We start from the raw sequence: 288,358 nt of genomic DNA on the forward strand, positions 1-288,358 counted from the left end.
CGTTTGTCCTTTGTCCAATGTGTGTTATATGTAGCTATTTGTCAGTTTCAAAAAATTTCTAAAATTTCTTGCCAATGTTGCACTTTGCTGGGATATCTTCCAATTTGACGAAATGCCCCTGATGATGCTAAGTTAGCGAAAGTATACTTGGGCCAGATTTAATAAACTAGATGCTCGAAACCTGTCTTTTATTTCTATAGATTCCATATATTCGAGCATTCAACCTACTTCTATTATACACGAATAGACTTTAAATTCATTAAAAAAATTAGGGAACTCCAAGAGCTTCCTGAATATATACATATTACCGGAATTGTATATAATATGGTAAAGCACCAGGCGTGAAAAAGATTTGTTACCAAAGTTCACTAACTTTACTATGATAAATAATATATAAAACTTGTGTCTTCGAGCAGAAAGGGCTGAATGTTTCGAAGTACCACAATATAGAAAGCAATCGGACAAATTTATCTTTTAAATAATTCTGTCTTACTGCAAACATTACATCGGAATAAACTAGAAGAACTATATGGTACATTCCAGGTCAAATCACTCAGGCAAAAAATTTTGGATCTCCGATTTGTCTGAAAATTGGTATATAGCTTCTGCGGGACGTAAAAATATGATATTTAAGGTCAAAAAATCTTCTTCTTTTTTCCTCAAAATGTTATTTTATGCGATTTTACAGTGATTTGGTGTTTATTTAAACAAATTTGCATTTTCTGTCGTAAAGTATCAATGAAAAACATAATATTTTAATAGAAAGGACTCAAAAATGTCACTATATGGCATTATAACAAGTTATTTTGAATCAAAACAAGTTTTTGATCAAATTTTATAGTGTAAAAAACGTTAAAATACCGTTTTTTACATTCTCCTCCATTCCCAAAATACATCATCATCAATTTGGCTGAAAATTTGCCCACAGATAGCCAAAATATAGGACTTTAAGTGGTTAGAAGGATTTGAATTATATTACAATACCAAAAAAGTTACATGCAGTAATATCAGACCCAAAAGTATATATTAGTCCAGTCGGGATAGCATTTGACCTTGAATGCCGAGCTGCCCAAAATTTTATTTTTCTGATCTTTAGGGCAGTCAATAGTAGCCTAAATTTAAAATCACGAATGAATTCCTCCGTTACGTTAGCCGCCATCTTGATTTTAAAGGAGAACCTGTTTTGCTCAATATCTCCGCCATTTTTAACTTTTCGACAAAAATGGTAGGAACTGAAATTGTTCCAAATAAATTGTATTTACAATTATTACAATTTATTTTTAACAATTTTTGTCGTGAGGTCGATATTTTCGAGTTAATTTTACTTACAGTAGACGCCTATATTTTTGACTATAATATTGCATGTAACTTTTTTGGTATTGTAATATAATTCAAATCCTTCTCACCACTTAAAGTCCTATTTTTTTGTCTATCTGTGGGCAAATTTTCAGCCAAATCGATTATGATGTATTTTGGGAATGGAGAAAAATGTAAAAAACGGTATTTTAACGTTTTCTACACTATAAAATTTGATCAAAAGCTTGTTTTGAATCAAAGTAACTTGTTATAATGCCATATAATGACATTTTTGAGTCCCTTCTATTAAAATATTATGTTTTCCATTGATACTTTACGATATAAAATGCAAATTTGTATAAATAAACACCAAATCACTGTAAAATCGCAAAAAAAACATTTTGAGAAAAAAAGAAGAAGATTTTTTGACCTTAAATATCTTATTTTTACGTCCCGCAGAAGCTATATACCAATTTTCAGACAAATCGGAGGTCCAACATTTTTTTTGCTCCAAAATTGAGTGATTTGAAATGGAATGACTGAAAATTGCTGAATGCAAGAATGCAGGGAAGAAGACCTGTTGGAAGACCTAAAAAGAGATGGGAAGACGAAGTCGATGAGGATGCCAGGAACTTCCTGGGAACGCGTTCATGGAAATGAACAGCGGTAAATCGAAATGATTGGAGAAGCTTATTGAAGGAGGCCAAGGCTCGATTTGGGCTGTAGTGCCATTGGATGGGATGGATGGAAATGGAATGACCCATATACTAATAGCCTTTTAATTTATTTAAAAAAAAATTAAGGAACTGCAAAACTCAAGATAGTAGAGGATCTGATATAAGGTCGATCTGCACCGATCTGTCTAATGGATAAAAATTATTGGATATGTAATTTAGTATGTAAACAATTATAAATAAAAAAATATGAAAAAATAGTTATTTATGATATAAGTGTTAAAAGTACACGTTTAAGGCACGCATGTGAAAGTTTGTAGAATGAGCGATAGCCAGTTCTGCAATTCACATGAGTGCCTTAAAAATGTACTTTTTAACACGCATATCATACAATACTTTTTCTACAAACGTAATTACAGGACAATAGAGAGTTATTGCCACCGGCAAATAAAGGATCCTTTATTACAGGATACTTTAATAAAGGACAAATACAGGACGGGTCTAAAAGAGTGCTATTGCAAACGCAGTTAAAGAATCTTTTATTTTGACAAATGACATGAAATATTTTTGTAAATATAAAAATAACCTATAAAATTCCATTTGTCGATATAAATTAAAATAAGATAATTGAAGAGTAAAACGTTAAATTTAATTATTTTGTCATTTAAAGATGTTTAGAGAACAACATAATATATCCCATAATACTCATCGTTCAATAATATGGAAGTGCAATAAATTGGAAATACTATTTTAGGAGTTTTTAAATACTTTTGCATTATGGGTATATGTAATGGGGAATTTCTGGAAAATATATTATTAGGGAATAGTGGATATCCATTCCTCAACTACAACTACCGAATGACACCATTCCAGAATTTTCAGACAGAAGTTGTGTTTTTATAATCCATCACAAATCCCTTCAAGAATTGTTATTGAAAGAACATTTGGTATTGTGAAGAGATTTCCCATTTTACCATATGTAATGAGATGCAAGTTACCTTTTATTCAAAGAATAATATCAGCTTGTTCAGTTTTACATATTGCAGTAGTACATAATAGAGAAATACGTTGAAATACTGGCAAATGAGTGTGCTGTTGATATTGGTATAGAAGCTGTGGCAGTACATTTTCAACCAGGAGCTAATCTAATGCGACTAAATTGTGTGTATGTTTGTTTAAAATTATTGTTCGACATTTAAAGCTAGCGCTTAAACTAATTTTATTTTTATTGGACTGCAGTTTGTTAATAAATTTATAAATAAATATAAATATTATATTGGTGACTGATTTTAAGTATTTTATGATCATTAGCAGGTTTTAAATAATGAATTTATAAATATATACATACATGCTATTGGCGTTTGATCTTTTATCCATTATGGCCCTCTCTTTCTTTCTTTTCACCTCTGGATAACTAGTTATCAGGAAGTTTATCTGACAGATTAGATACTAATAGATATCTGACAGAGAAAAACTTCCCGTTAACTAGTTATCCGGAGCTGAAAAGACAGATACTAAGGATACTGTTATATAAACTTCCCAATAATTAGTTATCTGAAAATGAAAAGACCTCTAATCTGTCAGATAAACTTCCCGATATACAAAAAGATAATAGAAGAATTAAGCTTTATGCCGGTTTTTATTAATTTTTTTGGCAATGTTTAAATAAACAAATACTGATGGCATGAAATGGATCACGAACAAGGAGGAATGAAGAAGGAATTGGAGATTGTGTTTACCATTAAACGCATAAAACTGCAGTATCTGGGACACATATGATAAATCAGCACCGTTACTCCCTGCTGCAGTACATATTGCAAGGTACAGTCAAAGGTAAGCGAAGACCTGGTAGAGGGAGAATATCAATGGAACTGTTTCGAATCGCAGCTAGCAAGGTTACGATTGCTATATGATTTCCAACATTCGAAACGGATAAGAACCAAAAGAAGAAGATGGCATGAAAATGAAAGTGTATTAATACTTTTGATTAAAAACTTTATAGATTCTAATCTATAAAAGATTAAATTTTCAAAAATAAATACTTGAACCTTTGTTTTATTTTGTTAACCTGTTGTTATATATCTGTTGAATAGAACTCTATTTTGAATCTAGAATTTTAACAAATCCTAACTTTCATTAAAATGTATTGATCTTATATCTTCAATCTCTTATATCTTCAATAAATATTTATTTCTATAGAAAAATGTAAAATATATTGAGTTTAATAAATGAGTTACTGATATTTTAAGTCTTATCATTGTAATTAGTAACAATTTAAAATTATTTACATAATATTCCTTTTTACAACTTCTTGTAATAACTCAAGCTTCAATAAAATGTTCTTTTCTATATTCGTTTGGGTCAAAACATCAATAATCTATATCTCAGAATATTACTTAGAGTTGTTTTTAATAAATAAAAATCAACATACAACTTTAATGATGAAAGTTTAATCAAATATCAATCCCACAATACACAAATTATCAATCCAAAGAAGCGACAAGATAAATTCAAAATACAAGTGAAGTTAGACCTTTCTTCACATTTTTGACACGTTATGTCAAAATAAAGGAACTTTTATTAAAATAAAGGTGTCCTCTAATTTTCCTTAAATACAGGCGGCCTGTATTTTATTAAAAGACAAAAATAAAAGACGCAATACTGCGCATGCTTATATGTCAAAATAAAGGATCTTTTATTACAGGTCGACTTAAAAGACGTTGGCAATAACTCTCTATTATCTACAAAAACTCTTACTTGAACTTGACTGACATTCCATTTTTATATTTTTTTGACATTACATCAAAATTGCCTATACGGTCAATACTACCTTCAATGCCTTAAAAATTTTTTAAAGCACTAATGCCTTAAAGTAGCATTTTTAACGCTCGTATGGAGTGCTAAAAATTGCATTTTTAACACGGTTGTAGAAAAATGTTTTTAAGAAACGCTTTTCTTTAGCTACGAGTGACTAAAATTAAACATGTTATAAAAAAATCAACCAAAAAGCAAAAAATAAAAAAAATTGAAAAAATCTAACACATTCATCAAAGAGAAGCGTGGCGCGTCTTCATCGAATAAACAGTTTTCGCACCACGCGTTTATTTAACGAATGTGTTAGATTTTTTTCAATTTTTTTTATTTTTTGCTTGTTAGTTGATTTTTTTTATAAAATATGTTTAATTTTAGTCACTAAAGAGAAGCGTTTCTTAAAAATATTTTTTTACTTTTTTTTTTTAATTTTTAACTTTTTAGTCTTACACTTTTCAAACATTAAAATATATCGTCATGTTTATTAACATAATGTGTATAAAACATATGATGTACAAACATGAAGAGTAGTAGGAATCGGCAAACAATTTGAAACATTATTGTTTATTTATGAAGCATGACGTAAACAATTAACGTAAAAAGTGAAATTATGTAATTGTTCATATAATTATCTACAATCTGTAAAAATTTCAAGTTTCTTCATTGTAAAAAACAAGAGAATTTAAGCATTTTCCGTTAAAATCGTTTTTTTATTTAAACAATTAATAAACATAAAAAAAATTTTATTGACTATTCGTGTACCTATTGTTCCCGCGAATGCATATGTCTGCAAATTTTTAGTCATTTGCATTGAAAAAAAGGCAGTCAAATTAACGTCTAAAGATTTGACGCAAACTATTGAACTAAAGAAAAGCGTTTATTAATTCTAATGTTAATTGTAGCACAAAACGTCTCTACCGGTGGTTTTTCTAAGACTACGATAAAAACACGAATTTTTTGAATTCGAGTTTTGGTTGAATTTTTGTTTCGTATCGTATTGAAATTTGACACGAATAAACGCCGATTTATATACACTGTGTCTGTAAAGTATGGAACAAATTCTTTTTTAGCTAAACAGAGCGTTTTAAGAAATAATCCTGAAACATGTCGATTTTTGATTTTAATTTACCATATTTTAAAATAGTATTCTAATATACAGGGTGAATTACTTTCGAGTAATGACGTCACCGTCATTTTTTTTAAATGGAACACCCCCATTTTGTTTCAATTTTCGGATTACTCTAGCTGAGCTGATTCCAAAACTGTACCACATGTTGATTCAAATTGGTACAGGGTGGACAAAAATACAATAGCTTTGTGTGTGTTCATAAAGTAACGCGTTAGTTAAATTAAAAATATTATCAGAAATACTTATTGTATTTTTGATATTTTAATTAATTTTTGATTTTAATTAATTTTTGATATTGTTTAATTTAATATTTTAATTTAATATCAAAAATTAATTAAAATTTAATATTATGAGTACACACAAAACTATTGTATTTTTGTCCACCCTGTACCAATTTGAATCTACATGTGATACATTTTTGGAATTAGCTTAGCTAAAGTAATCCAAAAATTGAGAAAAAATGGGGGTGTTCCATTTAAAAAAAATGACGGTGACGTCATTACTCGAAAGTAGTTCACCCTGTATATTAGAATATTATTTTAAAATACGGTAAATTAAAATCAAAAATCGACGTGTTTCAGGATTATTTCTTAAAGTGCTCTGTTTAGCTGAAAAAGAATATGTTCCATACTTTACGGACACAGTGTATAAACAAATATATGAGCGTTCAAAATTTGAAACTTTATTGTTTATTTATGAAGCATAATGTAAACAATAACGTAAAAAGTGAAATTATGTATAGTTCATATCATTAGCTACAATCCGTAAGTAAGTTTCAAGTTTCTACATTGTAAAAAACAAGAGAATTTAAGCATTTTCCATTAAAATAGTTTTTTTATTTAAACAATAATTAATAAACATAAAAAAAAATTTTATTGACTATTCGTGTATTGTTCTCGCGAATGCATATGTTTGCAAATTTTCATTCATTTGCATTGAAGACAAGTCAGTCAAATTAACGTCTAAAAATTTGATGCAAACAATTGAAGTAAAGAAAAGCGTTTAAAAAAACAAGGGATGCCCGATATAATTTTGTCCTGACTATAATTAATTAAAAATTTTAAAATGACTTCTTTATATTACCTAAATTAAAAAAACACATTTCGGCTCAAGCAGATATTATTTTAGATCATTAGAAATAAAAAAGTCTTTTGTAATTTTTCTCTTAAGTTGATCGTTTTCGAGTTATAAACAATCTAAAACTGAAAAAATACCGAAAGATGACGATTTTCAAGTAAAAAATATCATTTTTGATATTACGTATTAAGTACCTAAATTCAAGTTCAAACCTTATTCTATTAGTTTTTGATAAATATTCTGGACTTATTTCATTTTAAAACCTGGTTTTCAGTTGTTAATGCAGCCCGATTGCTTATCTTCCCATAAGGAACCTTCCTCATTTTTATAATTTATTAAAAAAATATATTTTGGTATAAAATACGGCAAAAATTCTGATCGGGACAAGATTGGAGAAGGCTTGATCTTAAATTAACGTACTTGATGCTTACAAAAATATTATGTTTTACTTGTGTTTTTGAGATTTGAAAATCGTCACTTTTTCATCGGAAAAGACCTTTTTTGTTTCGAATGATCCAAAAAAATCTAAAATATTTATTTTTATAATTAATTATCAATTAATTAACAATTATTAATTAATTATAGTCAGAATAAAATTAAGTATATCGGGCACCCCTATATATTAGGAATAAGCCCTTATTATGTTGAATAAAAAAAAAACACTTTCAATACACTTTGAAATACTACAGAACTGTATACCTAATTAGTCGGTTCTTTAACGGTAAAATAATGCAAAACCTCCAAATTTTAAAGAAACGCTTGGATTGACATGAAATTTGGCATACACATAGCTAAGTCAAAGAAAAAAAGTGATATTGTACCGATATGTGCTTTTGCCCTGGGGGTGGTTTTCACCCCCTCTTGGGGGTGAAAAAATATTCGTCCAAAGAAAGTCAGGAAATGGATAAACTGGCTGCTTTTAATAACTTTTATTCTATAGAGTTTTTTCACTAAGTCAATACTTTTCGAGTTATTTGGCAGTGAATATGTTCATTTTTTCAACAAAATAACCACGCTTTTAGACGGTTTTTCGCAAATAACCCAAATAGTAAGTATTTTGTCGAAAAAAACATTCTTAGCAAAAATATAGCCTGTAAAAAATTTAAAAAAATGGTGTATATATACATCACGTCTCTACACCTAGTAGAAGCAGAGTTATAGCTAATGAAAAATAGGTTCATATTCGTCAAATTCCAAATGGAATACTTTAACGTGAAATAACCAAAAATGAAGCACATTTCGGGGAAAACTCATTACAACTTATTTAAAGTGTTTAAAAAAGCTTCATTCTTGTTTTATAAAAAAAATTTCTAGCATTAAAATTAAACAAGTTACGCTCAAAATAAAGTTAGTCCCTTTTGGTTTTGGTAAAAAAATCGAGAAAATCACCCCCTAATTAGTATCTTAAATGAACTTAATCGTTACGACTTCACAAGTTTCTTGACTCGTGTATATATTGTTTATATGATCTGTAAGTTTCATCGGTTCAAAGTCCTTACTATTGAAAGGGCTGTAGTTAAAAGGGGTTGAATGAGTTACTGATCACGAATGTATGCAAATTTAGAAACACCAAATCTTAATCAATTTTTGTCTAACAGAAAAACAAAAAAATACATGATATTCAGAAAAGCAAATCTGACTTTTTTGTTTTTCGAGATTTTTGGTATCTCTAACAATTTTTAAGTTATTTTGAAAAAAAGCATATTTTCCAAAATTTAAATTTAAAAAAATTTTATTTTGAAACCAAATTTTTTCAAAAATAAGCACTTTGAATCGATGAAACTTACAGATCATATAAACAAAACATAAGTAAAATAATTTGTGGAGCGGTAACGATTAATTTCATTTAAGTTGCTAATTAGGGGTCGGTCTTCCAGATTTTTTTTTGCAAAAACAAAAGGGACCAACTTTATTTTGAGCGTAACTTGCTTAAATTTAATGCTGGAAACTTTTTGTAAAAACATAAATAAAGCTTTTTTTAAAACACTTTAAAAAAGTTATAATGATTTTCCCCCAAAAAGTGCTTAATCTTTTCGATATTTCACGTCGAAATATTCTATTTGAAATTTGGTGAATATGAATCTATTTTTCATTGGCTAAAACTCTAGTTCTACGAGATCCAGAGACCTAACGCGTACACCATTTTTTTACTTTTTTATAGGCTATATTTTTGCTAAGAACTTTTTTTCGACAAAATACTTACTTTTTGAGTTATTTGCGAAAAACCGTCTAAAAATGTGGTTATTTTGTTGAAAAATGAACATATTCACTCGCAAATAACTCGAAAAGTGTTGACTTGGCGAAAAAGCTCTATAGAACAAAAGTTACTTAAAATTAGTCAATTTACCCATTTCCGGACTTATTTTGGACATATATTTTTTCACCACCAAGAGGGGGTGAAAGTTACCCCCAGGGCAAAAGCACACATCGGTACAATATCACTTTTTTTCTTTGACATGTAAGCTATACGCATGCCAAATTTCATGTCAATCCAAGCGGTTCTTTAAAATTTAGAGCAAAAACCGTGAAAGAATGGACTAAATGTTCATTTTTATATAAGTATTGTAGAATCAAAAATATAGTCCATTTTTTAATGTTTTAATCAAAATATGAAAAACACAGTTTTATCTCACCACTAATTAATTGCTGATAGCTGATAAAGTTAAAGCACACAATTTTAATATTTCTTTATAACAACATCCAGTTCCCTGTAACATGTTCAATTTCTCTTGTCCACTTTTCATTTTCATTCCTTCTTCCTGAATTACTTATATTTTTTCTTTCTTTCAGTTTATTTTCAAAAGTTCTTCCAGTTTTTACCTTCACGATTCCTTCTGGTTATGACCTCATCGAGTATTCTACATACGACTGTGAAAGAACGGATGTTTCAAAGTTCGTTGTAGATACATCCTCTTTTCGAAAAACATTCGCAAAAACCCGACCCGAAAACAACCAAAATTCCAGCGATTTATTACATAAAGTGCAAAAGAATGCGAGGAATGTCGACAACCGACTAATCTTTTAACATATTATTTACAAAACCGAAAAACACAACAACAAAAAAACCATCAAAACGCTATACCATTTGATTTATACATCTATAACAAAAAACGGAGACTTCAGACTCCATCTTTTGGAATCTCCGACTATCATCCGGTTTTCAGTGACGTCACAGAACTTCTATAAAACAATCGGACAGAGCAGTATCCAAACAAAACACAGTCGTCGTTCGAAGTGAAAGCTTTACAGAGATAAATCGTAGTGATTTTTCATTTTTACGTTTGAATTTTTTCAACTTTATTGTGCAAAATGTTCGGTTTTGGACTTTTGTTAACTGTTTGTGTGGTTTTTGGACAATCTCATGGTTCGGCTATACCTATGTGGGAATACTTAAGTAAGCAGGAAAAAGTAAGTACCGATTTGTTTTAACAGACATCAATAGTACGTTAGGAAAGGTACCTACCACCTAATTTGTACCAATTTCTTTTTTGTAATTCGATTTTTTGTGATTAGATCTGTTTTAAAACATACTAGTCGATACGCAGTGAATTTTTGCTCTAAAAATAGATCTCAAGTTACAATTTTAAATTTAGAATTAATTTTGTGCCAACAGTATCTAATAAATATCTATTTTAACAGAAAATGCTTTTTATCAAAATATTTCTAATAATAAAATGCAAAAATTTTTAGTTCCTTTACGTTGCATCTCTATTGAAGATATACATACCTACATAAAGTTAGAGAATTCAACAATTTTCAGGCACAATTCCAGTAAATTCGAAATAGTATCTAAACAGTTATTTGATATTATGTTTTTTTCAATATTGTTATAATATATTTAGTGATTTTCTAAATGCAGGTACTACCTACAACTGCAATAACCAATTTTTTTAAGATATTAGGTACTTTTCTATTATTTTCTACTTATTCTTTCTTGGTTTATATAAGTATTTTCGTAGGAAACGTAGTTTCTAAAATTTGCAAATAAAATATAGATTTACTTAAAACTTTGTTTCCTTTTGAGTAAATTGTTCAGTTAACATTGAAATAAACAATCAATCTTTATTTGATAACATCTGAGTTTACAAAGTAAAAACTTTTTGTTGTAAAAATATAAATGATATTTATACCTTGCCTTAAGTTCCATATACTTCAAATTAACTTTATAATGAGATCTTTAAACGAATGCTGAAGATACCTTGAATAGCAGGAAAAACTAACGAGGAAGTACTCAGAAGGGTCAACAAAAATAGGGAACTACTATAAAGACTGTTAAAACACCGAAAAATCTTTTATCTGGGACATATAGTGAGGGGAATTCGATATGGAAAATCTACTACAACTGATCCTTAAAGGAAAAATAGAAAGCTGTAAAAGAACAAGTTTCTTGATTAAAAAACATTCATGAATCGACTCAATTATCAAATTCAAGAAAATTATTCCATGTTGAAGAAAATCGAGAAGCCTTTGCAATGGTGATGGTGACGGCCAACGTCAGATAATTCTGATATGGCACGAGAAGAAGAATGAGATATTCTTTTATCCATTATTTGTACCTATTATTATAAATATCTATACTGATTCCTTCAGTATTATTTTGCTGAACGCAACTGCAAAACGCGCCTACTTTTCGAGTACCCTTGTATGTCGCTAAAAGATCATACAAGAATAATAACAAACACAGAAAACCGGTATTGAAACGAAATCAGCCTCTGCATCCTTGCCAATTCTTAACTTTCCAAATTACAATCTGCAGGAAGGTTAAACCGTTCCGCAAAAACAGGAAATAATAAATTTTTATTCGCAAACGTCTCTTTAAGGATAAAAGAGAGTGCTAAATCAAATAATTCGCAACGTCCGCATTCTTCATAGCTGATCTCTTCTAAATAATAAAAAACCTATCTCATCTCCACAATATCCAATTTTTTATGATCACTTGCAAATTCTTCATAATAAATCAAATTAATCGTCTTCCGCAACAATTTTTATTTTAAGCCAAATCTGGAAATTAGAGAAAGTAACTAGATACGATTGTCACCACACCTTATTTTAAAATAATGTAAATCAATCTATAAGTGCCCTTTCCCACAATTCAAAGACACATGAACAAACTGATATACATAAATCTGAATATAAATCATATTACTTAATAGCAATTAGATAAGAAAAGTATAATGTATGTAAAAAGATTGATAATACCGTTATCTGTTACATATTAATCCAAGTGCATGCCCAGTGAATGCATTCTTGACTTTTTTATATTGATAAAAAAATAAAACAGTTATATTACATAATTATTGTCATATTATTGATTACATTATGCAACTTTCTAACAACGGTATAATTAAAAGGGTAATATATACTTTATATAGTCTATAATTTTCGCACTTTTTTTCCTTATTAGTACCTAGCGCGGAATGATTACTGTTTATCCCATAGATAAAAGAGAAAATCTTATAAAATTAAGAAGCACCGTTACGTCTCATCCTACTTAGCAAAAAAATTACACTTATCAATATAATACAACATACGTATACAGTTTAATTCAATTTGATTCAATTCTCCACTATATTCAACGTCTTGATAAATTCTTGACCTACTGTTGTAAAATGTAGATGACTTAATAAACCTTAAATAGTTATCTTAAACCATCGAAATTTTAGAAAAACTGTCTATTTTACAGTATATTACTTCTCAGCTGTTGCTATTAATAAATACTTCAAATTATTATGTACACATACCAAAAAATGCTTATAAAATATTTTTCTTTGTTACAGACTTCTTTCCTTTACTCAATGTTCGCTACCCAAGTGGAGAAAATCTGTGAATCGTCCAGCATTCAAAACTGCAACAGAGAATTGCTTAAATATGGCCTTAACAAACTAAAGAACTTGCCCGAAGAATATTTGGACTCAATGGACCCCTACCAAAGAGGAGGAAGCTCAATAGGTAGGTTATAAATATTTTTACACAAAAATTTTACATTGTACTTCATTCTTCCTTTCCAAATTCATTTTTCGCTCTATTCATTGCATACTTTCTACTCATATACCCTAAGAAATACTTTTAGCTAACATTTTCTTTTACTTGTTTCAGTTTGGGACACCATGATGGCAGGCCACCCTCTAGCCAACGCTATCCCCCGCCCCCGATCCACTACTACAGCAAAACCCAACAGTTATGAAGATGAACCTTTCAGCGACTTTGACTTCGGTTCTCAAGGCTCAGCTTCAGCAAAAATCGATAACGTGGTAGTAGTAGCAGCTCCAAAAGACATCCTCAACCAATACAGAGTACAGCCAAGCGGATACCGCCCACAAAACATTTTCAGTTACTTGAACAGCATTGGAAGCGACAAAAAGGGACCTTACCGTAGATTCCAAGAGCAATATCAAACCACTACTACCAGTACTACTACTGAAAGAGCTCTAGTAGATCCCATGGATGAAGGGATGTACGACGATGCTCCACTTACTGGTCCTATGGTTGTAAGAGTTTACCCAGATGGTACACCAGTCAAGGAAGACTTGCCTCTTCCTCAAGACGATGACTTAAGGCAGTACCAAATGTCTCAAGTCAAAATCCCCAACTTTTAAGCTTCATAATGCAGAAGCTCGTTGTTAAAATTGTGATATTTTTGTAAATATTTATTTTCGTTGGCTGTATGAATGGATGGATGGATGAATATTATTTATTTGAATGCATTTGTGATTATTTATTTTGCCGTTCTTGTGACGTATGAAGATCGCAGAGTCTGTGATTTTGCTTAGTATCCAGATTTGTTCTGGAAGTATTTATAAGTTATGTGATTTTAAGATATTGTAAATATATGTGCAATAAACTTTATTAAAATATATATTTTATTTTTACTGACAGACCACAACTCCTGTATGCAATGAATATTCAAGAATACATTAAAAAAACAAAACACAATCATTTTCACCACTACATACCTACTTGCAAAAAAGTGTTCATAAACTAGTGCCAAAACAAAAACTTGTTTAAAAAGCCGTTGTTAATTAGTTATAAAAACAATAGAGAACTACGATTATGTAAGTTTATCCACTTTTAAGTTATAAAAGTCATAGATACATCTCATATTTACCGAACGCATTAGCAAGAAAAATACTGTAAATTAACGGTCAAACTTCTCAACTAATACATATACCAAAACAACATAATTATGCACAAATAAAAGCATATCAACAAAAAATTGTAATGATTTAAGGGGAGGGTATGGTTTGAAATCAACAGTTAATGCAGATTTTTGTGATTTGTTTTAAACTATGGTACAATTATATTATATTTAAATTAAATAAGCATATTAAGTACCATTGAAAGAATATTCAAAAACAATTTCAAGGAAAAATATGCCAACGGCGGCAAATTTTTACAGACACCTCAAAAAAAATGGATTTTGCGGTGGACATCAGAACTCGTCACTGGATTATGTGAAATAAAAAATTCAAAAAGATTTTATTAGCTCATGAATTTTTCGAGTTTTTTTATTTTTAACGATTATTGAGTTCTTATGGTATTAATCTTGTATATCTGGGTACTCATATTAATGAAAGCTCTAACCCTAGTACAGAAATAAAAAGTAGAATTGGCAAAGCAAGAACAAGTTTTATGAAATTTAAGAAAATCCTGTGCAGTCATGATCTAAGTTTGGAACTTCGCATAAGAATGGTTCGATGTTATATATTCCCAGTACTACTTTATGGCAGAGGTCGGCAACGTTTTTAATGTAAAGAGTGAAATACTAAATTAAAAATTCATGGCGGGCGCCAACTATTTTTTGACCTAGAAAATATATAAATATAAACGTATAAAAAATATACGTTTTGAATTTCTTGTCTAAATTAACAATAGTTTAAGGGCGCATTAAAATTTATTGAAGGGCGCATTGGCGCTTGCGGGCGCCGCGTTGCCGACCTCTGCTTTATGGGGTTGAAGCATGGACCCTGACAAAATCGCTTTTAAAAAACCTAGAAGCATTTGATATGTGGGTCTACCGCCGTATTCTGAAGATCAGTTGGGTAGAAAGAGTCACAAACGAAAGGGTTTTGCAACGTTTGAATAAAAGTTGCGAAGTAGTGAACACGGTTAAAAGGCGCAAATTGGAATACTTTGGTCATATAATGCGTCACCCAGAAAAATATGGCATACTTCACCTTGTCATGCAAGGTAAAATAATGGGAAAAAGAAGTGTGGGCCGCCGTACAACTTCTTGGCTTAAAAACCTACGCCAATGGTTTGGGAAAACTAGCACTGAACTATTTCGTGCGGCTGTAAATAAGACAGTGATTGTTAATATGCTGGGCAACATGAGAGCCAACGATCGACAAGCGGTCTCGGCACCTTAAGAAGAAGAAGAAGGTATTACTCGGAAATCACAAAATAGTCCAGGAACCGAAGCTTTTCAGCTCGCAATTTTTACAGAATGGATAGATTTGCTTGAAAATTTGAGAATAAGTAGTGGATAGTCCACCTTGTGGGTGGAAATTTTTTTATTATATTTTGACCGCAAAAGTTGATAAAAACATTCATTTTAAGCAAAAAATGTTCTATACATTTTTTTGATAGAATTCATATTTTTCGATTTATTCGCTATCGAAGTGTTAGTTTTATATCGAAAAAATCAATGTTTTTCCAATCAATGTTTTCCAATTAAGCTTCCAATAGGATTTCTCTTTTTTTTTTCAAAAAAATATATTGATTTTTTAACCGTAACTTTTTTATTTTTTATCCTAGAAAGTTTGGTAAAAAAGAATTTTGTAGGTATCTATAAGATCTATAAGGCTATTAATATTAAATCCTTCTAAAATCCTAAGTCGCAAAAAGAGGTGACTGTAAATGGGCTGGTAAAGGTAGTTTTTACATGTTATCAGAGCCGGATTTAAGGCAGTGGAGGCCCCTGGGCAGAATTGTTGTAGGGGCCCTACGTCCTACCATTAAATAATGTTTATCTATTTTTATAAATATCTATATTTTTAAATACAGTAAAATTTAGAATTAAAATTAAATAATTAAATAAATTAAAATTAAAATTTAATATTAAAAATATACATATTATAGTAGGATGTAGGGTTTAAGTCCGGATACTTTTCGAGATTTTTTACTTGAACATTCCTTGACTAAGTCGGACATGTCTTATTGTCTTTAAGACATCGTGTTCAATGCTCATTATAGAGAGATGATACAAACGCTCTTGGCCCATCATAGACCGAAGTAAATTTTTAATTAACTTAAGTTTTGAAAATTACCTCTCCCCACTACAGTTATTTGGTATCAGAAATATAAACGAAGTGTTACCTCAACATTTGGAAACGCATTATTCACATTATTTTCTTCTAGCAATCGGTACGTTTAAAGTTCTTTGCTTATATTTAATGAGCAGATATCCTCTTTGAAAAATTCTACAAACTGTATTAGTTCGACACCTAGGATTTTATCTAAATCATTGCTACAGATGTCAGTACCTAAGCTTTGATAGCTCTGAAGCTAAATGATGTCTTCTTCTTTATGTGCCGTGCTTGATTATCGAGCATTGGCTATCAAATTGACTATAGTAATTTTATTCACGGCAGCTCGGAAAAGGGATGTAGAGGATCTCTTAGGTAAACCATTCTCTCAGGTTTTTAAGCCATGACGTTCTTCTTCGACCTGCCCCTCTTTGCGTCTAGCTTGCCTTGTATCATTAAATGAAGTATATTATATCTCTCTGGGTGTCGCATAACATGGCCAAAATATTGTACATATATGCACGACCAAAATATATCTAAATGATGTAAAAATCTAAAATTGGAATGAATGCATTTATATGCAGAAAGCCTCTGACTTAAAGAGGTAATGAGGTGATCTATAATAGCGATAAAATTTTGAGTTTTAAATTTCTCTGATGTTGTCATTTCAGTCTCTTGAGATGTTCCATAATCCAGTAGAGTCAGTCAAATATTCCGTAGTCATTTTCTATGTGTCGAATAGTCTTGACTTCCGCTTATCATCGCGTCTCATACGTTTTGAAATTGTCACGTCTTGACTGTATAAATTCTTTAAGTGATCTAAGTGCTGCCACTCTTGAATTAAGGGCAATATTTGGATTTTGGAGAATACGAATTAGGGGCCGTCCATTAATCACGTGATGTTTGTTTTGGCATTTTTTTACCCCCCTCCCCCCCTCCCCATTGGTGATACATGGTGAGGTTTAAGACTTACCCCCCCCCCCTAGCCCCTATATCACGTGTATTTTTTAGGATCTACAAAAAAACTATTTTTTTAATATCTATTAAAATAAGTATCATCAAATTTTTTTATAAAAAATTAAAGACTACTATAATAACGTTTAGAGGTAGACAGAAAGGTTGCAGGTTGTTTTTGACTGAAAAATAATGAAAAAATGCGAAAAACATTTTTGTACTAAATTAGTATTAAATACTAAATGTATTATACATAAACATTATTTAATGTACGGTATCCTCGGATCACTAATGAGCAAGACTTTCTTCAACACCAATAACTGGATAAGCATCTAGCAAGTCAGTTGTTGGCACAGTGCTTTGTTGAAGATCAACATCAGTTTCATCAAGCCATTCGGCGTCATTATTTTCGCGCACTACGCAGATAATCTCTCTCGATCTACTGTTCGATCGTCGCGTGAGGATTCAGGAAGGACGAACATTGTGCATCTCTAGAGAGTGTTATTGCTCAGATCTCAGATTTAGTTGCTTGTGACAAGTATTCACATGCGCTTTAGCTTTTTTCTTTGTACAGAAGTCCAGTGCACACCGCTGACATGTCCTTTCAAAAGTATCTGATGATCCTTCTGCAGGCTAGGGCAATACAGGTCATAAATCAATTTGCCGAAGCCTTCATACGTTGGAGTAATTTCGAGAGAACGTCGCAGAAGAAATGGAGCATGATGGATCTCGTCATCATGCTCTTGAGGCTCTGGAATATATAGGCAACCTAACGAGTGCAAAATCGGGTAAGGAGGTATATCATTCCGAAAGAATGAATCGTATAGAACTCCGCATATTATATACCTAAAGCAAATGTTGACTTTCTCACACATGCTCGCTATACCGCTGCTGGGAAGACAGATCTGGAATAAAACTTTCGACAATGTTATCTGGCTTGACATACTCTGCTACGACGCCATGGCCGTCAATAACCGTATTACTCCATACTTCTGAGAGAACTTCACCAGCCTTCTGAAAGTTCTTTTTTCAAGGTCATGATCTTTTGTTCTCCCTTGTTCATCCAAATGGGTTCCATAAGAATCATGTGGAAGTGTAAGTCCAGATAATTCCGGGCTGAAAGGCACCATTCTTCTCTCAACGCGATTGAACGCGCTTATACCAAGTGCATTTGTAAAGATAAATATTTCTATAGATCATGCTTGACAAAGTTGTGTAGGGCATGGGCAATACTTTTAAAGTATTGATACATGAGCTAAAATATTGAGTTTGTCAATAGAATAGTATAATATTTTGATCACCCTGTACAAAATTGTGTAACAATAAACATATTATGTTTGAATAAGTCAAATACTCTATTGTTAAGATCCAAGAAGAAATGTGCCTCCGATTCTTACATAGATTCGTAGATATTCAGTGCCAAAACAACAGAATAACTGCCACCATTTTACCAATTTATGCGATAGTAGATATAAGGCACTTAAAATAATTACCATGTAAAGTTTACCGTGTCGCTACAGAAATTTGGGTGGAACCAAAGAAAGTTAATGTGTGGTTGGTTTATATAATATTAGAATGAGAAATGATTTTTTTTATCAGTTACACCAATGCCACTTTCGATTTTTGTGTGCATTTGACGAAAAAATAAATACATGTAACGCCACTTTTCAGTTGAGTTTCGGGCATTTTCCTTAAAAAATAAATACACGTGATATTATTACTAGACCCCTCCCCCCTTGTGATGTTTCGTGATTTTTTATGAAACCCTCCCCCCCTTTCGAGCCTCACGTGATTAATGGACAGCCCCTTAGACTGTTTGTTTTTTCTAAGATTTCATTCCAAAATATTGCAAATATTCCTGTTTACAGTAAGCACATTCGATTATACAAACAATTTGTATCGCTACGAGTTTTAAATTGTTGCTTCTGAAATTTTGGATAAGTCTACTTTCGTCTGATTATAATCGTTAACTAGTGCTTTTGCGTTATCACTTCTGGATAACCATCTAGTAGTATTTACTCTTTTATGAACAATAATATTTCTGCCACGGTCTGCGTTGCTGTCACTTAAAGATGCAGCTTTTAAACATTTGATTAACAAGTTGTATCTATATGTAGAGGAAGTGAAAATACATATAGATCTTCTAAGAAATTAGATAATGCTGTAGCAGCAGAACAACACTCAGCTGCAGCTTTTGCCACTAAATTTAGAGAGTGGACGGCATAAGTGTTTGTATAAAACCAAAATAATTCTATGTAAATAATTTGCTGATATTTTTTGCGTTTGAGACTTTGTGGGGGCCCCGAAATGTGGGGGCCCCGGGCAGCTGCCCAGCCTGCCACCCCTTAAATCTGGCCCTGCACGTTATTACAAGTTTTAATTGTCAATAGCTCACTCAGTTTTTGTCATAAAAAAAATTTTTTGCTAATTCCGTTCTTGGGAATTAAATAAGCTACAATTTTAGATTTACATATTTTTTCGTATCTCCGATGTTAATCTTTCTATTCTGAAGAAAAGGGCATTTTTTACCAAACTACCAAAATTCGTTATTCGCTTTTAACTCCATTTTTTTTAATTAGTCATTCTAAGCCGCTCAAACCTCTAGAACCTATTAATAATACATAAATATAGAAGACCATATAAGATCAATGACTAATTTTAATTAGGTGGTAAGTAGGGGAAGTTTCCGATCACTTTTTCGCTGAAAAATTAAGGACTGACATTCTTTTTATAATAAGTCACTTAATTTTTGAGCTAGAGACTTTTTTATTTCTGTAGATAGATATTTTTAAATACTTTAAGTTAGTTTGAACAAGTTATCCTCGAAAAATGCACAGTTTTCCCATCTTTTGAGTTTGAAACTACAATAGTTAGCATTTGACGAAGAAGAGCTAACATATAATAAAGTATAGCTCGATTACTATTGGTCTTAAGAAAATAAAAAAAACTTGTTTATTTCTTCAAAAGGTACATTTTTGTTAAGCAAAGTTGTTTTGATAAAACGAAAACTTTTTGAGTTATTAGCAGAAAACTGATTAAAAACATTGATTTTTCGATATAAAACTAACACTTTCGATAGCGAATAAATCGAAAACTATTAATTTTATCAAAAAAATGTATAGAACGGTTTTTGCTTAGAATGAATGTTTTTACCAACTTTTGCGGTCAAAATAAAATAAAAAAATTTCCACCCCGAGAGGGGGTGGCAACCACCCCCATGGTAAAAGCGCTTTTCGGCCTCATATAGATTTTGATCCTTGGACTATTTACTACTTATTCTCAAATTTTCAAGCAAATCGATCTATTCTGTAAAAATTGCGAGGTTTTGTCCTATTTTAAGCTTCATTACTTGGACTAAAAGTGAAAATCGGTATATTTATTATTGTTAAACAAAAAATAAGCATAAAATCAAATATATCTCGACAGTGTTACCCCACTAATTACCCAAAGAAAATGTATGCACAATTTCAGGTGGATCGGCCGAGTAGTTTTTGAGTTACAATGTCCACCGCCTTTGAAAGAGAAGTTTTTAGAAAAACGCGTTTAAAGTTTTGACAACTTTTATTTTCAATTTCATTTTGTCTGTCAAATCGTAAAGAGGTGTACACCGGAATATATTTTTAAGATCGCGGAGTAATCTACAAAAGAAAATAATAAAAGGGCCACAGCTGTTGAACCTTTCTCATTATTACGCTCAAGACTAGCGCGAAACCGCGGCAAAGTGAGTCGAAAGTAGGAATATTCAACATGCTGTATCTTTGGTAATTTTACTCCGATCCACTGGCGAAGCGTCCATGTAACCACTGTTATGTACCATTGGTAACAGTTAAAAATCTTGCAAATAAATATTTTATGACGATGAATAATTCCATTTATCTATATTTTTACCAATAGAAATATATTATTATATTATGTGTTAATAGTACCTAATTCAGTAAATAGCCAACTACTCGTAGACACACGAAAATATTGGAGAGTTTATGTGACTCAGTTGCACTTTATTATATTCTGTTACCAGCAGGGCTGCTTTATTCATTAGGCAATATAGGCAGTTGCCTAGGGCGGCAAATTATGAGAGGGCGGCAAATTATGAGAGGGCGGCAAAAATACTGTACAAAAAAAAATATGTGTATATAAAAATTAAAATCGAATAACAAGTATGTATGTTCATCCATTAATGAAATAGAAGTGGGCATTCATTTCTAAATAGAATAAAACAAATTGCATTCATAACAAAAATAAAACAAACATAGCATTCTGTTATCTTAACACTATTCATTTAAAAAGACGGAAGTCATAAATTTTGTGACTATTAGGCCGCCGGCAGCTGGGCAAAGGCGGTGGGTCATTGAACACTTCAATATTGCACATTTTGCAGAAACTAAAGATTTGACTTGTCTACAGTAGGACATCGAGTTAGTGTTGGGTTTTTCAAACTGTATTATTACAAGTAGATAAGGTTCGTGTCGTCTCACAGATATACTCCAGGGAAATAATCAATAAATAGACCATGTTCGGGCAGTTCGGGACACTGAAATATCGGGGTAGCTGACTACTTTTTTAGTTATTGTTGACTGTTGACATATAGGATGAAAACCTACATGTTTTCTGCCTAGAGTTCGCGTCCGTTTTTTAATTATTAACAACTTAGTGCAATCAACGCGATTTTTTCCATTTTTTTGCACTCAATTAAAAAGCTAAATAGTTGACATAAAATTACAAAATTTATTTTTTAGAACATTGAGAAACCTTCAAAATGACGATTTTTGAAAGTCAAAAAGTTAATTTGTTGTTTCGTAAACTGCAAAATAACTGATAATCGTTATTTATTAATAACTTTTACTAAAACTAATTTAGAACTGTAGTGTTTCCCTCAAAGTTGGGTATTGGGGTACATAACAAACCCTCAAAATTTGAGACAGATCCGTTAATTAGTTTAAAATTAATATATTTGTTTATCCCAGAGACCTTTGTTTTGCAATAACAAATGACAGAAAATAATGAAGATAGGACAATTCTGCGTATGCCAAATGAAAGTAGAAAAGTGATACTATCAAAATGTATTAGTAAAAGATAAAAAATTATCTAATATAGTAAAAAATCCTAGTTCCTAGTTTAAAACATTTAGAATAACTGTAAAAATATTGTCCGTAGACAATGTCTTCTTACATATTCGAAAAGGTGATATTTTACTCGAATTTTTAAAAATGTAGTTAAAATGGTGACTAGTCATTGTAAGTGAAGGGGGAGCTACTGCTTTGATTGCACTAAATTGTTAATAATTAAAAACGGACGCGAACTCTAGGCAGGAAACATGTAGGTTTTCATCCTATAGGTCAACAATAACTAAAAAAGTTGTCAGCTATTTGGCGGGAGTCGACAAATGCATGAGTTCAAAAACTAAAAAAGTAATTTGTAACTACTATCATTTTCTATATCTTGGGATCTACTCAATGGATTTTGATCTTTCTTCTTTTAATTTGTATGTACTTTTGTGTACATTACAAATATGCAATTTGTCTAGACATTTATTAATTAATAAACAGTCTAATTTTTTTAAACAATTGTTGAAAACATAATTTTTTTCTCAAAAATCCATTTTTTGTAATCATACTATCATTATTAATAAAAAAATTTAAGGTAGGTATACTTTAATCAATAAATTATGTTCAATAAATAGTTATTTAATAAAAATAATTTATTTATTAAAATATACTTTAACTTTTTCTGTGATATTTATTTTTTAAATAATGATATGATTAAAAAAATAATTTTTTGGAAAAAATAAATATTTTTTTAAGGAATGTTTAAACAAATTAGACCCTTTATTAATTAATACATTTATAATAAAATTGCAGATTTGTAATGTATGTAGAAATTACATATAAAGTTAAAAAAGATTACATACAAATTAAATAATTGTTAAAATTTAAAAAATGGACATGAACTCTAGACAGGAAACGGGTAGGTTTTCTATAGTATGTATATATTTTTATTGTTAAACAAAGCTATAAACACAGAGTGCTTGAGTAATGATTTCAATGCATCTCTCATTTAAAATCGAACGAGTAGGCGCGCCTACAAACAGGCGATTTCTACGTATCATGCATTAAAACGCATGCATCGGGCACAGGTCAAAATGCTCAAACATACTTATAATAGTAATATGTAATATTACGCCTGATGTAAAATAAAGAATATTTTTAACACATTTCCAAACATTATTTAAAGAACCTAACATTCTTATTTAAATAACAAATTCTGCTTGCATTTTTTTTGCGCAAAAATGGTACATGTTTGAAGGGCGGCTACTAGAGAATTGCCTAGGGCGTCATTTGACCTAAACGTGGCCCTGGTTACCAGTCTCATTTGTGGTTACAATGAATGGTTATCTCGCTGTCGCTCGGGCGGCTCGGGACCGGCTAGTATCTGAAAATTTTGAAGGAGCGACGGGCGTAAGCGCGCTGTGTATGTAAAGAAGATCAAAAATTTTGCCAACATCTAGAAACATCAACTGTTTTTTCGAGAGTTTCAAGTGATTTACAAAATGATATTATTGAAGCTATATATACATTTACTCATATCTTCATTTTTTTTAATAAGATCTTTTGCATCTGGTTTTGGTAACACTTTAGAAAAAGTCACGCGTCGCCACTGCTCCGATCAATCTGAAATTTTCCGAGAGTATTCTTGTAGTTATGCACTTTTATTTACAATAAAAAAATCTAAAATTCAAACCATACCCCCCTATCCTTAAGGACAATTTACGACAATAACTATTTGGAAGCTTCATTATCATCAATCAGCCCTGATTTAACTATGTTGACCAGTGGCCACTCGTCAGAGGAGGCTTAGCCTCTCCATAATTTATTTACACACGCTACACTGTTTTGTTTATCTTGAATCGCGAAAAACAACAAGCACTCTCACTATTATACAACGTGTAAATTCCATATTATCACTAAATATCCATACGCACGGAGCATTAACATTAGAACGCATGATTGCGTCTTAGTTTTTTTATTATTATTGTAGGCAGGACCCTGGGTTATCCCGAGATGCATGAACCAGAGAAGCCGGCCAGCCTCAGTTGCTAACGCTCCGCGCAGCGCAGCAGGCGTTTAAGGAGACAAAAATGTGAACCTTCAACCTGTATGGACTGCAAAACTTCAAATCTGTATGTATTTTGATATGTATATCTACTTACAAAGATGGAATTGTTAACAAGTAAACGACACAAACGTATAGGCGATTTCTTGATTTTTATCATTGGGAACGAGATTTCTCATAATTTTTGTTTTCCTATAGTTTATCCTTAAACCTACTCTGTTGTTTGGATACTATATTGGATGTAATGATTTTAGCATAACTCTGGCTTCAACTAAGTCGTCGGTTATGAGAACAATGTCATCGGCATTATAGGAGATCATTAATTGAATTTCTGTCCATCTATAGTAGTGCCCTTTCAGTCTCACTGTACATGACTGTTATAAATAGTTTTGGCGACACAGTATCTCCCTGCCACACCCCTCTGACAAATTTTATCTTCTCAGTCATGCAATGAAGGTTTACAGTTTACCTTTGGTCTATTGTACTTTATAATAGTGCTTTTAAGATGGCGCCTGTTTCCTGTTTCCACTGTCTTTGTGGAAGTTTATAAAAATAAGAACTAGAAGTCCACTATATTCGACAAACTTTTGGACTAGAGTTTTAAAGCACTGCAAATGGTCATTTGCTCCGTGGCCTCATCAAAACCATTCTTGTTCTTCTGCTAGCATACGAAAAATCGAGTTTTACTTTAAATCTGTTTACCAGTATTCTAGTAAAGAACCTGTATAAGTGATTGAATAGGCTGATGGTCCTATTACAGACACTACAGCGCAATTTCGTGTCAGAAACAGACAAAGAACCAGATAAGCATTATTTAGTTTCGTACATAGTAGTAATGCAAGCGAATGTGATTAGGGATTAATACCAAAAAGACCAACCATTCATGATCATCTCCAGAATCTTGGATGCACTTAAAAACTCCACCATAACACTGAACACAAAGTCCATTGAAAGAATGAGCAAATTTAAATACCTGGGAACTTGGCTTTTTGAAGACTGGCATCGAACAGGGAAGTAAAATGTCGCATTACGCAAGCTCGACAAGCTTTCGTAAAATTCAGGAAGGTACTGACCTGTTCAGAGTTCGATCTTCAACTGAGACTAAGGTTTACAAAGGTTTACAAAGTGCTACGTATGGGTCGGTGCTGCTGTATGGCGTAGAGAGCTGGACACTCAAAACGAGGGATATAAACATATTAGAAGCTTTGTGGCTTTATCGCCGTATATAGATGTCCTTTCGAAACCATCAAGAAAAGGAAAACGGCATATCTAGGTCACACCATGCGAAATGAAAAATACCAGCTCATCCAACTTATAATTGAAGGTAAAATTGAAGGCAAGAGAGTGGGACGCAAGAAAATGTCCTGACTCCGAAACATAAAGCAATGTACAGGTATTAACTACATACAGTCTGATACATATTAAAAGAAACAGAGAGTTAATGAAAAATGTGATCGCTAAAACGGTGCGGACATGCGACAAAACGTTCAAACACTGTGTTTATAGCTTTGTTTAACAATAAAAAAATTAATTTTTAGCAATGCAAATAATCCAACAGGGTATAATTTGACTTGAACTTGCAAATGCTGCAAGCAGAAGTGCTATTTTATTTTTTAATCAAAAGTTATTCGGAATGACCCAAACAATACAAAAAAAGTTTTGTTTTGCGAAAAATCACTTTTGATCTGCCGTTAACATAGGGGAGGAGGGGGTAACAAGGCACCATCGGCCAAGATTCAGTTTTTCATTGTTCAAGGTCTCAGGTAAAAGAATCCGAACATAGTTGCCGGTCCTCAGGTTTTGCATACTCAAATGCTTCCAGGGCCTGCCCTATTAATTCCCAGTAAATATATGAAGTAACTATATTAAGTTTCTGGGAATGCCACAATGGACTAATTTCATCGTAACGTTAAAATTATGTTGCATGATTACAATTTGTGGTCAAAAACGACAACAAATCTAATAGAAAAATAAATTTCTAATAAATGTAATTGGTGAAAAATCATCTATATAAATCTAACTTCTGGTTACCAACATTCAAGCTACAATAACATTGAAAAAAATACAGAAAAATAAAATAGAAATATATCGGACATCATTGTCTTATATATAATCAATAACTCATACTAACTGAACTTATTAACATCAGTTTGAGTCAATTTAAGAGGTCTCTTGCAAGGTGAAATATTTATTATGTAATACATTTTTTTAATTGTAAGATTTGTATAATTGTATGTATATTACTTCTTCTTCTTGTAGTGCCTATCCGTTTCGGATGTTGGCGACCATAATGGCAATCTGTACTTTGCACACTGCTTCTCTAAAAAGATTTGTGGTTGTTGTGTTGAACCAAGTACGTAGATTTTTCAGCCAGGAAATCCTTCGCCTTCCTAGTCATTGTTTTGCTTCTACTTTTCCCATTAATATTTTTAAGTATTTTACTTATTTTAAGTATTTTACCTAAATATCTGTTGATGTTTTTAGGTTTACTGTTCTATGTTTAGTTGTTGTACATTCAAAGGTTATTATTTTTGTAAAGATTCTAACTTTTTCTTTATTGTATTTTAATGTTATTGGGGTTATCCCGTTAATAAATATATTTAAAAAAACACACCTAATCCATATAGGTATCACACTTTATTATGACTTATGCTATATGTACATAACGCTATTTGCTTACACATTACTTAAACAAAGGTTCTATAGCCCTCAAAAATTCTTCATGGAATTTGTGATTGCTAAAACGGTCGGTTGAAGCCCTTGCCTTCGATCTAATCTCATTAACCTCGGCATCATCCAATTGCAAAATGAATTTAATTATGTGAGCAAACTCGTCAGGAGTTTGAGCTAAAAACCCTAGTCTAGATCCCTCTGAAGTTTCTATAATATCCAATAAAGGTCCTCCTGATCTATGCGCCACCATTATGAGACCTGCTGCCATCTGTTCGACTACGCTAATACCAAAATGTTCGTCAAGCATAGTGTGGATACCGATCCAGGAATTTTTAAATTCCTCTAATAAATCACCATAGTTAATGTTAACCTTAAATTCTACGTTGTTTTCTAGGCTTAAATGCTTACTAAAGTCTTTTAAATCTTTCACTCTCCTACTGTCTTCTGCATTTCTACAACTACCACATAACACTAGAGTTATGTTGTTGAATACATCTTCTGGCACTATTTCACGCAGCTCATATAACGCTTGCAGTTGTAAAGGGTGGTCCTTCTCAGGTCTAAATTGAGCCAGAGACATTATTCTAATATTCTTTGGTCGAGTTTTGTCTCTTTGGATTTTTTTGAGATGATCAGTCTCGCAAGGTGGATATACAAGATGAAGCGGTCGGTTCCAAAGTGAGTTGAGATGTTCCATCGTGAATGTAGAGTTCACTAAATTTATATCAGATGATTGGCCTGCTAGAGAATAAGCCTAAAAATAAATGATCAAGATATTAAAAAAAGAAGTTTTTAACAAATATTTTAAACAAGTATGATTTAATAAAAATTTAAATAAGCCTCAGAAAACAGAAAATATGGTACAAGATAGTAAATATTTAGTACATATGACGCTATGAGATTCAAGTGGCCTAACCAATAATGTTACCAAAACGCGTGTATTACATTAAAGTTATCCCTTATTAAGTATTTTCAGACGTGGAGTGGCTCAAGCAATATTCAGCTACCGATCGGTAAATGTCGCCGTAAGTTCGTTTTGCATAATAATTCTCATATCTCAAAACGTAATTCTTACCTAACTGACATATACTGTGAGTTAGACACTATGTATATGAAAGTAGTTGACAGTTCTCAATAAAGCACACGTATTTTTTTATTTTTAAACTTTTCATCATAAACAATGCTATAAAGGACTGTAATTTACATCTCTGAAGGTAGGTATGACAGCTAGAAAAAAAATGTATTTAATGTCATCCACATGAAATCAGAAACCTTTTTCCACGAAACAAATAGAGAGTAACATCACTAACACAAAAATTGCTTACGATAAATCTAAAGTTGAATGGATGAAAATACAATCCGTTTAAAAAAAATAAGCCATTTATAATTTAGTATAAATATTTCAACAACGAATTCTACTCTGGGCTAATTAGCAAAATTCATGGAAAAGTTATTTACCAGCAATTTTATTGCTGGAATCGAATTATAAGATCCTATATATTAATAATATAGGTATGCAAAGTCCGTAGATAGTGTGCTACTTTTTTTATAAACAAAATGGCACCCAAAAATCGTGTTTTTTTCAATTTTTGCTCTATAACTCCAAAGATTTTAACTTTACACCAAAAACACCCCAATAAAAATTCACCGCAATTAAATTCTGCATAGAGATAAGTTTTTCCGATTTTCTCCGACGAAAATTTTCCTCGGAAAATGCGGGTTTTCCCAACAAAATCTCTAATTTTCAAATAAAGTTTTAGATAAGTAATTATTAATCAATAATTAAATAACTTAGTGAGATCAAAGCTTTCTTGGTATAGATTGTAATTCCAGAAGCCGGTGAAAATTAAACGAATATTTTAGCAACAATTCAATTGTTAATTAACAATTTACGATTGCAATAATAACCAAAATAATCATGATACATTGATCAAACTTATAAAGATTATAAAGATGAGATGCTTATTTAATATTTTATCGACAAAATATAAATTTTTCGTTTTTTTGCATAACCTTTAAATTTTGAAAAAAAAATAGTTATAATACGCTGGTCTAATTAGTAAAGTACAAAGAAAGGTTATTTACCAGCAATTTTATTGCTGGAATCGAATATTATGATCCTATATATTAATAATATAGCTATGCAAAGTCCGCAGATAATGTGCTACTTTTTTTATTAACAAAATGGCGCCCCCAAATCGTGTTGTTTTACGTGTTTCTCGAGTTACTCGTGTTTCGAGTTATTTAACTATTGGTAGATCATTTCTTATCTAAAACTTTATTTGAAATTTAAAGATTTTGTTGGGAAAACCCGCATTTTCCGAGGAAAATTTTCGTCGGAGCAGATCGGGAAAAACATGTCTATATGCAGAATTTAATTTCGGTGAATTTTTATTAGAGTGTTTTTGGTGTAGAATTAAAATGTTCGGAGTTATGGAGCAAAAATTGAAAAAAAACACGATTTGGGGGCGCTATTTTGTTAATAAAAAAAGTAGCACACTATCTGCGGACTTTGCATACCTATATTATTAATATATATAATCATAAGCTTCGATTCCAGTAATAAAATTGCTGGTAAATAACTTTTCCCAAAAATGGCCTATTCTCCGATAATCAGCCCAGACTATTCATTCTATTCAATGAAACAGATGTAAAAAAAAGAGTGTGTGTACTTTGTACGCACGTAAGAAGTTATACTTCTATTATTATGATTTCAATGAAACAAAAATATTAAACATTATTTTAATTGTATTTTTAAATAAAAATAACGTTATTACGTCAATTTTTATGAACTGGAGCCTTCCCGCAATTGCTTTTCTCTTGAGGAATCTTAGAAAATCTAAAAAACGTCAGATTTTCTACAGAAAATCTAAAAAACGTCTGATTTTCTATACAAATGTTGAATTTTAATTTTAATAGAAGTATAACTTCTCACGTGCGTACAAAGTACACACACACACACACTCTCTTTTTTTCTATATTAATAAGTCCAATAATATAATATACACCTGATAGTTATTTATGATATAATGTACTTTTTAACACGTATATCATACAATATGTTTTCTACAAACGTTATAAATTTATAAAATACAATATTTTTGTTAATTGCTGAAACCATGAAACCTATGGTCCGTAAAAGGTAGAACTGGTTGTCTACACTCGAGGGGAATGTCTAAAAATTCCTTAGCGAAAATATTATACAGTTACATAAACTGGTTTTTTTTAGAAACGTGTTAAAGATGCAATAATACAGTTTAAATTAAATTTTAAAAAACCTTTTAAACCACCTTTTTCAAATTGCGCAAGTTGTACTATTAATATTAATGTTAATAAATGAAATATAAATATTTTGACGTTTCACAATTTGACAATTCACTTTTAACTGCAGTGCCTTAAAAATTTTAAAGCACTAATGCCTTAAAGTAGTATTTTTAACGCTCCTATGGAGTGCTAAAAATTGCATTTTTAACACGGTTGTAGAAAAAACTATTTAAAAAGTCAGTACAACTATAAACTCACTTTTGTTTCTGTTCTTACAACTTTTAAAACCAGGGCACAAAATATCTATGATATTTATATAAACATCAAAATATCGGATATATATGATATACACTCACCGGCAGAGAAAACGGGCACCCCAAAAAATGGGTAATTTTTAATGTCTTGTATTTCCTAAACCTGATGTCCGATTTAAGTAATTTTTTTAATATGTTATAGCCTTATTCTTTATCAATATCGCTGTAATAATATTGTTGCTAGACAGGTACATTGTCATTGTATACAGGGTGTACGAATCAAACTGTGTTTTTTTCTTAAACTTTGGAACACCCTGTGGAATGTTCTAGCTTTTAAAAAATACTGAAATTATAACCAAACTATAGCCTCAGGTTTTCTTAACATTCTGTTTTTTGATTCATTCGCTTATGTTGGATAATAAAAAAGTTAAGCACTTTAACAACTACCCCTGTTTTTCGTTAATAAGGGTGTTTTTAAATAAGTACGGCAAACTTTAAGGGGTAATTCTGCATGATAAAATAATGACAGTTTTCTTTATAAACGTATGCCCGCAAATGCTTCGTTTCCGAGATAGGGGGTGTTGAAATTGTTCTTACAAACTGACAATTTATTTATTTCTCTAAAACGGCTTGTGATATGCAAATGAAATTTGGTAGATTTTAAGAGGTAGTTATTGCGCATTTTTTGGCGTACAATTAAGAATTTTATATTCACCTTTGGCGTGCATACGGGTATAAATATTTTAGATATATCCCGTATGCACGCCAATGGTGAATATAAAATTCTCAATTGTATGCCAAAAAATGCGCAATAACTAGCTCTTAAAATCTACCAAATTTCATTTGCATATCACAAACAGTTTTAGAGCAATAAATAAATCGTCAGTTTGTAAGAACAATTTCAACACCCCCTATCTCAGAAACGAAGTATTTGCGGGCATAAGTTTATAAAGCAAACTGTCATTATTTTATCATGCAGAATTACCCCTTAAAGCTTGCCGTACTTATTGAAAAACACCCTGTATTGACGAAAAACAGGGGTAGTTGTTAAAGTGCCTAACTTTTTTATTATCCAACATAAGCGAATGAATAAAAAAACAGAATGTTAAGAAAATCTGTGGCTATAGTTGGGGTTTAATTTTAGTATTTTATAAAGCTAGAACATTCCACAGGGTGTTCCAAAGTTTGAGAAAAAAACACAGTTTGATTCGTACACCCTGTATACAATGACAATGTACCTGTCTAGCAACAATATTATTACAGCGATATTGATAAAGAATAAGGCTATAACATATTAAAAAAATTACTTAAATCGGACATCAGGTTTAGGAAATACAAGACATTAAAAATGACCCATTTTTTGGGGTGCCCGTTTTCTCTGCCGGTGAGTGTATATCCGATATATATCCAAAATGTGATATTTATGATATTTTGGAAAACATTTCAATAGAGAAACTAAATTTACCAAAATAAGACTATAAATGTAGAATGTAACAATATAAAAGATATATTTTTACTTTAAATAAAAAATACAAAAATACAATAGTATAAAAGATATATTTTTACTTAAATAAAAAATACAAAAATATAAACGTACGTATGGTTGTATGTTACATAAACAGAAAACAAAATGATACGAGTATCCAAGTAACAACTAAATTAACTAAAAATATTGAAAACATTAACTTAAGAGGAAACAGTAGCGATCAACAGGTAGCGAAAACGCGTTCCAAGATTGCGGCTGTAATTTTGAATATTTTTTCGAGATATTTGGCACACATATTCGTAATATACTAAAGAATGGCGGTACAGAGCCCAATTTGAAAAATATATTAATATGTGGAAATTACTCTGTAATTAAATACAATATTAAAAAACGAGCCTGTACCGCCACTAAGAAGAACAAAAAAATACACTTTCTTCAAATAAACTTTTTTATCCGATACCTAGATTTTGTGTCATTTTGGAACTACAAAAATTTTTTATTTCATTAGTAGTTCCAAAATGACACAAAATCTAGGCATCGGATAAAAAAGTTTATTTGAAGAAAGTGTATTTTTTTGTTCTTCTTAATGGCGGTACAGGCTCGTTTTTTTAATATTATATTTAATTACAGAGTAATTTCCACATATTAATATATTTTTCAAATTGGGCTCTGTACCGCCATTCTTTATTATATTACGAATACGTGTACCAAATATCTCGAAAAAATATTCAACATTACAGCCGCAATCTTGTAACGCGTTTTGGCTACCTGTTGATCGCTACTGTATCACCTTAAACATATAGGTATTTCTATTTTTCCAAAATAACTTAAAATTCTGAACATTTAAAAAACAAAATCAAAATTTAGAAAATTAATTAAGATGATGGTTCAATATCGGAAATGTCTGAATCAAAACCAGTAAAGCACCCAAAACTTAATTAATTCTGCCTCTTCATTTTCCATTCTTTCAATTTCCGGTTCAGGCCAAATCCATTCCAAATTGTCATGTTTTTGGTATGAAGAACTGTTTAAATATATTTAAACATGTTTAGCAGCCTTTTCGGTTCCTAAATTATTTCGTAATTTGGAATGCACAAGTCCAAAGCTTGAAAAGCGCCTTTCAATGCTTGCCGTTGAGGCTACTGCTGTAAGTAATTGGTTAATTCGTCCGAGAAATATGTTTTTTCAGGTCAAGCAGATTCAGTGATTGGAACAGACTTCCACCATAATAATGGAGATGTTTTGAAATTTGGACCATACATGAACGACGGAAATGGTTTAGACTTCGAAGTTAGGGCCATTACAAACGGAACAAAATCTGTGTTGATTGAATTTAAATATTCATAAGCCTGTTCTTTTTGTTCGGCAGTAATAGGTCTGGATCCCGCGTATGAAAAAAAAGTTGATTAATAGCAAGCTGCAAATTTGTTAATAGCTTAAGGGTGTCTATTGTCCTTTTCATGAGCATTTTTCAGTGCGTAACAAATGATAGGAAAAAGGGTAAGTCCGTGATAATACACATTTAGGACATTTATTCTAACATGACATTTTATTTAAATCTGACAGTTGTCACATTTTATTTTCAATTTGGAATAAAAACAAATCAAATGTGTTCCTTGCATTTATAAAATGGTATTTTCTTTGATTTGTATACTCTTATAAATTATACAGATTATATTTGTAATATTATTATCTAATTTTAAAAAATTATTTTTTTTTATTATTACGCCATCTATCGACAACTAGAATAACTAGAATAAATGTTATAAATGTCACCGACGAAATGTAATCACCGACGTGTCTTTTTTCTGTCACATACAATTTAATGCGTTAGAAAGAAATCGAAAAACTGTGACGCACTGAAAGATGATCATGAGAAAAAGAATAGTCGAATACACTTTGATATATGGAAACACTGGAACAGGGGCAGTTTTAATTGTGGAACAGGTTAAAAATTTGGAACGGTCAGACTACGAAAACGGCACATTTATTTTGTCCGACAGAACAGACTTAAACTCTCCGAACAGAGATTAAACTCTCATGCAAAAATCAGACTGCTATTTATCACCTGTCATAATTCCTGTCATTTGACATATTCTACATGTTCCACTAATTAAAACGGCCATTTGGTGATAAACAGCATTCTCATTTTTGCATGAGAGTTTAATCTCTGTTCGGAGAGTTTAAGTCTGTTCTGTCGGACAAAATACATGTGCCGTTTTTGTGGTCTGACCGTTTCAAATTTTTAACCTGTTCCACAATTAAAACTTCCCCTGTTCCAGTGTTCCCATATATCAAAGTTTGTCCGACTAGACACCCTTAAGCTATTAACAAATTTTCAGCTAGCTATTAATCAACTTTTTTTTCATACGCGGGATCCAGACCTATAAGTCTTTTTCCCAAAAAGCGATGGTCCAGTAAGTTTGCCAAAAAATGAGGCGAACCTAGAGCCATATTTCTCCTTTTGTAATAAAAGTTCTTAATTTGAATTGGTTGATCTTGATTGATTTGAATTCCTGTTAGAAGGCAAGTCAACGCAGTTGCGACCTTGCCGCTTTTTAACCTTCGTATGTAAAAATTAGTACGAAATAAAATACTGATATATATCACGATATATATAATATCAATATCATGATATATATCACGATATATATCGTGATATATATCATTGGATATATATCCTCGCGCCCTGTTTAAAACACAACTTAACAACCATAACCATAAATAAAAATGACAACAACATATTCTTTAACCGCCGTCATATTGGATAACTTTTGGCATGAATTTTTGATGAATTCGTGCCCATTTACATTTACTCCCAATAGCGCCTAAAGAAGTATAACTTCAAAAAAGCAAAATTCTGTTGTTCCCTTAAACCTAAGTAATGGGCTATATCCTAACAACTGTAAATTTGACGTGAAGAAAAAAGCTGACCTAATGGAATTAATCCAGTTTATACACTCCATCCATCACAATTTTTATGTAAACCTGAAGACTGCCGAAGATGTATCTGAAGATTTTATTACCGGTTCTACTGATCTAGAAGAAATGCCAGTTTTACACTTTTAAATGTGTAGAATATTTAATGTACCCACCTCAATTTGAATTCTTAAAAGTCCTTGATCTTTTCTATTATCATTCGTTAAAGTAGTACAATCAAGAATTATTTTTTACTTACTATCAGTATACCAAAACAGCGTAAACCACATATTGCTTCCTAAATGAAAAAGCAAGTGGCCCAACCCACATTTTTGGAAAAAATCGGAAGGTTTTCCATATTATAATTAACTCCTGAATAAATATATTAGAATTCTATATTGTTCGGCAAAAAATTACAATTTTACAAAATTACAATTAAAATTAACAGAGTTTCTAAACCATTTTGGGCTTAGGACACTTTGGATCTCATAGCGCCATGTATATTTAAAACATCTTTTTGTGCGAAAAGTACAAAAAATATAAATACAAAATGTTGGTAGTCTATACTTACCCAAGCAAATATGTGATAATATACCAGTTTTCCCATGGTAAGAATAGGACTCCTTGCTATTATACTCCTATTGTTATACAAGGACTGCCTATTGGACACTCTTTTCAACATATCATTTGTAATAATTGGATAATGTATGTAACAACCTGTCTTGCAACCACCAATGTACTTGAAGATTGGAATTACAAATGTAAAGCCAGTGGTTTCAATAAAAATATCTAAAAGAAATAACAGACACATACAATGTTGGTATTTCAAAAAATAAAAAAAAATGGTTATATTTTATTTTGTTAAATGCTTTTTTTTAGGTAGAAAAAAGAACTTCATCTTATGGTGCCATTCACCTATAGTGAGTTGGCGAATTATCTTAAGGTCTTTTGAGGGATGCAAAAGCTCATCAGTGTTATTTATGCCTGTCCATTTCTTTATATTTTGTAGCCACATTTGTTTGTGACCTACTCCCCTCTTGCCCTCAATCTTTCCTTTAGACAAGGCGAAAACGGAGGGTTCGTTGGGAAAAATATTCCCATGAGATTTTTTTGCATAATTACATTCGTGAGACATCCTAGAATAAGGTTCAAGAAGTCGCCCACGTGAAAAGTGGGCCAAATTTTTTTTAACAATTTTTTTTAATCAAATTGCAAAAATCATTATTTTTGGCCCGGACAATTTTTTTGTAGGTTTTTTGGACCACTCTGGATAAAAAAAGTCTCTTATAATGTTTCTCTAAAGTTGATCGTTTTCGAGTTATAAGCAATTTAAAATTGAAAAAAAAACGAAAAATGGCGATTTTCAAGGCTTAATAACTCGGTTAAAAGTTATTATTATGGAAGTCAGAAACTGACTAAATCAAAGTTTAATGCCTCCCCTACAAGATCCCGAAGAAATTTTTGTCATTATTTTATTACTAAGCTGTTATTTTTAAGTAATAATATTGAACGCCATGCACGTGGTAGGCGGCCGTAAATGTCAGTGCAAGTAAGATGCACAATTGGACTGCCGGAGTGGCATCTCTCTCGCACTCAGCATTTACGGCCGGCTACCACGTGCATGGAGCTCAATATTATTACTTAAAAATAACAGCTTAGTAATAAAATAATGACAAAAATTTCTTCGGGATCTTGTAGGGGGGCATTAAACTTTGATTTAGTCACTTTCTGACTTTCATAATAATAACTTTTGACCGAGTTATTAAGCCTTGAAAATCGCCATTTTTCGTTTTTTCAATTTTAAATTGCGTATAACTCGAAAACAATCAACTTTAGAGAAAAATTATAAGAGACTTTTTTATCCAGAATGGTCCAAAAAACCTACAAAAAAATTGTCCGGGCCAAAAATTTTGATTTTTGCAATTTGAATAAAAAAAATTGTTAAAAAAAATTTGGCCCACTTTTCACGTGGGCGACTTCTTGAACCTTATTCTGGGATGTCTCACGAATGTAATTATGCAAAAAAAGTTTTCGCCTTGTCTACTTGGATGATTAGTTGATAGTATAATACAATTGATCCAAAACAAGGCATCCCAGACATCCAAAGTGAAAGTTATCCTTCAACACCAAATTGTTCTATATGGTCCACATATTGTTCAGTAAAAAGTCACACCATTTTGAGCGTCGGGTTTAAGGGGTAGGGGGGAAAGAAGTCGGTAAATTATGAGTTTTTTTAGGTTTTTCGTCAATATTTCTAAAACTATGCGGTTTAGCGTAAACAATGTTCTATACAAAAATGTTCTACATGAAATTTTAAACAAAAAAGGCCCTATACTATACATAATCCTTCTAAATTGAACGGTTCCAAAGTTACGGAGGTAGTATAGTATAATTGGTGCAAAAAAAGGCCTAACCCCATCATCCCTAATTAAAGTTTTTCTCGAACACCAAATTGTTCTATGTCGTCCACATATTGTTCAGTAAAAAGTTACACCATTTTGGAACAATATTCTATACAAAAATGTTCTACATTAAATTTTAATCGAAAAAGATCCTATGCATATTTGTTCTAAAATCAACGGTTTCGGAGGGTGTAAAGGTGAGGTTTTCAGTATTTCTTATTTTTTTTTTTTGACAAACTATAATATTATTACTGAAGAAACTAATTTTTTTTAACAGGATTGTGTTTTCTAAATATAATTTGCTATGTCACTGGCCGGTGGTATGTTACCGATAAGCCCTTGAAGGAACGTCTACCTCACCAAGAGGCTTCTACAGGCCTAGACCATATAAATTTCTGGTACGGAGAAACCCAGTCTGAACTTTCTATGGACAATGTCGCATAAATATCTTTCCAACAGTAAAATTTTCGTTTCAAATATCATGTAGAACATTTTTGTATAGAACATTGTTTACGCTAAACCGCATAGTTTTAGAAATATTGACGAAAAACCTAAAAAACTCAATTTACCGACTTCTTCCGTTCAAAATGGTGTGACTTTTACTGAACACTATGTGGACCATATAGAACAATTTAGTGTTGGAGGAAAACTTTTATTTTGGATGACGGGGTTAGGTCTTTTTTGGGACCAATAATACTAGACTACCTCCGTAACTTTTTAACAGCACGTTTTAGAAGGATTATGCATAGGACCTTTTTTATTTGAAATTTAATGTAGAATATTTTTGTATAGAACATTGTTCACGCTAATCCGCATAGTTTTAGAAGTATTGACGAAAAACGTAGAAAACTCCGAATTTACAGACTTCTCCACCACCTCCCCCCCAAACCCGACGCTCAAAATGGTGTGACTTTATAATGAACAATGTGTGGACCATATAGAACAATTTCGTGTTGAAGGATAACTTTCACTTTGAATGTCTGGGTTTAGGTCTAGTTATACTATACTATGAGAGATTGCATATTTTTCCCCTCCCAGGAGATGGCCCAGGTATCCAATTTTCCATACCTTGATCAAGTTAAGTAATTCTCTCAGTATTTGCTCTTCTTACGACTTCCTCGTTTCTCGCCTTATATGTTCATGGTATGCGGAACATTCTTCACAAGGTCCGCATTTCAAAGGCCTCCAACTTATTAATGGAAGATATTTTCAACGTCTATATCTCCATGCAATATAACTATATGGACCATATTATTAGCACTTAACCATTTTGTAATGGAGATTGAAGGAAAGATTGTGGTTACAAAGTAGTGGTTTAAATTTAATAAAAGCTGGTCTTGCTTGTTTGGTACAGCATTTTATTTCTTATTGAGGATCCCATTGGTGATTCAACATCATTCAAAAGTATTTGAACGTTTTCACTTGCTTGAATGCAGCATTATCTACTTGCAGATGTAGTCTTAAGAGTAGGTATGCTCTTTCTTATTGCCATGAATTTATCTTCAAGCCATAGAAAAAAGAACTATGAAACTAGAAATGGATTCAAAAAATCTAAAAACAACATAACAACTAAATTTTTATATTACCTACCTGGATTTAACCTATTCAAAGCTTCAAAGCCTAAGAATACAGACCCTAAAGCCTGCCCCAAAAGGGTGAAATAGGGATACATGTTTGCTTCGAGCCATTTTCTTCGATGGAGATAAATAAATTTTATATTTTTGTCTAGATTTACATTTAATCTAGTTCTAACTTTATCCAAGATTTCTTCTGGGGTTGCTTCTACATCACCTGTGTAAATATAGAACTCTGCTTTAGGATACCTAAAAGACAAAATAGCATAGTTATAAATTACAACAAATGATTCATTATTTTCTACAGATCAGAAGGTGATATACAAGGTGTCCGGAAAGATTGGTCATAAATTTATTATACCACAGATTCTGGGGTCAAAAATAGGTTGATTGAACCTCACTTACCTATATACAAGAGGGCACACAAAAAAAAGTTACAGCCCTTTGAGGTTACAAAATGAAAATCGATTTTTTTTCATGTGTCAAAAAATGGGATTTTTTATTGAAATTGGACATGTGGTATTCTTATGGCAGGAACATCATAAAAAAACAACAGTGAAATTTGTACAGCCCATAAAAATTTTATGGGGTTTTGTTTGTTCCCTTAGATCCCCCCAAACTTTTGTGTATGTTCCAATTAAATTATCATTGTGGTACCATTAGTTAAACACATTTTAAAACTTTTTTACCTATTAGTATTTTTTCGAAAAGCCAGTTTTTATCGAGATGCGCCTTCTTTTTTAATATGTTTACATAAAAATTGTATGGGGGTTTCGTTCCTTTAAACCCCCAAATGTTTGTGTACGTTCCAATTAAACTATTATTGCGGTACCATTGGTTAAACACAGTGTTTTTAAAACTGTTTTGCCTCTTAGTATTTTTTCGATAAGGCACCTTTTATCGCGATGTTGCTTCTTCTTTAATACGGTTCAAAATATACCCAAAAATGTAAATTATAAATAAATTTTCATATTATTACCAGGTCTCTATAATTGTACTTAAGCGTACAAATATGTGGTGCATTTGACAAATATTCAAAATATCGCGATAAAAAACAGGCTTTTCAAGAAAGTACTAAGAGGCAAAAAGTTTTAAAAACACTGTGTTTAACTAATAGTACCATTATAATAATTTAATAGGAACGTATTAACTTCAAACTCTTGTGCAGGGCACTTTTCTCATTTTGTTAAAACCTGCTTTAGCCCTGCATTGCTTATTGAAATTTAGTATTCATTGTACTTATACAGGGTGTTTCATTAATAATTGTCCATATAGTAACTGAAGAAACCTTAGCACAAAATACGAAGATTTAACCTAAAACACTTAAATAAAATGTGGTTCCTTACTGAGTTACAGGGTGTTTTATCTAAAAATTTAAAAACTATTTTTGCTCAGCATTTTAAAACTATTCGATGTATCCGTTCCATACTTGGCAGGAAGTATAGGGACTGTACAAACTACTAAATTACGTTAAACGAACGTTTCTGGCTATTACCAGAGGTGTACGACGGGGGAAATGAATGGTTGACCCTTTTCAAATTCTACGCCACTGGTGGAATTGCTATCTTAGTCCAATATTTGGATTCTCCAATACTTTCTATGAAAATAATATACTTTTCATTCGTAACGATAAAGTCATTAGTTTTCGAGATATTTGAAATTGAAAATGCAACGACACAACTATTTTGGTTAATGTATTGTGCCCATTCATTTTTAACTTCTCGAAAAATAATGATTTTATCATTACGAATGAAGAGTATATTATTTACATAGAAAGTATTGGAGAATCTAAAGGTTATGCTAAAATAGCAATTCCATCAGTGGTGTCGAATTTGGAAAGGGTCAACCATTCACTTTTTCCTGTATGCCTCTGGTAGTAGCCAGAAACGTTTATTTAACATCCAATAGTAACGTCTACAGTGTTTACTACAGCACAACTATTTTGGTTAATGTATTGTGCCCATAACTAAAAGTTTTGCTAAAATAGCAATTCCATCAGTGGTGTCGAATTTGGAAAGGGTCAACCATTCACTTTTTCCTGTACGCCTCTGGTAGTAGCCAGAACGTTTATTTAGCATCCAATAGTAGCGTCTACAGTGTCTACACTTTTTGACAAATATGATAAGGATATTTGAAATACTTTTAAAGTACTAGGTAAAAATATTTTTTTTAATTTTAAATCAAACATACCTATTACATAAATATTAACTATTTGTATCAAGTACTTTAAAAGTATTCGACATATCCTTATCATACTTGGCAGAAGGTGTAGGTACCGTACACCATATTAAAATATGTTAAATAAACCTTTATGGCTACTACCAGAGCCGTACGATAGGGGAAAGTGAATGGTTGACCCTTCCCACGTTCTAAGCCACTGGCAGAATTACTATTTCAGTACAATTTGTCGATTCTCCAACACTATATGTAAATAACATACATACTCTCTTCGTACCGATAAAATCATTAGTTTTCGAGATATCTGATGTTAAAATGAAGGAGCACAATAAATAATTAATTGAAAATGACAATTGAATGACATGTCAATGAATGACAGTCCTCCTCAGCTGTTCACGTGGGCTCAAAATGGTTTGACTCAGCCATGTCGTCTTTTTAAAATAAAAAAGAATTTAGATGTAATTTATTCAATTTAAGGGGTTGTTATACCCGATATCTGTGGCTTTTGCCCAGGATCTATGTTTATTATTGTGTCGTTTAGAAATTGCTCTTCTATGAAGGTTTTATAAGAGGACGAAGCTCTGATGATGGCACGTTATGTGTTGAAAGTACTTAGCTGATAATAAAACATTTTTTACACACTATCAATTTTTTTGAGAACATACACTCGTTTGCCGGTTTGACCAATAAATAATTAACCAAAATAGCTGTGCTGTTGCATTTCAACTACAAATATCTCGAAAACTAATGACTTTATCGTTATGAATTAACATTATATTATTTTGATAGAAAGTATTGGAGAATCCAAATATTGGACTAAAATAGTAAAATTCCGCCAGTGGCATAGAATTTGGAAAGGGTCAACCATTCACTTTCCCCCGTCGTACGCCTCTGGTAATAGCCAGAAACGTTTATTTAACATAATTTAGTAGTTTGTACAGTACCTATACTTCCTGCCAAGTATGAAAAGGATACGTCAAACAGTTTTAAAATGCTGAGCCAAAATAGTTTTTAATTTTTTAGATAAAACACCCTGTAACTCAGTAAGGAAGCACATTTTATTTAAGTGTTTTAGGTTAAATCTTAGTATTTTGTGCTAAGGTTTCTCCAGTTACTATATGGACAATTATTAATGAAACACGGTATTTCATTAATAATTTCAAACACCCTGTATGAAGACAAGTATATAATTTTAAATTATATACCCAATAGAAACACAATAAACTGACCTGAACAAATTAATATCAAGGCTTGTTTAAGCTTGAGCCCAGAAACAGACGAGCCACTCTGCAGCACTACTGAGTGAAGCCACAAAGTAGCTTAGACAGGCGATTTTGTAGCACCAATGATTTTGTAATGGATGCCACTATGTTCGTCTGTTTCTTTGCTAAGAAATAGATACTACACTAGGAGGCCAAAGATAATTAGATGATTGATACATATCTGGAATTCGGAAGTAAACTACACTATATGTCAGTTCGAGCAACTGTGTTTAGCATGTGTTTGCAACAAAGTTTAGAGCACTTACGATGTTAATAAAAATCTGATATATCCCATAATTGGTTGAATGACAATATGACCATATTTTAATGATAATATAACCAATTTGTATAATCCAACTAATAAAATAAGTGGATTAAAGGAACTTATGGTTCTAGTTTCGAACAAGGGTAGACAGTTTACGGATATGAAATTTATATCGATTAATTCTGTTTCACTTACTGATGATTGTACAATATTCTCGATTTGAAAATTGTCTCTCAAAATATAAATGATGTAAAACAGTTGGAAGGTTGTGGACTGGGATACTAGAAAGATGATGAATTTATGTTCACTGTATAGAAGTGTATGAGAAATTATTATAAAGTTAAAAAAGACACAATAGGTAAATCTCTCAAGGTAAATTATAGGATTTCCAAATACTAAAATAAAATAGTGCTTACTTTTTCTGAAGTGCTTGTAATGCTACCCATAAGACTTTCTCTCCTCCACCTCCTGCATTACAGTAGGGATGAAATATGCCTACCCTTAATTTACTGGAAAGATTCTTTAGTTTATCAACAGTGTATTTTCTTTTTAAATATAAGTAATATACTGGAACAACAATTCCGACAGAAAGCACCACAAATATTACAACAGCAAGGATTAACTTAATAATAAAAAGCAGGAACTGTCTAAAAAATAAGAAAAAAAATATTAATGTGAAATGCTGGAATTGTTAATTATTATTACTTACATCATTTTGACTACCCCACGCATCTTGCATATGATAAGATTTACAAAATTACAAAAAAGTCATTGGTATGTATGAGTTCATATTTAACAAAATATTGTTAAAATACTATGTTTATCAGTCTTAAAAATATTGACGTTCAAATCTTCCATAGGTAAAAAAAAATATCAATATCTTTGACATTTTCAGATTTGTCTACTTGTCCCTTGTCCCTTGTCCACGTCTACGTTGATTGACCTTCATTGAGTTTGACAGCGGAGGTTGAAAATCTTCTTTTCCTTCAAATCATGACTGTCTCTATTTTAACCATATTTAGATGTGGCAGCTCTGTCAAGATGGAAACTAGAGGGCCGATATATAGATATTTTTTTATATCCGCTCTAGACCCACAAAATTATTGTATTATAGCGGGAGCAATAGGATTTTAAAGAGCACATATTTTATTAAATTAATATAAAATATTGTTTATTTTACTTAGTGTTATGTTCGTGTAAAACTCCCTTAACCATGAATGTAGGTTGGTACTACTGTCATCTGAACGACAGCTGTCACATACTTAATACTGCGATAGAAAATGGAAACCATGTGCATAATTCTTTAAAATAAAGTATTTTACATCGAGTATTATTTCATTACAAATACTTACGTCCTTTAAGTACAAAGGACTTGACATTTGGCGACGAGGATAATGGATACAAATATTACAGACACTACATCAACTACAACGTTCCAACTACAGCCGGTACAAACACGAGTTCCTCGACTACAACTGCGATAGTTGCACCTGCTACAGCTCCAGTAATGTCTACACAAGTTTCTACATTCCAGTTTTCCGTTGAACCTTTTAACCAGACAGCTACAAAATGGTCCAGGTGGGTAAAACGGCTGGAAGGAGCATACAAAGTTTTTAAAATTCCAGAGGAAATGAAATTGCCCTATTTACTACATTACATGGGGTCGGAAGCATACGATACACTGTGCGATAAACTAGCTCCAGAGGTCCCTGAAGACAAGTCATATGAGGATACAGTTAAGTTAATGGATAATTTTTACAACCCTGCACCACTTGAAATTGCTGAAATATTTAGGTTTCAATCAAAAAGACAAGCAGAAGGCGAAAGTATACAAGAATACCTACATTCTCTACAGAAACTTGCCATAAACTGCAACTTTTCCACATATTTAAAAAGTGCTATACGAAATCAGTTTGTTTTTGGTTTACAGTCAAAGAGGATTCAAGCCAGACTATTAGAAACAAAGGGATTGGACTTGGACCGAGCCGTAGAAATTGCAGCAAGCATGGAAACTTCAGAAAAGGATAGTAATCAATTTTCTCACAACAATAATTACAATCAGGCTAGTATAAATGTTTTAAATGCGAAAGCAAAAAGTTTTCATAAAAATACAAACACTAGTAAATTTAATGATAATAATACAGTAAATAATCATAGTAGCTCTCCTAATAATACTTTTACAATGTCAAATAACCGTAATAGGGCTTGTTATAGATGCGGAGACACCTCGCATTTAGCCGATAAATGTAATAAAAAGCATTTAATCTGTAACTTTTGTAAAAACGTCGGACACATTCAAAAAGTTTGTTTAAAGGCACAACAAAATTCACACAGGCAAGTAAATTCAGTAAACTCTGCTCAAGAGGTCTTAGAAGTAAATGCTGGAAATTGCAAAGATAAATTTTTTATAAATTTAAAAGTGAATGGTAATATTTTAAATTTTGAAATTGATTCTGGCGCTGCTGTTACAATCATAAACAAAAATATATTTGAAAAATATTTTCCTGCATTACAATTACAAAAATCGGATGTTAAATTAACTACATACTGCAAAAATAATTTGAATGTTTTAGGTTTAGTTTCAGTGGAGGTTGAGCACCAGGAATTAAAGCACACTCTAAAGTTGTATGTGGTGGATGGTGATGGCTACTCACTGGTTGGTCGAGAGTGGATACATGCTCTGGAAATCAATTTACATCAGGTAAATACAATTCTACATGAAAATTTTGAAATTGCAACTTTGTTAGATAAATATAAACATTTATTTGAAAAGTCAGTTGGTGAAATAAAAGGGTTAGAGGCTGAAATTTATCTAAAACCTGGTACTAAAGCAAAATTTTGTAAGGCCCGTCCTGTAGCTTTTGCATTACGCCCTAAAGTTGAGGCAGAATTAGAGTCCTTAGTAAATCAGGGAGTCTTAAAGAAAGTAGCATTTTCGGACTGGGCAACTCCTATTGTTCCTGTAGTTAAACAAAATGGGGACATACGCATTTGTGGTGATTTTAAAATCACATTAAACCCTTGCATTGAAGTGGATGAATACCCTTTACCTACACCAGATGACCTACTTTCCCAATTAGCAGGTGGGGACAAATATACAAAAATAGATATTACGAAAGCTTACTTACACTTGCCAATAAAAGATGAAATGAAACATTTACTTACATTAAACACCCATAAAGGTTTATTTCAACCAAATCGATTAATGTTTGGAATTGCTAGTGCTCCTGCCAAATGGCAACGTTTAATGGAGCAAATGCTACAAGGAATAGATGGTATTTCAATATTTCAGGATGATATAAGAATTACAGCTCCAAATAATACCTTACATTTACAAAGACTTGAACAAGTTTTAAAGAAATTATCTGAACATAATTTACATATAAATTTGGATAAAAGCGAATTTTTCAAAGACGAGATTGACTACTGTGGATATAAGATGAGTAAAACGGGTGTGTCTACTAGTGCAGATAAGGTAACTGCAATTGCAAATGCTCCAATACCTACAAACAGAACTCAAGTTCGGAGTTTCTGTGGCCTAATTAATTATTACAGACGTTTTTTAAAAGATACTTCTACAATTTTACAACCATTAAATAATTTACTTAAAAAGAATGTCAATTTTAAATGGTCGAATACTTGTCAAACTGCGTTTGACAAAGCAAAAAAACTCATTTGTTCTAGAAATGTTTTATGTCACTATGACCCAAATTTACCATTAGTACTAGCAACTGATGCATCACCCTATGGGGTAGGTGCAGTACTTTCACATATCTTTTCAGATGGTACAGAGAGACCCTTACAGTTTGCTTCTCAAACTCTTACTACTACACAGCAAAGGTACTCACAAATAGACAAAGAAGCTTACAGCATAATTTTTGGAGTAAAAAAATTTTACAATTATTTATGTGCTAGGAAATTTACTTTGCTCACTGATCATAAACCGTTAGTTCAAATTTTTGCACCTGATAAAAGCCTACCAGTTTTAAGTGCAACAAGAATGCAACATTATGCAATTTTCTTACAAGGTTTGAATTATGACATTCGTTACAAAAATACAGATTCTCATCTCAATGCTGACGCACTTTCACGTCTACCTATAAAATCAGAACAAAATTTCACACATGATGAGCCAGATATTTTTGAAATAAATCAAATTGAAACTTTGCCTACAAATATTAGAGATCTAGCTTTTCATACAAAAAATGATCATACCTTAAAAAAATTACTTGTTGGGTTAAAAACAGGAAAACCTGTTGATAAACGATTTAGCTTCAATATAAATCAAGCTGAATTTTCATTACAATCTGATGTTATTATGAGAGGACAAAGAGTAGTTATACCTACTAAATTGAGAAATAAAATTTTGACAGAATTACATACTGCACATTTTGGAATAGTTAGAATGAAATCTTTAGCTCGTAGTTATTGCTGGTGGCCTCACATAGACCAGGATATTGAGTCACTTTGTAAAAATTGTTTAGAGTGCAATAAGCACAAGAACAACCCAATTAAAGATAATTCTCATATATGGGAGCCACCAAAATTTTGTTTTGAACGAGTGCATGCTGATTACGCTGGACCTTTCAATGGAGGTTATTATTTTATATTGGTAGATTCCTTCAGTAAATGGCCTGAAATTCATTTTACAAAAAATACTACTACAAAAACTACTATTGAAATTTGCCGAAAAATTTTTACAACTTTTGGTATTCCTAAAGTTTTTGTTACAGACAATGGTAGACAATTTGACTCTCATGAGTTTAGAACTTTTATGAAAGATAATGGAATTACACAAAAATTTACTGCACCCTACCATCCTGCAACTAATGGACAGGGAGAGAGATATGTCCAAATACTAAAAAAATGTTTAAGGGCTATGCGAAGTGAGGGAAATGACAGGGAGTTTGAATTATGTAAGCTACTTATGCAATACCGCAGAAGCCCACATACAGTTACAGGTAAAAGTCCCTCAGAACTTATGTTAGGAAGACAAATAAGGAATAGATTAGATTTACTTAAACCTTCATGTAGTGATAGAGTTACCTATACTGATATGAGTCTAAGAAACTTTGATATAGGAACTAGGGTTTCCGTGAGGGATTATTTTCATTCTAAATGGCAATTTGGCATTATTGTACTCAGATTAGGGTTATTGCATTATTTAATTCAGTTAGATGATGGTAGAACATGGAAACGTCATGTAGACCAAATACGGCAAATTGGGGAATATACTCCATCTCAAAATAATCCAACATGTTACATTCCGGATACCATTACTCACAATTTGATTCCGAGGGAGGCATCAATTCCAGAGCACAGTGTCTCACCACCACCTACCGAAGTGATTACTGATGAATCCGAAATTTCAAACAATATGGAAAGTTCGAATAGTGTACCTGGGGCTCAAACTGAAACTGAGGAACCCATTTTAAGGCGTTCCACTAGAGTAAGGAAACCTGTTACCAGACTGAATTTGTAAGTACTTTTACTTCTAGTTAACTTTTGTAATTCATGGTCAAGGGAGGAGGTGTTATGTTCGTGTAAAACTCCCTTAACCATGAATGTAGGTTGGTACTACTGTCATCTGAACGACAGCTGTCACATACTTAATACTGCGATAGAAAATGGAAACCATGTGCATAATTCTTTAAAATAAAGTATTTTACATCGAGTATTATTTCATTACAAATACTTACGTCCTTTAAGTACAAAGGACTTGACACTTAGATAATGGACACAGTCATTAGTACACAATAGTATACAATAATAAAAATATTAAAAAAAAGGTTAGCAAGTATAATGTCTTAAAGCATTTTGAAATTTAGATAGGTATTTTTCTTTTAACAGTTTTATCAGATTATATTTTATCCTAAAGTGATTTAGTATAATTATTAATAAAAAAGGTTAGCTAATACTGATAGCATTAAATTAATAAGTTATTATAATAATACTAATTATGTAAATTATTATTATTTTTTTTATTTAGCTAATGCCTCGACAACTAATGGCCATGGGCATGGTAGGTACGGTGAATTTTTGCAGTTAGGTCGTTAGGTACATAGTGTCATGTGTAGTGTGTGTGTGTGTGTGGGTTGAGTAAGTGTCTGTTACTTTGCAAAGTCGACGTCATTGTCTTTGCAAAGAGACGCTAATTGTATCCGAACGTCTGCGGTCCCTCCGGTGAGTACCGATCCCACAAGGACAGAAACTATTTTCAGTTATTAATTTATAATAAACGAAAAATTTCTGACCCTGGTGAGATTCGAACTCACTACCATTCGGACCTTTCGATCCAAATGTAGGCGCTCTTACCACTGAGCCACAGAAGGGATAATTAAATTATTAATCAATTAATTATTTAATATTATTATGAATAATAATGGAAGTGTACAAAAGAGAATAATGTAAGTACAACGAGGAAATTCGACCTAAAAATACTACGTTACGCTGACGATGCTCTCTTGAGCAGACAAAACTATATATACAGGGTGTTTGGTAAAGAATGGGCCATAGCCTAACCTTAGTTTCCTGAGGTTAAAATAGGTCGATTTAAGCTAACTTATTAGTACGAAAGTTTATAATAACCGAAATACAGGGTGTCAAAGTTAAACTTTTATTTATTTATTCTTGAATATTTCCTGACAGGCATGGGATAACAACACGAAACTTGGTAAGTGGGGCTTTTTTGGGATGAGAAATCATAAATTCGCCACCAAAAATGATGTATTATCCAGAGGGTGCCACATACGTGCCACATATTTCAGCGCTCATTTAATACGTTGAATTTTTTTATCCCCCACTCTACATACTTTTTGAATCAAAACTTTTATTCTCTTAATATTTTATACTTAAAAAAGGTACTACGTTCATTTCGCTAAACTAAACCGTTTTCGAGATAAACGCATTTTAAATCTGCGAGGCGACATAATTTTTTGGAAAATATCATTGTAGTTACACCCGAAAAATAACTTAAAACCATAAAAATTGACATATGTATATGACAATGACATAAATATAAGAACTGGCACAATTATTATGTTTCAAGTTTATTTTTCGGGTCTAACTACAATGATATTTTGCAAAAAGTTATGTTATATGAGAAATCTAAATTTGTCACCAAAAATGATGTATTTCCCAGAGGGCGCCACATACGTCTTGCAGTGCTCATTTAATACGTTCAGTTTTTTTATCTCCAACTCTACATACTTTTTGAATCAAAATTTTTATTCTCTTGTTATTTTTACTTAAAAAAAGATTTACAACATTCATCTCGCTAAACTCAACTGTTAATGCATAATATCAATGTAGTTAGACCCGAAAAATAAACTTGAAACCGTAATAAGTGTCCAGTTCTCATATTTATGTCATTGCATCGCAAATTCCATTTGAAGAAATTTGCGATACATTTTTATAAATTTTTATGGTTTTAAGTTATTTTTCGGGTGTAACTACAGTGATACCTAATATGAAAAAAATTATGTTGCCTCGCAGATTTAAAATGCGTTTTTCTCAAAAACGGTTGAGTTTAGTGAGTTGATTGTAGTATACCTTTTTTAAGTAAAAATAACAAGAGAATAAAAATTTTGATTCATAAAGTATGTAGAGTGGGGATAAAAAAATCTGAACGTATTAAATGAGCACTGTAAGACGTATGTGGCGCCCTCTGGGAAATACATCATTTTTGGTGGCGAATTTAGATTTCTCGTCCCAAAAAACCTCTGCTTACCAAATTTCGTATTGTTATCTCATGCCTGTCAAAAAATATTCAAGAATAAATAAAATAAAAGTTTAACTTTGACACCCTGTATTTCGGTTATTATCAACTTTTGTACTAAGGTAAGTTAGCTTAAATCGACCTATTTTAACCTCAGGAATCTAAGGTTAAGCTATGGCCCATTCTTTACCAAACACCCTGTATATTAACCTTTCAGAGTTAACGTGCGGACTATGATTCCGCTTGTCTAAATATTTGTCAATTTCTGACGATTAATTACGATCTCGGTCGTGGCGTGCTCGCTAGCTTCAAGTGAGGGGATACTCTATTCAGTACTGTTGTTAGAATTGTCTTAGTGCGTTTAGTTCTGCTGCTATATTGACTTGCGGAACGTGAGTCCGCACGTTATACAAGTTGTCACAAATCTTCAGGTAAGATTCAATTTTAAAATATTTTGTTTTTAGGGTAAATATAAAAATATTTATGTTATTTATAATTGGGAGTGATCTACTGATTACGTTTTCTGTATATTTGATTGATATAAACTTATTTTTGTTACAGATTTTTTAAGATGAGTTTCGAAAAGTAATTAGCATATCTTGAAAAGCTGCATGCGGAATTTCTCTCTGATTCTGAGCCAGAAGCTGAACCTGACGATGATGATGCTAGTTTGGAAGGAGATTATGAAGAAGTACAGACCCACGATACCGACATGGAAGAAGACATTGAGGAGAGAATCTTAGAATCTCCGAAGACAGCAGCGAAGATTTAATTTATGTATCTACTTTGCGCAGCTCAAACATTTGTTTTTTATTTAGTCATTGTTTAGTTTCTTAGAAATAATTGTTTTGTATTTTTTTAATTTAGGTTTTTGTGATTTATAGGACTCAAAATGTGAAAATGATATATCCGTTCACTTTTATTTTTGAAGCATGAGTTTAAGTGCAAGTTATAATAAATTTGTTTGCAAATGTTTTTTTTGTCTTTTTATTTAAACAATCGACAAGTTCTCAGACCGTTTTTCCGAAAATATTTGATTTTTGGACCTGTTCTGGATGTGCGGACTGTGAGTCCGCACGTTACACTTTATGTACCATCATGCCACGTTATCTCTGAAAGGTTAAGATCGAAACACAAGTATCTTCCAACTTAAAAATAGTAAATACACAAATCTATTGTAGATAAATTTAATAATTTAATTTATTCGATATCTATTATATTGTATAACTTATTAAGGTGTAAATTGATTTAATTGTTGAACTTCAAATAAAACCCTCCTTAGTTCAGTGGTAAGGGAGCCTACTTTTGGACCAAAAGGTTGTGAGTTCGAATCCTGACTGGGTGGGAAATTTTTCTTTATTAAAACAATATAATAAACAAAAATAATTTCTATCCTTGTGGGATTGGTAATCACCCGAGGGACCGCAGACATTTACTCAACACACACACACACTACACATTACTCATTACTAATTACGTGGCTAAAGATTCCAAACCAAGGCCAGAAATAAAAAACTTCAAGTAGCTTTCTTCAAATAATTAGTTCACATCTATCAGATCTGACATTTTAAAAATTAAATGAGGTAAAAATTCTACCATGTCAACTTCACCACAATCTTTTGAAGCACGAGTTCTTTCGTATCTGAAGGCTCAAGAACACCTAAACTGGGGAGAAGCATTCGAAGAGATCGAGGAGGAAGAAACACCCGAACAGCATGCTCAAGCCATCTTGCAAGAAATTTTGTTAAAACTAAATAAGAGAATTGTATGCCAAGATCGATATGATAACTTGAAGGAAAATCACAACCAGTTTCCTTTGTTCAACTTAGAAGATATAATACCAGATTTTTGTATCGGTAAGTGATATATATTTTATACTTTTCAAATTTTCGAAGTAGTTTTTCACGTTATACACTATTAGTCTGGGCTGATTTATCGGAGAATAGACCATTTTTGGGAAAAGTTATTTACCAGCAACTTTATTGCTGAAATCGAAGCTTATGATTATATATATTAATAATATAGGTATGCAAAGTCCGCAGATAGTGTGCTACTTTTTTTATAAACAAAATGGCGCCCGAAAATTGTGTTTTTTTTTTCAATTATTGCTCTATAACTCCGAAGATTTTAAGTTTACAACAAAAACACTCAAATAAAAATTCACCGCAATTAAATTCTGCATAGAGATATGTTTTTCCCGATCTGCTCTGACGAAAATTTTCCTCGGAAAATGCGGGTTTTCCCAACAAAATCTTTAATTTTCAAATAAAGTTTTAGATAAGTAATTATCTACCAATAATTAAATAATTTGGTGACTTAAATGCCTTCATGGTTTAGATTATAGTTCCAGAAGCTGGTGAAAATTGAACGAATATTTTAGGAACAATTAAATTGTTAATTAATAATTCACGGTCGCAATAATAACCAAAATAATTATGATACACTGATGAAACTTTGAAATCTTTATAAAGATGAGATGCCTATTTAACTTTTTGTCGACAAAATATAAATTTTTTATTTTTTTGCATAATCTTTAAATGTTTAAAAAAATTGTTATAAACAAATTAACGTTTCTCAGAAAGTTTTTATTATATTCTAATTTTAAAAAACAGTTAAAATGCGTATTTCAAATATCTTGAAAATGAATGCTTTAAAACTTTTTTGCAACCATTTGCAAAAAAGTTATGAAACAGCAAAAAAAACATACGATTACAACGTTGTTTATAATTTTTTTTAATTCTTTCAAAGCGTAAAAGTGAGTTTAAAGTACAAGATAATTATTTACAAAAATTATCGATTATGTTATATTTTAATTAAAGATTATAAATATATTTTTTTGTAATTTACACGCGCGAAAGTAGACTAATACAGTACTGTAGCTAAAATTTTCACTCGAAACGACGACCGCCGCACGACGTACACTTAATAAATAAAATTATAGTATTATGTATGCTGCGTGTCAGTCGCTTCGAGTGAAAATTTTAGGTCCGGCTCTGTATCAAGCCTACTTTCGCGCTAAAAATTACAAAAAAAAAAAAGTATTTTTAATCTTTGATTAAAATATAACCATTGAACTAATATTTGATATTCTTTGTGAGTAATTAGATTGTACCACAGACTCACTTTTAAGCTTTGACACAATTAAAACAAATTATAAACAACGGAGCAATCGTATATTTACTTTGCTGTTTCATAACTTTTTTGCAAATGGTTGGAAACAATTTCTAAAGCACTCATTTTCAAGACCTTTGAAATACGCATTTTAAGTATTTTTTAAAATTAGAATATAATAAACAATTTCTGAAAAATGTTAATTTGTTTATAGCTATTTTTTTAACATTAAAAGATTATGCAAAAAAGTGAAAAATTTATATTTTGTCGACAAAATATTAAATAGGCATCACATATTTATAATCTTTATAAGTTTGATCAATGTCTCATGATTATTTTGGTTGTTATTGCGACTGTAAATTGTTAATTAACAATTGAATTGTTCCTAAAATATTCGTTTAATTTTCACCGGCTTCTGCAGTTATAATCTATACCAAGAAAGATTTTATTTCACCAAGTTATTTAATTATTGATAAATAATTACTTGCCCAAAAAATTTATTTGAAAATTCGAGATTTTGTTGGGAAAACCCACATTTTCCGAGGAAAAATTTCGTCGGAGCAAATCGGGAAAAACATGCCTCTATGTAGAATTAAATTAGGGTGAATTTTTATTTGAGTGTTTTTTGTGTAAAGTTAAAATCTTCGGAGTTATAGACCAATAATTGAAAAAAACATGATTTAGGGGCGCCATTTTGTTAATAAAAAAAGTAGCACACTATCTGCGGACTTTGCATACCTATATTATTAATATATAGGATCATAATATTCGATTCCAGCAATAAAATTGCTGGTAAATAACCTTTATTTGTACTTTACTAATTACACCAGCGTATTATAACTATTTTTTTCAAAATTTAAAGATTATGCAAAAAAACGAAAAATTTATATTTTGTAGATAAAATATTAAATAACCATCTCATCTTTATAATCTTTATAAGTTTGATCAATGTATCATGATTATTTTGGTTATTATGGCGATCGTAAATTGTTAATTAACAATTGAATTGTTGCTAAAATATTCGTTTAATTTTCACCGGCTTCTGGAATAACAATCTATACCAAGAAAGCTTTGATGTCACTAAGTTATTTAATTATTGATTAATAATTACTTACCTAAAACTTTATTTGAAAACTAGAGTTTTTGTTGGGAAAACCCGCATTTTCCGAGGAAAATTTTCGTCGGAGCAAATCGGAAAAAACATATCTCTATGCAGAATTTAATTGCGGTGAATTTTTATTTGGGTGTTTTTGTTGTAAAGTTAAAATCTTCGGAGTTATAGAGCAATAATTGAAAAAAATACGATTTGTCGGCGCCATTTTGTTTATAAAAAAAGTAGCACACTATCTGCGGACTTTGCATACCTATATTATTAATATATAGGATCTTATAATGAATCTCTAACTCTAACTCTAACTTTCCATGAATTTTGCTAATTAGCCCAGAGTATATAATAACCAGTCTTCTTATTATATTAATTAACTACGATAAACTGCTTACTCATAAACCCTTAGGAAACGGCATTTTAACGTTTATTTAGATTAGTTTGAGACGGCTGCAGGTCTATTTTTTTTTTTCATTTTGTGTATTTTATCAAAAACTATATTTTTTTCAGATTTTTCCCAAAGGTGCGACAACTTCAAAAACCTGTAAAACTAGTTTTTTTTGGGAATCTTACCCATTATATAGATCCATTTTATAGGCCAACATAGATCAAATCAAGGTTTTTTATAGGTTATACATATAATTTGAAGTGTCTGAGTCGTTTAGGACATTCAGAAATGGGAGAAACACGTCAAATCCCCCAGAATGTTGTTCCATGATTTTAAGGGATTTTGCGGGGTGAATCATATTTTTGGAGATCTATACAACCTGAATCAGTTTTGATCATTTTTGCGTGTTTTATGGTGATTAAAAAATAACACTCAGGGAGATTTTAGCCCGCCACGCACTCCTCTTAACGTAAAAGTCGTAATTTTTTCGTTTTTTTTTGTCGCTGGTTAACAGTCAATTTTAAAATTACAACAAATTCACACGCATAGTTGAGGCTTTTTCAAAATTTGTCTATTTTTTATAGACCCGTAGGTTGAGTGTACATAACATACTTTTTTTTTGAAAAAGCGTGTAACTTTTTTTAAGATAGCTGCAGGGCTTTGTCCAAATCTACATTTCTACTTCAACTTTTTTCGGATATTTCTTCAATGCGCGCCATCTTCTAAAACCCGAAAAGAGTTTTTAGGAATTTCTGAGGATTTTCCCCATTTTATAGACTTCAAATAGATTAAATCGAGGTTTTTTATAGCTTAAAATTAATTATTTATATGGGAAATAAGCCACAATTAAAATGAAAAAAATAATTTTATTAACGTTTCGACGCCCAAATCGGGTGCCGTTGTCAAAATACAAAATACTACTAATGGAAACAAAAATGTTGTTGCTTAGTAAAAAAAATTCTTCTAATAATTTATTTAATTTGACTCATTTATATCGGCAATTCAGATACATATGATACATTTTAAAGTAGAAGACTTTAAAATGATATTGCCAATATTTATGAGTTGCGTTCCTGGGACGACTTTACTGAAAGATAGTTCATTCGATTACATGAAATCAACCCCAACTCAAGAATATCCGTCACAAAAAAAAATCATAGCATGTGATCTGTCTTTAAAAAGACAACCACATGCAACGGTGACATTAAAATTCCAGTGTTAGAGATCTCATAGTAAATCACGAGGGAAAACCAGGAAAAACCTCGTGATACTATCCCGACATCGTAAGTATTTGGTCTTACATTTAAATTACTCTCAAAATTAATACCAAATTCTGACCCTGCTATAATTTTGTTTAAGTTATAAATAATATCAATAATATGTAGATATATAAGTAATACTAAAATATAAAATATGTACTAACTCGACTATTGACTTATTAATTGTGGTATTTTCTTTCTATTGACTTCCTCTTTCAGTATGGGTATCCACATCCTACTGCATTCCACCGAGGAATTTGCGACACAATTGGTTTCGTTTAGCATAATTAGAGCCGCTTCTTTGATTTTTCTCTTTTTACTATCTGTTTCTTTCAGGACTATACTTGAATCTCTCCACTGAACTCTATGTTCATTATCCCATGCGTGTTGACATATTTGAGATCTATCAAACTCTCTATTTTTAATATAAGATTGATGTTCACTTATTCTAACGTTTAATGGTCTTGATGTTTCACCTATATAAAACTGTTCGCATTCACAAGGTATTTTATAAATACAATTCTTTGTCCTTTCTTGTTCATTGTTAGGTTTAGTCTTAGATAGAATAGATCTCAATGTGTTGTTTGTTTTGAATGTTGTTGAAATGTTGAATTTATTTCCTATTGTTTTAAGTTTCTCGGATAGTCCTTTTATGTATGGTATTGATATTTTCCTCGTATTATTTCTTGTGAATGTTGTAGGATCCCGTTCTATGTTGTTCTGTTCCATTCGATCCAATCTTGACAATTCCTTATTTATAAACGATAAAGGATAATCATTTTTTAATAAAACAGATGTTAAGAATTGTTTTTCTTCTAAAAATGAATTTTCGTTAGAACAAGTAATTTTGGCTCTATCATATAAGGATTTTATGATTCCCTTTTTAACGCTGATGTTGTGATTTGATTTGTAATTGAGATATCTGTTGGTATGTGTTGGTTTTCTATACACTTGAGTCTCATATCCAGTATCCTTCTTTGAGACTAAAACATCGAGGAAAGGCAGGGTGTTATTATATTCCTTTTCCATTGTAAATTTTATTGTCTCTTCTTGATCGTTTATAATATTCAGGAATGTATCCAACAATTCTGATCTATGAGGCCATATTGAAAACACATCATCTACATATCTCCACCATACAGTGGGTTTTAAATTTTGTTTAGAAATGATATTAGTTTCGAAATCCTCCATAAATATATTAGCCAATAATGGAGATAAAGAGGAGCCCATTGCTAGACCAAAATTTTGTTTATAAAATTCATTATTTAGTTGAAAATAGGTATTATTATTACATAATGTCAATAACTCCATTATAGCTGATACATTTAGCTTTGTCCTATTTGTCAATGTATCATCATTCTCTAATTTCGTTTTGATTATGTTTAAAGTTTTATCTAATGGCACATTTGTAAATAAACTGTTTATGTCAAAACTTACTAAAGTATTATTTGGATTAAACTCAATAGTTGATAATTTGTTTAAAAAATGTTTTGTATTTTTTGTAAATGTGTCATCATTATTAGCAAATGGTTTTATAATGTTTAATAAAAATTTGGATAGTTCACTACAAGGAGAACTGATGGTACTACAAATGGGTCTAAGTGGTATGTTCGCTTTATGAATTTTCGGCACTCCATAAAAATGTGGTGACTTACTGTAATGAGGTGTCATTAATTTTCTTTGATAGTATGTTAGATCATTTTTAAATTTGAATAAAGTTCTATAGATTTTGTTTTCCAGTGTTTTCGTTGGATCCTTCGTTAATTTGGTAATTTTTATAGCTTATATATAATTTGAAGTAACTGAGTCTTTAGAACATTCAAAAATTGGGCGATACACGTTCAAACCCCATAAAAACTATTAGTCCTGTCGCCAGGGGGGGGGGTACAACGGCCTCCTTAATTCAGATGGACTTACCCAAGTTTTTTTTATGTATTTTGACTTTTGACCCGTAGAACACGAATTTTTTGGGTAACAGTTGATCCGGATGTCGATAAGATTGTTATAAACAAAGAACTTGAGGATGTGAATAACAGCGATTTTTCGCAAAACAAAACATTTTTTTGTATTTTTTGGGTGATTCTAAGCAAAAAATGTTCTTACAACTTTTTTCGTAGGATGCATAGTTTTCGAGATAAAAGCGGTTAAACTTTCAAAAAATCGAAAAATTACAATTTTTGAACCCGAATAACTTTTGACTAAAAAATAAAATAGCAATTCTGCTTACCGCATTTGAAAGTTCAAGTCAAATTCTATCGGTTTTGATTATTTTAATTGCTAAAAATTAATTTTTTTATTGTTTAACAAAGCTATAAACACATAGTGTATCCCGTGGACAATACATTCGTTTTAATGCATGTTACGTAGAAACTGCCTCGTTTCCACTTGTACCTACTCTACCTACTCGTTCGATTTTAAATGAACAATGCATTGAAAACATCATTCAAGCGCTATGTGTTTATAGCTTTGTTTAACAGTAAAAAAATTAATTTTTAGCAATGAAAATAATGAAAACCGATAGAATTTGACTTGAACTTTCAAATGCGGTAAGCAGAATTGCTATTTTATTTTTTTAATCAAAAGTTATTCGGGTTCAAAAATTGCAATTTTTCGATTTTTTGAAAGTTTAACCGCGTTTATGGCGAAAACTATGCTACTACGAAAAAACTTATAAAAACATTTTTTGCTCAGAAGGACCAAAAAAATGTTTTGTTTTGCGAAAACTCGCTGGTATGTAATTCCTCAAGTTCTTTGTTTATAACAATCTTATCGACATCCGGATCAACTGTTACCCAAAAAATTCGTGTTCTACGGGTCAAAATACATACAAAAAACTTGGGTAAGTCCATCTGAATAAAGTACGTTGTACCTAGCGTTACCAGGTGTCCCGATTTGCGCGGGACGTCCCGATTTTCAGGGGTCTGGGGACGCGTACCGATTTGTACCTGATCGGGACACTAAATGTCCCGATTTTCACACACGAAAACCAATTTCAGGTAGACTTGCTTTGAATTTTATAACTATGTAATAAAAACAAGGCACTCCTACAAGCGGCAAAATCGAATGAAAAATACAATTTTAATAAAAAATAAATAATTTACGTAATATACGATTTTTTTTTTGTAATTTCGTCTGATTATTATTATTATTCAGGATTAAACTACAGATTATAGAATCACCTTGTAGTCCAATAAATGAACGGAAAATACGGCGATACCGTGTAATTTTTTGGATCAACTCCGAATTGCATGAAAATTTGGACGGCTTGTGCCGTTGGTTGCTTTTACTCAGGTGGTGACAGTCACCCCTAGTTGGGGGGTGAAAAACCGCGCGTTTAAAATAAGTTCGGAGATGGATAAATTGACTAATTCTAAGCAATTTTAGTTCTATAGAATTTTAACTTAGTTAATAGTTTTCGAGTTATTTACGATTGAAAATATTTATTTTTCGACAAAAAAAAACACATTTTCAGGGGATTTTCACAAATATGTCAAAAAGCATTTCATCGAGAAAAATATTCTTAGCAAAAATGTAGCATAATATAAAAAAATTAAAAAAATTGTGAACTCGTAAAGTTTATAGACCCAGCAAAAGCAAAGTTGTAGCTCATGAAAAATACGTTCTTATTCGTAAAATTCCAAAACAAATATTTCAACGTGAAATAACCAAGAAATGAAGCACTTTTCGGGAAAAAACCAGTTAAAACTTTTTTAATAAAGCTTTATTTTATATTTTAAAAAAGTTTCTAGCATTAAAACTAAGCGAGCTATGCCCAAAATGAAGTTGACTCCTTTTTTTTTTGGTAGGAAAATCGTGAAAATCTCCGCCTACTTAGCACCCCAAATGAAATTAATCGTTACCGCTTTAAAAACAATTTACTTTACTTATGTTTTTTTTACATGACTGAAAGGGCCTGAACGAGTCACTAATCACGAGTGTATACAAAATATGAAAAGCCATATTTTAACCAATTTTTGTCTTACAGAAAATCAAAATGAATCTATCATATTTATAAAATCAAAACCTACCTACTTTTTACTCCTTGAGATTTTTAGTATCCCTAATACTTGTTAAGTTATTTTGAAAAAAGGGCATTTTCCAATATTTTAGGAAAATGTTTTTTACTATAAAACCAATTTTTTTTCAAAACTAAGCACTTCCAACGTGTAAACCTTACAGATCTTATAAACAATACACATATAAAGTAAATGGTAAAGCGGTAGCGATTAATTTTATTTACGGTGCTAATTAGGGGGAGATTTTCACTATTTTTTTTTTACCAAAAAAGGGTCCAACTTTATTTTGAGCATAACTCGCTTAGCTTGAATGCTCGAGACTTTTGTATAAAACAAAATTAAAGATTTTTTAAACACTTTAAAAAATTTTAATAGGTTTTGCCCGAAAATTGCTTAAATTTTTGTTACCTTAAGTTGAAAAATTCGATTTGGAATTTGACGAATAAGAACGTATTTTTGATGAGCTACAACTTTGCTTTTACTGGTTTCATAGACTTTCTGAACGTAGGTACATTTTTTTTTGCTTTTTTAAAAGATTTTTGCTAAGAATATTTTTTTTTCGATAAAACTACTCGAAAAGTATTGACTTAGTTTAAAAATTATATCGAACAAAAGTTTTTTAGTGCTAGCCAGTTGATCCATTTTGGGACTTACTTTAAACGCGCGTTTTTTACCCCCGAGAAGGGGTAACTGTAACTGTCACCCCCCAAGTAAAAGCAACCAACGGTACAAGTTCAACTTTGAAGTAGACAGTAAGTAGAACCTAAAACCAGATTTTCATGCAATTCGGAGTTGACTATGAAAAACTTACACTCCAAAACGGTCATTTACTGGGCTATTGTTGTTTATTTGTCCCGATCTACAACCCTAAATCCCGATTTGTTTTTGCTTATGTACCGATTAAAAACAAATCGGACCTGGCAACACTAGTTGTACCCCCCCCCCCCTGGCGACAGGAATATATGGTTTTTCATGGTTTTTGCGAATTATTACGGGGTTAATAATATTTTTTGAGACCTATACAACCTGAATCAATTTTTTTTAAATTTTTTACATTGTATGTATTTTTTTTTTTCGTCATGTACTACTGTTTTCTAAATTTACATCTATCTTTACTGCCGAACTTTATGCTATTGAAAGAGCTCTAACTTACGCGGTTGAACAGAACTTTAAAGACACGGTTATACTATCAGATTCTTTATCTGCTCTTGAGGCAATATCACAACCAATAACCAAAAAACACAACAATGAGTTGTTATGCCATATTAAAAAGACAGTCGTTCGATTTAAAAATAATAGCAGTGACTTGATCTTTATCGGGGTAAAAGGGCATGCCGGAATCAAAGAAAATGAGATAGTGGATGAAATGGCAAAGAATTCAGCAACTTTAAATGAAATAGTAGATTTAACAATCCTTAGCGATTACACTCCAGAACTGCATAAAAAATTAAGAAACAAATGGGAAACTATTTGGCTTAAGTTTGTACAAACTTCGAGGAATCCATACACTTACATATACCCACAACTTCCGCAAAATATCCCACATATATTTGATTATCACGTTACTCGATTTTATTCCACATCCCTAAGTCGCTTAAGATTAAACCATGGCAATTTTCCTGCACATTTAGCTAAAATAGGAATGCGTATCAACTCTCTCTGTTCATGTGATAACTACTCTACTGCAGATTTAAATCATATAATCTTTAATTGTGAACTTAATAAATACCATACGAAAGCACTAATTGCTAGATTTCAGGAGCAGAATGTAAGTTTACCGCTGAATATTTCACACCTACTAGGCTTCAACACCAAAACTATTAATGATATTATCATACAATTTCTTAAAGATTCTAAAATAAAAATGTAATATGACATCTTCAATCTTTAACTTCCAAATATCTGTGGCAAAAAGTTCATCTAATGCCATCCCCTCTTTGTGAACACACACACACATACTGTTTTCTAAACAAAACACATGAAACTAAACTTAACAAAAACAAAAGTAATGGTAGTAGCAGAAACTAAAGAAAACGTGAGTATTCAGATCAATGGTATACATATACAACAAGTTGAATGCTTCGAATACCTGGGTGTAAAAATTGAAGATTCAGGTCAACAAGGTTTAGAAATCGATAAACGTATAGAGAAAGCAATAAATTCATATTATGCAATGAACACAACTTTTATAGGAAAAAAGGAAATAGCGCAAAGTACAAAAATGAAAGTATTTAAGGCAATATATAGACCCATACTCACCTTCGGTTGCGAATCGTGGACATTAACAGAGAGGCAGAAGAGCAGAATACAAGCGACGGAAATGAAGTACCTAAGAAGAGCGAGAGGAGTCACAAGACTTGACATGGTAAGAAATGAGCAGATAAGAGAGGATCTGGAGGTGGAATCAATCATAGAATTCATAGAAAAAAGACAAATCAGCTGGTGGGGACATTTACAAAGACTAGACGATAGAAGACCGGTAAAAATGATTTGGGAAACGAGAGTAAATATCAAGAGGAAGAGAGGAAGACCAAGAGAAACTTGGGACCAAGCTATTGGAAAAGTTCTAAAAAAGAGGCAAATCCTGGAAAGAAGCAAAAGTATTGGCACAAAATAGAAGTCAGTGGCGTAAATTTGTACACAATATCTAAGTTATTATCGTAATCCCGACACCAATATGGTATAAAGTATAAGGGAATTTGATTATATATATAATACTACTGTTTTCTATTTCTTTTTATATTAGTGATACATTTGGTTCATATCTATTGTGATAGGTATCATCCATATTACTTTACGTTTCCTTCTGTGGTTAAACTTTGTACTTACAATATGGATACTTGTCATTACTGTATAATTTTGTATAATTGTGTATAATGTTGTATAATTTTTCTCCCGTTATCTATTGTTGCGTTGTAGATAGCTTCTTTTCTGCTACTTTAAAAATATGATAGAACTGGTTTAATCAGCATTAAGTCTAAATTATAAACAGTTAAACTACTTTCCAGGAAATACTGGATAACAAATAGGCATACTTACTTATGTATATATGTAGACGATTCCATTCAGCACATTTTGCATTATAGTATCATGGTGTTAATATTTGACAACTCTATATTTAATTCCCTTTTAATATATTTTTTCTACGAGCGTGCAAAAATGTCTACTTTCGCGCACGCATTTTAGTTTAGAAAGTTTTACTTTTCCGCACGCGTGTTAATTTAGATATGTTAATATGGCCTTAAAGTAATTATAATACATGCAATAAACTAATATTTAGATATTATTTACTAATTTATTTCAAATATATCTTATTGTGTTCATGTTTTAATGAAATTAACGCGAGAATTCGATGAAATAAAATAATTTTGACATAATATTCGAAGGTCAAATCAGTAGACAATAACAGTGGTTTTGAATCGTGGAAACCAAGATCGTCGTCATGCTAACCAATTATGCTGAAACTTTGGTTTTGACAACCTTGTCAAAGAATTAATGTGTGTATGTATTTTCATATTAATTAACATTTGGTCATTTTTTAAAGATTTGTAGAAAAAATATTGTTCCTAACTCTTGCAGAAAGTCTCTTTTCCGCACTCGACTGCTTGCCGAACTCCCGCTTCGCGTCGTTCGGCAAACTGCAGTCGCGTGGGGAAAAGTATGACTTTCTGCACTTGTTAGGAAAATAACTATTTCAGGATCGTTTACTAACGTAGTTATGGAAAAATAAATTCAAAGTATTATATTAATATATATTCAATTCAGTACCAAAAAATAAAACAAAACGGTTATAATTTACATATCACTTGGCTTAAAAACTAACAGATACATACAATCGAGATATAATTAAAGTAACGTAAAAGTGAAATAAAAATCATATACACACTAAAACAGTAACAATTAGATTTATATGCAAGATAATAAAGGATATCACTAAAAATTATAAAGTGGTTTACAGTCTAACAAGATGATCACTTACTGTCATTTGAACAGTGTTAGAACTAACAATATACTAAAGGTGTTAATTTATAACAAAATACAATGATGAGCTTGCTAATAACCGGCAAAATAATGCAAAAAATGAAAAACATAATGCATGGTGAAGTAAAAAGAGATGAAACTAGTAGAGGTGGAAATTATCGATATAAACGTACAAATTAACATTACATTACATAGTTTCCCACCTTTAGACGTCTGTGACAGGAGTATTTGATAAAATTCTAATGTCACAGCGACAGTTGCCATATTCCTCCGATGCGTCTAAAAGTGGAAAACTCTGTAATGTAATGTTAATTTATACGTTTATATCGATCATTTCCACCTCTAATAGTTTCATCTCTTTTTATCTCACAATGTATGATGTTTTCCATCTTTTGCGTTATTTTGCCGGTTATTAGCGCGCTCATCACTGTATATGACAGAACAAAAGTTTAGTTTATTTTATGTCTTTATTTTATGCAGGTGATGTCACGACTGAAAAGCATACATAAGTTATTAATTTATCTGTATAATATGAAAAAAAATTGTAGTAATTTAGTTTATTAAAAAAAATTAAAATAATATCTAATTTAGAGTACACATATTTATTACTATACAGTAGCGAGCGCGCTAATAACCGGAAAAATAACGCAAAAGATGGAAAACACATTAAATTGTGAGATAAAAAGAAATGAAAGTAGTGGAGGTGGGAGATTTGGCGATAAAAACCTATAAATTTACATTCTACTTATTGTTTCCCACCTTTAGACGCATCGGACGAGTTTGGCAACTGCCACTGTGACAGTGACAGTTTTAGTTGACATACTCCTCTGATACGTCTAAAGGTGGGAAACAATAAATAGGATGTAAGTTTATAGATATCTCCCACCTCCACTAGTTTCATTTCTTTTTATTTCACAACTTAATATGTTTTCCATCTTTTGCATTATTTTGCCGGTCATCAGCGCGCTCATCACTGTATACGACAATGCGCCTCACCCGCATTTCCACTGCCGCTTTGTACCATCCACATTATATGGAATGAAAGCTTGAACATTGAATGCGACATCAATGGAAAAACTAAAATCATTGGAGCTGTGGGTGTATAGAAGAATGCTGAAAATATCATGGACAGAACACAAAGAGGTTCTGAGAACGATGAATAAAGAAATGGGAATCTTTAAGAAAAAGAAAAGAATGGGAAAAGAGAGAGAAAGAGAGAGAAACTTGTTCTAACTCTTTGTGCAAGGAATGATCCAAAGAAAAACAAACATATGGTACGGGTATACATCAAATAAACGTTTTAAAGCAGTAGTCTCTAAAGTCCAAATAGCTATGATGATCACCGATGTCCGTCGCAGAGATGGCACTTTAAGAAGATTATCATGACCACAAAACAAAGTACAAGAATAAATTGTTTTTCAGCGTTACTCACAAATTTTCAACGACGAATAGAACTTGCTTGGGCGGAGTATGGTTCACTAAGAGACGTCTTAAAGAACAACATCCCAACAGCTACAAAACGGAAGACATTTGACAAATGCGTTCTTTCTATTATGGCATACGGGGCAGAAACTCTCACGCTCACAAAAACAACATTACTAAAAATGCGAGTGGCACAAGGGTGCATGGAAAGATCTAATCTCGGCGTGACAAAAAAAGACAATAAGGAACCAAGACCTGAGGAAAAGAATCTGAAAATAAATGGAATTGGGCACGTCACAAAAGACTCAAAATGGACTAGAAAACTAATTGACTGGCGCCCAAGAGAAGACAAACGTAGCAGAAGACTACAACCAACACGCTGGATGGACGATATTAAACGAATGTCTAAGAAATGGCAACAAGACGCACAGAACTGAAGAGAGTGGCGAAAAATGGGAGACCTATGTTCAGCAATGGACGGAAGAGGTTGCATGATGATGGTTCACAAATTTATTTTATTTCGTGCATCTTAAGATTTAAGTTGTAATTTTTTTTCTTGTTGTAATTTCTACAATAGATAAATGAATAACTGTTGTATTACTAGAATAATATTGAATATATTATTAATACTCTGGGCTAATTAGCAAAATACAAGGAAAAGTTATTTACCAGCAATTTTATTGCTGGAATCGAATCTTATTATTGTATGTATTAATAATATAGGTATGCAAAGTCCGCAGATAGTGTGCTACTTTTTTTATAAACAAAATGGCGCCCGAAAATCGTGCATTTTTCAATTTTTGCTCTATAACTCCAAAGATGTTGACTTTACACCAAAAACACTCAAATAAAAATTCACCGCAATTAAATTCTGCATAGAGAAGTGTTTTTCCCGATTCACTTCGACGAAAACTTTGCCTGGAAAAAGCGGGTTTTTCCAACAAAATCTTTAATTTTCAACTAAAATTTTAGATAAGTAATTGTTAATCAGTAATTAAATAACTTGGTAATGTAAAAGCCCTTTTCGTATAGATTATAATTCCAGAAGCCGATGAAAATTGAATGAACAGTTTAGCAACAACTGAATTGTTAATTAAAAATTTACGGTCGCTATAATAACGACAATAATTATGATGCATAAGAATAACTATGATTTTTTCATAAAAAGACACTATACCTATCTAATGTACTTTACAGAATTGAAATTGGACTATTTAAGCGGCCTCAGAAATATTTTAAAAATATAAACAATTTTTTGGCTTATAAACAAATAGAATATCTCGGGAAATATTAAATTAAATTAAACTGTGAAAACGGTATTCGAAAAACAGCGGCAGGATGCTTCTTTTAAAAGAAAAAACGTTTAATTATGACGAGTGGTTCCTGAGATACAACCGGTGAAAGTTGACCGGAATTTACGGCAAAGATATAAACAATAGGATCATAATTTTCAAACCATCACCTTTTTATTTTTGTCCTCTTTCTCCACACCAATTTTCATATCTTTAAAATACTCATAACATATATTATGATAATAAAAACTATCGATAATACGTGTGAAAATTGCTAAAAATAGCAAAACTCCAATCAAAATTTAGGTTGGAGAAAATGTAACCCTCAAAGTTCAAAATCGATATACGTTAAAAAAATGCATTTTCTCGCCTTCCCATGGAGAAATTTCCTTCATTCTTTTTTTGTTCCCTAATAACTCGAGTAGAGCCATCGAACTAACTCATTATTAAATGTCAAACTTGCTTTTGTTTTGTTAGAATAGATTAATTTATTTATAAGAACAGAAAACTACATATTTTTTCCAGTTGTAGGCTTTTTTTTAGATAAACTTACTACAAGTGTACCTTTTAAAGTTAAAAACACAAATATTCTCATTTGAAAGCTGTACAATTATTTAAATAATTTTTATTTAAACAAATTAAAATTTTGTGTTATAATAAATAAATTAATTTATTATAACAAAACAAAAGCAAGTCTGACATTTAATAATGCGTTAGTTCGATGGCTCTACTCGAGTTACTTGGGAACAAAAAAAGAATGAAGGAAATTGCTCCATGGGAAGCCGAGAAAATGCATTTTTTTAACGTATACCGATTTTGAACTTTGAGGGTTACATTTTCTCCAACCTAATTTTTGATTGAATTTTGCTATTTTGGGCAATTTTCACACGTATTATCGATAGTTTTTATTATAATAATATATGTAATGAGTATTTTAAGGATATGAAAATTAGTGTGAAGAGGACAAAAATAAAAAAAGGTGATGGTTTGAAAATTATGATCCTATTGTTTATATCTTTGCCGTAAATTCCGGTCAACTTTGACCGGTTGTATCTCAGGAATTACTCATCATAATTAAACGTTTTTTCTTTAAAAAAAAAAGCGTCCTGGCGCTGTTTTTCGAATACTGTTTTTACAATTTAATTTAGTTTAATATTTCCCGAGATATTCTATTTGTTTATAAGCCAAAAAATTCTTTATAATTTTAAAATACTCCTGAGGCCGCTTAAATAGTCCAATTTTAATTCTGTAAAGTACATTATATAGGTATAGTGGCTTTTTATGAAAAAATCATAATTATTCGTATGCATCATAATTATTGTCGTTATTATAGCGACCGTAAATTTTTAATTAACAATTCAATTGTTGCTAAACTGTTCATTCAATTTTCATCGACTTCTGGAATTATAATCTATACAAAAAGAGCTTTTACATTACCAAGTTATTTAATTATTGATTGACAATTACTTATCTAAAAGTTTAGTTGAAAATTAAAGATTTTGTTGGAAAAACCCGCTTTTTCCGGGGAAAGTTTTCGTCGAAGTAAATCGGAAAAAACACTTGTCTATGCAGAATTTAATTGCGGTTAATTTTTATTTGAATATTTTTGGTGTAAAGTTAAAATCTTTGGAGTTACAGAGCAAAAATTGAAAAAAAACACGATTTTCGGGAGCCATTTTGTTTATAAAAAAAGTAGCACACTATCTGCGGACTTTGCATACCTATATTATTAATATATACAATCATAAGATTCGATTCCAGCAATAAAATTGCTGGTAAATAACTTTTCCCAAAAATGGCCTATTCTCCGACAATCAGCCCAGACTATAAGGATATTCTTCCTTTTCACACTTCAACTAAGAGCTAACGTATTAGGCAACGCTGCTTATTTTGTAATCGTGGCGTCACCACATATTTATGATAAATGTATTTTTTGTTAAAAATTTGTTTTCAAATACAAAATTAATATTATTGAAAAACCATATAATACATGTAAAGTTGCTTTTGAGCAAATTGAAATATATATAGTTTGAAAAGCACACTCGCACGCAATTTTGATATTTATTTAGTATTTCTGCCAAATGGAAGGCTACAACAAAATCTTCTCTCATCTTATTTTATATTTGATTAAAGTAAGCCTGACGTTTACTACTATCGCAAATATACAGAAAATACAAGCGAAAAGAGCAAAACCTTGGACGAGTTTTATAGAAGACGAGACTCTAGATATACAGGGTGAGCCACGCTCAACGGGACGGAGCCTACCGGGGAAACGGCTAAATATATTAAAAATTCCTTCGGTAGGAATACGTAGGTCAGTATCGGCTACAAATTAAAATATGTGAAATATATACAGGGTGTCCCAATTTGGCGTAATGATATTAAGTTATATATTTTTAAATGGAACAACCTATATTTCACTTTAATTTTGAATTCTACCGAACAAAATAAAGTTATTTTATTCAACATTCCCTATACCTATTTTTGACAGGTTTCGATTTATTTGGGTTTTTCTGAAAATGTACTATTCGCGAAATAATTAATTACACATTTTCGCATGAATTTTAATTACCGTCTTTTTGTCAGTTAATTTTCAACTGTCCATGCTTTACATCAGAATAATTACCATTTGAAACTAATCTACAGAGTGTTCGCAATCTGAAGTGTCAGTGCTGTACAATATTTTGTATAATTACTTTCTTAACTTAAATGGGACACCCTGTATTTTACTTTAATTTTGAATTCTAAACAAAAAAATAATATTAGTTTATTAAACAATCCCTATACCTATCTTTGATAATTTTCGATTTATTTGCGTTTTTTGAAAATGCATTATTTTTGAAATTAATTAATTACACTTTATTTTACACTTTATTACATAAAGTTCTACTCTAACTTAAACAAAACACCCTGTATTTGAATGATGTAACAATTATTATAATCAAACTATTATAAAATTTTATATTAATATCTAGTATCTTCAGATCTATTTGCATTATGTTACCTGGAACATTAAATGTCGTTAATTACATAGCTCATTATACATTATAAAGAATGCCATGAAAAAACAAAAGGTACCTAGCGGTCAAACTAATAGTCAAACTATTAACTGTATTGCTTTCAATTAATAGAAATAGCAGATTATTCAATTGAAGACCGAGTAAATATGTTTTTAATACTGGGTGAATGTGATCAAAACAGTTTGTTAGCATCAAGAGTTTATGCTGAGAGATTTCCCTTAAAACGTCATCCTCGTAAAAAAGTATTTGAAAGAGTCTCAACAAGGTTTCGTGAAACTGGCAGTGTAGTTTATACTAAACGAAAATTGATAAATCCCATAACTGAAGATGAAAATACCGAATTAGAAGTTATTCAATCAGGTATTGAAAATCCAAGTACAAGTACAAGGACGATGGCCAGGGAGATTGAAATAAGCCAAACTAGTATACGCAGAATTCTTAAAAAATATAAATATCACCCATACCATATTCAAATGCATCAGCATTTGTATGGAACTGATTTTGAACGTAGGTTAGAGTTTTGTTTATGGTTTGTAGACAAAACGGGAGCAGATCAACATTTTTTTTGATAAAATTTTGTTCACTGACGAGTCTACTTTCCAAAATAACTCGTGAATCGACATAACTTTCACTATTATCATTGGGAAAATCAACATGAATATAGATGTATTGATCGACAAAACCGAGGGTCCCTTAATGTATATGGTGGAATAATAGGAGAACATGTGCTAGGACCGTATTTTTTTAATGACCATTTAAATGAACAAAAGTTTTTAAGATTTCTACGAATTGTAGGGGAGCAAAGTATGCTAAATGTGCAGTCACTCGAGCGCTTTGGAGACCTATTGGGTTGTGAGGAGTAGGTCCTAAAACCAAAAAAGTTAAGTAACACTTTCCATTTTAGTGGGCGCTTGCCATTTTTTTTTAATTTTCCATTTCCAACAATCGTTTTTTCCGATTATAACGCCATCTATGTATAATTCGAAAAAAGGTTTCGAATAAAAGTTACTTATTTTTTCGTAAGGAATCCAAATCTGCAATAAAAAAATGGCGGCTCCTATTTAAGATTTTAAAGTAACCCCCCATCCCACCTCCGTGGGGGGTCGTGTTTGGTGCCATTCGATAGATTTTTAAAAATATTAAATAAGTGTAATTTACAGTTTCTCGATCTGATGTTCATTTCGCGAAATATCGCGGGATTCGTATTTAAAATATTAAATTTACCCCCCACCCCTCTCCGTAGGAAGTCGTGTTTGGTATCATTCGATAGATTTTTAAAAAATATTGAGCACATATTTTTTAGTTTTTCGATTCATTTCGCGAAATATTCGCTTTTTTCTTGTGAAACTTTGGGACTCGCCCATTTCCTTACGCTCAAATCGTCAGATTTTTGAAATATACACTCTTTTGCATGTACTTAAGTTACCTTATCTTAATCTGACAATTTCGAGTTTTTTTAAGGATATATTTTTTTTTTCGGGCTCCCCTTAACGAACTCCCCTGTGTTAAGAGCCAATATATGGTAGAGGTACATCTGCAAGGTACCAGGTTTCTCCCCATATGATAATCTGACGCGCTCGAGTAACTGCAAAAATCCCCGCTTGGGCTCCCCTACCAGAAGAGACTTTTGGATACTTTTGCAAAATATCCCTTTAAATATTAGAAGAACAATGTTTCTGCAGCTAGACGGTGCTCCAACACATTACACACGTAATGTTAGAGAATATTTAGACAGAAAATTTCCCGGAAAGTGGATAGGTAGGGGTGGTGCTGTCAATTGGCCCCCTAGATCACCTGGGTTAACATCAATGGACTTTTTTTGGGATATATTAAAAGTTTGGTTTATCAAACTCCACCTACAACCGCTGAAGACATGAAAACGCGTATTCGTAATGCGTTTGCAACAGTTACTCCAGAAATGTTAAGAAAAGTAAAACAAAATTTTGAACACAGAGTGAGGTTATGTATTGAAGAAAATGGACACCATTTTGAACATTTAATGTAAATTAATTTTTTCCAGTGTGTTTTGTTTAACTTTATGGTATTATAAAGATAGGTATACAGATTGTTTAATAAAGTAATATTATTTTTTTGATTAGAATTCAAAATTAATGTAAAATACAGGGTGTCCCATTTAAGTTAAGAAAGTAATTATATAAAATATTGTACATTGACACTTCAGATTGCGAACATTCTGTAGATTAGTTTCAAATGGTAATTATTCTGATGTAAAGCATGGACAGTTGACAATTAACTGACAAAAAGACGGTAATTAAAATTCATGCGATAATGTGTAATTAATTAATTTCGCGAATAGTACATTTTCAGAAAAACCCAAATAAATCGAAACCTGTCAACAATAGGTATAGGGAATGTTGAATAAAGTAACATTATTTTGTTCAGTAGAATTCAAAATTAAAGTGAAATATGAGTTCCATTGTTCCATTTAAAAATATATAACTTTATATCATTACGCCAAATTGGGACACCCTGTATATATTTCACAAATTTTAATTTGTAGCCGGTACTGACCTACGTATTCCTACGGAAGGAATTTTTAATATCTTTAGCCATTTCCCGGTAGGCTCCATCCCGTTGAGCGTGGCTCACCCTGTATAGAAATCAGTGGATTAAAACTAACAGAAACAGACTTAAATCACTTATTACAGTTTAGTCCGTTATTAATGAACATATATTATGAGCAACTTATGTCTGTTTGTTCCCTAGCCACTATGTCCATATTACGTTATTTAGCAAAAGATCGGAGCGGAAGGCCTTCAGATTCATCGTGAATTTCCGTTCGGCCTTCACTGAATTCTCTACACCATTTGCGAACATGTTGAACAGATATGCAGTTTTACCCATAAACGTCAATTAACCGACGATGAATGTCCATAGGTGAAATCCATTTTGCATTTAAAAACATGAATCGAAAGGTATAACAGCATGAATTTCACATTGGCGGTAATAGCGACCGAGACCTCCATCTTCGAAGGCTGGTAGTGGTGTAGTAAGAGAGTTAAGGTGTAAGGCAGTGTTGCCAGATTTCTTCCAACACGTCGCACTCTTTTTCAGCGGCATAGGGGATCTTTTTTATGAATAACCCTCGTACAATACAAAGAAACCTTAAGCACCAGATATTCACGAAATAGACTAGAAGGGTAGACGAATTGTTTGCAACTTAAAGCTTTAAATTGATATAAATAAACATATAGAACCTTTAAAGTAAATCCAAAAGAATATAGCACTTATTACCGGTGTAGAATGTGTGCAGTAAAACATTGAAAAGATGCTTAATAAAGAGTAGAAATAAGAACATAACAATAAATTAAGTAGAAATGATTAATAAAGTAAACTATAAAAATTACACATATCATACTTAGAGTCAACTTTAATTCAAAATACATTGTGTATAGCTTACATATTTTTTATTGTTCATTCTCTGTTTCATTAATCGATTGCAGATTCATATAAATATATACTTCAAGATACCTAACTGTGTTGTACCTTACTCATTTCTAGGAATACCTAAAAATAAACGAATCATTTTTGAGGATATTTACAAAAGTTTTTAGGCAAGTCTTGTCTTCCAAAATAACTTAAAAATGATCGAGTGCTATATTTCAAATCAATGAGCGATTTGTTTATAAACATTTATGAAACGAGGACTAAAAGTAAAACCTACAGAGACAAACTAATGTTTTTTACTCCCAATTACCCCTTTCCCCTTTAAAATGTTAACGGTAATGATTTCAGATGAAGATATGATTAAACAACTGACCTTTTCCGAAACTTTAGTAATAAGCGAACTAGATGGCTACAAAAATTCGAAGGAAACTGTGCCTAAAGCAGTCGGATCTCTAGTTTTAAATATACTAGCTGAAGATGCCATTTTACCACATAATATTAAGAAAAAGGCAATAGATGCGGATATAGAAAGGGAAGTAACGCTAACATTGCAACGGGCAAAACAAGGTAACTTTATTGTTTGTTATACATAACCTCAATCACAGAATAACTAACCACACAGAAGCGAAACTCAGGCCGAAAACGGTAACATAATTTTCATGCTCATGCGTCACGTAAGTGGTGCAACCTCACTTTTAGACGGACAGTGACAGTTGTTTATAGTTAAATTTTATATTTATATATGCTTTATTTTATATTTTATTTATATTTTATAGTTAAATTTTATATTTCATATTTAATTAATAACTACTTGTCAAAAATATCACATCATTTGGAATGGTCTATTCCTTAGAACATCAAGTTCTATTCTGTAAGTGGTGCACAAGGTCAAATATTTCGGTCCCAACAAAACCAATGGAAACGACAGTCAGATTCGCTTCTGTGTGGTTAGTTATTCTGTGCCCCAATCTACAAAAGACTTGTTTAAACTTACAGTGATAAAGTTGGAAGAGGAAAAGTAATAGCACAGTATAATGGTAACGGATCAGTAGAGTCACTCCTCGAAAAATCCTTTCTTCTCTATGTTCCATTTTGTGACAATGTCACAAAATTTATCAAACATTTTATTCCTTTGCGCAGATAAATGACTGTTAACGGCATCCTACATTCGTGACAGGTCGTTATTCGCGCATTTAATTTTTTTCCTCAGGTGTGGATTGCAAAATTGGAACCGTCAAAATCGAGAGTGACCCTACTGATTTGTTAGTATTACACTGTGGTAATAGTCCCAATGAACTCATTTTATTGATTTTTTTTAGTTTAAAGAATTATACGTAAATTTTCTTTGAAGCACATAATTCTTTTATGAATAAATTTTTTTCTGTATACCTCGAAACCTTCTTAGCAACGTTTTAAAAAAATTTTAACCATAAATTTAATAGTTTTTTCTTTAAAAATATTAAAAAAATGACTTTTTTCCAATTAAGCTATCGATTGTCATTGATTCGAAAAAAAAATAGAACAATAAAGTATGTAAGTTGCCCTATTGCTTATTTTTTCGTTTGCTTTACTTGGCTCGTCTAAAAGCGTTTTAATTTATAATTGTGAATATTATTCCACTAAAAGATTAAATTAAGATTTAGTAATACGTTGCGTTGGTTACTTCATGTATTAAGAAAGTTTGGTCATTGCCAGTTTATAATAAATTAACTTTTATTTTTATGCTTGAAAATTGAAATATTTTCACCATTTTATACAGGGTATATCATTGGAAAACGGAAATACTTGAATGGTAAATAGAGGTCATGATGCTGTTCTAGATATACTACATTTATTGCCTCACCTATTTTTATACCTGAGTTGCAGGGTGTTTTATCGTTTTAACAACACCCTGTATATTTAAGTTTTTAAAATCCGTTTGCATATTTGAAAAGAGCACACAAAACTGATTCAATTTTTTCCGAAACAATTTAATGACTTTTATTAACGAAAAAATCTGAGATTAAAATGCAGGTTTTATTAACTTTCAATAATAAATTACTAAACTTAATTAAAAAATACTCATTTTAACAGTAATCCATAATTATTTACTTCATTGTAACGACTCATTTAGTAATCACAAGAAAAATCCAGGTCCGTATTAACAAAAAAACAATAAGTAATTGTGACCTTGAAACAACACCCTGTATATTGAAATTTTCAAGATCCGTTTGCACATTTGAAAAGAGCACAAAAAACTAAGTTCCATTTTTTGCCCAGAAAATTTAATGACATTAATTTTGAATTATCTCGAAATTTTTAAGAACTCTGAGAACTCGTAACAAAAATTTCAATATATTTTCAAAAGCAATGTCATTACATTCTCTGCGCTAAAAATTGAAGCTGAAGCTAAAAATTGCGCCATTAAACTTATATTGTTGTCCTGTTTTTAAATGTGCAAACGGATTTAGAAAATTTCAATACACAGGGTTGTTGGTTCAAGGTCACAATAATTATTTTATATTTTTTTGTTAATTCGGACCTGGATTTTTCTTGTAAATAGTAAGTCATTCCAATGTCGTAAATAATTATTGATTATTTTTAAAATGAGTATTTATTCATTAACTTTAATAATTTTTTATTAAAAGTTAATAATACCGGTTTTTTAATCTCCGAGTTCTTAAAAATTTCAATATAATTATTTCAAAATTAAAGTCATTAAATTGTTTAGGCAAAAAATTGAAGCGAGGCATTAAACTTAGTTTTTCGTGCTCTTTTCAAAAAAATATGCAAACGAATTTTGAAAATTTCAATATACAGGGTGATGTTTTAAGGTCACAATAAATTTATATTTTTTTTGTCCGGACCTGGATTTCTCTTGTGACTAGTAGTTTGGTGGTTTAGGTTCTAAATGAGACATATGTGTACCAAATATCAAAAAATATACGTGGTTCTAAAGTTGTGTCCAAAAAGAAATGGGAAAAATCGATAAAACACCCTGTAACTCGGTTATAAAAATCGGTTGAGCAATAAATGTAGTATATCTAGAACCGCCTCAGTGACCTCTATTCATTATTCAAGTATTTCCGTTTTCCAATGAAACACCCTGTATTTGTCAATTGTATTTATCCTCTTTAAATGTAAATATTCAATTATTTCTCTTGGTGCAAAAAATATGCTTTCTACTACCTACACACAACTTTTAACTCAATAAAGACAAACGGTCGATCTATAATGTCTGAAATGGTTTTAGTTGCTGGGCCGTTGATTAAGAAACCCAACGCAAAGCTCGTTGAGCTGGACGAGGTAGAAGAGCAGCTGCGGAAAACTCTCATCGAATACGAAAAGTCCTTGAAGGAGGAAATGATGGCGAACGCTACAAAGTTTACGGTGCATGTTTCGTCACAGTTCAACTCAGGATTCAACGGCGGCTCCCGGATAACGGCTTGGGTGAACAGGAATTTTCATACGCTGGAAGAAAAAAGAACTGAGTAATTGCAATATTTTTAGTCCTTAGAAAGTAATGAACATTTGTTAGAACCAGCTATAATTTGACAGTATTTCATGTAGTACATTGAATCGCGGTTTTCGCTCTATATTTTAAAGAACCGCTTGGATTGGCATGAAATTTGGCAGGTAACATGTCAAAGAAGAAAAGTGATATTGTGTTGATGTGTGCTTTTGCCCTGGGAGTGACTTTCACTCCCTTTCGGGGGGTGAAAAATTATACGTTCAAAATAAGTCCGGAAATGGATAAACTGACTAATTATAAGCAACTTTTGTTCTATAGCATTGTTTCACTAAGTAACAAGTTTCACTTGTTAATACTTTTCGATCTATTTATGAGTAAATATGTTTACTCCTATTTACGCCGTAATGTTTCTGTTCTGTAAGTCTCAATTTTCAACAGGTATTTCCAAGACGAAGGGATAATCAATGAAAAAACTCTTTACGTAGGTCTACAACATAGAAAATACTACGTCAGACATTGCAGTTCAAAGGAAGAAACTGATAATCGGAGATATTACAATCTAGCAAAATGTCAAGATCTTGTTTGCGAAGGGGCGAATTTTATCTTGATGAGATATTTAGCCATCACAAGATATGAAGGGCAATTCGAATTATCTACAACATATATCAATGGAGATTTATGCAGAAATCATTACGTAAGTACTTTTTAAGCTTTTTAGAAAAATAATCCTCGCTAAAGGGGAGAGCACGGCCGGTAGACGGCGCCCGTCCCAGTTGTCTATAAACTACCCAATGTCTTTCATACCATACAATTCTTTAACGTGTCCCGCAAGACAGCCGTTTCATACATGGCCAGCTCTAATAGTCCAAGAGGCAGCGCTGAAAAATTTCTCTGAATTTACTAAAGCTAGTTATTTCACAGTTGATTACTGTGATTGTGTAGAGAAACATACTGCGGTCGGTCAAGCGAAACGTAGAACAGGTGGTACTGACAGCTTGTCAAAGTTGCTTACTTGCGTGCGGTGGTAATTAAATCCATTTACTAAGGCTGAAAATCAGTACACACATTCTAAATTGAATATAAATAAAAGTTATCATAGTCGGTCAGCTGTATGACGGGACAGAGCCGGTCGGTCGGCCCCAATGAATGTACAGGGTTATTCACTATATTTTGACCCCCTCTAAACTGCTTTATTTACAGAATTAGAAAAAAATGTAAAATACAAAACTTATTCAATTTTTAAATTATGATTTTTTGACATATATATCGTACTAGTGACGTCATCCACCTGGGGGTGATGACGTAATCGGCTATTTTTTTAAAGCAGAATAGGGGTCGTGTGCTAGCTTATTTGAAAGGTTATTCAATTCCCTATTCAGTAATATAAACATTAACATGATTGTTTATACAGGGTGTATAAAAAAATTTTAATTAAAGTAATTGTTTAATTAATAATTCAAAAAAAAAATTGGACACCCTTTATAAATAATAATCTTAATGTTTATATTACTGCATAGAGAATTGAATACACTTTCAAATGAGCTAGCACATGACCCCTATTCTCATTTTAAAAAATAGTCGATTACGTCATCACGCCCAGATGGATGACGTCACTAGTACGATATATATGTCAAAAAATCATAATTAAAAAATCGAATAACTTTTGTATTTTACATTTTTTTCTAATTCTGTAAATAAAGCAGTTTACAAGGGGGTCCAAATATAGTGAATAACCCTGTACATTCATTGGGGCCGACCGACCGGCTCTGTCCGACTATAATAACTTTTATTTATATTCAATTTAGAATGTTTGTACTGATTTTCAGCCTTAGTAAATGGATTTAGTTACCTCCGCAGGTAAGCAACTTTGACAAGCTGTCAGTACCACCTGTTCTACGTTTCGCTTGACCGACCGCAGTATGTTTCTCTGCACAATCACGGTAATCAACTGTGAAAAAACTAGCTGTAAATTCAAAGAGATTTTTCAGCGCTGCCTCTCCGTCTATAACATAAATCAGCCTTTAATGTCTACATATTACTTTTTAGGAGTGTACTGGTCCTATGAAAGGAAAGGTGAACAACAAAGAAACCGAGATTTGTAAAATATATAGATACATCGTTGAAAAATGCGGTATAGAACATCTAAGTGTCACTGTAATGACTGTATATGGTAAGGTATTGTATACAAACGTAGTATCCGATGTTTTATATAAACTTTAATACTTTTTAGGAAGAATCGTAACACAAGAATGGGATGGTTGCCGTTATATACTTAATATGAATCCTTTACAATTTGTCGGTACTGGAAAACCAACCCTTTATGACAGGAAAAGTCTTGAAAATACGTGGTACGATGATTTGGAACTATTCTCAAAGTATATGGACACGAAGGTAAATATTTAAATAAATATCTTAGTAAAGTATCGTAAAGACACAAAAATAAAACAAGAACAAAAAATAAAACAAGATCCTGAAAAAGCTCGTGTTTAACGCTACTTGAAGTAATTACAGAATATCATCAAGTGGTCGATAACTTTGAACTAGACAGAAATGTCTCCGTATAAATATACGTATATCAAAGATGTTTAAATATTTTTATCAAAATCCAAATATTTGTCGTATTTACTTTTTCGCTTCTTAGAACCCTTGCTACTTGTTTGTTAAACGGCCTCTTAGTCCATGTGGTGAGACCGCTCTCGTGTGGAAAAATTTCTGATTCGGTTTCTTTGTGGATTCCTATTCAAAAATGTCCCCTTTAAACAAATCTGAAGGGTGCCGGGCAGAAATTATTTAAACAATTTTTTTAAACAAATACAAAAGATCACGTTTTTTTGCTCCGGAACATATATTTTTAAGTTTTGTCGGTCATTCTGAACATGAAAGGTATCTTGTAAATTTTCTCAAAAATTGATAGTTTTCGAGTTATAGGCGATTTAAAATCTGAAAAATGCGAAAATACGCACTTTCGAGGCTTAAAAACTCATATTCAAATTAGTATTTTTGAGGTTGCCAGATACTTAAATTGAAGACTAAATATTCAGCTTCCAGATTCTGAAGAGTGATCGCGTCTAACTTTAATTTATACCGTTGTTTTTTAATTGTTAAATATGCGTGTTTATCCGATTTTTTGAAGTTATACTTATTTACCGGCGATATGAGGGTGAATTTTTATATGTTAAAACCTATGATCCCGGCGCATGCGCATTATAACTTTGTTCTGATTGGGTGTTCAAATGACATGTCAAAAATTATTCAATATGGCGGCTGTGGCACAGCTGTACTAGTTTGATTATTTATGGTTGTTGCGTTTTGAAATTTGTGGGAAAAGAAACAAAGTTAGTTAATAGTTATACTGCCTTTTTAAATAGTTTTCATATACCTATATTTTTGGACTTTTGTACTATTTTGGACAAGGAAAACTCATTCTAATTTGGTAAGTAGTTTTTATTATAATCATATTGTAATTATACATTTGGATTAGGTTGGAATACATACATTTATTTTCTCAGGAATGGGGATTTTAGAGAGAAATCCCAAATTAGGTCCGATTTTTATTTTTACATTATGATTTTTTGGCGTAGATTTATTTATCTAGTAGGTATGTAGGTAATGCTTTGATTTACATACTTAATTCGATTACCAACAAAAGTTCTACCAATCTTCATCTAATATATTGTTTTCTTACTGTTTTGTTATATTTTAATATTTTCTTCCACAAAATTTAAACTACATAATTTAATTATATTCAAAACAACTGTCAAACAGTAAAACGTTCAGTTACCCTATTTTTCCACATGACAAATACTGTGGAATTGGACGAGTGAGTCTAGGCGTCGATTACGAATCAAAGCGCCCCGAAATTCACGGGTTCGATTCCCGATGCAAGTTTTTATTTTTTTATGCATTTTATGATTGTAAGTATATTTGTTATATAATTTTTTTTCAGAAAATGCGTATTTAAAATTTTTGCCAACAATTATTATCGTTCAGAAATAATTTTTTCTTTGTGGCATTTTTCAATCTGTTTGTGTGCGTTTTATTCTTTTATTTTTTTAAATTTTTGGTATTATCTTAAAAATCACATAATATGTAGTAGAAGTATAACTTCTTACGTGCGTACAAAGTACACACACATTATTTTTTCTGACGGTGCGGCGCGCTCCGTTTCAAAAATCTCCTATTTTCCTTCGAAAAATGTTTTTTCTAGATTCTTTGGGACATTCTAAATAAAATAAGTTTCTTGACATTTTTCTCAAAAGTTAATAGTTTTAAAGTTGTAAGCGATTTAAAATCCGAAAATGCGTTTTTTTGTCATTTTTCGGATTTTAAATCGCTTATAACTTAAAAACTATTAACTTTTGAAAAAAATGTCAAGAAACTTATTTTATTTAGAATGTCCCAAAGAATCTAGAAAAAATATTTTTCGGAGGAAACTAGGAGATTTTTGAAATGGAGCGCGCCGCACCGGCAAAACAATCGGATAAACACGCATAATTTAACAATTATAAAACAACGGTAAAAATTAAAGCTAGACGCGATCACTCTTCAGAATCTTGAAGCTGAATGTTCAGTCTTCAATCTAAGTATCTGGCAACCTCAAAAATACTAATCTAAATATGAGTTTTTAAGCCTCGAAAATGCGTATTTTCGCATTTTTCAGATTTTAAATCGCATATAACTCCAAAACTATCAATTTCTGAGAAAAATTACAAGATACCTTTCTTGTTTAGATTGGCCCAAAAAATATATGTTTCAGAGCAAAAAAACATGATCTTTTGTATTTGTTTAAAAAAATTGTTTAAACAATTTCTGCCCAAAAATTCCGCCCGGCACCCTTCAGATTTGTTTAAAGGGGACATTTTTGAATAGGAATCCACAAAGAAACCGAATCAGAAATTTTTTTCAGACGGGAGCGGTCTCACCACATGGACTATCTCTAGATTTAGCAGTATCTTTATTATTCAAGTTTAATAACAATTTTTACATTTTTAGATGCTGTCTTAAAGCAATACAGCATCTTATTATAAAAAAATACTGAATTATTATTAATGATTGTGCCAAATATTGTCTACCTAGAATTTTCGAAACACAATCTAATTGAAAGCTGAAAGCTCTGCAAAACATTTGTGATCTGTATTTCAAAAGTAGTACAGTTGAGTCCGCGAATCTTTTAAAGCATACGAAATAAGTCGATGATAAGTCGGAAATTGAAATTTACTAAACGCAACAGCAAGTGACAGTAAGTGACTTGCTGTTGCGTTTAGTAAATTTCAATTTCCGATTTATCATCGACTTATTTCGTATGTTTTAAATGATGACGCACGGGTAAAGATTCGCGAACTCAACTGTAAATATTAGAATATAACAAAACCTTGAGTAAAAGAAATTTTTCGTTTTAGACCGAAGCTGAACTAAAAATGAAATCATATATGCACGAACATCCAGAGGTAAAGAACATTATTGCGGATTATTTGAACAATATCCTACTTTTAAAGCCGCACAATATTTTACCGTTCACTATGGACTTCTTCCAGAGTCTGTGTCCTATGAAAATTGCTAAAATGAAATATTAGACAAACATTTACAGATTAAAAAATAAAGGCGTTACAACAATCCAAATAATTATGTATGCTTCATTTTTATATTAGTTTTAATGTTTTGACCTTTTGTATTTTTGATGTAGGTTTTATATTTAATATCCTATAATTAAATGTTAATATGTAAAAGTAAGTGAAATACTTAAAACTGATCCGCATCTAACTGCTGAACTTTCGCTTTCCATAAACCGATAGGTGTGAGAAACCGCATTCCAGTATACTGGAAAAAGGCAACATTATTAAGCTTCCAAAAAGGGGCAACCTTACATTGTGCAAAAATTGAAGAGGAATAACCTTGCCTACCGCCATAAATAAAATTTTCACGACCATCATACTGAAAAGATTAACAAACACAGGTGAACTTCGAGCTAATCAAGAAGGCATAGACCAGAATCCTCCTGCATAGACCACATTAATAGTGTGAGGGTAATAATGGAACAATCGGTTGAATGAAACACATCCCTATACATGGTATTTGTCGATAACGAGAGTGCCTTTGACAACGTATCTCAACCAGCTATATGGAAAATTTTAGGGCTAAGAAACATCCCCCATAAAATAATTTCCATTATAGTCACTGTATACTGAGGCGAAATACAGCGTGACACATAATGGGATCAACAGTGACGAATTTAACGTACTTACTGGAGTCAGATAGGGATGCATGCTTTCTCCGTTTCTTTTAACATAGCTCTAGACTATGTTCTCTCCAAACTAGACTCCGACACAAGAGAGATACAAGGGACGCCTAAGGACAAAGCACTAAGACCTTAGGACAAAAGTTCTAAGGTGTGGCTGAGCAATTGAAACACTCTCCACTTCTTCTTCTTCTTAAAGTGCCGTCTCCTCAATGGAGGTTGGCTACTACAATTGCAAACTATTCTCTGTCTTCAGCTGTTCTTATTAGCTGTTCAAAATTTAGCCCTGTCCATTGTCGGATGTTTCTGAGGCACGATAGTCTTTTTCTTCCTAGTCCTCTCCTTCCCTCGATCTTTCCTTTCACTAGAAGTTGATCATATTGGTACTTATTATTTCTCAGTATATGGCCTAGGAATGATGTTTTTCTACCTTTCACTGTGTTGAAAAGTTCTCTTGCCTTGCCTATTCTATGCAGCACTTCTTCGTTTGAGATATGCGATGTCCACGAAATTTTGAGAACTCTCCGGTAGATCCACATTGCAAAGGCAACTTATTTACGGTTGATGTTTTAAGGGTCCATGTCTCAACTGCATAGAGAAGAGTCGAACAGACGTAGCATTTGGATAAACGTAGTCGAATTTCGAGTTTTATTTGAGAATCACAAAGCAGTTTTTTTATGTTTTCGAAAGATTTTCTGGCCTGTTCTATTCTCGATCTTATTTCTAGATCAGGATTTAGGCTGCTATCGATCCAACATCCCAAGTAGTTAAATCTATTGACTTTTTCTAAAATGTGCCCATTTATTGTGCAAGGTTGAGGTACGTTTTGGTTTTTTCGGATTGACATCACTTTGGTTTTTTTAATGTTTATTTTCATACCAAATTGCTCACAGGTCGAGTTGGTCTTGTCGATGAGTCGTTGTAGACCCAAGTCGGAATCCGCAATCAACACCGTATGATCGGCGTATCTGATGCTGTTGATATTTACGCCATTCACCTTGACTCCATCCTTGGAGTCCTCCAGTGCCTCTTTAAATAGAAACTCGGAGTAAAGATTAAATAGCAGAGGCGACAGAACACATCCTTGTCTAACTCCTCTCCTAATTTCTACTTCTGCGGATGTGGAACCTTCGATCCTAACTCTGGCGTTTTGGTTCCAGTACAAGTTCTTTAGTAAATTAATGTATTTTCCATCTAAACCGACTTCTTGCAAACGTTCTAATAGTAGGTCGTGTCTTACTCTATCAAATGCTTTTTCGAAGTCTATACAGTATATAAATATATCTTTCTGTTGGTCGTAGCATTTTTGCGCGAGAACTAGTAAATTGAAGAGGGCTTCTCTCGTTCCCATGTCGGCTCTGAATCCAAACTGATCGGCTCCGATGATTGTTTCGCACTTTCTATAGATACGATTATGTACGACTTTTAATAGGACTTTTACTGCATGACTCATAAGGCTCATCAGACGGAACTCATTGCAGTGTTGTGGGTTTGGCTTTTTCGGTAGTGGAATGAATATTGACTCTAGCCAGTCTTGGGGTATTTTACCTGTATTATAAATGCGATTGAATAAAAGGACAAATATTTCGATATTTTCTTCGCTGATTAGTTTCAACGTTTCTGGGTATATTCCATCTGGACCTGGGCTTTTATTTGTTTTGAGTTGATTAATTGCATTTATAATTTCAGATTTCAGAATAATTGCTGGTCCTTCGTTGTTATTTTCCAATTTTGGTTCTTCTCGTATGACATGAAAAGAATTTTAATATAGTTTTCCCATTCTTTCAGTTTATCTTCCGTTGATTCTAGCAGTTTGCCATCCGTGTTCAGCATGGTGTGAAAAGTTGTTCGCTTGGTGGTTGATGTAAACTCTTTTACCTTTTTATGTAAATTAAAAAAAGTGCCTTTGTTGCAGTTCTTCTATTTCGACGCATTTTGTTTCCAGCCACTTTTTTGCTGCGGTTATTTTTTTTAATTATTCTATTTAGTCTTTTGTATTCTCCATTCTGGTCATCTTTTCCTTAAGGTTCTCTTCGTTTGTCCATTAATTGTAAAACCTCATCTGTCATCCATTCCTGCTTGTTATTTCTGGGTGATACTTTTAGATGTTTTTCTATTGAATTGTTCATTTGTTATTTAATAGTTTTCCAAAGAACTTTCCAAAGAACAAAGAATGTTTATGTCATCGGACTCGATAATTCTATGGTGGTCAATATTTCCTAAGTTTTTATTTAATTCTTTATTTACTGTGTGTTGTACGGTGTCGTTTTTCAATAATCCGATGTCTAGTTTGTGTTGAGGTTTTTGTTTCTTTATTAGTTTCCATCTTGCGCGCACTTTTATAACAACAGGATTATGATCGGAATTGATGTCAGCTCCAGGATATGTTTTTGCACTGATGATAGCATTGTGATATCTTTTGTTGGCCAATATGTAATTAATTTGGTTACGGATTATTCTGTTTTCATTGTGTTGTGGTGAGGTCCAAGTGTACATTTTGCGAGGATGTAATTTAAACCAAGTATTTGTCGCTACCATGTTGTGTTGTTGGCAGAATTCGGTCATTCTCTCTCCCCTGTCATTCTGCACTCCAAGTCCGAAATCGCCAATCAATCCAGATACCTTTCCTCTACCTAACTTAGCGTTAAAGTCACCTAAGATAAATGTTACCACGTTTGCATACCGCGTTTCTAGCTCTTCCATGGGTTTATCGGTCGTAGGGGCATAAGTTTGAATGATGTTAATATTTACTGGCTTTCCGGATAGTTGAATAAGTAGACATCGGTCCGAAAATGGCACAAAGTTTGTGACGGCATTGTTGTGTTTGTCTTCTACAATTACTACAACTCCGTTACGATGAGCCGGATCATTATTACCAGAGTAATAGAAAGTTTTGTTCATGGTTTTAACTTTACCTGAACCTGGCCATCTAACTTCACTCAAACCCAATATCTGTAATCCTAAACGTTTCATCTCGTGGCATGTATTTGCGAGTTTTCCTGTTTCGAACAGACTTCTAACGTTCCATGTTGCAATCTTAAAGTTGGTATTCAAAATATTTAGACTATTCCTATTCCTCCCGGGGATTCTTCGCACCCCTTAATTATCTAAGAACTGCCGAGGACTAGAGGCCATTTCTGTTTGTGCTTTCATTGTAGTTTTCTTGGGAAATATATACCAGAGTGGTTTCCCATTACCTTCTCTGGTTTGTATTTTAGCCGATCCTCTGGATACAGACGCTATTTGCAGCCGCCCACTCTGGGCCAGACGCTGCATGCTAGTTGATCTCATACAAACCCTAAAATCAAGGGGTTGCCACTTCCGCCATCCATACCGTACCGAAGGTGTCCTTCTCCGCCATGTCTGCCGTTGTGGTCTTCATCCGTAACCCTGGACAAGGGACCCTAAACAGGTATTAGTTTCCCGCGTCAGGAAACTCCTGACCACTGGCCACTGAATCCAATAAAAGAGGTTTGAAAATCAATATTAATAAAACCAAATCCATGAGAATAAATGCAAGACACAACATACTATTTACTATTATCAACATGCAGATTGAAAATGTGGAAAATTTTACGTATCTTGGAAGTGTCATAACAGAAATCCTTACAAACAAACTGAGGTTTTTGTTAATAAATGCCTACAAAGAATTGTTTGTATTTTCAAATAACAAATGGATAAAAGAGGGTAGAAAATGAAATAAAGTCCAGAAAGTGGGGTTGAATTGGTCACACACTCCGAAAAAATAGCTCCAGTATTGGAAATAAGAAAACCAGGCATTAGGAGTTCAAGAACATTATACATTTATACATAAATGTTATACATCATACACTTATACATATATTTTATATATGTAAAAGTAAGCCTAAATCCACTATGATTTCAATTTGGTTTTAGTTTCATTAAGTTTCAAAAATCTTAAAATGATAATGACTCCCTTGAACTTATTTTTTAGAGACACATACAGTTGAGTCCCCGAGTCTTTACCCGTGCGTCATCATTTAAAGCATATGAAATAAGTCGGAAATTTACTAAACGCAACAGTAAGTGACAGAAAGTGGGTATTATTCCGATCACGGGTTATAGTATAAAATTTGACGTTATAAAATAAATAGAATGTCAAATTTAAGTTTTGCTTTACAATTTTGGTGAATAATTACAGCTACATTTGAAGTAGCTTAATAAATTCTTTTATCATTGATTAATAAATAAATACACAATTTATAAAAAAATTCGATAACATATTTTCTTTTTGTTATATTATTCACTTTGGCGGAACATTAAACACAAGCATTCCTTAAATATGTTAACAATGAGGTTATTTGTACGTTGTCAAAATTTATCGAAAATTAACCTAAACGTATCATAAAATTTCTAACTCCAATTTAAAATTAGTTGTGAAAACAACTGTTTGTATAGTATAAAACAAAATGCAAAAATTCGACAAAATAAAAGTAAAAAATTCAATAAACTGATAGCCACAAAAGTAAACAAACCAAAACGTCAGAAATTGTACTTAAAATATGTGAAAACATCTCCAATCCTCTTTCTTTGTACTTATCTCTTTTCAATGCACTGAGTCTAGATCGTTCATAAAAATAACATGTGTTTTTACTCAATAACAGGCGGCAGCAGGTTTGTCATTAGTTTCATGCGTGGAAGAGAATGATGCTAGATAAAAAGTATGTGTTTTATCTCGCCAGGTATTAATGACGCACGGGTAGACTCGCGGACTCAACTGTAACATCTAATTTGCTAACATATGTACTTACTTTTATTACTTTTGCTCTGTTGTGTAACAAATTCCACATTTAGTCATATTTTCAGGTATACACTGCAAATGAAAAGTATGCTTGCAATTATAAACGGCAATATCTACAGCTCGAGATGGGTCTAGAAATAAATAAAGAAGTGGTTATTCACGTAGAAAATAAGAACATTAAAAAATAGTTAAATTCCTTTGTAAAAGGTATATTTTATAAAAAATCCCTAAAAAGGACTACATCACAGAACGCTTTCGGAATAATGATTCCATCATCAGTGCTTATTGCAGGTCACATTATGTTTGAGCCACCAAGATATGTGGCTAAAAACCCTCTTTAGTTGATATAAAATTTTAAAACATTATAGTGGAACCTCGATAACTCGGATTAATCGGGACCACGGTCGATCCGGGTTATCGAAAATCCGGATTAGCCGGAGAATATGGTAAAAATTAATAAAACACGGTATACTTACAGGTAAGCTCCGTTATAATTGAAATACGACTGTACTACACACAATACGGTCACAATCGGAACGATGTTATATTATTTAAGAACAGTGGAGACTAAGACCATTGTTTAAAAAATAATTTTTTAAATAGTCTTTTAGTCTTTTTTAAACAATGCTAAGACGGTTTAAAATAAATAAAGGAATAACAGGTGCCTGTTGTTTCCGATAATCCGAGACAATGAACGTCGTGTGCCATGAGTCATTTTTACTATCGTATAGTTCAAATTACACAAATACCCATTATCTCTCAAATATTATATTACATACATTTTTATTGTTGAAATGTTTTTCTGATGAAAATCGGTCCGGGTTAGCCGGACTTCCGGGTTATCGGGGGCCGACTTATCGGGGTTCCACTGTATTATAAAATTAGATAGATGTTTGAACTATTCTTGGATTTAACTACCAAGCATCACATGACTCTCCCCTTCGAGTATCAACGAAGTCCGTTATGTGAGGTCTACCCTCCGGACACTACCACCCATGTGGGGAGTCATGTGATGTCTGGTAGTTACATCCAGGAATATTTCAAACACCACATCTAATTTTATAATATAATTTATTTTCCGAAAACGTTCTATGATTCACCACAACTCTTCAATCTAGCTCTGGAACACATAATCAGAAGTGCAAGAATCGGATAACGGACTACAGTAGTTCATCGAGAAAGACCAAACCTACTGTTGGCATTTGCAAACGATATCGATTTAATAGGTAACACACGATTAAGGATGAAGGAGACTTCGTCAGGTTCGAGAAGGAAGCAAAGAAGATGGGGCTCCTGATCAATGAAAATAAAACGAAATATACAGGGTGAGTCACCACTAACGGGACGGAATATTACAGCGAAATGGTAAAAGATTTGAAAAAAATTTTAAATTAATAATTTGTAAGTTGATAAAAACTACATTTTAAAATTATTTCGAAATATACAGGGTGTCCCAACAAATGGCGGCGTATCAAAGTTATATTTTTTTATGGAATACCCTGTATTTTATTGCATTTTTTAATTGTCCGCAAAAAAATAAGGTATAGTTTCATAAGGCTTCCCTATACCTATGTACACAGTGTTCTGAGTTATGTTGACTTTTCTTAAAATGTAAAGTTTTAAAAGAAGGCTTACTCTCAAGTTATTGAAGAAATTATAAAAACATTACTTTTACATCTAAATAGTTGGATATTGGTTGAATGTATTCCATGATTAATTATTACACATTTGTCTACAGGGTGTTCAAAATTTATAGTTTCATTAGTGGGGTATTCAATGTGTCATATGATGCGTATTTTAAATGGAACACCATGTATATTAATAAATAATTATACTTAACAAATTTACCTCTTTCGAATAGTATATGGATGTCCTATACCTAGGTCTCATAGTTTTTGCGTAATTTACAATTATTTAAATTCTTACTCTGTAAATCGATTTAAAAAAAAAAGATGAAGTTAATTAATGTCATTGTATGACATTGTCATTTTATGACAATACGGTCTGGTATTATCTTATAATTAATGCATTCCATGATTGATTATTACACATTTATTTACAGGGTGTTCAAAATTTACAGTTTCATTATTAGATTATTCAAGTAGCATAATATGATAGATATTTTATTAGAACACCATGTATATTAATCAAAGATTGTACTAAACACAGGTTCCTGGGTTAGGAAGTGCAGCATTTACAATATTTTTAATATATACTTATTTAAAAAAATTCATCTTGGTTAATTCTGGTGACCTAGGTGGCCAAATATATGGACCGAATCTATCTATCCATTTATTTATAAATTTTATATTGAGGTTGTTCTTAACATCACGTCAAAAATAAGCAGGAGCTCCGTCCAATTGGAGCCACATGTTTGTTCGCACGCTAAGTGGAAGGTTTTAAGCAGGATTCAAAAAACTTGTAAGAAATTTAAAAAAGTTGCTCCATTCAGATTTACGTCAAAAAAATATGGGTCGATAACGTACTGGCTCAGAATACTGCCCCAAACATTAACACTTCATCGGTGTTGGCGATCAACAGTAAAATGTTTGTTTACTGTATCATAATAAAATGAAAGCTATGTCTATTAACTAGACGATTATTATTAAAAGTAGGTAGATTCGTCTGTACACAATACATTCTTAAAAAAAAATCAGGATCTTCTGCAAATTCTAAAGTCTATAAACGAAAAGTTAAACGTACCTGTTCTGTCTAATGCTGGTGTAGTTGAGTTTTATACGGATGATAGTGGTTTTTCTTATGTATTCTACATACACTTGTTTGACTGATCTCCAATTGACTCGACATTTTTCACGTAGGTACTAGTATTTGGGTTTTCCGTAACAGAAAGCAGGACATCAAGTTCGTTGACGTCATCAAAAATAAATGGTTTATTTTTATTTTTTTCCTACCTATGCAACATTACCAGCAGCACGGAATCTATCGAGAAATTTCTCAAAAACGTCCTTTTTTGGGTGTCTTTTATCAGGATACTTTTAAGCGTAAACTTTAGAAGCTAAGAGAAAATTTTAAAAATATTCCCCAATGCAAAGTAGCATGTCTACTCTTTCATAGATAGTGTGATTATTCATTTTTAGGAACAAATAAATTTGAATGAAATTGGCTCTTCCAAAGCCATTTTTAGGTAAAAAAAACTTGAATATCATAATTACCAGACCGTACTGTCATAAACTGACAATGTCATACAATGACATTAATAATGTTTTGTTTTAAAATCGATTTACAAATTAAGAATTTAAATAATTGTAAATTAAGCAAAAACTATGACACCTAGGTATAGGACATTCATATACCATTCGAAAGAGGTAAATTTGGTTAGTATAATTATTTATTAATATACATGGTTTTACATTTAAAATAAGCAACATATCACACATTGAATACTCCAATAATGAAACTGTAAATTTTGTACACCCTGTAGACAAATGTGTAATACAATTGGATATAGTAATTGAGTCAATACTCGCAATCTTTAGTTTGTATTTTTATTAGTTGTTATATAATCATGGGGCCCATGATTATATAACAACTAATAAAAATACAAACTAAAGATTGCGAGTATTGACTCAATGACTATATCCAATTGTATAGTGGACTCGCAATGGCAACCCTTTCATCATTTGAAAAATGTGTATTAATTAATCATGGAATACATTCAACCAATATCCAACTATTTAGATGTAAAAGTAATGTTTTTATAATTTCTTAAATAACTTGAGAATAAGCCTTCTTTTAAAACTTTACATTTTAAGAAAAGTCAACATAACTCAGAACACTGTGTACATAGGTATAGGGAAGCCTTATGAAACTATACCTTATTTTTTACGGACAATTACAAAATGCAATAAAATGCAGGGCGTTCCATAAGAAAAAATATAACTTTGGTACGCAGCCATTTATTGGGACACCCTGTATATTTCAAAATAATTTTAAAATGTAGCTTTTATCAACTTACAAACTATTCAATTTAAATTTTTTTCAAATCTTTTACCGTTTCGCTTTAATCTTCCGTCCCGTTAGTGGTGACTCACCCTGTATATGTATATGAGCCGCAATAACCAAAGCAGAGACAGAGTCGGTTAGAACATCACCATCGATGACTTAACTTTGAGAGCGTTAGAGAATTTAAATGCATATCTTGGAACAACGATAACTGAAGACAATAACGTTGATAACGGATCACAAGAAATAAACAATAGGATACAAGCCGGCAACAGATATCTTTATGCCCTTCAAAACCTTATAAAATCGAAACAACTAACAAGACCTACAAAGGTACAAGGATATAAAACAATAATACGACCCGTTGTGATGTATGAAAGCGAAACGTGGACGATAACAAAGGCAAACGAAGAGAGACTACGTGTTTGGGAAAGAAAAATCCCAAGTAAGATCTTTGGGCCTGTGCTTGATGAAGCAGCAGGACAATATAATAACTAACAAAGAGCTCGAAGAACTTTACCCAGACGCCAACATAATAAAAGAAATAAAGTCCAGAAGACTTTAATGGGCAGGACACCTCAGAAGACATTCTGCCCAAAGAACAGTAAGACAGGTATGGGAAGAAGTCCCAACTGGAAGAAGATCACGCGGACGCCTGAAAGCTATGGGCGTGGAGAATTGGATAGAGGTTGCTCAAGACAGAGCCACTAAGGGTTGTAAGCCATGGAGTAAGTAAGTATGGCTATGATGTAGCCCTTTTTAGTGATTTTTTTATAAATATACCTTTTACAACTTACAACGGAATTTAACTATTTTTAGTGATTTATGGTATACAGCCAGATACATAAATTTAATTTCCTCGTGGATTTTTAATATGTTTTATTCAATAGGATTGTTACTCATTCATTAAATTATGGATTATAGATTAAAATCATATAATGTACCAATCCATACCTCTCTCAACTATTTTTCTAGTACAGCACGCGCAAACCAAATCCTCCATCACAGCTAGACCTCTCTGATGAACGTTTACAAGTTTCTTTTGTAGATTAAAGTAATCAGAAACTAAAATTTTCTTACATCCTTCTTGTACAGAAACCTAAAACAAACTCCATTTTATTTTTTATTAAAAGTATTTCAATCTAAATAAATTTGAATGGTTAGCAAATTAATGGTAATACGAAATAATTCAATAATTTTAACATAAAAATTACATTAACAATTTAACAAACTCTTGTTAAGTTGTTATTTAAAAAGTATTCGCTCCGTGCATGACTGACGCGACACCTAGCGCCTTCACCTGACATTTTTGAATCTCACAATTTGATGTTAAGCATATGATAAATACATATTGTGAAGTTGTAAATTATTATTAATTAGTTTTTTAACAATTTTCCCATTTATGTACAAAATGGATGTAGTATTAAGAACTGGGCTTCTAAAAATTCATCACAATGTATCTTTTCAGCCCCAAATGGAACACACAGGGAAAAATCTATCCTCGTTTTTAAACTAGGAGGAGTAATTCAAATTTACCAAGCTGTAATGCTTGTTTGTAATTGGTCCAACCGCAGGCAAGTTTACTCCATTAAATTATGAAATTTTGACACTATTAACATTTACGAAATTTTGAAAATGACATTTTTAAAAACTCATAGGTTAATAGGTAAATCATATCGGTGATTTTTTGTATTTTCTGAGTTATTCCTTTAACTTTTAGATTTTTAATCTGCATTCATATAAAAAAAACTGTTGTTTTTAGAACTCTTTAACAACATATTATTGTTATTAGTCTTATAAGTTTTCCGATACTGATTACTGGATTACCGTCGAAGGCTGACATGGTCAACCAATAAAGAACATGAATCTGGTGATTTTTATAGTGACATTATTGAGAGTGAATCTTTCGTTTGAGTTTACTCCTCCTATATAGTTTAAATCTTTTCTCCAATGTATACGTAATTATTGGAGATCTATAAAAACTACACTTATTATTTTGGCTATTATTAACACAATTAAATGTACCACATTTCTTTTCCATTTTTGATAAAATTTGTTATACAATGACATTACAAAGCTAGCTCAAATGTTGTCATATTTTGCCGCTACTCACGCTGGCATCGTTTCAAGTTACCCGCACCATGGTCAAGCAGGAGCGAATAGAAACGTTAAGAAATAATATATTTTAAACTTTTAAAACAAATGGCGCTAAAAGTGCCACCAAGATAAACTTAAAAAATAATTCTGCGCAATGAGAAAATTCCCCAAAACTATAATAAAAAAATAAGAAAATATTACGCAACAATTTGGTGATTCATTACATAACATTTGACTTCTGGATTACGTACCTGTAAATTATATTGGTTTAACATTTTAACCAAGGAATTCTTAAGGCCTGGAATTTGGGTGTCTTTCTTGATTTTTAAAATCAGCATAGTAGGATCTACGTATGACCCAATACTTTGCAATAAAAATGTCACAAATTCTGAAAAAAAAATTACATTATAACTAATATCATAAGATTTACGGAGATGTACAAATTTGCAAAAACAAAGGTATAAAATAAAGGTACAAAACTAGATATGATTCAGACTAAATAAGTAAAAACTAAAAATGTAAATAAATTCAATTTTAACAATAAACAAGTAGGCCTGGATCCCGCGTACTAAAAAAAGTTGATTAATAGCAAGCTGAAAATTTGTTAATAGCCTAACGGTGTCCAGTCGGACAAACTTTGATGTACGGGAACACTGGAACAGGGGAAGTTTTAATTGTGGAACAGGTTAAAAATTTGGAACGTCATACTACGAAAACGTCCCATGTATTTTGTCGGACAGAACTTCCAATTGATTTGTTACCCTTTCATTAAACTCTCATGCAAAAATCAGACTGGTATTTGTCACCAACTGGGCATTTTAATGAGTGGAACACGAATAACATGTCAAATGACAGGAATTATGTTGGTGATAAATAGCAGTCTGATTTTTTGCATGAGAGTTTAATGAAAGGGTAACAAATCAATTGGAAGTTGTGTCCGACAAAATACATGGAACGTTTTCGTAGTCTGACGTTCCAAATTTTTAACCTGTTCCACAATTAAAACTTCCCCTGTTCCAGTGTTCCCGTACATTAAAGTTTGTCCGACAAGACATCGTTAAGCTATTAACAAATTTTTAGCTTGCTATTGATCAACTTTTTTTTGGTACGCGGGATCCAGACCTAAAGTGTTTATCAACCTAAAACAATTCTCATATTGATAGTAAAATAATAATAAAAATGAATAATCTATATTTAGAAATAACCTTAGTAATACTCGCTTTACACCAACAATAAGTTCATAAAGAAGAAATTTGACGAAATAGAACATATTCTACTATAGGACTAAAACAATTACAACCTGCATGTTTAGAATGTGTACATACCTGGTTCAGTAACACATCTATCGATAAGATCTTCCCACAAATCAGAATCATCATGTTCTTGACAAAAAGCAACAGCATGTTGCATATCCTTCAGTTCATCTACTATTAAGGCTAAGGCTTCCTTTGTATCACCTATCCTTCCTGAAAAATGTAATACAAATTAAATATTTTAATTCATTGACATATTACTGAAAGAAAAAAAAACTGTTTTTGTCCTATAAGATGATCGTTATTCCAAATACGTATTAATGGATTCGATTGGTATGAAAGTTTCAATAGGGAACTTGCATAAAATTTTAAATTCGAAAAAAAATGGTATAAATCACAACAGAACATAATTTAGAACCTGTATCAAAGATAAAAAAGTTTTGTTTGTCTTTCGTTTGGCCCCTAAAGACGACTAAAAATTCAACTTATACCAGCCACCCCAAAACGCGTCGTGACTTCACGGGGTTGTATGTTTACATTCTACACCAATTGTCTAATATATAATTTTAAATTAGACATTATAAACGTCAGTAAAAAATACAGTTATGTGACGTTAAAAGTGTTTTTGATCGTTTGAAGTATTCATAAAAAATTTGTACTTTTACAAAATGGTTTTATTTTCAATAGTAAACCTTCTTTCCTTTCCTTCAAAAACTGTATCAAACTCCAATCTCAACAAACTGGTATATATTATTACAACAACATACGATACATGTCATTAGAATATACATATTTTTCCTTTATTCCTCGACAACGAGCTGGGCAAATACCCAAGTAGGTGGAGGCCAATAAACTAAAGAAGGAAAAGAAGAATATACGTAAATATAACCATAAACGGAACCGCATAGTTAAACTCTGTGACGTCACGGGTCGTTTGAACTATTTTAAAATAAAGAGGATTTAAATTTGTACTTCTAAGCTATTATGAGTTTTTGAAGCGTGAAATTTTGGAAATCTCATTTTTATACAAAACTGAACATTATTATGTAATAAAAAAAATGTGCAAGTTCCCTATTGGTGGGGTACGAAAATACATGAAGAAAGTAAGAGGCAGAACAGCTCTAGGGACCCGTGGCTTCTATACGGTCGTAGGGACTGGTTCGAAAAAATTCATAAATATACAAGTAACACCATGGTTAGCTGTTTCTTAATATTTCAGAAGCTGAAACTTCATACTAACGATACACAGTTAGTGTTTAGAAAAGGGTTAGGCATTACACAGGCTCTAAATTTGCTCTAAATTTACTCACACTGCGATACTTAGATGTTAATCAAGAGATACAAGCCTGTTTCATATACTTCGAAAAGGTTTTCCACAGAGCACGACGCGGTTCATACAAATACATTTCTTGAAAACAAAGATATTACCTTTTTAACTTTTTCAAAGATATTAACAGAAAATTCAATAATTGGGGGATACAGATTAGTGTCAAGGAAACTTTGTATATAAATGTTCAATGAGAATCCAATTCATCATGAAAACATTACAATAAAATAAGACACCAATCGAAAAAATTAAAAATTTCAAATATGCACTTTGAACCTATGATTAGCTTATTAATTGGTGAATATTAATTTAACAAATATAGAAATTGGAACTTACCTAGCAGGTATACCATTTCAGGATAATATTTCTCTTTTTGACAAATATCCAAAGCTTCTTGAATCGGATAATGATCAGATTTTTTTAAAAAGGCTAACAACTTATCTTTAGCAAACACGGCATATAACTGTACTAGTTCTTTGTGATACCTTCCTTTAGGATTTTTCTTATCGTATTCATCTAAATACTACAACATAAATAAATTGAATGACTATACATTCCTGAACATCTACACTCACCGGCACAAAAAACGGGCACCCAAAAAATGGGTCATTTTTAATGTCTTGTATTTCCTAAACCTGATGTCCGATTTAAGTAATTTTTTTAATATGTTATAGCCTTATTATTTAACAATATCGCTGTAATAATATTGTTGCTAGACAGGTACATTGTCATTGTATACAGGGTGTACGAATCCAACTGTGTTTTTTCTCAAACTTTGGAACACCCTGTGGAATGTTTTAGCTTTTATAAAATACTGAAATTAAAACCCAACTATAGCCTCAGGTTTTCTTAACATTCTGTTTTTTGATTCATTCGCTTATGTTGGATAATAAAAAAGTTAGGCACTTTAACAATTACCCCTGTTTTTCGTCAATACAGGGTGTTTTTAAATAAGTACGGCAAACCTTAAGGGGTAATTCTGCATGATAAAATAATGACAGTTTGCTTTATAAACGTATGCCCGCAAATGATTCGTTTCCGAGATAGTGTTGAAATGGTTCTTACAAACTGACGATTTATTTATTCCTCTAAAACGGTTTGTGATATGCAAATGAAATTTGGTAGATTTTAAGAGGTAGTTATTGCCCATTTTTTGGCATACAATTAAGAATTTTATATTCACCATTGGCGTGCATACGGGTATAAACATTTTAGATATATCCCGTATGCACGCCAATGGTGAATATAAAATTCTTAATTGTATGCAAAAAAAATGCGCAGTAACTACCTCTTAAAATCTACCAAATTTCATTTGCATATCACAAACCGTTTTAGAGCAATAAATAAATCGTCAGTTTGTAAGAACAATTTCAACACCCCCTATCACCCCCTTTCGGAAACGAAGCATTTGCGGGCACACGTTTATAAAGCAAACTGTCATTATTTTATCATGCAGAATTACTCCTCAAAGTTTGCCGTACTTATTTAAAAACACCCTGTATTGACGAAAAACAGGGGTAGTTGTTAAAGTGTCTAACTTTTTCATTATCCAACATAAGCGAATTAATCAAAAAACAGATTGTTAAGAAAACCTTAGGCTATAGTTGGGTTTTAATTTCAGTATTTTACAAAAGCTAGAACATTCCACAAGGTGTTCCAAAATTTGAGAAAAAACACACAGTTTGATTCGTACACCCTGTATACAATGACAATATACCTGTCTAGCAACAATATTATTACAGCGATATTGTTAAAGAATAAGGCTATAACATATTAAAAAAATTACTTAAATCGGACATCAGGTTTAGGAAATACAAGACATAAAAAATGACCCATTTTTTGAGGTGCCCGTTTTTTGTGCCGGTGAGTGTATTTTGAGAACAATATTATGGAAATATAATAAAAACAACGCAACCTATGGAAACTGAAATACAAAATCAACATGAAAAGTAGTTCAGATTTTTTTATTTAATTTAATAAGAACAATCAGAAAAATGGGACGGAATAAAACACAGATAAATGCACATTATATGATTGTCAGATGATGCAATAAAATGCAGAAAACAAGTATGATGGTAGATTTTAATTGTTCTTTAGTTTTCTTCTTCTTCTCCTACTATTGATAAGACTTTGTTGAATACGAATTTGAACTGTTTGTGAAATTTAAGTTAGACGAAAGTATACTAAAATTTGTACACATTGAAATGTATAGGGTGAATCTTAAAAAAATAATAATAGATTCAATTCAATTATGTGATAAACGTATTATTTTAAATTGACATAATTTACCCTGTAAAGATGTAGCGGGTTTTCCTTTAATTTCTCCACTATCTTGTCTGAGGATATAGTATTTTTCTGTAACAGAAGATCAATAGTTTTCTTGTGATCTAAGTCCATCAGATCTAGCAACATATCTTGAATCACACTATAGAGATTGTGTTTTTGAATTAATACAAAAACATCTTTATGTTTTAACCTAAAATATATAAAAAAAATTAACGTAGATATGTATTAGCATTAAGATATTTTATTGCCATGTACTTTTGAGAGAGCAGGATAGCTCAGGCGGTACGATGTGTGACTTCCACGTAGAAAGCCAGGGATCGTATCCCATCGCCGCCGGCGAGAACGTCTAGATATTTTTATAGCCACTTTACACGATGCAACTAATTGCGCAATTAATTGCACAATTTCTTGCAGCAATAGAAATTGCATCGTGTCATACGCAAATTGCACAGAAAAGCTGCAACTTCTTGCAGCAATTTCTTGCTGCAAGAAGTTGCAGCTAAATAGAACATGTCCTATTTTTCATGCAATTTTTTCTGCAATTTGGGTATATTTTTAGTAACTTTTAAGGCTACACTGTTTGTTTTGATATTCTGTCATCCGAAATTTCAAATTAAACAATTTTTGACAAAACTAGAGGAACTTTTTACCAATTTCACGCTTCACAGATAACATTATTCTGGTGGATAACTTTAATTATGCAACATAGGGATTAAAGAAACTATATTCTATTTTTATTTCTTTTGTATTTAACAATGTTTAACAACTTATTTCCTTTTGTAAATGAATAATGTATTATAGGTATACTTGCATTAGGTATTATTTGATTTTGTTATACATAATACATATTATACTTTTTCTCAAATTATAATCTAATACATATATCGATAACTCTACTCAAAAAATTACATTTTTAATTTATAAAAACAACATAACCTAAAATTTATGGTATGTCAAAGTTTCTGTTCATTTCATGTCAGTTTATGCAATTACTTGCACCGTGTAATCACTTTATTGCAGAAAGCTAGTTGCAACTTATTGCAGAAGTTCTTGCTGCAAGAACTTGTGCAATAAATTTCGCAATTACTTGCATCGTGTAAAGTGGCTTTTAAGAATGTCTACAGGTGCCAGGTCGACTCAGCCTGAATAAAATGATTGCCTTGGGTAAAACTAAGGGTAATAATAGGCGGTTGAAGCGTAGCACTGCCCCTGTTACTTTCCTTGTATGCAGTAGGCCCTAGAGATAGTAGACTACCCTGATATAATCCCAAAGGCGCGTCAGCAGTATAAAAGGGAGACTATTACACTATAAGTCAAACAATAAGGAATGCACGATGCATATAATTTTTGCAGTATTGTTGCCGTATGCCATTCCTATTACAGCGAGCATTTTATTGGCTAGAAGTAGTGACGATTATATATGACGTCATTATTATATTTGGTCAGATGGTAAATGGTAACTGACGTCTGTCATAATATTGTAGATTAAATACAATGTCAACTTATTGTTTTTAAATTATTATATTTTATTTATTTAGTTTATATTTTAACATAGACAAGGCGAAAACAGAGGGTCCGTTGGCAAAAATATTCCCATGAGATATTTTTGCATAATCACATTCGTGAGACATCTCAGGATAAGGTTCAAGAAGTCGCCCACGTGAAAAGTGGTTCAATTTTTTTTAACAATTTCTTTTTAGTCAAATTGCAAAAATCAATATTTTTTAATCGGACAATTTTTTTTTTAGGTTTTTTGGACCATTCTGGACAAAAAAGGTCTCTTATAATTTTTCTCTAAAGTTTAAAGTCTCTAAAGTAAAGTCTTTTTCGAGTTATAAGCAATTTAAAATTTGAAAAACGCGAAAATGACCCGTTTTAAAGACTTAATAACTCGGTTAAAAATTATTATTATGAAAGTTAGAAAGTGACTAAATCAAAATTTAAAGCCTCCTCCGCTACATGATCCTGAAGAAATCTGTGTTATAAATTTATTACTAAGCTGTTATTTTTAATTAATAAAAATGGGCGGTTAGATCGTATTGACGCGGCTGTAAATGTGAGTGCAAGTAATATGCACAATTGGACTGCCGAAATGGCATCTCTCTCGCACTCAGCATTTATGGCCACCTAATACGTGCATGGCGCTCATTATTATTACTTAAAAATAACAGCTTAGTAATAAAATAATGAAAAAAACTTCTTCAGGATCGTGTAGGGGGGACATTAAACTTTGATTTAGTCACTTTCTGACTTTCATAATAATAACTTTTAACCGAGTTATTAAGCCTTGAGAATCGCCATTTTCCGTTTTTTTCAATTTTAATTGCTTATAACTCGAAAACGATCAACTTTAGACAAAAATTATAAGAGACCTTTTTTATCCAGAATGGTCCAGAAAACCTACAAAAAAATTGTCCGGGCCAAAAACATTGATTTTTGTAATTTGATTAAAAACACGCTGAAAATGCGAGCATTATCATAACGAAAACATTATTTATTTACGTATTTTAATTCATAATATGGAAAATTGCTATTATGAAAAGTAGTTTAGAATTGATAATTATGTTTTAATGTGCAATTATATCATTCTAATTTAAATGTTATGAACTATAAAGGCAGTTCACTCTTGATCGAAATTCATATTTTTTATATACCTCGTATAAAATTAATAAAATTTTACATCTGATGGCTGCATCATAAATCTTAGAACATGAAGAGCTTTTTATGAAGAATAACTTTTCTTCGTCAAATTAAAAATAAAAGAGTTATAAATGAAAATGTTGCTGATATCCATAATTTGAGAAAAACCTTCAAATATTTTTTCCATTAGAAAGATGTAATTGCACATATCAGACCATAATTGTTTATACCAAACAATATTCTTTCATATACTGTCGATTCGCTAAACTCAGACACAACTACTGGTTAGTGATTTTAGTCAATAATTTTGCCAATTTGGCAAAAAAATAATTACTAATTAGTTAATAATTACTAAATAATTAGTAATTTTGTCAATTTTGGCAAAATTCGCAAAAACAAAAAAATTACCTACTAAAATCACTAGCCAGTTGTGTCGAGTTTAGCGAACCGACTATACAGGGTGTTTCATTAATAATTGTCCATATAGTAACTGGAGAAACCTTAGCACAAAATACGAAGATTTAACCTAAAACACTTAAATAAAATGTGGTTCCTTACTGAGTTACAGGGTGTTTTATCTAAAAATTTAAAAATTATTTTTGCTCAGCATTTTAAAACTATTCGACGTATCCTTTTCATACTTGGCAGAAAGTGCGACTACTATATACCCTACTAAACTATGATAAACAAACGTTTCTAGCTACTACCAGAGGCGTGCGACAGGGGATAGCGAATGGTTGATCCTTCTCAAATTCTACGCCACTGGAGGAATTACTGTTTTATTGCCATTTTTAGATTCTACAATACTTTCTACGTAAATAATATACTCTTCATTTGTAACGATAAAGTCATTAGTTTTCGAGATATTTGAAGTTAAATATGAAACGGCACAGTTATTTTGATTAATTTATGATACGATTCATATGATTAAAATTTACAAATTATTTGTACCCAGTACTTTAAAACTATTTGGCGTATCCTTATCATACTTGGCAGAAAGTGTAAGTACTGTACACCCTACTAAATTAAGATAAATAAACGTTTCTAGCTGCTACCAGAGGCGTACGACAGGGGATAGTGTCTGATAGACCCTTCCCAAATTCTACGCCACTGACGAAATTGCTATTTTAGTGTAATTTTTTGATTTTCCAATACTTTTTATGTAAATAATATACTCCTAATTTGTAACGATAAAATTATTAGTTTTCGAGATATTTGAAATTAAAAATGAAGCGACACAATACATTAATCAAAATTACCGTGTTGTTTCATTTTTAACTTCAAAGATCTCGAAAACTAATGACTTTATCATTACAAATGAAGAGTATATGATTTTCATAGAAAGTATTGGAGAATCCAAAAATTGCACTAAAACAGCAATTCCGCAAGTGGCGTAGAATTTGGAAAGGGTCAACCATTCACTTTCCCCGTCGTATGCCTCTGGTAATAGCCAGGAACGTTTGTTAAACATAATTTATTATTTTGTACAGTTCCTATACCTCCTGCCAAGTATAAAAAGGATACGTCGAATAGTTTTAAAATGCCGAGCAAAAAGAATTTTTGAATTCTTAGATAAAACACCCTGTAACTCAGTAAGGAACCACATTTTATTTAAGTGTTTTAGGTTAAATCTTCGAATTTTGTGCTAAGGTTTCTCCAGTTACTATATGGACAATTATTAATGAAACACCCTGTAGTTTAATTTCATAGCAAATGGAACAGTCCATTTATCATAAAGGGGAGGCCGCATACTCGTATAAACCTTTTTGAAGCTGTTAATAAATTATTGCTTTTAAAATATACTCAAATTGTATTTTTGAACATCTTATTTATTTTATATAAGTAAATTCACTATCAAATGCCATTATGTTTTATTAATACTTAATTTAAAATTTAGTTTGACATTCACGAAGTGTCAAACTCAAATGTAAATAACCTATTATGCTTTGCTTAACAAACCGAGATTAAAAAACTAGCCTACTTAATAGCAACGATTTCAGCTGGACGTGTAGTGTGTCGGAAGAAAATAACCCGATTGTGACGTCACATTTTAAATGTAAATAACCTATTATGCTTTGCTTAACAAACCGAGATTAAAAAACTAGCCTACTTAATAGCAACGATTTCAGCTGGACGTGTAGTGTGTCGGAAGAAAATAACCCGATTGTGACGTCACATTTTACATTTTGGGGTCGATTATCTCGAAGACGGTTAGAAATATCGAAATGCCGTTTTCAGATTTGGATTCAGAAGAAAAAACTACATAAGAATCCATCGATAAATCTGATCTGAGTATTTCAGGAGCGGCAACGTAATAACACAGACTTTTGCGAATTTATAAACGAAATGTTTTCGTTGAAAATTGTTAAAAAAAATTTGGACCACTTTTCACGTGGGCGACTTCTTGAACCTTATTGTGGGATATCTCACGAATGTGAATATGCAAAAAAATCTCATGGGAATATTTTTCCCCACGAACCCGCCGTTTTCGTCTTGTCTAACAACAGTTTGTTATTTCACAGACTTCACTTTCCCTCCATATCCTTGATTGGTCTTGTTGTCTGGTAGGTTTAATTAGACGTTAATTTTAAAAAAATGTTGCTGGCTAAATGGGCACAGCTCAAAGGCCATACAAGAAGAAGAAGAAAACATAAACATAACCTTATATTGGACAATGTCAGTTTGAGACTTATAGAAAAGATAGTTATCTTTGTTCCACACTCTTAGGACCAGTTTTTCATAACAGGTTAAAATTGTGTTTAGCTAACCTAGTTTAAATTTTAACCAATATTTTAACCCTCCTAGCGTTTTTCAGTGGTTTAAACCAAGTTAAGAAAATCTCGATTAACTAACCACTTTTTTTCTTCTGTTGGCAGCAGTAACTGTACTTGCGCATGTGCAATTCGAGAAATAGATCAATTTGACAGAAAAATAAATAAAAAAACAATTTCATAACCAAATTTATAAAAATGATTAATTCAATATCAAGTTCGAAATCTTCATTTAGTTCATAACATATACCTCGGTTTCATAACAGAAGATACCATTACAATAATTACTGGGCCGATTTAGACTTTTTTTTTGCCGATTTCGTTTGTCAAAGACCACGTTGTTATCACTATTGGAACATATTGACCAGGAAATAAGAAGTTAAATTGTTAAATAATGATTTTTCCGTGTAGACAAATATATAATTATTATCTGTTTAAAATATTACTAGGAATCATGCATTTAATCCTGTTACTGTATGTGTCAACATAGGTACATGTAACAGTTAACAGTGTAATAATATTTTTAAATATATTTCCTTATAATTCCTTCCTATATAATAACGATAATAATTTATACTTTCGAAAATAACACATAATAATTTCTTTATAATAATGAGGTATTTTGGAATTAGAATACTTCTCGCGATAAAAACAAAATAAAACATAACATAACCCAACTAATCTCTTCTGTCAGGCAATACTCAAAATAAACATAATTTGACCCTGATGCATTCACTGCACCCATGCGCAAGCGTTAACCACAAAACTTGGAGTTAAACCATCTAACGAGGATCGGTTAAAATATTGATTGACTTAAATGGGTTTAAGCTCTAACCTAGTACTGAAAAACTGATTAACCATGAATATGTCGGTGACCGAAAAATAAATAGGTTAACCCAGCACTGAAAAACCGGCCCTTAAAGACAAAAAGAAACAGTGTAGACTGTAGCAGATTTGGTAAATAAATAGGTGTTTTTTATTTGGCAACAGCGCTGTACTGCCAAACTTGACGGTAGCGAAAAAACTAATATATGAGGAAAATTTTGTTGAATTTGTTTGCCGTTAAGTTTGTAGAGGTAATTCCTAATTGTTTGACTTCTAGTTTATTATTATTCAGTTATCCTGATATTATAAGTGGTCTTCTTTCCTGTAAAGGCTGTTTTGTAATGTGGCTTAATTTATTGTTTTTGTTGTTAGTGCAAGGACAGCATTATCTTTTCAGCTTCTTTCAATGTTTGAATAATATCGTTATCAGTTCATTGATTCTGATATTTTCATTAGTAATGGCTAGCGAAACTATTGTTAATATTTTGTTCTTCATTTGAAAGACATCATAACAATAATTGTTAAAATTCAATATTTTTATCATAATTTGCGATCAAATATACACGGTTAGAACTCCAGAAATGAACATATAACCGATATATCTTGAAACATTAAAACTATTCTTTTCTAGTGTCTCTAAAACAGTGTATAGTTCGACAGCTATATCGTTCGATAATTTCTATAGCTGAACTAGATGTAGACAATTGAGGCCTATAGAATCAAAACCTGCTAGATCCATTTTATGATTTTTTTCAGGAGACTAAAAACATTAAAAATTTAAATTTCCCAAAAAGTATTCGGCATTTCTTAATCAATAAATGTCATAAAATGGCGGAGTTGAACCGAAAACTTATGCCTGTAGATCATTAATATACTCACTGGCACAAAATTCCGCCACCCAAAATTTTTGATTAAGTTTGACAATTTACAACTTTATTATTTGTGCTCCGATTTTCAAGATTCTTGCACCAGTTTGTAGGTACATGTATTGATATCGTTTGGTATTATTCCGGCAACAAAAAAAAATTGCATGCGTTGCAATATACAGGGGTGAATGGAAGCGTTGAATTTTCTCCTAACTTTAAAAAATTCTGTGGAAAAATGGAATAGCTGATTTTGTTTCATAGTCATGTCATATTATCCCTGAGGAATCAATAAAATTTTGTTTTTTGAATTATCCGAATATCTCTTTTTTTTGTAAGAGCTGCACCATTTTTTGTAAATAAAAACACGGATTGACTGATAAAATAGAGGTTGGATTGATAAGATTAGAATGGCCCGCATGCAGCCCAGATCTCAATCCTATTGATCATTTATGGGATGAATTAAAAAAAGCTATTCGCGGTCATCCTAGGCCTCCAAAAAATTTGGTACAGTTATGGCCCTGGTAGAGAAATATCGGGCTACTCCCCAGGCAACGAGAACACATCTTTATTCGATGCTAAACAGATTGCGAGCAGTCGTTGCTGCAAGAGGTGGACATACCCGCTAATGAACTGTTTTGTTTTGTTGTTAATTTTAGTGCGTTTGATATTTTTAATTAAATAAACCTTCAAAGCAGTGTTTTTATTTACAGCTCTTACAAGAAAAGAGATATTCGGATAATTCAAAAAACAAAAACTTAGTGATACCTCCAGGATAATCAAAAGGAGTATGAAACAAAATCAGCCTTCCAATTTTTCCACAGAATTTTTTAAAGTTATGATAAAAAACAACGCTTCCATTCACCCCCGTATAATGTCATCTAAGCAAAAATTCATCGTTACCGGAATAATAACAAACGACATAAATACATGTACCTACAAACTGATGTGAGAATCTTGAAAATCGGAGTACAAATGATAAAGTTATAGATTGTCAAACTTAATCAAAAAAATTTGGGTGGCGGAATTTTGTGCCGGTTAGTGTAGATACTTAAACTTTGAAACTGTGTAAAAAAGGGAAAATGAAAAATTTAGGATTTAGCAGGTTTTGATTCTGACGGGCTCAATTTTGAGTAGGATTTTAAACAATATAAAAACCGGAGACCTATCTGAACGATGGTGGAGATTTATCAAACTCTTAAATTGTTTTAGTTCCATTTTGTCATTCCAACTTACTGAAAATTTATGAGTTTTTCTTAAATCGACGTAATATTGTAGTAATATAAAGTATGCTCTTTTATCTGTACCACTTAAATAGATTAAATCCCATATTAAATAGCACACATCCATCTATTCGTAATATCTGTCCTTATAAATAAAATGTTTTACGTTATTCAAGATATATGTATACTGTAATAACCAGTCGTTTAACTTATAATTGTTATAAGTTTTTAAAGATAAAACAAGTTTTCTACTTGTGGTTGTTTCTTTCCTATTTCTATTCTGGAATTTTACCAAGTAACCAGAATGCATTCCCCTTTTATCTGCATGAAGTGTATTCCAACAATATGGAAATATTTTTAATTTTTTATGTTCAATACAGCTACTATTTGATAGAACGTTTTTGATTTTGATACAAGTATTAATTGAAATTTAAGTTTATCTTCTTTCGATTTAAATATAGATTGTTTAATGAATATTTCCCAGTTGATTACTCTTTTGCTCTATTTTGTATATTTTTTATAATTCAATTAAGTTTAAAATATACATACGCTAAAGATTTCTACGCTGTCGCCGATAATAAAGTTGCAAACTATTAAGTAATACCATCTTTTAGAAATGTTCACCTATATGGGACAAAGACAATAATAATACTTACTTAAGGTACATAGATAAACTCTTGTCGTATTTCTTCTCGTAGCTGTACAGGATGGCTAAAGCTTCTAAATATAGATTTTTGTCTATCTCGCAGTTAAGCAAATGCTCCAAAACGGCATTAATCACAGCTGCGATATTATAAAGACCGGAATCCCACTCTTTTACTAAATTTAAGAAACCATGTGCATCTAGTTTCAGGTACTCATATAAGATCATTTCGTAAATGTGAGGATTCAGTTTTGATTCAACACTTCGAGGAATGTAAGGACTGACGGACCTAAAACAGATGCATATTTTAATAATTTGAACAAATACAATAAATTAATATAAAAATAAAATAAAAATTCCATTTTTATTCAGTTGCAATGCGAAGGCAAAACCGTCTTATTTTTCACTTAGAACAGGGAGCGCAGACCAGCACTCTAAATCGACGATTTTCGACTCTATTTGGAGTCATCATCAGAGAGGCGTAGGCCTGCTGCTCTCTGCCCGAAGTGACAAAATCACGAAAGATTATCCCCGCATTGCAACTGACGTTTATGGAGTAGGTGACTAGCGTCATCTGGCCACTGAAAGGCAAAGTAAGTTTTCAACCTAAAAGAAACATTAATAATATTGAAAAATATTGAAAATAGTACTAAAAGATTTTTTTAGTTGAAAACTTATTTGTCCATTTCCCTGGTAATACCTCCATGGCTTCTAAAAATTGCAAGCCAGATGGATGCTGAAGAGAAGAAGACAAGAGGGAATTCAAAAAATTTACAATTTACGACCCCGTCTGTTCAGCTGGTAAGTTCCAACGGAAAATGGACCTAGTTACTCAAAGGAGTAAAGACCAATATAAAAATACAATAAAAATTCCATTTTTATTCAGTTTCAATGCGAAGGCAAAACCGTCTTATTTTTCACTTGGGAGTGCAGACCAGCACTCTAAATCGACGATTTTCGACTCAATTATGAGTCATCATCAGAGAGGCGTAGGCCTGCTGCTCTCTGCCCGAAGTGACAAAATCACGAAAGCTTATCCCCGCATTGCAACTGACGTTTATGGAGTAGGTGACTAGCGTCATCTGGCAACTGAAAGGCAAAGTAATGCAAAGTAAAGACTAAGACAATGAATTAAATTTGTACATCTGTAGAATATATGCATATCAATGTATCTATATACCTATATCAGCTTTAATCGCATAATGTTGACATATCTACGTCTGCTTTCCATCACATTTGTGTTCTTTCCTGCCCTCCTGTTTCCCAAGATATCCACTGTACGATGAGATTATTCCACTTTTCATATTCATATCTGATGTTGGGGAGTTAGATTGCTATTTTGGTTTTGTTATATCTCTTTCGAGATCAGTTACTTTAGGTTTTTCTTTTCACTTATTCTCAGTTATTTGTCTTGTTATCCTTTAACTTTATATTTAGCCTTTCCACAGAAACCACTTTTGGAACGCACTTCCCAGAAAGCGAACCCATTTTTGGAATAAACCAAGTGGAGAAATCCGACGTGAGAGGCAAGCTTCAAATGCCAAAAACATATACAACAGCAGCTGACTGGTGTGGCCACCTTCTAACCATACAAATCCCCAGGAGTAGATGGAATCTACTCATCTCTATTACAACTGACGCAAGAGAAGATTCTACTGAATATCACAAGAGTAAATTATAGTAGCTTAGAACTGGGATATATAGAGCAAATGGCTAGAGTTATCTTCATTTTCAATGTAGAAAAATCATACATTCAAACACATTCAAAATCACTACGACATATCAATCTCACATAATTTGAATTAAAAACGGTGGAAAAAGCTGACGATAATTATATCAAAAGATCAATTGTAGTACAGAGACAGTTGCACTTCTATTACAAAAGGAAATCGCACAAATCACAAGTCAAAAACAAAAGAAGGAGTAGGAATAGAGGTTACTGGTCACATTCCTGATGAATACCAGATTTGTCAGAATGTCAATAGCACTCGAAATTGATGCTATAATATTTTCACGCAGAACAATAATTGATTTTTTTTTTGTCAAAGTCACTGAAAAAAAACGTCTCAATTCAGGCAAAATATTTGTTGCCTAAGACAGTAAAGCTACCCTAAGGGTTCTGAAGTCTACATCTGAGTCAATCAGCTTGAAAATATTCGAAAGCTATTTTCTTATGGCGGTTTAATATTATTTACTATATTTAATGAGAAATAACCACAATTTTAGTTGAAAATGCATTTATTTGCAACTAAAATGGTGGTCAATTCATCTTAAAGATACTAAATAACACAGTTTGCAACTGCAAACAGTCCCTTAAGCAACTAACAAGACGCAAAAAAGTAACTTTGCTGTGGGGTGACAGGGCATAAAGTAATTTTTAGTAATGAGATTGCTGATAATCTTTCTACAGAAGGAGCAAATACTTCTTTTGTCGAAAAAAAGATCTTACAGGCCGAAGTGGTAAAAGTCTACCAGGCCGATAGGGTAATTTGAAATCTAGAATGTCGACAGAAAACACATTGGTGAATGAAATAGAGGATGCTTGAAGTAAAAAGGAAATCAAAATATTTTCGTTTGTAGATACAGAAGAGGCATTTGATAACACTCCACATGCAATAACCATAAGATAAATGCATGAAAGAGGGGTAGATAGTATACAATCGAAGTGAGTGGAACAGCTACTTCATACAGTAATGGTGTAGAATGAAATAGGGCAAAACACCTTCCCCATCTTAACTAGAGGCTATCCACAGAAGCAGGTTCGTCCCCACTTATGAACACTAAGTTCTTTTTCACATTTTCGGACATCTTCTACAATGTCTATGCCAGGGTAATAAGACAAAAATATACCCTGTTCGTAACACTTCAGCAGCCAGGGTACTGAAGCGTTTTTTCGACAGGTAATACCTATAGGAACAAATTATAACTATTTCCTGCGTAGGATCTGGCGACCATTTTTATTTATAAACAATTAACTGTCAAAAAATGGCATTTTCCCCTTTTTTTTTCAAATCAACGGAAAACAGTGAAACATGATTTTTTTAGTACAAATATCTTCGAGATTATGGAAAAAGCTTTAAAATTACGTATTACAAAATTTGATATACTCATTTATTGTTAATATAATTGCGAAAAAAGGTCGGAATTGCACAAAAAAATATTTTCTCAATAACTGTTGTAAAAATTAGTGTACAGCTTTGAAATTTTTGTTAAATTAGGGTTCTTTGGTGCTTAATATGTGATAAAAATTTCAAAGCGATTCATTCAATTGTTTAAATTTTATTCAAAGCATTTTATCCCAGAGAGCATTTTTTTGCAATAACATAAGTCAGAAAAAAAATTACCTTAGAACCATTCCACAGGTGTCAAATGAAAGAGCATGAGCTACATTTTCAACATGGTTTAAAAAAGTTAATAAAAAATGTATTTATTAGTCATAAATAATTATGCAAATGTATCGTCAATTTTTCTTTATAAACTTTCTGAATAACTTTTTCCAAAAAAAAACTGTTTTACCCTGTTTTAAGTGCACCACTACCAAGTAATGTTATCTATATCATAATTGATATAAAATTGTAATAAATATGTATAATTTCTTATATAACAAAATAAAAAGTTTATACGGAAAGATTTCGATACTTTTGTATAATTATTTATTACTAATAAATGCATTTTTTATTCACTTTTTTTAAACCAAGTTGAAAATATAGCTCATGTTCTTTCATTTGATACCTGTGGAATGATTCTAACGTCATTTTCTTCTGACTTATGTTATTGCAAAAAAAATGCTCTCTGGGATAAACAATTTGAATAAAATTTAAACAATTGAATGAATCGGTTTGAAATTTTTATCACATATTAACCACCAAAGAACCCTTATTTGACAAAAATTTCAAAGCTGTAGACTAATTTTTACAAAAGTTATTGCGAAAATAATTTTTTTGCAATTCTGACCTTTTTTCGCAATTATATTAACAATAAATGAGTATATCAAACTTTATAGTACTTCATTTTAAAGCTTTTTTCTACGAGCGTGCAAAAATGTCTACTTTCGCGCACGCATTTTAGTTTAGAAAGTTTTACCTTTCCGCAGGCGTGTTACTTTCCCGCACGCGTTTTACTTTTCCGCACGCGTTTTACTTTTCCGCACGCGTGTTAATTTAAATATGTTAATATGGCCTTAAAGTAATTATAATACATGCAATAAACTAATATTTAGATATTATTTACTAATTTATTTCAAATATATCTTATTGTGTTCATGTTTTAACGAAATTAACGCGAGAATTCTATGAAATAAAATAATTTTTACATAATATTCGAAAGACAAATCAGTAGACAATAACAGTGGTTTTGAATCGTCGTCATGGAAACCAAGATCGTCGTCATGCTAACCAATTATGCTGAAACTTTGGTTTTGACAACCTTGTCAAAGAATTAATTTGTGTATGTATTTTCATATTAATTAAATTAATTGATTAAGATTTGGTAATTTTTTAAAGACTCGTAGAAAAAATATTGTTCCTAACGCTTGCAGAAAGTCTCTTTTCCGCACTCGACTGCTTGCCGAACTCCCGCTTCGCGTCGTTCGGCAAACTGCAGTCGCGTGCGGAAAAGTATGCCTTTCTGCACTTGTTAGGAAAATAACTATTTCCATAATCTCGAAGATATTTGTACTAAAAAAAAAAACATAAGTTTCCCTGTTTTTCATTGATTTGAAATAAAAGTGAAAAATGCCATTTTTTGACACTTAATTGTTTATAAATAAAAATGGCCGCCAGATCCTACGCAGGAAATAGTTACAATTTGCTCTTAGGCAAGCCGAACATCAAAGAAACATTAAACGTAAATCACGTTTCATGGAAATAAAACACTGCTAAACAAATAGACGTCCGGCCATTTACGAAACTTTCCGAAAATAAAAATGTGTTATGAGCATGAATCACACTCGTTTAATTGGTAGGCGGACTTCAAGATTTGTTTAGCCGTGTTTAATTTTCATGATACGTTTCATGTTTTTCGTTTCATGTTTCGTTGGTGTGCGGCTTGCCTTATAGGTATTAGCTGTCGAAAAAACGCTTCAGTACCCTGGCTGTTCAAGTGTCATGGAAAAAACCTTATTATCCTGGACTAGTCGTAGAATATATCTGGTATGATAAAAGAAAGTATCTCCTTTATCAAGACGATCAGAAACGTCATTACCAACTTACTTGGTTTTGCTTCAAAAATTATCAATCTCGTTATAATATATTACAAAAGCTATTTTTAATAATACACATAGTAAAAAGGACAATAAAATAGGACAACGCTACTTGATATTCAAATATCTTAAAACAACTCGGTCAAAACGCGTGCAAAAGCATAAAAATCTATATAAAATTTTTGATAAAAAAAAACACCATTTCATTAAAAAAGTGAACTTCCGATAATTTGTGATACACTTTTCTTTCTTTGTATACACTTGTTTAGTTTTTATACACGTTCTTTGTATACACTATTACATTAAATTTATTAGGATACTAGATACTATTTTATTATTCTTTACCTCAGCTGATGTACACTGGCAAATTTGTAGATTTGATCCTCCCATAAAGCTGGATTCTTTCCGAATATTCTTAATCCCAATCTACCTGCATTATCATACATCCCCCTGCTGAGCAAATGATCCAAATAATCTATACCTACAGATTGGACGGTATGCCTGTATATATTTCTAGAGTTCTGCATTAAAATATCCAGAGCTTCATCAAATTTACTAAAAATTAGAAAACAATAATTACCAAAATATTGTTATGAAACTTTTCTGTTCGTTGTCCAATTAGAATATAAAATGTCAATATGATGAAAGTGATATTTAGGAGTAAAAGGTTTACTTCATGCAATTGTATTATGTTCTAATTATATTCCCCTGGTTAATTGTCAATATTGTGAGGTTTTATACGTTATAAGCTATAGTTTAAAAAAATGTTTCAAAAAATTTATAAAATAAAACATAAAGGTGGTTACTACTACTAGTATGTTGTTCTGAAGCTATTTCCTTGTGGCATTTTTATGATTAATTATTTATATGGGAAATAAGCCACAATTAAAATGAAAAAAATAATTTTATTAACGTTTCGACGCCCAAATCGGGTGCCGTTGTCAAAATACAAAATATTACTAAAATAAACTAAAGTGTTGTTGCTAAGCAAAAAAATTCTTCTAATAATTTATTTAATCTCACTCATTTATATTGGCAATTCAGACATATATATTATACATTTTAAAGTAGAAGACTTTAAAATGATATTGCCATAAAGAATTTGAGAGATCTCAAATATGTCAACACGCATGGGATAATGAACATAGAGTTCAGTGGAGAGATTCAAGTATAGTCCTGAAAGAATCAGATAGTAAAAAGAGAAAAATCAAAGAAGCGGCTCTAATTATGCTAAATGAAACCAATTGTGTCGCAAATTCCTCGGTAGAATGCAGTAGGATGTGGTTACCCATACTGAAAGAGGAAGTCAATAGAAAGAAAATACCAAGATTAGTAAGTCAATAATATGGAGCTAGTACATATTTTATATTTTAGTATTACTTATATATCTAGTATTATTAATATTATTTATAATTTAAACATGTTACAAGTCAGAATTTGGTATTATTTTTTGAGAGTAAATTAATGTAAGACCAAATACTTACGATGTCGGGATAGTATCACAGGGTTTTTCCTGGTTTTCCCTTGTGATTTACTATGAAGTCTCTAACGCGAGAATTTTACTGTCGTTGCATTTGGTTGTCTTTTTAAAGACATATCACATGCTATAATTTTTTATGACGGATATTCTTGAGTTGGGGTTAATTTCATGTAATCGAATGAACTATCTTTCAGTAAGTCGTCCCAGGAACGCAACTTATAAATATTGGCAATATCATTTTAAAGTCTTCTACTTTAAAATGTATAATATATGTCTGAATTGCCAATATAAATGAGTGAGATTAAATAAATTATTAGAAGAATTTTTTTGCTTAGCAACAACACTTTAGTTTATTTTAGTAATATTTTGTATTTTGACAACGGCACCCGATTTGGGCGTCGAAACGTTAATAAAATTATTTTTTTCATTTTAATTGTGGCTTATTTCCCATATAAATAATTAATCATACTACTAGTATGGTATAACTAGACCCAAACCCAGACATCCAAAGTGAAAGTTATCTTCCAACACCAAAATGTTCTATATGGTCCACATAATGTTCAGAAAAAAGTCGCACCATTTTGAGCGTCGGGTTTGGAGGAGAGGGGGGAGAAATCGGTAAATTCGTAGTTTTTTACGTTTTTCGTCAATATTTCTAAAACCATGCGGTTTAGCATGAACACACTTCTATACAAAAATGTTCTACATTAAATTTGAAATAAAAAAAGGTCCTATGCAGAATATTTCTAAAATGAACAGTTCCAAAGGTACGGAGGTAGTATAGTATAATTGGTCCAAAAAAAGGCCTAACCCAAACATCCAAAGTAAAAGTTTTCCTCCAACACCAAATTGTTCTATATGGTCTACATATTGTTCAGTAGAAAGTTACACCATTTTGAAAGTCCAGTTTGTAGGGGAGATGGGGGAGAAGTTTTTCGTCAATATTTCTAAAACTATGCTTTAGCGTAAACAATTTTCTATACAAAAATGTTCTACATAAAATTTAAAACAAAAAAGGTCCGATACATAATTGTTAGAAAATCAACGGTTTCAGAGTTACGGAGGGTGAAAAGTGAATGTTTTCGATACTTTTTATATTTATTGGGCAATTTATAATATTATTACTGATGAAAGAAATTTTCTTTAACAGGATTGTATTTTATAAATCAAATTTGCTATTTCAGTGGCCGATGGTACGTTAGTGATAAGCCCTTGAAGAAACGTCAACCTCACCACCCAAAATCATCATCAATTGCCCAAAAAATATGAAAAGTATCGAAAACCTCCACTTTTGACCCTCCGTAACTCTGGAACCGTTGATTTTATAAAAATTATGTATCGGACCTTTTTTTAAACGCTTTTATTTAGTTCAATAGTTTGCGTCAAATTTTTAGACGTTAAATTGACTGCCTTTTCTTCAATGCAAAAGAATGAAAATTTGCAGACATATGCATTCGCGGGAACAATACACGAGTAGTCAATAAAAAAAATTTTTTCATGTTTATTAATTGTTTAAATAAAAAAAAAACGATTTTAATGGAAAACGCTTAAATTATCTTGTTTTTTACAATGTAAAAACTTGAAACTTTTACGGATTGTATAGCTAATGATATGAACAATACATAATTTCACTTTTTACGTTAATTGTTTACGTTATGCTTCATTAATAAACAATAAAGTTTCAAATTTTTTTGCCGATTCCAACTACTTTTCATGTTAGTACATCATATGTTTTATACATATTTTAATAAACATGACGATATATTTTAATGTTTGAAAAGTGTAAGACTAAAAAGTTAAAAATAAAAAAAAAATGAAAAAAAAATTTTTAAGAAAAGCTTTTCTTTAGTTACGAGTGACTAAAAATAAAAATATTATAAAAAAAATCAACTAAAACGTAAAAAATAAAAAAAAAAATTGAAAAAATCTAACACATTCGTTAAAGAAAAGCGTGGGGCGAAAACCGTTTATTCGATGAACACGCGCCACGCTTTTCTTTGACGGATGTGTTAAATTTTTTCAATTTTTTTTTTATTTATTTTATTTTAGTCACTCATAACTAAAGAAAAGCGTTTCTTAAAAATTTTTTTTTCATATTTTTTTATTTGGTTTAAATTTTATGTAGAACATTTTTGTATAGAACATTGTTTACGCTAAAGCATAGTTTTAGAAATATTGACGAAAAACGTAAAAAAACTACTAATTTACCGACTTCTCCCCCATCTCCCCGCAAACCGGACGCTCAAAATGGTGTAACTTTTTACTGAACAATATGTGGACCATATAGAACAATTTGGTGTTGGAGGAAAACTCTTACTTTGGATGTCTGGGTTAGGCCTTTTTTTGACCAATTATAATATACTACCTCCGTAACTTTGGAACCTTTCATTTTAGAAGGATTATGCGTAGGGCCTTTTTTATTTCAAATTTAATGTAGCACATTTTTGTATAGAAGGTTGTTCATGCTAAACCTCATAGTTTTAGAAATATTGTTGAAAAACGTAAAAAACTACGAATTTACCGATTCCCCCCCCCCCCCCCCCCAAACCCGAACATTATGTGGACCATATAGAACAATTTGGTGTTGGAGGATAACTTTCACTTTGGATGTCTGGGTTATGCCATCTTTTGGATCAATTGTATCATACTATACCTACACTCCAGTGACAAACTGCAAAAAATGATCAAGGACAATGCTAAAATCTGAACACGTTAATGTGAACATAAATAATAAATTTTACTTTTAGAATCTACAAAACAGTAAAACAGTAATTAGACCAGTGGTCGCATATGGATATGAAACGTGGACCCCCTCAACCACTGATGAAAATCAAATGAGAATATTTGAGCGCAAAATACTAAGAAAGATATTTGGACAAACACATTGCAGCGATGGCTCGTAGAGAATTAAAATGAACTACAAGCTGGATGAACTAATGCAGAACGCAGGTATTGTTAGATTTGTTATAAGTCACAAAGACTAAACTGGCTTAACCACTTAGAAAGAATGCCAGATAATCGAGCTGTAAATATAATCCAGAAATGCAAGTCCCAAGGAAATAGAATAAGATAGAGACCCCGTAAAAGATGGATAGACGACGTAGAGGAAGATTTTAAAAACATGAACATCAGGTAGTGGCGAAGAAAAGTATCCGACCAGGCAGAAGAAGAACATTGTTAAGCAGGCCAAGACTCACAAAGAGTTGTAGCGCCATTAGAAGAAAGAAGAAAAATTAATTTTACTTACTTGTGCTGAATAAACCACTGGATCCGATCATCTAAATCATAAGGACTTGCTACGACTACATCTTTAGGTGCTACAATGAAAAATCGGTTTTCTTCCAAAAGTACATCCAGATGATAATCATTCGCACTGTACTCTTCATAGCCCCTTAACGATAAACTGTCTGTACAAATGTCAGTATAGTCATTGTCTCTATACTCGACTATGTACAGTTGAGGACGTAAGCTCTTTTGATGTTCATCTAATTCTTTTGGAAAGCCCAATAAAACAAGTTGCTGGTCTAAGGGTGCAATTCCGCTTATATAAAATTCTGTTTGAAAAGTGGATACTAAAACAAAAGTAAAAAGATATGAAAAATAAGACACAAATCATATATTATCTTGAACTAGAAGGATATGCAATAAAAAGAAAATATTTGAAAAAAAAATTAAAGGCACTCGTGGGAGTGCCGACAGAAGTGAAAACTTCTTATAGTATATAAATTACGAGCTCAATGCTTTTACCCCATCCTAAAAGAAGTGCTATACCTATATCATATACGATATACGCGATGCGTATGCCCTATGCTATTTATGTATACACACATAATTTATATATGTACAAAATTTATTTCAGCGAAGTGATGACGGTCGCAAATTCAATACTTTTTCCCCATCCAAGAAGTGCACAACGTCCCTAAAGAAATTTTCAATTCAAAAATTTATTTCGTCGAAGCGATACCGGGCGCTAATTTACTACTTTTTCCCCATCCAAAAAGTGCGCAACATCCCTCAAGGAGTTTTCACTTCAAATATTTATTTCGTCGAAGCGATGATGGTCGCTAATTTAATACTTTTTTACATCGAAAAAGTGCACAACGTCCCTAAATAAGTTTCACTTCAAATATTTATTTCGTCGAAGCGATTACGGCCCTAATTCAATACTTTTCTTCCATACAAAAAGTGCACAACGTCCCTATAAAAGTTTTCACTTAAAAAATTTATTTCGTCGAAGCGATGGCGGTCGCTGATTTAATAATTTTTCCTTATCCAAAAAGTGCACAACGTCCCTCAAGAAGTTTTCACTTCAAAAATTGATTTCATCGAAGCGATGACGGTCGCTAATTTAATACTTTTTTACATCGAAAAAGTGCACAACGACCCTAAATAAGTTTCACTTCAAATATTTATTTCGTCGAAGCGATGACGGTCCCTAATTCAATACTTTTCCCCCGTCCAAAAAGTGCACAACCTTCCTAAAGAAGTTTTCATTTCAAAAATGTATTTCGTCGAAGCGATGACGGTCGCTAATTTAATAATTTTTCCCCATCCAAAAAGTGCATAACGTCCCTAAAGAAGTGTTCACTTCAAAAATTTATTTCGTCGAAAAAATAAAGGTCGCTAATTTATATTTTTCCCCATCCAAAAAGTGCACAACGTCCCTCAAGAAGTTTCCACTTCAAAAATTGATTTCATCGAAGCGATGACGGTCGCTAATTTAATGCTTTTTTCATCGAATAAGTGCACAACGTCCCTAAAGAAGTTTCACTTGAAATATTTATTTCGTCGAAGCGATGACGGTCCATAAATACTTTTCCTCCATCCAAAAAGTGCACAACGTCCCTCAAGAAGTTTTCACTTCACGAATTTATTTCATCGAAGCGATGACGGTCGATAATTTAATACTTTTTTCCATCCACAAAGAGCACAACGTCCCTAAAGAAGTTTTTACTTCAAATGTTTATTTCGTCGAAGCGATGACGGTCGCTTATTTATTACTTTCTCCCCATCCAAATTTAATAATTTTTCCCCATCCAAAAAGTGCACAACGTCCCTAAAGAAGTTTTCACTTCAAAAATTTATTTTGCCGAAGCGATGACGGTCGCTAATTCAATACTTCTTCCCCATCTAAAAAGTGCACAACGTCCCCAAAAGAAGTTTTCACTTTAAAAATTTATTTTGCCGAAGCGATGACGGTCGCGATGACGTTCTCTAATTCAATACTTTTTCCCTATCTAAAAAGTGCACAACGTCCCTAAAGAAATTTTCAATTCAAAAATTTATTTCGTCGTAACGATGACGGTCGCTAATTTAATTATTTTTCCCCATCCAAAAAGTGCACAACGACCCTCAAGAAGTTTCCACTTCAAAAATGTATTTCTTCGAAGCGATGACGGTCGCAATGACGGTCGCCAATTTAATACTTTTTCCCATCCAAAAAGTGCACAACGTCCCTAAAGAAGTTTTCACTTCAATACATATACGTACAAAATTTATTTCGCCGAAGAGATGACGGTCGCAATGACGGTCGCGAAATAAATCCTTTTTCCCTATCGAAAAATAAATTTTACATTTATTTTAAATTTAAATACTTCTATACAATTTATGTATAGATACATATAATATAGATACGTACAAAATTTATTTCGTCGAAGAGATGACGGTCGCTATGACGGTCGCGAAATAAATATTTTTTCCCCATCCTAAAATAGGTTTTACATTAATTTTAAATTTAAATACTTCTATACAATTTATATATACATACAAATAATATATAGCATACGCGATGACGGTCGCAATGACGGTCGCGATGACGGTCGCGATGACGGTCGCGAATTCAATGCTTTTTCCCCTATCTAAAAATCGCACAACGTCCCTAAAGAACTTTTCACTTCAAAAAACTTTTTCAGTCTCTTACCTGGATCAACTAAATACTCTGGTAAATCTCTATTTGCCAGTTCTATATTGCTTCGTTTTCTTATCACACAGACTCTTACTGTATCTACCCATCCAATTAACAGTGTTCTACTATCCGCCCACCTTAGATTGCACCTAAACTTGTCTATTGAAATTCTAAAAAAAAAAGAATATGCGATTTTGAACAAAAATTACTAACGCCAGTATACAGTGAGCACGTAAAGGTTGGAATAAATTCATTTTCTCGAGAATGAATGATTTTGGAAAAAAATCCCGAAACAGGTCAATTTTTATTTTAAAATTACGACTTTTTGGCATATATATCATACTAGTGATATCACCCATCTGGGTGTGATGACGTCATCGATGATTTTTTTAAATGAGAATAGGGATCGTGTGACAGCTCATTTGAAAGGTAATTCAATTCTCTATTCACTAATATAAACATTAACATAATTATTTATACAGAGTGTACAAAAAAAAATTTTTTGGATTAAATCTATTGACATAAAAAGAAGAATGTATGTAATTTATTTAGTTTAAAATACATTTTACTGCTTTCAGAAAACTGAAAAAAATGTTTATTTGAAAAATAATCATTGCTTTTCGCTTAAATTAAATGTTCAAACTGTCGTGAGGCTGGTGGGTGGCGGCTTTGATATTGAATTTAAGCAAAAAACAATATTTATTTGTCAAATAAACATTTTTTACTGTATTCTGATAGCAGTAAAATGTATTTTGAATTAAATAAATTACACATTCTTCTTTTTATGTCAATAAATTTAATTAAAATTTTTTTGGGCACCCTGTATAAATAATTATGTTAATGTTTATATTACTGACTAGATAATTGAATAACCTTTCAAATGAGCTATCACACGACCCCTATTCTTATTTAAAAAAATCATCGATGGCGTCGTCACGCCCAGATGGATGACGTCACTAGTATGATATATATGTAGGGTTACCATACGTCCGGATTTCGTCCGGACAGTCCGGATTTGAAAGACATGTCCGGATTGGCGTCCAAATATGAGAAATGTCCGGATTTTTTTCTTTACTAAAAAAATGGAAGACACTTGGCCCAACGATGGGAAATTTCATTCTGCGCAGCACCTAGATTTTTTATATCGTTCTGTAATATTATTTTCTAGGTCTAAAGTATGTTAAAACATAGGTGTATATGTATTTTAAACTGGCAGAGATTTTCGATGTTAGTTGCATATTGTAGCGAAACAGCTGTAGGTACTTTTAATTGTGCCATATGCATTTCGCATATACCGGGTGGTGAATTGGAAAGCGGGCCATAGGAAACTCAATGTAAAATTCTAAGCTGTTAAATTCCTGCTTCCCTAATTATTTTACATCAAAAGTCATCAGAAACTATTTGTAGAGAATTGAATTCTCTATTGAAAACAACTGTTAATATTGTTCTATGAACAATAATTATTCAAAATTTTGTAAAAATATAATACAATTTTCAGAGTAATACGCCAAAGCTAGGCCACACACAATACAATAATGTGTATAAGATTGCATTTGTTGACAATGAATTTATTATATTAACAATTAGAACTGTCAATTTTTTTAATTATTTTATCATTTTTTGTTTAAAACACAATAAAGTTGATAAGATACCCTTAGTTAAGGAGAAAATATTAATAATAAAGATATTTTCTTCAGTCAATAATGTGCTCACTGTCAGTTAAATAGTAACGTGTGGCCTAACATACCCACACATACCTACTGCGGTAAATACATTATATTTTTCAAAATTTTGGAATGTGTTTAAATCGTAGAACAATTGTAACTTCTGTTTTTAATACAGATTTCAATCCTCTACAAATAACTTCTCATGACTTTTGATGTAACATAATTAGGGAAGCAGGAATTCAACAGTTTAGAATTTTACATTGAGTTTCCTATGGCCCGTTTTCCGATTCACCACCCGGTATATGTATGTATAATGTAGAGGTAGCAACACAGTCAAATCCACATTTTACATTTTCTACAACTCCTTGGACTACCCCTGTCCGGATTTGGCCTTAATAAATTATGGTAACCCTATATATATGCCAATAAATCGTAATTTTAAAATAAAAATTGACCTATTTTGGGATTTTTTTCAAAAATCGTCCATTTTCGAGAAAATGAATTTATTCCAACCTTTACGTGCTCACTGTATATATCATAAACTTTTTCGTAGCGATGTGACTGCGCAGTTCGTTTGTGCAGTTTCATCGATGGTGGTGCAAACGATTGGCAGGCAGGAACAAAATTTATTCGATAAATTGTTGTCGATCGCGGTTGCACAGTTTTATCGTAGTGTTTGTAGTGTGTAGACGGAAGTTGGACCAATCATTCACTTCGTTCACGAGTCTTGCTATAGGCGGACGCATGCATCAAAACATGTCGCAGAAAAATTGTAGCGGAATTCGTGAGGACTTGGAAATAGATCGATGCAAATTTTGTAGACATGTGGACGAACGTTCGATAAACTGTACAAACGAACTACGCAGTTACATCGCTACGATAAATCGTTATAATGTATACTGGGCATAAACATAATTATTACCCTGGATGGTCTTCCCATTTGATGAGTCCTAAAGAACATCTAGCATTCATGTCATAGACCCTAACACCAATATTACTGGACCAAGCCAAAAAGTTTTCACCCCAACAAAGGCTTCTAACAAGTCCTTCACTTTCACATAGTACTGTAGACTTAAGGTTGCCAAGAAATGTGCGTTCATAGAGTGTCAGCTTGTCATCTCCTAAAAAATAAATATAACGTTTAAAAGTAAAAAAAAATGTTTAAAGTTGCACGTTTATAAACTAAATACAACATTTGAACAAACTCCTTTTACTGCAAATTTCCATGCCATTTGAATTACATTTAATACATGACACTGTAACATCCAACTGTTAGATGTTACGAACTAAACGTGTTGGTTGCCATTTTATGAAATCTGCCACATTCTGGGCGTCATCTAAATTTTATGAAGTCTCAAAACTTTGGGTGCCATTTTGTATAAAGCGTAAAACGTTGATGGATGTTAGTATATAGGTGGAACTGCGAACTGGAAGAAACCACCTGCACACGGCCCTCCATTTTTGTGGCGAGAATGGTCGTGAATATGAGTTCTATCAAGATATAAAATGGGGACAACAAAAATCATAAAAGAAACAAAGAAAATTGGTTGGACACCACCTTTTTTTTATCCAACCCATACAATGAAAACCGATGACATTCAAAATAAATAAGGAATATGGTTATGGTTATGGTACATCGGGGCAGGACCCACTTGTGAGCCCTTCAGACACTTAGACCTCCTACGGCGGGCCCATTGTATCACCCCTATCTTACGGACCAGATCCATGAGAACCTGTTCTTCGGCATTTATGGGGCCCAGGCTGCACCGAGCTCCCATGCTAGTCCCCCAGAAACCTTATGGCCTCACAGAAAGCCACAAGTCTCTTAAAAGACAACTCCCTCACCTGGCTCGGCTGCATAGATGCCGATCCCAGGATCTGCCACCTCCGATAGGCCAATGCCGGGCACTCCCAGAGGACATGTGAGGAGGTTTCCTCCTCATTACATAGACGGCACCATGAGCCATCCGCCAGTCCAAGCAGATGAAGGTGCAGTCGGAGTCTACAGTGGCCGGTGAGCATACTGACCACCAGGGAACATCTTCTACGATCCAGAAGAAGCAGTTAGGCTGTAAGACTTTTGGATGGCCCCACTATGTGGAGCCTGTTTCATACCTCCACAACTGGCCCAGGAGTCCTGGAACCTCCGCAGAAGAAGCTCCCTGAGACTACCACGACCAGTACTGAAGGGCACTCCAATCACAGGTTCGGGTCCCACAGGCAGAGAGGATGAGCCCCGTCTTGCCAGGGTGTCAGCCCGTTCGTTACCTTCCACACCTGTATGTCCCGGTACCTATACCAACCTAACCCTGTTGGTTATAGCAACGTCATCCAGAGCTCTCTTGCACTCAAGAACCAGCTTAGAGCTGATCTTAGGCGCTTCCAGAGCCCTTAGCGCTCCCTGGCTGTCAGAGCAGATAGAGATGGTCCTGCCTGAGCAAGCCCTATCTGTAATCTCTTGAGCACGTGCCAGGATCGCAAAGATCGCGGCCTGAAAGATTGATGCATGAGAGCCGAGAGCCTGGCTAGACTCAAATCCGACTCCACCACCGTACACTCCAGCACCTGCCCGCTCGTCTGTTCTAGACCTATCTGTACTTTTAGGAGATTATCGCTGTTAATCGTTGTGGAATACTGAAGGAGGATTTATTTATGATAATTCACAGAATGGCAAACCCGCTTGCAATATACAACCGTACTGACTAAGAAATAATGTTTGGTTGGAAGGAACAGAACAGAAATAAACCTCTTTATGTGCATACTTCATAGGGCGCCATTATCTGAATTTTGTCTTTATTAAGTTATTACATACAATATAATACATTCTGTGATATCTTTGTGTTTGTTGTTTATCGTGCAAGTGCAGTCGTGCATTAATGAAGTTCCTATAATACAGTATACATAATAAAGTTATAAGTTATAATAAAGAGAAATAAAAAAGGTATTTTGTGTAATATTTTAAAGTATAAGTTTAGTATTATAGGAACTATTTCCTATACCTAAAGGCCTTTTGCTATGTATGTATTTAAAAAATTATGGACACTTTCTGAAAAGTGCCCTACAAAAATGTCCATAAAACGTACATTGAATGTACATCAGATGTACATTGAATGTACATAAGATGTACACTGAAAACACTGAAAGCTTCAACAACGTACACTGTACGTTTGTAGCGGACGTTCTATGGACGTCCAATTTTGTGAACTCTGGACGTTCGTTGGACGTCCATCGGATGTCCATTGTACCTTAGCGGGACGTCCATTGGACGTTTCAATGTACACAGATGTACGTCCATTGGATGTCCATAAAACGTACTTGTGCTATCTGGGTAGGTATAAAATATACGTCAATTTGACAATTTCAATTAACAATATAAATTATTTAAGAAATATATGTCATAGATAAGAGGGTTAGTTGCAAGATTTGTCCGCTATACGCGCACGATCGTTTCTCGTATCCCCTCCAACTACTTGCACACAGCGAATATACAACTTTTCCAAGATCTTCTATAGCCTCAATTAGTAGGTAATATTGGCCAAATTTGAAAAGTTAGGAATCAATGGCAAATTGTTTTCAGGGTTATTTATAGATCAGTCTCCAGACTTTTAGAGCTCATGACTATAATATATCAAGATCTTAAAAGTTGTAACAGGGATATCTCAAGGGGCACATAGTACCCCTTTACCCCAATTATATCTAGAACTACTTTAAATTTATCAAATATTTCTTGTTTGCTGATTATCTTAACCTTTCCGTGACCGTGCGGGGTATTTTAGGTACCCCAGATACGCTTTTATTTATATGACTTTTCAAAATGAAATATTTTTATTTTTTTTCTCCCTCCAGGTAATCTTAGAAAATACATTGCCAAATCCTTGTTTTTATGAAAAGTATTAGATATAATTTCAACTTTCTACTAAAATTTAAATTAATTACTTGGGTACTTCGTTTTATCTTAGCAATATTATTACCTGGTATAAATCTTACACCATGTCTAAATGACACTCTGTTTTTTTCAGATCACAAAACCCACTCCACTTTCAGTAAGTATACTATTAAATTTAATGCAGAATTTTGAGTCATACTGAAATTGTGCATGATTTGGTTGTCTCACTTGACCAATCATTAAGCTTTGTTATTCATATGATATTAAGACAATCTCAGGCTCTAAAGATGCTTGAATCTTCAGATATCTAGGTACCATTAAACCTCTATGCTGCTCTCTTGTAAGATCTCACCGAATATGCATCTTCAGTGTGTAACCCTTATTATACTGTCTACATCTAGAGTCTAGATCAGACATTGGCAAAGTACGGCTTTGGGCTATTCAATAAGGCCCGCGACATGGTTTTGGGTAACCCCAAAAATTACGCAACATAAGACTGTATTTTAAATGTTTTCCTCTGTTTCGGGCAGGTCGGTTTTTGATCGCATTTGGGATCTTAAACCTTGATTACACGTAACGAGTATTGTAGCGAGACAGTGTTCTCGGCCGAGTGCTCGTTTGGTATAAACATACTAACGAGTACTTGACTGTCACTCGGATCTTGTTCTATTTACTAGGCCGAGTCTTCGACCTCCCACCCTTCATTCGTATACTCGCCAATCCATTCGGTATATGTAAGCAACACTCGCTGTGCAACTGTGCATATTACCACTTCATCAGAGGAGACGACTTGTGTTAATCAATGTGATTTGTGATTCTCAAAAATAGCTGACAAATGGAACTCAGATAGGACAATGAAGTTTAGTTCAATTCTATAGATAAGTCACACCCGTGCTTATGAAATTTCAAATCTTTGGAGTATAAAAATAAACAAAAACGTGATGCAACATATGTATCGATTGTAGAAGAAATAAATATTGTTGGTTTTAAAACTCAAGAAATCAAATAAAATAAAAAATTTAAATTCGACATATAGACAAGAAATAAAAAAAATCAATGAATCGAAGAAATCGGGAGCAGCGAGATTTGGTGTTCTTAAAATCCATTGTCTATAGTCCAAAGCCGCTTATCTCCTTCTCATAATATATCCGTCAATTCTTGTATAAAAAATGGTATAGTATAAGCCGTTTGATATATTTTTAATGTTTGCTTTACGATCTACATAAGTACACTACTCCTTGTTTTTGAGAATCGAAACTGAACTGACTCGGCTCCAAATTCAAAAATTGCCAAATACGTAAAAAACCATCTCTCGCCTTCACCACTGTCTCGGCCTAGTAACAGTTTGCTGTCTCGCCACTGTACTCGTTACGTGTAATCAAGCCATAAAGATGAAATAGTCTCTTCATGGAAGAAAAAAGGAATGGATGAGTGAACATTTGGAAAATATTTTATGGCTTTCGGACTTTGCATTTTTTTTACAGATCTTCTCAGTCATATCAATAAATTGAACCATAAACTCCAGGAAAGAAATCAAATTAATACATGATATTTGGGGTCATATTAGGGCTTTCAAAATGCAGTTGAATCGATTTTCTAAACAACTAGACAAGAAAGGTTGTAAAATAAGAAAATCTACGGTTTCGTTTTGATTGAAGAACTGAAGAAAGGTTGTACTCATTTTCCAAAGATAAAAATATTACAGTTAGGAAAGACAATCTTAAAAGCTATGAGAAAAGCGTGAAATGTCTTTATGGCGAGTTTGAGCCAAGATTCCAAGACTTCAAAGTTATCAAACAGGACCTGAACATTTTCAGCATGCAGTTTAATGTGGACTGTGAATTAGTCCAGAAAACCACTGCGCATCCGCTAGGAAAAATATTCGAATTCGGATTTTTTGCACAATCTTACTCAAAAAGGACTCCTTTTAACAAATTTGCATGTTGCCAGGACCAAAAAGTGGTCAAAAATTTTTTGAACGTTTTTTTTTTCCTAAAATTATTTTTTTTGCATGGAAAAAAGTTTTTTTAGGTTTTTTGGATCATTCCAAACAGAAAAGGTCTTTAGTGAATTTTCTCTAAAAATTATAGTTTTTGACATATAAGCGATTAAAAATTGAAAAATTGCGAAATCGGCCATTTTTAACCCTCAAAAGCTATGTGAAAAACTGAAAATTTGATTATTGCCAAGGTAGGTAGATATTCTGTAAACATCGATTGATGAAATGCCGAAGAGTTTTTTGCAATACAATATTCAAAACTCCTTTGTTTTTTAATTGCTAACCAAGCGTGCGCGACAAATGAAAGGAATAAATTCGTTATTTCGTAAACCAGCGACTTTAAGGAAAAATCCCGAAACAGGTCGATTTTTATTTTTAAGTTATGATATTGTGGCATATATGGTATACTAGTGACGTCATCCGTCTGGGCGTGATGACATAATCGATGATTTTTTTAAACGAGAATAGGGGTCGTGTGGTAGCTCATTTGAAAGGTTCTTAAATTCTCTATTCAGTAATGTAAACATTTACATAATTATTTATACAGGGTGTCCTTCTACTTCTTTTTTTGTCAAATATTTTAATTTAATAAGAAATTTTTGGACACCCTGTATAAATAATTATGTTAATGTTTATATTACTGAATAGAGAATTGAAGAACCTTTCAAATGAGCTAGCACACGACCTTTATTCTCATCTAAAAAAATTATCGATTACGTCATCACGTCCAGGTGGATGACGTCATTAGTATACCATATATGCCACAATATCATAACTTAAAAATAAAAATCGACCTGTTTTGGGATTTTTCCTTAATGTCGCCGGTTTACGAAATAACGAATTTATTCCTTTCATTTGCACCATACTGTCGGTGGAAAATAGTGTCGCGCACGCTTGATTAGCAATTAAAAAACAAAGGAGTTTTGAATATTGTATTGCAAAAAACTCTTCGGGATTTCATCAATCGATGTTTGAAGAATATCTACTTACCTTGGCAACATTCAAATTTTCAGTTTTTCACATAGTTTTTGAGGGTTAAAAATGGCCGATTTCGTAATTTTTCAATTTTTAATCGCTTATATGTGAAAAACACTTACCTTGGCAACATTCAAATTTTCAGTTTTTCACATAGTTTTTGAGGGTTAAAAATGGCCGATTTCGTAATTTTTCAATTTTTAATCGCTTATATGTGAAAAACTATCATTTTAACAGAAAAGTCACTAAAGACCTTTTCTGTTTGGAATGATCCAAAAAACCTAAAAAAAACTTTTTCCATGCAAAAAAAATAATTTTAGGAAAAAACAAGAAAATGTTTAAAACATTTTTGACCACCTTTTGGTCCTGGCAACATGCAAATTTGTTAAAAGGAGTCCTTTTTTGCCATTTAGGTACATAAGGTATGAATGATGTAAAATTAAAATATAAAGTTTATCAGTAATACAAACTTGTTTTAATAATTTTTTTTTCGGCCCACCTAGAGAATGTTTTTATTTTGTGATTCACTATCTATATTGAATTCTAGGAATAGTTACAAGACTAGCTAATATTTAATCAAACCTTTTAGAATTCATGTTCTAACACATTTTCTAGAAACTTATCTGGATAAAGTAGTTATCATTATTATGTTCATAATGTTAATTTTTTAATCTATGTGTGGCAAATAATTGGTAAGTAAGCTCTTCTGTTATATTATGCTTTCTGAGTTTGTGATTTGAAAAATGGTCTGAAATGCTTAAAATGAAATAGGTACATATATTTTTTAAGTAAACAAATAAAATGATAAAGCTTTTATCTCCTTAAATTCTAGTTTTTATCATCATTTACCTGTAATAAACCTCTTATTAATTCCAAATTTGAAATATAAGGGATCTAGAGAAACAGTTTTCAAGAGCCTTCCAAGATTGAGTTGAACATCATTCTCCTTCGAGAATAAACTATGGATGAATACTTTTCCATCATCCGAACAAGTTGCAACAAACTCTCCATTGGAATCTATAGAAATCTGATTAACACTAACTGTATGTGCCTTCAATTCCTTTCCCTGTATACTGTTACCTTGGTGGTCTAAGATATGGATCACTCCCCAATGTGATCCCAAACAAATAAACTAAAAAGAAATAAGCAGTACTTAAATCAAATCATTTAATAGTTAATCAGAACATAAATATATCTATAATTACCAGGTTGACTGTCCATATATTAGGCGAAAAAAATTGCCCCAAATGCCAAGTACATAATAATTATTACAAACATGCCTTTCTAAAATGATGACTATATTTGAATAAAAAAAATTCACAATAGTGAAAATTTTTCAAAAAAAAACAGTGGGCATATGTGCCTATCTGGGCACAAGCCGCATATTTATGCCAGTGTTGCCAGCGGTCGTCATAGTGGCAGTCGTTTTATCCGAGTCTGAACTTGTCAAGCAGACAAGTGCCAGTCCAGCTTTGAGTGTTGTTGGATGTGCATGTTGTGCAACAATGAGTAATCTAAGCAGAAAAATTGTTGAACTTGCTTTGAAAAATGCTGAAAAGTCAGGTAATAACTACATTCATTTTTGAAATAGATATGAATCTTTTATAATCCACTGCTTTTGATATTTTTTTTTTTCGTCGTTCACTGTATTTTGTATTTTATATTATTTCAGGTGACGAATCTTACCCCTTTAGTTCACTTGATTCTGATCTTAACCCCATGTTTTTACCAACCAGTGGTGAAGAAATACTATCCAGTTCAGATTTCTTAAACATAGAGGCATTTTCAGACATATTTTCTCAGAAAATAGCATTGTCCAAACCCAAATACCAAACGCAAATTGCAACCAACTAAAATTATTTCAAAGAAATTGTGTGAGAAATGTTTTGGATCAACCAAGCTGTTTTACATAACTCTTGCCCGATGATGTCTTATAGGGAGAAATAGAAGGTGATGATGCTACAGCCAGCATTCCATTTGACTCTATAGAAACAAATGAAAATGGGTTATCAAAAGATTTGGAACAGGAATGGAACAATATTTCACCTTAAGATATTGGAAGGATTCTTTGATATTGAAACCTTAGCTGATCCCAACTAGCAAATATTGACAATATCCAGGAAAATGAGGTTGAAGCTACTCAAAATGTTCGGGAACATAAGTGGACACAGCCAATTGGAAATCATCACAAATTTGAATACCTGCAGAAGGTGGATTATGTGGCAATTATGCTGCAATACTTATAAATGATTTATCGCTTTATAAGTGTTTTCATACATTTGTTGATGATGAAATTATTGACGAGATTGTAAATCACACAAACTTATATGCAACTCAAATATTGTGTTATTGCAACAATATAAACAATGATTCAAGACCACACAGATGGGCTCCAACTGACAAAAATAAGAAATGATTAGATTTATTGGTGTAGTAGTTTACATAGGTCTAGTAAAAATGCCTTCTTTGGGAGAAGTATTGGAGCAACAACGACCTACAAAGGAATGTTATTTATACCAAAATAGATTTCAGCTGGTTCTTATCTAATCTGGCACTTCTCAGATAATGAAAATTACCCAGAAGGAGATAGTGTATTTAAGGTGCAGCCATTAACAGAAAGACATCAAAAAATTTTATCTCCAGGTCAAACATTTTTTATAGATGAGTCTTCTTCATCATCATCATCAGTAGCTCGACAACCCTTTTTGGGTCCGGGCTTGTTCTAGAATTATCCGCCATTCTGTTCTGTTCCTTGCTTTGTTCTTCCAGTGGGTAATCTCAAGTGTTTTCAGATCTTGTTCCACTTGTTCCATGTATCTAAGTTTGGGTCTTCCTTTTGACCTTCTCCCTACTGATGTTTGCTTCACTATTTGTTTTGGTGTTTGGGTCTCCAACATTCGTTCAACATGGCCCATCCAGCGCAGACGTTCGTTGTATGCTGAGTATAGTTATAGATGAGTCTATAATTCCATTTTATGGTCTATTAATATTCCAATATATTACCCAGAAAATGCATGAATATGGCATAAAACTTTTTAAATTATGTGGTAGCAATGGGTATATTATGGAGTCTACGAATATATGCAGGAAAGAAAAAAGAAGGCAACGCTTCTGTACCAACTAACATTGTCATTAACCTCTCAAAGACCTACTAAATTCAGGAGGAAATAGTATTGCTGATAACTACACACAACGCAAAAGTCTAGGGATATTTTTATGAATAGACGTATTTTGTTTATCTGTAATCAACTTAAAAAAAGTAATACAAAATTTGTAGTTTAAATTGTTGTTTAATATGTCAAAAACCATAAATTGCAAAAAAAACAGAAAATTGGAGAAAAAAATATATTGCAAATCACCCATGTTTCACATACCACCATAAAATGTCAAAAATACGAAATATAAACTTAAAATAAAGTATGGCCACCACGTTGGTTTATCACAGCTGTACATCTACTGTTCATGCTCCGAATCACATTGTTAATGTCTGCTTGAAGTAGTTGTGTCCACTGTTCTCTCAGAAGCTCTTTTAATTGAAACTCATTGTAGATATTGCCCATATGTGGAGTAATTCTTCGTTGGAGCATCTCCCATACATGCTCAATGGGATTCAAGTCCGGTGATTGTGCTGGCCACGGCAATACATCAATACCCTCGTTATCCAACCAGTTTGTTACAATATGCGCAACATGTGGTCGAGCGTTATCATGCCTAAAGCAAAAATTTTCTCCAACAGCAGCAGCAAATGGGCGCACAACAGGTTCAAGAATATTGTCCAAATATTGCTGACTTCTGAGAAAGCCACGTGGGAAAATGAGGTCAGTTCTTCCGTCAATCATGATTCCGCCCCATACCATTAATGTACCACCTCTGTATGCATACACTTCTTGAAGATGTCGTAATCGTTCTCCATTTCCGGGTCGTCTCCAACCTCTTGTCCGACGAGAATCTGGATGAAATCCATATCTAGACTCGTCACTAAACAAAACTGTGGTCCAGTCATTGTCAGTCCAATTCTGAAACTCTTGACACCAGGTTAATCTTGAAGCGCGATTGCCTCTAGATAGAGGTGGGCATCTCAGTGGTCGCCGAATACAAAGATTGGCTTCATGGAGACGATTCCTCACAGTACTGCGGCTAATTGTTACATTATGTGCAAGCTGTAATTCATTAACCAGCTCGGGTGCTGTGACTGTTGGCAGCCTTCTGGCATTTAAAATTAAATATCGGTCTTGAGCTACGGTTTTAGAGCGACCACATCCTGGATGTTGCTCGGCTGGACTCCCAGTGTCTCTAAACTGACACCACAAACGACTTACGACGCTTTGGGAGACACCCAGGTGGTCAGCAACTTGAGTTTGTCGCATACCAGCTTGAAGGAGGCCCACGGCTCTATTCATCTCGTCCAACGTTAAATGTTGTCGTTGCATGGTAAAAAGACAATATCTTCAACTCACCTATTGAGCAAGAATGGTATAAAGTGACTAAAATTAAAAATAGACAAAACATAAAAATGTCGATTTTTTTGTCCCTTATAAAAAAACATTCTAAAACACGTATTGCTATCAGTTTAAAAATTTTTTTTGATAAGAAGTGAGTGTCTGCAGTGCCGGTTTATGCACTGGGCGCTTGGGGCGGGCGCCCAGGGGCCCGGGCCCCGGAGGGGCCCGTAGAGACCCGTTCCTTTTACTAATAAAACAGTAAAGTCCGCTAAATAATCTACGTATTTTCCAAAATAGAAAAAAAAAACGACGAAATACCTGCGATTTCCAAATGGATTTTAAGACTGATGACTTTATAAAAACTGCGAACTTTTAAACCAAAAAGTGTTTTCTTAGAACGTTATAAAAAATGTTTGAAGATGGAGAAAAAGCTTATTATAGAAGATTAAATAAAAGCAACTTTCATAGATAGAGGAAAACCCAATGGAGGCAAAAAAAAAGAGAGATTGGCTAATATACGGCGCAAGTGTTAAAGCTGTTTATTGTTACCCGTGCAAATTATTTTCAATTGAAAAAATAGTTTAACTGAGTTTGGATGGACCCACTGGAAACATTTGAATATTTTGCTCAAATCTCACGAAGAAAGTAAATTTCATCTGAACTCTATGATTACATTAATAACAAAATCATCATTGATTGGAGTTATAGACGCTGTCTTGAAAGAGCAAGTAAAATGCGAAGCTAACTATTGGATAAACGTCCTAAGAAGTGTTGTTGTCACTACTAAATGACTTGCTTCTCAAGGACTAGCTTTCCGTTGATGCAATGAGGATTTAACGAGTCGCTATAAAGGAAAAATTATTAAATACAGTTGTCTTGTATACTTGGCTAAATTTGACTACTTCTTAGCTGAGCATTTACAACGGAATGCGAATAAATGAAAAGATTCAGTTAGCTATCTGTTTCACCAAATTTGCCATAAATTTTTGGAAGTAATGAAATCAAAGCTTGTAGAAACTTTTGACGCTGTAAATACTTTAGTTAAAAACTAGGGACCCATCAAACCTATTTTTCCAGTTAAGCAATAACAGAGACGAAAAATTAGCAATTAAAATTGAAGGCAAGACACTGCAGAATAAAATCTTTGAGACAGCTCTATTGACACTGATTTGGACAAAAACTTTGGAACGAGTTAATGCAAAAGCAATACGTGAACGTGAAGAAACTGTGGACTTAAACGTGTCAATTGGAGTAGAAATAATGACATCTATTTTAAGATTTGTTGGAGACGTAAGAAATATGTCAAGCGAAATTGAAGTAGAGGCCAAAAATATTTTTTGCGAAGACCTGGATATACATATGCTACAAAGATGTTACATCAGCTGTTAGATGATTTTCTACGCTAGATAAATAAGCAGTCACGACCTCAATTAAAACTTTATACTTATGTGAAATATAAAATATATGTTGATGAAACCAAAGAGAACTTGCATAATGAAATTACCCTTTCTATAACATTATGCCAAAAGTTAAAGAAACATTTATAAAATTTGGTATCATCCAGGATGTAAAGATTGTACCTAAAGGTAACATTTCCCAATATTTTACCTTTACTGCAAGTTTATTTCATGATACCAACTTCTAATGCATTAGGCGAGCGGTCTTTTTCGGCTTTAAAAAGAATTTGTTGTTGTTTATTTGGGTTTATATGACTGCGGACACTAAATCCATTCGCCATTTAAAAAGAATAAAAATATATTTAACGCCAAATTTGGGTTAAGAAAATCTAGACGCATATCACTATTGTACTATAGAAAATGAAGACCTCGAGCAACTGAATTGTGATAGTATTATCTGACAGATTGCTAATGCCTAGTCAAGCAAAAAAGTGATCTAATTTTTGTCATATGTATTTTTTAGAATATATTTTTTTGTTTGTCATGTGTTGTTTTGTGTAACTTTCTGTTTTTTTATACGTTTTTAAATGTATTTTTTGGAATATTTTTTACGTTTGCTATTCTTCTTGTTTGCTAAAAATTGTGTATGGATTTTACGTTTATAAATACATGAATGTGTTTTCTTGTAAAAAAATTTGACGACGAATAGCAATTAAGGGGGCCCCTAAATATTCAGCGCCCAGGGCCCGAAGTTAGGTTAAACCGGCACTGAGTGTCTGTATCAACAATTATAGTACAAGCAAATTTATATGGTCATGAAATTTCTGTCATTGGTATTGTCAAATTATTAAAATATCCTTAGACTTTTGCGTTGTGTGTATTATACAAGTCTTGAAATAATACAATACAATAAAACACATTATATTAGTACATTGGCTGTCACTGAATAGTGTACACCTTCATTTTTATATTGTAATACTGTAAAATCACAGTGTCGTAGGGGTTTACTAATTCTCAAAAATTTCGCGAGTATTGAAAAATAAAATAAAAAGCTATTAAATGTGTTCAAAATGCCTATAGGCATTTGAATGACGTGCCAAACCAAAAGCAATTGCCAAACTCAATAATTTTAACTCAATTTTACCCAAAAAAGATGCTTTCTATAAGTTCCATTTTGTAAAATAGAATTATTTTATTTTGATTATTTAATTTTAATCAACCTATTCTGAGCCTGTCCCTGATAACGTCACTTTGGCGTAAAAGGTGAGATTAAACCAGGTAAAAATTAAAAAAATTGGCCACTGGATATTAAAGGGTGTAAACTATTCAATGGCCACAGCTGTACATTGGGAGCAAACCAACATATAAATCCGAAAGAAGACATACTCAAAAAGTTAAAAAGAGGGGAAGTTATAAGAAAATAAAAAAAGTATATGTGTCCTGAACTAAAAAGATGAGAGGGATGTTATCCTTCTCACCACTAAGCACACTAAAGAAATCATGGCCATACAGTGACGCAGGGGTATGTTTCATAAACCAAAGGCAATAATTGAATATAATGAAGGAAAGTTATTGATTTATCAATTTGGACAGACAACCTCTTATAATTCACCCTTACAAAAATCACTAACGTGGTATTGAAAACTAGCAATACAATTCATTCTGGGGACAGCGGTTGTAAATTTTCACATATTCTACAACTAGCTTGCTGACAAAAAAGTAAAAATTACAGCATTTTGGGAAGACTTAGTGAGTTTCTTGTTACTTATGATGAGAAAAATGAGGAAAATTAAACAACTCAAATGGCATCAAAGAAACCAACACAACTTCAAAGTTGCTTAAAAAAAGGGCCTTCTAACAAAGCTAGAAAACAATGTAAAGGCTACTATTCAAGAAAAAATTTGTAGAGAAATCTGCGAGGTGGGAGGGGGAGCCTCATTTTTGTTTAGATTGTTATAATTAACATTCAAAGTGGTTATATTTATTGGTTTATAGTATACTGTATCCTTATTTCTTGTTGTATTGTTGAAGTTCTTTCTTGTTGAAGTACCTATTTTAATTTTTCAGTAAAAAATAAAAAAAATAAAAATTGCAGTTTTCTTCAATATTTTTCTATCAATTCTATAATTCGCAATTATATGCGAGCATTATATGCCACAGCGGTGTACACTGTATCCCAAACCATTCTCAATCGGACTGCTGGCCTGGCAAATATAGACTTAAAAGTTTGTGGAGTGCATAGTTATTGTATACGCCCGCCAGGGTATATTGGGGAAATTACGGAGCGGGCGTATACGCCCGCTGTGGAAGTCAACCTGTCATAAACTGCAAAATCATCTTATCCTGCATATGGGATGTTATTATAGCTACAAAATGAAGATAGTAAAAGATCATACTTTTGGGTGCACTGCTATATATGTTGCTGAGGAGGCCAATAGTATGTTTTGTACATCATTAGATAATCTCACATATTTCAATTTTGGTTCTATTTCATCTTCTGAGCTCTCTGTATCACTGTTGTAGTTCTAGAAATATTAATAAAATTAACAATACTAATCGCAGACTATGAATTCAAAGATATTATTGAGAAAATACATGTTACATACATTTAAATTAATATCAGACATTATTTATTTCTAATGAAGTATTGAAATTTATCATTTTCTAAAGAAAAAATAAAAAATATTGATGATTCATAGAATATTGACATTAACATCCAGTGTTCTGTCATTATTTCTGACAGCAAATTATCTGTTAGAAGAACTGGGTACGGTGAGAAGATAGCAACGTTGAAAGATGAAAACTAACATAGGCGGAGAATCTGGGGGTTAACGGACAGATATTTTTTTTATAATAATATAATCCGTAGTCGTAGTAAGCTGAATCCGTGTTGAAGATTATTTTGTTTTAGTTCTATTTTCTTACTATTTCATAGTGATTCCATATGAAAATGCAGAAACTGTAAATCTTTATTGCATTAATGAGAAAATAAAAATTGACAGAAGGATGCGGCAGGGAGATTTATCACCAGAGCTCTTTATAACAGGCATGGAGTACGCATTTAAAATATTAGAGTGGAATTTAAAGGGTATAAACGTCTTCTTCTTCTTCTTCTTCTTCATATACCATGTCCCTTCAGAACGTTGGTTACCATCATAGCTATCTTAATTTTATTCACTCCTGCCCTATTACATGCTTGTATTAAATAACATGCTTGTAACAACCCCATACCAATCTCGCAAATTCGTTAACCATGAGGTTCTTCTTCGTCCCGGACTGCGTTTGCCTGCTATTTTCCCTTGCATAATATTTTGTAGCAACCTATATTTGGTACCTCTCATTACATGTCCGAAATACTCCAGTTATCTCTTCTTGATTCTTTTTATAATCTCAGTAGTCTTGCTGAGACGTTCTAATAGTATTGTTGTGGAGTTTCGAATCTTCTCCATCCAAGAAACTTTTAAAACCCTCTAGGTATAGCACCACATTTCGAAAGCCTCAAGGCGATTTAGATCGATTTTATTCACAGCTTTGGACTGTATACAGTATAAACATCGATAGACAGAGACTATGTGGGTACAGTCACAATTAATTTAATAATAACTACAGACATACATAAAGATATTGACAGCAACATTACCTACTCTTCGTAATAAATATAAATGCATAGTATTCCTGAGTCTAAAGAATTGTGGAAAAAAGCATATCCGCATAGAAGTGGAATAAATTCAATATAACTTGGATCATACAATAATTATTGCGCCAGGCATAACTAGGTGGAACTCCTTTTATAACAGTATAAATCAAATGATTTCCTAATAGTCTAAGATCCGAATATAGGTAGATCTGCACCCATCTGCTTTCCGGGTGAAACATTTTTTTATTAAATTTCATACATAGACAAATATTTCTAGCATGGGTTGCCTATCAAAATCGTGTCACAGCTATCCTTAAGGGGGGCGTAGGGGTTGAAATCAATAATATTTCAAGCACATTTTTTTGGAAAGTATGGAGTATGGTAGAATTTTTTTTATTAAATAAGCATATTAAATACAAAAATTCATAGATGATTCAAGAAAAAATTCGAGATTTTTGAGGTAACGTTGTCGAGGTTTTTTAGTTTTATCGACTTTTGACTTTTTGATATCAGTCAGAAGTCAAAACAACGAATTTTTGCAAAAAAGTGGTGAAAATCAACATAGCTATTTATTATTCTTAAACAAAAAATAAGCATAAAAGAAAAAAATATCTCGACAGCGTTACCTTAAGGAATGTCTAAAGAAAATATATAAAAAATTCCAGGTGGGTCGGTCAAGTAGTTTTTGAGTTACAATGTCTACAGCCTTTGCAAAAAGCAGTTTTGACGAAAAAGCGTTTAAAGTACGGTGAACTTTTATTTTAAATTTCTTTTTTGTCTGTAAAATCGTAAAATAATACACACCGGAATATCTTTTTGAATCGCGAAGTAATTTACAAAAGAAAATGAGAACAGCTGTTGACAATTATAAAACACACAAAGTGAGTCGAAGGTAGAGATATTCAACACTATCTCCCTACCTTCGACTCGCTTTGTAGCAAGTTCGCGCTTGAGCGTAGTGAGAAACGGTCAACAGACGTTCTCATTTTCTTTTGTAAATTAGTCCGCGATTCAAAAACATATTCCGGTGTGCATCACTTTACGATTTGATAGACAAAAAGAAATTGAAATAAAAGTTGACACTACTTTAAACGCGTTTTTCTCAAAACTGCTTTTTCAAAGGCTACAGACGTAACTCAAAAACTACGTGACCAACCCACCTGGAATTTTGTATATATTTTCTTTAGACATTCCTTGATCGAGGTAACACTGTCGAGATATCTTTTGTTTTATGCTTATTTTTTGTTTAACCCTTTTTTGCAAAATAAATTCGTTGTTTTGACTTCTGAGTGATATCAAAAAGTAAGAATTCGATAAAGCTAAAAAACTCGACAGCGTTGCCTCGAGAAACTCATAAGCTAATAAAATCTTTTATTTACCATTATCCAATGATGAGTTCTGACGTCCACCGCAAAATTCATTGTTTTTTGAGGTGTCTTTAAAAATTTGCCATCGTTGGCTTATTTTTCAATATTTTTCGTTGAATTTTTTCTTGAATAATCTATGAATTGTACTGAATATGCCTATTTAATTTAAAAATAAAATAATTCTACCATACTTTTAAAAAAAAGAATGTGTGTACTTTGTACGCATGTAAGAAGTTATACTTCTATTATATGATTTCAACGAAATCAATATACTTTAAACAGTTTCTCTACTACTTTCCAAAAAATTTTATTCAAACAATACCAAAAATTAAAAAAATAAAAGAATAAAACACACACAAACACATTGAAAAATGCCACAAATGATTTCTGAACAATAATTGTTGTCAAAAATTTTAATTAAATACGTATTTTCTGAAAAAAATTATATAATAATATACTTTGTAACGATACAGAAACACGTTAATTTCTTAAAAGAATTCCATCTCACTTGGAGAAGAAAAAGTCTCGTGTCACCCTGTATGAGTGAAATTTCGCCGTGAAAAAATTCCTAAGTAAAATCGTAATGTTTCTACGCTTTAAAAGATATCAGGCTCTTAGAAGTAAAAAACAGTTCCATTTAATAAAATTTTTATACGCTATCGACTATTGGAAATTTATTTATTTATTTAGCGTATGGCTTAAGTATATCACAGAATATATTTAGATTTATGCATTATACAATGCATCACAAATGGTCCAAGAGCTGTGAGACATTTTTGAGTAGGTATTTTAGGCAACCTGAAAATTTTTCAGCTGACTATTCCATGATAGCCTAATACAAAAATGCCGGTCTGGCTGGAGGGTAGCGGTTATTTTCCCCAAAAATCCCCCCCAAAGTTAAACAAAAGGGTAAAAATTGTTATTACAAAAAATATCATTGACGTGACTTTAAAGTAAATTTATATATTCAAATATAAAGAAAATAAACAGGCCATGCGATTTAAGGGCGATTTTAACTCTGCCAGATACTTGCATGGGCGCCCCAGGATTATTTTCAGGGGATGCATCTGCTTCAGAAGATTTCATCTGAATCTGTACATACTATTAAGAAGTATATAATATACAACTATACATGCATAGCTATGTATGTACATTCCTTCCGGACAGGGAGGTGCAATTGTTATTTGACAGGGTATTTTTTAATAATAAAAATAAATATTCTAAAAAAGACAGGTTTTTTTTTGGTGAAATTTTCCAATTGTCAGGTGATCAAAAAAATTACGCGTGAATATAAATGAAAAGCGCTATAGGTCAGCAGCAGTGTGAGAAAGATCGTATACCGATAGCTGTTTGCGTCCTCTGTTGTAGCTGAGCGAGTCCGTTCGCAGGAGAAAAATCACATAACCTGGCCATATCCATGTTGTTGTTTCTCGAAACGTTAGAGTAATTATTATATATTATAGTTTTTTAAGTAACTTTTTCTTAATTAAAGAAAAATAATACGTATTTTACAATAGACTTTTCAAATATGATAGAAAAAGACAAATTTATTATTATAAATATATAGGTAGAAAAGTATAAAACTATAAACTAAATTATTTCTGTGGCCGAGTCTTGTACTTCTTCTTCAAACTCCTCATCTGAGCCTTAATATTCATTCTCTTCCTCTTCGTCAGACTCCCCTCGAGACTCAGATTCCTCTTCTACATGATCTGTAAATAGTTGTATCATTAATTAGTTTAGTTGCTACGTATTCTCCGTCCTTTTATACGGAGTCGAAGCCTGGACAATCACATGCTCATCTGAAGAAAGACTTACCGTTGTTGAGATGTGGAGTTATCGAATACGTAACAAACACGGAAACATTAAGAAAGATGAAAAAGGCAAAAGAAATACTCAACACTATGAAGGAAAGAAACATGAGCTACTTTGGTCATATACTAAGAAATAAAAAACGTGATGTGATTGGTTATATAAGGAAAAGTATTAAGCATTGGTTATATAAGTAAGAATACGTAGCAACTCAATCAATTAACCACTAATTAATTTTTCATTAATTCTAAATACATATTACAACTATTTACAGATCAGGTAGAAGAATCTAAGTATCGAGGGGAGTCTGATGAAGAAGAAGAGAATGTATATTTATTTTAGCTCATTTTTCTTTCCTTCATAGTGTTGAGTATTTCTTATTTTGCCTTTTTCATCTTTCTTAATGTTTCCCTGTGTGTTAAGTGTTGTGTGCATGATATTTTTTACATTATTCGATAACACCACATCTCAACAATGGCAAGTCTTTCTTCAGATGCGCCCGTGATTGTCCAGGCTTCGACTCTGTATAAAAGGACAGAGAATACGTAGCAACTTAATTAATTAATCACAGATTATTTTTAATTAATTCTAAATACATATTACAAGTATTTACAGATCATGTAGAAGAGGAATCTGAGTCTCGAGGAGAGTCTGACGAAGAAGATAAGAATGAACATTTAAGCTCCGATTAGAAATTTGAAGAAGAAGTACAAGATTCGGACACAGAATTAATTTAGTTTATAGTTTTATACTTTTCTACCTATATATTTATAATAATAAATTTGTCTTTTTCTATCATATTTGCAAAATCTATTGTATAGTACGTATTATTTTTCTTTAATTAAGAAAAAGTTACTTGAAAAACTATAATATATAATAATTACTCTAACGTTTCGAGAAACAACAACATGGATATCGCCAGGTTATGTGATTTTTCTCGAGCGAACGGACTCGCTCAGCTACAACAGAGGACGCAAACAGCTATCGGTATAAGCTCTTTCTCACACTGCTGCTTACCTAAAGTGGTTTCATTTATATGCACGCGTAATTTGTTTGATCACATGGCAATTGGATAATGTCACCAAAAAAAACGTGTCTTTTTTAGAATATTTATATTTAAAATTAAAAAATACCCTGCCAAAATAACAATTGCACCTCCCTGTCCGGAAGGAATGTACATAGGTATGCATGTATAATTGTATATTTTATACTCATTAATAGTATGTACAGATTCAGATGAAATCTTCTGAAGTTCAGATGCACCCCCTGAAAATAATCCTGGGGCGCCCATGCAAGTATCTTGCAGAGTTAAAATCGCCCTCAAATCGCCTTGTCTGTTTATTTTCTTTATATTTGAATATTTAAATTTACTTTCAAGTCATATCAATGATATTTTTTTGTAAAAAAATTTTTACTCTTTTTTTAAATGTGGGGGGGATTTTTGGGGAAAATAACCGCTACCCTCCAGCCAGACCGGCATTTTTGTATTAGGCTATCATAGAAGAGTCACCTGAAAAATTTTCAGGTTGCCTAAAATACCTACTCAAAAATGTCTCACAGCTCTTATACTAAAACAGATGTCCAATTTTTTTATATATTCGATTGCCCCTTCGGTTGCCATTACAAAGTCTATAGGGTCGCCTGTGTATGCTCTGCGTGGGCAGTCCTGAACAATGTGACTGATCGTCTGCCTTGCAGCGCCGCAGTCACAAGAAGGCGAGGGGAGTTTACCCCATCTGTGGAGGGAGTCGGCGCATCTTCCACAGTTTGTTCGAATTCGATTAAGGGCTGCCCAAATCTTACGAGGACGTTCAAATTCGCCAGGTTTCCCTATGATGTCCGGTAGACTATGGTAATGCGGATCTGTCCTACTTTCCCAATCTTCTCTCCATCGGGTATTTAAGTCAAAGTTGGATTGCTGCAGCGCTTGAGCAGATTGTAGAGGGGGTAACCTGGATCGGAGACGGTTTCCAAGCCTACAATGCCCTACAATGTGGCTACCTACCCTTAGTAATATAGCACCACCCAACCTACGCCGCGAACATGCATTGGTTAAAGACTATTGGAAATATTTTGGTGTTTTCACAGGTGTCTGTTTCCTTTCGTAAAGAACGCAAGTGGACGCTGAGTGGTTCATTATAGTTCACCATAAATATGAGCAACTTCAGCGTTCGCTATAAAGCTAATCCCTTTTCCATGTCAACTCATATCCAGAATAAACATTCAGAAATTAATAACGTAGTAAACTAAGTGCTGTTTATTGTTCTTCTTACTTAAATTCGGTCTCATTTGGAATGATTTATGATCAATCTTTTGGCGCAATCGGATGGAAATGTCCTTGTGTGAAGCTGCAAACGTAAACACTATAACACTTATTTATTTTTCTAACTAATAGTCGTATACTCAAAATTTAGCGAATTTGATGACGATGCAAAAATCGAAATCATCGTATTCTGTTCTGATTTGCTAAACATTGTGTCATGCAAAAGAGCAGGGCTTAGTATTTTGCTAGTATTGGTTAATATTTGTCATCTGGGACCAGGGTATCTCATTTTTGATTGGCTGGACTAACGTTTTGTGATATATTTGGGAGAAATGGTGCTTTTCAGGGCTGTTCTTGTTTCTGTAATTGGTTTTGGATTCGTCAATTATTTTGTCATCAAAAGGACAATATTTTCTTGATTGGTTGGTCGGATCATGAGGTGTGAGCTGGAGGAAAGGTGGTATGTTTTCTGGGGTAGGAGCGATGAGGAGGTAGCTAAGATGAGGATGATCGATCAGCCAACGAGTGAGAGAGGTAGAACTTCTGATTGTGTAGTGTCCAGTGATGTCTTCGTAAAACACTGGGAGAGTTTGCACTTAGGTGCAATTATGGAGATCGTCGATTTATCGAGATACAGGATTCGATGTCGGTAGTCAACGACCTTTATTTCGGTCTAGAAGACACCCCCTGTTCCTTTTGGAACGCATTTCATATTAATCAAGCAGTTCTTATTAATAATCATGGTGAAATGAAGTCGTGTATTTACGTCACCACAAGTTACATAAGTTACTAAAACCAGTAAAGCATTGCTGAACTTTTCAAACTAAATACTCTTGTAAATTCGAAAATGTACCACATCAGTATTGTATTTTTGTGGTAGTGAAGTGAAAAGTGCTACGACCGTATATCTGGACTTTGCGTTGGAAGCTGCAGGACATTAAAGCAGAGACACAAAGGTACCTACTTAACGTTGTATTTATTTGTATTTGTGGACAATACCTCTTAAATGTAAAACCAGAAAGAGGTCAACCTTAATTTCTTTTTTTAATAATTTTTTTGTTGTTTAATAAATAGTATTAATTTTTAATAATGTTGGCTTGTTACTAATTATCTATCTCCCTTCTCTCTGGTCAACTGAGTAAGAAATAACAAGGTAGGTTTTATTTATCTTTTTTATCTTTATTACATATCTTTATATGGCTTTATATTTATCTTCAAATGATTATTTTTATTTAGTTACCTTTCAATTTGTTTGGTTTATTTAAAGAGTTTTTCTTTGTCTTCCCTTTTAAAACTAAAAGATGAAAGTGGCGCCCTTTTGGCTTAATATTGATTCATTATTTATTTAATTATTTTGTCCATTGTGTCCTAGTTTAGCTCTAGTAGCTATTTTCCTTTTTTTTTTCTTTTTTTGTCTATTATTTAAAGAACCACACGCACATCTCTAACCGATTCTGAGCAACGGAGCCATCGTTCATCCCATATGTGTTGACAACTTCTTCTCCTTTCCATTTTCTTGCCACAACTTACAATCATAAAATCTATAAAAAAAATTAAAAAATGATATAACTTGCATTGGGCTTGAACCTACTTCCCGTGTATCCCGCCGTACGAGAGTCGAAGCGATTTCAAACTGCACCACCTTCGTGTATACGTCATGTGGGAATATACACAAACTGAACAACTTTTTGACATTTTGTTTATATGAATTTTTATTAGTTTGATTTTTGTCGAATTATAATACAACAATATATAGAGTAAGAAAACGATACATTAGATAAAAATTTGTAGAAAGTTTGTTCGTAATCAGATTATGTAAATTAAAGCATTGCCTACTAGGGGTATAGCATAGCAAGTACTAGGTAAGTACTTTATTTTTTTTACATTTTTCAAATAGGTATGAAGATAATTTTTTATTGGAATACAACTGAAACATTAAGGGCCGGTTGTTCGAACGCTAATCAACATTGATCACTATCAAATACTTAATTACTGTCACAACTGTCAATGTCAACTTTGGTTGGGTTACCGAAAACATAATTATTGATGACAATTATGAAATTAGTTAATCAATTATGTTAATAATTGTTATGTTAATTGACTAACTAATCTCATAATTATAATTAACTATGTTTTCAGCAACCCAACCAAAGTTGACATTGACAGTTGTGACAGTAATTAAATATTTGATAGTGATCAACGTTGATTAGCGTTCGAACAACCGGGCCTTAGAATTACGTACCTGTGGCTTTTCAAAACTATTTAAAAAGTCACTATAATTATAAATTTGATTTTATTTCTGTCCTCACAACAATAAAAACTAATATATTATACAACATTTTTGTTTACCGATAACCTCCATATTGAACAATTATTGACAGATCATTTCAACACCCAATCAGAGCCCGTATAATGACTAATACCAAACTGTCGGTGTGCGCATGCGCGCAGATCAATATTAATTCACCCTCAATCTCAATCGCGCCTAAAGAAGTATAACTTCAAAAAATGTATGTGCTGGATATTGATTTCAACCCCTACGGTCCCCCTTAAGGATAGCTATGACACGACTTTGATAGGCAACTCATGCTAGAAATATTTGTCTATGTATGAGCTTTAATAGAAAAAATGTTTTATCCGGAAAGCAGTTGGGTGCAGGTCGACCTATATTCGGATATTCGGATCCCGTACTATAAAGACAATTTACCTACTATTTTTCCAAAATTATAATTGCAATTGTTTACTGGTTGCTATCATTGATAGGAATTTCTGTGCTTGAAGAATACTATAAAATTACTAAGCATTTGGCAGAAACGCTAGATTTTCTGGAAATTAAGAATATTATATTTTGTGGATGTCTTTTGCTTTGCATAATATTTCACTCGAAAATTAAGTCAAAGAATTACGTGTCAAGACATTCAAATATGGTAGGAATACAATATTGAATACTGTAATTGAAGGTACTGAGAAAAAAAAATAAATTTGGAAAATACTGACATTGTAAAATAATCACAAGCTGCATTAACTAAAGAAGACTTAAAACCGCTTTTAATAGCGGAATTTGGACTATTGTATTCTCAAAATATAGAATCTGATTCTATATAACGAATATTTCAGATGGATACTTTTTCGCTTTTGGTTACCGGAAATGCAATGCGGAAGTGCAAATCATAATTGCAAATCTTTAATTAATTTTTAATATAAAATTTTATATAAAATAAAACCATAAGGAATTTGTTTAAATATTTGCTCCAGTAGTTTACTCCAAAGCTAAAAATGCTATCTAATTTGAACCCCCTTTAATTTAGTAAGTGCTGCCGCCTATGTTCATTGTTTTAAATAAAGGTGAAAATGCTATCCAAGTACTGTATAGGCACAAAGGTAAAAGGACAACGTTGAGAAAAATAAACATTTTTGACGTTTCTGTGATTTGTGATTTTTGAGGTTATAGATTTACATTTTGCATTTAGTTGTGTTATAATTAATTTTTAACTTTTTAACATTAAAAATGTCTGAACGTAAAGTTTTAAATAAATACTATCCACCGGACTTCGATCCTTCGAAGATCCCTCGTATGAAATTACCAAAAAACAGGCAGTACACAGTGAGATTAATGGCCCCATTTAACATGAGATGTGCTACTTGTGGAGAATACATCTATAAAGGAAAAAAGTTTAATGCAAGAAAAGAAGACGTCGAGAATCAAGATTATCTAGGCATTAGAATATATAGATTTTATATTAAGTGTACTAGATGTTTGCAAGAAATATCATTTAAAACTGATCCTAAAAATACTGATTACGAAATAGAAGCTGGTGCAACCAGAAATTTCATGGCATTGAAGTTGGCAGAGGAGCAGGCTCTAAGGGAGGAGGAGGAAGCGAAAGAAGAGGAAGCTAATAATCCCATGAAACTTTTAGAAAACCGCACACAACAATCAAAAAATGAGATAGAGTTATTGGAATCACTGGAAGAGTTAAAAGATTTAAACAAAAGACAGCAAGTGGTAGATTATGATACAATGTTATCAGCCTATGATACCACTATTAGTGAAAAAGAAAGAGAGGAGAGAATGCAACAGTTAGATGAAGAATATATTAAATCTGTCAAATTTTCTTCTAATTCTAAGAGGAAATTAGTAGTAGAAGAAGAAATCATTGAAGAGGATCAACCAATAGTAAAATCAACTAAAAGTAGTGACGAAACAGTAAATTCAATATCTAATCAAATTCCAAGTTCAAGTTGGGCTAAAAGTGAAGTGAATGTGAAACCAGCACCAAAGAAAAAAACATTAATAGGCTTAGTAAAAACTAATAAGGTTAATCAAAGTTCACAAGAAGCAGATAAAAATAAGAATGATAACCCGCCCCAACAATCTACTGCTGGTGGACTTTCGTTATTATGTGCTTATTCTGATAGTGAAGGTAGTGACAACGAGTGACATTTTCCATCAAATAACTATTTGGTTCTAATTATTTGTTTTAAAACTTTGATAAAAACCTGTTTTATATTTTCAAAATAAATTTATTAGTTTTATCTGTATATAAGTTATTACTTACATTGTTTTCCCCACTGTTTTTTGTGACTATGCCAAAACTTTTGATTACGTAAATCACTACATTTTGATAAAAAAAACTAAATTTCTACTGCATTCAAGGTATTTCTTTGAATTGGTTCCAATCTTACTTAGATAATAGGAAACAACTGGTTAGAGCAAATGATACTAACTCTAGTCTCAAAAACATTGTATGTGGCATACCACATGGTTCACTATTGGGTCCTCTACTTTTCCTTATCTTTATAAACAACATCACATTTCTTTTTTTGCTGACAATACTAGTATCACTTGGAGCAAATCTTGATGCACCTATAACTTCTGATCTAGGTACTTACACTAAAAACCTGGTCAAACTCTAATTTACTCTCTTTTAACTGGATAAGACCAGTGATGGGCAAAGTACGGCCCACAGGCCAACTCCGGCCTGAGAAAGTATTTAATCCAGCCCGCCGAGGGTCTATTGACATAGATAGCATATTATAGCTTTAACACAAATTGCTTTTTTTCTATAATTCTGGTCCTCCTATAGAATTTCTTGAACTTTGTGGCCCCCCATTAAAAAAGTTTGCCCACAACTGGATAAGACAGTAGCATTATCCTATAAAGGAGTTCTTCAACCCTTGCTTATTAATAAAAGCCAGATCAGTACTGTTGATTCTGTAAACTTTCCTGGTATTTTTTTACCATCTCCCTTTACAACTTAAATCTGCAACATCTTTCCCCAAGTTCTGTAAAATGACAAAAGCCTATCATCAGACTGACCATATTATTATTCAGTAGAAAAGTTTTTTAATGAATAACTACCTTACAGTATCTATGTACAAGTACAACCAGGCGCGGATACAGAGGGGGGTCAAGGGGTCCATGGACCCCCCTATTGTATTTAGTCAATAAGTATTGTTTTTATTATTTATTATTTTTTTTCTGTCAACCAGAGTTCAATTCTTTTGATACCGTAGGTATCTGAGATGACTGAATTTTATCCTTAGAGTAAGTGTGAGTCGTATGGCTAAATCTGGACAATAAAATATTTGCGGTACGTCTGACCCCCCTATTATGAATTTCTAGATCCGCGCCTGAGTACAACTAACTAAAGTATTTTGATCTATAGCAGTGGTTCCCAACCTTTTATGTCTGGCGACCCACCTTCTGATGTTTTTTCATATTCGCGACCCATCCCTCACCTATGATGATATGCTAGTCTGTATTCTGTACGCCACTCAGCTACTGTAAGAGCCACGCCGCGACCCACCTGAAATCTGTCCGCGACCCACTAGTGGGTCGCGACCCACCAGTTGGGAAACGCTGATCTATAGGATAGCGAGAAAGCATGGAAACAGTGATTTCTCGGAAACCGGTTGAACAATTTTTATAAATTTTGGTGGGTAGGGGTGTCCTAATGCGGCCGATATTATAGTGGTAATTACATTGTTGTCAAATCTTCCGTTTTTCTGTAAATCTAATAAACTTTCTTATTTTAAATGGAACACCCTGTATATTTTTTGTGTTTTGAAGTCCTTAAGAAATACTGATTATTTTTCATGTTATGTTCCCTATACCTAAATGCCATAATTTCGGAGTTATTGCTACATTTATTAAAAAAAAATTTAACAATTTATAAAAATCAATTTTTTCGGCCCAGGTAGACATTATTTTAGGTTCTATGGATCATTGGGAACAAAAAAAGTATTTTGTAATTTTACTCAGAAGTTAATCGTTTCCGAGTTATAAACAATTTAAAATTAAAAAAAAAATCTATAAATGACGATTTTCAAGGTTCAAAAACACAAGTCAAAATATCATTTATAAAATTACGAAGTACCTAAATTCAAGATCAAACCTTTTTCTATCAGATCCCTATAAGAATTTTTGGCATATTTTATTCTAAAACGTTTTTTTTATTTGTTAATAAAGCTCATATGAGAGGACAATTAGAAGGCATTAACAACTAAAAAATCATGTTTTAGAATGAAATAAGGCCAAATCACTTATCGCCTCTGATAAAATAAGGTTTGAACTTGAATTTAGGCACTTCATAGTTTCAAAAATAATATTTTTTGCGTATTTTTTGAACCCAGAAAATCATCATTTTTAGATTTTTTTCAGTTTTAAATTGTTTATAACTCGGAAACGATTAACTTTTGAGGAGAATTACAAAAGACCTTTTTTGTTCCCAATGACCCAAAGTACCTAAAATAATATCTACCCGGTCCAAAAAAATAAATTTGTATAATTTTTTAAATTGGTTTTTAATAAATGTAGCAATAACTCCGAAACTATGGCATTTAGGTATAGGGAACATAACATGAAGAACAATCAGTATTTTTAACACGGTTGTAGAAAAATATTCTTATCAACTTGAGTGCTTTAGCCACGTTATCGTCAACTTAGGCATAGTTTTTTCCTATGGAAATGACATAATGCAGAATGACATTGTGTAATAAGTGTTGTCTAAATCTAAATGTGTTGTTTTGTTTTGTTTATTATAAGTACCAGAATGGTAAGATTTTATTACTCAAAATAGAAAATTAAAAATTCTAGTATACTTGTGTGCGAATTCAGATATATTTTAATACAATTCGTAGCAATAACTTACCAGACATGGAATTTAAAGAGAAGCACATTCCAACACAACCTTCAACCAAAGTACCAGATAGACCATTAACAGTTTCTCATTCCTCTGAGCCCCAAGCAGAAGGTGAAGTAGATCTAGACGAAGATGAAATATCTCAACAAATGACACAATCTTACAGTGAGATTTCGTTTAAATCTGGTGGTCAGAGTCCTGAAGATGACATTCCTATGTCTTCAACCCTAGAGTCACTACAAATCGGAGAAGAGGTTAAAAGACCCATGACTTTGCCCTACACAAATCCAAAACCGTTAAATTTGGAAGGTTCTGTACATATTGAGGGAAACATGACGCATTTTGTAGCAGAAGAGATTGAGCAAAAAATCAGACTGTCTAGCCCTGTTTCTAAAAAAGATACTCCAGGTATGCCTTATCTATATATAGAATAGGAAAATATGTTGTCAGTTGCGAAATATATTTTATCTTATCAAACAATATTTTAGTTAACTTATTTAAGTATATTTTATTCGCTTTAACACATTCACTGCCACCTTATATTCAGCCACTTTCATATGGTGCCACTATGAAAGAACACTATTTAATTCCACAGGTTGTGAACGCCTAGAGGCATCGGTGGCACCTGACACACACGTAAATTACTTTTTGGCATCAGCTGGCAACGAATGTGTTAAAGAGAAGCATCCAGATGTCTATATTTGAGCCATTATTAAAATATGAGAATTTATTTTTAATATTCTAGAAGTCTCCTGCTTCAAATATTGAGGGGTCCTCAATGCTGGGTAGTAGGTTGTTTGAAGTATTTGTTGATATTGTGCAGTATTTACTGTATTCTCAATAAATTCAAAACATTTTATTTATTCAATAGACTGGATCACCCCATTACAGCATTCTAGAGTTCACTTTAAATCATGGTTTTAAATTGATTTAAACTTAAATTAAAAGGATCTATATCACAGTGACTATTTAAAAAGCTTAAGGCCCTATATATTTGCAACTGGAATTCCCATTTTGTAACCACAATACCTAAGAAACTTATTCTGAACTTTCTCAATGGAATTGATATACTGGTCATACATAGGAGACCAGACTAGCGTGCCATATTCTAATTGTGAGCTTACAAGAGAACATACACAAGTTTCATTACATCAATTGGGAACTCACTACAGTTTCTTAATGTAAATCCAAGAAGTTTAAGACCTTTCAATGTAATCTGTGAAATATGGTCATTGAAATTAATGTTTTTATTAAGAGTGATGCCCAGGTCTCTAACTTGATTTTTATATCTAAGTTAACATTATTCATAAGATAGGTAGTTTAAGTCATGTTGTTTACTTACTTACTTATCCTCTTCGTTCCCACTGGAACATAGGGCATCTACTGTCATTCTCCATTTTTGCTGATCTTGTGCTTTTTCTCTAACTTCTTTCCAGGTTAGCCCGACGTTTTCTGCTTCTTTAATAATTGTTTTCTTCCATGTATTTATCGGCCTCCCCTGTTTCAGTTTTCCTGGAGGTTGGAATTCCAATGCTTGTTTTGTTATGTCTGTGTCTGGTTTCCGCAGAGTATGGCCCACCCATTTCCATCTTCTCTTTCTTATTTCTTTATGTATTAATTCTTGCTTCATTTTTTTTTCCATAAGTCTGAGTTTGTGATTTTGTTGGGCCAAAATATTCTTAGAATTTTTCGTAAGCATTTATTGATGAAGGATTGAATCTTTCCAGTGTTGTGTTTTGTTATTCTCCAAGTTTGTGATCCATATAATAGTACTGCCTTTACATTACTATTGAAGATTTTTACTTTGGTGCCCAGTTTTATCTCATTAGCAGTGGCGTGCTGGCCATATAAATGAATCGGTGCAATCACCGAGAGGCCGCGGCCTCTTGAGGCCGGTCAAATAGGTTTTTACAAAAAATTTTATGTGTAACAAAGAAAAACATTGTTTTAATTTCTAATCGGATGTTAATTTTGCTAATAATATATATTAATAAAACATTTAAAAAAAATTTAATTTTTTTTTAATTGTGAAATACAGTTTAAGTAAATGAATAAGTATATACATAAATATATTGCTACAGATAATATTATTTATTTTAATATAATATATACGCATAATTTTATGGTTTTTCAATTTCTTTCAAACATGTATGTACTCTGCAGAATAAAAAATTTGACAAAATACAAAAATTGCACATTTTTGACCGAATTATTGGAAGTATCGAAAAACGATTTGATCAAGACAAATCAAATCGTTTTATGATGATATAAGCACTATACATCCTAGAAATGTTGATACAATAAAAAATGGTATAATTTAACGGCATTTAAATCATTTACTGAAAAATTAAGAAATTTTTACCTTTTTTTTAAGAAATCCTACCATATCTGCGACTGCAATTAAAGAAAAACTCCTGGATTTTGCTGATAAATGGATTGTATTATATTAAAAGTAGGATTTTGCAAAATACTGGGATTATAGAAGAGCGAGTTAATGATGAATATAATATAGTCTACAAAAAATATTTATGAAGGATGATATTATTATTCTAAGTGATAATGAACATGAAGTAACAAATGACAATGTTAATATCGTGAAAACTTCACCTCCGTGTGGAACTAAAAAGTGTAAAGATTGTATAGCTTGGCTGTTACGCTGTTTTGCGTATAAGTACAACTTGTATCAGTGTGCTTATCCAAATTTAAATAGTATAATAAAAATCATTTATTAACTCTTTCAGTGACACAAGTATCTTGCGAAAAAAGTTTTTCAACATTGAAAAACATAAAAAATCGGTTAAGAAGTACTTACTTACTTTAACAACACAATATCACTTTTATGCTAATGGCTATAGAAAAAGAAGCTTTGTATGAGCTTAAAAATGATGAAATAATCTACGAATTTGCTCAAAAATCTACTTTAATGAGGAAATTGTTGATTGAGAGTTATGTAATTATTTTATAAAATAATTGCAAAATAATATTTAGATTATTGCGTTGTACTAACATTTTAAATATTGTTAAATTAAAGTATTTGCACTGTACTTGTATTTGTACTCTCTTGTATAATTGACTTACTAAAATTCAACTTAAGGTACTAACTAGTACACTTTAGAAGACCAAAAATAAGCATTTTTTCAAGATTTTTTTTCTTAGAAACCTTATTAGAAATGAACATAAAACTTTTTACATATTAATATCTAACTCTTAGAGAATACAACAAATATATCTTTCTTCATTTATGCACGTGCACTAATATTGTAGAGGGCGCCAAAGTCGAGGCCTCGAAAAAAAGTAGTTGCAATGGCGGACAGTTAATCTCAGGATTGGGATCTCTGAAACAAAAAAAATCGTACGGCATTTGAAAAAGGAATGTTTATTTCGTGACAATTTACCACCATTAGTGAAAAATTCCGCAAAAAAAAGATTTTACGGAAATTTGAAAAAACTTTGTGAAAAATTCGCCCGTTTTTCTTCAGTTTTTCATGGTTAAAAAATATTTATTTTTTATTTTTTGGTCAAATTGTGGTAAATTGTCACGTAAGAAACCTTCCTTTTTCAAATGCCGTACGATTTTTTTGTTTCAGATATCCCAATCCTAAGATTAACTGTCCGCCATCATTTTTCGAGGCCTCGACTTTTGCGCCCTCTACAATATTAGTGTACGTACATAAATAAAAAAAGGTATATTTTTTGTACTCTCTAAGAGTTAGATATTAATATGTAAAAAGTTTGATGTTCATTTCTAATAAAGGTTTTGAGAAAAAAATTATTATTTTTGGTCTTCTAAAGTGTACTAGTACCTTAATACATAATTGAAAAATTCTCAAAATTTTATTTTACTTTTATCTTAATTACCTACATCAAATTCATATTATATTTATTCAGGAAATTATGGTTTCTGCCTTACTGCATTCAATATTGTCATACATGTAATAATTTACTATTTATAAGATTATTATTCTTAAATAAAAAAATATAGCCAATTTAAAAAATCATTGAATTCAAAGTTTTATGTTTGATTCAAAAATAATTTATTTTTTTGTTTTTTTAAATAACGAATAAAACATCCTGATAATAGAAGGTAAAATGAGGATGAGGCCGCTTTTTTATAAAATCACCGGGCCGCTTGAAAAGTTCCAGCACGCCACTGCTCATTAGATTTCCATATATTATTTAACATATAGTATGCTGTCTGTGCTTTGCCAATTCGTGTCTGGATATCCTCCTAAGGTCTCTAACTTGATTTTTATATTTTAAGTTAACATTATTCATAAGATAGTGTGAGTCATGTTGTTTATTCCCCCTAAAACAACTGATATAATACCATTTATCGATATGTAATGTAAGATTATTCTGTATACTCCAGTCCCAAAACCTGTCAATATCTTTTTGCAATATATGTATGTCAACTACAGATTTTATACATCTATATAACTTTAAGTCATCTGCAAAAAGTGAAACTGATAATTCAAGATTATCAGAAATATCATTTATAAAGAGATTAAATAGTCATGATGAACAGTGGCCTCCTTGGGGTACACCTGATAAAACCTCAAATGATTCAGACATCTTAAGCCTAAAACTGTCATACAACCTCAAATCATCACTCCTTTAGGAAATTTTATACTCTGTTTCAAACATTCCTTGTCAGTCCTGGGAGTCAATTCTCGAGAACGATCGTTCGCTGAACGTATACATTTGTGACGTAATGAGCGAACGTTTCTAAAAAATGCAATTCTGGAGTAATGAATCTTGAACGATTCGTTCGAAATCATCGCTCAAAGTGATCGTTCGACAACGAGTGGTCTTCATCATACGTTCGATAATAGTAACGGCGTTCTTCTTAACCTCAACTCTGATTTTTGTTGTAAATAAGATTTTGGGAAAATTAATGTGGAAGATTTGATATTAGAAAATATGATGAGTGTTGTGAGGAAAGCTGAAATTTTAGTGGAAGACGGCCGCGAAAGACATTTTTATGATAGATTGAGGTTAGATTCCTGGTAATTTCACATTCTTTCAAAAATTGATTGGTATAGTAAATAAGTTATTTTTAGATATACATATGTAATATTTATAAGATAATGAATGTAAATACACGTTATCCAGGCGCTACACATGATGAACTTATTTGGAATCAATACAACTACCAAAATGTGCCATGAAATCTTTTTTAAGATCAAGGTCATTTTACCTATTAGGTCAGAATTTATTTATAATATACCACAAAGTATGGCCTGAGAATTGACCCTGAATTAGTAGAATAAGATTTAATTAGTACTGTTATATTATTATGAATTATTTTCACAATTAAAGAAATAAATTGAAAATTTACTGACTTTTACTAATTATTAAACTGAAATCATTTTACATTTTCATAATGTAATATATTTCAATATTGGTGAATGAATGTGACAAATCAGGTTTTAAATAAACACCGAAACAGTTTTATTCTCGGTTTTATCACATGGAACACAAACTTTTCAATAATATTTACCACGATGCCAAATCTATAGATCTGTTAAAATGAGCGAATACGTTCATCAGAGCGAGTAGTTAAAAATATCCTCGAGAATTAACATTGCCGGAACTATACGTTTAATTTCATTCGTTCGTGAGCGTGTACGCTCAGGGAACGATCATTCTCGAGAATTGACGCCCTGGAGCTAGGGTATAAGGTGCCTGCCTGCGAAAGTAGCATAGGCGCCCTTCGTTTTTTTTTTAATTAGGTATTTTATATAACACTAGCAGATAAAAAGCTCATTTTGGCGCCCCCAAACAGGGCCCCGTCTGCAGTGCATCCCTTGCAGGTCCGTTATCACCGGCCCTGGTCCTTGTGAATAGCCCTTAATGTAAACAACTTGTTTGCTGTAATCACCAACACATAAGAACATCAAATTTTAATTCTAGGGTGCTCGGTAAAAAGAGTATAAGTAAAAAATGGTCAAAATATTATTTGTGCCGAAAAAGACTATATCTTTACCTTGGTATCAATAGAACAAGTCAATACCTATGTGAAGTTAGCAATAGATTTCAGCAATAGATTTTATATCTTCAAAATTATATTTGTACGTTTGTAAGTCTCATTTATATAAAATTCAAACATGTTTTCCGACCTTTCCATTCAAATTAAACAAAAAACTATAATTATCGTTTATTAACAAAAAATTAAAAAACTTTACAACTTTACATATATGACGCTAACAATCAAAGTACATCAACTGGAATGTAACTTTTTTTTGTTTACAATCAAAGATCAATATCTTACTAAGCAAATATCAAAAAATCAGGATGGATGCCCCCCACCGTTATTTTTTTATTTACACTTACATTTTGGGATTTTCGAAGTATCAATGGATATGAAGACGTCTGCATATATGACGCTACAAATCAAAGTACATCAACTGGAATGTAACTTTTTTCTGTTTAAAATCAAAGACCAATATATTACTAAGCAAATATCAAAAAATCAGGATGGATGCCCCCCACCGTTATTTTTTTATTTACACTTACATTTTGCGATTTTCGAAGTATCAATGGATATGAAGACGTCTGCATATATGACGCTAAAAATCAAAGTACATCAACTGGAATGTAACTTTTTTTTGTTTAAAATCAAAGACCAATATATTACTAAGCAAATAACAAAAAATCAGGATGGATGCCCCCCACCGTTATTTTTTTATTTACCCTTACATTTTGCGATTTTCGAAGTATCAATGGATATGAAGACGTCTGCATATATGACGCTAAAAATCAAAGTACATCAACTGGAATGTAACTTTTTTTTCTTTAAAATCAAAGACCAATATATTACTCAGCAAATATCAAAAAATCAGGATGGATGCCCCCCACCGTTAATTTTTTATTTAAACTTACATTTTGCGATTAACGAAATTGTCAGAACAAGTTATTTAATTAAAAAAAGTTATGTATTATTTTTCATTTCATTTAACCAGTTGATATTTCCCCAAACAGGTAATACTTTCGGGTACTTACCTAGAAATCCTTATTAAAATTTTAATCCGAAACCCGCGTAAGTTCGTGGAACAGACAATATCATTCCTGTCCAGATGTGTTTCATCCTTTAAAATATTGCCGAACAATTATATAACTATATTTTGAAGTTAGCCGCGTTTTATTGCTTACCCCCAGTAAAAGCACGAAAAATTCTAAATACATGTATTTCACAATGATTGTGTAAAAATATGCAAATGTTACTAAGAACCCGAAAATTTTATTAGTTGAAAATAATAAGACATTCAATAATTTTGAAAATGTTGGTCATTATATTTTGCTACGTCGCCACAGTAAGACGGTACTAAAATAAGTTTTATTTTACTTTTAATTTCAATAATTATGAAATGTGTATATTATTCAAAAAGGACTAATTAGAGAGAGAATTAGAGTCTAGTGATTAGTTTAAACTTAAAGTTTGTGGAAACAGAAACTTTTACCAACCATTAGGTTCCAGAGTACCTATTCTAAAAATTATTTCAGCATTGCCAAAGGTAAGAAATATAAATATAGTTTTTAAAGGACATTCTTTGTGTGGTATTATCGTTTTTTGACATTTTTTCCAACAAAAATGTCAAGAAAATATATAAATAATTATGTTTTGACACCGTGTTGAAAATTTTTTAAATTAATAAAAGGATTTTTTTATAGAATATTAATATGAACAAAGAAAAAATCGAAAAATTGGCAAATTTTTTTTTAAACGTCAAATTGACCGAGCAGCAAATACGAAGATTAAAAACTTCAAACCCAATTTTCAGCCAAGCTTCAATAGCTTTATTCAGGCGCGGATCCAAGGGGGGGTCAATGGGGTCAATTGCCCCCTCCTTGAGACTTCGCCTGGTGTCGCCTTTTTTTAAGAAAGATAATTACGATTAAAAATAAATAGTGAGTTTTGTGTCCTGTGTACAACTGAATAACGGAATGAAAAATAAAACAGAATTCCTTCTCCAAAGTACGTGTTCTCGGTCTTACTGTATGATATCGAGTCTTGGACTGTGAATAAAATCGATCCACTTACCTAAATCGCCTTGAAGCTTTCGAAATGTGGTTCTATAGAAGAATTTTAAAAGTATCTTGGGTGAAGAAGATTCGAAACTCCACAATACTTGAACGTCTCAGCAAGACTACTGAGATTATAGAAGGCAACAAGAAGAGAAAAGTGGAGTATTTTGGACATGTAATGAAAAGTTTTAAATATAGGTTGCTACAAAATATTATGCAAGTGAAAATAGAAGACAAACGCAGTCCAGGACGAAAAAGCACTTCGTGGTTGATATAGGGTGGCAGTGAATAAAATTAAGATAGCTATGATAGTAACCAACGTTCTGAAAGGACATGGTACATGAAGAAAAATAAAGTAACAGCCCATATCGAAAAAGAATTCTGCGTAAGCGAGTGACAAGAAAATTTTTATTTCATTGCCCCCTCCTTGCAAGGTTGCTGGATCCGCCGTTGGCTTTATTTGGAGTCGATTCTAAATTTAAAAGATTGTGTATATATAGGGCAATTAGCAGAAATACTTGTAATTTATTTTCTTTTTTTAATAGCAATAATTCGCAATTTAATTTTAAATCAAAAGCTGAAAATAAAAGTACATTACAATTGCCAGCAGATGATTGCGATTTCGAAGATCAGTTAATTTTCAATAATATTCAGGATGTTAGTATATCGACTGACAATTTAGACATCTCATTGTTGGAAAACGCAGATGTTTCTGATAATTCTGAAATTGACCAAACTTTTAATGTAACAAATGATAATATTAATATTGACAGAAATATTGTAAATTTGTATAAATCTGCTGATATTGATAATAATATTTTACCAAATAGTTCCAAAAATATATACCCAACAATTGTTGATATGAGCAAATATTGTGTATTAGAGGGTAAATTTGAAATAAGTAAAGAACAAAATATTTTTAATAACGCTATGGGTAAATTTAATAAAGATTACCATTTTGTAATCAAACAAAAATTTCAAATTGTTAATAACACATGTATTTTTAATATTCGTTCTTGCAATTATTTGAAAAAAAATAAAACAATAATAATTTATGGCTACTGTGCTCACAATACGTGCAAACACTTTAAGTTCATTTGTAATAGAGGCAAGGGGATCAGTGTCAAAGTGTTCAGTACCGATATTAATTTTTCACATGGTTCAAAATTAACCAGTCATGTACGTGGTACTGAAAGATTATTGTTAGGTAATAGATTGGAAAAGGCATCCACAACAGAAATTCGTGCAGAAGATTTACATTCTTGTGTTAGATTAGTACAAAAAACAAAAAATTTAAAAGATGTAAAATCGGAAGATGTATATCGCAAAATAAAATCGGAAAATAAATCAAGATTAGATAGATGTCAGGATGATGTCATTGATATGGTCTTGATGGGTGCTGTAAATTCTAATTACATTAAAACCGTCGCCTATCCATTAAAAGTATTTATTTTTAGTAGGGAACAAATTAATTTTATTAAATTTTATCTAGACGAAAACGATAACTTACCTTCTCTTTTCATTGATGCGACTGGTTCGGTAGTGCGTAAACCTTATACTTCATGTAAAAGGGTTTTATATTACTGTGGGGTTATTCAGTGCAAAAACAACAGAATCCTTCCTGTTCTAGAAATGATATCTTCTGAGCATGATATATGTACAATTGCTTGTTGGCTTTTGCCAAAACAAGGATTAAAATGGCCATTGTTTCGTAGTATAACAAGCGATTTTAGTATGGCGACATTAAATGCTGTATCTATTAGTTGGAATTGTCTATCATTACAGGACTATTGTAACAGTTTTTATAATTTGAAAGAAGATTTGAAAGTAAACTTTTCAAAAAAATTTTGTATAATTAAACTTTGTTGTGCACATATGATAACGTTATTTTCAAACTTAGTTAACAAATGTTACACTTGCAAAACAACAAAAACTGTTTTAAAAGAAATTTTAGCATCATTTTTCAATTTATATAATGAACAGCAAATTTTTTCAGGCATAAGAGATATATTTATTTTAACATTATATAAATATGAAAACGAAATAGTTATTAATAGTAAAAATAATTTATTTATATATTTTATCGATCCTAACGTTAAAAACCTAATTGCAGATGAAAATAATGTCAATTTTAATCCAGAAATAAACTTTACATTTCAAAATATTTATGAAAATAGTAAGTACTACCAACATTTTTTAATTTATTTTGATAAAATCAAAAATTCATCTCGAGCTGTTCCACCTTCCTCAAATTCTTTAAACCCATATTTTAGTGAACGATTTGCAACTTTCTTTTTAAAACACTATATACCTTATTTACCTCTGTGGACATCACAAATAGATTCGACTAGAAGCAGTAACGCTTTAGTAGAAAGTTATTTTAATATATTGAAAAACAACATTTTAAGTAAGGAATCGTTTTTAAAATGTTCCCGGTTTGTTAGGAAGGTAAGAAAACATGTGCTGTTTCTCCATGCAGAACTAAAGTATAATATTCCACGGAAAAAATGTGCAACACGAAAAAATAAAATTAAAATTCCAGAAGAACGTTGGTGCAAAAGGCAAAAAAGTAAAACTACTTATTTCAAACAAAAAACAATTAAGAAAATTATTCAAAAATATGACATTCCAAATTATGAAAAGCCTTCGGTAAAAACAAATGTTTTATATTATAAAGAAAATGTGCATGATATTCATTTCCCTGAAATAGGAAGAGATTATGTCGTTTTTAAACATGAAAACCAAAAATTATATCGTTCCAGTTTTCTTACGTTGTTATCACATTCCAATACCACAGAAATGTGGCTAGATAACGAAGTCATCGATTATTTTTGTGCTTAATATGTAAAAACACAGATATTAAACCAATTTTCTGTAACCAAGTTAACTTATTTTTAAACAATCAAAAAATTATATTTTCTATTGAAAACATAGAAGAATTTTTATTTCCAATATATTCTCCTGGTCATTGGTCACTTGTTTACATTAATTTAAAACAGAAATCATTTCAGTTATTTGATCCTCAGTTTAGTAGCAGTCGTAAAGCAAAATTTTACTATAATAAATTTAATTTCATATTTAAAAATTTAAATATTATTTACAACAATTATCCAACACAAAAAGATGGATATAATTGTGGGGTATATGTTTTATATTTTGCAAAAACCATAGTTAAAAAAATTCAATTAGATTTTAATTTTGAGCCAGCTATTTACAGACATTATATATTAACGATAATGTTAAATTCTTCAGAAAATCTCAAAAACAACTGTCTGTATTGCGTACTTCCCAACGGAGAAATGCGATGTATCAATTGCAAAAGACTTGATCATAAGGTTTGCGCTATTAACATTTCAGACATTTATAAATGTGGCTTTTGTTTTTAGCGTCATATATGCAGACGTCTTCATATCCATTGATACTTCGAAAATCGCAAAATGTAAGCGTAAATAAAAAAATAACGGTGGGGTCATCCATCCTGATTTTTTGATATTTGCTGAGTAATATATTGATCTTTGATTTTAAACAAAAAAAAGTTATATTCCAGTTGATGTACTTCGATTTTTAGCGTCATATATGCAGACGTCTTCATATCCATTGATACTTCGAAAATCGCAAAATGTAAGTGTAAATAAAAAAATAACGGTGGGGGGCATCCATCCTGATTTTTTGATATTTGCTTAGTAATATATTGATCTTTGATTTTAAACAAAAAAAAGTTACATTCCAGTTGATGTACTTTGATTTTTAGCGTCATATATGCAGACGTCTTCATATCCATTGATACTTCGAAAATCGCAAAATGTAAGCGTAAATAAAAAAATAACGGTGGGGAGCATCCATCCTGATTTTTTGATATTTGCTAAGTAATATATTGGTCTTTGATTTTAAACAAAAAAAAGTTACATTCCAGTTGATGTACTTTGATTTTTAGCGTCATATATGCAGACGTCTTCATATCCATTGATACTTCGAAAATCGCAAAATGTAAGTGTAAATAAAAAAATAAAGGTGGGGGGCATCCATCCTGATTTTTTGATATTTGCTTAGTAATATATTGGTCTTTGATTTTAAACAAAAAAAAGTTACATTCCAGTTGATGTACTTTGATTTTTAGCGTCATATATGCAGACGTCTTCATATCCATTGATACTTCGAAAATCGCAAAATGTAAGTGTAAATAAAAAAATAACGGTGGAGGGCATCCATCCTGATTTTTTGATATTTGCTTAGTAAGATATTGATCTTTGATTGTAAACAAAAAAAAGTTACATTCCAGTTGATGTACTTTGATTTTTAGCGTCATATATGCAGACGTCTTCATATCCATTGATACTTCGAAAATCGCAAAATGTAAGTGTAAATAAAAAAATAACGGTGGGGGGCATCCATCCTGATTTTTTGATATTTGCTTAGTAAGATATTGATCTTTGATTGTAAACAAAAAAAAGTTACATTCCAGTTGATGTACTTTGATTGTTAGCGTCATATATGTAAAGTTGTAAAGTTTTTTAATTTTTTGTTAATAAACGATAATTATAGTTTTTTGTTTAATTTGAATGGAAAGGTCGGAAAACATGTTTGAATTTTATATAAATGAGACTTACAAACGTACAAATATAATTTTGAAGATATAAAATCTATTGCTGAAATCTATTGCTAACTTCACATAGGTCAAGTCAATATGGTAATATAAAACAAATAAAATTATTTTAGCCTAGATAATAATATTGGTAGTACTTAGATATGCCAATTAATTATGGTTTTTGTGCTTCTCCTGAAAAGTTGACTAAATTGACTTCTACTTTTTTTACTGAGCACCCTAGAATTTATCATTAAAAATTATTCAGGCCCAATCTTCTACTGACCAAAAATTTTATATTTTGCCCACATGTGCCTGGCTTGCTTTTGTTTTACTGTAAACAGTGGCTTTAGGAATATTAAGTTCATCTGCCACTTTACAGATTGTTTTATTAACAATAATTTTTAATCATGAACTCACAAATTTTTGAATTTGTAGAGATACGGTGCACCATTTTATTGACATAATATTATAAAGATGTTCAGTGTGACAAAAAATTAACTGTAGAATATGACATTTGTTGTTGACTGTGTCCTTGAGTATCTGACTGCATTTTTTTCACAGCATACTCACCTTGTCTTGTTTGGTTTTATGTAGTTAGGTACTTCATTCTGTCCCACTAATTAGTCATCAATAATTTTTACATATTTTGATTATCCTTATGACATTAATAGTTCATATGGGTTATGTTATAGAGTGTGTAAAAGCCAAATGGAATACATTTATTATTTCATAAATGAGCAATTTTAAAAATAAATCCGAAAACAGGTTGATTTTTATTTTTAAATTATGGCATATGGCATATATTTTTGGCATATACAGTGATGAGTAGGTACAATAAAAATAAGCAAAATATCGCAAAAGATGGAAATCATAATATGTTGTGAAATAAAAAGGATGAAACTAGTAGAGGTGGTAAATTACCAATAGAAACCTATAAATTTACATTTACATGTCTACTAAAACTGTCAAAGGAGAATTTTAGAAAATTCTCCTGTCAATCAATCAAAACCAATGATTATTTTTGAAGTTATACTTCTTTAGGCACGATTGAGAGTAAAATTTCATAATACTGCGCGCATGCGCACACAGACAGTATGGTGTTTAGTTTCTAAATCTTTCTTTTAGTTATGTATAAATATATCAGTGCAAGAAAAGGTGTGAAAAGAATATATTAGTGTTTTTAGTAAATATATTTATTATAATTTTTGTGTCTTTGGATTTGTCCTCCTCAGGAGTAAGATGAGTATTATTAAAACATTTTATTGTATATTTATTATGCATCACCTTGTCTGTTTGTTACCGTGAATTGTCATTAGGTACGTTCGAACCGATACAGACACAGTCGTCGTAGCATATTTGGTGTAGCATTCGGCCAGAGATCGAGAGAGGTCTTGAGTTCGAATCCAGTGCAATCCTATACTTTTTTTTTATTTTTTTGAAAGCGGTAAGCACAAAATTAGTTTGGTGTTTAAAAAAAATTAAAACAAACTGTTTAAAGTATATTTATTTTTAAGAAATTATATAATAGAAGTATAACTTCTTACATGCATACAAAGTACACACACATTCTTTTTTTAAATGAGAATAGGGGTTGTGTGCTAGCTCATTTAAAAGGTTATTCAATTCTCTATTCAGTAATATAAATATTACTATAATTTATTGAAATAAAAGGCAGATATCGAGCCTTAGTTTTTTATATCTTGCCTGTCAATCAATCAAAACCAATGATTATTTTTGAAGTTATACTTCTTTAGGCACGATTGAGAGTAAAATTTCATAATACTGCGCGCATGCGCACACAGACAGTATGGTGTTTAGTTTCTAAATCTTTCTTTTAGTTATGTATAAATATATCAGTGCAAGAAAAGGTGTGAAAAGAATATATTAGTGTTTTTAGTAAATATATTTATTATAATTTTTGTGTCTTTGGATTTGTCTTCCTCAGGAGTAAGATGAGTATTATTAAAACATTTTATTGTATATTTATTATGCATCACCTTGTCTGTTTGTTACCGTGATTTGTCATTAGGTACGTTCGAACCGATACAGACACAGTCGTCGTAGCATATTTGGTATAGCATTCGGCCAGAGATCGAGAGGTCTTGAGTTCGAATCCAGTGTAATCCTATACTTTTTTTTTCATAGTTGCTTTCACTCCTAGAGCGAATGCTCTACAGAAAAAAATGGTTGTTTGACAAATAAACATTGCTTGTCACTTAAATTCAATGTTAAAGCTGCCACCCACCTATCTCTTGGGGGCAGTGTAAACATTTAAGCGAAAAGCAATGTTTATTTGTCAGATCAACATTTTTTTCGGTTTTCTGCTAGCAGTAAAATGTAGTACGAATTAAATAAATTTCAGTCTTCTTTTGTGTTAAATAATTGAATTAAAATTTTTTATTTTTAAATACCTTGTAGAAATAATTATTTTAATGTTTGTGTTATTGAACATACAATTGAATATCCTTTCAAATGAGCTAGCATGTGACCCCTATTCTTATTTTAAAAAATCATTGATTAGGTCATCACGCTCAGATGGATGACGTCAGTAGTATGATATGTATGCCAAAAAAAATCATAATTTAAAAATAGAGATGGACCTGTTTCGGGATTTTTTTTCAAAAATCGCTAATTCACCAAATAATGAATAATGTATTCCATGTGGCATTTACACACTGTATAAAATAGTCATTTATGAAACAGTTCGTGAAGTATGCTTTTTGCGCATGCACGCGATGTTTAGAGCACGAGCGGAACGAGTGTTATACATCGCGTAAGTGCGCAAAAAGTACTTCACGCACAGTTTCATACAATCTACGATAAACAAATAAAAAAATTGCAACTTTTCGTCACTGGAATACATTTCTATTCTAAAATTTTTAGAACTTTGACATTTAAAAATTCAAACTTCTTTCAAACCACAAAACTGTCAAAACTTTTGTTGTAATTTATTGTTCACATGTCATCACCATGACAACGCGAAAGTTTAGGATATTTGATTATATGAAAGTGTGCCAAAAAACAGTGCGAAAAAGTAAATCCCATTTAAAATACATTGTTACTTCACGCACACTTTAAACCCTTCACACACTGCTATCTATAATGACAGTTTTCACAAACTAAAAACTTATACATAGTTATGAAATTGAGTAGATAAAAATGTTAGTTACGTTTTGTGATCATTTATAATATTAAATAGGTAGCAATATTATTACATTTCTCTATAATCAGATATCTGACATAGATAAACAACATGGTTTTCTAAGATTTTATTTGTACTTAAAAATTATGTTTAATTTTGTAGGTGTCAGTACTTCAAGAACATGTACCCCTAGTCCGCTATACCGCCAGCTATTAATACCGCAGGTTGGCCAACTGGATTCTGCTTTAATAAATGATCTAGAAGTAGAGGCACACAGAATGGCAACATCTGTAGATAGCTTGATTGAAAACTTATGTGAAATTCTACATTCCATCTCTTCAATAACTGCTGACAATGTTGATGTATACAAAAATGCTGTTTCCAAAATGTCTGATGCCATGGATGGTAATATTAAGAGTATGTATACAATGATGGCCAAAGCTGAAGAAGTGACACAATCTATGAAGATTGTGGAAGGCTTGTCTGTTCGTATTAAGGAAATAAAGAGATTAGTTGATTTATTTGAGAGCTTCGTATAAACTGTGATATAATTTTTATTGTTATTTATGTATTATATTATTTTATTTATTGCTTCAATGAAGTTGAGATAGTGTGTAAGGTATACACTGAATTATGTAATTTGCAAATAAATAAAAATAATTGATTCTACAATGGACTAAAAATATGAGATAATAAATTAGAGATAATATCAAATATAATTTCCATATTTATGTATAACATTTCTGAAAAAAGACTATTAGACTAACTGAAGAGTAGGGATGGTGAGTCAAGTAACACAGCACTTAGGCCACAATTGACCCATTGTGCATCCTCCCAGGGGGTTGTCATCCTTGGCTCATATTGTCCATACTGCCATTTTTAGGAAGGTGGACAAATAGCCAGAGGATATCTCCCGTATATCGACAGGTGGATGGCGACAGGCCAATCGATCATGGTATATCGACAGGCCAATGCTCGCCGAACGCATACTCTCGTATTGACGATAACTCCGGATATTCACATAGGACATGCTCGACAGTTTCGTCATCTCGTTCACACTTCATGCACAGAGGTGTCTCTACTAGCCCCCGTGTGTGGAGGTGTTTGTTTAGTTTACACTGGCCAGTTAATAAACCAACTGTCAAGCGTAGGTTTTTCCTGGTCATTCTCAATCTTTTCCTGGTCATTCTGATGCATCCAAGGTTGCTTAGTGTTACCTTGGCAAGTCTACATCCTGGTCCTTCTTGTAATCTTTTCACAGTTTGCGTGTGGGAGTGACATTTGGTAATTTCCGCGATTGTTGTAGTTGACCAGCCAAAAAGATCACCAGGTCCTAAGATTCTTAGCTTCCTAGCTAACTGATCAGTAATGCGGTTGCCTTGATTTCCGTTGTGTCCTTTAACCCACCTCAGGATGATGTTACCCTCCGAAGCTTGGGCTAGTGACTCATGACACTCCATGACTATTAGACTAGATAATGTATCAGAACAATACATATATAAGCTATCGGATAATAAGCTTTCTTATAGGCTTATATCTTTTTTACTAAAACATAAATGTAGAGTATACACAATTATTTTTCAGGTTGTAGTGTAAAACATCTATGTACAATGTCGAACGACCCCTTTGTCGAATAATCCCCGGACAAAAGATCTCCAGAAATTATCCCTGGATAAAAAATCCGGGCAAATAATCCCCACAATTTTTTTTGGACAAAATATCCCCACAAAAAATTCTGGTTAAAAAATCACCAAGAAATATTTGCTGTCGAATAGTTCTTTAAAAGTTTTCCCTTAAATGCAATCGATTCAAATGTTTTTCAGCTCGAGTGCATGAGAGTCATAGCAATCGCCATGAAACCGCTTTTCGGCACGAAAATAATGATTAGCAATTAAGATTAAGCATGAGTTGTAATTTAGAATTCCAATTCCATGCCGAAAACTTAAAATTTTAAATGACCAAAGAGTGAAGTTTTTTCAAAATTGTGGAAGATATGGGGAATGAGCTAAGGCTGGGGGAATCATGTTGTAATTCACTCTGTAAATCACTCTGCTTTGAATATCTATGTTCAAAACATTGTCTATTTGTAATGATAACTTCGGTCCTGAAAACGATAATATTGATTCATTGTAATTCAAAAAACTTGTTCCATCTTATGGAAAATATAATGTCACTCAAATGCAATAAAATTGCTCTACTACTAAATATCATTGCGCCAAATCTGAATTTTTTGTAAGTCTGAATTTTGTAAATTGTAATTTTCGATAAACTTTAATTGCAATTTACGCCATTATAATTATCGGCATGGAATTGTAATTCGAAATTTGTTAATCGAAATTACAATTCATGCTCAATCTTAATTGGTAATTATTATTTTCGTGACGAAAATCGGTTTCGTGGCGATTGCAAAACTTTTAGAGAACTAAAAAATGAAAAAAATGGGAAGAATTCTCGAACCGAAGAAGGGAACCATTCTCGTTGGAACTTTACCGCGCTGAGCAGATGGGACGTGAATTATAAATTGTAAAATTCCCTCATCTTCCTTAGTCTCAGCATCCGTTATGGCTTGCAAATTTTAGAAGCCTCGGAGGTGTAACCAGATAAGGTTCCCATTGTTCTCAATCTGGTAGAATGTAGAGCAACATATTTAGTGTTGTTTATATGTGCTATTAGATTGAAAACTTAGTCTTTTGCTAGCAGTTGCCGCTAGGGCATCCATGCCATTTCGTTCGTTGCAATTCGTGACTGCACGCCGGGGTTTGTCCTGGTTGGGTCAGAGAGAGCAGCATATGTGCCTCCTAATGAGAGACTAATAAGTTTCGAAACCGGTAGAGGTGCTTTGCAGCACTCTCTGATTGAACTAGAATATGATGCGGCTGTAGTTTTGTGTTGCAACGAAATTTAAAATGGTTATTCATTTTTTATTTACATGTTTACTCTGATTGAAGTACGAAGGGAACCATTCTCGTTGGAACTTTACCGCGCTGAGCAGATGGGACGTGAATTATAAATTGTAAAATTCCCTCATCTTCCTTAGTCTCAGCATCCGTTATGGCTTGCAAATTTTAGAAGCCTCGGAGGTGTAACCAGAGAAGGTTCCCATTGTTCTCAATCTGGTAGAATGTAGAGCAACATATTTAGTGTTGTTTTATGTGCTATTAGATTGAAAACTTAGTCTTTTTTTTTTTAGAGAACTATTCGGCAGCAAATATTTCTTGGGAATTTTTGTCTGCAATTTTTTGTGGGGATATTTTGTCCAAAAAAAAATTGTCGGCATTATTTGTCAGGGATTTTTTGTCCAGGGATAATTTGTGGGGATTATTTGTCCGAACCCCGGCAGAAATATTAATACACCACCATCTAAGGGAAAAACCTCTATACGCGTAGAAAAAAACCTATTCTCAAATGGATATCTCAGTATGATACAATTTGGTTGGATGAAAGAAAATATTTCTAACTAAAAGCATTTATTATGTATTCTACTCCGGAAAATAGGCACTAAATATGGCCTACTAATCACTAATTATTTTGTTTATAAGGCTAGAAGAGACAATATATGGAGAAAAAAATAGTAAGTAAGTTAACAAGTTTATTAATTTATTGTGCATATGAATTAAATGTTAATCTAGTACTCTAGTGTTACATGTGTCCCGATAATCAAATAAAGTATCTCACATTTTTCAAGGTAATCTCAATTTTATTGTTTGCTAATTAGTGAATTGTTTATTTAAACTGATTAAATTCACCTACATTAACTCAAATTTAATCGCAAATTAATACATTTTTTATTTATTTTTTGATTATGCAGATGCATAAATGAAAAATGAATCCTAACAAGGGAAGGACCCTCAGATGAAGTACACATGAAGGTAGGCGTCAGGCAGCGTCCTTTTCAACATTATTTGACATCGCCGTGGAGGGTGCAGTAAGAGCAGCCAAAATTATGGAAACTATTATTGAATCTTCAGCCCAACTGATGACGTATGCAGACAATATTGCACTTCTTGTTACTAGAAACTTAAAAACCACGCAGAAGATAATATATTAATACTAGATAAAGAAGAAGAGGGGGCTAGTAATAAACCAGAGCAAAACGAAATACCTTGTAGTGTTCAAGAGAAAGTACTAACATCGAGAAAAAAATTAAGCTTGGTGCATATACCTTTGAAAGAGTACACCGTTTCAAATACCGGGGAGTGATGGTGAATGGCAGAAATGATAGAACGGATGAAATAAATGAACGCATTCTACTGGGTAATAAAACCTGCTGGAACTACCAAAAATTCTTAAAAAAAGCACATTAGTAAGACAACCAAATTAAAAATTTACAAGACTGCAATCAGGCCAGCTATCACCTATGGTGCAGAGACGATGTGCTTAACACAAAAAGATGAAATGAAGTTAGAAATCTTAGAGAGAAAGATAACTCGACGAATAATGGGACCGATGAGGACAGGTGTAGGCGAAGTTAGAAGGTTAACCAATGAAGAAAGTAAAGAAGCCATAATGAAGTTCGCCAAGGTGCAAAGGCTCAGGTGGCTGGGTCACACAGAAAGAGCTAACCCAGATTCTATGCTAAATCGAATAACTGGCTGGAGACCAACAACAAAGAGACCAAAGGGAAGACCCAAAACAAGATGGAGAGATCAAGTCTTAGGAGACATAAAGAAGCTAAGAATGTACGAGTGGAAGAAGCTGTGTAAGGACCGGAAAGAATGTAGGAAAATTGTAGACAGGGTCAAGTCACACAACACGCTGCTAATATTAGTGTGACCAACTAGCCCGAAAAATCCGGGACATGGCCCGAATTACAAAGTTGTGTCCCGGCGTCCCGGACAAGGCTTCCGGGCCATCCGGTTTTTCAACACTTTGGTAAAATTCTATTTTGAAATTTTGAGTACGTTATGCTTCTAAGAATTCACATCAAATTGGATTGGTGGGACGAAAAAAAGTCGACAATTCCTAGAGTGTAATAGCACATCCAAAATGCATGCATTTTATATCGCGGTATTATAGTTCTACTAAAACACAAACTATTGACTTTTTCCCGTTTCAGTATTTTAATTATCGTCTTCTGAAAAGACAATTCAAAAGCATGGATATTAAATAATGATAATAATGATAAATATATTTTTATATTAACCTAAGGTTCTATTTACATGGAAATCTAACATCAGTTGATTTTCTAATTTTTCCTTTTTTGAGAACGATTTCCGTATTGGAAGTCAACACGTCAAAAACTAACAAAAATGTAGTTATCATTACAATCCATCCCATCAAAAAAAATTTTGTCAACATAAAAATGTTAAATAATCAATAAAATGATTATTTTAAATTCTATATTAAAAAAAGAATGTGTGTGTACTTTGTACGCACGTAAGAAGTTATACTTTTATTATATGATTTAAACGAAATTAATATACTTTTTATTTATATTTTGTTTAAATATTAAACTAATTTATACTTACTACTTCTCAAACATTTTTATTAGAACAGTGCCAAAAATTAAAATAATAAAAGAATAAAACACACACAAACACATTAAACAAGCCACAAATGATGTCTGAACATTAATTGTCGAAAATTTTTTTAACTAAATACGTATTTTCTGAAATCACAATTATATAATAAATATACTTACAATCATAAAATGTATTAAAAAAAAACAAAAAAGAAAGTTTCTATTGGGACTCGAACCAGCGCTGATAAGCGCGGTTGGTATTGGAATTCATTCGCCTTCAACGCTTAGCCATGGACACTATGTGTCATTATTTACGAAGATCGACTAACTAAACGGATTAAACTTGTGATATTTTGAAAATTGATCAAATTATTTTAATTTTGAATTGAAATGATTTAGAATTGAAAAAATACAACAAAACATAGAGTAAGAAAACAATATATTAGGTGAATATTGATGGTAATCAAATTATATAAATAAAAGTATTACATACTATGTATTTTGGCAGATCAAATAGATAGGTTTATACCCATGATACATTAACAATTATTACGTACCTGTTGCTTTTAAAAACTATTTAAAAGTCACTACAATATTATAAACTTTTTTGTTTCTGTCCTCACAACAATAAAACTAATATATTATACATTTCTTTACCTTTACCTCCAAACCACAGCTGTCCTACAGCTGCCATATCGGATAATTTTTGACATGTCATTTAAACATCCAATCAGAACAAAGTTATAATGCGCATGCGCCGGGCTGATAGGTTTTAACATATAAAAAATCACCCTCTATCGCCGGTAAAGAAGTATAACTTCAAAAAATAGCCCGATTTTCAACGAAAATTCCCGGATTTTAGGTATTTTTTTCAGCCTTGTCCCGAATTCGACTGAATTGGAGTTGGTCACACTACTAATAATAAAAGATAACAGCGGACTAATTCTCCGCAACAAATGAATCAGCGAATCCAAAAGGTGATGATGATGATGCGGGTGCATAAATGAAAAAAGACCGATTTTATAGTAATATTGATGAAAGAAATCAAACTTTGCATACCTACTTGAGATGCTACGTGTTCTCGATATTGCAATATGGACTTTTTTTTACAAAAATTTTTTCTACAAAACGCTGCGGCTGCGGCCCCTTTTTGCTTGCGGCCCTAGGCCGAGGCGTAAATCCGGCACTGGGTGGATCAGTCCCCATGATCATTGTATTTGTTCACTAATATGTCTCCATTTCTTCCGGTCTATTGCCTTCTCTTTCCATTTTGTAATTCCTGCCCCCCTTAGGTCCTCCTCTACCTCAGTTAACCATTTCGACCTGGTCTCCTTTTTCTTCCTGGTTGCCATAATATCATAGCTTTTGATACTGATACACGTCACTTTACGGTATTTCGCGAATTTTATAACGAAATTGTCTTTCTCAGATCCCGGTTGAGCCCCCAAATTATGTAGGATTCGTTAAAGACAATAGTAATAAAAGTCCGTGTGATGTTTAACAGTTTTAATTGATAATCGCGGTGTGCAAGTACGTGGAAGAGAAACGAGAAACGACCGTGCGCGAGTCGCGTAGAAATATTGCAACTATCTTAAATAATTCATATTGTCAATTGAAATTGTCAAATTGACGTATATTTCATACCTTCTGTCATTGACGCAGAAAAATTATATATTGCTCCACAATATTGATATGATATGCAATTATTATATAAAGGTAAATTTAATTAATTGTATTTTGCTTGCAGTACTGCATTTTAATAACTAATTTTATTTACTACATACAATTGTTTACGTTTGCTAAACATAACCTGCATCTTATTTTTTCTTATTTTTTTGGACTATGGCCTTGACAATTATCCAGCAACCAGGACTAATATAATTGGCCAATATAATTAAAAGTGCGAATAAAAGTACAGAGCGTAGAAATAGAGGTCGCTTTGCCGAACTTGCACGGTCCCAATAGATACTATTAAATTGACGAAATGTAAAAGTGTTTGCGTAATTGCGACTAAAATTTTACGAGTTCCCACAAAAGAAAATGTCTTTGAAATAATCGCGTTTATCTACTTAATATATTTTAAGCGTCTTTTTGATTATCCCAAAACACGTCTGTCGTGGTTCTATGTTAAAATCGACTACCGTATTCTTCCCACAATAACCAAAATTCTCTTACTGCTAATCTCCTCTTCTCATGGTTTAATTCGCTTTCGTGAGAACTAACCTATTGGTTCAAAGTTGCGAATGTTATTCTTACTTAATTAGGTCTTAAAGATTCAAAGTTAGAAGTATTTCGCACCGGCTACCGTAGTAATCCCAATTCGTTCCACCCATCTGGGCTGACGCGACGCAGGTCCATATGTGTGAGACTCTTATTCCGTGCTCGAAAGAATAATTAAGAAAAAAATATATACAGGGGAATTTAAAAATATAAGGTAAAATATTTACAATTCTACAATTTAAACCATTAAACAGATCGTTGAAGGTCTACCTAATATCGTATCTTAGACTATTTGAACTGTATATTAGACAGTTTGATTTGGGTGACGATTCCTGAGTTTAATTTGTTTAAATAAGAAACACTTACGTAAACTAAACTGTTTTTAATTTTTTAAAATTAATCATCATCTTAATGGGGTTTTAGTACTGGTTTTTATAACATGTCGTAATTGCCTCTAGTTAATTAAAGAGTAATAGTCCAAGAAGCCACTGCGCATCCGCTAGGATAAATATTCTGATTCGGATTTTTTGCAAAGTCTTACTAAAAAAGGACCCTTTTTTTAACAAATTTGCATGTTGCCAGGTCCAACAGTGGGTCAAAAAATTTTTAGTCGTTTTTTTTTAGGTTTTTTGGATTATTGCAAACAGAAAAGGCCTTTAGTGACTTTTCTCTAAAGTTGATAGTTTTTGACATTTTTAACTCTCAAAAACTATGTGCAAAACTGAAAATTTTAATGTTGCCAAGGTAGGAAGATTTTCTCTAAACATCGATTGATGAAATCCCGAAGAGTTTTTTGCAATATCTACAATATTGAGAAGCCCTTTATTTTTTAATTGCTAATCAAGCGGCAGCTACACTATTTCGTTGCATGTATACACCATTGCATTTAATATGCGTAATAGGAAAAATATTCTGATTAAATTTGTTTTCACCATCTTGCTTGAAAAGGTTCCCTATTAACAAATTTTCATGTTGCCAGGTTCAAAAATGGGTGAAAAAAATTTTTTACAACAATTTTTTCAACTTAAAATTTTTTCCAATTTCAATGTAATTACATAATTATACAAAATATACATTCAACGGTTGAAAAGAGTGTCGCGCCCGATTGATTAGCAATTAAAAAACAAAGGGGTTTTCAATATTCTATTGCGAAAGCTCTTCGGGATTTCATCAATTGATGTTCATAGACAGTGCCGGCGCTAGGGTATAAGTTGCCCGCCTGCAAAACTAGTACTGGCACCCCACCATCCCCACACACACAGATACTCGTACAACCCCAACCTCGGGGACATTATGTGTGCTCTAATGGAACAGTGAGATCTACATGTCCGAAGATCAAACCGGTCACATTTTTTAACCTTGGGTGGTACCTCTCTGACCGCCCATAACCTGGAGTGTGTATCTATCTGACCCTCAAGCTATACCATCACGTTATATTATACATCGCAGTACATAACGAATGAGGAGGCTTTGTACTGAACGCTACCTTGGATGCTCTGGGTAATGGGACATCTTCTGTATTACTTTATGTGGTTAAACCACCTGGTTTTAGGGGCAGGGTAGCTAGAAGAGCTTTTCTCCCTATTAATGACTTGATTTTGGACTTGTGTCCTAAAATGTGTGTTTCGGGCAGCGAGGCACCGACTTAAGTCCGCAAATGCCCCCGATAAATAAAGTTCGGTTACAGTTTTATTGGACCCATCACCATACAAAACAACTTCACTTTAACTTTTTTAAGAAATTGGCTAAGAGAACTAAGCTTGTTGTTTTTGGCATTTCTTCTTTTTCGGCTTTTCTTTTTCGATTTGTGTCCCAGATAATTTTTTTTAATCCATTTTTATTTAAATTTAACTAAATAAAAAGAATAACTTTAAAACCTCAAGATAAACCTTCTGCAGTAATGTGAAACCGTAATTTAATAATAGTGCTGAGTAGGTACTTAACAAATATAATTTTATATTAATTGTTATTGTATTAATTTTATATTAAGTGTTGTTATATTAATTGAATGCAACACTAGATTCTTTAACTGCAGAGTACAACTGACAAACTATTCTGCATCACATGAAATAATACTAAATCTACTACTACTAAAGCCCGCACTTCACTCTCGCCGAAGTCGATCGAGGTTTAACAAGTACGAGAGTGTAGACAGCCACCTTGTGTAACTTTGCCTCACTTCGTTCTACTTCCATTCTCTGTCGGTCTGGTCAAAGGGATCTTTATCGGCATCGCACCGCTCTTTGTCGGTATCGCACTTCCTCGCGAAGTAGAATGAGTGTGTAAAGAGGGTACTTCGGATAACTTTGGCGAAGTAACTTCGCCGAGAGTGTGGAGCCCGTTTAAAAGAGCTCTAAACTCTAAACTAAACTTTATTAAAATGTTTATTTTAAATAGTATGTTTTTATGGGACTAATACTTAATTTGATATTATTAGACAGGCGGCAAGAATAACAGTATCACAATCTTGTTTATTTTACTAGACGTCATTCATTTCCTCTCATAACTGCTGATACAAAAACTTCAAGAAATTTCTCATTAAGAGCAAAGTTGTTTGGTTGAAATATGACACCTTTGACCAATAAATTATATTATGTACTACACGTTAAAATTCTATGCGGCATTTCATATTTTTGTATATTTAACATGTGTGCTATGCAAAACTAACAAACACAGATTAGGGTATTAGGCGAATTGAAGCCACATTTAAAAAATGAATTTTTCTATTTTAGTATTTTAGTATTTTGCATCAGCAAAAACACGGGCGCTCATTCTGGCGCCCGCCTGCAGTACATCCCTTGCAGGCCCGTTATCGCCGGCCCTGTTCATAGAATATCTAAGTAGCTTGGTAACATTGAAATTTTCGGGTTTTCACATATGTTTCTGACGGTTAAAAATGGCCGATTTTGCAATTTTTAAAATTTTCAATCGCTTATATCTCGAAAACTATCACATTTAGAGAAAAGCCACTTAAGATCTTTTCTATTTGGAATGATCCAAAAAACCTAAAAAAAATGTCCGATGCAAAAGATTTAGTTTTAGGAAGAAACAAAAAAAAACGTTTAAAAAAATTGACAGCTTTTTGATCCTGGCAACATGTAAATTTGTTAAAAGGGGACCTTTTTAATGAAGATGAAGAAAAAAAAATTGAATTGAAAAATGGAGAAAAACAGGGTGAGTCATGAGGAACTGTACATACTCCTACCTCGTATGCAGGCCTCTATGGGGAATAACAAATGACCATTAAAAAGTGTCGGCTCCCATTGTTTAATAATATACAGGGCGAGTTACTAATTTTTACAGAAATTTGTATTCGTCATAATTTTTGAACAGTAAGATCGATGTGTCTCTTATTTTGGTCAATCGTTACACTACTACTACCCAATAAACTGAATTATTCAAACTAGAAAAAAATCAGGCCCGGCTTTAAAAAATTAGTTCGTTTTGGTATTAGAAAAAATTTCACCCTGTATACGGTTTTTGAAAACTCTAATAAGAATTTTACAAATTAGACAAATAGGCAATTAAAATGGCATATTTATTTTTTCCCCACATAATTACTTGATTTTTGATAAAAAAATCAAATTTGACTAGTTATGAATTAAACGGCGTTTGGTGAAAAGAACCATAGATTTAGAAAAATTAACTTTTTTTACAAAAATTAATTTTTTTTGAACAAATATTTAATTTTTAAGTTACCGCCCAATCAACTGATTTATTCAAACTAGAAAAAATCAGGTCCGGCTTTAAAAAATTAGTTAGTTTTGGCCTTAGAAAAAAATTTCACCCTGTATACGGTTTTTGAAAACTATAATAAGAATTTTACAAATTAGACAAATAGGTAATTAAAATGGCATATTATTTATTTTTTTCCCCACACGATTACTTAATTTTTTATAAAAGAATAAAATTTGACTATGAATTAAAAGTTTGGTGAAGTGAACCACAGATTTAAAGAAATTAACTTTATTACAAAAATTTTTAACAAAATATTTAATTTATGCTCGTGCTATACGCTGTGAGCTCGTACGTAGAGGGGATATTTACAAATTCGCGAGCGCCAGTAGTGACAAGTCTGTAAACGTTTACCGGAAATTTGACATAAATGTCAAAGTGATTAATTTAAAATTAAAAACATTAATTATAAAAAATATTAGTTGGTCAAAGCTGTGGTATATATTTTTACCTTAAATATACTTACGTTTTAAATACTGAATTTAAGTTTTTTTAATGTTCCGTAATATGCAATTATAAATTAATCTAGCGCCATCTACACGATAATTGTGAAAGTATCCGAAGTAAGAAATTAATATTTTATCAATAGAACGTCAAAATGATTAGCAAAATCTTAAAAAAATCGATTACAATTTAATTACTTTTTGCGTTGTAAATATTCAGCGATAACAATTAAATAATAAATTTAAAAATTACCGGTGAAAGTTGAATTAGTAGTCCGCTAGGAGCGATACCAGCGAAGCTCAGAGCGTATACGTTTTAAATAATACTAAAACATCATCCTGTATAATATTTGTTTGTCAAAAAGGAGATAAACAAATAATAAACCTAAATTAAACAAACAGAAATATTTTTCCCGTCGGTTTTTGCATCACAATCTTCTCACCATGTATTAATACTATGTACAATGTATATAAAAAAATATTGTATGTGTATAAAAATGATAATTTGACATTTTCGTTGTTTGAGTACATAATTTGACTTTTCGTTCGCCATCGTTATTATTTACAATATTTGTGTTTCTTACGCTGTTTGTACTTTTTTGCATTATCATATTTTACAAAATAGTTTGCCGAATCTACTTGCCAATATAGCCGCCCGAGGTATGTACTTTATGCACGATGGGGCATCACCACATTTTTCAGTTGCTGTTCGTCAACATCTTCATGTAACTTATGGAAATAGGTGGATAGGACGCGGAGGGCCTCATGCATGACCACCTAGATCACCTGATTTTAACCATGTCGACTATTCCCTATGGGGTCGATTAAAAGAAATGGTTTATCGAGAAAATACCAATACGCGACAAGAAAAAATGATCCCTTAACTCTCAGGAGGTCTATTAGACAGTTGATGGTCCGACCAAAATGGATTTCATTTCGAAAATCTGCTATAAATCCCAAAAACAATCTGTTTTATTGTTTCTTAAGTTCTTTTATGTATCTATATATACAATTGTTGTATACACATACATATTGTTAAATTTACTTAAACATGCAAATAAATCCGTTTTTCTACAACCGTGTTAAAAATGCAATTTTTAGCACTCCATACGCGCGTTAAAAATGCTACTTTAAGGCACTAGTGCTTTAAAATTTTTATGGCACTGCAGTTCGTATTGACCGTATAGGCAATTTTGATGTAATGTCAAAAAAATATAAAAATGGAATGTCACAAGTAAAATTTTTTGTAGATATTGTCCTGTAATTACGTTTGTAGAAAAAATATTGTATGATATGCGTGTTAAAAAGTACATTTTTAAGACACTCATGTGAATTTCAGAACTCGCTATCGCTCATTCTGCAAACTTTCACATGCGTGCCTTAAACGTGTACTTTTAACACTTATATCATAAATAACTATTATGTTCAATGTTCTACATAATATGTATTTTCTTTTCGTTAATTTAAAAAATAAATTTACTCTATTTTGCCTTTTTAAATAAAACTCTGAGAATTCAACAAAACGACAATACCTATGAATCACTAAACAATTCTGGAAATTAGCTAAAAGGGTTTTATTATTTACAACGTATAGCACAAGCTGTGAAAGTATTAATACATATGTATAAATTAAATATTTGTTAAAAAAATAGATTTTGCAAATTTTTTTTTAAATCTATGGTTCACTTCACCAAACTTTTAATTGATAGTCAAATTTGATTTTTTTATAAAAAATTAATTAATCGTGTGGGGAAAAATATAAATATATTTCATCTACTCTGTCATATGTATAAGTTTTTAGTTTGTGAAAACTGTCATTATAGATAGCAGTACGTGAAGGGTTTAAAGTGTGCGTGAAGTAACAATGTATTTTAAATGGGATTTACTTTTTCGCACACTTTCAATGGGTTTTTTTGCACACTTTCATATAATCAAATATCCTTAACTTTCGCGTTGTCATGGTGATGACAATATGAGAAATCACTTACAACAAAATTGTTGACAGTTTTGTGGTTTGAAAGTAGTTAGGATTTTTAAATGTCAAAGTTCTAAAAATTGTAAAATAGAAATGAATTCCAGTGACGAAGAGTTACAGTTTTTTTATTTGTTTATCGTAGATAAAATCTTGTATGAAACTGTGCGTGAAGTACTTTTTACGAACTTACGCGATGTATAGCACTCGCTCCGTTGTCGCTCGTGCTCTAAAAATCGCGTGCGTTCGCAAAAAGCATACTTCACGAACTGTTTCATAAATAACTATTAATTGCCTATTTGTGTTATTTGTAAAATTCTTATTAGAGTTTTCAAAAACCATATATATCTACAAGGTGAAATTTTTTCTAAGACCAAAACGAACAATTTTTTTAAATCCGGGCCTGATTTTTTTCTATGAATAAATCATTTGATTGGGTGGTAATTTATAAATTAAATATTTGTGCAACAAAAAATTATTTTTGTAATAAAAGTTAATTTTTTTAAATCTATGGTTCATTTACCAAACTTTTAATTCATAGTCAAATTTGATTTTTTTATAAAAAATTAAGTAATCGTGTGGGGAAAAATAAATATGCCATTTTAATTTCCTATTTGTCTAATTTGTAAAATTCTTATTAGAGTTTTCAAAAACCTTATACAGGGTGAAATTTTTTCTAAGACCAAAATAAACTAATTTTTTAAAGCCGGACCTGATTTTTTTCTAGTTTGAATAAATCAGTTGATTGGGTGATAATAGTGTAGTAACAATTGACCAAAATAAGAGACACATCGATCTTACCGTTCAAAAATTATGACGAATACAACTTTCTGTAAAAATTAACAACTCGCCCTGTATATTATTAAACAAGGGAGCCGACACTTTTTAATGGTCATTTGTTTTTGCCCATAGGGGCCTCCATACGAGGTAGGAGTATGTGCAGTTCCTCATGACTCATTTACGCATATTACCTATACATGCAACAGTTGAAAATAGTGTCGCGCCCGCTTGATCAGCAATTAAAAAACAGGGGTTTTCGATATTGTATTGCAAAAACTCTTCGGGATTTCATCAGTAGATGTTTAAAGAATATCTACCTACCTTGGCAACATTGAAATTTTCAGTTTTTCACATAGTTTTTGAGGGTTAAAAATGGCCGATTTCGCAATTTTTAAACTTTTAATCACTTATATATATCAAAAACGATCAACTGAGAAAAGTTGGTCACTACCTTCTCTGTTGGGAATAATCCAAAAATCCTAAAAAAACTTTGTTCGATGCAAAAAAATAATTTTAGAAAAAAACATTTTTGACCCAATTTTGTACATGGCAACATGCAAATTTGTTAAAAGGGGTCCTTTTTGTGTAAGATTGCGCAAAAAATCCGAATCAAAATATTTTTCCTAGCGGATGTTCAGTGGCTTTCTGGACTATAAAGTATATTAAATTGGCGCTATATTTGAACATGAGATATATATATTAAAATTTGTAAAAAGTAATAAAAAACTTTTGATATTGCACCTAAAGTACAAAGAACTTTACATTATTTGAATCTATCATACTCTTCATATATTATGAATAATAATATGATACTTGACCTTGGTTTATATTTAACTCTCATCTACATGTTTATCAAATTTTTAAACACATAAATAAAAGTGCCAAGTTTTCCAAAAGATTATTTTTTTTAAAAAATGGTAATTAATATTATGATCTCACACATCCAAAATATTCCAAAGTTCTCTCACCTATGAAGTTTAATACCTTGGCTGTGCTACGAGACAAATAGACCTAATAATACGCTAACAACTGGCTGGGTCAACTGTGTTATAATGCACTGTCGCAAAGGTCAACTACAGGACATATATGAGCAGTTGAAAACCAGAGTGGTCCAAGTCACCAATTTTATTTTACACACTCTCTTGGTATATTATTTTTATATATCAATATTATTATTATTATACCGGGTGTCCACTTATATTTTCCCCCATTGTAACTGCCTATAACTTCTAAACGGCTCAAGATAAAAATATGCGGTTTTCGCTGAAATGTTTTATTTTAGTAAAAGTTTTGTTTGAATGGATTGAATTTTTTATATCGCTTTCAAATACGAAAAAAAATGGCGGTTTTTTGAAAAAAACGTTGACTTTTTTTTAATGGAACACCCAGTATATTTTTTTGTAAATTAAAAGAAAGATCATTCACCTATCCAGCGATAAAATGTTTTTCAAAATCGGTTGTCAAATCACTGAGTAATTAATTTTTAAAATGAGAGGTGCAACGTGGATATCACATACCTAAATAACATAACTAAGCAAATTGATATTATGATATGTGATATGTTCTCAAATTGGTGTAATACTAATAATCTAACATTAAATATAAATAAATGTTTAATCATTACATTTAGCAGAATAAAAAAACCTATTCTTTTCAATTACACTCTGAATTCGGTAGGCCTTGAAAGATGTTACCTAATAAAAGATCTTGGTGTATGGTTTGATAGTGAATTAAATTTCTCAAACCATATTGATCTGATTACAAATAAAGCAATGAGGTTGTTAGGGTTTGTTTTTAGAACATTAAAATGTTTTGACAATATATTTGTTTTAAAGGAAGTTTACTGTTCCTTAGTGCGATCAATTCTAGAATATGCAGCACCTATATGGCATCCATATTACACTGTACACAAAGAAAAACTTGAACGAGTTCAGAGAAAGTTTTTGAGACGAATAGGTCACAAACTAAAAATACCTTATGAAGAGATAAATGTTAACGACATCATGAGGCTTTTGAATTTAACCCCTTTGGAAACCAGAAGGAACTATTTAGATATTTGTACAATATATAAAATCATAAATAATATTATTGATGACCCAGATCTCCTGGCAGCTGTTGGCCTGCGTGTTCCATCTATTAATTCCAGAAATAACCAACTACTTAACATTGAGTTTCATAGAACCTTATGGCATTAACTCACCTATTTGTTGAATGAGCAAATTAACAAATGAAATGTTACAAAAGTGTGATTTGGATTTATTTAATGATGGTTTTAATAAATTTAGTGGTAAAATAAAAAAGTTTCTGTCTAATGTTAAAATTATTATGGTAAAATGTGTCTTATTTATTAAATATGTAATCTGATTTCAAATATCGACGCTGCCAAGCCAAAACGGCATAAACGCCAAAATGACCACTTTTTAGTTAGCTGCACTAAAAAATAGGATTTTAATTTCCGCACCAGACAGTCAACGCGGAATAACAGCAGAAAAAATGAAATAGGTGTAATATAGGTTTAAAATTTTTATAAACGCCAGTCTAGTCACGCACGTGAACACCGATTGACATAATCGCCAGTGCCCGTAAGATTATCATTGTGTACATTTCGGTCCAGTAATAATAGTAAAGGTATGTATTGTTACAATTTTTATGGATAAGTAACATGGTATTATCTACCTTTGCATATTTTCAATTTGTATTGATATTTGAAGCGTAAACGCACTGAATTTCTTTAAAAACTATGAGGCGTTTATGCCAAAACCACATATTTACATCGTGGTTGACACAAGTGCCATTCCTCAATGGTATTCTTATGCAAGTTTCTTATTTAAAAATTGCGCAAATAAAAAGTTTATTTTAAAATATTATATTGTAACTTTGTACTAGTGTGATGAACAATTCATTTTGTATTACAGCATAGAGTTCAAATCAATTTTATATAGCTAAAAATGGCGATCGATTTTTGGCGTTTATGCCATTTTTTTGTTGCACATGAATAGCAGAAGTAAAAAATAATGGCCTTACTAAATGAAAATAAAACATATACCGAATCAGTACAAAATGATATACTGACTGACAATAATTCCTCTATATTTCCCTTAGAGGTTTATGACATTTATAAGGCTAACATTGCAGAAGCTTTTAGAAATGACATTATCATCTTTGAGGAATCACCAGCCGTTGCAGTAGAAGAAGAAATATTTAGTCACGATCTCACATCATGTTTCAACTTAGCAGCAAATAATGCTTTGGATGCCGGTATAAGTAGTGATCAAAATAAGGAAAATACAAGCAATAAAATCAATACGGATGTTAAACCAAATATTGACAGTGATTATGAATTAGAATCCACTACTTATTATTAGATATCCATTTTTAAGTATTTCATATTTACTTTTAAGTATTTCATCCTAGCACCAAAACATGTTTAAAGAATTTAAGGTTTTGTTTTTAACTTAGAATGTATTTTTGATTAATAAAAAATAAACCCTATCAAAAATCTTCGTAATTTTATAATTTTTCTTGTTGGCATAAACGACAATTTTTGATTTTAGTTTCTTTTTTCATTAATGGCATATATCCCTTTTAAGCGCCATATTGACTAAACTTACAACGATGCGATCGACACAAACGCCAGAGGTAAGTTTGGCATATTCACCAATGTTATATCTTGATTGGACATAAGCGCCATTTTATAGTTTTTAATTTATTTCAGACAGTATTTTCAGCCACATTAATGTTCACAATATATTAAAATTTGAAAAAAATATCACCAATTTTTTTGAATCACTGTGCAGATAAGCAGAATTGGTAACAATAAAAATAATCAGTTTTTTGTGTTTCCTGAAAAATCAAGTTAATGTCGTTTATGCCGTTTTGCCTTGACAGCGTCGATATGTTACCTCCAAACTTTTTGTTATATATATGTTTCAGTGTTTTTAGAATTATTGAAAAAAAAATTTAGTCACAACGACATCTTGTTATTGTTATAGTAATCTTTTAATATATTTTGACTTGTATGTCTATTCTAATGATTTAACTTTGTAAGACTATATAGGTTATACCTATAACTATCCTTTGTACTTTTATAATTATTGTTGTTTTATACCTACTTACTCTGTAAATGCTATATGCGTAAATAAAATTTTGACTTTGACTTATGTGATTTCCACATTGCATCTCTCATTTTAAAAAAATTTTATATCGCTGGATGGGTAAATGACCGTTTTTTCAAGTTACAAAAAAATATACTGGGTGTTTTAATAAAAAAGTCAACTACGTTTTTTTTTTCAAAAATCCACCATTTTTTTTTAAAAGCGATATAAAAAATGGTCAGTAACCTCAAAACTTGAAAAAACGGCCATTTACCTATCCAGCGATATAAATTTTTTAAAAATCGGTTGTCACATGAGTGAGCAATTCATTTTTAAAATGAGAGATGCAATGTGGAAATCACAACAATATCAATTTGCTTAGTTATGTTATTTAGGTATGTGATATCCGCGTTGCACCTCTAATTTTAAAAAACTTTATATCACTGGATGGGTGAATGACCTTTCTTTCAATTTACAAAAAAATATACTGGGTGTTCCATTAAAAAAAAAGTCAACAATGTTTTTTCAAAAATCCACCATTTTTTTCGTATTTGATAGCGATATAAAAAATTCAATCCATTCAGACAAAACTTTTACTAAAATAAAACATTTCAGCGAAAACCGCATATTTCTATCTTGAGCCGTTTAGAAGTTATAGGCAGTTACAATGGGGGAAAATATAAGTGGACACCAGGTATAATATTTACATAATAAGTATATTACAGTAACTTCGTATGTGAGTAAGTGGATGCACTAATATTTTTCAATTTTTTTAGCAAAATAGAACACTGTTAAACAGAATAAAATTCTTGATGTAAACGTAAAATGAAATTCTTGACTTGGACCACTCTGGCTTTCAAAGACTCATATGCCTCATAACACACTTTAACATATGCTTATAAATATCTCTAAACACATCCAAAGTGTTAATGGATATACCGACATAGTATCATAAAAAAACAAATATCTGACACAAACTTTAAAAACATTTATTATTCATCACATATTTGGTATATAAAATCTACATACTACGTAATGAAAACATTTACAGTTTTGATGTATATTTCACAGCTCGCTCTCTCAAAACTCTTCTAAGAATTTTTCCTGATGGATTTCTTGGAATTTCATTTAAGAAGATAACCCCTCCCCGTAACCTCTTTTGAGGTGACACATTATCCTCTATGAACTTTTCAACTTCCCGTTCTGTTATGTCTTTACCTACCTTCTTCACAATAAAAGCCATAGGTAACTCACCAGCTTCTTCATTTGGTAAACCAATAACTGCAGCATCCTGAATAGCAGAATTTGTTAACAATAAAGCCTCTAATTCTGCAGGAGCAACTTGGAAGGCTTTATATTTAATAAGTTCTTTTATCCTATCAACTATGAAGAAATAACCATCACTATCATAATATGCTACATCACCTGTATGCAACCACCCATCTTTATCTATGGTGCTATGAGTAGATTTTGGATCTCCTATATACCCTTTCATTATCAAAGGACCTTTAAAGCACACTTCACCTTCTCCATAAGCAGGTAGAGGGACACCATTGTCGTCTATTACTTTAGCCATCATTCCTGGTACTATTTTCCCACATGATCCAATCTTGCCTTTTCCATGTGGAGAAACAAGCACTCCTAAGGTTGTTTCTGTCATTCCATACGCTTGAGAAACATGTTTAACATTAAATCTTTCTTTTAATTCTTTTTCCATATCTTTACCCATAGGAGCAGCTCCGCTACGCATTTCTTTTATGCAAGATAGGTCATAATTTTGAGTCATAGGACTTTTTAATAAAAATAGTAGCACAGGTGGTGGTACAATCATCCTAGCTACTTTATATTTAACTACAGACTCTAGGAATATCTTTGGCTTAAATCTGCCTAAAACCACCATGCATTTACCCCGTAACAGGTTCAGAAACATTAGCATAAATCCAAACGAATGGAAAAATGGAATAAGACCCATCATGGCATCACTTGGATCATCATTTTCAACCATATCACCCATAATTGCACGAGATATATCTACATAAGCCGTCATATTGTCATGTGTACACATGACACCTTTAGGTAAACCAGTTGTACCAGAAGAACACAAAATAGTTGCCACACTATCTACTGGATCTAAGGGAACACTGTGAAAATCGTCATCTAATTCTTCGGACTCTACTCCTCTTACAATATCGGCATATCTTGTAACATTTTGGTATTTACACGCTTCATTGCCAAATAATATTAATTTTTGAATGTATGGATGCTCGGGCAACACAGATACCATTTTGTCAATAGTTTTATTGGAGCAGAATATGAATTTTGGTTTCGAGAGACTAAGTACATGTTTAAGTTCAAGTGGAGTATAATCTGGATTAAGAGGAGCAAATGTGGCTCCAGATAATAGAGTGCCAACTGGAACTATACAAAATTCTAATCGATTTTCACTATTTATTGAAATGTTATCACCTACTTTAATGCCTTGGCTTGTTAACCATTTTGACAATCTAATACTTCTCTTTAACAACAAATTGGCTGGTAATTCTTCTCCGGTTTCTCCATCTACCTGAATCACATTATCTTCAAAAGTTTTTAGAACTAATAGTAATAATTCTCCAAGGGATGTATCTATTATTCTTTCTAATTCAGGTCCAACCACTATATTTTTTAAACTCTCCAGTGCCATTTTTCACTTTAAGTATAAAATAATACTGTAAAAATCAATACTTTACTACTGGATAACACTTTAGACTAGAGTAGATGAGTATGGTAATAATACACTTTGTTTGAAATAATGCTCGTGATATATTTTGATAACGACGTAGAAATGAACCTTTCAACATTCTATAGAAAAGCTCAAAGTTTAAGTGAAATTAAAATATTGATGTATCAATTTTTCCTTTTAACACCCAATGGGATTGGGCGAATTTTGTTTTGGTGCGATCATACGATATTGATCAACACATCACACCATGCTTCACTGACAGCTGTCACTTTGGTATAAGTCATGTGTCAAAGTTTTCAACTTCAAATCCTTTCAATGATGTCTCATTTATCATGTACAGGTAGTTCTATTAGATTTGGCAACACTGTTACATTATCAAATAGAGGGCCGATGTATAGATAATGATGGTCCTATAGCGGGAAGAATACAATTTTAAATTACTTACTTTACTCCTCTTGATTCCATTTGGAACATAGGGCCTCTACAGTCCCCCTCCATTCATCTCTGTTTCTGGCCAGGTTTAAATTACCTAACACAAAATATTTTAAAAGAAAAGGTAGGAATCAAGATTAAAATCATATATATGAAAGATATATCTTTAGTGATTTTAATTTAGATAGGTAATCCGATGTAACTTGAATAGTTATTAGTATTATAAATGCCTAAGGCATTACCAAACCCCAAGGATGTTTTATTATAATAGGTAAATTTGTTTATTTATAACAAAAAAACACATATTTTTGCTATGCTTTTAAAAAAACTTACCAAATATGTAGGTAACTTTTATCGCTCTAATAATATTCTCATTTGAAAGCTGCATTATTTCTGCATTATGCTCCATAACATTATTTCATCTGTATCTATATTTACTTGATCATCGATAAAGAAAAATTTGTATAATATTAATGTAAAACTTTTTCATATTTTTTGCTGTGACATCGGGCTAACGAAAAGGCCCTTCAATACTATCTAATCTACCAATCCATCGTCCGGAAAATGTCAGATCTAAATGACGCCGAAAATTTGGAGCTCCGTCTTACTGAAACCATATCTCATTATAATTGTGCCCTGTAATATATTTTAGCCCTAATTTGAGGGTTATTACAAACTATAAATTACTAAAATAAAACACATCTTTCTACAAAGAAGGCTCATTTAATACTCATTTGGCGAATGTACTTTTTACAATAATAAGAAATGTGTTACTCTGATAACAGTTGTTAGATTTTACAGAGTGGTCTACTAAAACTATATTTACAATATCCAACATCTCCCCCTTAAAAAAATTATTTTTTACTAGTAAAACAAATGTAAGTATTTACAAAATAATAAAAAAGAAATTACTCATACGTTAAACGATCTATGGGTTTGACCACTCTTTTAGGCCATTCAGTACTTTCTTTACTTAAATTCTCTTTATTTACAATATTTACATCAGTATCTACAATAGGAGAAACTTCATTTGAACCACTCAGTAGTGAAGATTCCACTATATGAAATTTTTTAATTTGGTTCAAATGACGTTTCCAGTTAACATCATTTAGTTCAGTACTCTGGGCTAATTAGCAAAATTCATGGAAAAGTTATTTACCAGCAATTTTATTGCTGGAATCGAATTATAAGATCCTATATATTAATAATATAGGTATGCAAAGTCCGCAGATAGTGTGCTACTTTTTTTATAAACAAAATGGCGCCGACAAATCGTATTTTTTTCAATTATTGCTCTATAACTTCGAAGATTTTAACTTTACAACCAAAACAGCTTAATAAAAATTCACCGCAATTAAATTCTGCATAGAAATATGTTTTTCACGATTTGCTCCGACGAAAATTTTCCTCGGAAAATGCGGGTTTTCCTAACAAAAACTCTAATTTTCAAATAAAGCTTTAGGTAAGTAATTATTAATCAATATTTAAATAACTTAGTGACATCAAAGCTTTTTTGGTATAGATTGTAATTCCAGAAGCCGGTGAAAATTAAACGAATATTTTAGCAACAATTCAATTGTTAATTAACAAATTACGATCGCAATAATAAACAAAATAATCATGATACATTGATCAAACTTATAAAGATTATAAAGATGAGATGCTTATTTAATATTTTATCGACAAAATATAAATTTTTCTTTTTTTTGCATAATCTTTAAATTTTGAAAAAAAAATAGTTATAATACGCTGGTCTAATTAGTAAAGTACAAAGAAAGGTTATTTACCAGCAATTTTATTGCTGGAATCGAATTATAAGATCCTATATATTATTAATATAGGTATGCAAAGTCCGCATATAGTGTGCTACTTTTTTTATAAACAAAATGGCGCCGACAAATCTTATTTTTTTCAATTATTGCTCTATAACTACGAGGATTTTAACTTTACACCAAAAACACTCAAATAAAAATTCACCCCAATTTAATTCTGCATAGAGACAGGTTTTTCCTGATTTGCTCCGACGAAAATTTTCCTCAGAAAATGTGGGTTTTCCCAACAAAATCTCAAATTTTCAAATAAATTTTTTGGGCCAGTAATTATTTATCAATAATTATATAGCTTGGTGAAATAAAAGCTTTCTTGTTATAGATTATAAATTCAGAAGCCGGTAAAAATGAAACGAATATTTTAGCAACAATTCAATTGTTAATTAACAATTTACAGTCGCAATAACAACCAAAATAATCATTAGACATTGATCAAACTTATAAAGATTATAAAGGTGTGATGCCTATTTAATATTTTGTCGACAAAATATAAATTTTTCATTTTTTTGCATAATCTTTAAATGTTTAAAAAAAATTGTTATAAACAAATTAACATTTCTCAGAAATTGTTCATTATATTCTAATTTAAAAAAATACTTAAAATGCGTATTTCATAGGTCTTGAAAATGAATGCTTTAAAAAATTTTTCCAACCATTTGCAAAAAAGTTATGAAACAGCAAAGTAAATATACGAAATCTCCGTTGTTTATAATTAGTTTTAATTGTTTCAAAGCTTAAAAGTGAGTCTATGGTACAACCTAATTACTCACAAAGAATGTCAAAAATTACTACAATGGTTATATTTTAATCAAAGATTAAAAACACTTTTTTTTGTAATTTTTAGCGCAAACGTAGGCCTGATACAGAGTCGGAGCTAAAATGTTCACTCGAAGCGACTGACACGCAGCATGCATTATTTATTAAAAGTGTACATCACGCGGCCGGTCGTCGCTCCGAGTGAAAATGTTAGCTACAGTACTGTGTTACTCTACTTTCGCGCGTGTAAATTACAAAAAAATATATTTATAATCTTTAATTAAAATATAACTATTAAACTGATAATCGATATTTTTTTGTAAATAATTAGCTTGTACTTTAAACTCACTTCTACGCTTTGAAACAATTTAAAAAAAGTATAAACACAGTAGTAATCGTATGCTTACTTTGCTGTTTCATAACTTTTTTACAAATGGTTGCAAAAAAGTTTTAAAGCATTCATTTTAAAGATATTTAAAATGCCCATTTTAGCTATTTTTTTAAATTATAATATAATAAAAACTTTCTGAGAAACGTTAATTTGCTTATAACTATTTTTTTAAACATTTAAAGATTATGCAAAAAAATAAAAAATTCATATTTTGTCGACAAAATATTAAATAGACATCTCATCTTTATAAGATTTCAAAGCTTGATCAGTGTATCATAATTATTTTGGTTATTATTGCGACCGTAAATTATTAATTTACAATTGAATTGTTGCTAAAATATTCGTTTAATTTTCATCAGCTTCTGGAACTATAATCTAAACCAAAAAGGCTTTTAAGTCACCAAATAATTTAATTATTGGTAGATAATTACTTATAAAAAAAAAATGAATAACCATTTTCAATTTCGTTCGTTGCAATTCGGGACTGCACGCTGGGGTTTGTTTTGGTTGGATCAGGGAGAGCAGCATATGTGCCTCCTGATGAGAGACTAATAAGTTTCGAAACCGGTAGAGGTGCTTGCAGCACTCTCTGATTGGACTGGAATATGGTTCGGCTGTATTTTCGTTTTGCAACGAAATTGAAAATGGTTATTCATTTTTGATTTACATTTACTCTGTGTGGAGTATGAAGGGAACCAGTCTCGTTGGAACTTTACCGCGCTGAGCAGATGTGACGTGAATTGTAAATTGTAGAATTCCCTCATCTTCCTTAGTCTCAGCATCCGTATGGCTTGCAAATTGTAGAAGCCTCGGAGGTGTAACCAGAGAAGGTTCCCATTGTTTTCATTCTGGTGGGATATGTTATATGCCATTAGAGTGAAAACTTAGTCTTATAATTACTTATCTAAAACTTTATTTGAAAATTAAAGATTTTGTTGGGAAAACCCGCATTTTCCGAGGAAAATTTTCGTCGAGGCAGATCGGAAAAAACGCGTCTCTATGCAGAATTTAATCACGGTGAATTTTTATTTGGGTGTTTTTGTTGTAAAGTTAAAATCGTCGGAGTTATAGAGCAATAATTGAAAAAAACACGATTTTCGTGCGCCATTTTGTTTATAAAAAAAGTAGCACACTATCTGAGGACTTTGCATACCTATATTATTAATATATAGGATCTTATAATTCGATTCCAGCAATAAAATTGCTGGTAAATAACTTTTCCCAAAAATGGCCTATTCGATAACAGCCCAGACTACAGGAATTTTAACAATATATGTTACTTTTCCGATTTTTACGATGGTCGCGCACAGTCACTTGTTCACCGGGCTGAAACACTAAAAATCTCTTACCGCTAGAATACATTTTTTGTTTATTTTGTATTGTTACATGATTTCTTAAATTTTTTCGATCACCTGGTAATAAAATGTCAAATCTTGTCCTTAAGTTCCTATTTAACATTAATTTTGCAGGACTTACCTTAGTTGTGCAATGAGGAGTGGAGCGATAATCGAAGAGAAAATTATTTAATGCTAAATTAAGGTGTACATTTTTTTTATCACCTAAAAAATTTTTTAAAGCATTTTTTACTGTTTTCACAGCATTTTCTGCAGCGCCATTAGATGAAGGATGATATGGGGGAGTAGTAATATGAACAATATTATTATTTTTTAAAAAATTTTGAAACTCATCAGAACAAAAAGAACTACCATTATCGGTTACCATTTGACACGGCAACCCAAAACGTGCAAAACATGACCGTAGAACATCTATAGTCATGGCAGAAGTTATTGAACTCATGGGAAATACTTCTATCCACTTACTATGAGCATCTAATATTATTAAAAAGTTTTTATTAAAAAATGGACCCATAAAATCCAAGTGAAGTCTTTCCCAAGGTCGATCCGGCCAAGGCCAAGATTGAATTTCGGTTATTTCAGGTACATTCTTAAATTTTAAACAGTTTTCACAAGTTTTACATATTTCTTCAATTTGTTTTCCTAATCCAGGCCACCAAATATAAGATCGCGCTAAGCTTTTCATCTTAACTACGCCCATGTGTGATGAATGTAAACTTTGTAAAATTTTTTGTTGTAATTTAGACGGAATTATAATTCGATTATTCCAAATTAAACAATCTGACTCGATAGATAATTCATTTCTAATTTTATAAAATGACTTAAATTTAATATCTTTTGCAAATTTTTTGTTTATATACCAACCCACATCAATAGATTTGCGAACCGCAGATAAAACCTTAGATATCATTTTTGGTTGCCTCCCTAACTTCTTCCAATTTAATAAGAAAATTACAATTTTCTGAAAAATACTCAACATAATTAAATTCAACATTTTCAACTGAATTATTTTCAATACGTTGCGGAAAACGAAACATATCCGCTGGATTATTTTCACTTTTTACTACTTGTACATCATATTGATAACTAGTAGAATTATGGCCCACCTTCGCAATCTATTAGCTGAATATTCCGGTATTTTTTTATTTGGATGAAAAATATATGACAATGGTTTATTATCCGTGACTAACGTGAATTTTCTTCCATATAAATAGTTATGAAATTTACATAACCCAAATGCAACCGCTAATGCTTCTTTTTCTAATGTACAAATTTTTTTCTCCCTGTCTAATAGTGTACGTGAGGCGTATGCAATTACTTTTTCCGTACCATCCTGCATTACATGAGAGATTAACGCTCCAACCCCCTGCTCACTAGCATCAGTTATTAATTTTAGGGGTAGTTCGGGATTATAATGTACTAAAACCGGTGCTGACACTAAAATTTGTTTAACTTTTAGAAATGCATTTTGGCAGTCAACTGACCAATGCCATGATACCTTTTGTTTTAATAAATTATAAAGAGGATTTAGCACGGTAGATAGGTTTTTAACAAATTTGCCATAATAATTTATTAACCCTAAAAATGACTGTAAACTGTTCACATTAGTAGGCGTCGGCGCCTTGACAATTGCCTCGATTTTAGATTCAGAGGTATGTAAACCATCTTTGTCAATATTGTAGCCTAAATATGTAATTTTTTCTTTAAAAAATTCGCACTTATCTACAGATAATTTTAAACCTGCATTTTCTAACCTAAAAAGAACTGTCTCCAGCCTTGATAAATGCTCTTCCCTATTTTTACCAGTGACGAGAATATCGTTTAGAAAACATACCACACCATCAAGACCCTGTAAAAGTGATTCTAAAATTTTTTGAAATTTAGAAGGTAAACTTGCAATCCCGAATGGTGCTCTAGTATAACGAAATAAACCTTTATGTGTAGAAATCGTTAGAAGCTCTTTCGATTTTTCATCTAAACATATCTGCTGGTAAGCATTAGATAAATCCAATTTTGTAAAATGTAACCCCCCGTTTAATTTTGTAAACAAGTCTTCAATTTTAGGTAAAGGATATGAATCAATTTCTATTAAAGGATTTACGGTGATTTTAAAATCACCACAAATTCGAACAGACCCATTTTTCTTTTAATACAGGAACAATAGGCGTACCCCAATTTGAAAAATCTACAGCTTCAATTACACCTAGTTGTAGTAACCTGTTTAGCTCATTTTCTACCTTTTCCCTCATCACGAATGGTAAAGGACGAGCTCTAAAAAATTTAGGCCTTACAGAATCAGATTTTAATTTTATTGAAATTACACCTTTGGTAAATTTACCCAAACCAGGCGAAAATAAATTTTGAAATTTATTTAATATATCATTCAAATCTGACGGAAATGCTAAATCGTTTACGTTAAAAATGGTAAGATCGAACAGATTATAGAAATCTCTACCTAGCAATGGAGGTCCTCCTTTACTAATAACATACAAATTGAACAGCATTTTTCTCTTTATATTTAACCTCACAATTAACGAAACCTAAAGGTTTTAATTTGTCCCCATTATAAAGATTAAAAATTTTGGAGGTTGCCTGCAAAATTTTATTGCTAAAATTTAAATTATAAAAGCTTTCTGAAATAACACTATAGCTAGCGCCAGTATCCAACGTAAATGTAAACAACTCATTATCAATTAATAAATCTATCAACACAGGATTCGTATTATATTGTAAACTATATAAACAATATTCTTCAGAATCTAGAAAATTGTTTTTATTACCTGTTTTATTAGATTTATTATTTTTATTTGAACACATTGGTGCTAAATGCCCTTTTATATTGCAAATGTGACAAAAACATTCTCGATAGGCACACTTATCTGAATTGTAGTTTTTACGTCCGCATACCAAACATTTAGTCTTGGTGGAAGTTCCAGCTGTTGAAGATTGGCTCCTCCCTCCTGCGTCGAAGTTGCTTTTCTCAGGAAGAGCTTCCGCCGGCGAAATTAATTTCTGGTTCCTTTTTTAAAACTTGTAAATTTGAAAAACTTACAGATTTTGCTGAAGCTATTTCCACCACCTCGGAAAACTTTACTGTGGATTTCTCCTCGTAGAGACGATCTTTTAAGGCCGCGTCCCACCATCAAATAATTTGATCAAACTTGACAGTTAGTGACACAAAGTGACAGTTAGTGACGTCACATCCTGAGTGTTCATTGTGGATAATAATGAAAAATTTTAATTTTAAATAAAGTACAAACAAGTTAGACAACTCAATACAAAAAAATTGATCAAACTAGACTGATAGTGAGAGCACAGATTTTTAGAATTTCAAAAAAACTGCAATTGTGACGTCACTTTGACGTACTTCCTCAAGTACGTCAAGTTTGCTCAAACTGTTTGATCAAATTATTTGATGGTGAGACGCGGCCTTTACTGTGCCACTATCATAGCCTATGATAAATTGATTCACTAACGCCTGTTAGATTTCACGGGCGCCACCAAACTCACACGACACTACCAAACTACGTAGACGTGCTGCCCATTCTTTGGCACTTTCGTTGGCCATTTTGCGTGCTATAAAAAATTTTTCCCTGTTACTAAACACTGATTTAATCGGTTTAAAATGTTCATCCATCAAATCAACCAACTCTTTGAACGTTTTTATCTCTGGCTCGTTTGGAATACACATATTGAACAACAATTTATACGCTTCTTCATTTAATAAACTTAAGAGAATAGCGCGTTTCCGATTTTCGTCACTAATATCATTTGCAGCAAGGTAATTACTTAATCGTTTCTTATACACTGTCCAATCTGAGTTACCGGGCACGAACTCTTGAATGGTACCGGTAAACGGAACATACGATGGCGTTTTTGGCAAGTCCGGCATTTTTAATATAAAAAATGCGTTAACTACGACAAAAAGTCACTAGTCTCGTTCGTAATACTAGAACAAATGTCCATAAAACTCGTCGCCACTTTGTAATATATTTTAGCCCTAATTTGAGGGTGAATATTACAAACTATAAATTACTAAAATAAAACACATCTTTCTACAAAGAAGGCTCATTTAATACTCATTTGGCGAATGTACTTTTTACAATAATAAGAAATGTGTTACTCTGATAACAGTTGTTAGGTTTTACAGAGTGGTCTACTAAAACTATATTTACAATATCCAACAGGCCCAATCCCGTTTTTCAGTACAAGTATAGGTATTTGTAGGTATTTCTAAGTAGCATAATTATCATAATTATCGCTTGATAAATTTCCTTCTATAAAAAAGGCTCAATTAACTTAGTACTTACGTACGTACCCACTATCTATCTAATTATCCTTCTTCGGTCAATCTTAAACATAGGCCTCCCTAATAATTTTCCATTCTTCTCTGTCTGTCGCTACAGTCATCCACCTAGAGCACACATGATTCTTGACATTATCTGCCAATCTCATTCGGGGCCTTCCTCTGCTCATTTATATTCCCACGGTCTCCAATTTATCAGAATTTTGTTCCATCGGTCTTCTTTTTGTCTTATATATTGTGTCCGGCAAATGTCCATTTCAATTTTGCAACTTTTTGTCTAATATCCCTAAAATTTTGTGTTCTCTCTTATCCTCTCGTTTCTCTTGTTATCCATTAGTCTAACCTACCCACTATACCCGACCATATTATTAACTTTTGTGGTATTTGAGTATGGTTTTCACGTAGGTACCTATGCAGTGTGGATTTACCTCACTCCAATACCTTAAATTTTAGCGATTTAGATTCCCACGTAATGTAAATATAGCTTCGTCTGAAAAACATCTCTTCCTAATGAAGTTCTCGTGAGTTAATTTGATTCATCAATATTAATAATAATAATAATAATACCTCACTAAACACTATATAATCTACGGTCGTAGTCATCTTCATTTAGTCCTTGCAAAAACTGGATCTTGTAGAGTTCTTATGTAATACATGAGTTCTTATGTAATACACGCAAGACTGAAGAATGATCTACATCATGTACCTATTTGCATATACAGCTCTGCGTGAAGATAGGTTTGTTCCAACTCGATACAAAACCGTTCTTGAATCGTTACGCGCTTGCGCAATAACGAATAATTATGCGCAGTAACACATTTTTCGTTACTGCGCATACTTGTAACCGTTCAAGAACGGTTTTGTACTGAGTTAGAACAAACCTAATGTATGTGAATTTTTAGCGAAATTCCTACATTAAATTTAAATTTTTATTGTAATTTGTAATAGTTTTTAGTGTATATGTTCGAATGCCATGTTTTATTCGCCCGCAGTTTCCTCAAAGCTTTTTGCACTTTTTTGTACAGTCGTCTTATGGATAGGAGAATGGTTTGGGAAAGTATCGTTGAACAAGTTGGATATTTCACTATAAGATCTTTTTCTATCGCCATGGCCTCATATTATTAAAACAGTAATTCGCTATCTTTAAAAATTATCTTTATTGCAGAGCTTTTAAAAACACATAAAACAACTGTCAGTTTTGGTTACCTATTCATAATAGTTATTTATGATATAAGTGTTAAAAGTACACGTTTAAGGCACGCATGTGAAAGCGAGTTCTGCAATTCACATGAGTGCCTTAAAAATGTACTTTTTAACACGCATATCATACAATATTTTTTCTACAAACGTAATTACAGGACAATATCTACAAAAACTTTTACTTGAACTTGACTGACATTCCAATTTTATATTTTTTTGACATTACATCAAAATTGCATATACGGTCAATACGAACTGCAGTTAGTCCAGAAAGCCACTGCGCATCCGCTAGGAAAAATATTCCGATTCGGATTTTTTGCACAATCTTACTCAAAAAGGACCCCTTTTAACAAATTTGCATGTTGCCAGGACCAAAAGTGGGTCAAACATTTTTTAAACGTTTTTTTTTGTTTTTTTCCTAAAATTATTTTTTTTTGCATGGAACAAAGTTTTTTTAGGTTTTTTGGATCATTCCAAACAGAAAAGGTTTTTAGTGACATTTCTCTAAAGTTGATAATTTTTGACATAAGCGATTAAAAATTGAAAAATTGCGAAATCGGCCATTTTAACACTCAAAAACTATGTAAAAAACTGAAAACTTGAATGTTGCCAAGGTAGGTGGATATTCTTTAAACATTGATTGATGAAATCCCGAAGAGTTTTTTGCAATTCAATATTCAAAACTCCTTTGTTTTTTAATTGCTAATCAAGCGTGCGCGACACTATTTTATACCGACAGCATGGTGCAAATGAAACGAATAAATTCGTTATTTCGTAAACTGACGATTTTAAGAAAAAAACCCAAAACAGGTCGATATTATTTTTAAGTTATGATATTGTGGCATATATGGTATACTAGTGACGTCATCCATCTGGGCGTGATGACGTAATCGGTGATTTTTTTAAATGAGAATAGGGGTCGTGTGCTAGCTCATTTGAAAGGTTCTTAAATTCTCTATTCAGTAGTATAAACATTTACATAATTATTTATACAGGGTGTCCTTCTATTTCTTTTTTTGTCAAATAATTTAATTTAATAAAAATTTTTTTGGACACCCTGTATAAATAATTAGTAAATGTTTATATTACTGAATAGAGAATTGAAGAACCTTTCAAATGAGCTAGCACACGACCCCTTTTCTCGTTTAAAAAATCATAGATTACGTCATCACGCTCAGATGGATGACGTCACTAGTATACCATATATGCCACAGTATCATAACTTAAAAATAAAAATCGACCTGTTTCGGGATTTTTCCTTAAAGTCGCCGGTTTACGAAATAACGAATTTATTCCTTTCATTTGCACCATACTGTACACATATATCCAAAAGTTTGGAATATTGGAATATTTCGTCTTTTTATTCACTTTTATATATAAACTTTTCTGAATAGTTAAACATCATTTTGTTTCAATTCTTAACAATGCTAAATAAATCTCAAAACCAGATAAACGAAATGCAAAAAAATTATTTATAGACCAGGGCGGATCTGTAAAAATATTAGTACATTTGGACGTTGAGAGGTGACTCAAATTTTTTTGCAGAAATTGCTTGAAAATAAATCAAATAATAATATTTGAGTTATCCTCCCTCTCAAAAAGGTCCGGAATATTGTTTAAATAAACAAAATGTCAAAAAATTAAGGAAAAATTCGATTTTTTTCTTGGTTTTTTGATTATAACTTTAAAAGTATTCATTTCCGAGAAAAGTTGTACTGACATAAAAGTTGCGTAATTAAATTTCCTATAATATAGAATTAGTTAAAAATTTAAGAAATACTCACAATTGTTGCAAAATAGCAATAATTTTGAAAAAAACATACAAAAACAAGTATTCGCATTTTACGTTTTTCAACCATTTATGCTACACTTAGGACCTTCATATTTCACCTTGAAAAATTTTATGATACAGTAAAACAATACTGTAAATTTAATTAAGATCGGTTCAATAGATTTTGCAAAATAAATTTTGCAATCCAGCTTTCGTAAAAAAAATTCATTTTTTCAAAATGTTACAGGACTGAAAATAAAGCAGATAGCAAGTTGAAAATTTTTTTGCACATAGAAGTGTACTGTACCATTCATTTGTAATTTTGCAAAATTAAAATCGCTTAACACCACGGCGTCAGGAATTTTTTTAAATAAGCATTAATTATTGATGCTACGCGCAGGACAGCGGATAGGTTGCTCTGATTGGACATTTCAATGACCTTTTATAATGATTGATACATTTTAATTGTTATGATATTTTGATATAAATAAATAAATTTGTTTATTGCAAAATAAAAACACATACTCTATCCTTTGAAATAACACTTTTATTAGCAAAAACTTTCTTTGTTCATATATTTTAACTTAAAATAATAAAAGTTTATTATTTTTAAACATATTCAATTGTTTAAACAATATTTCACAAACAATAATAAAATTAGTTTGATTTTTGTGGAATTAAAATATTAAAATACAACAAAATATAGAGTAAGAAAGTACCTAATATATTAGATAAAGATTAGAAGAAATTTTGGTGGAAATCAACCTGTGTGAATCGAACACAGCTGTCCTGCGCGTAGCACCAAAAATTATTGTTTATTTCAAAAATTTTCTGACGCCGTGGTAATTAATCGATTTTAATTTTGAAAATTGCAAATGAAAGGTAGAGTACATTTCTATAAGCAAAAAAAAAATTCAACTTGCTATCTGCTTTACTTTCAGTCCTGTAACATTTTGAAAAAATGAATTTTTTTTGCGAAAGCTGTATTGCAAAATTTATTTTGCAAAATCTATTGAACCGATCTTAATGAAATTTACAGTATTGTTTTACTGTATCATAAAGTTTTTCAGGGAGAAATATGAAGCTCCTAAGTGTAGCATAAATGGTTGAAAAACGTAAAATGCGAATACTTGTTTTTGTAAGGTTTTTTCGCAATTATTGCTATTTTGCAACTAGGGTTACTATTTTTTAAATTTTTAACCAATTCTATATTGTTGTAAATTGAATTACGCAACTTTTATGTCAGTACAACTTTTCTCGGAAATGAATACTTTTAAAGTTATAATCAAAAAACAAAGAAAAAAATCGAATTTTTCCTTCAATTTTTGACATTTTGATTATTTAAACAATGTTCCGGACCTTTTTGAGAGGGAGGATAACTCAAATATTATTATTTGATTTATTTTCAAGCAATTTCTGCAAAAAAATTTGAGTCACCTCTCAACGTCCATCTCAAAACAGATCCGCCCTGGACTATTATTCTCTTGGAGTGAACAACTTAGAAAATACAACTTACATTTAAAAATAAATTAATAAAGAAAAAAATAATTTTTAATAAAACTAATAATTAGTATTTCCTCCATTGGCCTGTATGCATGCCTGTAGGCGATTTGGCATGCTGCCGATTAACTGGTCGAGCTGGGCTTGCGGAATTCTCTCCCATTCTTCACGAGCAGCATCTTTTAGTCCGCGAACTGTAATAGGGGGATTGTTTCGCTTTTTGATGCGTGCCTTGAGAATGTCCCAAGCATGTTCAATAACGTTCATATCGGGGGAATTCGAGGGCCACTGTAATGTAGATATTCCTTCTTCTTCCAGAAAATTTTGTAGTGCTGCTGTTTGATGAGGAGGTGCGTTGTCATGCATAAACACAAATTAATTACCTACTGCCCCTCGGAATAGACGTACGAAAGGATTTAAAACTTCCTCGATGTACACAGCACCAGTGACACTTCTCTCCAGAACCAGCAGTGGCGTCCGTGTACCACTCATAATACCATCCCAAACCATAATACTGTCACCTACAAACGGGACACGCGGTTGGGCTGTTTCTAGTCGGGCTTGTCGTCATGGGGCCCTCCAAACCAGTGTTCTTCGCGAATCAGATACCAAGTCAATTTTTGACTCATCAGAGAACATTACGTTATTCCAGTTAGGGCCATGTTGCACCATTTCTGTAGCCCATTGCAACCTTACTATTTTGTGTTGGTAGGTTAGTTTAGGAACATGTAAGGGCCTTCTACGATACAAATTTACCGCATTTATTCGGCGTGTTATTGTTTGCCGTGAAATATTCAGTCCTTGCAGCCTAGAAATTTCTCTGGATATACCACTTGTGGATTCCAGACGAGCTATCAATGTTATCTGCCGATCTTGTGCTGCTGTTGTACATCGACTTCTACCACTTCTGGGACGATCCTTGACGTCATTTGTTTCTTGGATTTTTTTTTTAATTTTAGATACAGCACGCTAAGTCACATCAACAATATTCGCGATATCACTTTGGCTAAAGTCCTGTTGTAACAAAGCAATTACTCTAGATCTGTCACAGTGAGATATCACGTTTCTCGACATTTTTAAACGGCTCAATTCAAATTTAAACACAGACTGAAATAATGTGTAAATACGCTAATCAGTTGTATGTGACCAAAATGGGCAAAATAATGCAAAAACGATTCAAAGTTTTTGTCATTTTCATGTAAAAATGCTCTAAAATGAATATCAACAACAGTTTTGAAACCACCATAGGCGTAGATATATTACTTGTACGTATTCCAAACTTTTGGACATGTGTGTATACACATGCAACGGTGGAAAATAGTGTCGCGCACGCTTGATTAGCAATTAAAAAACAAAGGAATTTTGAATATTGTATTGCAAAAAACTCTTCGGGATTTCATCAAACGATGTTCAAAGAATATCTACCTACCTTGGCAATATTCAAATTTTCAGTTTTTCCCATAGTTTTTGAAGGTTAAAAATGGCCGATTTCGAAATTTTTCAATTTTTAATCGCTTATATGTCAAAAACTATCAACTTAGAGAAAAGTCACCAAAGACCTTTTCTGTTTGGAATGATCCAAAAAACCTAAAAAAAACTTTGTTTAATGCAAGAAAAATAATTTTAAGAAAAAAACAAAAAAAAAACGTTTAAAAAGTTTTTGACTCACTTTTGGTCCTGGCAACATGCAAATTTGTTAAAAGGGGTCCTTTTTGAGTAAGATTGTGCAAAAAATCCGAATCGGAACATTTTTCCTAGCGGATGCGCGGTGGCTTTCTGGACTAAGTGCCTTAAATTTTTTTTAAAGCACTAGTGCCTTAAAGTAGCATTTTTAACGCTCGTATGGAGTGCTAAAAATTGCATTTTTGACACGGTTGTAGAAAAATACAATTTATTTTACGAAACTTTTCAAATAAACGTCAAGCTATTGTTAGTTTTATGAATTAATGTCAAAATCATAGCATTCTATATTTATTGAAGTGTTTCAAAATTATTTGACACTGAGCAGTTTTATTTAAATCCTTCGCGACTAATAGCAGTCTAGGCGCCAAATAAAGGTCACCGTGTTCTTTTCATTTCTGATGGACAAAATCAACGGTTTCTTACGGATTTTTGGCTGCTTTTTGGATTACGAACTTTGTCCCAAATGAACACAGGCTAAATTTTTTTATTTGAAAATTCGTGTTAAAATACTAGCTTTTCGAATATATAAAATATTGTTTCTACGGACAACATTTTTAAAGTTATTCTAAATGTTTATAAACTACAAAATTTCATTTAAGTACAAATATTGCAAAATAGAGGTCTCTGGGATAAACAAATAGAATAACTCTTAAATTAATTAATGGATCGGTCTCAAATTCTGAGGATTTGTTAAGTACCCCAATACCCAACTTTGGGTGAAACACTAAAGTTCTAAGGTAGGTAGTTTTAGTAAAAGTTATTAACAAATAACGATTTTCACTTATTTTGCAGTTTTCGTAGCAACAAATTAACTTTTTACTTTCAAAAATCGGCATTTTGAAGGTTTTTTAAATTTTATAAAAAATTAAATTTTGTAATTTTATTATCAACTATTTAGCCTTTGAATGAGGTGCAAAAAATCGAAAAAATCGCGATTTATGATCGCGCTGATATGAATATCACGTGGCTCGAAAATGTATTTTCATTTTGATGGAAAATAAAATTCTAATTTTATTTTAAAAGATGTTTCCATAATATTTGCTAAATTTCAAGTAAAACGCGCCACAAAAGAGCTTCAAAATTCAAACTCGATCAAAGTTACTCTTTTGTGGCGCGTTTTACTTCAAATTGAGCAAATATTATGAAAAAATCTTTTAAAATAAAACTAGAATTTTGTTTTGCATCAAAATGAAAATACATTTTCGCGCCACGTAATATTCATATCGGCTCTTTTGTAGCTGGAATATTGCATGCGCCACTCATTTTTATAATCTAAGAACTAGTGAACCCTCCGACTAACGGTCATCCTGTAAGGCTAAAAATTTTGCTAGTGATAATTCATAGCACACCAAGGCTAACAACCATGGCCTGGCAGGCCTCAGTGGTGCACGTGTATCTACCAGGTGAACCGAAAAGTGCAAATTTAGGGGGTAAAATAAACTTTCTCCTGTAAGGTTTAAATTTAAGTATGGGTTTGAGTAAGTCATTTAGAAGAAATGTGTACAATGACAGGCGATTCTGAAGAGCATAAGACCTTGCCAGGCGAGGGGAAAGATTAGGGGTTTTTCATAAAATTATTCTTTTTGCATCGAACAAATTTTTTTTTAGGTTTTTTTGAATCATTTCAAACAGAAAACGTCTTTAGTGTTTTTTCTCTTAAGTTAATAGTTTTCGTTATATAAGCGATTGAAAATTTTGAAAATTGCGAAATCGGCCATTTTTAACCCTAAATCGGACATTTATCCAAAAATTTCAATGTTGCCAAGGTAGGGGAAGTATGCCTTAGACGGCATACTGGCTGAGATGGCATATCACGCGTTTTTCGTAAACTATCCAAAATTTGGTGCCTAGTGTGACAGTTTTCAGTTCCTCAAGTTAAAATTTGTTAACATTGTTGAACTTATGCATGTTAGTTTTATTTTGACAGCAGTAGCCTTTGGAGTGTTAATTAAGTAGGACAAAATATTTATTGACTTTTTTTGTATCACATTATAGTTCGCGAGTCTTTACACCTGAGTTAAGTTTTTAAATTTTGTGATGTTCCTTTACCTTATGCCTATCACGCCTGTATCGATTTATATCTTAAAAATGTGCTTAAGAAAAATTAGGTTAAAAAAAACGGTATGATTGCAATGTTGCCTGAGATGGCATAGTAAGCAGGTGGATTAGATGGCATAGGTATGCCATCTCATCCTTATGCTTTTTTACACTGCATTAATTTTGTTATATGATTGAAGTTTGTCGTTACAGTTATGGGTCGTTTTAAGAGGAATTCGAACCGACAAAATCGATTCCGTCGATGTTGAGACAAGTGACGAGGAAGATGCTGCTTGCATTTTTTGTAATGGCCTCTTTTCATTATCTCGTTCTCGAAAAACCTGACTAAGATGTGCCAAATGACTAACCTTGCCAAATTTGGGGCAAGTGGTCATATTCCGAATGTGCCGGTGTACCCAAGACTACAAAAAATATTACTTGTGACTTATGAGTCGGGACTAGTGCCTTTATTTCAAGGGTATGCCATCTTACCCACATGTATGTGGGTGCGATGGCACATGTAATACTTTACAAATTTATTTTCTCAGAAAAAAACTATAATATGTACCTTGTTAAAAAATAATGTTATATTTATGTAAATGTTCCTAGCACTGACTTTGATTTTTATTACATGTCTAACTCTATCGATTATCCATTACAAAACATTAAAAAAAAAGTATGCCGTCTCAGGCATATCTCCCCTACGTAGATATTCTTTAAACATTTATTGATGAAATCCCGAAGAGTTTTTGCAATAAAATATCGAAAACCCCTTTGTTTTTTTAATTGCTAATCAAGCGTGACATCCTCAGACAGGTTGATTTTTATTTTTGAATTAGGACTTTTTGGCATACAGTACAACCTGCCATATCCGGATCAATGTGGCGACAGACAGACCGATCCGGATATGAAAAAATCCGGATATCAAGACCACTACTTCTTTTACAGTCTCTGAAACGTTTTCTCCTTCATACATTCCAGTAATCAGCGCCGTCAATAACTTTCGTCGATAGACACGTTTTATAGATTCTATAATACATTATTTCGCCATCTTTTAGTTCTTCTTTTAGTGCGTTGTCCAACAGCAGGACTGCCTTTCTCGGTAGATTTCGGTAGATCCGGACGGCGCAGAACCGTCCGGATATGGGGAGGTCCGGATATGACAGGTCCGGATATGGCAGGTTGTACTGTATATATAATACTAGTGACGTCATCCATCTGGGCGTGATGACGTAATCGATAATTTTTTAAATAAGAGTAGGGGTTGTGTGATAGCTCATTTGAAAGGTTATTTAATTCTCTATCCAGTAATATAAACATTAACATAATTATTTATACAGGGTGTACAAAAAAATTTTTCTTCTATTTGTCAAATTTAATCAAAGTTAATTTAATAAAAATTTTTTTTTGTACACCCTGTATAAATAATTATGTTAATGTTTATATTAGTGAATAGAAAATTCAATAACCTTTCAAATGAGCTATCACACAACCCCTACCTACTCTCATTTAAAAAAATCATCGATTGCGTCATCACGCTCAGATGGATGACGTCACTATTATTATTATTATTATTATATATATATATATATATATATATATATATATATATACAGGGTGATCAACTTCTGTGACAAAGTCCAATATATCTGTTATTATACAATATATGAAAAAAAGTTGTTAATAAAAGTTATAGACACCTTTAATGTACACATTTTAAAATTAGTCAGAAATATACAGGGTCATCCATAACACGGTGCCAAACCAAAGTTATGTTTTTTTAAATAGAACATCCCATATTTTATTCAAAATCTGATTTCTCTACATTTTTCTGATTAAAAAGATATGCCACTTGTCTAGGGTTATACCGAGCGTTTGAAAGTTATGAGCACTTTTATTAAAAAATCATACTGATTTGATCGCCCTGTATGTTTCTAACGGTGTAATATAAACTAGTGTTGTGACTACTTTTGACTGTCAATATTAAAGTAGTTTTGCAGCAATGTATATTTTTTTTATAATGACACAAATTGTATACAGGGTAAGTCAAAATATAAATTAAAGATTTTCTTCATTTTTTTTAATGGAACACCCTGTATTTTATATTATCACCGAAAAGCTCTATCAATATACTTACATATCTTTTAAATATTCCCTATACCTAAAGTTATTAGTTTTCGAGAAATTTTAGTTTAATTGTTGATAACAACATGTATTACTTAGTCATTAATAACAATACTTTAATTTATCAAAAAACTAAATTAAACAAAAAATATTCAACGTACTTCTTATATTGCTTATAAAAGTTGTTCAAAGTGACCTCCCATAACGTCTACACAGCCTGAAGACGAGTTTCCAAAGACCTACTGACGTTTGTAAGCATATGTTATGTGACACTTTGAAAGGCGTCCTTATTTTCACATCGTCAGCTGTTGTTGGAGATGTCCTATACACTACGTCTTTAATGTAACACCAGAAAAAGAAGTCAACTTTGTTCAATTCTGGTGATCTAGGTGGCCAATGAACTGGCCCATCTCTTCCTATCCATCTTTCAGGAAATAATTCATCGAGTTCACCGTTGACAAGTGCGTTGTAGTGAGCAGGGGCTGCAGGGTATTAAAGACGTAGTGTATAGGATACCTCCAACAACAGTTGACGATATAAAAATAAGGATTAAAAACGCCTTTCAAAGTATCACATAACAAAAATGCTTACAAACGCGAGTAGGTCTTTCGAAACTCGTCTTCAGGCTGTGTAGACGTTATGGGAGGTCACTTTGAACAGCTTTTATAAGAAATATAAGAAGTACGTTGAACATATTTCTATTTAATTTAGTTTTCTTGATAAATTAAAGTATTGTTATTAATGACTAAGTAATACATGTTGTTATCAACAATTAAACTAAAATATCTCGAAACCTAATAACTCTAGGTATAGGGAATATTTAAAAGATATGCAAGTATACTGATAGAACTTTTCGATGGTAATATAAAATACAGGGTGTTCCATTTAAAAATATGAAGAAAATCTTGTATTTACATTTTGATTTACCCTGTATACAATTTGTGTAGTTATAAAAAAACTGTATATTTTTGCAAAACTACTTCAATATTGACAGTCAAAAGCAGTAAGAACATTAGGTTATATTACACCGTTAGAAACATGCAGGGCGATCAAATCAGTATGATTTTTTAATAAAAGTGCTCATAACTTTCAAACGCTCGGTGTAACCTTAGACAAGTGTTATATCTTTTTTAATAAGAAAAATATAGAGAAACCAAATTTTAAATAAAATATAGGGTATTCTATTTAAAAAAACATAACTTTGGTTTGGCACCCTGTTATGGAGGACCCTGTATATTTCTCACTAATTTTAAAATGTGTACATTGAAGGTGCCTATAACTTTTATAAACAACTTTTTCTCATATATTGTATAATAACAGATATATTGGACTTTGTCACATAAATTGATCACCCTGTATATATATATATATATATATATATATATATATATATATATATATATATATATATATATATATATATATATAGATATTAACTGTAGCTACAGGCACCCAGTAAACCGACGTCAATGTAGCTCCCGGTGTATATTGTATATAGTAAATATTGATATTTAGGCACCCAGAGACTATTTGTTAATTAGGCATCCAAGTTGTATAAAATTTTGATAATATATTACAAACAAGCACCACGCAGCATTGCCACATTTATGGGGGTCACATTGACTGTTTTTCTGGTTAAAGTGTATATTAGTTATTTAAAGTTGACACTAATTTTACATGTTCAAAAAATATGTATGTAAAAGTGGGTGCCACTAATTATAGTAATAAAAAAATATGCAATTTTATTCGAGTGAAGAAAGACCTCAAACGTATTAAATTTTATTTTATTTTAAATTTTTAACTGCGTATATGTCCATCAAAAATAAACTGCATAATAGAAAGAGACATACTTGCTGACCTAACAAAATATGCACTACAAACAAAATAAATAATAAACTACGGAACATCTTCTTATACTTGTTGTAGATCTGTCGATTTGTTAATTCCGATATTGAAGTATTTCTTGAGAGGTAGACTGCCAGCTATCCCTCCAACTTTTTGGTGGTCTTCCTGGTGGACGCTTGGCTACTGGTTTTCCTTCTAGCGCAATTATTGATAGTCTGTACTCCTCCATTCTTTTTACATGACTGAACCATTCTCTTCATCTTTGCCTACCCCATCTGACTACATCTTGCACACCACATTGTTCCCTGATGATGTTGTTTCGTATATCTTCTTGGCTTCCCTGCTATTGCTCTTAGTGTCATCATTTCGGCTGTTCATAGCATGCTTTTGGTTTTATTGGTGTCTTCTCTTGATCCAATGCTATACGTCATAACAGGTCTGATGCAAGTTTTATAAATTCTAACTTTGCTGTCTATTCTCATATATGGGTTATTCCAGACCATATCTCCAACATCCGGACAAGACAGCGGCCTTGTTAATTTGTCCTCTTAGGTCTCTGGTTGGGTCACAACTTGATAAGTCTACACCTACATATTTGAACTGGTTTAGCTGTTCTATGAGTTTCCCCTCTACCACGAGCTTGCATCTAATTTAATCTTTCGCAATGGAAATGCATTTTGTTTTTTGCGTGGATATGTTCATGTGAGTCGACGACATGCTTGGTAGAATCGATAAAGTTGTCTTTGTAGGTAATCCTCATCCTCTGCAATCAGGGCTGCTTCATCCGCATAGCGCACTACACTGATTCAACTGTGACCGAGTCTGTATCCTAGTTGTAGCGATTCCACATCTTCTATTATTTCATCCATTAGAATATTGAATAGAAATGGACTGAGGCTGTCTTCCTGCCTGATTTTCCGTGGTGTTGGTATGTTTGCCGTAGTGGTGTCGTTTGTTTTAATTTTTATCGAGTTGTTATTGTTCATTTATTTTATGACTTCAACAATGTTTGCCAGTATCTTTTTGCTTCATTTTCTGTAACATATTGCCAAGTTTGACTCTGTCAAATGCTTTCGTTAGGTCTTCTTCTTCTTAAAGTTCCATCTCCTATCGGAGGTTGGATATCATAATGGCTATGGTCACTTTGTTGGCTGCTGCTCTGAACAGTTGTAATGAACTACAGTTAAACCATTCTCTAAGGTTCCTCAGCCAGGAGATGCGTCTTCTTCATATGCTTTTTCTTCCTTGGATCCTTCCTTGCATAATAATTCTCAGCAACTCAAATTTTTCTGCTCTGGTAATGTGACCCAAATATTCCAATTTTTTGTAGTTTTTATAAGCTTCATAATTTCTAACTCCTTATTTAAACGTCGTAGCACTTCAACATTGGTAAACCTTTAAACCCACTGAATTTTTAATATTCTTCTGTAACACCACATTTCGAATGCTTCTATTCTTTTTATGTGTTGTCTCTTCAATGTCCAAGCTTCCATTCCGTATAGCAATACGGAAAATATGTAGCATATTAGAGCCCTCAATCTGAGAGGCAACTGAAGGTCTTTGTTTGTAAGCAGTGTCTTCATTTTTATAAATGCTTGCCTTGCAGTTTCAATTCGGACTTTATAATTTCTAGGTCTACGAAACAAATATATTCGGGTTTGTTATATTCTACCGATTTCTCTTTCACTTGTTTCATGACAAATATTGCGTCTGCCATCGACCTGTGTTTTCTGAATCCTTGCTGTTCTTCTCTGTTCTTTGTCTGTGATTCCAATTTATCCTTGATTGAGTATGCCTGTGAATAACTTCATTGTCGTATTTAAGAGAGTTATTCCTGTGTAGCTGTCCGGATATGATCTTTGTCCTTTCTTAAAAATCGGTATTGTGATACTGTTTTGCCAATCTTGTGGTATCTCTGCTCTGTCTAAGATTTTGTTAAACAATGTTGTGAGACCATTAGTGACTTTCTGACCGCTATATTTCAGCAGTTCGTTCGGTATTCCATCAGTACCTGGCGATCATCTATTCTTTAAGATCTTCATTCTCGCTTCTTCTTCAGTTTCTTTAGTGATATACCTGTCTTCTGTTTTGTAATCGTGTTCGCCATTGGCTTCTTCACCTTTGTAGGGTTCCATGTAGTGATCCATGTTACTTGTGAACTTGATCCAATACTCTCTTTTTATTGTTCTTATTAGCGAATTTATTCTGTTTGTTTTTTCTATATAGATGGCACGTTGTTCCTGCGTTCCGGTGCTTTTATAACACAGATAGTATTTTCTCATTTGTTCTGCGAGTTCTTTGACTTCTTGACAAAACCATGGTTTGTTGTTTCTTATTGCGCTGGTGTTTGTTTTTCTTTGAAGAAAGAAATTTTATTTTTTTAATATGATTTTCTATAAAACTTTTGCTTTCCAAGTATATAAAAACTGTATTTTTTGATATACTGATCTTATCCACTGGACAATTCTTTGAGGTCTTGTAGATTTCAAAGCTAGAGAAAAAAACTATAATTTCCACCCCAACAATAATAACTGTACCTATGTATACATATACTAATATACTAATATGTAGTCAATTTTGTATACAGTGATGAGCGCGCTAATAATCGGCACAATAACGCAAAAGATGGAAATCATATTAAGTTGTGAGATAGGATGAAATGAAACTAGCAGAGTTGGAAAATTTAGCGATAAAAACGTATAAATTTAAATTCTATTGATTGTTTTCCACCTTTAGATGTATCAGAGGAGTATGTCAACTAAAACAGTCACTCTCGCAGTGGCAGTTGCCAAACTCGTGCGATACGTCTAAAGGTGGGAAACAGTAATTATAATGTAAATTTATAGGTTTTTATCGCTAAACTTCCCACATCTACTAGTTTCATTTCTTTTATCTCACAACCTAATATGTTTTCCATATTTTACGTGATTTTGCCGGTTATTAGCGCGCTCATCACTGTGCATATAGAGATGTTTAAAATAATGGAATAAATTCAATTTATCGAAAACAGTTCACTTTGGAGAAAAATCCCGAGACAGGTCGATTTTTATTTTTAAATTATGATTTTTTGACATATTATTCAGGGGTGGCCAAGCTCCTTAATAGTCCGAGCCACTTTTCACAAGTTGAAGTTTTTCGCGAGCCGCAATCAAAGAAGGTATTTACAATGGTTTTTAACAGAACTTTTACTTACTGAAACCGAAATAAAATTACGAAATATTGAAACTTATTTACATTTTTGTTTTTCTTGTTTTGATATAATTCTTTACAATTTGGTGATTAATACCTATATGACAGTACTTTTCAGTAATTTTTTAGTTGCTGGTTAGTTAATATTGATAGGTGTTAGGATTTCACGCATTATAAAATGGAATAAAATGGTCCACACAAGTACGTTGTTCCTAATTTGGAAATAATTCGACAAGCATCCTTTTGTGGGGTACCTACTTGGATTCTGATACAAATTTCCAAAATTCGGTATTCGGCGTCGACTTATAGTTTTATTTTTGAGCTTGGTCTTCTTGCGTCTCTATTAATTTTAATTCCACAGATGTTGTTTGGGTTATATATTGGTAATGGTAAAAAATTCACCTTATGAACTATGTTCATTTCAAATGAATTTAGAAAAAAAATTGAGAGACGATTTAACATATTTTAAGTCTTCAAATCTATTTTGAAGTTCGGTCAATATACTTTCCGGCTTTTTATATACCTACTCGTTAAGTTTTTCTAGTTTAATATTGCAAAAAAAATTTTAAGTCGAGTAAAATGACTAAAATGTAAAATGTGTACCTAATCCAAATTACAAATTATATCCGTAGCAAAAGTTATACAAAAATCAAAAATCGGTCTGGATTCGGTTGATTACTGACTTTTACATTGAGCCACTCTTATGTAATGTTCGTTAGCGCAGTTTTCAATGTGTCATAATAATATATCATTTTTATCTTGGATGGAAATGGAATTTGTTACAAAGTCTTTCATGTTTGTTGTCAGTGATTTAAAAGACATTTTGAAACACATATAGAACGATAATAATTTTTTTTAAATCATATCTACTTAATAAAAAATTGAAAAATAACTCGAGAGTATAATCGAGAGCCACAAGTAATTATTCAAAGAGTCGCATGTGGCTCTCGAGCCGCAGTTTGGCCACCCCTGATACTATAATAGTGATTCATTCATTTGGGCGTTATGATGTAATCGATGATTTTTTTAAATGGAAACGGGGGTCGTGTGGTAGCTCATTTGAAAAGTTATTCAATTCTATAGTCAGTAATATAATCAATAACATTATTTATACAGGATGGCTAAAAAATATTTTTTTGAAACAAATTAATTAACTCAAAAAGAAGAATATAATTAGACATGTAATTTATTTAACTCAAAATACATTTTACTGATGTAAGAAAATATAAAAAATGTTTATTTCATACATAAACATTGCTTTTCTCATAAATTAAATGTCAAACAATAAACTCACCTACCTGTTGGCAGTTTGAACATTTAATTTAAGCGAAAAATAATGTTTGTTTATCAAATAAACATTTTTTTTCTCATTTCTGACAGTAGTAGAATGTATTTTGAGTTAAAAAAATGCATACATTCTTCTTTTTGCAGCAAATAATTTAATTCAAGAATAATCTTGTTGACCACCCTTTATAAATAAGGATTATAACGTTTATTTTTATTACCGACTAGAGAATTAAATAACCTTTAAAATGAGCTACCACACGACCCCTATTCCCATTAAAAAAATTATTGATTGCGTCATCACGCCCTAATGGATGACGTTACTGTTATGTCATACCTATACACTCACCGGCACAAAATTCCACCACCCAAAATTTTTGATTAAGTTCGACAATCTAAACTTTATTATTTGTACTCCGATTTTCAAGATTCTTGCATCAATTTGTAGGTACATGTATTGACCTCGTTTGGTATTAATACAGTAACAAAAACTGTTTGCTTAGATGGCATTATATGGAGGTGAATTGAAGTGTTGTTTTTTTCTCTAAGTTTAAACAATTCTGTGGAAAAATTGGAGGGCTGATTTTGTTTCATACTCCATTTGTATTATCCTGGAGGTATCACTAAAGTTTTGTGAATTATCCGAATATCTCTTTTCTTGTAAGAGCTGTAAATAAAAACACTGATTTGAAGGTTTATTTAGTTAAAAATATCAAACGCAATAAAATTCACAAAACAAAACAAAATTAACAACAAAAAAACAATTCAATAGCGGGTATGTCCACCTTTTGTAGAAACGACTGCTCCCAATCTGTTTAGCATCGAATAGTGTTATCCTTGCTTGGGGAATAGCCCGATATTCCTCTACCAGGGCCGTTACCGTACCAAATTTTCTGGAGCCCTAGGATGACGGCGAATAGCTTTTTTTAATTCATCCCATAAATGCTCAATAGGATTGAGATCTGGACTGCATGCGGACCATTCTAATCTTATCAATTCAACCTCTATTTTATGAGTCAATCAGTGTTTTTATTTACAAAAAATGGTACAGCTCTTACAAGAAAAGAGATAATCGGATAATACAAAAAAAAATTGAGTGATGTCTCAGGGATAATATGACAGGACTATGAAACAAAATCAGCTATTCCATTTTTCCACAGAATTTTTTAAAGTTAGGAGAAAATAAAACGCTTCCATTAACCCTTGTATAATGCCATGCAAGCAACATTTTTTGTTAGCGGAATAATACCAAATGATATCAATAAATGTACCTACCAACTGGTGTAAGAATCTTAAAAATCGGAGCACAAATAATAAAGTTATAAATTGTCAAACTTCATCAAAAATTTTGGGTGGCGGAATTTTATGCCGGTGAGTGTACGTCAAAAAATCATACTTTAAAACTAAAAATCGACCTGTCTCGGGATTTTTCTCCAAAGTGACCATAAAATGAATTTATTCCATAATTTAGAATATCTCTTTATATAAATTTTAAATCTGTACTATATATCTTAGCGATTCTATTTCATCAAATAAATAAAAAATTTCATTAAAAAAACCTCGTTAGTTTCTCCATTTCATTCTACAATAGAATGACTAAGTTCTTACAAGAAAAAAATTAATGCTTTTAGAGTATTCTCTAGTGGCTTCGAATATATACACTAAACACTATACCAAAACTAAACGTTAAAGGGTTAATACTTTATTACTATTATTATAATTAGGTTAGGTTAATTATCTTGTACTTTGTCGTCTAATAATTTAAGTATTCTTTTCGTTCTGTCTCTCATGTTAACATCCAATTTATTGTTTATTGCACTAACTTTGATTTACTGCACACAAAGAGCACCTTTGAAAATACTTTATTACATAGAACCGGAGATATATCTGCATTGATCGCAGTTAAATTAGGGAAATGCGGGGTTGTCAGATTTATGGTGCCACTATGACACTTTTTTTATTGGTGCCAAATTGACTAAAATTATATAGCTACATACAGTTGTATATACTAGAGCGCCCTCTATCGAAAAATGCCTGAACAAATCAATATGTCCCTTTGGAAAAAGTGTCAATCTGGCACCATTGCGTTTTTTACATATTCTGCATTAGGAACACTTGTACTCTCCTAGGACGAAAATATACACGCTGTCGTACTGGCACCCAAAATCGTGTGCCACATCGTCAAATTGGGTGCGACATTGACATGTTTTGCTTAAAAATGGTGCCAGATTGACAGAATATATATATATATATATATATATATATATATATATATATATATATATATATATATATATATATATATACATATATATATATAAAACAAGGTTGAAATATTGGGGTAGCAGCAATCTCAAAGAAAACTCTTTATAATAATTCCAAGCTTTCGATAATGTTTATTATCATCTTCAGGAAACTACAAATATAAATATACAGTATTTAACAATTAGTCTAACTAAAATCAATAAAAATTGTTATCTTTGTGCCATCAAAAATCCAAAACACCATAGTTTTCTCTCACTAAACTAGGTGTCTAGGATCCCCAGAAACACAAAAATAACAAAATATTGCTCTGAGAAATGCAGAGCTAATACTCTCACTATAAACACCGCATATCACAGAACAACCTTACTAAAAAATTATTTATATGTTTTGGTACTTACATTATTTGAGGATGTAGAGCCTAGTTGTTAAATACTGACATAACAATGAAATTTTGTCTTGGTAAATAGTAAATAATATAAATTAAAGTAAAAACTATATAAAAACTTATAAAAATCTGAGTATAAAGCGATAAAAGCTAAAATATTTTTTAAAAAATTATGTATGTCTAATTGGCATTTTACAAAATGTCTAACAAAATGTTATGGATGTTTATTCATTTTTCTTTGAATTCATACGGAAACGTCACATTCACTGAACCAATTACAATTTTGTTATAAATTTCTAATAATTTTGAAATAGGAAAAGAGCGAAATGATAATATAAAAGTTTTAATAAATGCAAAATTGTTTCATAGTCCTTGTCTTTTATTATTATGTAGTATATTGAAAAAATCTACAAATTATGTATCAAATTAAAGAAGAATCTGAATTATTAAATTTAAATTGGTTATTTTTGTCTAAAGTGAGCAAATAAGAATAAATTTCACTGAGATGTCTTACATCTGATTTTTTGTTTATCGAATTTTCTTCTTGAAAGATAAAAGCCATTTCCAAAAAAAGTCTTTTTTTATATGAGTTCTTTTTTTATAGTGAGAGTATTAGCTCTGCATTTCTCAGAGCAATATTTTGTTATTTTTGTGTTTCTGGGGATCCTAGACACCTAGTTTAGTGAGAGAAAACTATGGTGTTTTGGATTTTTGATGGCACAAAGATAACAATTTTTATTGATTTTAGTTAGACTAATTGTTAAATACTGTATATTTATATTTGTAGTTTCCTGAAGATGATAATAAACATTATCGAAGGCTTGGAATTATTATAAAGAGTTTTCTTTGAGATTGCTGCTACCCCAATATTTCAACCTTGTTTCCTAACTGTTCAGCAAAGATTATATACCTGTTATATATATATATATATATATATATATATATATATATATTTACTCCCAGCGTATGAAGTGAGCCACATATCAAAAGAAACTGCGGTTGAAGTGAGGTCCTGTACAAAGTGAGGTCCAGTATACGGACCTCACTTAGTCAATCAATGTAAGACTTTTTCGTAGACATGTACTGATAGCAAACACTGTTTTTTTACAAAAAAAAGTGGGACCTCACTTTGTATGGTCCACATCAATTTTTAGTTCAGAGATTTTCCGCATAGAGGCGCTGACTTTGGCGTATATTTTCTAACCATGTATATTCTATGCCCTGTTGAATAACTTACAATACACATAGTGAGGACCATACAACTGGCAACATCTGTTCAACCAATCTTTAAAACAGTGGATCGTCAATCGTCGCATAAATTCAAACAGTACAAAAATGTTTAATACTTTAATCCTTTTTGAGAGCCTAGGCGCAAAATTTCGGTCGAGTTCTTTTTAAACGCATTTATTTTTTTCGAATCCTGAGATAACTAATAGGTATTTTAAAAAAATTTAAACGCAAAATAGAAAACTACATTATTCCCGAGGGCAGAAAGTCCCTTATAATGAACAAAAAGTTTCTTTTGAATGATATATTTAAAATTAAAAATCAGACTATTTTTTTTCACCCCTGTGACTTATTAAAATAAATATTTATAGAAGTTCTCAAGGACTTTCGACCATGGATAATACAGTAATATTTCTTTCTGCGTTTAAATTTTTTAAAAATACTTAAGGTTTTCTCAGTATTCGAAAAAAATGAACGCATTTAAAAATAATTCGAGCGAAATTTTTTCGCATATGCTCTCAGAAAGGCTTAAAATACTATAAATTTTTGTAATCAGTATTTCAATAGTTATTTATGATATAAGTGTTAAAAGTACACGTTTAAGGCACGCATGTGAAAGTTTCTGCAATTCACATGAGTGCCTTAAAAATGCACTTTTTAACAGACATATCATGCAATATTTTTTCTACAAACGTAATTACAGGACAATATCTACAAAAACTTTTACTTGAACTTGACTGACATTCCATTTTTATATTTTTTTGACATTACATCAAAATTGCCTATACGATCAATACGAATTGCAGTGCCATAAAAATTTTAAAGCACTAGTGCCTTAAAGCAGCGCCGGATAAAGGGGCGGGCGAGCCGGGCGACCGCCCGGGGCGCCAGAATTTGGGGGCGCCAAATTTTGAGAGACGCTGATATATAAATATAATATTTACCCCCCTCCGTGGCTCAGTGGTAAGAGCGCCTGCCTGTGGATCTAAAAAATCCGAAAGGTTGTGGGTTCGAATCTCACCAGGGTCGGAAATTTTTCATTTATTATAAATTAATAAATGAATATAGTTTCTGTCCTCGTGGGATCGGTTCTCACCGGAGGGACCGCAGACGTTCGGATACAATTAGCGTCTCTTTGCAAAGACAATGACGTCGACATTGCAAAGTAACAAGGCGCTTACTCAACACACACTACTTACACATGACACTAGGTCTAGGTACCTAACTGTTCAAAATTACCGTACCTACCATGCCAATGGCCATTAGTTGTCGAGGCATTAGCTAAACAAAAAAAAAATATAATATTTTTTACATTCATTATTTTTTTGGACTTTATAGATTATCTTTGGGCTAAGATTACTCCTAAGACAATTAATATTAAATAATTGTAACAATAAGAAAACTATTTCTAGCTCACAAAAATTCTCTAATAAAAATAATGCAACCTAAAAATTGTTATGGCTTTTAAAGGTCATTTGTCAGGTAATACCTATCACTTTTATGGTATTACAATGTTATACATACATACTTAAAATACACGAAGATCAGATTTACGAAGTATCAACAAATTTATGAATAGTCAGTGATATTATTATACTGCTGCTTGTCATTATAGCCTCAATGGTTAAATAGTTTTGTCTTCCTGTTCTGTAAACTTTGCTTTATCAACATTGTCGTGTGTCCGTGGGTGTGTAATTTGAAATAAAAAAAAACAAACCAGGTATATCTATATGAATTAGAATTGACAAGTTCTTTTTCATAATATGAATATATAGAAATTTATTTCGAATACTTTGTACGCGTTAAGATGTTTCACTTTTTGCATAAAAACGGCAAGAACGACGTATGAAAAAAAGGAATAATAGATTTTTGTATATATCATAAATTGAACGAGTAATTCCAAAATGATTTGTTATTTGAAATATCTCAGTGGCGTACTATGTTTTTCTTTAAAAAAATTCACACCATTTCAACAGTAGATATAAAATTATTAATTTTATGTCAAAAAATGCGCAATAATTACCTCTTAAAACACATCCAATTTCATTTGCATATCTGAACCGGTTTTAGAACAATAAAGAAATCGTCAGTTTGTAAGAAAAATGTCAACACCCCATATCTCGGAAACGAAGTATTTGCTGACATATGCTTATAGAGCAAACTGTCATTATTTTTTACCCTTTAAAGTTTGTCGCATTTATTTAGAAACATCCTGTTTTTTCTTGACCACCCTGGATTTCCATAGTTTTTCCTGTATTATTTCACTTGACCGTTATTTTCAGTTCTTTCTGTTTTTCCAGTCCTGCAGGTTTCTTTTCTAATATTGCTTCGTCCATTTTATCTCTAAAAGATTTTCGGGGTCTGTCTCTCTTCCTTCTTATATACTCGATAGGTTATAATGTTAATATAATGTTATATGTTACATACATTTATATTGCAATTCAGTTTGCTCAATTTTCCTCCCGAAAAATTCCCCAACCAATTCAACCTATAAAAATTTTCCCATGTGCTTTCAAATTACCCTAAAAATGGGCGAAAGTACCCCAATCTGGCATCTCTGATTCGTCGCTCGTTGTAGACGGCGTCGGTGTATATTGCGTTGTCAATTGGGATATTCCCAAAACTCCCAAAAGTGATGATACTACCGATCTACCGACATGTCCCTAGGATCTATCGAGTTTAAAAAAATATCCAAATGACATATTTTACTTAAGAGGAAACAGTAGCGATCAACAGGTAGCGAAAACGCGTTCCAAGATTGCGGCTGTAATTTTGAATATTTTTTCGAGATATGTGGCACACGTATTCGTAATATAATAAAGAATGGCGGTACAGAGCCCAATTTAAAAAATATATTAATATGTGGAAATTACTCTGTAATTAAATACAATAGATATTAAAAAAACGAGCCTGTACCGCCACTAAGAAGAACAAAAAAATACACTTTCTTCAAATAAACTTTTTTATCCGATGCCTAGATTTTGTGTCACTTTGGAACTACTAAAATTTTTTATTTCATTAGTAGTTCCAAAATGACACAAAATCTAGGCATCTGATAAAAAAGTTTATTTGAAGAAAGTGTATTTTTTTGTTCTTCTTAATGGCGGTACAGACTCGTTTTTTTAATATTGTATTTATTTACAGAGTAATTTCCACATATTAATATATTTTTCAAATTGGGCTCTGTACCGCCATTCTTTATTATATTATAAATACGTGTGCCAAATATCTCGAAAAAATATTCAAAATTACAGCCTCAATCTTGGAACGCGTTTTGGCTACCTGTTAATCGCTACTGTATCACCTTAAAAATAAATTCGATAAACCAATTCATCATTTATTGCCATCAAAAAATTTCAGTAGGTAGTATTTTTTAACACGTTTGTATAATACCTTTCATTTCCTAAGAATTATGTATTATTTAAAAATTACATAATGGAGATTCCTAATCGTATTTCGGTATTCACATTTCATACAAGAGTCTCAAAGTACTCATGTATAAACAATTTTTAGATGATTTTGGGAATATCGATTTCAAGCAAATCACATACCTTTTTATGTAAATATTCATGTGTTTCATAAAAGCTGATGTGACACTTTCGTCCAGTTCTTTATTAGTAAATAAAAGTTGAATTATGGTTGTTTGGGTTAATAATTACTTCGCATATTATTTATAATACATATAGTAGGGGAGCAAAGTATGCTAAATGTGCAGTCACTCGAGCGCTTTGGGGACCTATTGGGTTGTGATTATTAGGTTCTAAAACCAAAAAAGTTAAGTAAAATTTTCCATTTTAGTGGGGACTTTCCATATTTTAATTTAATTTTCCATTTCCAACACCCCTTTTCTCCGATTATAGCGCCACCTATCCGTAATTAGAAAAAACGTTTCGAATAAAAGTTGCTTATTTATACGCAAAGAATCCAAATCTGAAATAAAAAAAGGAGTTCCTATTTAAGATTTTAAAGTAACCCCCCCCCCCACCTCCGTGGGGGTCGTGTTTGGTACCATTCGATAGATTTCAGAAAAAATATTCAGAAATTGTAGTGTATTACCTATAAGCAGTTACCGTTAAGCCGGGTCCAGACTATGTAACAAAACATGTTAAATAACAAAGTTTTGTAACTTGTTACAAAATTTAAAAAAAACAAGTTTTAAAACACAGTGTTGTATAACATTTTTCTGGTTATATAGCATGTTTTATGTTATCCAACAGATGTCGGTAAACATCAAAGAAAGTTATAAAACCGCACCGCGACTGATCTACACCTAAAAACATGTTATTGAAACATTCTCTGGCATAGTACCTACGCGAGCAGCAACCGTTGGAGTCATATCGCTTTGTTCATTCTGGAGTGATTGTGCTAGATTTTTCTTTGCTCTGTTCACGTAGGGTCATTTACGCGATGAAATTGTCGAAAGAACTGACTACTCATTTAATTGAGCTATTTCGTAAGTAACGAGTATCATGGGATTGCTATGGGATGAGCTATATTTATTGATTTAAAAAACAAATAAAAAACACGATGAATAGACTGAAATAGAAGTGAAAATAGATACAGAAACTGTAGTTAAAACTAATGCACGTACGCCTATAACTCAAGCCAACAAAAGAAAAGCAGTACGCGGAACCTTAACAGCAAATCGGTGCAAATCAACTCTAAATTTGACATAAATACTATTCTCTACAGAGCAGAGTGTTCAGACATAAAACCTGTAACATTCACTTCATTCGCTACACAGATGCAGACTGCTTCATCAGCTACTCAAACAGGCACTCAATCATACAATATATCTGAGCCTTTCTATTCCGTCCACTACACCTTCATCCGCTACTTCTCCAGCTACACCAATTCAAACAGACAGTGACACTCAATCATGAACAGGTGAAGACGATAATACTGAGGAATTAAATTTTACACAAATGTTATACTTCCTCTGTGAAACAATGAGTAAAAAGTTTAAAAAATATACTTTGCTAATAATATAACTGTTAATCTTTCTCTTATTGGAATTGTATCTCGAAATGTCTTTCCTGCCTATTTTATGGCCGATGTCATTTATAAGAAATTCAAAATCAGAACTTTCTATTCTTAAGAAGTTTTTAAAACTGCCATCACATTTAATGTCTCCTGTCGATGGGTCTATGTTATCTCTTTCCAGATCAGCTAAAAGAGCTGTACCACTACCTATATTTTGCTCGAGCTGCTAATGAAGGACATATCCAAAATATTAATTTAACACGCCGGTGTCGCCTCCACAATATTACACAAGCTGCTGTTGCTATGAAGAGGTCCTCCATACTTATATGACGCAATTCTATATACTACCTAACCTACCAGCTATCCATCTAAAATGCTGCAAAATTTATGCGCATGTTGTTGTTTTGTTTTTTGTTATATAGTCTGGATACTCATGATATATTATACCAAGTTACATAACAAAGTTGTACAACAAATTTGTTGTACAACTTTGTTATTAGCATGTTTTGTTACATAGTCTAGACCCGGCTTTAGAAGTTCCCCGTTTCAGGAAAAAATATTGTCTTAAGAGCGATAGCCTAGTGACCTAGTGGGTAGACCTCGGATCTCGGATTCGTAAAGCAGAGGTTTCGATTTCAAATCCGGGGTGTGGATCTCCGATTTTTTTATTTATTGTTACTGCATTCATGTCTGTAGACAATGTTGCAATCTATTATGAGCACAATAAAAAAATATAGTAATAAAATAATAAATAAATATTTCAAAAAAAAACAAGAAAAAAAATACAATCACTGGAAGCGAAACTAAACAATACGGAAGAAATATAACCACTGGATTCGGAACTGGATATGGAACTGGATAATATTAGAAAACTGATATTATAATATGTAAGCAGTACGAGCCTAGTAGGCCCATGGCTTGATGTACTATTCTTTTCCACTCCCTTTTGTCAGTCGCTTTTGTTTCCCAGTTCCTTAAGTTAATTCTTCTCATATCTTCTCTAACTCCATTACTCCATCGTGACTTCGGTCTTCCTCTTCGTCTTTTCCCTGCCAATGCACCATTCTGGGAATTCTAGATGGAATCATCCTCTGCACATGGTCCAACCATCTAAGTCTTTGCGCCTTAATTACTGCTAGTATGTTAAGATCTTGATAGAGCTCAGTTTCCCACCGGGTGGAACAACAACTCTTGATGTTTTTTTGTTGTGACCCATGTTTCAGAAGCATACGTTACTATCGGCCTTATTACGGTCTTGTAAGTTCTTAGTTTTGCTCTTCGTGATATATGTTTACTTCTTAACAACCCATTAAAAGCAAATATAGCGCGGTTGCCCGACATAATTCTCTTTTGTATTTCTTCTTCACAGTTAGGATCTCTTGTGAAGACAGTTCCTAAGTACTCAAATCTCTAAACTTCTTCGAATTTATACTGTGTTCCCTTCGCTGTTGTCATTGTTATGTATTGCCCCCGAACGAATTGCTTATTTGTTCATTCCATATACTTTGTTTTTGCTTCATTTATATACAATGCTTTGGTTGCTGCCCTCTCCTCGAGTTTCATGACTGTTTCTATAAGTTCTATTTTGCTCCTAGCCAAGATTACCAAATCGTCTGCGAATGCCAAGCACTGATGTTTTTTGTGGTAGATCAGACCTGTTCTATTAATGTTTGCTTCCTGTATAACCTTTTCTAGTAATATGCTAAACATTATAGACGATAATGGATCACCCTGCCGCAGTCATTGTTTGACCTCAAAGCTTTCTATTATAGTATTGTTTATCTTGACTTTATCATACTGATATATCATACTGATATTGTTTAAAAACACTAATAATATTGATATAAAATGTTAATCAATTTTATTTATTGTTATAAGAATCAAAGGTAAATATGATTAGGCGAATGAAGCCTTAGGTTTCGCAGTCAATATCCCAACCACACACACATGTTGCAATCTATTTCAATACGGTTTATAGTACAAACTATACACTTAGTATTAAAATAGTCTGATATATTTTTTTAGTTGAGGACACTTGTTCACATTGCATTGTTTCAGGATAAGGTGAAATATCTTCAATAAATGGAAAAAAGCATGTATGTCATATATTATAATACTTTCTATACTCTTAATATGTAGTCTCGTATAAATTTGTAGTGACATGATTTTAAGTATAAGAACAAGAAGCTTGCAACAATTTTCAGAGAAAATAGAAAACTAAAACTATTTTAAAATGATTATTCGAAATAAAACATATGATCATATTCACTGTATTTGCCATCTAGTGGAATAACTGTAAAATTAAGTCAGTAAAAAAGGTACATTAAGTTTAATTAAATTAAGTAAATCATCTTGTATACTAAAATTAAGGTTGGAAAATTGTCGTTTCAAAATGAAAATCGACAGGGGCAACAGTACCTATACTAAAATACACTCTGTATAGATAATTATGTCAATGTTAATAATACTGGATAGAGAATTGAATATCCTTTCAAATGAGCTAGCACACGCCCCTATTCCCTATTTAAAAATAAGGGGTGGGGGAAATGGAAGGGAGGGGGTTGACAAATGACAGATATGTATGTACCGTAAAAACTGTGTTCCCCTTAGATCAAAAGTCGGGCTTTTATATTTATATGTTAAGTTCAATATAAATTTCACATAACTGAACTATCACTGTATCCTCCATTTTGATTATTATTGTTCTCAACTAACGCTATTTTCAAAATTCTTGCTTTCCTATCCATCTTTAACGTAAATTATTAAAAAATATAAAACTATTTCTTTATTAACGCTAGTCTCCGATAAGGCTACCGTGATTTAATGCTGAGGTACTAAAATGTTATAAAATTAACAAACAGTACGAGCAAGAACAAAGAGTCAACATCCTTCTTATAACTACAAGTGACTGAAACAACGAAACAATAATAATTCTTACTGTGTTATACAGAAAAAGGCAGTAGAAACGATTAATCTCATATTTATCGACAACACTGTATGGTCCTCACTTGATGAGCTGTAAGGAAATATACACGTAAAGTTGTCCTCACTTTGTGCGCATAACGAAAAAGTATATACAGTCTCACTTTAATAGCTGCGTGTAATGGCCTCACTTGGGTGGCAATATACTTGAACAATACGGGGCACATATACGTAATCTTTTTTGTGTATACTCGTCATTTTTTAATTGCTATTTACTTGTCAAGGTCACTATGAAGAGTTGAAACGATTATGTCTACGTTTTCTACCGGTCCTCACTAAGTGCGCGTAATGTCAGGACCTCACTTTGATATCTGTGCATAAATATATATATATATATATATATATATATATATATATATATATATATATATATATATATATATATATATGCCAAGAAGTCGTAATTTAAAAATAAAAATCGACCTGTCTGAGGATTTCTCTTGAAATTTGTCCATTCTTGAGATAATGAATTTATGCAAACTCAAACGTCCTCACTTATACTACAGTGTCGCACCTGCTTGATTAGCAATTAAAAAACAAAGGGGTTTCGATATTTTATTGCAAAAAACTCTTCGGGATTTCATCAATCAATGTTTAAAGAATATCTACGTATTAGGGTTAAAAATGGCCGATTTCGCAATTTTCAAAATTTTCAATCGCTTATATAACAAAAACTATTAACTTAAAAGAAAAATTACTAAAGACGTTTTCTGTTTGGAATGATTCAAAAAACCTAAAAAAAAAATTGTTCGATGCAAAAAGAATAATTTTAGGAAAAACCCCTAATCTTTCCCCTCGCCTGGCAAGGTCTTATGCTCTTCACAATCGCCTGTCATTGTACACATTTCTTCTGAATGACTTACTCAAACACATACTTAAATTTAAACCTTACAGGAGAAAGTTTATTTTACCCCCTAAATTTGCACTTTCGGTTCACCTGGTAGATACACGTGCACCACTGAGGCCTGCCAGGTCATGGTTTTTAGTCTTGGTGTGCTATGAATTATCACTAGAAAAATTTCTAGCCTTACAGGACGACCGTTAGTCGGAGGGTTCACTAGCTCTTAGACTATTACGGCGTTTAGCGGTTTTTTATTCTTGTTTGTTTATAAGCCAAAACATTGTTTTATACATTATAACTTTAAAACATTGCCGAGACCGCTTTGATAATCCGATTGTAATTCTGTAAAGTGAATACGATAGGTAGAGCGCCTCTTTATATGTAAAAAAATTAGCAAACTTCTAAATGGCCTTCTTTTTGTACAGAAAGTTTTTAAAATTTTGAACTTAAAAAAATATTGCAAATTTATTATGCAGTATCTATTAGGTCGATTTTAATCAAATTTGGTGGACGGTTTAATTATATTATAGGTACCTAATAATATTCTAAGCGAATTACGAAGGTTCTAAGTGCCACCAAAATGGTTGAAAAACATCGAATAAAAACAGGCCTATTTTGCCCCCTTATTTTGTATTTATTGCTATTTTGCAGAAATGGTAATAATTCTATACATTTTTAACCAGTCGTATATCATACAAAATTCAATTATCTTTATTTTATTTCAACAAAACGAATCGCTTTAAAGCTATAAGCAAAGGAAATAGAAAAAATCGATGTTTTTCGAAATTTTTCAATATTTAAATTTTTTTATTAATGTTTCGGGCATATTTGAGAAGGAGTATAAGTCAATTATTATTATTGAAGTTGTTCCCTAACTTTATCTGCAAAAATCCGAATGCCACCTCTCACATCCAAAAATAGACGTTTTTTCACAGATCTTCCCTGGTCTAATAATTAATTGTCTCTTAGGCATTAATTTTGGAAATAAATTAAAATTATTATGCAAGTGTCTTATCGAACATTATCAGACATGTAGACATTTTAAATAATCATAAGTGGCTTTGTATTTGTTAAGGGCTCATTAATCTTGTCATAGATTCTCGTTATCTAACCAACTTCGTTTTTAAGTAAAATATTTATTACAATATAACGATTTTACACTGTGATTTTGGAATCAAATATATTGTCGTTTGATAATACCAATAATTGATATTTAATAGAATATTGAAGACGTAGTGTTGCATTTTTAGACCTATAATGACGTTTAAAGAAATTAGTGTAGAAGAAGTTTATCAGAACGATAATAAACTGAAAAAACAAGATGTTTTAGCTTTGGAAGAATGGATGAAGAAGCAACCACACTTACCAAAAGCCACAGGTACATGTTTGCAGTATATACAGGGTGATTGATTAGTGGGGTAAAGCTCCTTAAATCCGTTATAGTAATAGATAGCAATACAAGTTAATAACAAAAATTTTAGCCAACTTTGAGCTTCATATTTCAAAATTAATTAGAATGTTACAGGGTAACATCGATAACATAGTGGCAGACCAAACTTATTTTTTTTAAATAGAAGTACCTATTTTATTTTATATTCTACATCTTCTTAACTTCTCCATTACAAAAACATAAAGGTTTGTTATGTTATACATGATATTTACAAAGTTATAACCAATTTTTATATGAAAATCGTAACAATTTCAACTCACTGTATAAATAAAAATAAGCACACAAGCAATGGATTATTGATGCCATATTTTTTTATTTATTTTCAAAATTTTCATAAATGAATGATATTGCTAATTTTCTTTATATTGAATACAGGGTGAGTTAAAACGCAAGTACATTATTGTCTCAGGAATTTTAAATGGATTTTATATATTTTATATCACTATCGAAAAGTACTATTAGCGTACTTTAATTTTTATATAACATTCTCTCTCTTATTTTTCAGAGTAAATTATTTATTAATTACGGGTCTAAATCTTTCCAAATTTTAAGTAAACCATGACTGAATTGTCTAAAACCGTATATTCAATCAACGCTAAAACTGACAATTTACGATTACTGATTATTATCAATCTGGTAATAAATGTAACAATGTAGCAAATAAAAAAATATATAATTTATTATCTAGTAATAAATTTTACAAAAAAAAAACACAACCACAACATACTGCAACATTTTTGAAACGAATAAAAACTACTTTTGTGAAAACACAACAACAATTGTTTTCACAAAATATTGTGAAATTTTGTGAAAACAGTTAAAAACTACTTTTGTATATAAATGTAAGAATGTAACAAATAAAGAACGAAAAATAATTTATCAGTTAAAAAAAGCTCCGTTTAATAAAATATTTTTAATATTCAATTACATAAGTTTTTTAAAATGACCTCCTAACCAGTGTTGCCAATCGCATTTCTCTAGATTATCCGATGATCGCTCGAAAAATATCCGATTTGTCAGGAAAAGGTACGCTAGGTCAAAAATTATTCTGTTATTAAAATCAATGTTGCCAATGTTATTCTTTTAGTCCCCTTAACAACCATCAAATAACAAAATCCGTTGTTCGTACGCCAATCAGTTGATTGTAATCAATTATCATTATGATAATTAACATAATTGATTGATAAATTAATTATTAATTATCAATTAACGTAACAATTATTAACATAATTGATTAATTAATCAATTAATCTCATAATGGTAATAAATTATGTTTTCAGCAATCCAATCAAAGTTGACATTGACAGTAATTAAATATTTGGTAATGATCAGTTGATTCCATTTCTGATTAGCGTTCGAACAACCGGCCCTTTAATCTACTGGATTCTCTATTTCACAGTTTAAAAATTTTCGTTTATAGATGAAAATCTCGTATCCTAGCTGATTGTTGCCTAATTCATGTATGTAAATACTATTTACTTACTATTATTATATTATTCGTATTTTGTATTATCGTAAGTGTTAAATTCTAAATAAATATCAATACAAAAATCAATACAAAATAAACTACAGCTACATTAATAGCATAGTCGCAAAATTTCTGGTCAATGCTTTTAAAATGCATTATTTTTTCGAGTCCTGAGAAAGCTAATAAGTATTATTTAAAAATTTAAACGCAGAATGAAAGATTACACGATTACCGAGGGCCAAAAGTCCCTGAAGATTTCTATAATTTTTATTTTAATATGTTACAGGGGTAAAAGGAAAAGAGAATATTAAGTGTGATTTTGAATTTCAAATATCTCATTCAAAAGAAACATTGTGTTTATTCTAAGGAACTTTCAGCCCTCGGTAATAATGTAATCTTTTATTCTGCGTTCAAATTTTTCAAAAATATTTATTAGTTTTCTCAGGATTCGAAAAAAATAAATACGTTTAAAGATTATTGGTCCGAAATTTTGCGCCTACGCTCTTTTAACAACTGAAGATTTATTACAACTAAAAAATAGAGATGTATTTGACAGTCTTGTAGTTATTAAGGTATCAAAGTTATTATCCATAGTACCCGTGGTGCGTTCAACGTTAATGCCCGACTAAATAATTTTTATAGGCAAAAAATTTGAAGGATTTTTGAGTTAATTAGTAGATATCTAGATATTACTAGTTTCAAATAAGTAGATTTCTCCACAACCACTATTCCAAATGCATTTTTCTGCACAAGTTTATGTCAACAAACATAATATTTTCTCACAGCATAACTGACAGTAATGTGCAGAAAAGTGACGTTTCTGTGCCGGAAAGTTCTTTTCTGCATAGTACCATTACATTCCTCAAAAAAAATCATAAATATAATTAGGTAAGTATAACATGTTTTGATGAAATGGTTTTGTTTAAGATATTAGATTTAATAGAACTTTACAAAAAAGAACTAGATTTAACTACATCTCATGTCCGAGAAATCTGGAAACGTTTACTTAAGCACTGCACTACATAAAATGAAAATAAAACTAAATCGTGCGTGAATTAGCTTTCATAAGTTTAAAGACTAAAAACTAAAAACTCATAAATAACATCGGAGGGCAGACGGTTTTTGAAATTTGAATTGGATTAGTATGCCTTAAGTGGATGCACTTGTGCATTTAAATTCTAAACAAAAGAATCGGCACATGTCCCTTTTGTCAAAAGATGAAAAGTATCGGATGTCACTAACATTCATCCAGTAGGCTATTTATAAAAATTTGGGTGGAACCAAACAAAATTAATGTGTTGTTGGTGTTGGGAATATATGGATGAGAAAGTTTTAGTCGATGGTAAATACACTGAAAAATATCCGCCAATATCCGATTTATTTAAAGATACGAAGAAGATACGACAACTCTCAAAAAGGTACGCAAATCGGATAATTCTCCGCCGATTGGCAACACTGCTCCTAACACATTTATGCATGCCTAAAAACGGCCGTTGAATGAGTTACTTACACTACGAAGCATTTGTAAATTAACACTTCAAATACACTTTGTATTCTATTTTTTATCTCCTCTCTTGTTGTTGGAGGCATTTTATAACCTTCATTTTTAAATTAACCCCAAAAAATCGGTCCAGTTTATTAAATTCTGGTAATCTGGGTGGCCACGCTACTGGTCCATGAAAAAATGAAAATATCTCGAAAACTAATACATTTAGGCATAGGGAATGTTGCATACAAATTAAAGTACGGTAATGGTACTTTTCGATAGTGATATAAAATACAGGGTGTTCTATTTAAAATTACTGAGAAAATAATTTACTTGAATTTTGACTCACCCTGTATTCAATATAAAGAAAATTAGCAATATCATTTATTTATGGAAATTTTGACAATAAATAAAAAAATTTGGCATCAAGAAACCATTGCCGTTGTGCTTATTTTTATTTATTCAGGGAGTTGAACTTGTTACGATTTTCATATAACATTGGTTTTACCTTTTTTAATAGATACTCTGTATAACATACCAAATCTTTATATCTTTGTAATGAACAAGTTAAGAAGATTTCGAATATAAAATAAAATACAGGGTGTTCCATTAAAAAAAAAATAAGTTTGGTCTGTCACTATGTTATCGGACACCCTGTAATATTCTAACTAATTTTGTAATATGAAGCTCAAAGTTGGCTACAATTTTTATTGTACGGATAATACATGTATTGATCTACAGAGCTTTAGCCCACTAATAAATCACCCTGTATATACAAATTTTTATAATATAAACTAGAAGTCAAACAGTAGGGCTTTTCATCGATTGTCATTGGTTTCGAGCTTCTGTCATGTGTCACATAATATTAATATAGCTACGTCATACGTCTTTGGTTTGTATCATTGATAGATACCAATAACGTATGATGTAGATATATTAATATTATGTGACACATGACGGAAGCTCGAAACAAATGACTGAATGAAAAGTCCTATTAAATGTACGTCATAGATTTAATGACATCATAACCCACCGCTACAAACTTAACGGCAAAAAAATTCAGCAAATTTTTCCTTATATAGGTATTAGTTTTTTCGCTACCGTCAAGTTTGGCAGGACAGCGATGTTGCCAAATAAAAAATACATATTTATTTACCAAAGCTGCTACAGCCTACATTGTTTCTCTTTCTATTTAAGAGTGTGAAACAAAGATAACTAACTATCTTTACTATAAGTGTCAAACTGACATTGTCCGATATAAATTTATGTAAGATACTTGTTTGTTTATTTTTTTCTTCTTCTTAGTATTCCACACCTGCCTTGCGATGACACTGCCATCGAAAAACACCCTTGTCCGTCGATCTGTTAAAACATCCCAACTGATCGACGCGACGCAGCGCAACGCACTGATGGGGTGTCGTCCCCATGCGTTGTTCGGTTGCGAGGTCGCAACGCAACGCAGCACAACGCACTGATAGGGCCTCGCTCTAATTTGCACCTCAAATTAAATTATTCGTTACCGTTTCACAAGTTTGTTTACTTATATTTTATACAGGGTGTTTTATTAATAATTGTCCATATAGTAACTGGAGAAACCTTAGCACAAAATACGAAGATCTAACCTAAAACACTTAAATAAAAATGTGGTTCCTTACTGAGTTGCAGGGTGTTTTATCTAAAATATTAAAAATTATTTTTGCTCAGAATTTTAAAACTATTCGACGTATCCTTTTCATACTTGGCAGAAAATGTGAATACTAGACACCCTACTAATTTATGATAAACAAACGTTTCTAGCTACTACCAGATCCGTATGACAGGGGATCGTGAATGGTTGACCCTTCTCAAATTCTACGCCACTGGAGAAATTACTATTTTAGTGCCATTTTTAGATTCTCCAATACTTTCTACGTAAATAATATGCTCTTCATTGGTAACGATAAAGTCATTAGTTTTCGAGATATTTGAATTATGGCACATATAATGGCACAATTATTTTGATTAATTTATATGATTCATATGATTAAAATTGAAAAATTATTTGTACCCAGTATTTTAAAACTATTTAACGAATCCTTATCATACTTGGCAGAAAGTGTAGGTACTGTACACCCTACTAAATTAAGATAAATAAACTTTTCTAGCTACTACCAGAGGCGTACGACAGGGGATAGTGGCTGGTTGACCCTATCCAAATTCTACGCCACTGGCGAAATTGCTATTTTAGTGTAATTTTTTGATTTTGCAATACTTTTTATGTAAATAATATACTCTTCATTCGTAACGATAAGATGATTAGTTTTCGAGATATTTGAAATTAAAAATTAAGTGACACATAATTTCAAAGATCTCGAAAACTAATGAATTTATGACTTTATCGTTACGAATGAAGAGTATATTATTTTCATAGAAAGTATTAGAGAATCCAAAAATTGAACTAAAATAGTAATTCCGCCAGTGGCGTAGAATTTGGAAAGGGTCAACCATTCACTTTCCCCCGTCGTACGCCTCTGGTAATAGCCATAAACGATTATTTAACATAATTTAGTAGTTTGTACAGTACCTATACTTCCTGCCAAGTATGAAAAGGTTACGTCGAATCGTTTTAAAATGCAGAGCAAAAATAGTTTTTAAATTTTTAGATAAGACACCCTGTAACTCAGTAAGTAACCACACTTTATTTAAGTGTTTTAGATTCTTCTTCTTCTTTAATCTTCGTATTTTGTGCTAAGATTTCTCCAGTTACTATATGGACAATTATTAATGAAACACCCTGTATACCTATATGATCTGTAAGTTTTATTGGTTCAAAGTGCTTATTTTTGAAAAAAATGGTAGTAAAGTTTTTTAATGTTTAAGTTTGAAAAAAATGCTTTTTCTTCAAAATAACTTAAAAATTATTAGTGATTCCAAAAATCTCGAAGAGTAAAAAAATGTAGGCTTTGCTTTTCTGAATATTTTGGATTTTTTTCTGTTTTTCTGTAAGACAAAAATTGGTTAAGATATGGCTGTTCAAAATTTCATAAGTACACTCGTGATTTGTGACTCGTTTAAGTCCTTTCAACTAAAGCCCTTTCAAAAATAAGCACTTTGTACTGATGAAACTTACAAAGCATATAAACAATACATACACGAGTAAAGCAACTTGTGGAGCGGTAACGATTAATTTCATTTGGGATGCTAATTTGGGGGTGATTTTCGCGATTTTTTTATAAAAAAGGGATTACATTTATTTTAAGCGTAACTTGCTTACTTTTGATGCTAGAAACTTATTTAAAAATAGAAATAAAGATTTTTTTAAAACATTTTAAAAGTTGTAATAAATTTTTTTTGCAGAAATTGCTTCATTTTTTTGGTTATTTCACGTTGAAATATTCGATTTGGAATTAGACGAATATGAACCCATTTTTCATTAGCTGCAACTCTGCTTCTAATAGGCCTAGAGATCTCATACATACACTACTTTTTAAATTTTTTTATAATCTATATTTTTGCTTTTATTTTTTTTCGATCAAATACTTACTTTTTGAGTTATTTGCAAAAGAGCGTCTAAAAACTTTTTTAAAAAGGTTTTTTGTTGAAAAATGAACATATTCACTCGCAAATAGCTGGAAAAGTATTAGCTTAGTGGAAAACCGATTTAGATCAAAAGTTGCTTAGAATTCGTCAGTTTGTCCATTTCCGGACTTATTTCGAACGTATATTGTTTCACCTCGAGCTGGGGTGAACCCCAGGGCAAAAGCACACATTGGCACAATATCACTTTTTTCTTTGAGATGTTAGCTATGTGAATGCCAAATTTCATGTCAATCCAAGCGGTTCTTTAAAATTTAGAGGTTTGGCAAATTTTACCTTTGGTGAATGGACTAAATAATAATATTAGACTAACTTTTCAATCTAATGGCAGGTAAAACAACATAATGTTACTCTACATCCCACCAGACTGAAAACAATGGGAACCTTCTCTGGTTACACCTCCGAGGCTTCTACAATTTGCAAGCCATAACGGATGCTGAGACTGGGGAAGATGAGGGAATTTTACAATTTATAATTCACGTCCCATCTGCTCAGCGCGGTAAAGTTCCAACGAGAATGGTTCCCTTCGTACTCCAATCAGAGTAAACATGTAAATCAAAAATGAATAACCATTTTCAATTTCGTTGCAAAACTAAAATACACCCGCATCGTATTGTAGTCCAATCAGAGAGTGCAGCAAGCATCTCTACCGGTTTCGAAACTTATTAGTCTCTCATCAGGAGGCACATATGCTGCTCTCTCTGATCCAACCAAAACAAACCCCGGCGTGCAGTCACGGATTGCAACGAAAGATATGGCATACATGCTCTAGCGGCATGTTTACTCTGATTGTGTACGAAGGGAACCATTCTAGTTGGAACATTACCGCTCTGAGCAGATGGGAAGTGAATTATAAATTGTAAAATTCCCTCATCTTCCTTAGTCTCAGCATTCATTATGGCTTGCAAATTGTAGAAGCCTCGGAGGTGTAACCAGAGAAGGTTCCCATTGTTTTTAGTTGGTGGGATGTAGAGTAACATTATGTTGTTTTACATGCCATTAGATTGAAAACTTAGTCTTTTGCTAGCAGTTGCCGCCAAGGCATCTATGCCATTTCTTTCGTTGCAATCCGTGACTGCACGACGGGGTTTGTTTTGGTTGGATCAGAGAGAGCAGCATATGTGTCTCCTGATGAGAGACTAATAAGTTTCGAAACCGGTAGAGGTGCTTGCTGTACTCTCTGATTGGACTAGAATACGATGCTGGTGTATTCTCTGATTGGACTAGAATATGATGCGGGTGTATTTTCGCTTTGCAACGATATTGAAAATGGTTATTCATTTTTAAATAATATTATTTTTGTAATTTGATTTATTTGTATTTGTATTTGTATTTGTATTATTTCTGTAATTTTATTTTAGTGTAAAAGGTATTCATTTGCTTAACTAAGCGCTTTCAACAAAATTTTCATCATCCGAGCTAACGGAAAATAGAAGATAAAAAAGTAATACTTAAGGTCATGTGCATGAGCATCTTAACAATATCTAGCTGCATTACAATATAATATAATCATGTTGCGTATGCACTATAGTTGTCCTTCATACAACCCCCAAACACAAAAAATAGGAAAAACAGGAAAAAACAGCCACACAAACATTACAAACACGTTAAAACTATTTTCATGGCGTGGGCATATCACCCAACCATCATGACTGAAGAGCTTTTTGAAAACAGTTTTAATGTGTTTTTAACGTTTGTGTGGCCTTTTTTCCTGTTTTTTCTGTTTGGGGTTTGTACGGAGGACAACTACACATACCCAAACTTATATGGAATTACCATCTATTTCAAAGCAATATTTATTTAAGTAAAATATGGTTTTGCTTGATTTTGATTCAGAGGGATGCACAATCGCTGGACAGCTGTTTTCACCATTTCAGGATTTATCAACAGCGCTAGCGTGCACTCATCTGAATCGAAAAACAGCTCAACCATCAATTTAAGGGGAATTTGAAAGATCATTCAAATTCCCATTGGGACGCGATCCAGCGACATCTCTTAACAAATTGAAGAGTCTCAGATGCAGAATTCGCCATTATAATAAAATTAAAATGGTAAATAGATATTTAAATCTGAGACTTTTCGTGTTGAAAGTTCTTTCTGATACATCCTTAATCTGCGACTTTTACAATTTATAAGACCGCAGACAACGAATATAGAAAACAAAAAGGATTCCTTGCAATCATATTCCGTTTTCATTCGTCTAGGAAAAGAACAGTAGAGGAACTTCCTAGTACTCAAATCTGAGTAAAGATAGAAAAGTGAAAGATGGTTTTGCTTGTTTTTGATTCAGAGGGATGCACAATCGCTGGACAGCTATTTCCACCATTTCAGGCTTTATCAACAGCGCTAGCGTGCACTCCTCTGAATCGAAAAACAGCTCAACCATCAATTTAAGGGGAATTTAAAAGATCATTCAAATTCCCATTGGGGCGCGATCCAGTGACATCTCTTAACAAATTGAAGAGTCTCAGATGCAGAATTCATCATTATAATAAAATTAAAATGGTAAATAGTTAAAATCTGAGACTTTTCGTGTTGAAAGTTCTTTCTGATACATCCTTAATCTGCGACTTTTACAATGTATAAGACCGCAGACGACGAATATAGAAAACAAAAAGGATTCCTTGCAATCACATTCCGTTTTCCAATTGTAAAAGTCGCAGACTAAGGATATGCCAGAAAGAACTTTCAACACGAAAAGTCTCAGATTTAAATAACTATTTACCATTTTAATTTTTATTATAATGGTGAATTCTGCATCTGAGACTCTTCAATTTGTCAATATTTATTTCTTTTGAAAAAACTTGTTATTGTTGTGAAGAATAAGGGTTTTTATTGAAAATAAACAAATCGATAAGACAATCAGATAGTACGGTATAGGATATTTGCTTGAGTTGCAAATTGAACGGAAATAAATAAACTAACTTTTGTGCCCAAAAATGAAAATATGCCTCATGTGGGGTTATAGAACTTACAATGGGGAAATATTATTGGTCTTGTGGAGCAAGTAATGTTCTCAGAGGGACATAGCTGTAGAGCTAGGCGTAATATATGGCGTTCTGTCCCAAACCTATGCTAGGTAACAGGAACTAGGAAGCTCAAAAATAAAGCAAGGGAAAGTCGCCAAAAAGTAATAACGGCTCTCCAGGATCGTTTAATTGTCCAATCAGCTGGAAGACACCTACCCATTTCTCACCTTCAGCTCCAAAGGCAGTTTTTGGAAGCTACAAGTGTAACTGTTTCAGTTAAAACGATAAGAAGAAGAGTTCATGTCAAGAAGTATACAGCAGGAGACAGTTATGGGTTCCCGAGATATCCAGGCAGCACAAGATTGATCGCCTAAATTGGTGTCTTTACCACCAAAACTGGAACATTGGGAATTGAAATGTGCTATTTTCAGAAAAGTCAGGATCTGTGTTAAATCAGATGACCCACGAAATCTTATACTTAGAGGTCGAGGAAGACAGGCAAGAACGAAAACTGTCAGATCTGTTCACAAATATACAAGGGGAAGTGTAATGTTCTGGAGAGGAATTGTGATCCGTTAAAAAACTTTGGGATATGGGATAATTTGGGATAATTTTGGAATAATAATAATGGGATAATTTTCATCCAATAAACTTTAACTGCTCACAGGGATGTTCATAACCTGTAGTTAGACTCTGGAGAGGTGCAACAGGAGAAAATTTAATTTTTATGCATGATAATGGACCTCCACATATCATTAGAGTGACTAGAGACATCATTAAAGCAGAAGGTATCCCTTGTTTGGAGTAGCCTGCTTGCTCACCCGAGCTTAACCCTATAGAGTATTTGTGGGGTATGCTTAAAAGAAAAATTAGAGCTCGCCGAGATATTCGATTTTCAATTTGTTTGTTAAATACTTTATTGTTTTATTTAATTGTTATGTATTTGTTATTAAATTGCTTTAAAATAAATATTGTTTGACTTCGTGTGTTTGTTTGTGTGCATACTCATACCTGATTATATTAAGTAGGTAGTAGTACTTTTTTACCTTCTACTGACCATTAGCTCCGATAATCAAAATTTTGTCGAAAGCGCTTTTTCTTCTTCTTTTGGTGCCTATTCGTTTCGAATATTGGCGATCATTCTGGCTATAATTATTTTATTAACTGATGCTTTAAGTAGATTAATTAGTTGTTGATGTCGAGAACAAGTTTATCAGGTTCTTTAACCCTGATATTCTTCTTCTCCATATACCTTGCTTTCTGAATACTTTTCCCTGCAGTGGCGAATCTACAGGGAGCTAAAATGGGAAATTTCCCCCGCAGCAAAGTCCAAAATTACAGAAAAGACTGGTTGAAACATAAAAATATATTAGCTGACATGAAACTTAAACCACAGACAGACAAATTCAACCAAATAAACACGTTATTTAGGAAAATTAAGGGAATTTAATGCATATAACTTGATACAGTGCGTCCATAAAGTAACGCATAAAGTCATTATTTCGTAAACCGGCGACTTAAAGGAAAAATCCCGAAACAGGTCGATTTTTACTATTAATTTCCGATTTTCTGGCATATACATCATACTAGTGACGTCATCCATCTGGGCGTGATGACGTAATCGATGATTTTTTTAAATGAGAATAGGGGTCATGTGATAGCTCATTTGAAAGGGTATTCAATTCTCTATTCCTTAGTATAAACATTAACATAATTATTTATACAATTATACAAGGTGTTCAAAAAAAACATTTTTTTAATTAACATAATTGAGACAAAAAGAAGAATGTATGTAATTTATCTAATTCAAAATACGTTTAAATGTTGTCAGAAAACGGTAAAAAAATGTTTATTTGACAAATAAATATTTTTTTTTCGCTTAAATTCAATGTTAAAGCTGCCACCCACCTGCCTCTTGCCAGTTTGAACATTTCGTTTAAGCAAAAATCAATGTTTATTTGTCAAATAAAATTTTTTTTCTGTTTTCTGACAGTAGTAAAACGCATTTTGAATTAAATAAATTACATAGATACTTCAGTTTGTCTCAATTATTTTAATTAAAAAAATGTTTTTTTGAACACCCTGTATAAATAAATATGTTAATGTTTATATTAGGGAATAGAGAATTGAATACCCTTTCAAATGAGCTATCACATGACCCCTATTCTTATTTAAAAAAATCATCGATTACGTCATCACATCCAGATTGATGACGTCACTAGTATGATATACATATATACCAAAAAACCGGAAATTAAAAATAAAAATTGACCTGTTTCGGGATTTTTCCTTAAAGTCGCCGGTTTACGAAATAATGAATTTATGAGTTACTTTATGGACGCACTGTATAAGTCTTTTATGTAGTTTGGGTTTATATTTTTTATATCTTTTGGTTGGTGTTTCATTAAAAGTTCCCCCTAAGGCAAATTTACCCTCCCAAGGCAAATGTCTAGATCCGCCACTGTTGCCTTGCAGGATTATTTTCAGTAATCTCTATTTAGTGCCGTTCCTCATCATGTGTCCGAGATATTTTAACTTTCTCTTTTTAATTGTAAATATCACTTCTCCTTCTTTCCTAATTCTTCATAGTAGTATACCTACGGTGTCGTTGGTTATCTTTTCCGTCCATGATATCCTTAGGATTCGCCTGTATAGCCTTAGCTCGAAAGCGCTTAGCTAAGGAAAAATAGTTATTTATGAAACAGTTTGTGAAGTATGCTTTTTGCGAACGCACGCGATGTTTAGAGCACGAGCGACAACGGAGCGAGTGCTATACATCGCGTAAGTTCGCAAAAAGTACTTCACGCACAGTTTCATACAATATTTTATCTATGATGAACAAATAAAAAAACTGTAACTTTTCGTCACTGGAATTCATTTCTATTCTACAATTTTTAGAAATTTGACATTTAAAAATCCTAACTACTTTCAAACCACAAAACTGTCAAAAATTTTGTTGTAATTCATTGCTCATATTGTCATCACCATGACAACGCGAAAGTTAAGGATATTTGATTATATGAAAGTGTGCCACAAAACCCATTGAAAGTGTGCGAAAAAGTAAATTCTAAAAATACATTGAAGTCCCATTTAAAATACATTGTTACTTCACGCACACTTTAAACCCTTCACGCACTGCTATCTATAATGGCAGTTTTCACAAACTAAAAATTTATACCTAATATGACATAGAGTAGATAAAATATTTTATCTGCTCTACCATAAACAAATAAAAAAACTGTAACTCTTCGTCACTGGAATTCATTTCTATTCAACAATTTTTAGAACTTTGACATTTAAAAATTCTAACTTCTTTCAAACCACAAAAATGTGAAAACTTTTGTAGTAATTTATTGCTCATTACGTCATCACCATGACAACGCGAAAGTTAAGGATATTTGATTATATGAAAGGGTGTCAAAAACAGTGCGAAAAAGTAAGTCCCATTTAAAATACATTGTTACTTCACGCACACTTTAAACACTTCACGCACTGCTATCTATAATGACAGTTTTCACAAACTAAAAACTTACACATAATATGACATAGAGTAGATAAAATACTTTTTCTACGGCCGTGCTAAAAGAGCCACTTTCACGCACGCATTTCGTTTCCGAAAGTTGCACTTTCCCGCACGGCGTGCGGGAAAGTAAAATACCTTGTAATATGGCATTATAATATATTATAATACATGCAATAAACTAATATTTAGATATTATTTAGTCATTTATTTCAAATTTCGTCGCCTTAAAACCTGCTAAGTCCACATTTTAGGCAAAATGAGTTTTTAACTTATTCATAATAGTATTAATTTAGTCTATCGATTAGTTAAACAGTCAAGTTACATTTTTTATCTAAAACCTAAAATATTGTATGATTTGTATACCAGCTAACTCCGATTGCTTTGATTTTCCCGCGTAAACGCAGCTAAGTCCTTGACAGCCATGCATTTATATAGTAAAACTTGATCTGACAAGTACACGCTGCGAAATCGTTTTTTGCCTCTCCTGTAAAATTTGGTAAAACGGAGTTATCAGGTTAACACTTTAGGGCGACGATTTATCTTATTGTGATCATGTTTTAATGAAATTAGCGCGATTATTTCATTCATAGGAGATTCTGACCAATAGAAAGCTACAGAAATGTGAATTAAATCGATAATTTTTGATAATCTCCCGTCGTTAAGTATATTACGTCAGATGCCCTTCGTTGCTACGAAAAAATACATTCAGTGACATTAATGACAATTAATGTTTTAAAAATTATAAAACTGATGACTTTCAATCGTCAAATATTTATAAAAACTGTGTGTTTAATGGTACTTACATAAATAAATTACAATAAAATTTTGGTTTTGAACAGTTTTATTCATGAAATAATCGCAACAAATTGCACTCGACCTCTGAAATTAATATAGAATTTTTGCTCTCGTGACACTTTGAATTAAAACTGTCAAAGTGTCACTCGGGAAAAATTCAATAATTTCAGAGCTCTTGTGCAATTACTACTGATAATTCGATGAAATAAAATTATTTTGGCATAATATTTAAAAGTCATATCAGTAGACAATTACAATGGTTTTGAATCGTCGTCATGAAAACCAATATCGTCGTCGTGGTAACCCATTATATTGAAGGTTTGGTTTTAACAACCTTGTCAAAGAATTATTTTGTGTATTTTCACTTCTAAATAAAAATTGATATGACTCTATTTTTTGTGGCTTTTTTTCAAACGTACGGCCCTAGAAAAAATATTGTTCCTAACTCATGCGGAAAGTGTCTTTCTCGCACTCGACTGCTTGCCCGAACTCCGCTATCGCGTCGTTCGGGTCAACGGCAGTCTCGTGCGTGAAAGTATCACTTTCCGCACTAGTTAGGAAAATAACTATTTTACACACTTTGACATACTCTTTTTTCACTTCCTTGATTCAATTAAGTGTGTACAAAATTTAACAGTCTTACAACTACTCTTGTATCTATCTTTTTAATATATTGGTTTTTCTTTTACAGAATTACAACTCGCTATTTTCCTCCATAGCTCTAATTACAGTAACGAAATGGCAAAGAATGTGATAGAGTCTTATTTTACGATGAAAACTCTATGTTCGGACTTTTTAGGAAACCGTACACTTCACGATGATGTATTTAAATTGGCTACCCATACTTAGTAAGTAGATAAAGCTTGCATTGTAAAAGCGTAATTTTATGCGACTTTCCCAAGAAGGTCGATTCTCACTATACCTCCCGTTTACTTTCAATACGCATGGCATTCCGTTTCCATAAAATATTATTAAATACAAATCATATAGTATATGCCCACTTTCCGTTACATGTACCTACCATTCCCGAAGCCTTGCGTTCAGTATCGGCCACGAATTTTTCGGCGACGTCTCGGATACCCTATGGATAGTGTGAATATTGCTATTATACTACATTCGCTCTCGCGAGATTTTTTTTGAGACATTCGGAATAGGAAACGTACAACACAAAAATTCCTACCTCACACTATTAACTGCTAAAATCAACTCAAATCAACTTAATCTTTCATTAAAAAAAGAAGAATTATTAGAAATAGCGGGAGTGTCTACTAATCTCATAAAATTTTGTGAAGTTTATTTCTACAAAATATTTTTATTTTGTACAATAAATAATTTTCTCATTTGCTATCAATACATTATAATGGTTTAAATAAATATGGAGTGGCGTAAGGTTTATGTTATTTTTATGTCTGTTTACTATTAATAATATTGGATATGAGCAGGTGCGTTGGTTTTGTAGTAATTTCCAGTCACTTCTGACAACTGAATTTTTCAAAAAAGGAATTACTAACGTCAGTGTCAAAAAAAATCTCGCGAGAGCGAATGTAGTATACCTCGCGGTTCAGTCACGTATTTTTTTCTGCGACTAGGTGTGACTTGTCGGGTAGGGTAGGTTTGTTTGGTCGGCCGATACTTCTTCTACCAATTGGTGATTTATTTCTTGTTATTTTGACCACACCTGTCCCTCTATTCTGCTATGTGGTTGTTCTTTTTTCTTCTATTTAATGTCCATTTGTTTATACATTGTACGTTACATTTTCTTCTAATATCTTTACTCCTCTTTCGATCTCTCATCATATTTCCTGTAATTCTTCTCAGTACTCTCATCTCTAGTAGTCTTCTTTTCAGTAGTCTTTGTGTTGTGGCTGTATTCGCGGTGTGCAAGTACTTGGAAAGGGAAACGAGAAACGACCGTGCGCGAGTCGCGTAGAAATATTGCAACTATCTTAAATAATTCATATTGTCAATTGAAATTGTCAAATGGACGTATATTTCATACCTTCTGTCATTGACGCAGAAAAATTAGATATTGCTCCACAATATTGATATGATATGCAATTATTATATAAAGGTAAATTTAATTAATTGCATTTTGCTTGCAGTACTGCATTTTAATAACTAATTTTATTTACTACATACAATTGTTTACGTTTGCTAAACATAACCTGCATCTTATTTTTTCTTCTTATTATTTTTTTGGACTATGGTCTTGACAATTATTCAGCAACCAGGACTAATATAATTGGCCAATATAATTAAAAGTGCGAATAAAAGTACAGAGCGTAGAAATAGAGGTCGCTTTGCCGAACTTGCACGGTCCCAATAGGGTCTTGTTTCTGATGCAATATGTCATTATTGGTTGTACACTGGCTTTATAAATTATTGACTTCATCGCAGTGTTAATATGTCGGTTTCGCCATATAGTGTTATTAAGACACCTTACCAGTCTAGTTGCATTTTGTACTTGATTTCTCACTTCTTTGTCCAGGTCTCAGTAGCTTGACAATGTAGTTTCAAGGTATTTTATTTCCATTACTTGCTTAATACTGATTGGTACTTTACTGATAAGTATTGTTTTAGTTTTCATCATTTTAGTTCTCTCAGAAAACTAAAACAATAGTAATCAGTAAAGAACCAATCAGATGTTAAATAGAAATTGATGGTATCAGTATTGAAGTAACCCGTGTTGAGCTGCCCCCCCCACTTGCAAAAATTAAAAAACAAATAGCCCTGATTTATGAGCTATTAATGAGCTTTCATATTCCGCAAACTAAAAATTTTGGGTTCGTTCCACTGAGCAGGAATTTAATACTTTAGTGGGGGGGGGGGGACTCAGCCCCCCCCACTACTTAAAAATACGAATATTGAATCGGTTTTTGCGGCAGAATTACGAGCTATTTATGAGCTCTTAAAATTATATAGTTTCGATTTTTGAGCTCATCGCCTTCATTCCCCAAACAACCCTTAAATTGATTTAACTTAAGAGAAAAATGCTGAGAAAACTTAAAATATATCGTGTTGCGGATATAATTCCTATAGCTTATATACTCTAAGAATAAACTATTAAATCACGTGTATTTCGATTATTGAGCTACAACCCCTTCGCAAGAAAACCACCCTATCTTCCCAGCTTAAGAGAAAGTTGAACTTAAAATGCATTAAATTAATTATTTGGCGACTACATATCATTTAATAATTTATAAGCTCCCAAATTACGCGCATTTAAATCAGTAAATTGCAATTTATTTTGTATAGTGCAGTCACTGAATTTAAAAATCAACGATTACCTTCAATTTCGGTGAACCTTCATCGATTTTCACGAAACTTGGTCAGTGGTTAGAGGATACCTTGCGCCTTTACCCTGAGGGTGGATACCGTCCCTTCTCGGGGGTGAAAATTATTTTATAAAAAATAACTGCACAAATCTATAAAAGAACAAATTATAGGCAAAATTTATTATATAAAGTCATTAAAATAAGTCAATACTTTTTAAGTTATTAAAGATCAAAGATTTTAATTATTCGTGAAAAAAGTGCATGTTTTGAAGCGGTTTTTCGTAAATCACTGAAAAACCATTTATCTATCATTTTTTACGTCAATCGAGTATTGTTGGAGTTATTATTTTAAATATGATCTAAAAAAATAAAGTATTTGAAAGATTAAATGTAATATAGTTTTATATTACAGTTTGTAATATACTTTATAAGTGTAAATTATTTTGATGCTATCAACTTTTTCTGGAGCTCATTTTTGATAGGTATTTCTAAGTACTTTGACAAGTATTTAGTACCTAAGTGTTATAAATGGGCTCTTTCCCGTTATTTAAGCTTGAATCCTTAGATTTGAACAGTCGCAGAAAAAAATATACATTTAATTACCAATAACTTACTTAAAATTAACATTAAAGGGTTTTTCAAGTAAGCAATTTATTATATTTTTTTATTAGCTTCAATTTTAGTAATGAAAACTTTTTAACAAAAACTTACAGTTTTTGAGTTATTTATGAAAAATCGCTTTAAAGCATGCATTTTCTTTCACAAAAATTAAAATATTTGATCTTTAATAACTCAAAAAGTATTGATTTATTTTAATAACATTAAATAACAAATTTTGCTTAAAATTTGTCCCTCCCTCGATTTGTGGGGTTATTTTTAATAAAGTAATTTTCACCCCCGAGAAGGGGTGACATATACCCCAGGCTAAAACCGCAAGTTATTATTGTCAATTCGTGAAAATGAATGGAGATTTACCGAAATCGAAGGTCATAGTTGATTTTTATTTTCAGTGACTGCACTATAGAAAGAAAATGGCAATTGAATAATTGAGATGCGTATATTTTCCGAGCTCATAAATTATTAAACGGTATGTAGTCGCCAAATAATTAATTTAAATTATATTAAGTACAACTCTCTCTTAAGCCGGGAATATGGGATGGTTTTATTTCGAAGGGGTTGTAGCTCTATAACCGAAAGGCGCGTGATTGAAGAGTTTATTCTTAGAATATAAGCTATACGAATTAAACTACTATTAACTTTTTTGTAAAAAACTCACAGTTTTTTCAGTGATTTACGAAAAACCGCTTTAAAAACATGCATTTTTTTCACGAATAATTAAAATCTTTGATCTTTAATATTTTAAAAAGTATTGACTTATTTTAATAACTTTATATAATAAATTTTGCTTTTAATTTGTTCTTTTATTGATTTGTGTAGTTATTTTTTATAAAATAATTTTCACCCCCGAGAAGGGGCGTTATCCACCCTCACGGTAAAGGCGCAAGGTGGTACCATGTCACCTTTGTTTCTTGAGGTATCCTACAACCACTGACCAATTTTAGTGAAAATCGATGAAGGTTCACTGAAATTGAAGCTAATCGTTGATTTTTACCTTCAGTGACTGTACTATACAAAATAAATTGCAATTTACTGATCTAAATGCGCGTAGTTTGGGAGCTTATAAATTATTAAATGATATGTAGTCGCCAAATAATTAATTTAATGCATTTTAAGTACAACTTTCTCTTAAGCCGGGAAGATCGGGTGGTTTTCTTGCGAAGGGGTTGTAGCTCAATAATCGAAATGCACGTGATTTAATAGTTTATTCTTAGAGTATATAAGCTATAGGAATTATATCCGCAATACGATATATTTTAAGTTTTCTCAGCATTTTTCTCTTAAGTTAAATCAATTAAAGGGTTGTTTGGGGGTGAAGGGGATGAGCTCAAAAATCGAAACTATAGAATTTCAAGAGCTCATAAATAGCTCGTAATTCTGGCGCAAAAAGCGATTCAATATTACTATTTTTAAGTAGTGGGGTGGGGGGGCTGACTCAGCCTCCCCACTAAAGTATTAAATTCCTGCTCAGTGGAACGAGCTCAAAATTTTTAGTTTGCGGAATATGAAAGCTCATAAGTAGCTCATAAATCAGGGCTATTTGTTTTTTAATTTTTGCAAGTGGGGGGCGGGGGCAGCTCAACACGGGTATTGAAGTAAAATACCATGGAATTACATTGTCAAGTCACGGAGACCTGGACAAAGAAGTGAGAAATCAAGTACAAAAAGCAAATAGAATGGCAGGATGCCTTAATAACACTATATTACGAAACCGACATATTAACACTGAGATGAAGTCAAGAATTTATAAAGCCAGTGTAAGATCAATAATGCCATAAATATGCATCAGAAACAAGACCCGATACAGCCACAACACAAAGACTACTGGAAACGGCAGAGATGAGAGTAGTGACAATTATTACAGGAAATACGCTGAGAGATCGAAAGAGGAGTGAATATTTTATAAGACAATGTAACGTACAGTGTATAAACGGATGGACACTAAAGGATGGAATAACCGCATAACCAGAATGGGGGAGACACGTGTGGTCAAAATAACAAGAGATAAATCACCAATCGGTAGAAAAAGTATCGGCCGACCGCACAAAAGATGGATAAACAACCTTCCATAGAGGTATCCGCCATCAATCCGCCAATGAATAAGCAGAATTGCTTATAAAGAGAAGGAAGAAGAAGAAGATCATTGTTTCAATGCAATATAATATTAAATTTTCTTCAGTCCACGTTTTATCAGACCGGAAAAAAATACGCGTATTGCTGTCAAAAACTGAGTATAAATGCAGTGATATGGGAGAGAGTGGATATGACATGCGGTGAACTAGATGGGATCGGTTTCACAGACAAAAAGCGGAAAGCAGTATGGCGGAACTACTCTTTGATAGTATATTCTGTTTTATATAAATATAAAGTATATAAAAGTATATAAGTATAAAATTATATTATATTATATAAATATATTAGGCTCAAATGGAACTGGGCAGGACACGTCGCGTCGCCAGGCTGAAAGATTCAAGATGGACACGAAAGCTGATGGAGTGGAGACCAAGAGAAGATAAATACAGTAGAGGAAGGCCGCCTACACGATGGACAGGTGATATCAGGCGGATTAGTAAAAACTGGCAACAATCAGCACAAAACCGTGAAGTGTGGAAACAATTTGGGGATGATATAAATATATTATATAATTAATAAGTTTAATAATTAATTAATAACATAATATATTCCATATATAACATATAAAAACCTGCCCGTCGCTATATTGCTTTACCATAGTGTCAAATCAAGTGGTCCCATTTAGTAAATACAAAAGCATCGTTTATGTCATTTCCACTCCCTCCCACGTCACTGTATAAAATGTTACCAAACTGGAACAAAATACAATATTTAAACAGCGACGGAAAGTAAATACCACGTCTACTGGGAATGGTAGTTAAAATAATGGGAGGTGTATGGAACGGGTATGGGAAGTAAACGGAACGTATAGTGAGAATCGAATTTTAATGGGAGGTGTATGGAATGGGTATGGAAAGTAAACGGGAGGTATAGTGAGAATCGACCTTTTTACATTTCCCCTAATAATGTAGACGCCAAATAGGAGGGTAGATTTCGATCTGAGTGGTCAAAAAATTATAATAAACAATTTAATTTAATTTAATTTAAATTTAAAGCTGTGTAGAAATTATCGAGCTCCAAAATTATAATCCACTTAACCATTATCGCCTAAATGGTCTATTGGTTACGACGCTACACTTGTGACCAAGCAATCCGAGTTCTTTTGCCAGACATACTAATACACTTTTTCAAACTATTCTGAATAGAAAAGTCTAGTATTTATTCGATGGACACAAAAAAATATTGGAATGGCTGGGATATGAACTCACATTGCCCGATCACCATTTAGCATTGTAACCACTAGACCATTTCGGCGATAATGGTTTATAACGCTTAACGTGTAATCGAGAAATATTACATTCAAGTTCATACATTAAGGGCCAGTTGTTCGAACGCTAATCAACAATGAATTACTGTCACCAACTGTCAATGTCAACTTGGATTGGGTTGCTGAAATCATAATTATTGATACAATTATAAAATTACTTAATCAATTATGTTAATAATTGTTATGTTAATTGATTAACTAATCTCATAATTATAATGAATTATGTTTTCAGCAACCCAATAAAAGTTGACATTGACAGTTGGTGACAGTAATTAAATATTTGATAGTGATCATTGTTGATTAGCGTTCGAACAACCGGCCCTTAATTTATAAAAAACTTCCTGATACAAGATTAAAAAACCGCCAAACTCCGTAAAAATGAGTGGCGCACACAATATTCCAGCTACAAAAGAGCTGATATGAATAGGTAAGTGGCGCAAAAATGTATTTTTATTTTGATGGAAAATAAAATTATAGTTTTATTTTGAAAGATTTTTCCATATTTGCTAAATTTAAAGTAGGAAAAGCGCACCACAAAAGAGCCTCAATATGAAACAGCAATCTTTATCAAAGGTACTTTTTTTGTGGTGCCTTTAACCTCAATTTAGCAAATATGAAAAAATATTTCAAAATAAAACTATAGTTTACTATAAAACTATAAATAAAACTATTTTTGCGCCACTTAATATTCAAATCAGTTCTTTTTTAGCTGGAATATTGTATGTGCCACTTATTTTTACTAGTCCTGTCGCCAGGGGGGTACAACGGCCTCCTTAATTCAGATGGACTTTCCCAAGTTTTTTTTATATATTTTGACCCGCAGAATACGAATTTTTTGGGTAACAGTTGATCCGGATGTCGATAACATTGTTATAGACAAAGAACTTGAGGAATTACATAACAGTGATTTCTTGCAAAACAAAACATCTTTTTGTATTTTTTGGGTCATTCTAGGCAAAAAATGCTCTGACAAGTTTTTTCGTAGGATGCATAGTTTTCGAGATAACCGCGGTTGAACTTTCAAAAAATCGAAAATGTGCAATTTTTGAACTCGAATAACTTTTGATTAAAAAATAAAGTAGCAATTCTGCTTACCGTATTTGAAAGTTTAAGTCAAATTATATCGGTATTGATTATTTGCATTGCTAAAAATTTATTATTTTATTGTTAAACAAAGCTATAAAAACTTAGTGCGCGAGTGATGTTTTCAATGATTTCTCATTTAAAATCGAACGAGTAGGTAGAGTAACTACAAGTGCAAGCGAGGCAATTTCTACGTAGCATGCGTTAAAACGCATGTATTAGGCACGGGAAACACTATGTGTTTATAGCTTTGTTAACCAATAAAAAAATTAATTTTTAGCAATGCAAATAATCAAAACCGATATAATTTGACTTAAACTTTCAAATGCGGCAAGCAGAATTTCTACTTTATTTTTTAATCAAAAGTTATTCGGGTTCAAAAATTGCAATTTTTAGATTTTTTGAAAGTTCAACCGCGGTTATCTCGAAAACTGTGCATTCTACGAAAAAACTTGTAGAAATATTTTTTGCTTAAAATGACTAGAATGCCTAGAATGACCCAAAAAATACAAAAAGATTTGTTTTGCGAGAAATCGCTGTTATGTAATTCCTCAAGTTCTTTGTCTATAACAATCTTATCGACATCCGGATCAACTGTTACCCAAAAAATTCGTATTCTACGGGTCAGAATATATAAAAAAAAACTTGGGTAAGTCCATCTGAATTAAGGAGGCCGTTGTACCCCCCCTGGCGACAGGACTATACCGCGTTTAGCGGTTTTTTACCATTTTTACCATAGAAAATATTTTTGTAATAAAAATCAACAATCTTTAAAATGACGTGTAACTAAACTTCTGTAAAAACTTTTTCCATTGAATATACAGTGAGGACGTTTGAGTTGGAATAAATTCATTATCTCGAGAATGGCTGAATTTGGAAAAAAATCCTGAGATAGGTCGATTTTTATTTTTAAATTAGGACTATTTGGCATATATATCATACAAGTGACGTCATCCATCTGGGCGTGATCATGTAATCGATGATTTTTTTAAATGAGAGTGTGATAGCTCATTTGAAAGACTGTTCAATTCCCCATTCACTAATATAAACAATAATCAAATTATTTATGCGTGGAGGCCAAAAATATTTGTTGGTATTAAATTATTTGACACAAAAAGAAGAATAAAAGCAATTTATTTATTTCCAAATATATTTTACTGCTGTCAGAAAACAGGTAAAAATATTTATTTCACAAATAAACATTGCTTTTCGCTTAAATTCAATGTTCAAACTGCTTAGAGACAGGTGGGTGGCAGCTTTAACATTGAATTTAAGCGAAAAGCAATGTTTATTTGTGAAATCAACATTTCTTTCTGTTTTCTGATAGCACTAAAATGTATTTTGAATTAAGTGAATTACAGACATTCTTCTTTTTGTCTCAATTAATTTAATTCAAAATTCATTTTTCTTGACACCCTGTATAAAGAATTATGTTAACGTTTATATTACTGAATAGAGAATTAAATAACCTTTCAAATGAGCTATCACACAACCCCTACTCTCATTTAAAAAAATCATCGATTACGTCATCACGCCCAGATGGATGACGTCACTATTATGAGATATATGCCAAAAAGTCATAATTTAAAAATAAAAATCGACCTGTCTCAGGATTTCTCTCTAGATTCGCCCATTCTCGAGATAATGAATTTATTCCAACTCAAAAATCCTCACTGTATATTATTATAATGTGGACTATTTTATTTGGGTCAGCTAATTATATACATAGCTAATGTTTTCTATTTTAGTGTATTTTCAGTCCTTCCTAAGCAAGCACTTGGAGGAGAAAAAGTAGTAATATCAAAACTTATGGATACTAATTTAAATAGTTTTACTCCATTGGGAATGTTGAAATTAATGGATGTTGTTTTGGCTTTATTTACACATGAGAATGGTCCTCCATGCGGTTTCCAGTTAGTTTTCGACATGCAAAACTCTAGTCTTGCACACTTTCTTAAAGTGAATCCCATGCTTATAAAAAAGTTCATCTACTATTTACAGGTATAGTATTATTATTTGATATACAGTGTGTCAATTTGAAAAGGCATCACAATCTATAATTTGGTCCCTATAGAAAATCTAAAAATATGCAAAAATACGTTAAATTTATTTGTGAGGGAGACATTTTGTAGACCAGTTTTTAACTAAATTACATCGACCCTCAAGCGCGGTGGCGGACACAACCCCCAAAATCTTTAATGGAAATTAGAGTTGGGTAATACCTCATTTTCAAGGTCGTTCAACTATCTTTTCAAAAATACTACATACATTATATTTATTTTCAGTACTTTTGAAAAAATCTTGAACTCAATACTCCAAAAATTTTTTGGAGTTTTTAATATTCTTACGGTTTTACTTGATTTTTCATTTACTGACCAGTTGCTTGCTAAAACCAGTGCTAATAAAACAAAAACACACACACATTACTTGATTTTTCCAAAAATACTCCAAAAAATACTCAAAATAGCCAAATACTCAAAAAATTCTATTTGGCGTTCATTAATCAAAAAAAAAAAGGTTGGAGTTTTACACTCGATACTTATATCAGTACGGCTTCAGTTAATTTTTCCAAAAGTACAGTGGAGCATCGATAACTCGGATTAATCGGGACCACGGCCGATCCGGGTTATCGAAAATCCGGGATAGCCGGAGAATATGGTAAAAATGAATAAAATACGGTATACTTACAAATAAACTCCGTTATAATTGAAATACGACTGTACTACGCACAATACGGTCACAATCGGAACGATATTATGCTATTTAAGAACAGTGGAGACTAAGACCATTGTTTGAAAAAGAATTTTTTAAATAGTCTTTTAGTCTTTTTTAAACAATGTTAAGACAGTTTGAAATAAATAAAGGAATAACAGGGGCCTGTTGTTTCCGAAAATCCGAGTCAATGAACGTCGCTCTGCCGCCGTGCGTATTCAATTTTACTATCGTATAGTTCATATTATTACACAAATACCCATTATCTCTCAAATATTATATTACATACATTTTTATTGTTGAGATGTTTGCCTGATGAAAATCGGTCCGGGTTAGCCGGACTTCCGGGTTATCGGGGGCCGACCTATCGGGGTTCCACTGTATTAAAATAAATATAATGTATGTGGTATGTAGACGACTATATACCTGGAAATCTCCAGCTGATCAAGAGGGAAAGACAGTCAGAAATCAAATTGACTACATTATCATTAATAGAAGGTTTAGAAACAGTATTACATCTGCAAAAACATACCCAAGTGCAGACGCAGCAACTAACCATAATCTGCTCTTTGCTGGATTCAAACTAAAACTAAAAAGAATAAAAGCCCCCACAACGCAGAAGAAACCTAATACTCGACTCCTAAGAAATGCCGTAATAGCAGATGAGTTCGGAAATAAGATAAATCGTGAGATTAAAAAACAGTTAGAAAGATCTGAACAAGAAAATATCGGTCAAAATCTAGATATCATGAATTCCGCCATGGTCACCATAGCAAACGAAGTTTTGAAACCAGAAAAAGACCCAATAAAGAAAAAGGATTGGATGACCGATAAAATACTAGACCTTATTCAACAAAGAAGAAATTGGAAAAACAAAGACGAGATTCGGTATAGAGAGATATATCGACAAATAAGATACGAGGTTAAGCGAGCAAAAGAGGACTGGATGGAACAAAGATGTCGTGAAATGGAAGAACTACAAAGAAAACATGACGAGTTTAATATACATAAAAAGGTTAACGAAATTACCTACACTCAGAGAAAAAGAACTCCTCACTTTATGAGAAACTCCAAAGGTAACATAATTCTCGACCTGGATGAAAAAAAGGAAGAATGGACTAACTATATAAAAGAGCTATTCCTGGATACGAGGTCACCACTTAACACCACAAAGTATACGAATACTGGTCCTAGTATTTTAAAAGCGGAAGTAGAGAAAGCCATCAAACAGAGCAAAAATGGGAAATCTCCAGGCCCTGACCAAATACCATCAGACTGGCTCAAACTTCTGGATGACGATAATGTCTCACAATTAACAAACATTTATAACCATATATACGAGACTGGAATGATGCCACAGATATGGTTGGAGTCTACATTTATTCCGCTCCCAAAAAAACCTAATACATCATCATGTAAAGATTTTAGACTAATTAGTCTCATGAGCCACTCTCTCAAGCTACTTCTTAAGATAATTCTTAATAGAATCAAGCAGAAATGTGAAGAGACAATGGGAAACAAACAATTCGGTTTCAGAGAAGGATTGGGAACAAGGGAAGCTTTGTTCTCAATGTTAACATTACTTCAACGATCATGGGAAGTACAGAAACCAATTTACGTCTGCTTTATAGATTTTGAGAAGGCGTTTGATAGAGTTCAATATGATAGGTTGTTTGAATATCTAGAAATGATTGGAATAGATGATAAAGATCTGAGACTTTTACAACATCTATATTGGAATCAAGAAGCTTCTATTCTGGTAGACGGAAAAGAAACAGACAAAATTTGCATTCAAAGAGGTGTCAGACAGGGTTGTGTGTTATCCCTAACTTTGTTTAACGTATACTCAGAAATAATTTTTAATGAAGCCTTGGAAGGACAATGTGGAGCTCGAATCGGGGGAGAAATTATTAACAACATTAGATATGCAGACGACACCGCGATCATGGCTGAAAATATCGAAGATCTTCAATTCCTTATTGATCGAGTCACTAGAGAATGCTCCAATAACGGACTTAACATAAATGCAACAACGACAAAGTTACTTGTGGTTAGTAAACAAGACGTCGGCCCTATGCAACTAATTGTCAGTGATGAATCAATAACAAAAGTTAACCATTTTAAATACCTAGGATGTTGGATAAACGAGACACTAAATCCGGATGAAGAAATTAAAACTCGTATAGAAATTGCAAGAGGAGCATTTATGAAACTTAGATCTATTCTGAGCAACTCTCAGCTGAATTTGCAACTAAGAATCAAGTTCCTAAAATGTTATGTGTATCCTGTATTACTATATGGATGTGAAACCTGGATCATGAAGGTTAACATGATGAACAAATTAGAAGCCTTTGAGATGTGGTCGTATTGTAGAATGCTCAGAATATCTTGGGTTCAACGCATTTCAAACAGAGAAGTCTTAAACAGAGTAGGTCAAGGCGAAGGTGACTTAATGAAGATGATAAAAAAGAGAAAACTTGAATATCTGGGGCATATAATGAGAGGTAGCAGATACAGGATGCTGCAGTTAATACTCAATGGAAAGATCGACGGAAAAAGTGGAATTGGTCGAAAGAAATATTCATGGCTCCGAAACCTTCGTCAATGGACTGGCTTATCAGCAGATCAGTTGTTACATGCCGCACAAGATCGAGAACGATATCGGCAAATTGTTATGGAAGCTACCCACGCCTAAAAATTTGGGCACGGTACTTAAAGAAGAAGATGTGGTATGTATATTTAAACAAGAATAAAAACCGCTAAAGGCCGTAAAAATGAGTGGCGCATAACAATATTCCAGCTACAAAAGAGCTGATATGAATATTACGTGGCATGAAAATGTAGTTTTATTTTGATGGAAAATAAAATTCTAGTTTTATTTTAAAAGGTGTTTCCATAATATTTGCTAAATTTTAAGTAAAACGCGCCACAAAAGAGTAACTTTGATCGAGTTTGTATTTTGAAGCTGTTTTGTGACGCGTTTTTCTTCAAATTTAGCAAATATTATGGAAACATCTTTGAAAATAAAACTAGAATTTTATTTTCCATCAAAATGAAAATATATTTTCATGCCACGTAATATTCATATCAGTTCTTTTGTAGCTGGAATATTGTTATGCGCCACTCACTTTTACGGCGTTTAGTGGTTTTTTATTCTTGTATCAGAAGTTTTTCAAAGTTATTTATAAATTAAATGTATGAAGTTGAATGTAATGTTTCTCGATTCCACGTTAAGCGTTATAAATGGTCGCATTTCTAGCATTATCTCTCATATGATCTAGTGTCCATCGAATGTACATTAGTTTTTTTTTTCTATTCAAAATAGATTGAAAAAAAATATTGGAATGGCCGCTAAATGAACTCGGATTTCCGTATCAAATTTAAGGTCGTAACCACTTCAACTACATACACCATTTCGGCGATAATGGTCAAATGGATTATACTTTGGAACTTTGGAACTATAACTTCGAAGCGGCTTAACCGATTTTGATCACTAAACATGAGTTTGCAACGTATTGACAAGTAGTATCTGATTCATTCAAGGTCAAGTATGATAACTGAAGGTATTACAGGAATTATTGAGCTTGAAAAAGCGTTCTTCCCATAGAAAATAGATTTGATCACACTTATGAAGCATATAACTTAAAAATTCGAATTTTCCCAGATATTAGGTATACACCGTTAGACGCGTTTAGAGTTCTCCTACAAACGCTGAGTTATTGACGCAATTCGTAGGTTGAAATTTTGAGTAATTGTCGAAAAACCAAAATTTTCAAAGTTTAGTTTTTCAGTTTTTCAGCTATACTGAGCTGTGTGTATGTCTAATTCTAACCGCTTAGGCACCATTTGAAATCTTAACTCAACGCTATTGATTTGGTGTATTTGCGGATTTCCTGTCTCTCCTTGAACCTTAGATATATACCCCCTAAAAATATGCCGTTTTGTACCTACAAAGTCCTATAGCTGGCTTATGGGTGGTCGAAAGTCACAAACTACACCGGTTCTGAATCGGCCCTGACCCCATTTTGAACACACGGAAAAAATATTTTCCACAAACATACACACATACCCACATATAGTATTTTTACTACAAAAACGTTATTACGTAGGTCAAAATTTTTGACGTAAGAGAACTGTCAAAACATTAGAATGTGACTTTTCATTATTGCCATGTTTATAATAATCATGGCAATAATGAAAAGTCACATTCTAATGTTTTGACAGTTCTCTTACGTCAAAAATTTTGACCTACGTAATAACGTTTTTGTAGTAAAAATACTATACACAAACATTTTCTCCTTTTTAAATAGAAATTGAATAAAAGGTTTTAGCTCGGTAACTTTTGAATGGTATAACCGATTTTCAAAATTAAACATGCGTTGGAAAGGTAATGATCAGTACTATCAGAAGCCGCAAAGGTCGGACTTAAATTTTTGAAATTTTTGTGAGTTTTGGGGACGAGAACGAAAAACAGACCCTAAATGGAAAGGGCCGTAAAATTCACACTCGTGGACCAAAATGGATGGTTGACATATGGATAGCCAAGTATTTTCCTATACTTTAAGATGGGATTTGTACCAATTTTCAATTAAGTCAGATTTAGAAAAGCGAAAATTTTGTGTATACAGGGTGGTTCATCTTATTCGCCTCGGTCTCTGTACGGAAAACCACTTGATATTTTAAAAAAATTTCTTCACAGAAATATACAGGGCCTTTAATACTACAATCTAAAAATAATGTGAATTATACAGGGTGCTCCAAAAAAGAGTGGTATATCAAAGTTATATTTTTTCTTATAGAATGCCCTATATCTGATGACATTACTGAATTGACCTTAACAAATAAGCTATACTTTCATAAGGGTTTCCTATACCTAAATACAGGGTGTTTTGATTTATTTCGATTTTTATGAAAATGTAAGGTTTTAGAAAAAAATAAATACCTACGAATCTAAGAATCAGTAACAAATTCTTTTTTGGATCTTAATAATAGACTATTTAGCATACTTAAATAGATGCTTACTGCAACAAAATTTCTTACAGGGTGGTCAAAATATGAGATTGTTCTATTAACAAATTCAAGCTGTAATAACTTACTTATTTTAAATAGAACACCCTGTATCTTACTAGTCTATCGCGTAGAAAATTTACTTAGCTTTCAATTTATGTTAGGGTTTCTTATACCTACCTTTTACAGGGTGGTCAAAATATTAGATTGTCCTATTAACAAATTCAAGCTGTAATAACTTACTTATTTTAAATGGAACACCCTGTATCTTACTAATCTATCGCGTAGAAAATTTACTTTGTTAAAAATAATTAGAATTAAGTACCTATGTCGTGGTTATGTACAACACATCACCAACACCGGCTATATACTTAAATATCTTAGTCAAGATACTTTCGTTAATAAAATTCATATTTTTATCATTTAATCACACAGAGTGTTCTTATTTTAAATGATATACTCGATATTCTATTCTTTATAATGTAAGATATTTAAAATCTCTTCAATTCCATGTAAACATTCTCAATACACATATTATTCTGTAAATGTAAATTCCCATGTTAATCTGTAAATATCCACTTTTACATATTTTTTACAATAGGCTCGTTTTCGTCATAGTAGCCATTGCATTTAATTGTTTGTAATTGCGATTCAAAGATTCAAACAAAAGGTGGTGTTCTTAAATTTACTTAATAACCGTTGGTTTAAGATATGGAAAATACTTATATGGAATGAAATATAATTTAAATATCTTCCAGAATACGGCATCTAATATAGGGTGTGCACTTTAATATAAACATATTATTCAATGTCACATGTAGGCCAAAATCAACTAAAATAATACAACACTATGTGTGATTACATGATAACAATGAACATTTTATTAATGACAGTATCATGTCTAAGTATATTGCCGGTGTTGGTGATATGTTGTACATAATATGTAACCACGACATATTTACTTAAAAACCCTAATAAGAATTGAAAGCTAAATAAATTTTCTACGCGATAGGCTAGTAAGATACAGGGTGTCTATTTAAAATAAGTAAGTTATTACAGCTTGAATTTGTTAATAGAACAATATAATATTTTGATCACCCTGTAAAAAGATAGGTATAGGAAACCCTACTACAAATTGAAAGCTAAGTATATTTTCTACGCGATAGACTAGTAAGATATAGGGTGTTCTATTTAAATTAAGTAAGTTATTACAGCTTGAATTTGTTAATAAAACAGATCTCATATTTTGACCACCCTGTAATAAATTTTGTTGCAATAAGCATCTGATTAAGTATGGTAAATAGTCAATTATTAAGATCCAAGAAAGAATTTGTTACTGATTCTTAGATTCGTAGATATTTATTTTTTTCTAAAACCTTACATTTTTATAAAAATCGAAATAAATCAAAACACCCTGTATTTAGGTATAGGGAACTCTTATGAAAGTATAGCTTATTTTTTAAGGTCAATTCAATAATTTCATCATATATAGGGCATTCCATAAGAAAAAATATAACTTTGATATACCACTCTTCTTTGGAGCACCCTGTATAATTCACATTAGTTTTAGATTGTAGTATTAATGGCCCTGTATATTACTGTAAAGAAATTTTTTTAAAATATCAAGTGGTTTTCCGTACAGACACCGAGGCGAATAAGATGAACCACCCTGTATACAGTGAGCACGTAAAGGTTGGAATAAATTCATTTTCTCGAGAATGGACAACTTTGGAAAAAAATCCCGAAACAGATCAATTTTTATTTTTAAATTGCGACTTTTTGGCATATATGTTATACTAGTGACATCACCCATCTGGGCGTGATGACGTCATCGATGATTTTTTTAAATGGGAATAGGGGTCATGTGATAGCTCATTTGAAAGGTAATTCAATTCTCTATTCAGTAATATAAACGTTATCATAATTATTTATACAGGGTGTCCAAAACAATTTTTTTTGAATTAAATTTATTGGCATAAAAAGAAGAATGCATGTAATTTATTTAATTCAAAATACATTTTACTGCTCTCAGAAATCAGAAAAAATGTTTATTTGAAAAATAATCATTGCTTTTCGCTTAAATTAAATGTTCAAACTGTCAAGAGGAAGGTGGGTGGCTGCTTTAATATTGAATTTAAGCTAAAAACAATATTTATTTGTCAAATAAACATTAATTCCTGTTTTCTGAAAGTAGTAAAATGTATTTTGAGTTAAATAAATTACACACACTCTTCTTTTTATATCAATAAATTTAATTAAAAAAAATGTTTTTGTACACCCTGTATAAATAATTATGTTAATGTTTATATTGCTGAATATAAAATTGAATTTCCTTTCAAATGAGCTATCACACAACCCCTATTCTCATTTAAAAAAATCATAGATGACGTCATCACGCCTATATAGGTGACGTCACTAGTATCATATATATGCCAAAAAGTGGCAATTTAAAAATAAAAATTGACCTGTTTCGGGATTTTTTTCCAAAATCGTCCATTCTCGAGAAAATTAATTTATTCCAACCTTTACGTGCTCACTGTATAGTGTCGCATGTAATAAGGGAGTTGTGCGCCACTGGCGAGAACTGCCGTTCTCTGGGAGAGTGTAAACGCCCTTTACAATGGGGTATCACTCAACCCCCATTCCCATTAAAGACTTTGGGGGTTGTATCCGCCTCCGCTAGAGTGTTGATTTAGTTTAAATTTGGTATACAAAATGTCCCCCTCACAAATAAATTTCATGTATTTGTGCGTATTTTCAGATTCTCTCTAGGGACCAAATTATAGAGGGTAGTAACATCTATTTTTAGAGTTCTGAGCTCGGTACTTAATATCTTTACGGTTTTACTTGATATTTTCCAAAAATACTCCAAAAACTACTCAAAATATTCCAAAACTCAAAACTCTGCAATACCCCAAAAAAAGTTCAGAACTCGATACTTAATATCTGTACGGTTTCAGTTGATTTTTCCAAAAGTAAAGAAAAGCAATATAATAATGTGATATTTTTGAAAATGTTGTTGAACCACCTTTAAAATGAGGTGTCACTCAACCCCCCTTTCCATTAAAGATTTTGGAGGCTGTTTGATGTAATATGTAGTGAGCACGTAAAGGTTGGAATAAATTAATTTTTTCGTAAATAGGCGATTTTGGAAAGAAATCCAGAAATAGGTCAATTTTTATTTTTTTGCAGATTATGACTTTTTGGCATATATATCACTACTAGTGACGTCATCCATCTGAGCGTGATGACATTTATATGACGCGAGAATAGGGGTCGTATAATAGCGCATTGGAAAGGCTATTCAATTCTCTATTCAGTAATATAGACATTAACATAATTATTTATACAGGGTGTCCAAAAGAAGTTTTTTTAAATTAAATTAATTGAGACAAAAAGAAGAATGTGTGTAATTTATTTAATTCAAAATACATTTTACTGCTGTCCGAAGACAGGACGAAATGCTTATTTGACAATTTTTTTGGAAACCCTGTATAATTAACTATGTTAATTTGTTAATGTTTATATTACTGAATATCGAATTGAATAACCTTTCAAATGAGCTAGCACATGACCCCTATTCTCATTTAAAAAAATCATCGATTGCATCATCACGCCCAGATGGATGATGTCATTAATATAATATATATGTCAAAAAATCGTAATTTAAAAATAAAAATCGACTTGTTTCGGGATTTATTTCTAAAATCGCCTATTCACGAAAAAAATGAATTTATTCCAACCTTTGCGTGCTCACTGTATGTAGCTGAAAATTGGTCTACAACATGTCCCGCTCACAAATAAATTTGACGTGTCGCCTACCTTTGGATCGAAAGGTCCGAATGGTCGTGAGTTCGAATCTCTCCAGGGTCAGAGATTTTTCGTTTATTTTAAATTAATAAATGAAAATAGTTTCTGTCCTTGTGGGATCGGTACTCACCGGAGGGACCGCAGACGTTCGGATATAATTAGCGTCTCTTTGCAAAGACAATGACGTCAACTTTGCAAAGTAACAAGACACTTACTCAGCACACACACTACATGCAACATGACACTAGGTACCGAACTGCAAAAATTTACCGTACCTACCATGCCAATTTTCCATTAGTTGTCGAGGCATTAGCTAAATAAAAAAAAATTGACATGTTTTTGCATATTTTTAGAGTTTTTTCAGGGAGAAAATTATAGAATATAGTAAGATAGTACCTTTTCAAATTGACACACTGTATATTATTTAGTAAGAGGTTTAAGTTGTTATAAATATTACTTGAATGAAGGTTTGATATCTTTAAATATACAATGTAATTATGCAAAAGTAACCATATTTTTTCTGACATTTGTAGGATGCAATGCCAATCAGATTAAAACATATACATTTCATCTACCCAGCATTTTTCCTAGATAAAATTTTTAGTTTAATAAAGCCCATGATGAAGAAAGAACTGTTTGAATTGGTAAGTTATTTATCAAATCACAATTAATTTACAACATTTATTTACTTAATCGTACAAATCGTACTAGAGCAAAACCGTTGAATAGTTTTGGTGGACGAGGTAAAGATATATAATAAATAATACATTTAAGTATACCTTTATTTATAAATTTACGAATAAGTAATCTAATTTTTATTGTTGTAGTTTATAGTTCATTCTGATTTAAAAAGTCTTTTTGAATATGTTCCTCAAGATATTCTACCAGAAGACTATGGTGGTAACTGCAAATCTTTACTACAGTTGCAAGGTAAATTTTAATACGTGCACACTTATTTACTAAGCTCAACAGGCCTTGTAGGCCTAGGGCTAAAACGTTTATATTTCTTATTACATTTTATTTTAGCCTTATAAATTTTATTTAGGAAATTATTTTATTCAGTCTATTTATACACTCCTTCACCCCTCCATCTTCTCCTGTCCAATGCTAGTTCTTTCCATATTTCCACTTTTCTTCAGGACTTAGAGCACACTGTCCTTCCATATTTTTCTTGACCTGCCTTTCTTTCTCTTTTGTATTGGTCTTTGTGAGAGTACTATTTTTGACATTCTTTTACTTCCCATACTTACCCGTTATCGTTGTTTCTTTATACAGTTCTTAAATTCTCCCATCATTCTAAAAGGTCTGTTTCTTAGTTACTCAGCACCCATGTTTCACATGAGTATATTACTGTAGGTCTGCTAACAGTCTTATAAATTCTGATTTTTGTTTTTCTAGATACGTATATTTGGATTTCATTAATGTTCTTAATGCTGCATACTTTTTATTTCCTTTAGTTATTCTTGCCTTTATCGCCCTTACTCATGACTATTTTCATCTATTTTGACTCCCAGGTAATTAATTTCTCTGACTCTTTTGAACGAGTAGGTACCTATGTTTTTTCTCCATCTATTTGTATAAACTATACAAATATCTATACATATATTTCTCCATCTATGTAGAATTGTAAATATTATATCTTAATTTTTAAATATCCTGTATATAATATTTCTTTAATTATTAGTACAAACACGAAACGAGCGGCCTTCCACGACCTCAGGGACAGATGTGTGGGCGTATCTAACCGACGGGTAGTTTAGTGAGAAGATTGTGTTTATTTTCAATCGTTTGGAATCGGACTTTATGATAAACAGTAGCCGTCTTGACTAATTTTATTGGTTTTCGTTTATTGGAAAAAGTCGGTACATACTTTGATTCAATTTTAATAGGTTAGTTCTCACGAAAGCGAATTAAACCATGAGAAGAGGAGATTAGATATAAGAGAATTTCTTTTAGCGTAGGGGTTGTATAGTCTGTCGATTTTAACATCAGAACCACGACAGACGTGTTTTGGGATAATCAAAAAGACGCTTAAAGAGCCGCTTTAAGACGTACTTATATATTGACAAGCCGGTCATATATTAAGTAGATAAACGCGATTATTTCAAAGATATTTTCTTTTGTGGGAACTCGTAAAATTTTAGTCGCAACACTTTTACATTTCGTCAATGTAATAGTATCTATAATTTATTTATCTATTTTATTAATTAAAACTGTTAAACATCACACGGACTTTTATTACGGTTGTCTTTAACGAATCCTACATCTATATGTATTTTAATATGATGTTATTTTCTTTTTCTTTTTGGATCTCTCCCATTATCATATACTTTGTCCTTTCTTCATTTATTTTAAGTCCCAATTTATTGGCTTCTGTTATTAAGTATATTTTTCATTAACTTTTGTAGTTCTTTCTAGCTTGTCGCTAATAGTGTCAGATCATCTGCAAATGCTATGTTTATTCTATTTTTTCTGATTATTCCTTCCAATGTCAGATTGAATGCAGTTGTTGATAGTGGGTTTCGTTGTCGTAATCCTCCCTTGGTTTTAAAGATTTTTGGATGTATGCCCTTTTTATGCCATGTATTTAGTTTGTTGTGTTTTCCATCGTCATCTTTACCATCCTGACAATTTTAATTGATATCCCCAATTCTTTTATCAGTTCGTACATCTGCTGTGTGTTTAATTTGTCGTAGACCTGTTTAACGACGATGAACAAAGCATATTAGTCCTGTCGCCAGGGGGTGTACAACGGCCTCCTTAATTCAGATGGACTTACCCAAGTTTCTTTTATATATTTTGACCCGCAGAATACGAATTTTTTGGGTAACAGTTGATCCGGATGTTGATAACATTGTTATAGACAAAGAACTTGAGGAATTACATAACAGTGATTTCTCGCAAAACAAAACATCTTTTTGTATTTTTTGGGTCATTCTAGGCAAAAAATGTTCTGACAAGTTTTTTCGTAGGATGCATAGTTTTCGAGATAACCGCGGTTGAACTTTCAAACAATCGAAAAATTGCAATTTTTGAACCCGAATAACTTTTGATTAAAAAATAAAGTAGCAATTCTGCTTACCGCATTTGAAAGTTTACGACAAATTATATCGGTTTTGATTATTTGCATTGCTAAAAATTTATTATTTTATTGTTAAACAAAGCTATAAAAACCTAGTGCGCGAGTGATGTTTTCAATGATTTCTCATTTAAAATCGAACGAGTAGGTAGAGTAGCTACAAGTGCAAGCGAGGTAATTTCTACGTAGCATGAGTTAAAACGCATGTATTAGGCACGGGAAACACTATGTGTTTATAGCTTTGTTAACCAATAAAAAAATTAATTTTTAGCAATACAAATAATCAAAACCGATATAATTTGACTTAAACTTTCAAATGCGGTAAGCAGAATTGCTACTTTATTTTTTAATCAAAAGTTATTCGGGTTCAAAAATTCCAATTTTTAGATTTTTTGAAAGTTCAAACGCGGTTATCTCGAAAACTATGCATTCTACGAAAAAACTTGTAGAAATATTTTTTGCTTAAAATGACCCAAAAAATACAAAAAGATGTCCTGTTTTGCGAGAAATCGCTGTTATGTAATTCCTCAAGTTCTTTGTCTATAACAATCTTATCGACATCCGGATCAACTGTTACCCAAAAAATTCGTATTCTACGGGTCAAAATATATAAAAAAAACTTGGGTAAGTCCATCTGAATTAAGGAGGCCGTTGTACCCCCCCTGGCGACAGGACTAATATACCTAGTATGGTTTTATGTTCGTAACAGGTAGTGTGTACCTATTTTCTTAAGGCAAATATTTGGTGCATCATTGATATGTTGTTTCTAAAACCTGCCTGGTTATTGATTTAGCCTTTTTCTTATACTTTGTGCCAATATTTTGAATACGTGTACACATAGACACTTAAAAAAATAATATGTTTTAGCACAAGAGAAACAAAAAATTGAGGATGGTGAAGCTTTTCTAAAATTCCAAGAATCTCAAGTTGTTGACGAATCCAAAAGACAAGGAAAATCTAAGTATAACGAGAGCCTCTTTGGTATCGATGGAAGCTTTAAGACACTGGAATTTGATTGATGTTTATAGTTTAGCATTAAAAACTGTTTTGAACAAATATTTTTACTTTTTGCCTTTATATGATTTAGATTTATATACCTTATGTTCAACCTTATTATGTTGTGGAAATTTTGTTTATTGTTAGTTTATCATAAGTGCAAACTTGTGCTAATTAGAGACTAATGATTATAAAAATAGTAAAAAATTCCATCACGTATATGTACATTATTTGTAAAACATATACAAACATACCTATTTAGTAACAACAGCCGATTGATATGGAAAATTTGTAGCAAAATGAATCTACTAATAGACGGAGAGCTAGAGCCGAAAAATCATCGTCATAAGTAATATGGAGTTTTTCCTGTGAAATGTGTCCATTGTATATTGACAATTATGACCCCTTTCAGGCTGACACCTCAGTGGATACAGGAAGTAGCAATAAGGGATGAAAGGAGAAAGTTAGTGCAGTCATAAAAAGTTTTCACCTCCTATTTTGATAAACCTCCATCGATTTGCATGAAAATTGGTGACTTGTTAGAGCATACCTCAAGAAACAAAACTGATTTGTTGCCACTTGCACTTTTACCCTGGTGGTGAATACCACCCCTTCCCGCGGGTGAAAACTATTTTATTTAAAATAACCCCACAAATCGATAGAGGGACAAATTTTAAGTAAAATTTGTTATATCATGTTATTAAAATAAATTAATACTTTTTGAGTTATTAAAGATCAAAGATTTGTCTATTTAAGAGCATATGCGTGAAGTTACGGATGGTTAAAAGAACATGCTAATTAATGGTATGTTAGTAAAATATTATTTTTATATTATTTCGATATTTTATTGAATTTTTTTTTCATTATAAACTGAATATGTCCAGAAACTGGTGGTGTCCAATAATGGGTACATTTGACATATTCGAATACACTTTTGCCAAATTTATAATAACGGAATAATATAAAAATAATATTTTAGTAACATACAATTAATTAATATGTTCTTTTTATCATCCGTAACTTCACGCATGTTCTCTTAAACAGACAAATCTTTGATTTTTAATAACTCAAAAAGTATTGATTTATTTTAATAACATGATATAACAAATTTTACTTATAATTTGTCCCTCTATCGATTTGTGGCGTTATTTTTAATAAAATCGTTTTCACTCCCGAGAAGGGGTGGTATCCACCTCCAGGGTAAAAGTGCAAGTTGGCACCAAATCATTTTTATTTTCTGAGATATGTTCTAACTAGTCACCAATTTTCATTCAAATCGATGGAGGTTTAACAAAATAGGAAGTGAAAACCTTTAAAGACTACACTAACTTTCCCCTTTCAATCCTTATTGCTACTTCCTGTATCCACTGAGGTGTCAGCCTGAAAGGGGTTATAATTATCAATATACAATAGACACATTTCACATGCCAAACTCCATATTACTTATGACGATGATTTTTCGGCTCTAGCTCTTAGACTATAAAGTTAAAAAAGCATAAACATAAACTTTAGTAACTAAACTTACATTGAACAAACAAATAATGTTTTAACGATGCAAATAGACAATTTTTAATCTATTTATAACAAATTCATAAAACGAAAGTAATAATAAAAAAATATGAAAATTTTTTTTTAAGAAACGCTTTTCTTTTAGTTACGAGTGACTAAAATTAAAAATATTATAAAAAATCAAATAAACAGCAAAAAATAAAAAAAAATGGGAAAAATCTAACACATTCGTCAAAGAAAAGCGTGGCGCATCTTCATCGAATAAACGGTTTTCGACCCACACTTTTCTTTAACGAATGTGTTAGATTTTTTTAGTTTTTTTATTTTTTGCTTTTTGGTTGATTTTTTTATAATATTTTTAATTTTAGTCACTCGTAACTAAAGACAAGCGTTTCGTAAAAATTTTATTTTCTTTTTTTATTTTTTACTTTTTAGTCTTACACTTTTCAAACATTAAAATATATCGTCATGTTTATTAAAATATGTAAACTTACGTGCATAGAAATCGGCCCACTTAAAAATTTGGACATTTTTGATGAATCGTATTTGTTAAATCTGTTGGCCGATTTAAGTGATTTCTTGAACATGTTATAGCCTGAGTATTCAACAATACCACTGTAATAATATTGTTGCTAAACAGGTAAATTTTCATTGTATACCGGGTGTACCAATCAAACTGTGTTTTTTTCTCAAAGTTGGCATCACCCTGTCGAATATTCTAGCATATATACAATACTGAAATTAAAGCCCAACATTTTCTTAACATTCTGTTTTTTGATTCATTCGTTTATGTTGGATAATAAACAAGTTAGGTACTTTAACAACTAGACATATTCTTCATCAATACACGGTATTTCTAAATAAGTGCGATAAACTTTAAGGGGTAATTCTGCATGAAAAAATAATGACAATTGGCTTTATAGACGTATGTCCGCAAATGTTTCGTTTCTGAGATACTGGATGTTGAATTTTTTCTTACAAACTGACGATTTCTTTATTGATTTAAAACCAATTGAGATATGCAAATGAAATTTGGTAGGTTTTAAGAGATAGTTATTGCGGATTTTTTGACATAAAACTAAGAATTTAATATTCACCATTGGCGCGCATACGGGTAATGTGACCGGTCATATTACCCGCATGTACGCCCATATTGTGAATATTAAATTCTTAATTTTATATCAAATAATCAGCAATAACTATCTCTTAAAACCTACCAAATTTCATTTGTATATCTCAACTGGTTTTAAAACAATAAATAAATCATCAGTTTTTAAGAAAAAATTCAACATCCACTATCTCGGAAACGAAACATTTGCGGACATACGTCTATAAAGCCAATTTTCATTATTTTTTCATGCAGAATTACCCCTTAAAGTTTGTCGCACTTATTTAGAAATACCGTGTATTGATGAAGAACATGTCTAGTTGTTAAACTACCTAACTTTTTTATTATCCAACATAAACGAATGAGTCAAAAAACAGAATCTTAAGAAAACCTGAGGCTATAGTTGGGTTTTAATTTCAGTATTTTATAAATGCTAGAATATTTCACAGGGTGATGCGAACTTTGAGAAAAAAACACAGTTTGATTAGTACACCCGGTATACAATGAAAATTTACCTGTTTAGCAACAATATTATTAAAGTGGTATTGTTAAAGAATCAGGCTATAACATGTTCAAAAAATCACTTAAATCGGCCAACAGGTTTAGAAAATATGAGACATCAAAAATTAAAAAAATTTTAAGTGGGCCGATTTCTATGCACGTACCTAAGTTTATAATACATATGATGTACAAACATGAAAAGTAGTCGGAATCGGCAAAAAATTTAAAACTGTATTGTTTATTTATGAAGAATAACGCAAACAATTAACGTAAAAAGTGAAATTATGTATAGTTCATATAATTAGCTACAATCTGTAAAAGTTTGAAGTTTTTTCATTGTAAAAAACAAGAGAATTTAAGCATTTTCCGTTAAAATCGTTTTTTTATTTAAACAATTAATAAACATAAAATTTTTTTTATTGACTATTAGTGTATTGTTCCCGCGAATGCATATGTCTGCAAATTTTTAGTCATTCGCATTGAAGAAAAGGCAGTCAAATTAACGTCCAAAAATTTGACCTAAACGATTGAACTAAAGAAAAGCGTTTAATTAATTAATACCCAAAAACGAATTTTAATGTTAATTGTAGCACAAAACGTCTCTACCGGTGGTTTTCCTAAGACTACGATAAAAACACGAATTTTTTGAATTCCAGTTTTGGTTGAAGTTTTGTTTCGTATCGTATTGAAACGAATAAGCTCCGATTTTCATATAAACAAATATATGATCGTTCAAAATTTGAAACTTTATTGTTTATTTATGAAGCATAACGTAAACAATTAACGTAAAAAGTGAAATTATGTATAGTTCATATCATTAGCTACAATCCGTAAAAGTTTCAAGTTTCTACATTGAAAAAAAAAACAAGAGAATTTAAGCATTTTCCATTAAAATCGTTTTTTGATTTAAACAATTAATAAACATAATTTTTTTATTGACTATTCGTGTATTGTTCTCGCCAATGCATATGTCTGCAAATTTTTAGTCATTTGCATTGAAGCAAAGTCAGTCAAATTAACGTCTAAAGATTTGACGCAAACTATTAAACTAAAGAGAAGCGTTTAATAAAAAGGCATAATTCTACTACTACTACTATCGGTTTACAGCGTTCTCCAAAGCCTTCCGACTCCTAACCGTCATGCTTCTCTGTTTAACCATGGACCTGTAGGGATTTCTCTTTTCTCTAGTTCTTTTTCAATTTCCTCCCTCCAGCTTCTTCTCGGCTTTCCTCTTTTCCTTCTCCCTTGTGGTGTGCACGCCAAAATCTGTTTAGGGATCCTGCCATCTGGCATTTTCTGTACCTGGCCGTAGAATATTAGTTGTTTTGTTTTTAAGTCAATTGTTGTATGTGTGACTCCCATCATTTCTCGTATTCTCTTATTTGGTATCCGATCTCTTCTTGATTTGCCTGTTGCTCTTCTCCAGAAGTTCATTTCTATTACTAGAAACATTTTCTCTGTGTTGTTTCAGTGGCCAAACTTCACTGCCACATGTGATTACACTTTAAGTATGGTATTGTATATGAGCTGTTTGTTCGCTTTAAGGGCCCTATTCACATGCGTATTTGTCCGGCGGATATGTACGGCGGACAGATACTCCGGACAGATCTTCATGTGTGTATCCGGTCGTACGCCGTATGTGCCTTGCTCGCCGTCTGTGGTTCAAGACGGCGACGACCACAGACAGCGAGCCAGACATATACGCATGTGTGTGAACGTTTCAAGGATTTGTTCGCCGGATGAGTTAAATTTGTGTCAATTTTCATTTTAACCACGGTAGTAGGCGTGTATTTACATTACATTAAAATGACATTTTCGGATAATAAAGTATTTTGGGAAAATTTTATTTCGTTATATAAGTTGAAGCCATGCTTGTGGGATGTAAAAAGTAAAGAATATTCTAACAGGCAACTGCGAAACAACGCATATGAAGAATGAGTGGAAAAATGACAAGAAATTTGTCCAGATGCAGATATAAAGTATGTAAGAAAGAAAATAGATTCCTTGCGTGCTGGATTTCGACGTGAGTTAAGAGAAATGAGGAAGAGTAAGAGAACTGGGTCATCTACGGACAGTATTTATGCCATAAATATTTCCCAACAAGTTTCAGGTATTATTTGTCCAAGAAGCTGTGGGGAAATTGCACAACTGAACTTTAAATCTTCACCACTTCGTCCAGTTGTTAAGTATCGTAGCGTGGCGATTAATCGCTCTCTGCTACTTACTGGTTCTCTCATGTGTGTGTTATTTCTTTCGATTCTAGGACCAACATATCCTAATAATGTTTCAAATGCTTCATTATCCATTCGCAGAAAATTGAGTAAATTTTCGGGTTCGCTTGTTTCGAGTTCTCTAATTAAATTCATATGTGAGTACTTTCTTCTTTCCAATAACCATCGTTTGGCCATAGTCTTTTCTTTTTTCTATCATCAAATAAAACCATATATCCTCCAATTATTGCTAATTGTTTTTTATTATTCATAGCACAGTGGAAAACAGATAAACACACAATGCGGGAACAAGTATGTACAACTGAGAGATTTGTCCGTGAATTTGTAGCACCAACGAATTTGTCTGGAGACACATCTACCTGTATATAGCTAACAACGGATCTGTCCGCCGTACATATCCGCCGGACAAATACGCATGTGAATAGGGCCCTTAAGATATCGTTTTCATTTTTTGTTTGTTCAGTTTGGATATTCAGGGAGAACTGGATGATTTTGACTACTATCATAGTATTTTTCCATACTATCCATAGACCTAAAGAGAGTTTGTCTAAATCGAAAGTCTCAGACATAGTCAGCTCTATGATTATACAGTGATGAGCGCGCTAATAACCGGCAGAATAATGCAAAAGATCGAAAACACATTAAGTTGTGAGATAAAAAGAAATAAAACTAGTGGAGGTGAAGATTTAGCGATAAAAACTTATACTAAGGTACATGGCCCAAATAAGGCCGTCTTATTTAATTATTTTTAAATAATTATTAAATATTCTATTTAATTACTCAAAGCAATGGAAAATCAAAGACAGGTTTATGCTCTTTTATTTTACTATGGTACAGTTTATCAAATTTTAATACTTTTAAAGTTATAACGGTTTTTCCAAAATCAGTGTTGTGGGCCTTATTGGGTACAGTGGTTCCAAAAAAGGCCCACCAGTTAATCCAAATAAGGCCCACCTGCTTTTTTAATTGTTGTTTTATTTTGTCCATTCATTTGATCCATGATTTTGGATGTCAATAAAATTAGATATTGTTCACTGTTTTTGGGGTATTTTATTGCATGATATCCATTAAATAAAGGCATTTATTAAATCAGAAACATAGGTTTATTCACATTTAAGAAATTTTACAGTTTTGTAATAATCTGTAGTCTACAAATCACACTTTGGACAAACAAATGCAGGTGTTTTGTCACTGCTTGTTAATCCTAAACAACCTTCTGTACATATTTAAGGCACTTGGTGCACAGTCTCATATCTGCTATTCTGTCCTCTTGACACAGATACCAAAACCAGCTCTCTTCTTTTTCTCCTGAGTTTGAAACCTTAGAATGCAATCCACTTGGACCTGCTTCAAGAATATATTTTAAGAAAGGTTAAATGTTTCCTTTATCTTTCTTTTAATTGAGGGATTTTAGTTTTTATATTATGTTCTCCTTTCTTTGATTCCGTCTGTTTTCCCATATCACTAACAGGTTTTTGTCTTGATTTTTATCCTTTTCAGTAAATAAAGCTTTAGTTACTGTAACCGCTCTATAATTAAGTGATTTTGCTCGGGGCTCGACAGTTTTCTTTTTACTTCAGGTGTAGGAAGAATTTCCTGAAAGAAAGTGTCCAAAAAACCTTCATCATTACTGGAATCACCGTGAAAAGATAAGATGTCGGAAACTGAAGTTGGACTTGAATCTGGCGAAGAATAAATCTTTCTTTTCTGAGACTTTTTCTTAGAGGGATCTCGTTCTTGTATCATTTGGTGCCTGGCTGTCATTGGTCCTCGATTGAGTAGGTGATAGAGTATCTTCTTCATTTGCGTTATCTCAACTGAATAGTTCAGATGGAGCAAATGCTTATTCTTGAATAACATTAGGGTCAAACGGATAGAAGCCTGTGGGACGAAACCCAATTGAAACATTATTAGGTGTAGCAGCTTTTGCCCAGACTTTTGAAAATATTTTCCGAAAATTCTTTTATTAATCGTACGCCCTTCAGTTTTTGTGGTGGTCCAGTACAACAAAACCTCTTGGTCCCAATATTCTTCAAAAGGTGAAAATACAGATATTTCTATGGGCTGTAGCTCGTGAGTAGTGTTATTAGGAATACCAAAAAGTGTAATTCCTGTAAATCAGCTACATCAGCGATATCTGCGCCTAAGGGAGACTTAGCTGCTCCATTGAAAATAAGTCAAACGGGACCTTGTTTTCGTTATTTATTTTTGTTCAACATCGTTATGCGTTAATTTCGAAGCGGAATTTAGATAAATAGAGGTTTTTTGATGAAGAGACTTTACTTTTTGAACCTGGGGTAGTTGTTGATTACGGGTAGTTTAAATCAGTGCCCCAATAAGCTATGTTTCAGACAAATCGGAGACCCAAGAATTTTGGATTCAAAATTAAGTGGTTTGAAATGGAATCACACGTATCCTAAAAATAATAATTTAAAAAAGTTATTAAAAATAATTTAAAAAGACTCTGGTGTATTTTGTCATCAAAACTAACTTTAAATAAATAAACATTGCTGAAACTATACAGGCACCAAATAAGGCCCGTGGCCCTTGTTTGGAACTCTAATGGTGGGCCTTAATAGGAACAGCTTTTTTACCCACGTCTTGTACTGTATTTTTATGAAAAACTATGAATACTCGAACGTTACGGTACATTATTTTTCACGTCGTCTATTCTATAAATTTTAAGCTAACAGATCATACATAAAACAATTATCTATCACTTTTACTTCGAAATTTATCAGTAAATTCATAAATACCTGAAAATAGTAGTTTAATGTGCGTCTAGGGTGTCTGGACAAGCAACTGATACCAACATGGCGTAACCACACTTAAACTCGATTTAAGTTCACAATTAGCCACTAGATGCTAGTAGCGTCCAGAGACAAATATCATCTTGAGAAATATTCGATTTTTGAAGTTATACTTCTTTACCGGCGATATGAGGGTGAATTTATATATGTTAAAACCTATGATACCGGCGCATGCGCATTATAACTTTGTTTTGATTGGATGTTCAAATGACATGTCAAAAATTATTCAATATGGCGGCTGTGGCACAGCTGTAGTTAGATTATTTATGGTTGTTGCGTTTTAAAATTTGTGTGAAAAGAAACAACAAACAAAAGTTAGTTAATAGTTATACTGCCTTTTTAAATAGTTTTCATATACCTATATTTTTGGACTTTTGGACTATTTTGGACAAGGAAAACTCATTCTAATTTGGTAAGTAGTTTTTATTATAATCATATTGTAATTATACATTTGGATTAGGTTGAAATACAGTAGAGCGTCGATTATCCGAACTAATTGGGGGACATAGGTGTTCGGAAAACCGATTTGTTCGGATAATCGAACTACAATATATTGATACATATTTATAGTCATACATATTTATCCACAAGTGAATAAAAGCCATATTTATATACCTACATATTTATTTATATCTTGATAATGACAACTAGCAACTAAACAAAAAGGTGCAGTCTTTGCAACAACATAATTATTTTTGGATACAATATTGAAGAAAATTGAAGATATTTTAAGCGTCAATTACTAACGCTTGCTCCGTATTCGAGTGCGGGACGCGGGAGTCGATAGTTCGAATAAGCGGTCGTTCGGTTCAGGCCCGGACTGGGCCGCCGGCCCACCGGCCAGCGGGCCGGTGCGCCTTTTGCTTTCGTTAGTACTATATATCCATTAAAAAAATTAAACGCTGAAAAATTTTTTTTTAACCTTTACACAAAGACTAGGTGGCAACCATTCCCCTAAAAACTGTTTTTACTTAATGAAGAAATAGAAACTGCTATAGAAACCTATAATATAATGAAGCCAGTTGGTACAACAAAGTATAACTTTTACCGGGTATCAGATAATCAAATAGCACAGATACGACGCGCGGCGCCCTCGAAAACCATTTTTACGATTCGGGCGCATTTCGTAGGTATCAATATCCGGTGTTTCTATTATAATACATAGGTAGCTTAGATTCGACGAGCGGCGCCCTTGAAGACAATTTTTACGATTCGGGCGCCTTTCGTAGGTATTAATAATTTTCGCTGTTTCTGTTATAATAAATACCTTAGATACGACTCACGGCGCCCTTGAAGACCATTTTTAGATCCCTTTGCCTTTTGTAGGTATCAATATCCGCTGTCTCTATTATAATAAATAGCTTAGACACGACGCGCATCGAAGATAATTTTTACGATTCGGGCGTCTTTCGTGGGTATCAGTTTCCGCTGTTTCTGTTATAATAAATAACTTAGATACGACTCGCGGCGCCCTTGAAGACCATTTTTAGATTCCTTTGTCTTTTGTAGGTATCAATATCCACTGTCTCTATTATAATAAATAGCTTAGATACGACGCGCGGTGCCCTCGAAGACCATTTTTAGATTCTGGCGCCTTTTGTAGGTATCTTTTCAATCAATTGCGGAAACAGCGGAAATATCAATTATTCAATTATTCTATTATAAAAAATGGTCTTCGAGTGAGCTGCGCGTTGCATCTAAGCCATTTAATTATCTAATACTTGATACAAATAGTGTTACATCCCACAATTGGCCTATAATAGACAGGTGTAGTTTTCTGCTCTCCATAACTACATTATACATATAGGATTGTTGCGCCCCTGAATCCTAAATAATGAAGCCATTGGGTGCAACAAAATACAACTTGTCAACTTTTATCAGGTATTAGATTGTTGCACCCCTGAATCCTAAATAATGAAGCCATTGGGTACAACAAAATACAAATTGTCAACTTGTATCAGATATTAGATAATCAAATGGCTTAGATACGACGCGCAGCGCCCTCGAAGACCAATTTTACGATTCAGGCGCCTTTCGTAGGTATCAATATCCGCTGTTTCTGTTATAATATAAGAGTGTTGCATCTCACAATTGGCGTAAAATATATGAGTGCATTCTTCTGCGCTCCATAACTACATTATACATGTAGGATTGTTGGGCCCTAGAATCCTACATAATGAAGCCCGTGGGCGTAGTAGAAACGCAACTTTTTCAGAATGCGCAAAAAGTGGCCATTTTATTGTTTGGTATAAATGTTTAAGAAATTCGATATGCATCCTTTAAAAATAAGAGCTTGCCGATATTTTAACATCATTAACACCATTAATCATTTACATCCCATTTATACCCCGGGCACAGAAGTGAATCAAAAAGTCGCCTCACTACTGGACTCTCGTGCCTGATGGCCTCCCTGGCCACATCTGTAGCATGAGTCGCTCCGTTTTCTCCCTTGCAGTCGGTTTTACCATGACCGAACTGTAGGCATCTGAAGCATCGATGGACATGCAGTCTCTCTTTCGTATCTTGCACGAGTTATAGCCAATATGTTCTTTTTCCACTGTGACGTTTGTGTTGCCTTCTCTATTTTCCCTTTTAGACACGATTTTGATGTGTTAGATTTTCTGCTGTCGGTATACCTGCGAACCTGTCTCAGGATTTCTTCCTTTTTGGCATCACTGTCTATATTAAATATATCCACCTGGTCCTGATAGCCCCGGACGTTCTCTACTACGTTTGCCTCCGTGCGGTCCACGCTTATCTTCTTCGGGTGTTCGACCTGTTCTTTCCATGCCACTTCGAGCTTTAGGTCCCTGTACCTAATCTTCTTAGCGCTTTTGACACCAATTTGACTCTTCCTCGTGTCTGCACTGCCTTTGTTTAGCTTTAGTAACTCGGCGTAGGATTTTCCACCTCCCTTCACGATCACCATCTGCGTCACCACGTTCATACTCCTCCAGAGCGAGTTGGAGGTCCATACCCATAAAGGTGACTTCGAGGAGCTTCCTGAGGTTCCTACCTCTGTAACCCCCCCCCCTATACTGTTAGGGCGCCTCTCTGGTCTCCAGTGTTTCTATGTTTTCCCTCAATAATTTAGAGATAATTGCCCCCTTGAGAGAGTAGTCTCTTGTCTCCCCTTCCATTTCTGTCACCCCTTTCTGTACAGGGATCATGAAAATAGTCTGACGATTTCCCCGGTTCTCTTTTTTCTGACTCTACCTTGTAATTGTGATCATAGAATTAAGTGGGAGGTCTCTTGGTCTGCATGTACCTACTGCACTTACTACCAATTTCGGTTTTTCCTGGTCAGGTCATTGGACCTTTCCCCTTCACCTAGAAGTCCAGGTTCCAAGACCATTACTAAGTCGCCTGGAGGTTTATTTCCTCTTCCCGGTTTGACGACCGTAAAATAAAGTGATCTTCTTCCTATTCGAATTTATAATGTTAATTTTTTCAAAGCCTCTTTCCCTTGAGTTCAGGACCGTTGCGATCATTTGTATCTTTCTTTCACTAAGTTATTCGGGAAAGAACTCTTCGAAGTCCATTTGTGTGGACACGCTTGCCGCCTCTTAGTCGTTCCTTCCTCACCGCTTTTCTCCACTATTATATTTCGGTTCTCAATGCTGCCGAGGGCGACTTCTCTGAAAGTTCCCTCCATGTCTTCGGTGGACAGTGGTCTTCGATAGTTTAAGGAGAGCGCGAGACGGTTCTTCAATAGGAAGACGATCAGTGGAAAGACCACGAAAACGATGAAACGACAACTTACTAGAAGCACATTGACAGAAAAAAGACAGTCATGTCTATACAAAAAGAAGAAGATGTCTTTGGTGACTCTTTTAAGGTTTTTTACCTGATTCTTGATTTCGACTATCGTGTTCTTATGGTCGGACAATAGTTTCACTAAATTATTTATAACTCTGGTAAGTTTATTCATTGCTCTTACCATATCCGTTATTTCGGAACTCTACTCCTTCTCTCTAGATCTTTTCTCCCCAAGTGAGGAGCTGCTTTGCAAGGTTGCCTCCACTGGAAGCTCCGTCTTGTTCAGGTCCCTACCCCTGACCGGAATTCTTCCAACAGATCCCCTTTTTCCGAAGTCTCCTTCCTCTTCTTTTTTCTTCGCTGAGTACTTTCCCTTTGTTCCCTTCACTACTGATGAACACGATAATATCTCATTCATAGCTTGTTCCAGCTTGCATTACCACAGGTGACTCGCTCCATTGTCCCTTCGTTTTGTTTTATTTTTTCCTGCGAGATTAAATACTTATCCATATAGTTCCCAGTTCCCCTGAGTATGGGCGAATTATACTGTCCGGCGATGTAGTGCGCCCTTACCCACGTTAAGGCTTTTCAAATTTCAAAGGGTTTCGTCAGTTCTCCGAGGGCTCCGTTTGCGGCTGTCTGATCTAGGTCATTCACCACTCAGGCACGGATCGCCTGACACCGTGTGGTTGCGGATATTTTATCTAGGTTTACTCTTCTATTATATGGAGTGTTAGAGCGCTCTAAAAATTTGAAAAAATTCAAAAAGTGAGTTATATTGAACACCAATCATGATTTTTGTTAATTGTTTTTGAACCAGTAGATTCCTCTGTAGAAGCAGTTGAAAAATTACTCAAACTTTTCAAAAATTTGGTTTAAATCTCCAGAGATCATCAAAAAATGTAACGGAGTAAAAGGGATACTGGGAAACTGAAGCTATATTTTTATGGCATCTTAATATAATTTACTGTTTCCAATAAAAATAGTAAATTACTTTATGGATTTAAATTAAAATAAACTTAAAAAATCACAAGTAATATTTATAGAGTTACTTGAAAATACATGCGTTAGGATTTGAAAAAAGTTTGATGTAAAGAAGGGTGGGGGGTCTGGCGCCTTTTTTAGGATTTGGGTTGGCGCCTTTTTTATGTGCCAGTCCGGCCCTGGTTCGGTTGATCGACGTTCGGATAATCGACGCTCTACGATACATTTATTTTCTCAAGAATGGGGATTTTAGAGAGAAATCCCAAATTAGGTCCGATTTTTATTTTTAAATTGTGATTTTTTGGCGTAGATTTATTTATCTAGTAGGTATGTAATGCTTTGATTTACATACTTAATTTGATTACCAACAAAAGTTCTACCAATCTTCATCTAATATATTGTTTTCTTATAGGTCTGGATCCCGCGTATGAAAAAAAAGGTGATTAATAGCAAGCTGAAAATTTGTTAATAGCTTAAGGGTGTCTAGTCGGATAAACTTTGATATAGGGAACACTGTAACAGGGGCAGTTTTAATTGTGGAACACTGGAACAGGGGAAGTTTTAATTGTGGAACAGGTTAAAAATTTGGAACGGTCAGACCACGAAAACGGCACATGTATTTTGTCCGACAGAACAGACTTAAACTCTCCGAACAGAGAATAAACTATCATGCAAAAATCATACTGCTATTTATCATCAAATGGTCGTTTTAATGAGTGAAACATAGAATATGTCAGATGACAGGAATTATGACAGGTAATAAAAAGCAGTCTGATTTTTGCATGAGAGTTTAATCTCTGTTCAGAGAGTTTAAGTCTGTTCTGTCGGACAAAATAAATGTGCCGTTTTCGTGGTCTGACCGTTCCAAATTTTTAACCTGTTCCACAATTAAAACTGCCCCTGTTACAGTGTTCCCATATATCAAAGTTTATCCGACTAGACACCCTTAAGCTATTAGCAAATTTTCAGCTTGCTATTAATCAACTTTTTTTTCATACGCGGGATCCAGACCTATAATTAATATTTTGCTGTCTTTATTATTAAATTTGCGTTGAATTATGACAGCGTGTGTGCGAGATACCAAATTTATGTCGTAAGTTTCAAAAATTTTAAATGATGTACTTTAAGTAAATAAGTAATTTTGAAGTAGGTAAACTTTTAATTAATGTGAAACAAAAATTTAAAACAAGTTTAGTTTATGTTTTGCTTTTACTCTGACAAAACGGCAGTGTTTTCTATTATTGTTGACGTGAAAATTCGAAATTGTTGACATTTATGTGCAGTCAAATAAACAGGCGGTTACAAAAAATAATTTTTGGTGCAATAAATGTAAGATGTATCTCATATGAATCGGTGTAATTTTTGAAGCACTGTGAGTACTCGGCAGAACTGTATTTTATATAGGTAATGTAGTTTTGGGCAGATCAAATGCCAGATAAAATTGCCGCATATTTATTTAAAAATTATAAATTATAATAAGTAAATAATAAAATTACTTTATTCAATTTTAAAAATTCCAAAATTAGTCTCAAGCTTCTCACTAGTCTACAGTACCACCTTTTTTTTACATGAGAACGTAGGTAACTTCATGTGATTGCTCATTTAAAATCTTTTGAAATATTAATTGAAAAAATGTAAAATATAAATGCAAAAAACTTAATTAATTTTTTTTCGTTTGAGTAATTTGTTTTAGATAATAAAGAAGATTTTGTTTTAAATAGGTAAGTAAAAAACTGATTATAATAAATAATTAATGATTGAATATTACATTATACATAACAAATTGCAGGCAAAAAACAATCTTGAACAGTGAAGAATAAATAAATAGCAAAATACATCAAGTTAAAACTCATTTTAATAATACGTGTACACAAAATGTTTCCTTTTATTTCTAGGCAGTACTAGAATCAATTTTCTGTTCTCTCTAACTTTTTGCAATATCTCTTGATGAATACTAGAGCTAAGATAACACTGGTCAACATAAATTTTGAGTTTGAGTTCTGTACCTCCGATTATGATTGCTTATGCTTAATTAAAGAAAGAAAATAGTTATTTATGTACCAAGTCAGTAAAGTGACTCTTTATCGAACGAGTCTGATATTACGAGCAGAGGGAGCGAAGCGAGAGAGGCGAGTAACAGACGAGTTCGATAAAGAGTCTTTACTGACGTGGTATATACAAAATTTTATCGCCAATCATAAAAAACATTAACACTTACTTAATTACATCCTAATGAAAAAAGAGTGTATGTATCTACTTGGTACGCACGTAAAAAGTTATACTTCTATTATTATGATTTCAACGAAATAAATATATTTTAAACAGTTTAATCGTATTTTTATTAAGATATTAAACCAAACAATTTTAATTACATTTTCAAACAGTTATTAACAACCATTATATTTTAATTAAAATCCGAACTAAAAACTACACTTTTTGAAGTTCTTAACCAAAAATTGACTTTATCTTATCTTGTCATGTCACTCTCTGTCATGTCATATTGAAAGTACATTTCCTATTTTTTATCAGTTGGTCTGTGCCCATTGAACTGGCAAGTACCTAGTTTTTCGAGCAGGGAAGCATGTTGCCCTTTAAGCATGCACTGATTTTAATCTTTTAACATCGGCTGGTATTCACCATATTTTTATTAAATCTAACATGTAAACCATATATTATGATGTCACCACTTTAATTAGTGTGCTAGTTTCAACTACTTAGCAGAATATAAGTATTCTCCACATGTTTTCTCATTAACAGTCACAATTTTAACCTTTTTTTGCCTTAATCTAACTTGGAAATATTTCAGTCTAGGCACTGAAGATGTTCTGAATTAGAACGAAAACGTTTTGCACGACACTTTATGAAGTTTTTTAATAAACGATTTTATACCAGTATGAAACTTGAAGTTTTTACTTTTGTATAAGTTTTTTTTAAACTATGGTATACAGCCAACTATTGGAATTTTTCCATTGATTTTATTTTTTAAACCAATTTTAACACTTAAATCAAATACCTATTAAAAATTAAAAATACCGTTAATAGTTACGTTATTGTTTATGAAGTGTAGCCTCTCGCAGCGCAGTTGCTTTTCCCTTGATGAATAGTAGAAAATCTAAATAAATAGGTTAATCGCGGCAGGTAAAGTAAAATTCTTCTTTCAGTACAATAAAGTGTTACTTTACTGCCGCAAATGGCGCCAAATGAGTACAATAATGAATGACTTTAGCGACGGATGACGATAAAATATTTTTATCTAATAAAGTTTGCTTTTGTACTTACCAGAACGAAATTTCAAATTTTATGAAACAGCTCTAATTTTTAATTTAAATTAGTTTTAAAAGGAAATAAATTTTGAATTATGTATTTTTATTAACTTTAATAATAAAAGACGGCATATCTAAAACCTATAAATACAAAACTCAATACAAATAAAACTTTAAAACATGAACAGTTTTGGTATTTCTATTGTGTAAACAAGGATTGTCTCGTAGGAGCCCCAAACGTAGTTACCATCATATTCTCATTATATTCTACTTGATACTGTCGATCGAAGTTTATTACATCTTGGAAAAGTCTTTCCCCCGGTAAAGTGGGGGGTCGTGTTTGGTGCCATTCGATAGATTTTTCAAAAATACTGAATAAGTGTGTTTTTCAGTTTTTCGATCTGATGTTCGTTTCCCGAAATAGCGCGGGATTCGTATTTAAAATTTTAAAATTACCCCCACCCCTCTCTGTGGGGAGTAGTGTTTGCTATCATTCGATAGCTTTTTGAAAAATATTCAGCACGTATTTTTTAGTTTTTCGATATGTCTTTCATTTCGCGAAATATTAGCTTTTCTCTTATTGTGAAACTTTGTGACACCCCTTTTCTTACGCCCCGCTCAAATCGCCAGATTTTTTAAATATACACTGTTTGGCATGTAGTTAACTTACCTTATCTTAATCTGACGATTTCGAGTTTTTCTAAGGATAGATTTTTTTTTCGGCCCCCCCTTAACGAACTCGCCTGTATTAAAAGCCAATATATGGTAGAGGTATATTTAAAGGGTACAAGGTTTCTCTCAATGTAATAATCTGACGCGCTCGAGTAACTGCAAAAATCCCCGCTTGGGCTCCCCTACCATTACAAACTGACCATGAGTGCTGCTGGTACTGAAGTACATCGGCTCTAATATCCCATAGCAACGGTAATATGGATATTTAGTGTATCCCACTTGCATTCGCACCAGAAAACCAATCATGTTTCAATCTCCTATCACTGGCAAGACATACTCTTCATATTTTAAAACTTAAAGCACCATTTTAACGCTCCAGTAATTTTCTTTGAGCATTACAGAATGAGCTAGAGGAAGAGGTGGAAATATATTACTATTGTGAAGAAGAACTGTTTTAAGCTTCTTGTAGAGCTGTTAAACAAAAATTTTTGGCTCCCACTTTAATGAATTCGCCACAAATATAGCAAAAACAGCCAACGTTATTTTCACCCTTTTTGGAAGACATTTCTAGGATTCGCGACACATAAAATACGTTATTCCACATGCTCACGCGTACAATACCATGTCGATGTGCCACTTCTCGCTTCACACCTCCTCCCACGTCCCCCTAATCCCTCTCTGGCATCTTAAATACAAGGGATCCTCAAAAAATCTGCCAAAACACCCTATTAGTATATTAAGTATGGAGAACGGTAAGGGTTTTATACCGATCGAAGACAATTGTTTGGAGGAGGAGCGGAGCGACGACTCCAATTATTGTCTGAGATCGGTTACCCTTAACGTTCGAAATGCTTATAACGTTTTTTGCACGATTGATACCATTATAAATTATAAAATTAAACATTTTCGTCATATTGACTAGTTTCATTCATTTTATCAAGATAGATACTTTGGTTGTTAGGTAGTAACTAGGGTGCATAACAACAATGGAGAATTGAGTTTTTATTTAGTTCTCAATAATTTTAAGTACAATTTTGATTATTATAAATTAAAATATGAGCGAAAGTGAATTTGAAGAAATTGAACGGGCTTGGGAAGAAGGGTGTTCCGCAATTATTCCCGAAAAATCCAAAATCCGTTATCAAAATACCTACCAAAAGTATATAAAACTTCGTCCATTACAAGTAAAATCAAATCATTTGTTCTTAAGATACGCCAAAGGAAAATGTTGTGCTCAAGTAATAGGGAAAGGGACAATCGGGGGCTGGCCTTCTCAAATTGCCAAATTCTTAAATTTGCCTAATCCCGAGAACTATACTGGCCATTCGTTCAGGAGGACATCAGCAACGCTTTTGGCTAATAAAGGTGTTGATGTCCTCGGATTAAAGCGTCATGGAGGTTGGCGTTCATCGACAGTGGCAGAAAGCTATGTAGAAGATTCTCTTCAAAATAAAATAGATTTTGCTGAAAAAATATTGTGCAATACTAGTAATACTACTAATGTATGCGATTCTGCAGGAGTTTCTGTTAGAAGTGAAACCACAGCCCAAACAAGTGGGATTTCATTAAATAATTTAACAAATTGTACCATAAGTTTCAATATTAATAAATAATTCGTTAGTTTTCTTTATTCTTTCAAAAAATAAATTAAAATTAAGAGATTTTTTAACTCGACGGTAAGTGAATTATTTACCGTCGAGTTGGAGTACTTACCGTCGAGTTGGATTACTTACCGTCGAGTTGCTAGTAAATGTCACCTACTGACGTAAAATCTGTCACGGTAAACAGTCAAAAATGATCAATCGTGCAAAAACTTATTTTTCATTGTTTAAAGTTACAAAAGCAAACTTTATTATTATTTATTGAGTTTCTGCTTAATTTTGGATATACCGGATGGTGAATTGGAAAACAGGCCATAGGAAACTCAATGTAAAATTCTAACCTGTTGAATTCCTGCTTCCCTAATTATTTTACATCAAAAGACATTCGAAACTGTTTGTAGAGGATTGAAATCTGTATTGAAAATAACTATTAAAATTGTTCTACGAATTAAACAAATTCCAAAATTTTGTAAAAATGTAATACATTTTCAGATGTTTTTCAGTCACACATTTCAGTTTCATTTATTTTATCATTTATTGTTTAAAAACAATACAGTTGATAAGATACCCTCAGTTGCCGAGAAAGTATTAATAATAAAGACTTTTTATTCAGTCAATGGCGTGAGCACTGTCAGTTAAATAGTAACGTATGGCCTAACTTTTACACACATACCTACTGTGCAAATAAATGTATTATATTTTTCAAAATTTTGGAACGCGTTTAAATCGTAGAACAATTTTAAATTTTGATTTTAATACAGATTTCAATCCTCTATAAATATTCTCTCATGACTTTTGATGTAAAATAATTAGGGAAGCAGGAATTCAACAGTTTAGAATTTTACATTGAGTTTCCTATGGCCCGTTTTACGATTCATCACCCGATATAGGTACAAACAGAAAATATTTATCTACTAAATAACATTCAGAAATTTTTTTTTGTTGACCAGTGTAAAATTGTTCGACATATCAATTATTGTATGTGATTGTGTATGAATTATTTAACTTTGAATTGAATGTAGCCTTTCCATCCCAAAATAATCAGGTTTTCGTCAGACCAATAGCTAATATTTTGCCTATAAATATAAAAAACAAGCAATTAGAATTCATAAGTCGTAAGTTTTCAACCAACCAACCGGAAGTCTATTTACTTACACATCCGAGGTTACAAAAATTATTATCAAGCTGAAAATTGGCAGGATTGTTCAAAATACCATCATAAATGAGATCTAAAAAGTCCTCATAAATCCGACCCGAGCTAAAAAATTTACGGGGGTCAAAGGTCACCAAATATAGTTTTTAGCGTTTTTCAGCGAAACGGTGAGTTCTATCATAAAATTAGTTCTAACAGAACTTGTAGATTAGATAATTATCTATAAAAAATGTCTGATTACTTTTTTTCCTAAGAGCCACCGTTTTTGAGATACAACGATTCAAATAGTTGTAATCGTCATAATATGCGCACACGTTTCCACACCACCTTTGAGGTAGTGTAATACTTAGCGCGTTTTTTAAACGTGGTTTCCCCAGTAGGCCTATTCTCTATTCCATGGATCTGTTATGATTCTGTTTGTTATGACTCTGTTTAATTTGAAGCTATTGAATAATTAATTGATATTGGCAAGGGTTAAAAATGATAAAAGTTATAAAAAGCGGTATAAATTAAAAAAGAGGAAATTTATCCAACTGGTTCATAATTTTCTAATATTTCTCCTTCCTCTTCTCCTTGTTCTTCTTCTTCTTCACCTTCTAGTTCTTCTTCTTCTTCTTGTTATTCTTCTTCTTGTTCTTCTTCTTCTTGTTCATCCTGGGTGCAAGTAAATTGCCCCAATAATATCACATCGCATGGTTCCTCGATAGAATCAAATGGATCCTCAATTGTTGGTGATTCAACATTGAAGCACGATCGGTTTTGACATTTAGTGCATTCTACCGAACAAAACAGTCCAACTTTTTTGCAATCACATTTAGCGCTACATCCCTTTTTACAGTTGCAAAAAATTGTGTTCAGGAGTTTTTCCGGCGCAGGTGGGAGTAAAGTTTGAATTGATTCTAATGAACTGTCGACTAATTTCCATCCCCAGTCTTTTGGATCTAGCTGATAACCAAGCCACACTTGAACTTGGTAATATATCCGAAATAGATGTTGATAAGCAGCCGCTGAGGTTGGAGGAAGACAAGATAACTGCACTTATTTTTTATTTCGAGTATTTTTAAAAAAACATGCATATCGAAACTTTCTTAGCACGTAGTTTTTTAGACGCTCCTTACATAGAGAGAAGAAAGCTAATTCCGTTGGAAATAACTTCTTGTGGAGTTGAATTAGTTTTTTTAAAAACTTCACTCCACATGCATGATCACATATATTTCTGCTCTAAGAAATTCTAAAAATTCATCAGCTCTTTCAGTACTTGCATTGATTAATGTTTTTATACCACGTTCAACGGCAACAATTTCGCGTTCAGATAAAATTTTAGCACAAATAAAACAATATCCTGTCATTTTTGTTATAACAATGAAAATAACACGAAATAGGTTAAAAATATAGGTTTAACACGTATTTTCACTCCGGAGTAGTACTCAAGACTAATTAATACTTCGAGGGTGTCATCTACCTGAAGGATTTGGCCACCCAGGGAGATTACGGTGTAATTTGCATAACAGTAAACAAACTAAATTTGCATAAAGTTTATTGTATATTGAAACAAGAATAAAAAACCGCTAAACGCCGTAAAAATGAGTGGCGCATAAAATATTCCAGCTACAAAAGATCTGATATGAATGTTACGTGGCGCGAAAATGGATTTTCATTTGATGCAAAACAAAATTTTAGTTTTATTTTAAAATATTTTTCAATAATATTTGCTAAATTTGAAGTAAACGCGCCACAAAGAGTAACTTTGATACAGTTTGAATTTTGAAACTCTTTTGAGGCGCGTTTACTTCAAATTTAGCAAATATTATGGAAAAATATTTTAAAATAAAACTAAAATTTTGTTTTGCATAAAATGAAAATCCATTTTCGCGCCACGTAACATTCATATCAGATCTTTTGTAGCTGGAATATTTTATGCGCCACCCATTTTTACGGCGTTTAGCGGTTTTTTTATTCTTGTATCAGGAGTTTTTCGAAGGTATTTATAAATTAAATGTATGAAGTTGAATGCAATGTTCCTCTATTACACGTCAAGCTTTATAAATTGTCACCTTTGTTGCATTATCTCACAAATGATCTAGTTTCCATCGAATGTACACTAGATTTTTTTCTATTCGAAATAGATTGAAAAAAAAATATATTGAGATGGCCGGTAAATGAAGTCGGATTGCCCGTTGCCAGATCAAATTTAGCGTCGTAACTACTACAACTACATAAACCATTTGGGGAATAATCGTTAATTGGATTATACTTTTGTATCTTAATAACTTCTAAACGGCTTAACCGATTTTGATCAGTAAACATGAGTTTGAAACGTATTAACCAGTAGTATCTGATGGATCTAAGGTCAAGTATGATAACTGAAGCTATTACAGGAATTATTGAGCTTTCGAAACCGTTTTTCCCACAGGAAATAGATTTTATCATATTTATGAAGCCTATAACCTAAAAATTCGAATTTTCCCGGATATGAGGTATACATCGTTAGATTCGTCTTGAGTTCTTCTACAAACGCTAAGTTATTGGCGCAATTCGTACGTTGAAATGTTAAGTAATTGTCGAAAAACCAAAATTTTCAAAGTTTAGTTTTTCAGTTTTTCGGCTATACTGAGCCGTGTATATGTCTGATCCTGACGGCTTAGACACCATTTGAAAGCTTAAGTCAACACTATTGATTTGATGTCTTTGCGGTTCTACCAAGTCCTATAGCTGGCTTATGGGTGGTCAAAAGTAACAAACTACACCGGTTCTAAATCGGCCCTGACCCCCTCTTTAAACACAGAGAAAAATATCAAATCGGTTTTACTTTCAAACACACATACATACATATCCACAAACATTTTCCCTTTTTTAAATACAAATTGAGTCACATTTCTAAGCTCTATAACTTTTGAATGGTATAACCGATTTTCAAAATTAGACATGCGTTGGAAAGGTAATGATTAGTTCTATTAGAAGCCGCAAAGGTTGGACAAATTTTTAAACTTTTTGGGAGTTTTGGTGACGAGAACGAAAAAGAGGCCCTAAATAGGAAGGGCCGTAAAATCTACACCCTTGGATCAAAATCGATGGTTGACATATAAATAGGTGAGTCTTTTCTGAACTTTAAGATGTGAGTTGGCCCAATTTTCAATTCAGTCAGATTTA

At 32.2% G+C, this 288,358-nt stretch overlaps 8 protein-coding genes across 11 annotated transcripts; 5 read left to right on the forward strand and 3 right to left on the reverse strand.

Annotated features, from left to right (window-relative positions):
- Positions 1–10,181: 10,181 nt before the first annotated feature.
- On the forward strand, positions 10,182–13,843 carry LOC126881959 (rhythmically expressed gene 5 protein). The gene is made up of 3 exons (XM_050646703.1): positions 10,182–10,395; positions 12,765–12,936; positions 13,084–13,843. Exons 1-3 carry the CDS (start codon positions 10,297–10,299, stop codon positions 13,581–13,583), a joined length of 771 nt encoding a protein of 256 aa, XP_050502660.1. The 5' UTR covers positions 10,182–10,296; the 3' UTR covers positions 13,584–13,843.
- Positions 13,844–26,914: 13,071 nt separating this feature from the next.
- LOC126881956 (GDP-Man:Man(3)GlcNAc(2)-PP-Dol alpha-1,2-mannosyltransferase) lies at positions 26,915–43,530 on the reverse strand. The gene is made up of 5 exons (XM_050646700.1): positions 43,283–43,530; positions 42,990–43,220; positions 38,885–39,117; positions 35,464–35,681; positions 26,915–27,723 (listed from the first exon to the last, which is right to left on the reverse strand). The coding sequence occupies exons 1-5, from the start codon at positions 43,303–43,305 to the stop codon at positions 26,980–26,982; spliced, it is 1,449 nt and encodes a 482-aa protein (XP_050502657.1). The 5' UTR covers positions 43,306–43,530; the 3' UTR covers positions 26,915–26,979.
- Positions 43,531–51,469: 7,939 nt separating this feature from the next.
- LOC126881957 (ciliogenesis-associated TTC17-interacting protein-like) lies at positions 51,470–82,365 on the forward strand. The gene is made up of 7 exons (XM_050646701.1): positions 51,470–52,146; positions 73,641–73,859; positions 76,525–76,762; positions 77,182–77,437; positions 78,790–78,913; positions 78,974–79,134; positions 82,143–82,365. Exons 1-7 carry the CDS (start codon positions 51,888–51,890, stop codon positions 82,314–82,316), a joined length of 1,431 nt encoding a protein of 476 aa, XP_050502658.1. The 5' UTR covers positions 51,470–51,887; the 3' UTR covers positions 82,317–82,365.
- Positions 71,178–137,302, reverse strand: LOC126881955 (vacuolar protein sorting-associated protein 41 homolog). 3 transcript variants are annotated; one of them, XR_007697065.1, is made up of 16 exons: positions 137,189–137,272; positions 136,979–137,107; positions 129,593–129,875; positions 122,806–123,004; positions 120,232–120,386; positions 117,559–117,883; positions 113,177–113,386; positions 107,645–107,920; positions 98,670–98,856; positions 96,717–96,903; positions 95,126–95,266; positions 94,052–94,188; positions 92,658–92,802; positions 87,751–87,871; positions 76,465–76,742; positions 71,178–73,412 (listed from the first exon to the last, which is right to left on the reverse strand). XR_007697065.1 is itself a non-coding variant. In XM_050646698.1 (15 exons), the coding sequence occupies exons 1-14, from the start codon at positions 137,207–137,209 to the stop codon at positions 87,756–87,758; spliced, it is 2,511 nt and encodes an 836-aa protein (XP_050502655.1). In that variant the 5' UTR covers positions 137,210–137,302; the 3' UTR covers positions 71,178–76,742; positions 87,751–87,755. The 3 variants fall into 3 exon arrangements, 2 of the variants coding, with proteins under 2 accessions (XP_050502655.1, XP_050502656.1); XM_050646698.1 differs by having other exon boundaries at positions 71,178–76,742; positions 137,189–137,302; XM_050646699.1 differs by lacking the exon at positions 76,465–76,742 and having other exon boundaries at positions 137,189–137,279.
- LOC126881960 (BLOC-1-related complex subunit 6) lies at positions 129,299–167,230 on the forward strand. 2 transcript variants are annotated; one of them, XM_050646705.1, is made up of 3 exons: positions 129,299–129,435; positions 150,805–151,214; positions 166,721–167,230. In XM_050646705.1, exons 2-3 carry the CDS (start codon positions 150,821–150,823, stop codon positions 167,095–167,097), a joined length of 771 nt encoding a protein of 256 aa, XP_050502662.1. In that variant the 5' UTR covers positions 129,299–129,435; positions 150,805–150,820; the 3' UTR covers positions 167,098–167,230. The 2 variants fall into 2 exon arrangements, with proteins under 2 accessions (XP_050502662.1, XP_050502661.1); XM_050646704.1 differs by lacking the exon at positions 129,299–129,435 and adding an exon at positions 150,648–150,719.
- Positions 147,085–148,208, forward strand: LOC126881958 (splicing factor YJU2). The gene has a single exon (XM_050646702.1). It carries the CDS (start codon positions 147,170–147,172, stop codon positions 148,100–148,102), a length of 933 nt encoding a protein of 310 aa, XP_050502659.1. The 5' UTR covers positions 147,085–147,169; the 3' UTR covers positions 148,103–148,208.
- Positions 167,231–186,231: 19,001 nt separating the features above from the next.
- LOC126881961 (uncharacterized) lies at positions 186,232–188,238 on the reverse strand. Its single transcript, XM_050646706.1, has one exon. The coding sequence runs from the start codon at positions 187,944–187,946 to the stop codon at positions 186,309–186,311; it is 1,638 nt and encodes a 545-aa protein (XP_050502663.1). The 5' UTR covers positions 187,947–188,238; the 3' UTR covers positions 186,232–186,308.
- Positions 188,239–227,448: 39,210 nt separating this feature from the next.
- On the forward strand, positions 227,449–265,677 carry LOC126881963 (alpha-tocopherol transfer protein-like). Its single transcript, XM_050646710.1, has 6 exons — positions 227,449–227,748; positions 242,329–242,485; positions 251,762–252,014; positions 262,076–262,186; positions 262,370–262,472; positions 265,489–265,677. The coding sequence occupies exons 1-6, from the start codon at positions 227,628–227,630 to the stop codon at positions 265,638–265,640; spliced, it is 897 nt and encodes a 298-aa protein (XP_050502667.1). The 5' UTR covers positions 227,449–227,627; the 3' UTR covers positions 265,641–265,677.
- Positions 265,678–288,358: the final 22,681 nt, after the last annotated feature.

This window comes from Diabrotica virgifera, chromosome 3, assembly GCF_917563875.1.
Source record: "Diabrotica virgifera virgifera chromosome 3, PGI_DIABVI_V3a".
Lineage (NCBI taxonomy): Eukaryota > Metazoa > Arthropoda > Insecta > Coleoptera > Chrysomelidae > Diabrotica > Diabrotica virgifera.

What these genes read in the sequence shown, in the direction of transcription:
- LOC126881959 (XM_050646703.1), top strand. Translation starts at nt 10,297, where the DNA reads ATGTTCGGTTTTGGACTTTTGTTAACTGTTTGTGTGGTTTTTGGACAA. An exon ending in ACTTAAGTAAGCAGGAAAAA is followed by an intron (nt 10,396 to 12,764) that starts GTAAGTACCGAT and finishes TCTTTGTTACAG; the next exon opens with ACTTCTTTCCTTTACTCAAT. An exon ending in AAGAGGAGGAAGCTCAATAG is followed by an intron (nt 12,937 to 13,083) that starts GTAGGTTATAAA and finishes TACTTGTTTCAG; the next exon opens with TTTGGGACACCATGATGGCA.
- LOC126881956 (XM_050646700.1), bottom strand. Translation starts at nt 43,305, where the DNA reads ATGCGTGGGGTAGTCAAAATGAT. An exon ending in TTTGAATAGGTTAAATCCAG is followed by an intron (nt 35,682 to 38,884) that starts GTAGGTAATATA and finishes TATTTCTTTTAG; the next exon opens with ATATTTTTATTGAAACCACT. An exon ending in ATTATCACATATTTGCTTGG is followed by an intron (nt 27,724 to 35,463) that starts GTAAGTATAGAC and finishes ATTTATTTTTAG; the next exon opens with GCTTATTCTCTAGCAGGCCA.
- LOC126881957 (XM_050646701.1), top strand. Translation starts at nt 51,888, where the DNA reads ATGTCAACTTCACCACAATCTTTTGAAGCACGAGTTCTTTCGTATCTG. An exon ending in AATACCAGATTTTTGTATCG is followed by an intron (nt 52,147 to 73,640) that starts GTAAGTGATATA and finishes TAATGATTTCAG; the next exon opens with ATGAAGATATGATTAAACAA. An exon ending in ATTTATGCAGAAATCATTAC is followed by an intron (nt 77,438 to 78,789) that starts GTAAGTACTTTT and finishes ATTACTTTTTAG; the next exon opens with GAGTGTACTGGTCCTATGAA.
- LOC126881955 (XM_050646698.1), bottom strand. Translation starts at nt 137,209, where the DNA reads ATGTCTGATATTAATTTAAAT. An exon ending in GCCAGTGTACATCAGCTGAG is followed by an intron (nt 107,921 to 113,176) that starts GTAAAGAATAAT and finishes CATCTGTTTTAG; the next exon opens with GTCCGTCAGTCCTTACATTC. An exon ending in TGAAATGGTATACCTGCTAG is followed by an intron (nt 95,267 to 96,716) that starts GTAAGTTCCAAT and finishes TACATTTTTCAG; the next exon opens with GAAGGATAGGTGATACAAAG.
- LOC126881958 (XM_050646702.1), top strand. Translation starts at nt 147,170, where the DNA reads ATGTCTGAACGTAAAGTTTTAAATAAATACTATCCACCGGACTTCGAT.
- LOC126881960 (XM_050646705.1), top strand. Translation starts at nt 150,821, where the DNA reads ATGGAATTTAAAGAGAAGCACATTCCAACACAACCTTCAACCAAAGTA. An exon ending in TTCTAAAAAAGATACTCCAG is followed by an intron (nt 151,215 to 166,720) that starts GTATGCCTTATC and finishes TTAATTTTGTAG; the next exon opens with GTGTCAGTACTTCAAGAACA.
- LOC126881961 (XM_050646706.1), bottom strand. Translation starts at nt 187,946, where the DNA reads ATGGCACTGGAGAGTTTAAAAAATATAGTGGTTGGACCTGAATTAGAA.
- LOC126881963 (XM_050646710.1), top strand. Translation starts at nt 227,628, where the DNA reads ATGACGTTTAAAGAAATTAGTGTAGAAGAAGTTTATCAGAACGATAAT. An exon ending in AAATTGGCTACCCATACTTA is followed by an intron (nt 242,486 to 251,761) that starts GTAAGTAGATAA and finishes TTTCTATTTTAG; the next exon opens with TGTATTTTCAGTCCTTCCTA. An exon ending in AGAAAGAACTGTTTGAATTG is followed by an intron (nt 262,187 to 262,369) that starts GTAAGTTATTTA and finishes TTATTGTTGTAG; the next exon opens with TTTATAGTTCATTCTGATTT.